The sequence below is a fragment of the Capra hircus genome, chromosome 26 (assembly GCF_001704415.2).
Source record: "Capra hircus breed San Clemente chromosome 26, ASM170441v1, whole genome shotgun sequence".
NCBI lineage: Eukaryota > Metazoa > Chordata > Mammalia > Artiodactyla > Bovidae > Capra > Capra hircus.
This window is the reverse complement of record NC_030833.1, coordinates 11,337,812-11,626,169: the sequence shown is the minus strand read 5'-3', so window position 1 is coordinate 11,626,169 and position 288,358 is coordinate 11,337,812. Positions and strand designations below refer to the sequence as shown.

Genomic DNA, 288,358 nt, shown 5'->3' with positions numbered 1-288,358 from the left:
AATCATGTGTGCATGCTAAGTTACTTCAGTCGTGTCTGACTCTTTGCGACCTCGTAGACTGTAGCCTGCGAGGCTCCTCTGTTCATGGGATTCTCCAGGCAAGAATACTGGAGAGAGTTGCCATTCCCTTCTCCAGGGGATCTTCCCAACCCAAGGATTGAACCCACATCTTCCTGTGGCTCCTGCATTCAGACAGACTCTTCACTGCTGAGCCACCAGGGAAGCCAGAAAGAAGTCATGATCAAAATTTATTAGGAATTGTGTCTCTCTGAGCATCAGGACTGGAAGGTGCTCCCTCAGCCCTTTGATCTCTGAGACCCAGGGAGGAGGTTTCCTGAGAGAGAGAAAAATGTTCAGTGAAAAATGAGAAAGTGAATATTGTTATTTTATAGTGTGAATCAGTTCACCTTGCGCCTGGGTTACTAGATTCATTCAGCCACTCATTGAGCAAATACCTGTTGAGGGCCAACCTGTAAGCAGTGCTGGAGGTGCAGAAAAGGCAGAGTAACTGCCCTCAAAGAATTCACAGTCTAGTGTAATTTATCAGCACTAATAAAATCATCGTACAGTATGTCCAATACTGTAATTGTGACCCAGGTTATGGAAGGGTAGACCTGTAACACTGTTGGAAATTATAATGGAGGAATGGCTCATTGGCAGGTCAGGGGTTACTTTCTTGAGGAAGACAGGAGTTAGCTGAAATTCGTAGGAAGAATAGGAATTAACAAGGAGAAGAGATTTGGAGGTGGGGATGGAGAGAGGTCTGTAAGTCTAGGCTCTGTGGGTCCAGTGAGTGTTGCTGGAAGATGCACCCCAAGAACAGGGTTTTAGTCTTTATCCTACTGAAAAATACCAAGCAGGAAATGGCACAATGAGATTTGCCCTTGGAAAGGCTCATTCTGTGATGTGGCAAGTGCCACATGTAGGCTGGTACTAGGGGCATGGGGGAGTCAGGGTCAGACTGCGCAGATCATCAGGAATCCAGGTAGATAAGAGAGAATCCAAGAACCCAAGGCAGTCTCAGCCTAGGTGGCAGGTGACCATTAGGAAAAAAGAGCAGAGGTGCCCTCCTTATGAGGGCTTTCCAGGTGGCTCAGTGGTAAAGAACCCACCTGCCACTACAGGAGGTGCAGGAGACAGGGGTTTGATCCCTGAGTCAGGAAGATCTCCTGGAGGAGGAAATGACAAGCCACTCCAATATTCTTGCCTGGGAAATTCCATGGGTGGAGAGGCCTGGCAGGCCATGATCCGTGGGGGTTGCAAAGAGTAGGACACGACTGAGCACCGCAAAGCAGTATGGGAAATAGCCTAAAATAAACTGCAGGAGTCCAAGCTTGCACAGTTGAAACACCATTTAAAGGAACTGGTTAAGAATTTGCAGCATTTTGTTTGCCCCTGACAAGGCAAATTGAAGCCTGGATTAATGGGAAATATCCTAAAATAAAACGCAGGAGTCCAAGCTTGCATGGTAGAAACATCATTTAAAGTAATTGGTTAAGAATTTGCAGCATTTTGTTTGCTCCTGACAAGGCAAATTGAAGCTTGGATTAAGCTAGAAATAATGTTTCCCATAGTGCCTCCCAAAGACTAGGTACCACACACCCTCAGAGCTGAAGCTTGTGGGGCTCATCAGAAGTGGCCTGGGAGGCCCTACAGAATCTAATAGCTAGAGATCCTGTGGACTCACATAACCTCAAAGGGCTTCTGGACAGCTGTTCTTATTTAGACAACATTGGAGGATATTTCCCATGAGTAATCACCATATTTTATTCACATATATTTGGAAACTTTGGGTGTAGCAGAAAATATTTTAGTCTTTTAGGAAGCAATGTGCTTATCACAAAGCCTTTGCATTTTCAAGTCACTTTGGAATGAGAATATTTTTCTCCCAAACCATGAAGTCTAAATCCAGCTCAGGTTTTTGCATAGGAACACTGTGTTTCCCCAAGTTACCCATGTGCTTAATGCTAAAATACTGTATTTGCGATAGTAAAGTAAAGTGGGGAATAAAAAACATAAGGCATAGTTGAATCAAGTCAGTCTTGAGAAAAGATTCCCTTCCCACTTTGAAGGAGTTGGGCTTAAATGAAATCTGTGATTGTTTGAGGAACCAAGATGGGAGAATATTAACAAGTTAGTGTGGGAGAAAGGCTATTAGAGACCTCTGAGTGATCATGCTCTGGGCGTGCAGCCCTAGTCCTAAAGATGCTCTCTCTGTGATCAGGGATAAAGACCGCCAAGAACACGGGTGTTAGAAGCCAGTGGCTGTGTGCCAGCTTCCTCTCATGGTAGGAGCCTGGGGCCAAAGCCATGCCTTCACCTTAAATTTCTGTAGGTTTCAGAATGACTTATAGACCATCCCAAAGATTCTTGCTGATAACCCATAAAGAGATCTTCAGATCATGTAAACTTGTTTATACACAAACCCTTTACAAAGTGAATGTCAGCCAACAACAAAAGTTACTTTTCCGGAAGGTTAAATTCAGGAAAGGTGACCTGTTATTTCTCAAACATTTGAATACAGTATAGCTTTTGGAGAAGTATTTTTGTTACGAAGAGGAAAATGGGTGATTAAAGTGGCAGGAGAAAGAAGGAAGAATAATAGAGAATCCAGATATATCAGTGAACATAGTATTAAAAAGAAAATCCCTAATCTACATTTAGTGTGGTTACTAAGAACTTAAATCTGCCTGGTCAAATAACTTTGACTACACCAAACAATGAATACTTTGTTAGCTACTTTACAACATTGCTACAGAACTGTTATCCTCTGCGTGGTGCTTTTAGGCATCCTGGATAGCACAGTGGTAAAGAATCTGCCTGCCAATGCAGGAGTTGAAGGTTTGATTCCTGGGTCAGGAAGATTCCTCTGGAGTAGGAAATGGCAACCCACTCTAGTATGATTGCCTGAGAAATCCATGCACAGAGGAGCCTGATGGGCTGCAGTTCACGGGCTCTCAAAGAGTTGCACACGGCTTAGCGACTGAGGATGCACGCAGCATTCACGTCTGCTGGTGTGGTGAACTGGCCACCTTTTAAAAGTTAGAACAATATGAACTTCCCTTCCATCCTTGCTGCTGCCTTTGGAAACCATGTTTGAAGGCTGGCTTGATGGGGCATGGTGGTTACAACTTTGGCCTTTTAGAGGACTTTTCTCATTCTTTGGAGACCCAGCCCTATTTCTTTAGTCCTGGCGAGTATCAGTCAAGATCCCTAATCTCTGCCATAGGAGTGAGTATTTGACCCAGGCTGGCTAAATAGGAATCTTTCATGAAAAGGCTGGTAGGTGAAGGATAGGTCACATGACCCAAGTCGGACCATTCAGATTCTTCCCTGAATGGGTACATAGACGTTGGGAGAGAAAGCTCCCCTTTCCACTGAAGCTTACTTGACTGGCAGGGTGTAAGCTTCAAGTAGTTGGCTGAATGCAATTGAGCAGAAGGAGGAGGCCACCAGGGAACTGCAAACGGTAGAATCAGAACCTCTTTCTGTAATTTTGTTAAGTACCTAAATGAGGCCTGTTTCATGACAGATGGAGGGTTTTAGGGATTAATGGCTTTTTAAAATAGCTTCATAATTGCAGACACTGATTTTTGATACATATATGTTTTCTATTGCATGGATTAAAACTATCATTCAATTCCTTTCCAGTCTTCCTGTCAAGATGACAAGTGACCCATATCAGAAAAGTACCAGCTGGCAGAGGCTGTCAGCTCATAATTTTGCCACTACCAGAAACAGCGGTGGCAGCGCCTGCTGTCTTGTCTTTCTTCTTCTGGGAACTGGATTTCTCTGTGAAAATCATCTCCTAACACCCAATGTACAAGGGTAGGTTGAATAAGAAGCAGTCCTGTTATATCGTTGGGAAAGTTTAATGGAAACTGGCTGCCCATCCAGTGGCTGGCTGTTCTTTGTGTATAGTGTTAGCTGGGGAAAAAAAACCCCAGAAATCTGCATTTCCTGTGTAGCTGAAATTTAAACGCAGCTATCCTATAAACATAGGACTGGCCAAATCTCTTTCTGAGCAAAAGTACGAGAAAGATTGTTTACAGTTTAGTTTCAGTGTTGAGTTTGTGTAGAGATATGGCTGCAGCCCATGGGATTGCTGAGAGTTGGACACGACTCAGTGATTTCACTTTCACTTTTCACTTTCATGCATTGGAGAAGGAAATGGCAACCCACTCCAGTGTTCTTGCCTGGAGAATCCCAGGGACGGGGGAGCCTGGTGGGCTGCCGTCTATGGGGTTGCACAGAGTCAGACATGACTGAAGCGACTTAGCAGCAGCAGCAGCAGCATGGTGACCATAGGCTGGCTTCTTGATACTTGAGGCAAAGAGAACCCTGTTCAGTATTACTGGGAAGGCTGTGCATTATTGGAGGAAAGACACAGATTCATTCTCTCTTTTGTTATTATTTAGTCCCTAAGTCATGCCCTACTCTTTCGTGGCCCCATAGACTATAGCCCACTCGGCTTCTCAGTCCATGGGATTCTCCAGGCCAGAATACTGGAGTGGGTTGTCATTTCCTCCTACAGGGGATCTTCCCTACCCAAGGATCAAACCTGCCTCTGTTGCATTGGCAGGAGGATTCCCTACCACTGAGCCAATGTGGAAGCCCATTCTCTCATTAGGCCCATCAGAAACTGCGAACTTTGCTCTGTGCACCTGGAATCTTCCTCTTCTTGGTTGGCTAAGCATGCCCATGGGATGTCTCTCAGACTGTACCCCAGCCTATTATCTATAATTGTCACGAGTGAGATAGGTCTCTCATGTATGTGTACACACACATCAGAAACACTTTCCTAGTGTGTGGCAACATGGGGAAGAGGCAGAGAGTTTGGAAGATGTCAGAAAGAGTAATTAGTTCAGGGGTTGGCTAACTTTTTCCATGAAGAACCAGACAGGGTTGGTTCTTCTTTTAGGGTTGGTAAGGCATGCTATGTTGCAACTACTCAGCTCTGCCACTGCAGCACAAAAGAAGCTACAGACAGTATGTAAATAAGTGGTGTGGCTGTGTTCCAATAAAACTTTATTTACAAAAACTTGTGGCAGCTGGATTTGGTGCTTGGGCCCTGGTGTTTTACTCCTGGCTAGTCCTATGCCACGAAATTAAAAGACACTTGCTCCTTGGAAGGAAAGATATGCTAAACCTAGACAGTGTATTAAAAAGCAGAGACATCACTTTGCTGACAAAAGTCCATATCGTCAAAGCTATAGTTTTTCCAGTAGTCATGGACAGATGTGAGAGTTGGACCACAAAGAAGGCTAAGTGCCGAAGAATTGATGCTTTCAAATTATGGTGCTGGATCTGAGTATTCATTGGAAGGACTGAAGTTGAAGCTCCAATGCTTTGGTACCTAATGTGAAGAGCCAACTCATTGGAAAAGACGCTGATGCTGGGAAAGATTGAAGGCAGGATGAGAAGGGGACGACAGAGAATGAGATGGTTAGATAGCATCACTAACTCAGTGGACATGAGTTTGAGCAAACTCTGGGAGTTAGTGGAGGACAGAGGAGCCTGGTGTGCTGCAGTCCATGGGGTCTCAAAGAGCTGGCCACGACTTAGTGGCTGAACAGCAGCAGTTCCTATGCCCTAGATGAGGAAACTTGAAGTCACAATGATCCATTGGCCTCATTGCTAGCAAGGAGTCCAGATTTCAGAAACCTGGAGCCCAGTCACTTCATTTCCACCCGTCTCACACTGTAGCCTTTGGTTCTTGAATCTAAGCCAAAGAGGTACTTGGTCCTTCTTTTCTCTGGAGGGCTGCACATAAGCTCAAGGGATGAATTCTTTAAAAACAGGGCTTCTCAACTTAGGTTTGGTGCTGCCACCTGGATGCTTATGGCTCTGTTCTCATGTTGTGTTGGAGGCTGAGCCATGTCAGATCACTACACAGTCTTCAAGGGAAACTCAAGGCCTGATGACCATGAAGATTCTCTGTGGTTGACCTTACAGGAGGGTATATCATCCTGGAAACCCTATCCCGAGACATTTGGAGTCAGAGAAATAGAAGGAGGTAAGGTGTAGACAAATAAGCATCATGGAACCAAGAGGGCTCCAGAACCTTCACATTCCGAGGAGGGTCACAGTCTCTTAGATCTAACAAACCAAAGGCTGCCTGTTACCCACTTCCTTGGAGAAGGACCTGCAGGAAAACGTTTTCTGACCACAGTAACCTGGGCTCAGGATGGAGAGAAAAGGACACATTGTTGAAATAATATCTGTGAAAAGTTTGCATTAGAGGACATTTGAAAGGAATTGTATTTCTTTTAATTAGATGCATTAATAAAGATTAATAAGTACTAAGATAGAAAAAGAGCAACTCACATATTGTTCTGCCTTATCTAGACCAATCTCAGAAATCACACAGGTAATTCTGAAGATAATTCTGCAAATTTCTGCAGAGGGATAATTCTATCTTCAATGGAATTAACAACATTCAGGACATTTTACCAAGCCTTCCCCTCTTCTTACCTAACACACTTTACTACCATCCCCCAAACATCATTACTCAGTTGTTTACACCTTGTAGGTAGTCAGACACACTTAACCCTGCACCCTTACTCTTTATTTAGCTTGGCTGGAGCGCTCATTATTTTAATCTTGTCTCATGAATCACACTCTTGATTTTGAATCACTAGGATAACTTTGCACTGAATATTCTCTGATTCTATTCTAGAAGTGGAACTGTAAACAGCTATAGGAAAATAAATAAAAGCCCAAGTCATCTTCCCACATATTGGAGTGTTGTCTTACAGGAGACTTAATTATTTAATTAATCTAAGAATCTGAAGATTCGATCACATCCCCGAACTCAGGTGGCCCATTTGATGTCTCTTTCAGCATAAGCTGGACAGAATTGAAATGTCATTAAATCTAATTCTGCTGCTAATTTGTTTGGGGATTGTTTGGTTGTAAAGAACAGACATCCAGCCAAGCTAACTTGAGCAAAAATCAAAATGAAATTTATTGGAAGAACACTGGGCCCAGACTACAGAAGGCCAGCTAGGCATCTTCAAGGGCCCAAGCCAGGAGCTGGCATCGGGGCCAAGGTCAACTTCTCTCTGGGGTGCTGACTTTCATCATCTCATATCTCTGCAGTTTCCAAAGAAATTGGATAGAGCCTGGACTAGAGCTCAGGTCTCCAACTCAGAGCCCCAGCCTCTGAGCTCTTCACCAGTGTTTATCACACTCTGCAGGGATGACACAGAGCATCTCCAAATGTTCAAGAATCTATCCAAATCAGAAAAGATGTAGCCCCCTTGGAGAAGCCCCCTCCTCTGTTTCCTTGGCTTTATGTGTCAGGTTTTATGTAAGAGAAACATGTAACAAAGAGGTTCTGCTGTCTATTTTGTGCTCCTGTGGAATCAAGTACTGGGAATAATTGATCAAAACAAACAACAAAACAGCGGGAACTGTAACTGGTGGGGTGATTATACTTTACTTGGTAGCACATGAACTAGTTGCCTTGAGAACAGGTTTCTTTTTTGTTTTCTCAGGACATAAGAGCCCATTGATTTTCTGGCTCTCTAAACGTGGGGCAAACTAGAGAGCAGGGACTGGAAAACCCAGGCTGTATGCTGTCACTGCTTGTTTTGTCAATAAAGTTTTATTGCAATACAGTCATCTCTTTCCATTTGTGTTTTGTCTTTGGTGACGATAGCAAAGTTGAGTTGTGGCAAGCACCATCTGGCACATAACGCCTTAAATATTTACCACCTGGCCATTTACAGGCAGTTCGTTGATCCTTGGACTAAAGAAATTAAACAAAAACTCTTATTTTTTTACTTTAATATGTCACAGAGAGATGTTTCAGATGGTTCTGGAGTTAAAAGACAAATGCGTGCAGGAGTCTACAGTGAGGAAATGACTCTTCTCCCATCTCAGCTTCACGGTGGAGTCTGATCGTGAAATTGTTTCAGTGTTTGTAAACCAGGGGCCACCCAGGTAATGTGCTCGATCAGATGTTTTTCCAGTACGAGCCGCAGTTCGAATAGTTTGACAAGAAACAAACAAGCTGCAAGGAAGCGTGAATTATGACCAGGATCTGGATGTCTGTGGTTGGGACCTCACAGACTATGGGTTGAACGTCATCCTCTCAAAGCCTTGATGGAACTGTTGGTTGGTTCTGGGGTAAAAGCTGAGGAAAAGTCAAGAGAGAATATGCATTTGACAGGAACTGAGAATACAGCTTTGAGATGGCAAAGTGGGTGATTCAGAGGAGGATTCTGACACTTGATGTGAAGGAGCGAAGCTTGCTTGCTTGGGTCCGGCCCGGAAAGGCTGGCTTGGTTTCCCTGACAGTGTAGCCACTGCTGCCGTCTTCCTGTGCCGCTGGAGATGCTATGGAAGTGAGTGGGCTGTGAGTGTTGTCTGAGGCTCTCTTCCTTCTGACACCTGGTTAGCACCTGGCCTCTTCTTCCGTGAAGGAAGTCCCCCTCCCCCCACCGCTGTGCCTTCATCTTAATCTGACAGGCCTCCTATCTCACTAAGCATTTTCCCAAATGTCTCTCTCTCTTTTTAATCTTTTTTTTTTTTTGTCTGCACTGGGTCTTTGCTGCTGAGTGGGCTCCTGTCTAGTTTCCTTGCATGGGGCCGCTCCCTAGCTGCGGTGTCTGGGCTTCTCGGTGCGGAGTACCGGCTCTAGGGCGCGCAGGCTTCTCTAATCGCAGCATGTGAGCACAATAGCTGTGGAGCCCAGGCTTAGGTACCCTTCGGCCTGTGGGATCTTTCCCCATCAGAGATCGAATCTGTGTTTCTTGCCTTGGCAGGTGGGTTCTTTACCCCTGAGCCCCCAGGGAAGCCCCCCCACCCTCCGCCAACAAATGTCTCCTTATTATGTGGTTCCTCTTTATAATTCTGTTCTAGCTCTTCTTTTTCTTTATTATTTGAATAAATTTGCTCTTGTGTGGATAATGATGTCAATGACAATGATATTTGTTACAACCTGATATTCATCCTCTATTGAATATGTTTTTATGTTAAGCATTTGAAATACTTTTACTCATTTGACCCTTATATTGGCCCTTGGGAAGTGAAAATGACCATAATTCCTATGTTACAAATGACAAATCTGAGGCTTAGGAAGATTTAAGTACTTAAAATGATTCGCATCTTCATTCATTCAACAAATTCCTACTGGCTGGCGGCATGTGCCTAGTACAGCGCCGAGTGTACTGCGGCCAGCACCTGGTCACGAAGCATGAAACCTATGCTGGGTAGAGCGGCCAGAGCATAATCAAAAGAAACGCGTGACCCCAGAGTGGGATGTTCGATCCGTATGAAAGGACCAGAGGAAGAGCTGTAAATGGGCACCAGAGGCCCAGGGCTGCCTGGCCCCCAGGGTCATCCAGACTGAAGTCTCTCCCTGAGACTGATACTCTTGAACACTTGTGCTTTCTGTCCTTCCTCCCTCAGTGGAACATTGTAGCCTAGAGTTGGATGAGACTCCAAAATCCCATGATGCTGCCTCAGTTCAGTTGCTCAGTCATGTCCAACTCTTTGTGACCCCCTGGAATGCAGCATACCAGACTTCCCTGTCTTTCACCAACTTGCTCAAACTCATGTCCATTGAGTTGGTGATGCCATCCAACCATCTCATCCTCTGTCATCCCCTTCTCCTGCCTTCAGCTTTCCCCAGCATCAGGGTCTTTTCCAAGTCCAGATCCTGTCTAATGCATCTTACGAGGTGGGTTTCTCCATTATCTATTTCATCTCAGTCTTCTTCAGCTGTAGAGATGAGAATGGATAGCCTTCCCCAGAAGACTTTTCTATTTTTTTCTTTCTCATTATAAACAAAGAGCAAGTCCATTTCTCTCACGTCTTCCCTGCCTCCCTCTTTCCCTTCATCCCTCCGTCCATCTTTCTCTCCCTCCCTCCATCAGTTTACATCACTTTATTTCCACTAGGGAGTGTTCTGAATTCAACTCAGGAAGTATTTATTAAGGATGCCTGGGGCTTAGCAGAGTGCTTTCCATAAATATTTATTGAATAAATGCAAGTGTTAGGCTAAAAAGAAAACTTACTTAAACAGGGCAGGATCCAACACCAGCCTTAAGGTGTCCACTGGCTAAGTAAAGTGATACAAAATCAGCTCCCCACAGTCCAAGGCCAGGAGAAGCAGGCACTATTAAGGTGGTTCACTTGAGGTGGCTCTCCAAGAATTCTTCTGTGCGATATTTCAAGAAATTGGGTTTGTTTCATGATTCTATTAGGAGCACAGTTCAATGATCAGCTTATCTTAATGCACTGATTTGTAGTTTTCCTGAACTATGTCTAAGGATCTTTAATTTTTTTTCCTTTCTTTTGATCTCAAAAGAAGGACATTTTTTTCAAAACTCAGAGAAGGCTCTGCATGTCATTGTTCAGGATGGATTTAATAGCACTATTCCCAGTGGCATGAATTTGTTAGGGTGGTGTTGCTGGCAGTAGTGAGCAGAGAGATGATGAGGTTACAGTCACCAACATGATCTTATTCATATACTTTAATTAGATGTTGTTATGTCTGCTTCCCTTTAAAACGTAAATCCCATCAGAGCGGGAGCTTAGTGTCTCTTGGTCCCTTTGCATTACCAGTGTCTGGACAGTGTCTAGCACAAGTTGGTGCTCAAAATTATCTGTTGAGAGACTGGAAGGAGGGATGGAATGACTACACCTTTTTTTTTTTTTTTGATCACAGAAGAGCCTTTCAAGTAAGTTGATGACATTCAGTTTTCTGGTCTCCTAGACTTGGATGATTAAAAGGAGGCAATTGGAATAGGAAGGAGTGCTGAGCGCAGTGAGGGGAGAATCCAAGAACGGCCATAAGGCCCTGCTAGAGCTCAAACACATAGCATGTTTGGGGGACATTGCATGTGGGGGCAGGTGGAGCTAGCCCCCTCAAAAGGCCATGAAAACGTGTGTGCACACACATGAAGCTGTGTGAGCAGCAGGGTCTCTGACCCCTGCCCCTGTCCTCTCTGAGCTCTGCTATGTCCCGCCTCTCACAGCTGCCTGGCCCCAAGGCTTTCCCACTTTCCCCAGGATCATTCCTACAAAGTGTGGGTATTTCCCTCTATGGGTCTGATGGTCTCCAAGCCAGGTCCTCCCTCTCAATGCTGCCCAAACCACTGATCCCCAGAGGGCCATCTCTGCTGGGTCCCAAGTGGGGCTGGGGGAAATCCCTTCCTCTGGCTCTGAGGACCACAGCAAACATTCCGTGACTCACTCTTCGTACCAGACACTTTATATATGTAAACTCACTGATAGGCTACCCACTCCAGTATTCTTGGGCTTCCCTGTGGCTCAACTGGTAAAGAATCCACCTGCAATGTGGGAGACCTGGGTTTGATCCCTGGGTTGGGAAGATCTGCAGGAGAAGGGAAGGACTACCCACTCCAGTATGCTGGCCTAGAGAATTCAATGGACTATGTACAGTCCAAGAGGTCAAAAAGTGTTGGACACGATTGAGTGAATTTCAGTTCACCATGATTCACCAAAGAGAGTTTCCTTCTCCCCTCTGCCCCCAGTTCTACAGCTCTAAAATTGTGATGCATTGTAGAATCCATGTAAGAGACCCAGTGAAATCCACCCTCCAGTCTTGCCAGCATCACCGTGAGGAGGGCACTATCATCTCCCACTTAAGGAAGGGGCACGGGGCTTATGTCACAGGTGACCATACAGTGGAGCTGGGAATCTGCTGGAGCCCTGAGCCCATGCTTTTCATGGGCTACATGTTATCCCATGCCTTGTTACCTGGACAGCAGGCCACACTGTTATCTGCCTGTCAATCGCTTTTGTGACCCAGAAGCCTCTGAGCACACACCTGTGTTAAAAATGTACACCCATGGCTGATTCATGTCAATGTATGGCAAAACCACTACAATATGGTAAAGTAATTAGCCTCCAATTAAAATAAATAAATTAAAACAAAAATAATAAGGAACCTCAAAAAATCCAGTTGGGAGGCCAGAAAGGGGAGCTCTCATGCCCTCTGAGGATAGCAGAGCCCAACAGGAAGCGGAAAGCCTGCTCTTCCTTCTTGACAAGGACTCAGCCAATGAAAAGGCTCAGACTCTTTGTGGACTGTATCATCCCAACTTCCTTGTCCCCTCCATAAAGCAGTTCTCTTTCTCTCCTGCCCTTGCTGTGTAGGGACTTGCAGGTTGGGCTCACCCTGGTGGCCAACCCCAAGTTGCAGGTCTCTGCTGATCCTGAATAAACTCATCTTTGCTGGAAAGATAGCTGGCAGTCTTTTTTGTTCCAGATCAACCTGCAAACACACACTTTCCTACTTCTCAGTCTGAAAAAAGACCACCTTGAATATCCACTCTTGCAGCTACACACTCAGAAGGGCCACTGGGTCAGCTGTTCTGCAAGAGGCTGGTTCTGAACTCTAATTTGGGTTTTCCTGGAGAACTTACCTATAAGCTAAGTGCTTCAGATGCAAGAGAAGTCTCCCTGACCTGTGTCGACTTCATAAGAGGACTCTCATTTTTTCACTTATCCAGAAATCCAGAGTAGGGAGAGGTGGGGGTCTTGAAAGTGAAAATGTTATTGCTCAGTTGTGTCCAACTTTTTGCAACCTCATGGACTGTAGCCTGCCAGCCTCCTCTGTTCATGGAATTCTCCAGGCAAGAATACTGGAGTCGGTTGCCATTTGCTTCTTGAGGGAATCTTCCCAACCAAGAGATCAGACCTGGTCTCCCTCATTGCAGGCAGATTCTTTACCATCTGAGCCACCAAGGAAGGCTAGCTATCTAATTCAGTAGCTTGTGGTGCTTCCAAGGGCCAGGTATCTGTGATCTTCATGGTGTCATGGTTCCCTTCACAGTGGACACAGCTCTGTCCTAAAGAGAAGAGATCATTATTTCCTTCTCATCTCTGTTAATTTGGACACAAAACTATACCAAACCAAAATAAATCAAGCAAAAGAACAAAAGACCAACCTTTCCTGCTCCTTCCCTGAAGTCCTCCACAAAGTCCCATTGGCCGAATTTGGGTTGCATGTTCAGGCTCTAGCTGCAAGGCAGACTGGGAAATGCTGGGGAATCTAGGGCCTGTCCGTATCAGGCTGGATATTGTGATGTGATAAGTCAGCACAGTTTCATGTATGGATATTCAGTGATGCTGAACCTGAATCCCAAAAAAGGTTTAATTGGGTTCATTATCCTCAGTATAAGCAGCCGGGGAAGTAGGTTATCTATTTTAGAAAGTGTTAGATCCTTCAAGCTTAAAAATAAAAGTTTTCATCTTTCTGCGTCAGTTTTCTGGAAAATTCATTAAGCAGAAATCCTTATCTTCTGACAATTTCATATCAATTAGGCATTATTATAACTGAATAACTTGATATTCCACTTGGCCATTCCTGGCAAAAAAATCCTGGTAAGTGACTGCAGTATTTTGAAGTCTGACAGACTTATATAATCTGGCTGATTCTTAAACAGACTTCATGGATTGCTTTTATGATGCCTCCATTTTTCCCTTTTCTCTTTATTTTTCTACCAGAGTAGAGAAAAATGGAGAAAAACTGGAATTTAAGTAATACCAAGGCATTTTTGTTCTGGGCAGAGTATTGGTGGAATGAGGCACTTGAGACTCATGGTTTCAGAGAGTTTGGGACTTATTCTTGAGCAACTGAATAAAATATGTCCATTTTTTTCTTGTGATTCTTTTATGTCCCTTACCAAGTTGACAAAACCATTATGTTTTAGAGTGGAATGGTGTATCAGAAATCCAGCAATAGTTTCATTTCTTAAATGGATGATTAATAATGTGTCAACAGTGCCCTGGTGGCTCAGACTGTCAAGAATCCACCGGCAATGCGGGAGAGCTGGGTTTGATCCCTGGGTTGGGAAGATTCCCTGGAGGAGGGCATGGCAATCCACTTCAGTATACTTGCCTGGAGAATCCCCATGGACAGAGGAGCCTGGCGGGCTATAGTCCATGGTGTCACAAAGAGTCAGACACGACTGAGTGACTAAGTACACAGCACACAACAATGCTTGATATTCATATAATCCTTATATATAAGATATATACTACTATTGAAGGAACTGAGGCCCAGACAACTTTTTTAAAAAGTCACAGGTAGTTACTGGCCAAAGATCTTAAACCTAACCACAGCATGCAGCCACACCCCTGCCTGGATGGAACATTTAACAAGCATTATCGTTATTGATGGGCTTCCTGGGTGGCACAGCGGTAAAGAATCTGCCTGCCAATGCAGGAGACATAAGAGACACAGGTTCGACCCCTGGGTCAGGAAGATCCCCTGGAATAGGAAATGGCAGCCCGCACCAGTATTCTAGCCTAGAGAATTCCATGGACAGAGAAACCTGGTGGGCTACAGTCCATGCGGTCACAAGGAGTCGGGCACGACTGAGCACAGCACACATACATAATTATCATGACTTCTTGGGCCCTTCTCTCGTTTTCTTCCCGTGTTATATCTGGAAATGCATATGAGAAGTGAAACTGCTGTAAACCAGGTAACACTTAATGATGAGTAAGAGTCACAGTGGCCTCCTCGCCAGTGAAGCTCATTTGCTTCTAACCTTTACACAAGCAGTTCCCAGAATATATAAAGCTCTGGGTGGGTCTGCACCATCATATTTAATTACCTTTGTGACCTTATCCTAGAAAACATTCCAAAGACATGTTTTCCTGTGTACAGGGAATGCAAAGAATATAAGATTTCTGTCAAAAAGCACTTGAAGGATCTTGAAATAATTGATGTTCAAATGTGACTGCTGAGGATCATAAATATTTACAAGGCTGACATTTGATTACTTTTTATGAAAGTAGAGAAAACACTTTAGCTGCCATTTAAGCTTTGGAGAAGAATTCGCTTTTGCTTTTCAGAGATAAATGCGTTTGTGATAGTCCTTGTTATTGATTGTCTCCTTGTTAGCTTTTAGGAGACTTCCATCTTGAGCAGACAGAAATGTTATTAACATCTTAGAAAACATGTTGGTATAAACTCCTAGTAGGTCAGCTGAATATCTTACTCATTCTCATAGACTGCAGCACTTAGCACTCTGTCTAGTTAGCATAAATGGTTATCGACCACTTCTATGGGCCAGATCCACACGGTGCTGTGGAGACAGGGTTGAGGGAGACATGCTTGAATCCTCAGACTTCACGGGGCTCAGAGTCCAGCGTGGTGTTGACTATGCCCCGTTCAGTTTCTTATCAGGATCCATAAGGGAACGAAAGACATTTCTCCTTTGGTCTGTAACTTCACTAGCAGCATGCGGTGTAGACAAGTGAGATGGAGAGATTTTGGAGGCCAAGAAAATAAGCTCTCTCACTGCCTCTACTCTTTCCCCTTCTATTTACCATAAAGTGATGGGACATTACATACATTGCTTTGCGTCGTATTACATTACATTACATAGCAAAGGGGAATTAAGGCAGCAGATGGAATCAGAGTGGCTAATCACTGCCTTTCAGATAGGGAGATTATTCTGGATTATGTGCGTGAACCCAGCATTTTGACAAGGGTCCTCAGGGGTGCGAGACGGAAGCAGCAAGGGAGGTCAGAGTCACCTGTGTGGGGAGGATTCAGTTTGCTATTGCTGACTGTGAAGATGCAAGAAGGGGACAAGAAGAGTGTAAGTGGCCTCCAGAAACTGGAAAAGGCAAGGAAATATCAATAGATTTCCCCCTGGAGCCAGAAGGAACCCAGCCCTGCATTCCTTGACTTTTAGCCCCGTAAGACCCATGTTGGACTTTTGGTCCACAGTACTGCAAGACAACAGATCTGTGTTGTTTTCAGCCATCAACTTTGTCTCAGCAAAAATAGAAGATTTGTACTCTGTCAACCTTACAGCCTCTGAGAACATTTCTACTCAAGTATCTCAAACTTTACAATTCTTTCTCTGAACATGTCTCTCCATTTTTGCTCCGTGGTCTTAGGGAGTTTCTTTACTATAATTTATGTTCTTCAGGCTTTGTGTCCACACACCCGTATTTCACTTTCCTTCTAATTATGCATATCTTCTAACAGAGTTCCTGGCCCGTGGAGAGGAATCCAGTAGAGTAGCAATAGTAGTGTTTTTCGCTATTATCATAACAAAGGAATTTCTCATCTCTGCAGAACCCAGAACAACGCTCCTCTTACAAGTAAATCCTTATGAAATATTTGTGCAATTGAACTGCAAGTACATTTATGAAACACATGAAAACAATTTCTTGTAATTTCTGACTCATTTTAATTAAGAAAAACTTTAAAATAAAACTGGTCAAACTCCCACTCCCTACATTTTTAGTTAAAATTATATAACATCATTAGCATATATGTCTTACATCTCCTGTGTGCTTCCTTTTGAGAACTCAAGTGTTTGATACTTATCCTCCTTCTTTGACTTTTCATCTTTAAATACAAAAAAAGTTGTTTCTGACTTGTGATGTTTCGATGACAAACTGAAACCAGCTATGTTTCCTAAAAGATGAAATGAACCTATCAGTGCATACAAATTGTTTAATTAAGAGCTCCTCCTAATTTATATTCAGTTGACCAAGTTACAAGTCTTGAGACCTTTATATTGATTTTACTTTTCTTCAATATTTTAAATGATCGAGATACTCCGTAGCTCAGGAGACTTAGTAGCTGTTCCATCAGTTGAGTTTTATTGTGTCCTGAAGTCAATCTATATATAAGATCTTTGTCATTAATGTGGGACTTTAGTTGCTATTTACTACATTTAATTACATTCTGAGTTCTCACAAACAACTAAATTTTTATAGTAAATTAAGCATTTTGTTTAAATTTAATTCTGAACTCTGCGTGATCTACAGCAGATGGGATTAAGTTAATTTGCCTGGATTTTAATTAACACCTGAGTGAAAAGAAATGACACCTAGTAAAGTTTGTAGCCAGGCTTGGGAACTGGAGTTCAAATTTCAGTTTGATGTAAGAAATAAAGCATTGCAGGTCTATGTAAAACCCCTGTTTCTGCCCCTCCCTCATTTCACTTCTCTTCTTTTCTTTAAAGAATAACTTCTGTCATGAAGTTGGTGAGTGTCATTCTCATGCTTTAAATATTAATCTTACATGTTTTTAAAAGTTGTGTGATACCCTACAATGCATATATATCTTCAGCTTCCTTCTGTTGTATAACATTTTGTTTTTGAGATTTATCAATGTCAATGTATCTGTTATTCATTCATTTGAAATGCTTTGTCATGATCGCTTATTTTTCCATCTCCCTATCAGTGAATTTTGAAATTATGTCCAGTTTTTCACTTATAGAAAAAATGATGCAGGGATCTTTCCTGGCAGTCCAGTAGCTATGACTTTGCCTCCCAGTGCAGGGGATGAAGTTTCAGTCCCTGGTTGGGACAGAAGCAATATTGAAACAAGTTCAATGAAGACTTAAAAAATGAAGAAAGAAAGAAACAATGCTGCAATGAACATTTTTGTACATGACATTGAGAGAGAGGTTTTCTCCATTGGGAAATAGGTATGAAATGGCTAGACTTAGCATGTGTACATGTAAACCTTCCCTACCTGATCCAGTTGCCTTCCAGGGTGACACACCAGTGATGTGTGTAGATCCTGTCTCTCCACTTTCTCATTCTTTCTCATGCTCATTCTTTCAGGGATCCCAAGACTACTCCTCGGTTCACTGATTTCTTAGAAGGACTCAAAAACCTCAGAAATAGTTTTCACTCATGGCTATGATTTATTACAGTGAATAAATGCAAAGCAGGATCAATAAAGGAAAAGGACACTTGTGCCCAAGTCTGGGAAGACCAGGTGTGAACTTCTAGAAATTCTACCTGATGGAGTTGTACAGGAGATCCTTCTTCCTTTGGCAGCTAATTGTAGGAACACGTGTGAAGTGTTGTATGTCCAGGGAAAGTTTATTGGAGCTTAAGGATCTGGAGATTTTAATAAAGCCTGGTTATACGGCACATATTGCCTTTTTTTTAAAGATTTTTTTGATATGGGCCATTTTTAAAGTCTTTATTGAATTTACAGTATTAAAGTATTGTTACAGTATTGCTTCTGTTTTATGTATTTGTTTTTTTGGCCAAGAGGCACGAAGCTGAAGTTTAACAGTTTTATGAAGACCTACAAGACCTTTTAGAACTAACACCCAAAAAAGATGTCCTTTTCATTATAGGAGACTGGAATGCAAAAGTAGGAAGTCAAGAAATACCTGGAGTAACAGGCAAATTTGGCCTTGGAATGCGGAATGAAGCAGGGCAAAGACCAATAGAGTTTTTCCAAGAAAATGCACTGGTCATAGCAAACACCCTCTTCCAACAACACAAGAGAAGACTACACATGGACATCACCAGATGGTCAACACCGAAATCAGATTGATTATATTCTTTGCAGCCAAAGATGGAGAAGCTCTGTACAGTCAACACAAACAAGACCAGGAGCTGACTGTGGCTCAGATCATGAACTCCTTATTGCCAAATTCAGACTTAAATTGAAGAAAGTAGGGAAAACCGCTAGACCATTCAGGTATGACTTAAATCAAATCCCTTATGATTATACAGTGGAAGTGAGAAATAGATTTAAGGGCCTAGATCTGATAGATAGACTGCCTGATGAACTATGGACTGAGGTTCATGACATTGTACAGAAGACAGGGATCAAGACCATTCCCATGGAAAAGAAATGCAAACAAGCAAAATGGCTGTCTGGGGAGGCCTTACAAATAACTGTGAAAAGAAGAGAGGTGAAAAGCAAAGGAGAAAAGGAAAGATATAAGCATCTGAATGCAGAGTTCCAAAGAATAGCAAGAAGAGATAAGAAAGCCTTCTTCAGCTATCAGTGCAAAGAAATAGAGGAAAACAACAGAATGGGAAAGAGTAGAGATCTCTTCAAGAAAATTAGAGATACCAAGGGAACATTTCATGCAAAGATGGGCTCAATAAAGGACAGAAATGGTATGGACCTAACAGAAGCAGAAGATATTAAGAAAAGGTGGCAAGAATACATGGAAGAACTGGTCAAAAAAGATCTTCGCAATCCAGATAATCATGATGATGTGATCACTAATCTAGAGCCAGACATCTTGGAAAGTGAAGTCAAGTGGGCCTTAGAAAGCATCACTACAAACAAAGCTAGTGGAGGTGATGGAATTCCAGTTGATCTGTTTCAAATCCTGAAAGATGATGCTTTGAAAGTGTTGCACTCAATATGTCAGCAAATTTGGAAAACTCAACAGTGGCCACAGGACTGGAAAACGTCAGTTTTCATTCCAATCCCAAAGAAAGGCAATGCCAAAGAATTCTCAAACTACTGCACAATTACACTCATCTCACATGCTAGTAAAGTAATGCTCAAAATTCTCCAAGCCAGGCTTCAGCAATACGTGAACCGTGAACTCCCTGATGTTCAAGCTGGTTTTAGAAAAGGCAGAGGAACCAGAGATCAAATTGCCAACATCTGCTGGATCATGGAAAAAGCAAGAGAGTTCCAGAAAAATATCTATTCCTGCTTTATTGACTATGCCAAAGCCTTTGTCTGTGTGGATCACAATAAACTGTGGAAAATTCTGAAAGAGATGGGAATACCAGACCACCTGACCTGCCTCTTGAGAAATCTGTATGCAGGTCAGGAAGTAACAGTTAGAACTGGACATGGAACAACAAACTGGTTCCAAATAGGAAAAAGAGTACATCAAGGCTGTATGTTGTCACCCTGCTTATTTAACTTATATGCACAGTACATCCTGAGAAACGCTGGGCTAGAAGAAACACAAGCTGGAATCAAGATTGCCGGGAGAAATATCAATAACCTCAGATATGCAGATGACACCACCCTTATGGCAGAAAGTGAAGAGGAACTCGAAAGCCTCTTCATGAAAGTGAAAGAGGAGAGTGACAAAGTTGGCTTAAAGCTCAACATTCAGAAAACGAAGATCATGGCATCCGGTCCCATGAAATTAAAAGACGCTTACTTCTTGGAAGAAAAGTTATGACCAACCTAGATAGCATATTCAAAAGCAGAGACATTACTTTGCCGACTAAGGTCTGTCTAGTCAAGGCTATGGTTTTTCCTGTGGTCATGTGTGGATGTGAGAGTTGGACTGTGAAGAACGCTGAGCGCCGTAGAATTGATGCTTTTGAACTGTGGTGTTGGAGAAGACTCTTGAGAGTCCCTTGGATGGCAAGGAGATCCAACCAGTCCATTCTGAAGGAGATCAACCCTGGGATTTCTTTGGAAGGAATGATGCTAAAGCTGAAACTCCAGTACTTTGGCCACCTCATGCGAAGAGTTGACTCATTGGAAAAGACTTTGATGCTGGGAGGGATTGGGGGCAGGAGAAGGGGATGACCGAGGATGAGATGGCTGGATGGCATCACTGACTCAATGGACATGAGTCTGAGTGAACTCCGGGAGATGGTGATGATCAGGGAGGCCTGGCATGCTGCGATTCGTGGGGTCGCAAAGAGTCGGACACGACTTAGCGACTGAACTGAACTGAACTGAACTGGCACATAAGATCTTAGCTTCCAGACCAGGGACTGAACCTGCATCCCCGGCACTGGAAGATGAAATCTTAACTACTAGACCACCAGGTAAGTCCCGCATATTGCCTTTGTGATTAGACATGGTTACTGAAACTCCTGCAGAAGGAAGTATCTGTTCACCATAAATCAGTGTTTACAAAAATTATATAAACAAGTTGGTACAACATGGTTAAAATATATAAAATGCCCTTATCAGTTAGTAGCATAAGAAATAATCCAATAACCAATAGGTCAGTTCTCAGGAGCTAGCCTAGGGCTAGTCATACAAGCAGGCCCCCCTGAGAATGTACAAAATGTGAACAATCAGGTCTGCTGAGTTAATTTTTCTCCACACTTGCCAACACTGAGATTTTCATTTTAAGCTTACAGCCAATTTGATGAGTGTGAAATAGAATCTCATTAGTATTTCAGTTTGCATTTTCTTGATTACAGGTGAGACTGAATGAGTTTCCTCTTCCATGAGTTGTCTGTTCATGTTTCGTACATTTTTTCCCATTAGGATTTTGATCTTTTCCTTACTGATTTGCAATTCTTTCCACATTTTGGATATTAATCTTATGTTGATATGTGTTTCTAATATATTTACTACATCTGTAAGTTACCTTTTCCTTATATTCCTAGTTTTTAAAGTTTTTCTTTGAACGAGTGTTGCATGTTTGCAAAAGATTTTTCTTCATTCATTGATATATTAGTTTCTTGTGGCTTCTGTGACAAATTGCCACAAACCGAATCACTCAAAACAATACTAATGTATTCCTGCACAGTTCTGGAGGCCAGAAGTCTGAAATTAAGGTGTCAGCACACTGGTTCTTCTGATGCCTCTAAGGCGAAATCCATTTCATGCCACTCTCCAAGCTCCTGGTGTCTTCCAGCAATCCTTGACATTCTTTGGCTAGTAGCTGAGTTACTCCAATCACAGAATCTATCTTCATGCCATCTTCTCTTTCTTTCCGGTGTGTCTCTTATAAGGACACATCATTGAATTTAGTACCCATCAGATAGTCCAGGATGATTTCTTCATCCCCAAATCATTAATTATATATGCAATGATATATATGCATATATTAAATATGCAAAGAATTTTCCAAATAAAGTAATATTCAGAGACGCAGGGAATTAGGACATGTGAGTGCTTGGCAAAGGCTGGCCATTGGAACCAGAGGTGGGACCTGTTTTGCAGAACACCTGATTCTGCAGTTGCTGATCCCTCCTGAAACTGTCCTTTCTTGATATTTCTCTAGAAATAGAGGAAAACAATATAACAGGAAAAACTAGAGATCTCTTCAAGAAAATTAAGATAACAAGAGAACATTTCACGCAAAGACGAGCACAGTAAAGAACAGAAATGGTCTGGACCTAACAGAAACAGAAGATATTAAGAAGAGATGGCAAGAATACACAGAAGAACTATAAAAAAGGTCTTTATGACCCAGATAATCATGATGGTGTGATCCCTCACCTAGAACCAGACATCCTGTGATGTGAAGTCAAGTGAGCGTTAGAAAGAAAGCATCACTACAAAGTTAGTGGAGGTGATGGAGTTCCAATTGAGCTATTTCAAATCCTAAAAGATAATGTTGTGAAAGTGCTGCACTGAATATGTCAGCAAATTTGGAAAACTCAACAGTGGCCACAGGATTGGAAAAGGTCAGTTTTCATTCCAATGCCAAAGAATGCTCAAACTACAGCACAATTGCACTCATCTCACACGCTAGTAAAGTAACGCTCAAAATTCTCCAAGCCAGGCTTCAGCAATACGTGACCCGTGAACTTCCAGATGTTCAAACTGGATTTAGAAAAGGCAGAGGAACCAGAAATCAAATTGTCAACATCCCTTGGATCATCAAAAAAGCAAGAGAGTTCCAGAAAAACATCTGCTTTTGCTTTATTAACTACATCAAAGCCTTTGTCTGTGTGGATCACAACAAACTGGAAAATCCTGAAAGAGATGGGAATACCAGACCACCTGACCTGCCTCCTGAGAAATCTGGATGCAGGTCAAGAAGCAACAGTTAGAACTGGATATGGAACAACAGACTGGTTCCAAATCAGGAAAGGAGTATGACAAGGCTGTCTATTGCCACCCTGCTTATTTAACTTCTATGCAGAGTACATCATGTGAAATGCTGGGTTGGATGAAGCACAAGCTGGAATCAAGATTGCCAGGAGAAATATCAATAACCTCAGATATGCAGATGACACCACCCTTATGGCAGAAAGCAAAGAAGAACTAAAGAGCCTCTTGAAAGTGAAAGAGAAGAGTGAAAAAGTTGGCTTAAGACCCAACATTCAGAAAACGAAGATTATGGCATCCAGTCCCATCACTTCATGGGAAATAGATGGGGAAAACAGTGGAAACAGTGAATTTTATTGGGCTCCAAAATTACTGCAGATAGTGACTGCAGCCATGAAATTAAAAGACACTTGCTCCTTGGAAGAAAAGCTATAACCAACCTGGACAGCATATTAAAAAGCAAAAACATTACTTTTCTGACAAAGGTCCATCTAGTCAAAGCTATGGTTTTTCCAGTAGTCATGTATGGATGTGAGAGTTGGACTATAAAGAAAGCTAAGCACTGAAGTATTGATGCTTTTGAACTGTGGTGTTGGAGAAGACTCTTGAGAGTCCCTTAGACTGCAAGGAGATCCAATCAGTTAGTTCAGTTCAGTTGCTCATTTGTGTCTGACTCTTTGCAACCCCATAGACTGCAGCACACCAGGCCTCCCTGTCCATCACCAACTCCCGGAGCTTGCTCAAACTCATGTCCACCAAGTCGGTGATGCCATCCAACCATCTCATCCTCTGTCATCCCCTTCTCCTCCCACCTTCAATCTTTCCCAGCATCAGGTTTTTTTTTTTTTTTTTTCCAATGAATCAAATGGACACAGTAATGGAGTTTCAGCTTCAGCAGCAGTCCTTCCAATGAATATTCAGGACTGATTTCCTTTAGGATGAACTGGTTGGATCTCCTTGCTGTCCAAGGGACTCTCAAAAGTCTTCAACATCACAGTTCAAAAGCATCAGTTCTTTGGTGTTCAGCTTTATTTATAGTCAAACTCTCACATCCATATATGACTACTGGAAAAAACCATAGCTTTGACTAGATGGACTTTTGTTAGGAAAGTAATGTCTCTGCTTTTTAATATGCTGTTTAGGTTGGTCACAACTTTCTTCCAAGGAGCAAGTGTCTTTTAATTTTGTGGCTGCGGTCACCATCTGCAGTGATTTTGGAGGCCCCCCCCAAAATAGTCTGACACTGTTTCCTTTGCTTCCCCATCTATTTGTCATGAAGTGATGGGACCAGATGCTATGATCCAACCAGTCAATCCTAAATGAGATCAGTCCTGAATATTCATTGGAAGGACTGCTGCTGAAGCTGAAACTCTGATACTTTGGCCACCTGATTGGAAGAACTAACTCATTTAACAAGACCCTGATGCTGGGAAGGATTGAAGGCTAGAGGGGAGGGGGATGACAGAGGATGAGATGGTTGGATGGCATCACTAACTTGATGGACATGAGTTTGAGTATTGGGAGTTGATGATGGATAGGTAAGCCTGGCATGCTGCAGTCCTTGGGGTCTCAAAGAGTCAGACACAACTGAACTGAACTGAACTGAACTGAACTGACAATTAGTAAAACCTGAGTGAAGACCCTGAAAGTGAAAGTCGCTCAGTTGTGTCGGACTCTGCGACTCCATGGACTGTTACACATGCCAGAATACTGCGGTGGGTAGACTTTCCCTTCTCCAGGGGATCTTCCAAAACCAGGGATGGAACCCTGGTTTCCCACATTGCAGGTGGATTCTTTACAAGCTGAGCCACAAGGAAAGCCCAGGAATATTGGTGTGGGTAGCCTATCCTTTTCCAGCGAATCCTCAGGGTCCAGGAATCAAACTGGGGAATCAATCTCCTACATTGCAGGCGGAGTCTCTACCAACTGAGCTATCAGGGAGTGAAGACCTTAACCACAGCTAACTTTGCTAGAAATGTGACATATAAAATATGACAGTGACTGTGCAGCCTGCTCCAGAGGTCAACAGACCGTTCAGCGGTGTTCCCCAAAGCTACGAGCACTGATTAATGGGCCTCATTAGCCAGTGTAATCGGGTGTTCTGAGAGCTGTAGCTTCTGCTCTGATGGGAATAACAGTTGCCAACTCAAATGTGCGGATCAGCCCTGTTATTAATGAGGCTCACAAAAGTTTTTAGGCACTTAAAAAAATTACAACTTAGCTCCTATTTGGGGTGGTTAAAAGAGAAATGAAAACAAATTGGAATGTCAAATTGGGTAGCCCCTTACAACTGGTGTAAAGGATTCAGAGAAAGTCATTATCTCAGTTGCAGAAGGTTTTCCTGTTCAATTTCTTAACAATGGTAATGAGGAAAATAAATGTGAAGGGAATGGCTTAGCAGTGATATATGCCATCCCAAAGTCATTTTATCACAGGGCGCCAGGACGTCTGACAGTTTTGCTTCTGGAAGGCAATTCGCCAAGGAGCAAGGACATTTTAATTGTTATTTGTTAAATATAGCATCTTGCAATTAACTAACCTAGTTTCTGGGGCTACCTCTTTGACCTTTCAGACTGACCCACAAAATTTCTTTGGAATCAATGCCATAATATATGCTTCATCAGAGTTGGTCTCATAAGTGTTAAATGACTGTAAGGCTCTGGAGGTTGGAGACTAAGCCGGATTTGTTTCTGTGTTCCCACATGCTTCTCTGGTGGTTCAGATGGTAAAGAATTTGTCTGCAACGCAGGAAACCCAGGTTCGATCCCTGGGTTGGGACGATTCCCTGGTGAGGGGAATGGCAACCCACTCCAGTATTCTTGCCTGGCAGGCTACTGTCCATGGGATCGCAAAGAGTTGGACACAACTGAGCGACTAACACTTAACACTCCCACATGCATGGGGAAAGGTTGATGAATGCATATGAAAGTTCTAGAAGGGAAGATTGCTTTCTGTATCTGAGACAGGGGGTAAGTACAAAAATACAGAAAATGCAGAAGACAGGGTTCCTGCTCTTCAAAAAGCTGACCATCAGAATTAGGACGAAAGAAGGCTTCATGTCACATGCCATCACCATTTGGTTAACAGTTGGTAGTGGCTGCCTGGAGTGTGTGTTGAGAAAATGTTAAGGTCTACTCTGGGGTCAGTGGGAAAAGCGCTGTGATCACATATAACGTCTGTCATGCGGAGTGGGCAGGAAGATGGCAGAGTGCTACATGTTTCCATCCCTGGTTAAAAGAGAGTAATAAATGTAATGCAATATAGCGACAGTCAGGCAACACAAGAGCTATCTACATAATACCATGTGTTAGTTCCACTGGGGGCAGGAATACCTTCCCTCCTCAGGGCCAGTGGTGGTCCTGGCCCACTGTGCGCAGACTACATGTACACCGTGAGGAAGGTGGCAGGTATCGCTGTGCAGCTCAGATACACATGATGGCAGCTGGTCTACAGACATGTTTCCCAGAGCCTGATGGAATAGCATTGCGGTCACCTGATAAGTGACCACACACCCTCTTCCTGATGCTCACAAGCCCTACGCTCTCCTTGGTCTTTAAAAGTCTCATAGAATTTGTCACATAATGGAGCTTGCCTGTTCAAACCAAAGGAAGCAGGTTTATTTCTTATGCCTAAACTGTAGCTTTGAGAAGCCCTCCAGGTGTGTTGATGGGAACAGATTAGACTGAATAGCTCCCCACGCCATCGGCATATGCAATTCAGAGTAAGACTACCATTAAACCTTAAAATAGTGTATTTTTCAAAATGACATGAAGTTTGCATACATGCTGAAATTTCAATGGCTTCTTGCTGGATTTTGAAATCTCCCCTCTTTCTCCCTGCTTTGCTGGTGCCTTTCCTTGTTGGATAAACCAGTCCCGACTGTGGGCCTTCCTTTTAGCCAGTAATGGAGGCGGGCAGGACAAGGAACAGCACTTTATGTCACTCCAGGGCCAGGCCCACGTTCACGCCACGCTTTACCTGTTCTGACTCCAGCTGCGGTGCTTCTTCTCTCTGCCCTTAGAGACAGTGAAGGGATCTTCAGCAGACAAACAGCACAAGGTGAGGGTGTGTTTGGCATCCAGAAGGAGCTATAATTCATCCTGACACCTCTGCGTTCAGGAGAACGAGGCTGCCAGGGAGGGGCGTCTCCTGGCAGTCCAATGGGCAACGGGTGCTGTGCCCACCCAGCAGTAAAGCCTTCTGGAGTCCTCATCAAGTCCTGTGCAGCCACCCTGCTTGGCTGAAACTAACCTCGGGGGAAATACCCTGGCTCTAAATAATTCTGACGGTAACACTCTGAGTAGACAGATGTCTGCCCCAGGTCTCAGCAGATATAAGTTCGTTCCATCTGCCACCATGTCCTTGTGTAAAGTGGGCTTGAGTAGCCAGCATTTCTCACATCCACCCCTGGAAGAGCAATGTTGGTGATGTCTGGAAGCTGTCCATCCTGAGAGGAGAGGCTGGGTGGACATGCTTTCCCAGTCTCTGACTTGTCTTCCCGAGTGATATCAAAAGCCTGTCTCAGTTCACTAATAAAATTCATGGCTGAGACACACTCATTTTGACTACGAGACTCAACGCACGTTACTTGCCTATGTGTCCTGCCCTAAGCTGGACACTGGGAATCCAGAGACAGCTTCTGTCCCAACCAAGTCACATCCAGTGATGGACAAAGACATGTAGTTAAACATGTATGACCAAGTGCAATGAGGGCTGTCATGGTGGGGTGTACCCTGGGGCCATCCTTGATCATATTTCATAATCTGTCCAATAGGAAGTCCTGATAAGATATTCAGAATCCGATCCCCTCTGCTCAGAATCCTCTAATGTCTCCCCACTTCTCTTGTTGCAAAATCCCAACATCCTCAGAATGACCAACCGGGCTGCCACAGCTTGATCCCCATGGCCTCTGTGAATACTGTGTCTTGTTCATCACTTTGCTCCAGCCGATGGGGTCTCCTGCCCTAAGCGCTTGTTACTATCTGGCCCTCAGCCTGGAATGCTCCTCCCTGACATGGGTAACTTCCTATGCTCCCTCAACTCTGTCATCTGCTCAATGAGGTCTACCCTGACGCTCTATTCTAGGTCAGAAGCCTCCTCCTCACCCCCGTGCTCTGCACCCCTCCTTCCCTGCTTCGCCTTTCCCCGAGGCATTCATCACTGTCCAGGGCTCTCTGTCTCATTTGTGTGTTTTCTTGTTTGTGGTCTGCAGTCATAGTGCAGTCTCTGCAGGGCAAGATTTTTGTCTGTTGGTTCCTGGATGTACCTCAGAGCCGAGGGTGGCCCCTGGCACATGGCAGTCGTCATTGTTCAGTTGCTCAGTTGTGTCCAACTGTTTGCGATCTCATGGACTGCAGTGTGCCAGGCTTTCCTGTCCTTCACTGTCTCCTAGTTTGCACAAACTCATTGAGCAAAGGAGTCCATTGAGTCAATGATGCCATCCAACCATTTCATCCTCTGTTGCCCCCTTCTCCTCCTGCCATCAGTCTTTCCCAGAATCAGGGTCTTTCCCAGTGAGTCACATGGTAGACCTGCAGTGAATATTTGCTGGGTGAATGAGTGTTTACATGCATGTTCACGGAGCTGTGGGTACAGGGAGGAACTATCACAAGGGACTGGCATGGATGTCTGAAAGGTTTCAGTCACAAGGATTCAGCTCTGACCCAGGAGCTTTACAGGCGGATGGAGCTATGATGAGGAGGGAGGAGTCAGGCTGCTTCTCAGTCAGAGGGAATAGTGATCATATAGACACAAGGGTCAGGCTCCCCTTGTAGCTCAGTCAGGAGAGAACCACCCTGCAATGCAGGAGACCTGGGTTTGATTCCTGGGTCAGGAAGATCCCCTGGGGGAGGAAATGGCAACCTACTCGAGTATTTTTGCCTGGAGAATTCCACGGACAGAGGAGCCTGGCGGGCTGCAGTCCATGGGGTTGCAAGAGTCGGACACAACTCAGTGACTAAACCATACCACACAGGCACAAGGGTCAGAAAAGAAAATTGAGAACACAATTTTCTAGTGACAATTTTATGATATCTAAGTATGTTTATCCCCAGACTCTTTATCTTAAATGATTCATCATGTTCTTATAAAGTTCTGATCTTTTGTAGGCTTAGCGGAATCTGGGTCAAAATTCCTTGGGTTTATAATACAGCTCTGAAAGCCAAATACCTACCAGAAGGTTGAAATTTGAAACCTGAAAATGTAGGATATCCTCACCCATACCAGACAGATTCCTACGATATTTGAAAGCATGAGTCTATACATCTAAAGCTGTGTAGCTAGAAATCCAGAGCCTCATATTTATTGGTATTGATTCTCACAGGGAAAGGGAATGAAAGTAACTGTCAAGGCAACTGATTGGTAGTAGAAATCTCTCCACCTTGCCTTTTAGAGAGCAGAAGCTGGTCGAGTTTGATAGCATCTAATATGCATCTCTGAGGAATGTGGCAAGATACCGTAAGGCTTGGGTTTTTACTCTACAGGGACTCAAATTTCATAAAGTGGGATACCATCCAAATTTCTTCAAGATTATAAAGAAAATTAAATTAAAATTCAGGAATTGTATATGTGAAGCTTAAAAAAACAACTGAAAGAACTCTACAGAGTTGGGGCATGACTTAGTAGAAAAGGCTCTAGATTTTGAGGTTTAAACCCAGTGATAAAATCCTGGCTTCATCGTTAGGACCTTGACCAAAGGACTTCACTTTCCTGAACCCAGGTTGTCTCAGTTAGAAACAGTAGAGTTTATTGGGTGAAAAAGCCCCACACAGGTGCTCCAAACCTAATGAAATCGGAATGTAGCAGTTATAATTCAGGCAGACATGCACGAGTGTTTTGTAAATTAAAAGGAAGCTAAATCTAGCGATAATTAGTCAAAATGATGGAATGCAAAGATTACAGAAAAGAAAGACAATGGCTTAGAGAACACCATTTTATATTCTCTAATGTTATTGATGAAGTTGGTATTCATTACTACAACACCGATTCACTTGGGATTGAAATGAGATGCCATATGCCTTACTGAGGGAACCGAGTCATAATTCATTACTGTTAAAACAAAATCATTAGGATGACATATTGCCAACATAAGGAACACAGCCACGAAGCTCTTGAAAAACAAGCAGCTCACGAGTGAGCTTCCATTCGTAGGAATGCTTGAGTGATTGTGATACTGTGTCTCATTCTTTATCCCAAGCCTGTCACCAGACACTGGATGAAGGAAAGGAGAGAAAGATTATGTTTAGGGAGAAAAGACTGGAACACTGTGTCCTTAACTGACCTATTTATAATGTCTTTGCTGGACAACTTGTCCTTGTGTTTGGCTGACCAGTATCCATACTCCTTCTCATATGTGAGGAGCCCTCTACCTCCTGTGGCTTTGGGCGGAGGCAGGATCTATGGGGAGAAGATAACAGGACTACATTTTCCTTTTTGATGATCCCTGTGACAGAGAATAGACTCTGGTTTTCTATGCTTCCCTAGGGTATGGGATAAAGGACAGCTCATGACTGAACAGGGTTTGGGAAATATTTTGGGTTATACTTGACCTGGGCAAGACCGTTGTGTTTATGTGAAAGTGTGAAGCAGCACATGGGGTTTAGAGAATGAAATACATAGCTCTTTGAGCACGACTTTCAAGAAATGAGTGACAGAACGTGAGCATAAGATGGGGTAGACAATGCAAGCGAAAAGACTGCAAATTGTAAAGTACTAGAAAAATGCTGCTGTTTTTTAAAAAATTTTCTACCTTCCAGGATTATTTACAAACTCCATGAGACAGTATATACCTAAAGTTGCCTTATGGATAATACCAGGTACAGGCAAATGTGTAGGAGAATGAAGGGGAAACTTCAGCCCCTTGTAGAAGGACAGTTCATTGGTATTGCTGTTTGGGAGAGCAAGTCATCAGCCTTTAGGGAGCCAGAATATGCACTCACTCTAAGACCCAGCCGTTCCACTTCAAGGGACATCTCTTACCTCCTAAAGAGACTTGGACTACGATGTTTAGTGCAGCATTAATAATGAAGGGTTGGAAATGAACTAAACAGGCAGCAGTAAGAGAAACTGATAAATGTGACGTGTTAAAAGGAATATCATATTCAAGTACACATCTGTGTACTAGTCAAGCCCAACAAAAAATCCAACAGAAAAAAAGATAAAAGCATCGACCGGTCACGTCACCAAATGCTGAATAAACAAAAAAAAAATTGTTGAGTTCATTGGTTAGCAATGAAAATGAAAGCCATATTTTATAGCTACACCATTGGCCCATGTTTAACTCTGACACTATTGAAACTTTGAGAAGCTTGGTGCCATTGGAATACTGATTCTCTGCTGGTTCAGTTCAGTTCAGTTCAATTACTCAGTCATGTCTGACTCTTGGCCACCCCATGAACTGCAGCACGCCAGGCCTCCCTGTCCATCACCAACTCCCAGAGTCCAACCAAACCCATGTCCATTGAGTCAGTGATGGCATCCAACCATCTCATCCTCTGTCATCCCCTTCTCCTCCTGCGCTCAATTTTTCCCAGCATCAGGGTCTTTTCAAATGAGTCAGCTGTTTGCTGGTAGGCATGCCAATTGCTGCAACCACTTTGGACATAATTTGGAATCTGTTGAAGTGGAAGATGTATGTACTCCTAACCCTGCAACTCCACTTTGCGGCATAGAGATGCTTCTGCACATATGCTTAAGGATGTTCATACCAGCCTTGTGATAGTAAAAACATGCAAACAACCCAAATGTCTGAGGATGGAAAATGGATGAACATCGATGCACGGCTATGAAAATGTTATCACAACAATTACGACCATCTGCAGCAATGAATCTCACATACATAATGTTGAATTTTAAAAAGTTGCATAAGAGTACATATAATTCTCTGCAATAACCTATGTGGGGAAAGAATCTGAAAAAGAATGGATATACGTATATGTATAACTAAATCATTTTGCTGTGTATCTGAAGCTAATACAACATTGTAAATCAAGTATGCTCCAATATACAATAAAAATGAAAAAAGAATACATATAATCCCAATTATGCAAAGTTGAAAATCATGTAAAAACTACATAATGTATTATTTTGGAGTGCATAATATATATGAGAGTGAAAATGTTCTTTGATCAATTGTGTCTGACTCTTTGAGACCCCCAGGGGCTGTAGACTTCCAGGCTCCTCTGTCCATGGAATTCTCCAGGCAAGAATACTGGAGTGGATTGCCATTCCCTTCTCCAGAGAATCTTTCTGACCCAGGGATTGAACTCAGGTCTCTTGCATTACAGGCAGATTCTTTACTTTCTGAGCTGCCAGGGAAGCTTTCATAATATACATGGCAAAACAAATAAAGAAAAGTAAGGAAATAATAAGCACAGATTTGGGATTCAGTTACCTATTGGTGAGGAAGTTTGGTTGGATCAGAGGGCACCTTGTTTCTATGGTACCAGAATCTAATTGCAGGTGATGGATCACTGGTGTTCATTTTATTTTTAATCTTAATACTCTTTATATATATTAACATCAATAAATCTCAAACGTATAATATGGAATGAAAAAAGTAAAAAGACCTAATGATATGCCCATTGCAATACTGTTTGTAGAACAAGAATAATCCACACTAGTAAAGTACAGCTAAGAAGGCCTCTGTTGTTGTTGTTTACTCGCTAAGTCGTGTCCTGTTCTTCTGTGACCCCATTGACTGTAGCCCACCAGGCTCCTCTGTCCATGGGATGCTCCAGGCAAGAATACTGGAGTGGGTTGCCACTTCCTTCTCCAGGGGATCTTCCTGACCCAGGGATCGAACTTGCATCTCCTGCATTGAAGAGGATTCTTTAGCACTGAGCCACCTGGGAAGTCCCCAAAATGCCTCTAGGTATAAATAAAGCCATACAAGGCAGCTGTATGTTAGATAACAAGAGTATAATATAGTGGGATAGAAATAGAATTAGGAGTTGGGTGAAAGAGCCAAATAAATAAAATTTTGAAATGTTAATGGTAAAATGAGGTTCTTTGTGAGCTCTTAATGCTAATATGGCATAAACTGACTTGAGGTGAATATATTGACCACATCACTGTAATTCTATGTGTTTGAAATACAAAAGGAAAAGAAAGATTTTTTTTCGAACTGGAAAAGTCAAAATAAAGTATTAATTCTTATAACATAATTTGCTTGTTGGTAGGTTAAGAGTGGTACTGTGAATACACAGTAGGGAAAGAAGCTATATGCTAAATTGTCTTAAATTCTTAGTTGTAAGTTTGCACGAGCCAAAATACATCCTTAATTTCCTTCTCACCTCTTTTAAGATGAGTAAGTTATGACGGATACCAGAGTTGATTCAAAATATAGCTCTTTTTGTATATTTTGGGTTTCCATGATAGCTCAGTTGGTAAAGAATCTGCCTGTAATGCAGGAAACCCTGGTTCGATTCTTGGGTCAGGAAGATCTACTGGAGAAGGGATAGGCTACCTACTCCAGTATTCTTGGGCTTCCCTTGTGGCTCAGCTGGTAAAGAATTTGTTATTTACCAGCTTTGATCACTGGGTTTGATTTCTGGGTTGGGACCGTCCCCTGGAGAAGGGAAAGGCTACCCACTCCAGTATTCTGGCCTAGAGAATTCTACAGACAGAGGAGCCTGGAAGTCTGCAGTCCATGGGGTCCCAGAAAGTTGGGTACAACTGAGTGACTTTCACTCATATGTTTTATTGTCAATGGAACCACAGCATTAGGAGCCATGGCCTACACTGATTTTTCCTTCTCTTCTCACAACCCAACCTTTTTTAACATCTAAACTATCTCTCATATATGTCCCTTCTTTCTGTTTTATCACTCCCCACCAGTCATTATTATCACATCACACCTGAACTCCTGATGTGGCTTCTCTTTACTCAGATTAAAGCTGCTCTATTCCCAAATCCATCATTTTCAAATTGGTCAAAAAATCAACACCAATATCTTTATCTGAGCTTCCCAGGTGACTCAGTGGTAAAGAACCTGCCTACCAATGCAGGGGACACAGGTTCGATTTCTGGGTCAGGAAGGTCCTCTGGAGAAGGAAATGGCAACCTACTCTAGTATTCTTTCCTGGAGAATTTTATGGACAGAGGAGCCTGGCAGACTATAGTCGATGGGGTGTCAAAGAGTCAGACACAACTGAACACCTGAGCATGCACACATGAATGAATCTTTATGCTAAAGAATATTAGAATAATTTAATAATGGCCAAAGCGATAAGGCTGAGTGCCAAAGGACTGATGCTTTCGAATTGTGGTGTTAGAGAAGACTCTTGAGTGTCCCTTGGATTTCAAGAGGTCAAGCTAGTCAATCCTAAAGGAAATCAACCCTAAATATTCATTAGAAGGCTTAATGTTGAAGCTAAAGCTCTGGTACGTTTGGCCACGTGATGCAAAGAGCTGACTCATTGGAAAAGACCTTGATTCTGGAAAAGATTGAAGGCAGGAGGAGAAGGGGGTGACAGAGGATGAGATGGTTGGATGGCATCACCAACTCAATGGACATGAGAGTTTGAGCAAGCTTCAGGAGATGGTGAAGGACAGGGAAGCCAGGCGTGCTGCAGTCCATGGTGTTGCAAAGAGTCGGACATGTCTTAGCAACTGAACAACAACAACAAAGTGATAAGGCAGGGAAAAACCAAGATAGCAATTAGAAAGGAAAAAATAAAAGTATTCTTTTCAGAAGATATTATCTAGACATCATCTAGAAAACCCTGTTAAATTACCGTAAAGCTACCAGAACCATTAAGACAATTCATTCAATGACATGATCAGACATGAAATAAATGTAGAAATATCAAGGGCTTCCTCAGATGTCAACAACACATTATTTAGGAAATATGATGAAAAAACAGTACCATTCATATAGCCACACTTGCTGGGGATGTTGGGCCCTTGTCTGAGCCCATAGTATCACAGCGTCTCTCATGATAAAGATCCCATCTACTTTTTGCCCTCAGCCCTTAACTCCCTTCCAGAGAGCTTGAAAAGTCTTTGGAACTCCTCCCCTGTCCTTTACACTTAAAATCTACAGCCCTGCCTCCAACACAGAGACCTTTAACATTCCCTCCCAATGCAGTGTTAGTTCCTCAGAATCACATTTCCAATCACATTGCCAATTCAGAAGTTTCTGTATTTGCATCACTAAGAAGTGCATTTGGCTGGTTTTCCTAGGAAAATGGAACAATCTCCTCAAATGGACTATTGAAGCCTCTTCCTCCTGCCAGACAGAAATGGCTTGTTTAGAGCTCTCAAATGACAGATTTCATCCATTCTGTTTTTTTTTAACCTCACTCTTTCAAAAGCAGTAGTTCTGGACAAAATTCTTGATGATGGTAGAAACTCAAAAGCATGAGTTCTGGGGGAGGGGATTCATGGAAAGGGGCCAGAGAGGATTTTCTGAGGTGCTGAAGTGGTCTGCATCTTGTCTGGTGGTGGTTTCACGGGGGTACGCAACTGTCAAAAATCACTGAATCGAACACTTACATTTTACTGCATGTAAATCATACAAAATAGCTACAGTTGGCCAAAGTTAGGTGCCTCGTGGGGATTGTTTACAGGCTTCTGTGCAGTGTGTAGGGCTTCCTAGGCGGCTCTAGTGGTAAGAACTCACGTGCCAGTGCAGGAGATGTAACAGATGCAGGCTAGATCCCTGGGTCAGCAAGAAGCAGTCTTGCCTGGAGAACCCCATGGATAGACCAGGAGGCTGGCAGGCTGCCGTCCATAGGGTTGCAAAGAGTCAGACATGGCTCAAGCAGCTTGGCATGTATGCGTGTGCCGTGTGGAAGCACCACACAGGCCTGCACTGTTTCCCCGTGTACCTTTGATCCTACTGGGCTGGGGAGCTTCTACAGGTACTTTCTAGAGACACAGGCCTGGAGTCATCGGCCACCTGTACTCTGGGGCAGAACAGAAGCATAGCCTTAGTTAAGTCACAAGAATTGTCTTGTTGACTGGAAAGGTTATGTCAATTTGCTTTAAATGTCCAGAAAATGCTGCTGTCTCGGCACGTGTCCCTACACTTCCTCTGAGGTGGAATTTGGAGTTTACCCACAAGTTTGCCCTGAATCAAAAATGCTTCCAACTTTTCCTTCACCCTTGAGGCATGACTAGAAATTTCTGCCACTAGACTCACTGCTATAGGGAGAGATGCAGTTTCTTTCCAGCAGGTCTCTGCTAGAATGCAGAAAAGTGGCACAGACCAAGAAGAGGCTAAAGAAATTAGATTCAGGGGGAGATGCCAGGATGTCTAAAAGAAGGGTAATCAGTACAAGAAAGGAAGGTGCTTGCCATATAATGGACCAGATCTAGTAACAGGACCCAAGTGTAGGAAGAAAACAAGTGTTAGGTCGCTCCCAATCCACCCCTGCTGGGGACTCACGTTCATCCTGGGGAGAAGAAAAAGTTGCCAAGTAAAACTGAAGTCACTGGGCCTCCAGACATCCAAGCCATTCTACTAGGGGTTTCCATTAGACTCTACAGTAAATTGCCCTCAAACTTAAAAACACCCAAACTTCATTTCGCAGTGTCTTTGTGTGGAGAATTATCGAGCAACTTCAGTTCAGTTCAGTCACTCAGTCATCTTCCCTGGTGGCTCAGCTGGTAAAAAATCCGCCTGCAATGTGGGAGACCTGCGTTCAATCCCTGGTTTGGGAAGATCCCCTGGAGAAGGGGGAAGATCCCCTGGAGAAGGGAAAAGCTACCCTGCACACTCCAGTATCCTGGACTGGAGAATTCCACGGACTGCATAGTCCATGGGGTCATGAAGAGTCAGACCCAACTGAGTGACTTGCATTTCATTTCATTGAGCAGCTTAGCAGGATGGTTATGGCTCAAGGTGTCTCATGAGTCATATGCTGTAGTCAAGATATTAGCGGTCATCTGAAGGCTTGACTGGGGCCAGAGGATGCACTTCCAGCCTGTGGGCAGAGGGCCTGAATTCCTTCTTCGCAGACTGCTCCCCTGGATGCTTTAATAATCATAGTGTGGTGGTCAGTTTCCCCCCAGAACAAGGGATCCATGAGAGAAAAGGAGCAAGGGATATTTGTGACCTTGTATTAAAGTCACACACCACCATTTCCACCACATTCCATCTGTTAGAGGTGAGTCACTGCATGACCCACACTCAAGAGGAGTAGAATTGAGCTTTGCTTTTTGAATGGAGGAATATCAGAAAATTTGTGGATATATTCTAAAGCCAGCACAGCAAATCACTCCTTCCTCCATCCCCCATAAAGATAGAGAGAGAAATGTAAAAAGGAAGAAGTTTGTCTTTAGTTTATAGAGGCAAACATCTCATTTAATCCTTTTACTAGTTTTTTAAATTTTTTAACTTTTTATTTTATATTGCAGTATAGTTGATTAGCAATGTTGTTTAGTTTCAGGTGTACAATAAAGTGTTTCATTTATGTTTATGCTTGTATCTATTCTTTTTTCAACTTCTTTTCCCAATTCGGTTGTTACAGAATATTGAGCAGAGTTCCCTGTGCTACACAGTAGGTCCTTAACCCTGATGTGTAACACTTGTTAGGATGTGAATCAGTAAACCTCCTCATTGGTAAAGACATTTTGGGTTAGATTTTCTGTTCTCACAACTGAGAAACATCCTAATTCTACAGAATGTCGCATGTAAGGGCTCATCACGCAAGCGGACAAGTAGAACGGAGGTCAGTGAGGTAAGACCATTTGCTCAGGAGAGGCAATCCCCAGCCTAAGAGAATGGACCATGAAGAGTCTGAAACCAACCCCGGTCATTCCATCCCCCTTGTGAAGCTGGCTGGTTTAGATCAGTGGTTATCAAACTAGAGCAAGAGAGTCGGCCTCACCCCCAAATTTCAGTTTCAGTAGGTCCAGTGTGGGCTGAGAAACAGCATTTCTCAAAAGTTCCCAGGTGCTGCTGCTTTTGGGAATCACTAAATCAGGCCAGTGAAATGGTACAGGGGATAAGTCTTCTAGGGAGCTCCCAGAGAAGACTTCCTCCATGTCAAAGAGACTGAAAAAGAGGTAGGGTTTGGGGACTTCCCTGGTGGTCCAGTGGCTAAGACTCCGCACTCCCAGGGCAGGGGGCGTGGGTTGAATCTAGTCAGGGAAGCAGACCCCACAATCACAACGATTTAAATCCTGTGTGCCCACAACCAAGATGAGGCACCGCCAAATAAGTGAATTTTTTTTTTTTTAAGAGGTAGGGTTTTGTTTGTTTGTTGCTTTTGGACGTTGGTGTGTGAAAGTGGGCTGCCAGGAGCCCTCCTGTGATGGTGAGAACAGGAACCAGCAGAGCAACGCTGGCAGAGCAGAAAGATGGGAAAAACCTGGGGCTGTGACCACGTGCTAGAGCTTCTGGATTGGCCAGCCCGGAAGCTCTTACAGCCACCCCTGATTTGTGAGAATATAAGTTTCCTTACTGGTCAAATCGTTAGGAATTAGGTTACTTTTTTTCAGCTGGAAAAAACTCCCAAGCTTCATGCATATACAAAAATTTACATTTATAATGCATCTTGGTACATTGTATTCCAAAAAACGGAACCAATTTACACTCCCTCCAACAGAATGTCAGAGTGCTTGCTTCTCTACCCCCTTGTCAACACTGGATAATAGCAGTTTAAAAATCTTTGCTAGTTTGACAGGGGAAAAATGACATCTCTTCGTGTTAATTTGCATGTCTATGATTACTAATAAGACTGAGGATTTATTTTTAATATTCATTCTTCTTGAAGCAGATGCAGTGTAGACAAGAGACTAAGCTCTAAGCATAATGTCTCCATGATAATCACCATTTATTACTTTTGCTTACTCAGGTGGGACTGAAAATACGTAGCTTAGGCTATTAACTCTGATGCAAGCTTGGGATCACTGTTGCACTTGGCAATCGCTGTGTTTGGGCAGAGGTGTCAAATCTGTCTTGATCACCTGCAAAAAGCAGAACCTCATCCCTGAGTTTTATCTCCCCCCTTTGGATCTTTTTACCTTGAGTTATGTGCTTCTGTAGCTGCCGTTTCTCTCCTCTCCAAAGTGGTCAAGAATATAAACAGAGCTGACAAAGGCTTCCTTTCTGAAGATGCGTTAAAAATTCACTCTAAAAGCAAGGGGACATCCTCAGACATTTCACTGCTTCATAAAGCAAAATGCAACAGATGACTCAGGCTAGACACGAGTCAAGTTGAAGATCATTGCTCACAGCAGGCCGTTTGTATTCAGCGTTACTCCAGCATCGTGTATTACAGTGATGGAGCTTTAGAAATGGTGTGCCTGACCAGGATGGGCGGAGGCTGGGAAGTTGTCACTGTTTCTGCCAGTTGCCTGAAACAATGAATTGTCAGGATTCTTGCTCAAAGTCTGATGTACTTGCTTCTCATATATTTTTTGCCCTGATTTAGTTTGCAATTGGAGGCGGCTTGGTGAAAAAAAATTGTTTAGGAAATATGGTTTTTCATTGGAGAGGTCAAGGTGTTAGATTGAATAAGCCACAGTGAGGGTATAAATTGTGTTTGCTTTATTAAACACACATACCACATACACACTGCCTGACACACACTCTGCTTAAAGCTCTATGCTGAGTGAGAGAATGAAAGTCCACAGACGGGCATTGCCCTTCTCTCATTGATCTGTAGTATGATGAAATCTCTGTTATTAGTTTTGAATTGGAGCTGCCTCACTCATCAGATAATTCAGGTGTTGAGATTTTCCTTGATATTCATGGGAAACCGGGGCTCTGCTGCTGCTAAGTCACTTCAGTCGTGTCCGACTCTGTGCAACCCCATAGACAGCAGCCCACCAGGTTCTGCCGTCCCTGGGATTCTCCAGGTAAGAACACTGGAGTGGGTTGCCATTTCCTTCTCCAGTGCATGAAAGTGAAGAGTGAAAGTGAAGTCGCTCAGTCGTGTCTGACTCTGAGCGACCCCATGGACTGCAGCCCACCAGGCTCCTCCGTCCATGGGATTCTCCAGGCAAGAGTACTGGAGTGGGGTGTCAGTGCCTTCTCCAAACTGGGGCTCTAGCCTGGCCAAAAGAATGATATTGGGATGGTTCGTTGCCCAGGGAAGGAAGGTTACTGGGTTGGCTGTTTCAACATGGCTCACAGGATATCTGCTGCTTCTCACCAGATGGAGCCCATGGGCATCAGCTGTGTGAATGAAAATCCCTGGTGTGGGCAGCCTCCTGGAGTGACTGCCTGTCAGGGTGACTCATATTGACCAGGCGCACAAAGGCTGATCTACAAAAGCAGAGTCTTTATGAAGTTACACTGAGAAGCGTCATTGTGAAGGGGTGTCAGGCAAATCAATCGTATGGCCAGAATGTTTTCTCTCAAGGTGAAGGCACAATGAGAAGCCACCTTATCATCAGGGAAATTGTTTGTCAAGTTAGCAAGTTAAAGAAGGACATGTCAGGCAGAGACAAAAGGACCTGGAAAGCATAGAGGTATGAGAGAACAACTCTGATCTGAAAAGCTACAGTTAACTCCAGTGTTATCAGTGGGTAAAGGACCAGGGTGGGCGAGCGAGAAATGAAACTAAGGGAGGTGGGCAGGAGATAGATCAAGAATGACAAGTATCATGTGCAAAAAAGATAGCTAGCGGGAGGCTGCTCTGCAGCTCAGGGAGCTCAGCGTGGTGTTCCGTGATGAGCTAGTGGGGTGGGATCAGGGGGTGGGAGGGAGGTCCACAGGGAAGGAGTGTATGTCATATATGTTAGTAGCTCAGTCGTGTCCAACTCTTTGTGACCCCATGGACTGTAGCCCCCCAGACTCCTCTCTCCATGGAACTCTCCAGGCAAAAATACTATAGTGGATTGCCTTTTCCTTCTCCAGCGGATCTTCCGATCCAGGGATCGAACCCATGTCTCCTGCATTGGCAGGCGGATTCTTTACCACTGGCATCAGCTGGGAAGCCCAGCTTCATGGTATATACACATTAATAATGAATTTTTCCCTCCTTAATTTTTAAGTGAAATTACAGCTTCAGGAAGATGTGCTGTGTTTATTCTTCAGCTTCCTGTGGGACTAAGAGTTAACACTCAGTACCTGTTGGAGAGATGTACCCCAATACCAGGAACTTGGTGTAGATGTTGAGGCTGCTGAGATGGCAGTGAGGATTTCCACTGGGCAATGATGTGATTAGATGATCAGATAGTCAGATTGGCAGGTGGAGGAGAGGCATCTAAAAGGCCCTGAGGCAGGAGGCTTGGGAAGTAGTTACTGGAAGATCGAAGGGGAGCTGGAGGTCTGTTGGGGAAGTGGAGGGGAGGGATGAAAATAGCCATATTTACTAACCTTTGACACTTCTTTAACATATATCAGATAAGCTCATTGGAAATCTGTATTTAGTCATTGCTGTTTAGTCATGTCACTCAGCATCAGTCCTTCCAATGAATATTCAGGGTTGATATCCTTTAGGATTGACTGATCTTGCTCTCCAAGATAGTCCTAATCTAATTTTATTTTAAATAGAAACTTTGAATTGGTGTTCTGGAAGCTTTCAGCTTTTCTTTGATTGGATTTGATTCTTGTGGGGTGGCCCTTTCCTTTACTTGTGCCTTTTTAATTTTCATTTTTATTTTCTCTTCTCTGTTAACCTCTAGAGGCAGAAAGCAAGACTCCAACTTGACACTTGGGTCCTTGAAGCGTGAGACTTAAAGAAGTAGCTGCTTGTTCTGAGGCAGGCATGGGATTTTCATTCTTTATTTCCTTTTATTAAGAAATATTTTCCCCTTGCTAAATATTATCCTGAATTTTATTTTCAAAAATGCAAAAAGTAAATTGGATTTCCTCCCATGACCACACAAAAGATGCTCTTATACTTTTCTCCTCCTCTCTCACTCCCTTCCTTCTCTTCTTTCCTCCAGTTTTTAATGATGCTTTCAATGCATTCCTTTGATCTTTCATGGTTTTTTAGGAGGATACCAACTACCCATTTTTTTGGTGAACATTTCTATGTACGCCTAAAGAATGGTCAACCCCAGCCACTCAAACTTGTATGAGGTTCCCCACCACTAGCTGTGTTTCTTTGCGGGAATCTTTCAGCAGAAATCATTGTGATACACAATATTTGTGTTTAGTTGCGTCTGCAGAAGCTGAGATGGTTAGGTAACATCCCTGACTCACTGGACGTGAATTTGAGCAAACTCCAGGAGATACTGGAGGACAGAGGAGCCTGGCGTGCTGCAGTCCATGGGGTCATAAAGAGCTGGACACAACAAGTCAACTGCTGAAAATTACCAGCTAATTATTTGTAAATGGGGGCTTCCCATGTGGTGCTGGTTCCAAATAGGAAAAGGAGTACGTCAAGGCTGCATATCGTCACTGTGCTTATTTAACTTCTATGCAGAGTACATCATGAGAAATGCTGGGCTGGAGGAAGCACAAGCTGGAATCCAGATTGCTGGGAGAAATATCAATAACCTCAGATATGCAGATGACACCACCCTTATGGCAGGAAGTGAAGAAGAACTAAAAAGTCTCCTGATGAAAGTGAAAGAGGAGAGTGAAAAAGTTGGCTTAAAGCTCAACATTCAGAAAATGAAGATCATGGCATCTGGTCCCATCACTTCATGGCAAATAGATGAGGAAACAGTGGCTGGCTTTACTTTTCTGGGCTCCAAAATCACTGCAGATGGTGATTGCAGCCATGAAATTCAAAGACACTTACTCCTTGGAAGAAAAGTTATGACCAACCTAGATAGCATATTAAAAAGCAGAGACATTACTTTGCCAACAAAGGTCTGTCTAGTCAAGGCTATGGTTTTTCCTGTGGTCATGTATGGATGTGAGAGTTGGACTATAAAGAAAGCTGAATGCTGAAGAATTGATGCGTTTGAACTGTGGTGTTGGAGAAGACTCTTGAGAGTCCCTTGGACTGCAAGGAGATCCAACCAGTCCATCCTAAAGGAGATCAGTCCTGGGTGTTCTTTGGAAGGACTGATGCTAAAGCTGAAACTCCAATACTTTGGCCACCTGATGTGAAGAGCTGACTCATTGGAAAAGACCCTGATTCTGGGAAAGATTGGGGGCAGGAGGAGAAGGGGATGACAGAGGATGAGATGGCTGGATGGCATCACTGACTCGATGGACGTGAGTCTGAGTGAACTCCGGAAGTTGGTGATGGAGAGGGGGGCCTGGCATGCTGTGATTCATGGGGTTGCAAAGAGTCGGACATGACTGAGTGACTGAACTGAACTGAACATGTGGCACTAGTAGTAAAGAACCCACTTGCCAATGCAGGAGAGGTAAGAGACTCGGGTTCGATTCCTGGGTCAGGAGGAGCCCCTGGAGGAGGTCATGAAACCCACTCCAGTATTCTTGCCTGGAGAATCCCATGGACAGAGGAGTCAGGTGGGCCACAGTTCATAGGGTCGCAAAGAGTCAGACATGACTGAAGCAACTTAGCGCAGCACAATTATTTGTAAATATTATCTCTGTCTTATCCCCAATTATTATACAGGAGACTGTTCTAGAAAATGTAGATTATTGTTCAGATGATTTTCATACTGATATATTGATAGCTACAAATGAAGAACTTTTTATGTCTCTCTAAGGATTCCAGGAATGTGGACAGCTCATGAGTTACTAAAGTGAAATGGAAAAAAAAAAAAAAAAAAGATTGTAAACGTGCAACTCTGACCAACCTGAAAAAGTCTTAAAATTTTGTGAATAAATATTTGGAAGTTACAGTGTCTTTTGAGTCTGTCATAAAACTGACTTTCTGATATTTTGCTCCTTTTAATTTACTGATGTATCTCTCTGGGGTAGAGGGGCTAAACATAAATCAAATGTAACACCTTTGAGCAAAACCGGGAAATAGTTTGTCCTGGTTAGAACAGTATATACTTATCTTAAGGTTTTCTGGAACCATTCTGTTTTTAGATTCATTCTTTGGTTAGTTAATTCCTTAAAACCATAGAAAAAATGTTATTTAAACTGGTAAATCTTTCAAAATATTGGCTTTGCAATAGGCTCTCATTAGTTATTTTCCAGAGCAAGTGGAAATAAATAAAATAACTGAATTGTTAAACAAAACTTCTGTATATCTGAACCATTGCTTGATGAACCAAAAAGAATTACATGTACATTCTTGAGCGCTGAAGCAGACAAGCTATTGGGTTTTCTTCAAAACAGCTCAGAGGCAAACAGAGTTAGGTTGTGTCTGTACTAGAACACGTCTTATACTAGTGAAAAGGACCTATGCAAATACCAATTCAGAGGAGAGAAACATGTTTTGGGGAGAAAACAGGGAAGTTTGTTTCTGAGACAATGTCAGTTTGTTGAGTATCATCAGCTGGACCCAGAGAAAGTGTCATTCATCACCTGGCAGGAGGTAGCGGGAGAATAAGGCTTTGGAACCTTAAGACGGAAGAGGCTGGTGATATTTCTTTGACTTTATGAGATTCCAGAGGTGAGAGTTATAACCAGGCATTCCCTATTGTAGACATTTGCCAATTTATGCCCTAATGTTGCAATGAATCTCCAAAAGGATCGAGCAGGGGCAGGTGTTATTATTAAAACTAATTAAATCACCCTGAGTTATGGCTTATCCCAGGCATTATCTAGCAGAATGATCATAATAAAGTCTGGAGAAAACAAATAGATGAAGACTGGTTAAGCAGGGAGTTCCACTGATATTTTTTCACTCTACAAACAAACCCTCCCCAAATACCAGAAATTATTAAGTCTCACTGTGCTTTGATTTTAGTAATAATGCATAACTGCAGTCTGACCTGTGTTTATCATGGAGAAGCAGGAACTGACTTTTTTTGTGTACTGTTTTTATTTTAAGTCACATTTGCCAAGGTAATTAAATAAGAGATTAAAATCACACTGAGTATCCTGGGGCACTGTAGTCACAGCTTAGATGTGAAACAGCAGAGTGTCCCTCTTTTTGCATCTCAATATAGCAAAGTCACTGATGGCTGAGGGACAGTCAGGGAGCCGATTAGTTTTCTAGGCTCTGAACAACTACATAATTGTTTGAAATGAAAATGCAAGTTAAATATCATCATTATAACAAAGAAAAAGTGAGATGTAATGAACTCAAAAGCATCATCCATAGAAAAGTAATTTAAAATGTTCCCTTAAAATATAGCCAGTTTGGGGAGGAAATGAGCGGGAAAAGAGTTTTGCAGCAAACACATTTTTTACTGAGGTGTAATGGACATACAACATTGTATTAGTTTCAGGTGTACAACGTAATGATTCGATATTTGTACATAATGTGAAAGATCATCACAATAAGCCTAGTTCACACCCATCCCCAATCATAGTTACAAAAAAATTTTTTTTGTGATGAGAAATTTTAAGACCTACTCTCTCTTAGCAATTTTCAAATATGCAATACAGTATTATTAACTATAGTTGTCATGCTGTATGGAGCAAACACACTTGAGAGCATCAGTGTGTGTGTGTGTGTGTGTGTGTGTGTGTGTGTGTGTGTGTGTGTAAATGGATGCCTGGGTCATATATATGTATTTGTGTATGTGTATATGTACACACATATATGTATATACACTTGCATGCATGTAAAGTTACAAGTATATTGGTAAAAATGAATGAAATTGAGGGCATGGTTAATCAAATTTATTTTTATGATCTATGTACCTTGCCAAATAATTCACTTGGCTGGATATGGCATGGGGGGAATGTTTGAAATGAATTACTGGGTTCTGCTAAGCCTGTGGTGATAGTTAATTTTACATGTCTACTTGGCCAGGATATAGTACTTAGTCTAAGTGTTGCTGTGGAGGTGTTTCTGTAAACATCATTAACATCCACAGTCAGCTGACTTTAAGTCAAGGAGGTAGTGAGGTGGGCCCTACCCAATCAGTTGAAGGTCCTAAGAGCAAAAATTGAGATTTCCTGGAGAAGAAATTCTGCTTCAAGGCTAGTATCCTGCCTGAGTTCCTAGCCTGCTGTTCCTATGAATTTCAAACTTGCCAAGTCTCACAATCACAAAATCCAGTTAAAAAGAATAAATCTGTGTATATGTTCTTATACGTTGTCGTTCACTCGCTCAGTCATGTCCAGCTCTTTGCGACCCCATGGATGCAGCGCTCCAGGCTTCCCTGTCCTTCGCCATCTCCTGGAGCTTGCTCAGACTCATGTCCACTGATGATGCCAGGGTACATTTGCACGTATCCTGCTCTTTAGTTTTGTCTCTCTGGTTATACCGTCTCAGTTGGCTTTCCATACACCAGACAGTGTCCATCTTTCTTGTAGATTTCTTGATCTGAATCTGAATTTTCAGTCACCTCATTTGATTCACACTTAAATTAGTTTACATTAATTTAGACCCAAATATTAAAATATGAATGGAATTCTGAAGAAGAGTTTTATTAGGGAGGAAAGTAGTTGAGATAACACAATGAAATTTCATATTCTCCTTTTTCTTCAGCGATCCAAATTTGAAATTCTTTTTTTTATTTTTGAAGTCTATTTTCTGATAAAGAAATCCAGAACAGCCATTTCTAATGGTAATGTGATTTAGGCAGCTCTTAAATTTTCTGTGCATATATGTAAGAGAAATATGGCATGGTCAGTTTTTTTTCAAATGGAAATAGATAGAAAGCCAAGAGTTTTGACTTCTGCCAGGGGTTTTGAGTTCTGTGTTATAAGGCATTGAATGAAAACTGTTTCTACTCACAACACTTCTGACATCAAATGTTGAAATGTGTGGGTTTTCCACACCAAGCAATCCTCTGAGGACACCATCTGGGTATCGTACAGTTGAATTCAACTCTGGCATTAACTGCTCTGTAGACCCCATAGGTTAAGGGCTGAGTCCCATTAGACTCAGATGCCAGTTGCAAATAGTGGGTCCCCTGGTGACCCATGGGTTTCCTTGGTAGCTCAGATAGTAAAGAATTTGCCTGCAGTCTAGGAGACCAGGTTTGATCCCTGGGTCAGGAAGATCCCCTGGAGCAGGGCATAACAATGCACTCCAGTATTCTTGCCTGGAGAATTCCATGGACAGAGGAGCCTGGAGGGCTACAGTCCATGGGGTCACAGAGACTCGGACACAACTGAGTGACTAACACTAACTAACTAACTAACAAGGTAACTCACACCTTGTCTGACATGACTATATCAGGAGTTCTCATGACCTTCTCCTCAGGTTCAGTAATTCACTGTAACAGCTCATAAAACTCAGGGAAATATTTTATTTACTGTTATCAGATTGTTATAAGGAATATATAGTGGATACAAATGAACAACCAGATGAAGAGGTCCAGAGTGTAAGGTTCAGAGGGGTCCCAATGCAAGAACTCCTGTCCCCACAATTTGGAGTTTGCCCAGACTGTAAAGAGGCCCTTACATCCTCTTGTGACACGGATGCATTCAACTACCCTAGAAGCTCTCTGAACCCCTTTCCTTTGGTATCTATGGAGTTTCCATTATGTCAGCACGATTGACTAAGTTACTGACTACTAGTAATTATTAACTCAGTCTCCAGGCCCTTTTCCCTCTGGAGGTCAAAAGGTGAAGCTGGAAGTGCCATCCCACCAATCACATGGCTGGTACCTCTGGCAGCTAGACCCCTCCCTGAAGTTATCAGAAGATGTTCCTATTACCCCTGTCACTTAGTAAATTCCAAGGGTTTTAGGAGCTCTGTGTCAAGAACCAGGGGTGAAAACCAAATGTATGTTTATTATGTCACAGTATCACAGTGATAGTTTTAAATTTTCTACCCTTCTAACAAAAAAATCTCTTGCCAGGAGTGATCTGTCCAGATGATATTTTAGTAAGTAGTGTTAGTTGCTCAGTCAAGCAGCCCCATGGAGTTCAGCCTGCCAGGCTCCCCTGTCCATGGGATTCTTCAAGCAAGAATACTGGAGCGGGTTGCCATGTCCTTCTCCAGGGGATCTTCCCAACCTGGGGATCGAACCCGGGTCTCCTGCTCTGCAGGCAAATTCTTTACCATCTGAGCCACCCGGGAAGCCCATATTTTGAATGAATGTGTTAATCACAGTCAGTGAGGGTCTCCATTTATCCATTTCCTTTGTTTTCCGATGAGGAACTCCAGACTGTCTGGAGCAAGGGTCAGGAGGTCATGGACCCACCCCACCCCCACTACCACCTCTTCTCAGAGGAGGAGGAGGAGGGGCTCATGCGGCTCTGAATTGGGAGGTTGATCATGCACTTCTTATTAATAGGATTAGTCTGCTTGCAAAGAGGGTATGTTCTATCTGTCCTTGGCTTTCTCTTCGTGGTGCGGGGCCCCCACTGTGGAAAAAGCAAGCGATTGCTGAATTCTGTGTGTGCCTGGGCAGCCAGTTTATTCCTAGAATAAAGGGATTGGAGCCTCGTCATGGTTTCACTGGAAAGCCATGCCATCCAGCCCAGCACTTACAGTAACAGAATGGAGTAGACCTGACATTTTGATCTCTGCCTGTGGATTCTATTTCTCACTTAGTTCCTAACTCCAGAGGAGAAAAAAAGAATGTCTTTAGTTAACTCCCAGTCCCAACAATATTAGCCCAACAGTTCTTGAGCGCTGCACCAGATGGGGTCCCGACTAAGCAGAAACCAATCCTGCTTGATTTCAGCAGAAAAAGAATGCATGGCAAGGAGACCAGGAAGCAAAAGGGGGAGACAGGGAACCTTCATTTGGGTTATGGCCTGCAGCAAGGGCAGTTGGCAGCCAGAACCACTGGTCACCCGCAGTTCCAGTCTGCTTAGAATCCCTTGATTCCCCCTGACCCTGAGACCCAGGACACGGTCTGCTGCCCCTGGATTTGAGATGCAGCTGCGGTCACCAACAGATCAGAGTCTATGCCTCCCTCTCCTTTTCTGATCTTCTCACTCCTGAGTCACAGGTTTAGGATGGGGCATCTGAGTAGCTGAGCTGAAGTCACCCTCCACTGCCTTGGGACAGTGGGGGCAGGCAAGTGGCCTTTGATGCTTGACTTCTGTAGCAGGGGGTCCTCAAATCACACCAACCTTCAAAGGAGAACTTACACAAAACAATGAAGAAAATGAACAAATGTTACCCACCAAGGCTGGGTTGGTGTTCAGTAGCTCAGTGATGTCCCATGGACTCTTTGCGACCTCATGGGTTGCAGCACACTGGGCTTCCCTGTCCTTCACCATCTCCTGGAGCTTGCTCAAACTCATGTCCACTGAGTCAGTGATGCCATCCAACCATCTCATCCTCTATTGTCCCTTTCTCCTGGGTTAGCACATTTAATTATCTAGAGGTTAGCTTCCCATTCTCTTCTTGGAGATGGATGTGACTGAGAAATATTGTTGTCTCTCAGTCATGTCTGACTCTTTGTGAAACCATGGACTGCAGCACGCCAGGCTTCCCTATCCTTCACTGGCTCCTAGAGTTTGCTCAGACTCATGTCCAAAGAGTCAGTGATGCCATTCAACCGTCTCATCCTCTGTCACTCCCTTCTTTTGCCTTCAATCTTCTCCAGTTTCAGGGTCTTTTCCAATGAGTCAGCTCTTCGAATCAGGTGGCCAAAGTACTGGAGCTTCAGCTTCACCATCAGTCCTTCCAATGAATATTTAGGATTGATTTCCTTTAGGATTGACTGCTTTGATGTCCTTCTTGTCCAGGGGACTTTTAAGAGTCTTCTCCAGCACCACGGTTTGAAAGCATCAATTGTTTGGTGCTCAGCCTTTACGGTCCAACTCTCACATCAGTACATGACTACTGGGAGAGCCATAACTTTGAGTGAAAAATAGTAAGTGGAAAACTCACTCCTCTCCCTCTCCCAGAAGCTCTTTGCAGACATAAAAGTTTTGCAGAAAATTCAGTGCCTTTGTGATGAAGAGCATGCATTTATTTTATTCCTACTGTGTACCCACTATGGATCTAATTTCTATGTGGGAGTGTCTTCCTCTACTTGCCTGGGCAGCCTTGTTTAAATGTCCTCAGAATCGAAAAGCTCAAATCCTGCAGTCTGTGCATAATTCCCATATTCATTTGAGATTTTGTTTGTTTATATGTAATGTGCATGCGTTATGTACCTACTGTGTGTAAGCATTATACTAGACTCTGTGTGGATCACAACAAACTGTGGAAAATTCTTAAAGAGATGGGAATACTAGACCACCTGACCTGCCTCCTGAGAAATCTGTGTGTAGGTCAAGAAGCAACAGTTAGAACTGGACATGGAACAACAGACTGGTTCCAAATCAGGAAAGGAGTATGTCAAGGCTGTATATTGTCACCCTGCTTATTTAACTTATATGCAGTTTACATCATACGAAATGCCAGGCTGGATGAAGCACAAGCTGGAATCCAGATTGCTGGGAGAAATATCAATAACCTCAGATATGGAGATGATACCACTCTTAGGGCAGAAAGCAAAGAGGAACTAAAGAGTCTCTTGATGAAGGTGAAAGAGGAGAGTGAACAAGCTGGCTTAAAACAATATTCAAAAAACTAAGATCATGGCATCTGGTCCCATCACTTCATGGCAAATAGATGGGGAAACAGTGCAAACAGTGACAGACTTTATTTTGGGGGGCTCCAAAATCACTGCAGATGGTGAATGCAACCATGAAATTAAAAGATGTTTGCTCCTTGGAAGGAAAGTTTTAACTAACCTAGACAGCATATTAAAAAGCAGAGACATTACTTTGATCCAACCAGTCCATCCTAAAGGAAATCAGTCCTGAATATTTATTGGATGGGCTGATGCTGAATCTGAAACTCCAATGCTTTGGCCACCTGATGCGAAGAACTGACTCACTAGAAAAGACTCTGATGCTGGGAAGGATTGAAGATGGGGGGAGAAGGGATGACAGAGGATGAATTGGTTGGATGGCATCACTGACTCGATGGACATGAGTTTGAGCAAGCTCTGGGAGTTGGTGATGGACAGGGAAGCCTGGTGTGGTGCAGTCCGTGGAGTTGCGAAGAGTCGGACATGACTGAGTGACTGAACTGAACTCAGACTCTGGGAAGAAGAGGAGGGAATAGATTTAGAAGTAAATAAAAGGAGGTCCCTGCTGTTTAGGAGCTGTGGACCAATTGTGAGAGACAGTAAACAGCTGATTATAGTGCAAGAGAACTTCTCTGGTGGCATGGTGGTAAAGAATCCACTTGCTAATGCAAGAGACGCAGGAGATGCAGGTTCGATCCTTGAGTCAGGAAGATCCCCTGGAGAAGGAAATGGCACCCCACTGCAGTATTCTTGCCTGGGAAATCCCATAGACAGAGGACTCTGGCTGGCTCCAGCCCATGGGATTGCAAAGAGTCAGACATGACTTAGTCACTGAAAAACAACAACACAGTGCAAGAAAACACTAAGTCAGTGTAAGAGGAGGAACAGAGCGCTTCATTTATGCAGGAAGGGGAACCTGCGTGGAGGCAATGTCATGGCTGCAGGGTGAGAGGGAGCAAGTCAGCCAGAAGTCACATGGGGCCACAGTGGGGGGACCAGGAGCGATGACAGCCATGGGAAGTAGTATTGTACTTTGTAACTGCTTGTGGCTTGTATGTCTGAAGACAGTGGGGACGGATGGGCTTTGAGAAGCTCAGCACCTGGAACAGAGGCTGTTGAGGGAGCACTATTCAGCATGCAGCCAGCTGTGCTGACCACACCCTCGGCAGCTGCTTTCATATCTTCTCTCCCATCATCATGGCAGCTAGTAAGCTGCCCACAAGCTCCCAGGGCTCACAAGTGGGGCAAAAAAAGTGATGCTCCCAAATCTAGTTTTATCAGAAGAGAAAGGATTGTTCTCCTGAAGAAGGGATGTTAGATAGGCAACCTGTGACCTCTGAAATGTCTGGGTTCTGTCTTCCAGAGTAACAGACATTCCCGACATTTGACGTGGTGGGCATGTGAGCACTTTGCCTGAGGTCAGGGGAGAGGAATTCTTTCAGTTCCATCACCCCCCAAGCCTCGAGAGGGTCTCCAGGTTCACTTACACCTGCCTCAGAGAGAAGAGGGGTTCTCTCCCAGGTCCCTGCACTGGCTTTGAAATCAGGCATGACTCTCACCAGGGCAGGACAGGTGCTATCCTGATGGTCCAGTTGATTTTTCAGCTTCAATCCTGTTAACCTAATGTTACCCCTTGGAGTGCTGAGTCGTCCCCACTAGAGTCTTACATACCTGCTTAACTTCCATTTGAGAGACTTACGTGTGGGTTTGGGCACATTATGACCCTGTGCAGGCACTCAGCAGTGTTTGCGAATTAAGACTGATTACATGGGCAGCCACTTACACATATTACTTGTGCGTGTGTGTGTGTGTCACACACACACACACACACACACACATGCACACACGCTGAGTCACTCAGTCGCCTCTAACTGTTTGTGACTCCGTGGACTGTGGCCCCCCAGGCTCCTCTGTCCATGGGGTTTTCCAGCAAAATTACTGGAGTGGGTTTCCACTTCCTCCTTTAGGGGGTCTTCCCAACCCTGGGATTGAACCCGCATCTCCTGTGTTGGCAGGCAGATTCTTTACCGCTGAGCCACTGAGAAGGCGTACAGATTGCTTAGAAGTCATTAATTCGTGACATTAACATGTTTGATGGATGTCATTGGAAACAAATCAGCTCATTTCAGGGATTGCGGGGACATGTTGCTTCTCGCGTTTCCACATGATGGATCACGAAGTGATGGGTTTTCCCGAGAGTGGCCCCTCTACCACCTGCTCCCCAGGACCCCGAGGAACTGGTTCAAGCTGCAGATTCCTGAGACTCAGCCAAATAAACGAAATTAGACTCTCTGGGGATGGGACTTGGCATCTCTATTTTTATAAAGCTTCTCAGGTGAAGTTTACGGATGCCCTTTACTGCTCTGTGTCTGTTTCCAGTGTGGCAAAATACTAAAGAAGGCTTTCTGCTCACTTAAGAGATGTGTGGCTCACTAAGAAGTTGCTTTACTGGGTGCACAGTTACGCAATTCAGAATCAAGGAATGAAGAAGGACAGAGAGACCCAGGAGGACCCAGCCAGCGCTGCTAACTTTGTAGGAAACCAAAGGTTTGGAGTCTTTGTTGTATCTTGGGATCCTCCAATCAGATCAAGGGGGAGGAGCCAGCAAGCCTGGAGTTCCTTAAAACAGCGCCCCTCAGCCGTGAGGGTGGACCAGAATCTACTGGGCTTGTTGGACCACAGCTCTTTGGGCCCTACGCCCAAAGATCCGAATTCAGTCAGTCTGGGGCAGGGCCCAACAAACAGCTGGGCCCAGGTGTGGGGTGGGGACACAGCTTCTTATGAAGGAAACAGAGGTCTTGATCCTGAACAGGGTGCCTGTTCTGGGAAGCCTGCTGCTGCTGCTGCTGCTAAGTCGCTTCAGTCGTGTCTGACTCTGTGCGACCCCAGAAACGGCAGCCCACCAGGTCCCCCCATTCCTGGGATTCTCCAGGCAAGAACACTGGAGTGGGTTGTCATTTCCTTCTCCAAAGCATGAAAGTGAAAGTGAAGTCGCTCATTTGTGTCCGACTCTTAGCGACCCCATGGACTACCGCCTACCAGGCTCCTCCATCCATGGGATTTTCCAGGCAAGAGTACTGAATGGGGTGCCATTGCCTTCTCCACTGGGAATCCTAGAGAAGGAAAAAGAAACCTTTTCTTTCCAACTTCCTATATTCTCTGTCTGAGGCCCTAGAAACTAAACTGAAAAAAAGACAGATTAACAAGGGAAAATCAGAGCTTATAGCACACACAGTATGCATATACCTGGGAGAAACCCAGCACTGAATAACTCAGACGTGTGACTAGAACTTGGGCTTATGTAGTTAGGATCTGAGCAAAGAACAGTACGCGTATAGAGAGGTGACAAGGCACAGGAAAAGGGCTTACGCTTCCAAGGGCAGCAGACTGTGGGAAGACAGATGTGCGGGGTGAACCTAGAGAAAAGGATTATTTTGGTAAGGTCTGTTATGTAGGTTCCTCTGGGTGCCATCTTGGGCTGGACTAGAGTTCTCTCTGGTGATTAAAAGTCAGTCTGCTTTTAGAAAAAATGTGGGTTGGGTAGAGAGCTTTTTTGGCATTTGCTTTTTCTCAATAGTCTAAACTCAAAAATCCTTACACCAAAATGGTGAACTTCGGGGTTGCATAGTCTGATTCCCTATAAGGGCCATGCTCACTTGGCCCCATCTCTGGAGTTTCTCTCTTGGAATTTCTTGTGGCCAGAGTCAACTTGCTGTCTCTTCTAAGACTAATACCCCTTGCCCCATTCTGTGCTCCCTAAGGCATTGTCCCTAGACAGGGTTTCTGGAGAAAATGACATTAAAGGGTATGTCAGAGATCATATTCTGCATAGGTTTTAGACCTTGGAGAGACCTGAGCAGTCATCTCCAGGGCAGTGCTCCTGCACCACTTGAGGTTTTTGTTGTCCTTGACTTTGGACATTGTTAATTGAACTCTGCACTTATTCCCACCAGAGTTGGCTGCAGCATCCTTTCAGTACAATTCAAAGCTTGATTTATTTAGGGTGACGCTTATTTATAACCTGGAATCAATCAAACTTCAGCTTTTGCTTATGGAGACGTGGAGCTCAAGAAGCAGAGATGACTTGCTAAAGGCACAGATCTAGGCTGGGATTACTGGTATCCTGGCTCTAGGCTGAGATTTTTTTTCTTGTCTTAGTATATGGTTAGTTTTAGATAATTTTTCCAGAAATCTTGAAAGTGGAGCATAAAATTTAATGGCTAAAATATAAATTATATGAAATACAGTCTTTTTCCCTTATACCCTGGAAATTTCCTAAATGTTTCAAAAATTGTAAAGAACTGAGTATCTAAATAAACATTGTTAAGTGGTAAGTCTAACTTTGGCAACCTGTTATATTCTACGAATAATGAGTAGATTCTACACTATCTAGAATTTAGTGGTGTAACCAGTGGTTCATTTAAAAGAGGGGAACAAGATAACTTGCAAATACTCAAGTGCCTGCCATTTGCAAAGAACAGAGTATGTCTCACTTTGCTGAGCCCTCCTCTTCCACATCATATTGATCTTGGAGGGAGAGTAGTCTTCTGAAGAGAGATCTTAGTTTCCTGCCCAGAAATTGAACCTGGGTAGCCTGTATATTGTCACCCTGCTTATTTAACTTATATGCAGAGTACATCATGAGAAATGCTGGACTGGAAGAAACAAAAGCTGGAATCAAGATTTCCAGGAGAAATATCAATAACCTCAGATATGCAGATGACACCACCCTTATGGCAGAAAGTGAAGAGGAACTAAAAAGCCTCTTGATGAAAGTGAAAGAGGAGAGTGAAAAAGTTGGCTTAAAGCTCAACATTCAGAAAATGAAGATGATGGCATCCGGTCCCATCACTCCATGGGAACTAGACGGAGAAACAGTGGAAACAGTGTCAGACTTTATTTTTTTGGGCTCCAAAATCACTGCAGATGGTGATTGCAGCCATGAAATTAAAAGACGCTTACTCCTTGGGAGAAAAGTTATGACCAACCTAGATAGCATGTTCAAAAGCAGAGACATTACTTTGCCAACTAAGGTCCATCTAGTCAAGGCTATGGTTTTTCCTGTGGTCATGTATGGATGTGAGAGTTGGACTGTGAAGAAGGCTGAGCACCGAAGAATTGATGCATTTGAACTGTGGTGTTGGAGAAGACTCTTGAGAGTCCCTTGGACTGCAAGGAGATCCAATCAGTCCATTCTGAAGGAGATCAGCCCTGGGATTTCTTTGGAAGGAATGATGCTAAAGCTGAAGCTCCAGTACTTTGGCCACCTCATGCGAAGAGTTGCCTCATTGGAAAAGACTTTGATGCTGCTAGGGATTGTGGGCAGGAGGAGAAGGGGACGACCGAGGATGAGATGGCTGGATGGCATCACGGACTCAGATGGACGTGAGTCTGAGTGAACTCCGGGAGTTGGTGATAGACAGGGAGGCCTGGTGTGCTGTGATTCATGGGGTCGCAAAAGTTGGACACTACTGAGCGACTGAGTTGAACTGAAGTGAACTGAGCCTGGATTAAACCGGAGATTCTAGCTGCTAGACCACCGGGGACTAGAGGCTAGAAGCAAAGTGTGTGTTAGTGGCTCAGTCGTGTCCCACTCTTTGCGACTCAATGGGCTGTAGCCTGCCAGGCTCCTCTGCCCATGGGATTCTCCAGGCAAGAATACTGGTGTGGGTTGCCATTCCCTTTTCCAGGGGATTTTCCTGACCCAGGGCTCAAACCCAGGTCTCCTGCATTGCAGCAAGATTCTTTACCATCTGAGCCACTAGGGAAGCCCAGAACCAAAGTAGCCCTGTTTTTTCCTTCCATTTGAAAGTAAGAATGTTTCAAGGAGTCAAAAACTATAAATACAGCTACAACGTTTATTATTAGAGACACATCATCATATATGGGAAAGTACACAGAGAAACAATTTGCTTAAGACAGAAGTAAGGCAGAAATATATACACGGAGAGAAAGGGTGTGGGTCCCCCCTCACCCAGTGAGGAAGAGCATGGTAAAGCGATTATTTAAATCCTTTATATAGGACAGTCCTCTTGGGTCTTTGTTTAACTTTGGCCAATTATCTTTTTTTTTAATCACACCTGACTGGTTGGTCCTAGGACCCTCCCTAAGATGTGTGTTCAACATTTTGTAAAGATAGATCCCACTACAGAGGCCTGTGGGTGCGTGCCCACACTTGTTATGGGTAGCACCCCCTCCGGTTTTGACCCCCAAGGATTCTTCTGGCACTTGTGAAGATAGGGAAGTTTTCCTTGACTTCAGTAGAGGTCATCTTATCTTTTAACTTAATCACAGCTCATTTTTTGCCACTAGCTTTGTCCTTGGAGTGTCTGGGTGGGAACAAAGCTTCAATTTGACTCCACTTGACAAACACCAGCTGTCCAGCCCAGGGGCTCATCTGTCTCCTACTTCGCTATCGGCACCTAATGTGTACAATTGCTATTATTCCCAGTGACTTTACAGTTCTTACATGGGGAAGCTGCATTCCTTATGACCATTAACCAGAAGGATGCAGGGTCATGTCAAAGCGGCAGATTGGCTTAGTACAGCCTAGAAATCAGAAAAAGACATCGGTAGAGAGACCTCTCATACCTAATGTCAGCCAAGGGCATTCCCATTCTCAAACTGAATGTTGCTTTGCCTACTATCCAGCCTTATTAGACATCAGGAGAAAGAACTTAGGATAAACTCAGTGGAGTTGGCTCCTACTGGATGCAGTAGGAGGATGTACTTGAGAATCCTGCCATGTGCCTCCCACCAGCTCCTTGCTAACTTCCCTTTTCTTCACCCTCATTTCATTCCTTCCCCCACTCTCCTCTCTGTCTGTGGTTATGTCTTTGCCAAGCCCTCAAGGTGGATTAGTTTATAACTTTAATAATGTGGTAAAGAACCTGGAGTTGTTTTGCCCAGAAAGATGTATAAAGAAGGCTGCATTATTTTTGTTCGTGTTTCCCTGTAAGCAGCCATCTGCTTACTCATCATTGCTTTTGGAATTTTAGCCTTTCCATTGGACAAGTGTTCAGATTACTTTTAGCTTCAGGGATAATTAAGTCTATAAAATGTATGTTTGTTGCTTTTTGGTTGAATGTAGTAAATAGAGGGGGAAAACTGGAAAATGGGATGGAAATGTTCTAGAAAATTAACTCAAAGTAGATCTGTTGAAAATTCTGTGGGGGTATTAAGATACAATTTCCTAAGGCAGCTTCCAAATAAGAAAAAATAGAACGCATTATGGTAATTTGAAATAGGAATCTTCCTGTTGAAGAAAACATAGTTTCTGACTTTTTAAATTTATTCTTAGCTTTCCAATAAAATACCTAACGTATAATACACACATGTGTGTGCACACACATGCACCCCTATATACACACACACACACACACTGAGAGACCAACTGGGAAAAAGGCTAAGGCAGTTGAGATCTTATAGGCAGTCTATTAAAATTTCAAATTTTATAAGAGCTTTGTATTAATAAATGTAAGTGAATTCTTTACTTGAGCTTGAATAAATTGGAAAGAATTTAGAATTAAGATTGGAAAACTATGCTTCTTCTTTGCTTTAGATAGATTTCAGACTTGCTTAGAATTGAGCAGTGAATAGTCTCATAATGTAGGCTTTAGTTTATGCTCAGTCATGTCCGACTCTTTGGGACCCCACGTACTGTAGCCCACCAGGCTCCTCTGTCCATGGGATTCTCCAGGCAAGAATACCAAAGCCTTTGACTGTGTGGATCACAATAAACTGTGGAAAATTCTGAAAGATATGGGAACACCAGGCCACCTAACCTGCCCCTTGAGAAATCTGTATGCAGGCCAGGAAGTAATATTTAGAACTGGACATGGAACAACAGACTGGTTCCAAATAGGAAAAGGAGTGCATCAAGGCTGTATATTGTCACCCTGCTTATTTAACTTATATGCAGAGTCCATCATGAGAAACGCTGGACTAGAAGAAACACAAGCTGGAATCAAGATTGCCGGGAGAAATATCAATCACCTCAGATATGCAGATGACACCACCCTTATGGCAGAAAGTGAAGAGGAACTCAAAAGCCTCTTGATGAAAGTGAAAGAGGAGAGTGACAAAGTTGGCTTAAAGCTCAACATTCAGAAAACGAAGATCATGGCATCTGGTCCCATCACTTCATGGGAAATAGATGGGGAAACAGTAGAAACAGTGTCAGACTTTATTTTTTTGGGCTCCAAAATCACTGCAGATGGTGATTGCAGCCATGAAATTAAAAGACGCTTACTCCTTGGAAGAAAAGTTATGACCAACCTAGATAGCACGTTCAAAAGCAGAGACATTACTTTGCTGACTAAGGTCCGTCTAGTCAAGGCTATGGTTTTTCCTGTGGTCATGTATGGATGTGAGAGTTGGACTGTGAAGAAGGCTGAGCACCGAAGAATTGATGCTTTTGAACTGTGGTGTTGGAGAAGACTCTTGAGAGTCCCTTGGACTGCAAGGAGATCCAACCAATCCATTCTGAAGGAGATCAGCCCTGGGATTTCTTTGGAAGGAATGATGCTAAAGCTGAAACTCCAGTACTTTGGCCACCTCATGTGAAGAGTTGACTCACTGGAAAAGACTTTGATGCTGGGAGGGATTGTGGGCAGGAGGAGAAGGGGACGACAGAGGATGAGATGGCTGGATGGTATCACGGACTTGATGGACGTGAGTCTGAGTGAACTCCGGGAGTTGGTGATGGACAGGGAGGCCCGGCATGCTGCGATTCATGGGGTCGCAAAGAGCCGGACATGACTGAACAAGTGAACTGAACTGAGCCTTTCCATTCTCTAGGGAATCTTCCCAACCTAGGGATTGAACCCTGGGTCTCCTGCATTGGCAGGCAAATTCTTTACCATCTGAGCAACCAGGGAAGCCCTATTCATACAAAGGCCTTGATCACAATGAGCTTCCTCCTCCTGAAAGTTGACCACCTTTTGTGTCTCCCAGAAAGCAAGTGTCACAGGCACTTCTCAGAGTCTTGCAGGGCCTCCCAGGAGCTGCTCAGTTAAAATGTCTGGCTGGTACAAGGTTGGCCAAGGGGCAAGGTAGGACAGGCCAATCCAAATGTTGACTTTGGAATGAGAACTGGATTTTTCCAGGTAAGAATACTGCAGGGTGTTGCCATTTCCTCCTCCAGTGGATCTTCCAGACTTAGGAATCAAACCTGCATCTCTCAAGGCTGGACGGTAGAGATATTGTGGGGCAGAAGGGCTGGAGTCCTAGCTTTAGGAATTCTAGGCAAGGCACTTCATCCTGAACTTCACTTTCCACATCTATGAAATGGGAAGGTTATTTATTATCAGGCTCAAATTGGCTGTGTGTGAGATCATTCTTTAAATTTCAGAACACTCTACAGGTGTAAGGGGTCATTACCATGGTATCCTTAGCCTCCTGTGCACGTGCGTACGGGTTCCCAGCATGCATAGTAGGGAGTTCGGTGAACAGGAAGAAAATCAACAGGAAGCAGAGGAAACTTGGTGACCTCCTTTTTGCCAAAGGTAAAGGTTATTTACATGAAACCCCTCCTGTGGTTGTACCTGGAGGGCAGCTCCACCTGCTCAGCTAGATCTTTGTCTGAGCAGTCCGCTTCCTGGTGGGTACAGACTCCAGAAGGTCATGTACCCAGCCCCAGCATTGCTGTTATCTTTCACATCTTTCTGAGGTGTGTTTCCTTGCTACAATCCCTTCACACTCAGGTTGCACATGCCTGGCATCAACAAGGACACTCTTGCCAAGGGCCCTCTGGCCACAGAGCACTTCCCCCGCCCCCGCCCCGCCTGGCCTCCACTACTTCTTTCCCTTGGAGGGGACAGGGCACAGGGCACAGGGGTTTCCCACCCTGCCTGCATTCTGCTTACATCTCCACACTGGAAAGGGAGTCTGCATCCCTGGATCCAGCTGAGAACAAAGGGTCCCTCCTCTGCTTCTCCCTCTCTGACTCCTTGCTCCAGAGTCCTGGTGCCCAGGGTTGCTGTGGGAGGCATTGCTGGCCCTGAGTTTATTTCTCCTGTGCTTCCCCAGTCCCTTGCCATGTGCCTGGATGTGGGGAGCTGGAATCGAATTCACCTTGTGCTTTAGTTTATGCCTTACAAACTGGTTTCTCATTCATTATAGCCCTGGCTCTTCCTGCAGTTCTAAGTCATGTAGTGTGATGATCATGGTTTGTGTGTGTGTGTGTGTGTGTGTGTGTGTGTGTGTGTGTCACAGATGAGGTAGTGCTCCAGAGAAGTCGATGACCCTTCAGCGTGAAGCAGCCAGTAGTGGTAAGTCTGGACATTGAATCCAAGTAGCTGTCACGTTTGTTCGTTATTGTTGAGTATTGAGTGTTTGCTCTGGACTGGGTGCCAGACTAGACACAGGGGTCAAAGGCAATAGAAATAGTTCCTGGCTACAAGGAGCTCTCAACAATAGAGGTACAGAGCATGCGAACTATGAAGCTTCTGGATTGGGGAGCATTTGCTGGTTGATTCTGCCCAAGGGGAGCTGACGGTCCTATAATGGTTCCTAGAGTGGAATCCCCGGGGTTGATGATGAGTGGAGGTGATGAGTTGGGGGGTTGGAGGCCAGAGGACAAGAGAGACGCAAATGTCCGGTGGCTGGGAAGACAGATAGTCAAGTGTGCCAGGCCACAGTTTTGTGCCTTTTGAATACTTTCATTCCCTAAAAGATGACGTTATTGTTTAATTACTTTTTCTTGGAGTATAGTTGATTTACAGTGTTGTGTTATGGATGAAATTATTATTGAAGTCTGTCCTTGTTTTGTTCCCACTCCAAACTACACAATGGAACTGGGAATCCCTGAGAACTGGAATTTCTTACTGACTTCAGAAAGACTAATTTTCATGAGGTAAATCTATATGGTTAGACTCCTGGCTCTTACTGATACTGTCAAAGAAGAAAAATTGTCTCTTTGCAAAGTTTCAGTTCAGTTTTTGCATTATTTTCTTAGACATAAAAAGGTAAAATCAACCCAAGAAGAATATTGACAAATTCAAACCTGTCCATTTCATTAGCACATCTGTTTCAATAATAAGTATTACTGATTATTTAGCGATAGGATCACAAAAAGTGTTAGATATGATATTCTTAAATTGTAATGAAATCACTGTCAAGTCATAAGGGCTCAGTATTCCTTGAAGAGCAGGTGATAAAATTCAGAAGATCACTGTATGCAGTTTTCTGGGCTCTGCTGGAATGATGAATGGTTTGCCCTTGATTTGAATTGGGAAAGAGGTATAGAGCAAGATTGTTCATAGGTGAACTTGGGCTTCATTACCAGGGAGTAGTTGGTATTTCAGCACTGTTCTTTGAATGTATATGGAGGCAGAGGGAGGGGACAGGCAGTGAAGAAGGCATGGTCTGGGCCTCAGGCTCCATCTAGACTTTGTTGTTATTGTTTAGTTGCTAAGTCATGTCCAACTCCTTGTGGTCTCATGAACTGTAGCCCACCAGGCCCTGTGTCCATGGGATTTCCCAGGAAAGAATACTGGAGTGGGTTGCCATTTCCTATTCCAAGGGATTTTTCTGACCCAGGGATCAGACCCGAGTCTTCTGCCTTGGCAGGCAGATTCTTTATCATTGAGCCACCTGGGAAGACCCCATCTGGGTTTAGGTGGTGCTTCCTGGAAAGCATCATTTAATTGTAGCACTGGTACTGCAACATAAACTCTTGGCCTAACTAGCAGCCTCATTTGTTTATTTTCTGCTTATGGAAGTGTATATAGTCACTGTTAAACATTTGCATATTATGAAATGTCTGGCTTGCTAAGGGAGATTCTCTGAAATCATTACTCCTCTCCCCAGCTCAGAGAAAACTATCATTAAGGGCTGGGTATTCTTTTTTTTTTTTTTTTTTTTTCAATTTTTATTTTTACTTTATTTTACTTTACAGTACTGTATTGGTTTTCTCGCAATTATTTCTTTAAAAAGTGTATTGACATATAGTTGATTTAAAACATTGTGCTATTTCTGCTGTATAGCAAGATGACTCAGGTATACCTATATATTCGTTGTCGTATATTTTTCCATATGGTTTATCACAGAATACTGAATGTAGTTCCCTGTGCTATATGGAGAACCTTGTTTATCCGTTTCATATACTGGGTTGCATCTGCTAGTCCCAAGCTTCCAATCCTTTCCTCCTCTAGCCCCTCACCCTTGGCAACCACAAGTCGGTTCTGTGCATCTGTGTCTGTTTCTGGTTTATACATGTGTCCATTTGTGTAGTATTTTAGATTCCGTATATAAGTGATATCATATGGTTTTTGTAATTATTTTTGAACTCACTACTACTCATTTATTAACAGAGAAAAAGTCAAGTAATATATTTTGAGCTTGATTTGTAGCTTAATATCTCTGTGCATTAAAAAAGTAAACAGTCTCCGTAGATCTGGGCCTGCTTCCCTGTCGGGATGTGTCTCTGGTCGGGAGCTGGCCTGCCCCCTGTGGTCACTGTCCTCCAGTGACCTCTTTCAGATGCTACAATAGCTTGGTTCCAGCATTAACGTTTTCCTCAACTGGAGTCACTTAAATGCTCTGGCCATGGACAAGAGGTTTACTCAGGGGTCGGCTTGTTCTTGCTGTGTATGCCTCATGCCCTGGGACCTTGCCTTTAGTTCAGTTCAGTCACTCAGTTGTGTCTGACTCTTTGCAACCCGTTGGACTGCAGCACGCCAGGCTTCCCTGTCCATTGCCAAATCCTGGAGTTTACTCAAACTCATGTCCATTGAGTTGGTGATGCCATCCAATCATCTCATCCTCTGTCTGGGACCTTGCCTGGGCTTTCATTTTTCCTGAGTTAGGGTGGGAGGTGTCTTCCTGCACAAGGAGACTAAATAGTGGAATGGATCAGAATTTCCTGGAATTGGTGGCACCCAGGTTCCTTGATCTCAGTGAGCCTCAGTTTCCTTGTCTGTAAATGGAAGTAATAATCCTACCGATGTTATACATTTGTGCTTATGAAGATGAAATGAAATCCTTCATGTAAAGCACTTAGCTCAGAGCCTGTGACCTTGTAAGCAGGTTACATCCTCTTCCTAGGCGTGCAGGCTCAGAAGGACAGGGACTGGCTGTCTTTTCCCTGTGGGATCCCTAGTGCTTGGCTCATGGGAGATTCTAGGTAAATATTTGCAGAAGGGATGAAGTTCCACTGGTTGCCTGCATTGATCAGGGGTCCTTTAAGACCCCTTGAAGCCAGGCCAGTCCTTCAAGCTGGAAGGAGAATCCAGAAAGGACAGTTGGAAGGTCAGAGAAGAGTCATTAACCGGTCCTCCAGAAGTACTAACCTCAGTGGAAAGGTCAGAGTTTGCGGGGAACTCTGAGAAACTGTCACTTAGGTTCCTGTGCTGGAGAGGGACCACCTGGAGGCTGGGGGAGAAGTCTGTGGAAGTCTCTTATCTCTGCCTGGGGAGGGCCTGGACTGCTAGCCGGCAGGGTGGCATCTGAAAAGAGCTGGATGCACTTTGAGGGGAGAGCGAGGACAAGCTGATATCTACCTGCTCCTCAACATCTCTTTTCCCCATGTGTAATCATGTTGCTGCTGCTTCTGCTGCTAAGTCGCTTCAGTCATGTCTGACTCTGTGCGACCCCACATATGGCAGCCCACTGGGCACCACCATCCCTGGGATTCTCCAGGCAAAAACAATGGAGTAGGTTGCCATTTCCTTCTCCAATGCATGAAAGTGAAAAGTGAAAGTGAAGTCGCTCAGTCATGTCTGACTCAGCAACCACATGGACTGCAGCCTACCAGGCTCCTCCGTCCATGGGAGTTTCCAGGCAAGAGTACCCGAGTGGGGTGCCATTGCCTTCTCCGTGTGTAACCATGACAACCTTCCAAAAGTTATGGTGCTGCCTCCCCTCAACGATGTAGGTCATAGACAAATCTCACGTCTGGCCAGCTCTCCACCAAATCCATAAACATGGTCCCAGCTCAGCCAGGTTGATTAAGTCAATGAAACTGACTCATGTGTCAGAGTGAAACACAACAGTTTGGTCATCAAGCTGCCGCTGGTGAATTCCATGGCTTCTTGCCAGGGTGTGCAGATTGGTTTCCCAATAGCCAGGTCTATCACACTAGATCTCCCTGCTCCTGTCAATGGAAGGGCCCAGGATGGGTGTGCACAGATGCCCACCATGTGGGGCTCTCTCCAAGCTTCATGATGCCAAAGCTTATTAGCTGTGGTAGCAGCGAGATCTTCTGGGATTTTTCTAGTCTATAATTGGCTTTTACTGTTGTGGGTTCTGTGTGTGTCAGAAATAATGAGGTGACATTTGGATCTGACATGGCACCATTAGAGGACTGGTAATGTAGATTATGAACATGCATTCACAGAAGGGAGAAGAATAAATCAAGTGGAAAAAATGCTTGAGAAGTAATGAGGGTTGTGTCCAAATATATACCCTTTTGATGTACATTAACATCAGCAATGAATAATTCATGACCCTATCCTCCGGAGGCTTGTAGGTGCCCAGCTAAAATAACATTACTCTGGTTATCAGAAAAACCCATGTTGGAGGCCTTTGTTAAGAAGTCTGAAGATTGTGCCACACGTGGGGTTGGGTCAGATGCTGAATTAGTTCATCAGGAGTGGGAGGTATGACCTAGCTTTCCAAAATGGAATTATCCTGAGCACAGATTTCTGTGCCTCTACACAATTCTAGCAATATTGTGGTTTTTGAGAAAAATTATTTAGCAATTTACAACAGTCATTAAATTTCTATGACTTATGAATGAGCATCATTTTCCCCTCCAAGAAACTCTGCAAGCTTTATGTTTTACTGCACTCGGGAATGAACCAGTGCAAATGTCTGTCTCTGGATATAGAAGTCCTTTTCTCATGTGCTGGGTATTTATGAGAGTTTGCACAGCTCTGCTCATTATAAAAGTCAGAACTTTTAGCACCATTGTTCAGAGGAAAGAGAAGGCTGGCAGTGACATTGGTGGCTTGCCAGTTTCGCGACAACCTTTCCTTGCAAGTAGAATGCCAATCCAGACAACATGTTTTCAGATGGCATACCTTTCACCCCCAAACCTCCCACCCCAAGCCAGTATATTTAGTATCCCAGTGATGGTGGCATTAGTGGTAAAGAACCCGCCTGCCAATACAGGTGACATAAGAAACATGGGTTTGATCTCTGGGTCAGGAAGATCCCCTGGAGGACGGCATGACAATCCACTTCAGTATTCTTGCCTGGAGAATCCCATGGACAGAGGAGCCTGTTGGGCCACAGTCCTTGGAGTTATAAAGAGTCAGACATGACTGAAGCAACTAAGCACGCACGTACAATAGCCATGCCCTACAAGCTTTTGGGGAGGGGGGGGTGTCGGTCAGTGCTGGTCCCCTCCTATCCCTGTCTGCCTCCCGTTGTTCCAGTGTATCTCTGTTTCCATCTTTATCTTTGTTCACGTTATCAGAAACCCTCTCCTTACCTTGATATTTTTGGTGTGCTGAAGGGTAATATACATACAGAAAATGCTCAGGTCATGAGAGTTCAGCTCAGGGCATTCTCGTAAACTCTAATCATCCTTGAAGTCCGCTTCTAGGCCCTTCCTCTGTGCAAGGACAGCCACGCCCCTGTCTTCCAACAGCGTAAATGTGTGTGCTTGTTTTTACAGTTTGCTTGAGTAGAATCACAGCTGTTTTTCAGTCCGCATTTTGCGCCCGCGGCTTGTCTACCTTGCGTGTAGCTGTAAACTGCTCGTCCTCATGGTGGGCACTGTGGCGTGGAGTACACACATCACAGTTTATTGATGCTCGCAGTAGGCCTTGCGAAGTTTCTGATTAGGGGCTGTTAAGGAGAGTGCCCCTAGGAACATTCTAGAACATGTCCTCTGTTCAGCGTATGCCCACATTCCTGCCATGCATATATTTAGAAGAAGACATGTTGGCTTCCTGTTACTTTACCTGCAGGGTTTACCTATCCTTCAACCATCTCAATCCTCATTGAAATGAAGAGGCAGACAGTGCTGCTTAGGCCATAGAGTCAAGTGTATAAGAAATATCACTTTAATTTTTTATTCAAATCTAAACCCAAAGTCCTCTCACTACAAGGCTGGGGGAATCCCATCCGGTCATTTAGGGACTCCTTCCGCTCCCAGGGTTGTGACCAGAGCCTGGAAGGGGAAGGGTCTCCAGCCACGCCAGTTCCTCTGCTGACCAGGTCACCATTCAGATCAAAGGCTTGTTCTGCTCTGTGCTTGGGGCGTGGAGTTAGGGGGAGGCTGGGGCGTTCGCTGCCACTGATCATCTCTCTCAGGGCCCCTTCTCCCCCACTGGTCTGACTATCTCTCTAGGGGCGGGTGCCAAATCCCTGCCACTCTCTTCTTCATCTCAGGAAACCTCTTCTTCAGCGGGAAGACCCTCACTGTGTCATCCTGCTTCTCTGGAGCCCTCTGCCACTTCCTCAAGCTCTGCCCAGCTTGGCGGGCTCAGGATTTGGGAACACAAAATCCAAGAAGGTTCAGGCTGGTTGTGTTCCACCCGGGCACATTCCTATCACCTGCTTCAACAGGGGAAGAAGACAACTTAGAGAAAAACAGATGTCATCTCAAGGTGTCACAGTCTTTGTTTGGCTAACATGTTGGGGGGGGGGGTCGTGGCTGCAGCCACAATGTGACGTGGGTGGTAACTCTCGACCAGAGCTGCTGTCTGTGGCCTCAGGGAACGGGGCATGCCCGGGCATGGTGGCTTCTCCTTAATGGGACTCTTGTGACCCATGTTTGTCCTCTCCTAGGAAGTGGGGAACGGATCATGGGTGGAGAAAAGGGAGGCATGAGATACTGGGAGTGAAGAAAGAGAAAGATGGAAACTCTTGGGGAGACACAGGCGCAGAGAAATGGTCAACTAGAAGACACAGCAGTTACCAATCTGGGACACATGCTAAAATGGCTGAAGTGTGGACAGTCTCACAGAGAGAGACAATCAAGTCCTAAAGAGATGCCCACGAGCGCCTGTGGTGGGAGAACGCTCACCTCCATTTTCGTTTTCAAGGACTTCCAGAACAAGGTGCCATAAACCAGGTGGCTCAAAACAACAGACATTTATCCTCTCAAGTTCTGATGTCTAGAATTTCAAGTTCAAGGTGTCAACAAGGCCATGATTCCTCTGCAGGCTCTGGGGAAGGATCCTTGTTAGTCTCATCCTAGCTTCTGGTTGCCAGCAGTCCTTGGCCTTCCTTGGCTGACAGCTGTGACCCTCCAGTTTCTGCCTCCATCTTCACGTGGCCTCTTCTCTGTGTGTGTGTCTGCGTTTTCTCTTCTTCTAAGAATGCCAGTCATTAGATTAGGGTCCACCCTCACCCAGTGTGACCTCATCTTAACTAATTATATCTGCAAAGACCCTATTTCCAAACCAAGTCCCATTATGCTAAGGTACTGGCTTCCCAGGCAGCGCAGTGGTAAAGCATCAGCCTGTCTATGCAGGAGACACCAGAGATGCAGGTTCAGTCCCTGGGCCAGGAGTAGGAAATGGCCACCCACTCCAGTATTCTTGCCTGGGAAATCCCTTGGCAAGAGGAGCCTGGTGGAGTCAGACACAACTGAGGCAACTTAGTGCGTGCGCACGCACACACACACACACACACACACACACACACACACATTCTAAGGTATTGACTCATGTGATTATGGAGGCTGAAAAGGTCCGCAATCTGCCACCTGCAAGCTGGAGGCTCAGGAAGGCTGGTGGTATAGGTTGAAGGCCTGAGAGCTAGGAAGCTGATGATGTAGCTTCTGATCCAGATCTCCTGAGAGCCAGGAGCAGTGAGGACAGGAGAAGCCTGATGTCTCAGCTGTGTCGTCAGGCAGAAGGAGGGCAAAGCCAGCCTTCCTCTGTCTTCTTGGTCTACTCAATCACTCAGTGGGTGATGCTCATCTACATTGGGGTGATCAATCTGCTTTACTCAGTCCACCAATTCAAATGCTAATCTCTTCTGGAACTGCAGCAGACACACAGAAATAATGTTATTAGTAGATAATCAGATATTTGGGCATCTCATGACCCAGTCAAGTTGACACAAAGTTAACTATCATGGAGGCTGTTTACAAAGGTGTAGGCAGGGTTAAGAGAAAACCCCACAGGATAATGCATGGCCCTGGGATGTTTCTGTCACCCCTTGGCTTGAAGGGGACAATTGCTTGAACCCAGAAGGAGGAACTGAAGCTGGAGGAGAAGGCCTCCCAATGGGAGCCATGGCCTTTGGGACAGGGACCTGGCCAAACTACAGAGGCCAAGAATATGTCAAGGGGCATGGATACACCAGCCTCATTTTCCCTCCTCCCTCTATTTCCTGGCAGTGCCTCTCATGGTGGAACTAACCAAGTCCAGGGGGCACTGTCCCTGGGGAGCTTCAGGACACAGTGCAGGGTGGAGGAGGGTGGAGGGTCAAAGAAGAGGAGTCAGTGGAAACCATCCAAAAACTAAGCTGAGGTTCTTATGCAGCTGTGCACAAGGGGTGGAGGAGACTTGCCTCTCTAGCGTCCTGGCCTGCGGAGGAACAAAACCCAGAGAGTGGGCAGGAATCCACAGCACTGAAAAAGACTATTTACAACTAATGAGCTGCAGTTCATTACAGGCAATTTCTGCAGGACAATTGCTAGTTTTCAATCAGCAGGATCAGTTTGGTTCTTTCCAAGAAAGAAAAAAACAGTCTAGACCTTTCTGGATAGAGAGTTAAGAAAGCACCAAAATTTTATGGCTGCCACTGGTTTTGCCAAGAATGGAGCCCTCCTAGAACACAGAATGATAAAGACGCTCAAAGGACAGTTGATGGGATTTTATGCAAGTGATTCAAGCCATTCCACATCAGATTGAGTATAATAATATAAATATTTCAAACGGATATTAATTAAGTTATCTCGATGCTTAACTCACATTTTCTCCTCAAAGTATGGTCTCCTTTTTTTTTTTTGTATAAAATATCTAATTTATGAGAAGTAAAATTAAGTCAATAGATTTTTCAGTAATTTGGTACATCTTTCTTTTTTCCCTTCCTCCTTTTGACAAATGAACTCAAAGGTGACATACTTAGATTTCCCCTCCCCCTGTAGGCATTTAAAACACATTTGTCTTGGGTAAGTCAAATGAAACATTACATATTAATTTGTACAATGAGATTTATTGAGGCTTCTGGAGCTGTTAGGAGTTTTCAAATATGTGCTTAAAGACTTCTGGGTCATTCCTGTGATTTATTGTGAGGTAATACATAAATACACACTCAGGTGCCCATTAAGAATAGATTTGCGTCCCATAGTCTGGAAATTACTCAGTCCTTCATACTTCACAATACATCACATTAGCTGGCAGTATAGAACTATTATAACATTAACGTAGTTTTCAGCCGTAATAGAAATATACTTACAGGAAGGTTAAAAGAACAAGACCCACTTGTAACGGCTCTTTGAGCCACTTGGAGCAAGGTAATGCTTTGTTGGCATATTTGTAAAAATTTGAATAATGAGATTGTGAGATTTTAATCTTGCTGAGTGCTATTTTAAAATACCATTTCTTGTAAAATGTTTTAAAAGGTAAGTGTTCAAAATAGCCAGATGGGGCTAGTTTTTTTTTTGTTGTTGTTTGTTTTGTTTTTTTTTTAACTTTTCCATTGTGAAGATGACCAGGAGCCTGTGAAATACGTATGTGAAGGGAATCCCTAATAGAGCACGCCCAGGAAGCTCTCGCCTGCCCTTCTGGGATGGATGGATACTGTGAGAATACTGGCAACTGCATCTCCAGAAGCTGTGGGATCAGCAGTGTGGGAGCTCCCCGGTGGTCTGGTGGTTAGAACTTGGAGCTTTCACTGCCGTGACCTGGGTTCAGCCTGTGGTTGGGGCACTGAGATCCTGCAAACTGCATGGTGTGGCAAAAGAAAAAAAAAAAAAAAAGAGAGAGAGAGAGAGAAAGATACAACACAGTTGAGGATCTGACCAATGGCAGAACCCACCAACCTCCTGGCTTTCTGCAACTGCTTTGCTTTTCCCCAACGTGTATTTGACTTTCTATGTGTATGCACAGGTTAGAACCAGCCTGCTTGCAGAAAGGAAAAGGTGGTGTGACTGTATCTGTTTGAAGGTAAATCCCACCCACTGTGCAATGCTGCCTGAGGCCAAACGAGAAACTGCCTTACTGCCACCCCTGCTTCTTATCCTCCCTCCTTAGCTTTCCCACCTGGCCAACCTCTTGACCAGCCAACAAGCCTCTGGACTTGTAAGAAGAGAAACCTGGTACTTATTCCTCAAAATTAGAATGAGGGGGAAAACACATATTCCTCAAAATTAGAATGAGGGGGAAAACACAGATGGTCTTCTGTGACTACAGTATTGAGAAGGAGGCTGCCCAAATCCCATTTGTTTGCTAAGGTTGATAGTGGCTGCCCAGGTCAAGGTTGGATAAACCAGTGCAAAAGTCGAGGAGCTCAGGCGGTCGCATATGGATATCATCAATCTACTTCCAAGCGGACTTGACAACTTGGAAAAGGAAAGCGTGTCATAAACATAATGAGATTCTGAACATCCAAGTGTGCTGTGTCCAGTTGTCTCTGAAAGGGAAATACGGCTTCCTTATCCACTCACTTCATGGGCTGACCACGCATACGTTTCTGTGATTGACAAGAGTTGGAGCAAAAAGAACCTTCTGTCTTCAGATGCTAGCACTTTCATGAGATTTCTCCATCCTTGTATGGTATTATCTCTGTGCATTCAGGCAGGACAATGCCATCTCACCATTTCAGCTTTCTTTATTATAAATTCACCCCAAATTTGTTTCAAGAGTTCAAACATGTAATCTTTTCCCTTCACCCTTAGCTGTTTTTGAATTTAGATTCTTCAGAGTAATGGGTGTTTCCTTAATATAAAATTTCTGAAGTTATTTTATAAAGTTGAGGACCAAATGTAATTTCGGAACTTCACACAATCAATACATTCTTGCTACTGCTGTAGCAATATCGAAGAAGGTTTCAATTATTTGAAGAAAATGTCTTCATTTTAATGAAATACATTGTCTCATACAAAGTTCTAGCCTTCTCTATCACACTTCTGACAGGTTTTATAATGCTTATTTCAACTCTGACAGGGTTCTAAGGATATATTTAATTCTTCCATTAATATATAAAAACTACCCTTTTTTTCTAGGGAATACTAAGGCTAGAATCTTGATTGCAGACTGCTGGATGCTTGATTTGGTGCTATTAATCAGAGTTTAGTAGACACTCATAAAGAGAGGGGGTTTGCCTGCCCTTTCTCTCTCAAACCTCCCTTGTCGCGTTTTACCCTAGCAGTTTTGCTCCTGCGTCTTTGGTCTCTGGTTTATTAAACTAACTGAATTCTAGGCCCATGCTGGCCCAATAAGATTTGTTCTCTTGAGAAAAAAAATGCAGAACCAGAGGCAGGGCATGGGGAGATGTTATGTAATAGAGAATTTGGCCTCTGTCCCCAGATGGCACTAGCGGGGACATCTGCCAATGCAGGGCCTGTAAGGGATGCAGGATCGATCCCCGAGTTGGGAAGATCCGCTGGAGGAGGGCATGGCAACCCACTCCAGTATTCTTGCTTGGAGAATCTCATGGACAGAGGAGCCTGGCGGGCTAGAGTCCATAGGGTCGCACAGAGTTGGACATGACTGAAAGGACTTAGCATGCATGCTCAGTTCCTGGGAGGGAGCTTCTACCCTCCTAGGAGATCTCAAGTGGCAAGAATATCTTCACTATTCATGGTGGCCAACTGGACCACGCCTGAGTTTACGGTCAAATGACTGCAGATGGGATTGGTCACACCTGAAACCTCAACCATGTAATTAGAAGGTTGGGCATTGGGCCGGGTGACTCTGGACAGGTGGGCTGGAGATCAAGTTCAATCACATGGCTGATAATTCAGCCAATCACTTCTGTCAAATGTAACCCCAACAAAAACTCTGGACGCCCAGACTGGATGAGTTTTCTGGTTGGTGAACACAGATGTTTGGGGAGGGTGGTGTGTCCTGTCCTCAGGGGATGTGTGTGCTAAGTCACTACAGTCGTGTTCAGCTCTTTGCAACCCCATGGACTGTAGTCTGCCAGGCTCCTCTGTCCTTGGGATTCTCCAGGCAGGAATACTGGAGTGGGTTGCCATTCCCTTCTCCACGGGATCTTCCCAATCCAGGGATCGAACCCACATCTCTTAGGTCTCCTGCACTGACAGGCGGGTTCCTTACCACTAGTACCACCTAGGCAAGGACACAAAAGCTCTGCATTGGAGTCCTTTCCTGACCTTGCCCTGTATGTCTTTTCATTTGGTTAGTCCTTTAAAATAAAACTGCAGTTGTGAGCATAGTTTTTTCCCTGAGTTCTATGTATTATTCTAGTGAATTATTCAACCTTAATGGTTCATAAGAAACTTCTGAATTTGTAGCCAGTTGTCCAGGAATGCAGGTGGCCTGGGACCCCAGAGCTTGTGGCTGGTGTCTGAGGGTGGTCTTGCTGGGGACTGAGCCCTTGACCCAAGGAGGCTGTGCCAACCTCAGATGGTAAACATCAGAGCCGCATTGCAGTTTAGCAGGAACCACATTGTATGAATGTAGAAATTTAGAAAGAAGACCCCAGGCTCCTCCGCTATACCACAGCCCATGAGATGCTCCAGAATCCTTCCAAGAATTCCCTTTCATCCTCCTCCTAGGGATTCCCAGCTGGCGCTAGTGGTAAAGAACTCACTTGCCAATGCAGGAGACATGAGAGACTCAGGTTCAATCCCTGGGTCAGGAAGATCCTCTGTAGTAGGAAATGGCAACCCTCTCCAGCATCCTTGTCTGGGAAATCTTATGGACAGAGAAACCTGGTGGGCTACAGCCCATGGGGTTGCAAAGAGTCAGACTCGCTGAGCACCTGGAGTAGCAGGTATGCTCCTATCTAGCTAGAGTGGGCCTGCCATTTGCAAATCAAAGAAACTCTGCAGGAAGGAAAGGAGGCCATCAGATGCCCGTGGTGTCCTATCCCTTCTGGGTTCTTGTTAAGTCCTGAAAGAAAGTGAAAGTGAAAGTGAAGTCGCTCAGTCGTGTCTGACTCTTTGCAACCTCATGGACTCTAGCCTACCAGGCTCCTCTGTCCATGGGATTTTCCAGGCAATAGTACTGGAGTGGATTGCCATTTCCTTCTCCAGGGGATCTTCCCAACCCAGGGACCGAACCCAGGTCTCCCGCATTGTAGACAGGCGCTTGACCGTCTGAGCCACCAGGGAATCTGGCCAGGTTTAAGACCATGGTCCCTGCATGACCTCATCCCTTCTTGCATCCTCTACCCCAAATCTGATTTAGGGCTGCATCCTGACTCTGCTTCTCCTCCCTGGACAGCTTTGCTGTTAGCCTGTGCTGCAGGAGATGCCGTAGGGAATGCGGACAGGAAGGACCTTGGGATACTTCCTCCATCTCTGATGTCTAGAGGTTGCCCTGGACTACTTCTGTGTTAAGCTCTTCCATCTGCCACTGATAGCATCTTCCACTCGGCTACTCACTTGGCCTATATGTCATGTTTTGTGTTTTATGTGATGACAGAATGTGTGCCCATTTGCTCAGTCCTGTCTGATTCTTTGAGATCCATGGACTGTAACCCACCAGGCTCCTCTGTCCATGGAATTTTTCAGGCAAGAATACTGGAGTGGATTTCCCTTTCCTCCTCCAGGGGATCTTCGTGACACAGAGATCGAACCTGCGTCTCGCATCTTCTGCGTTGGCAGGCAGATTCTTTACCAACGGCACCTCCTGAGAAGCCCCTAATGACGGAAGAATTTTATTGTCTCTTTTTTCTACAATGTCTAAATATTAAATGCGGATTAGGGGGCTTCTAAGGGAAAGCCAATGAGCTATATTTCCAATATGCACTCATGGATGATAAACTTAATATTTAATTAGAATATTTTCTAAAACATTTGAACTTAATTTTAGGCATAAAAAGCTGCATACTTTTTTCCCCCTCTTGGTCTCTCCACTTTTTTCTGCTCTTTTCAGATTCCTTATGTTATTACTGGAATGCAGTTAATTGGACTGTCAGTACTATTTTAGCTTTCTACATTGGTAGATTTTTAAAAATATTCCATTGATTTGACTAATCTATATTACATGTGAAAAAATTTAAACGTACATGAAGCATTTTATGTGAACACATATCAGTGTTAGGAGTCTTTAGGGAGAGGGCCTTTTGGAAGCATCTAGAGCAGAAGCACCAAAGTTGGAACCACTGCTTAATGGTTTTGTAATTCCTCTAAGCACGTAGTTTTATAAGGCCCTATTTTCCCCTCATAACTGGCAGTAGACTTCTTCAAATAGACAAAAGGAGGGCTGTAGTGCTTATTTTGGAGAAGGCAATGGCACCCCACTGCAGTACTCTTGCCTGGAAAATCCCATGGACAGAGGAGCCTGGTGGGCTGCAGTCCATGGGGTCACTAAGAGTCGGGCACGACTGAGCGACTTCACTTTTGCTTTTCACTTTCATGCACTGGAGAAGGAAATGGCAACCCACTCCAGTGTTCTTGCCTGGAGAATCCCACAGACAGAAGAGCCTAGTGGGCTGCCGTCTATGGGGTCGCACAGAGTCAGACACGACTGAAGCGACTTAGCAGCAGCAGCAGGAGTGCTTATTTTAAATAGTTAGGAGGTAACCAACTAGCATTTTATACCAGAGCCTACTGTGGAATGAAGAGAAGAACTCGAGGTGATCTGGAGGTCACTGAAGAGCAAGGAGCAGAGTGGTGTGAACCCTGGGAATAGGGGGCAGTGAAGTCCTTTGAAGGGTTTGGAGGGCTGGTAACAGAGGAAAGAAGGGAAAGGCGGTGGAAGCTACCCTACCTGTTATTGCCCTGACACCCGTCACAGCCCTGGCTACACTTTGCTGCCAGGGCCTCCCACGTGAATAAGCATTTCTTACAGAAACCCCTCCCCAGTGGATTGAATATGTTCACTATTGAATTTTTGGTTAGGGTCACTCACCCCAGAGCTTCATCTCAAAATCCCAGTGACATGTTCTCTACACAAGTTTTTACAGGTACATCGGGTGGATAAATTTATTTCTGATGCTTCATGCACAGTGACTGACCAGGGCTCAGCCTTGTGTTTTGTAAGCCTCCATCCTTGCCCACGAATCACCCTTGTCCTGGGCTGGCAGCCAAGCCCCGCTGATGTTCAAACCTGGAACTTCCGGAGCACCAGGGAGAAAGATCAATGCCAAGGGATGCTGCAGTTTCAGGGAGCTGGGAACTTGGAAGCTTGTGCAGCTGAGATCTCAGTCGATAAGTCAACAGGCAACAGATTTCAGTTTTTGTATTGTTGTTATGCTTTTTAATCACAAACGTAATACAGAGTGATGGCTAAAAACTGACACCCAACAGACCAGTATAAATAGTGGAAAGCTTTCAGTCCCTCAACCCTCTTTTCTTTCCAATTCCTGAATATAATACTGGTAACAGCTTGATGTGTATTTCTCCAGACCCTTAGCTATGCCCACGAACAGATACACGCACACACACACACACACACACACACACTCACGCTCACTCTTCCAGGGTTTTTATTCTTTTCACTGTGGCATGTATTTCATAGCTGACCTTTGTTCCAAGGTCTTGCTCTGCCTTAATGTATTTCAGCATTCCCTATTGATGGATATTTGGGGTGTTGCCACTTATTTGGTCATTCCATAAATACTTATGGACATTTATTAAATGCCAGCCTCCACTTGAGGCCATGATTCCTGCCCTCATGGAGTTTCTTGGCGTGGACACATGAGCCCTCTTCTTGATCACGGGGTGTGTTTTGGGGTGCAGTGCGTCAGACAGTATGAGGATTTTACACACTGAGGTCCTGCCCAAATACCATATCACTAACTCTCTTGTATCTTTTAAAACTCTGTAACTTTTATTTCTATGCAAAAAGAGTCATTTCTTTTCCAGAATCCTATCTCCTATGGACTCATGAGAAAGTGATTATACTTTAATCAGAAATTCTGAAAGAATAATTGAAGTCATAATGGAAGAGATCTTTTGTCAGGGAACCACTGATGGAATTTCTCAATTGTATTTTGGCAACTTTCCTTTCTCAGCAGATGTAATTCAACCTGCTCAAAGAGCCATCATTCTGAGGCTTCCTCCGGCTCTGAGGTGTCTGGGGACAAAGATCTGCAAACCTGACATCTTTCTAGAACTTCAGAGGGAAGGTATTTTAGAAATCTGGAGGGCGGTTTCAGCCTCTCAGCAGGAGTAATTTCAGCTCATTTTTCCAGGTTGTGTCATGAGATAAGCTTGCAAAGGGAGCAGAAAAAGCAGCTTTGTGGGGAAGATCCTGTTACAGTTTCTGATCTCCCCAAATAGACAGATAGATCACAGAGAATCAATTTAAATCAGACCTGTGATTTTAATACAAAGTCTTTGTTTTGCTAAGTGATCTCTGACTGGATATTTGAATGTTTTCTGAGTCCCTGGAAACAGAGCAAAGTAATTGTTACAGTCAGCACCTGCCATGAATGCAAAGAAAACAGGCTGGTTCTAAAAAAACTAGGCAGCAGTTTCTCCATTAATTTGGGTCTCACTTCACTAATCTCTTTTTTTGGAGGTGTTCCTGGAAACCTCTTCTTGGTACTGAGAGAGATACTGGCTACAAGCAGAAGCGGGGTGTGTTATAAAAGAGAGGGAATCAAATGAACAGAAGCTTCAGAGTCAGAATCTTGGGTTCGGCTACCAGGCTGGGGACTTACTAACTGTGTGTCTGTAGGCATATTATTACCTTCCCCCAGGTCTCCATTTCTTTATTTGTAAAATTGGAAAATAGCAATATTCTGGAGGGCTGTTGTGAGGATTAACCATATTTCTAGGCACACAATTATCATTCAGATATGTGTTCTATTAACTAATTTCACTGTAGGACTAACAGAGCTAGATGGTGGGAGAGGTGGGGCAGTAGGTAGGTGATTTACTCAGTCTATAATACACACGCTACTGAAGTCATAGAACTCTAGTCTGAGGCTCTGAGCTCCATGCTGGGCTATGATTTCCTTGATGTGGATTTTAGCCAAGTCATTTAAAGTCTTTGAACCACTCATTCCTCAGGCAATCAGAAGAAAATAGTGTCTCTAAGAATTAAATGAGATTATACCTGGAGGGTGTTTTGCACTGAGCCTGACCCATAAAGAGAGCTCAGTAAATGGTAGCCTCATGCCTCAGCATTATTCTCATTATCATTGCTACCACCCCTTCTTTTTACTTCTGCCCGAATTACTTGAGCTTTAGTGAAGAGGCTGTATGCTCATTTGGCAGAGTGAATGAGGAAAAAGGAGGTCCTTTTCTATTTTGTGGGCATCACTTCTCTGTCTGTCTTCAACCAGGTGCCTGGAGAGGCAGCCAAGCCTGTTTGGCATTTTCTTCAGAAGAAACACTACCTGTGCTGGAATGGAAATCATGATTCTTGGAAGACATCCCTGCAGTGTTCCAGTGAATGAATCCGTGCAAATAACCTCACCGAACAGTTTCATCTAACTTGTTTGGGAAGCATTTCCCACTCATGTCTACTCGGGGGCAGGCCCATGTGGTTTGTTCTCTCACTGCCCTTGCAGGGGCAGTGGTTGCCTACTGAGATTATTTTATGACAACTTGAGTGATCCGTAACATTTTCCTTTATTTCCCAGGGAAAATGGTCTTCCCTGTTCTTCGGTGCAGGAATTTCAATCATGTGGGCACTGGGGCAAGAATAATGGCTCGAGGAGTTCAGTTCTTCATTTACAATTAATCATTCATCCATTCAGCAAATATTTCCTGTACCCCTGTTACCTAGGATCTATGTGATAAGACAGAAGCTCAGTGCCTGCCCTATGGACTTATAGTATAGTATAGTATAGTATAGTATAGTGTAGTGTAGTGTAGTATAGTATAGTATAGTGTAGTATAGTGTAGAATAGTGTAGAATAGTGTAGAATGGTATATAGTATAGTACAGTATATAATATAGTACAGTATATGTAGTATAGTATAGTAAGAATCTTGCATCAGATAAACAATGAAACACTAACACAGAAACTATTTATAGTTTGTGCAAAAAAAAAAAAATAAGAGCATCACAGTAATGAAGAGGCTATAAAGGGAAATCCAACTTATTCAGGAAGGATAGGGATGTACTGAGAAAGTGATGCTTCAATGAAGATCTGATAAACTGAAGATCTGATCTGAATCTAGTTCAAGGCAAGAAGAGAACATTCCAGAGAGATGAAACAGCAAGAATAAAGAGTCTGAGGTATGAGGGAGCATGTTCCAGGAAGCAAGAAAAGGCCAGTGTGGCACTGAATGAGGGTGGGGTGAACAAGTCAGTATGGGTCTGAAGAGGAGGCATTTATGTGAGCTATGTAGAGCCTGGTAGGCATTGCTGGGAATTCATGTTTTGTTTTTATTTTTTGATCTTAGTACAGTGGGAACGTGTTTAAAGGTTTTAAGGACAGGTGTGTGTGTGTGTGTGTGTGCGTGTGTGTGTATGTGTGTAATACACATGATTTGCTTTCCATTTTGAAGGCTCTCTCAGCTGCAGTGCGGGAGGGCAGGAGTGGAAATGGCAGAGCAGTTAAGTAACCAGTGATAGATGATGGAAAATTAGACTGAAATGGTGGTAGAAATACCTGGACCTTTGAGTGCAGTTCAGGAGATAAAAACCACAGGATATAATTTTGAATTTAGTAATAGAGGTGCGTATGTGCTTAGTCGTATCTGATGCTTTGCGACCCCATGGACTGTAGCCCGCCTTGCTCTTCTGTTCGTGGAATTCTCCAGGCAAGAATACTGGAGTGGGTTGCCATTTCCTACTCCAGGGGATCTTCCCAACCCAGGGATTGAACCCACGTCTCCTGTGTCTCCTGCATTGCAGGCAGATTCTTTATACCACTAGTGCCACCTGGGAGGCGATGGAGAGCTTAAGGGTGAAGGGTGACACTGAAGTTCCTTACTTGTCTACAGGATGGACAGTGGAGCCATTCACTGAGATGGAAAGCACAGAAATAGAACCAGGTAGACAAGGGACATGGGGGTGGAGATAGGGTGTGCAAAACTGTGACTTCTTCCTTACAGTGCTGTTTGGGTCTGGCTTGTATGTGCCCTGCAGTTCCCCTCCACACAAGGAAGAAGCTACTCCTGAATTTTGTGCCACTAGTTCCTCTGGGAACAAGTTCTCAGACTCCTCAATTAACATCACCAAATTACTATATGGACATGTATATAATATATATGCATTTATCTTTGACTGCACTGGGTCTTTGTTACTGAGCACAGGCTTTCTTGAGTTGCAGCGAGTGAGGGGCTACTCTCTCTCCCTGGTTGTGGTATCTCACTGTGGGCCTCTCATTGCAGTGGCCTCTCCCATTGCAGAGCACGGGCTCTAGGGAATTTGGGCTTCAGCAGTTGCTGCACGTGGGCTCAGCAGTTGCGGCTCGCGGGCTCCAGAGCATGCGCTCAGTAGTCGATTGCACAGGCCTGGGTACCCTGCAGCACGTGGGCTCTTCCTGGACCAGGGATAGAACTAGTGTCCCCCTGCACTGCAAAGCTGATTCTCCACCACCAGACCGCCAGAGAAGCCCCAAATCACTATATTTTTTATACTCCTCAGTTTAACCTCTGGGACTTGAAGGATGAGTAACAGTTCAGGAGGTAGAGGGGATGATGGAAGGACATTTGGGGCATAGAAAGAAGTCAAAGTGCAGGCTATGTTTGGGGAAGGGCGGATGACTGCGAGCTCCTGGGATGCAGAGCACGTGGACAGGAAGTAGTGAGGGAAGAGGCAGAAATTAGACAGGGCTGGGTAGTGGAGGCCCTTCTCTGCTAAGGGGTTTGGGTTTGAGCCCGCAGATGGCTGGAGCTGCAACAGGTTTCTGAGAGCATGGGAAGACAGTCTTATAATTTAGGGGGACAATTGCTCAAGTGACAAAGCGAGGAATGCATTGGAAAGGTGAGGTTTGGGAGGCGGTTTCTGGATTTAGACACCTGTTATGGGCTGAATCATGTCTCCCCCGAAACATGTTGACTAACCTCCTGTACCTATGAATGTGCTCTTATTTAGAAACAGGGTCTCTGCTGATGTAATCAAGTTGAGCTGAGGGCATTAGAGAGGATCCTAATCCACTATGACTTGTGTCCTTGTAAGAAGATGGAGATTTGCACAGAGACACACACACACAAGGAGACACATAAACGGAGACACATACACGGAGACGCAGGCAGGGAGACGCACACGGGGAGACTCATATAGGGAGACACACACAGGGAGACGCACACAGGGAGACTCATATAGGGAGACGCACACAGGGAGACGCACACAGGGAGACGCACACGGGGAGATGCACACAGGGAGACTCATGTAGGGAGAGACGCCAGGGCCATGGAGACGCACACGGGGAGACTCATATAGGGAGACACACACAGGGAGACGCACACAGGGAGACTCATATAGGGAGACGCACACAGGGAGACGCACACAGGGAGACGCACACGGGGAGATGCACACAGGGAGACTCATGTAGGGAGACGCACGCAGGGAGACTCCATCATGTTTTCCATGGTGGCTGCATCAGTTTACATTCCCACTAACAATGTAGGAGGGTGGAATCTTTATATATTTATGGCGGGTATATAAAATTATGTAGCCACTATAGATAATGGTTTGGTAGTTCCTCAGAAAGTTATACACAATGTTGAGGTTCGACAGAAAACCATGAAATTCTGTAAAGCAATTATCCTTCAATTAAAAAATAAATAAAAATTTAAAAATGTTATACACACACTTACCATATGATCTAGCACTTCCACTTCAACGTATAGGCACCAAGAAATTTAAGCAACAATACTTGTACATAGGCAAAAGGTAGAAGCAATCCAAGTGTCCATCACAAGTGAATGGATAAACAAAATATTGTCTATCCATACAAAATATTGTCTATCCATACAATGGAATATTACTCAGCTGTTAAGATGAATGGAATCCTGACATATTATAACATGGATAAACCTCAGAAACATTATGCTGAGTGAAATAAGCCAAACACAAAAGGACAAAGATTGTATGATTTCATTTGCACAAGGTATCTAAAATAGACAAATTCATAAAAGGTTACCAGGGGCTTAGGGGAGAGAGGAGGTTATTGCTTCATGGGTAAAGAATTTCATTTTGGGATAATGAAAACTTTCGGAAATGGATAGGGGTGATGGTTGCACATGGTTACACATTCAGTGTTGCAAATGTATGTAATGCCACTGAATTGTGCTCTTACGATGGTAATGTTTATGTCCTGTGTACTTGACCACAATAAAAAAGGAAAACAAAACATAAAAAATAAAAGTAGATGCATGAAATATGAAATTATCTTCAATACATTAAGGAAAAAAATCAAGAAGAGCATATATATAGATTTAAATACTTAGATATTTATATGTATACATTTCTCTATATAAGGATTTCCCTGGTGGCTCAGACAGTAAAGAATCTGCTGCAATCCAGGAGTCCCATGTGTGATCCATATATATTTCTCTTTATAAATATAACCTTAATCGAATATTTTAAAAGCATATGCAAATATATGTAGTTATGTGTACTAATATTTTACTGGAAGGATGTTCAAGAAATGTTGAGTGGTTGCCTTTGTAGAGGACTGGAAGTGAGGGGAGAGCAAATGGTCCTTTTCTCCTTCTGTTTTCAGTTTAAACTTTTTATTTTATGTTGGAGTGTAGCCAATCAACAGTGTTGTGGTGGTTTCAGGTGGACAGCCAAGGGACTCAGCCATGCATATACATGTATCTCCATTCTTGCCCAAACTCCGCTTCCATCCAGGCTGCCACATAACACCGGGTAGAGTGCCCTGTGCTGTGCAGGAGGTCCTTGTTTGTTACCCATTTTAAGTATAGCAGTGTGTACATGTCCCATTCCAAACCTCCCATCTCTTCCCCTCCTTCTTCCCCAGCAACCATAAATTCATTCTCTAAGTCTGTGAGTCGTTGCACATGGCCCTTTTTTAAAAAAATTTAAACCTTTCTCTGTATAGTTTGAGGTCCTCTTTCCCCTTTCTATGCATGGCTATCTTTATTAAAATAAAGATGATGTGAATTGGGAGCAGGGCAGCTGGGGGAAGTTCCCTTGGATTCTCTTTCTCACATTTACAGGCCAGTCTTCTGCAAAGTAGTCCTGAGCCCAGGGTCTGGTGGGGGACAATCCCTGCTGAGCCTCTGGCCTCACTGGGCCTGGGGTGCCTGGTCATCCCCGGGATCACATGGCAGGATCCCATGCAGGCTGACTGCTGCAGTTACATCTTGGAGTGAGCCAAGCCCACTGGAGCCTGGAGCTCAGTCCACTTCACTTCCTAGGCCAAATGATAGAAGTATTCGCGCCTTTGTTTTATATCGTTGTTTCAATAATAGATAAAAGGGCGCCATGCATTTACTGAGGTACCTTGCCTGAGAGAGTGAGAGACAACTAGTATGTCTTTGAACAATCATCTGTTGTATGTTTTGTGCCTGCAAATCACCGACGTTAGCAGAGTCAAGTTTCCTGGAAGAAGCATACCACGCTCCTAGATGGGTTTGGACTTGGCAGAGATTCAGTGGAAGTGTTTGCATGAGCCTCTGTGAGGTGCAGTCATCATTCCATCTAACCTGTGAGAGTGGTGACAATGGAGTGGGGCCCTGATGTCCCCTCCCTGCTTTCTTCTTCTTCTTCTTGTTCAGTTGCTAAGTCATGTCCAACTGGTTTGCAATCCCATGGATGGTAGCCCACCAGCTCCTTGGATCTAAGCTATTTAATTCAAGGAGTTGTTTGCGAATGTATATCACAAACTGCCAGGAAAGAAATTCCATCTTTGTCTAGAAATTCAAGGAGTCTGGTTGTCATTTGTGTAGGACAGCTGTTAGAGTGGATGTTCCCTGAAGCTCTTTGAGTGTTTCACCCTGTCAAGTGGCCCCAAGAGGCATAAACAGACAGCACTCCAAAACCAGAAGGGAGGGGTTTTATTGGAATATGTGATTACTAAGAAGTTTCTCATTGATTCTAAAGTTTAGAGGTCCTTCCCTTCAGAGGAGGATTGATCATTTTAGAAATTGAGGTGTTACCAGGTAGAAATTGAGGTGTTACCGGGTGGGAACAGAATCAAATTTTTCAACAGTAGATTTCAAAGCTGGAAGAAAGACATTTTGTTAATTAAACAGAAACTCTACATTGTGCTCAGTCAGGTGTCTTTCAAAGCACACAGTAAATCTCTGCGGGTTCATGCTGTCACTTCGCTGCAATCTCACTGTGAAGTTAGTTCTAGCAAGATCCTCCTAGAGGATCCAGCCTCTCAGTTCCATGAGCTGCTTCCATTAGGATGGTTAATAACAGAGCTGGCATCACTGAAAACCCACATTGCAGCTGATGCTTGACTGCGGGAGCTTTTTCTGTTAGGAAGGAGGTGCTTGCTCATTTTCATTTGAGGAAGCATATAAACTCCAAGTAATGATCACTTTTCCAGTTCTACGCGACAAGGAGGGGTCTCATCATCACTAATTCCTTTGGTGTCCGCACTGTGGCACCAGCCCTGTGATGGGTGCATTGGAGGTTGATCTGGATGTAACATGCCATCCTTGTCGTTAGCATTGGTTGATCTCCCCTCTCAACACTAGAAGCTCCTGATTCAAGGAGTCTGGTTGTCATTTGTGTAGGACAGCTGTTAGAGTGGATGTTCCCTGAAGCTTTTTGAGTGTTTCACCCTGTCAGGTGGCCCCAAGAGGCACAAACAGAAACCCCTCCTGATGTACACTTTCTATGCAAACGCCTAAAGCAGAGGAAACAGACTTGGCATCAGCACTTGGGGGGAGATAGGAAGCTGACACAGAACCAGTTCTGTGGAGCTCAGCAGCTCAGAGGAAGTCCTCAGCTGATCACCCCACCGTAAGAGCAGGGGTCCCCACCTCCGGGATCTGATGCCTGACGGTCTGAGCTGGAGCTGATGGGATAATCAGAGAGTACACTTTCTTGTGTGCTTTATTTAATGGAATACTTAATGGAATACTCTTGAATCATCCCATAACCATCCACCCTACCCCCCATCTAATGCCCTGCCCGTCCATGGAAAAATTATCTTCCGTGAAAACAATCCCTAGTGCCAGAAAGGGTGGGGACCACTGCCTAAGAGTGAAGTCAGGGTGAGATGGGAAGAAGGCGCTGGAGAACACGGGCTGACGGGAGGGCCGGGAGACACATCTGTGAACCGGGCCTCGCTGCTTCCCTTGCCAGAGCTGTGCTCTTGAAAGAGGATCTTGTCTGTGATGAGAAGAACTCAGTGGCCCTATCAGTTCAGTTCAGTTCAGTTGCTCAGTCGTGTCTGACTCTCTGCAACCCCATGAATCACAGCACGCCAGGCCTCCCTGTCCATCACCAACCCCCGGAGTTCACTCAGATGCACGTCCATCGAGTCAGTGATGCCATCCAGCCATCTCTTCCTCTGTCGTCCCCTTCTCCTCCTGCCCCCAATCCTTCCCAGCATGAGAGTCTTTTCCAATGAGTCAACTCTTCGCATGAGGTGGCCAAAGTACTGGAGTTTCAGCTTTAGCATCATTCCTTCCAAAGAACATCCAGGGCTGATCTCCTTCAGAATGGACTGGTTGGATCTCCTTGCAGCCCAAGGGACTCTCAAGAATCTTCTCCAACACCACAGTTCAAAAGCATCAATTCTTCGGCACTCAGCTTTCTTCACAGTCCAACTCCCACATCCATACATGACCACTGGAAAAACCATAGCCTTGACTAGACAGACCTTTGTTGGCAAAGTAATGTCTCTGCTTTTCAATATGCTATCTAGGTTGGTCATAACTTTTCTTCCAAGGAGTAAGCGTCTTTTAATTTCATGGCTGCAGTCACCATCTGCAGTGATTTTGGAGCGCCAAAAAATAAAGTCTGACACTGTTTCCACTGTTTCCCCATCTATTTCCCATGAAGTGATGGGACCAGATGCTATGGAGGGGGAAATGGCAACCGACTCCAGTATTCTTGCCTGGAGAATCCCATGGATTGAGGAGCCTGGTGGGCTACAGTCCATACAGTCGCAGAGAGCTGAACATGACTGAGCAACTGAGGGTGCATGCATAGAACAGATAACTAATGGGGGCCTACTGTATAGCTCAGAGAACTCTACTCAGTGCTTGGTGGGGACCTAAGTGGGAAGGAAATCCAAATAAAAGGGGGGGTATATATATACATATAGCCGATTCACTTTGCTGTACAGTAGAATCTAAGTCAACATTGTAAAGCAACTCTACTCCAGTAAAATTTAAAAATATATCTAACTATATGCTGGGATGGAGAATGGTAAAGGAGCTCATAGGTGAGGAGTGAAAGGGGGGCTCTTTGAGGAGGTGACTTGTAATCTGTCCCTTGGAGCATGAGAGGGAGCCTGCTGTCCCCAGAGCAGGGGAAGAACATTTCAGAACCTGGGGAAGTGGAAGGAAGGGGCTGGGCGAGTCTGAGGGACTGAAGGAAGCCAGTGAGACTGGGAAGAATGTGGATTACTGGCCCCCATCTGGCCCCTCACACCTTTTGAATGTGCTCCCATGCAGGGCGTGTTCCATCTCCCCAGGCTGGGTGTCTGTGGACTGTCTCTGATCTAGTCACTTGGTGTCTTCAGCACTTGGGCACACGGTACGTGGTGGTGGTTATTGTTCACTTGCTCAGTCGTGTCTGACTCTTTGCAACCCCATGGACTGCAGCACTCTAGGCTTCCCTGTCCTTCACCATCTCCTGGAATTTGCTCAAACTCAGGTCCGTTGAGTCGGTGATGCCCTCCAGCCATCTTGTCCTCTGTCGTCCCCTTCTCTTCCTGCTCTCAATCTTTTCCAGCATCAGGGTCTTTTCCAAAATGGTAGGCAGTACACAGCAGATTTTTGAATGGAGGAGTCTACTCAGCGTCTTGCCTATGCTGGGGATGGGTTGTGTGCCTCCTTGTAAGCCGTTCTCTGTAAAGCTGGGTTTTGCAGATTCTCCAGGCATCCACGGGCAGTGGACTCACAGTTTCCAATGGTGGGATCATCTCTGGTGCCTTCCCTGGACACAGAATTGCCAAGACTGTGTTTTAAGTTTGGTGTATTGATATTTCCACCTGAAGTCCTTGCTCTGGTTAATTCTGGCTGCTTGGGTAACTTTTCAGCAGCTTTGACTTTAATGTTGTAAATAAATTCCTTAGCCAGTGATGTAGTAATGTAGATCTTCCAGGTTTTGGGGCTGGAACAGCTCTGGGAGATCATCAACTCAGCCTTTTCATTTTATGAAAACCAGAGTTTTCATAAACTCACCCAAGGTCACCCATTGAGATATTGGCAGTAAGGAGGCTTAAGGGCCTGAAACCCTTGACCCCCAGGCTCTGCTATGCTATTTCCACTGTATACCTGGTCTCCAGTTAAGCCTCAACCCTCCGTGTAGTAGAACAGAGTGAGAACATGGGCTCTAGAGGCAGACATCCTAGCTGCCTATGCTTGACTGTGACACTGAGCAATGCCTCAGTTTCCCTATTTGCAAAATGGGATAACAGCTAAATTTATCCTTCATGCAGTGATAATTAAATAAAACAATGCAGACAGAGAACCTGGCCCTTAGTAAGACCTGATAAATGTCAGCTCTTATCATCCTTCCTCCAAACACTATGCTGGAGAGAGCTCAGGCTCAACATATATTTTCAACAATCCTTTCCTCCATTTATGCACTTCTTTCCAGTTGATAAACTGGATTTTATTTATCCATCTCTCCTTGGGCAAATGTCTGTACTGTCAGAAAACTTATAAATCCCAAGCTATTGTTTCCTTATTAAATTTTAGGAAATGACACAATGCTGTCAACTTGCTCTTGCCTGATGCCGACAGTGTTGGGAGGAGGCTTATGACAATTAGAGAAGTTAATTAGTCATGCCCAAGCAGTGCAAATAGCGTGGAGGAGAAGGGGCCTCTGTGGGGAGAAGAATGGCTTGAACTGTGGTCTTGAAGCTGAAATTATAAACGAGACAAGGGATTTACGTGCATAAAATCCATCGTGATAAAGAGAAATGGAGAAAATGCAATTGGAAATGAAAAAGCATGAAAAGGCTTCAGTCGTCTAAATGAAATGCTAAGCCTTTCATTTATCAGGTGCTTATAAGGGTAGCCAGAGATTAGGTATATGGGTGGGGAGTTGGCAGATGGGTGGGCAGTTGGATGCATAGATGGGTGGATGGATTTGTGGGTGACTTGATGGGTGAGTGGACAGATTGGTGGGGGATATGGATGGATGGAGTAATGTGGGGGGAGGTGGGTTAAAACAGAAGGTTTACCTGATTTTTGACACTAAGTCACCCAGAGCTCTGCACCTCTGGCTGTGACACTGTCCAGCATACATTGTAAATTGCCAAAGCGACCCGCAGAGGAAGCTATGATGACCACGGGGTCCCCACCTGCTCCCAGCAGACCCTCACCCTCTTCACACCTTCGTGCCTTCCACTCTGCTGTGCCTCAGTCGCACTGGAAGTGTGACTTCCCATGGGAATGTGGCCACTGTGATGCTTCTCCAGGCAAGGCTTTGTCATTTGATCCAGTTCTCCAACACGCCTGCCTCCCCAGCTTGTGTCTTGTGCCATTTGCAACACTGGGGTTACCATCAGCAAAATTCCATCCAACATCGACCTCTTCTCCTACCTTCTGAGTAGATCTTCCACCTTATCCTATCAGCAGAAATGAAGCTGTGCCCTGAGTGGTTGGTTTCCTCTATAACCAATATGGTATTCCTCTACAATATGGTATTGTTTCCAGCCACATTTCTTGGAGCCCAGAGAAGGGTTAGGTGCCTTGCTGGCTCCCAGTGCAGACTCTGCCCTTCTCTCTTCAAAATTCCAGCACCACCCTCAGACTGTCTCATTGCTGCCCCTCAATGTGGCAGTCATCTTCTGATCCTGTTCCCCTCCTTTTATACTCCCTCATTCAGTGAGGATTTTTAGCACATAATAAGAAAGCTGAGTGCCGAAGAATTGATGCTTTTGAACTGTGGTGTTGGAGAAGACTCCTGAGAGTCCCTTGGACTGCAAAGAAATCCAACCAGTCCATTCTAAAGGAGATCAGCCCTGGGTGTTCTTTGGAAGGAATGATGCTAAAGCTGAAACCCCAGGACTTTGGCCACCTCATGCAAAGAGTTGACTCATTGGAAAAGACTCTGATACTGGGAAGGATTGGGGGCAGGAGGAGAAGGGGACGACAGAGGATGAGATGGCTGGATGGCATCACCGACTCAATGGACATGAGTTTGAGTGAACTCTGGGAGTTTGTGATGGACAGGGAGGCCTGGCGTCCTGCAATTCATGGGGTCACAAAGAGTTGAACACTACTGAGCAACTGAACTGAACTGAACTGAAGCATAGCTAACACTTGAGTAGTATTTCCTATGTGCCAGGTACTATCCTAAGCATTTGCTATATTAACTTATCGTCACAACAACCCTCTAAGGTAAGCATTATGATAATACCCATTTTAAAGATGAGGAAACTAAGGCAAAGACAGGCTAAGTAATGTATCCAAAGTGATACATTGCTAGTCCTTGATGGAGCCAGGATTTGAGCAGCGTGGCTCAATTTTTTATACCCCAACACTTTGGTTATAATTCTTACTAATTTCAATGTCTTCTAGAATATATTGTCCAATAGAATGTTCTATCACAGGACTGTTCTGTCAATATATCTGCACTTTTCAATGTAGTAAACAGAGTGGGTATACGCTCACCCGGTATGGGTATTGGGCCCTTGAAGTGAGTTTTTAGTTGAGTTATATGTGAGTAATCAAATGTGGCTAGTAGCCACCATATGGGACAGTGTGGCTCTGGAATCCATGCAATGCTTGGCCAACTATCATTGCCTCCATCCTGTGTAAGCCCAGTGGTCCTACTTTAGTTCTTATTTCTGTTGAAATGTCATAAAATCCAAGATCTTGGATTCAGGCATCTCAGCCTGAGACCTACTTCAACCTGTATTTTCGGTGCATTGACTCCAGAACCGCCCACCTCAGCACTTTTCAACAGGATCCACACCTTCTATTGATAACATTTATCTTGCTGTGTTTCTACATCCAGCTTCTCGTCTAGCTTACAAGTAAGAAGACCCTTTGTTATAGTTATGCCTTAAAGAGGTATTTGTGTAGCTAGTGACATCTGGGTCCTGGAGGTCCCCATTCGTAGGAGATCTTCCTATGACCTTGAGAGAGGCCCTCAAAGGTCATGAGTTCACGTGCGATTGCAAAATTTGCAAAAATGAGCTATTTAAACCACAATCGGTTGAAAATCCCTGGGTCTTTCTATTCACACGCCCACTGCGTTGCATATGCCTTCTTGTTAGGTGGGGTTGGATTGTCCAGAGGCAGTTTTCAGTTTGTGGCTAAGGGAAAGTTGAGTACAGTAAGAATAACCCTAGCTGTCCTCTCGTAAACCTCGCTTCCAGAATAATCCTACTGCCTTTTACGCTGATCCATCCGTCATCAGGACACAAGGGGTCAGAGGCCAGGGTCATATTGTGATTTGAGCAGGTCCTATAAGTGGTGGCTCAGACAGAAAGAGTCTGTCTACAATGTGGGAAACCTGGGTTCGATCCCTGGGTCGGGAAGTTCCCTGGAGAAGGAAACAGCAACCCACTCCAGTACTGTTGCCTAGAAAATCCCATGGACGGGAGGAGCCTGGTGTCCATGGGGTCACAAAGAGTTGGACACGACTGAGTGACTTCACTTTTTTTTTAATAGAGCTCAGCTCAGCAAGTGTCTGGGTAATGAGGGAGAACCAAGCTTCAAAACGTGTGGACCCAGAAGGTGGTGTGCGGAAATTCCTCATAGATACCTTGGAGGAGAGAATATCCTCAGTGATGCAACATTTATACTTCTAAATGAGCTCTTTTTTGATGGGCATGATGTATAATGGAATCTACCAGTTTTTCCATACCGGTAGCATAAAACCTGGAGAAGGCACTGGCGGCCCACTCCAGTACTCTTGTCTGGAAAATCCCATGGATGGAGGAGCCTGGTGGGCTGCAGCCCATGGGGTCGCGAAGAGTCAGATACGACTGAGCGACTTCACTTTCACTTTTCACTTGCATGCATTGGAGAAGGAAATGGCAACCCACTCCATTGTTCTAGCCTGGAGGATCCCAGGGACAGGGGAGCCTGGTGGGCTGCCGTATATGGGGTCTTGCAGAGTTGGACACTGACTGAAGCAACTTAGCAGCAGCAGCATAAAACCTGTATCAGTATTACACACAGTAATTATATCTGTGTGAAGTCATATGTTTTATTTCTGCAACTATCAATAAGGGAAAAAAAACCCCAGATATCCATCAACCTTGCTAGAGGAAAGACTGAATTATGTTTCTGTTCTCTAAGATTATTGTCGCATGAATAGGCAAAAGAGGGCAGGAAAGGAAGTAATACAAAGTTGTATTAGACAGCTAATTAAAAAGCATGTTATTTTTTGGATGTTATGATGTCTGCAGTAAGCACTGAGTTTTAAAATTTCTTATTATCTGATTCTTAAAAAATTCACTCATGTGTTTAATTTCACATTTGTGATTTGGTAAACTTTCTGTTAAAGAGGACACCCAAAGTGTCTTTAGCCTCACCCCCTCAAACCTGGATTCCTCCTGATGCCAGAGCTTAATACTTAGCTCTCTGGTCCCCTCGCCCCTTCACACACACACCTGACAATGTCCCAGCCCTAATTAAACCAGACAAGCTGTTTGCTGCCGCCCGAGTGTCGCTGGAAGAAGGCATATAACTGGAATGGTGGTTTCTGATCTCGGAAGGGCGCTCAGCACCATCCCACCCCGCGCTATTTCTCAGTAGACGCACCTCCCTACACTTTGTGATGGCCATTTCACACTTAAGCTTTCCTCCAGCCTCGAGCATCGTTCCCTGTCCGCTCCGTTGGCTGATGATCTCTGTTCTCCTGTCACTGGGAAAATAGGTGAGACCTTGCCGTCCTCTGCCATCTGCCAGCCCAGCTCCTCTGCGTTCTTTTCCCTCCCATGGGTGACCACGGAAGAGCACATGCTTCGCTCTTAAGACAGCCACTTCCACTTGCGTGGCAGCCCAGCCCTTCTGGAAAGTGACCTGTGGTCGTAACAGGGGCTGTGGGTGTCCCTCCCATTCCTCTTGGCCCAGCCTGGCCTGAGGCCACAGGGAACAGCTCTCTAACCCACCAGTAGCCTCCTGATTGTCTGTCCAAGGCTGTTTGTTCGTTGGCTGTAGGCGTGGAGATGACGTGGAAGAGCAGAGCAGCCCTTGGTCGGTAGACGGCAGGAGTGAGAGGATAAGCGCTCCAGCTCCCCACCCGTCCTGCGATGCAGTTCAGCAAACAGTTCCCTGAGAGCCCCATTCAAATATGAGCTCCGCAGGGGCAGGGACTCTGTACTCTCATCGCTCTGCTGGGAGGTGGGGCTGCGGCTTCGCATAGTCTGTGTGTTCACTTATGTGGTCCTGCCAGTCCCGTGCCTGATGATACTTGTTGAATGCGTGATGAAGACTGTTCTCTAGCATGACCACTCAAATATGCTCTCCTTTATCTATGGGCACAGGCTGTCCTTTCTTCCTTGGCTGCACCTACATTGGAGTGTTTTTTCTCACCGACATTGGTTAGTGTTGGGGCTTCTGCCATAGCTCAGTTGGTAAAGAATCTGCCTGCAATGAAGGAGACCTGGGTTCGATTCCTGGGTTACAGGAAGCTCCCCTGGAGCAGGAAATGGCAACCCAATCCAGTATTCTTGCCTGGAGAACCCCATGGAAGGAGAAGCCTGGCAGGCTACAATCCACGGGGTCACAAGTGTCAGACATGACTTGGAGACTGAAGCCAGAGCGCTGGTTGGTTTGCCTTCATCCAGCCACACCTGCCATCTGGTCTCTTCATGGGACCATGACTTTGGCTTGAATCTTACTTTGCAGGACCATTCAGATTGCCCTCAATAATGGGGATGCTTATAAATATACTTCCTGATTGGAAAGATAAATCAGTGGTGGAGCTGAGCCTCCTAGGGAGACTGGGACGCCATTTGGATTTCAATGTCATTCTCAAGGTCACATTATTAATCCCCCACTCAAGGTGACCTTTCAGTGTTCCCATTTCTGAAGTTCAACCCACAGAGCAATAATACTTTCTGCCTATTTTTGTTACTGCTCTGAGTGTCTTTCTATTCTATTATTCTATTCTACTTCCTCATAGCTTCTGTGCGCATGGAATTTCTGCTAACTCATGGTTTCCGTCACCTCTGATCACTGACTTTGCCTTTCAGAGAGGAGTAAATGCCTGATTTACATACATGAAGTGGATTCTCTGTTGTCAACAACAATGAAGGAAATGCAGGTTTTGTGGTTCGCAATGTAAACTACTCTTGATCAAATTAACACATAAATTAGTGAGGCTGTGAACTGAACACTGAACAGTTTACATTGAGAGTCAGAAATTTACCAAGTCATCTCCTCCTTAAAGGAGAAATCGCCTTGAACAGCCACCACAGGCTTGATGAAATTAGCATTTTAAAACAACTGAACGCATTCTTTCATCCTTTATGCTGTTGTAGACTTTAATGGAGTAAATAGAGGAGGAAAAATGTTAGTAAAATATGAAAGGGAGAAATTAGGCAGACTGCTCATCCTTTAGCAGAATTAAACACAGATGCCCCAAAGGTATTTCTAGGCTGCTTTACAGATAATAGCTAAATAATTAATTCACTTTATGAATTCTCTTGTGGCAGCAAATGCCAAATCTCTCCAAAATGTTGTAACATTTCTCTCTGAGTCTCTCTGGAAAGTCACACAAGGAAGGGTTTTAGGTGGCAATGTTCAGAGTCTTTAAAACATCTTTGTGTGTGTGCTCTTTTGTGTCTGACTCTTTTGTGACCCCATGGACTGTAGCCTGCCAAGCTTCTCTGTCCATGGACTTTTCCAGGCAAGAATACTGGAGCAGCTTGCCATTTCCTCCTCCAGGGAATCTTCCAGACCCTGGGATAGATCCCACATCTCTTGCATTGGCAGCAGATTCTTTACCACCGCACCACCCGGGAAACCCTTACACCACATTACCCTGTCATTTGTAAGGCATGGAATTGTTCCCGGGAACCGTGCGGTGACCCCTTTTCCTTGGGGGCATCCTATATGGAGGAGGGGGAAGCAGATAGTTATCACTCTGGTTTTCTGGGAGAAAAGACTTCCCATGACAGAACAGTAAAGAAGCTGAGACTGTGAACCTGTAACCTTGGTTCTGGAATTGTGGATGTTTAAATGGGCACTGCCAGAATCATCAAAGGTGCCCTGGGGGAGTGGAGTGGAGAGGGCCGGTTACCTGAATCATTTCCTTAGGGCAATGCGTTTGTTCATCGGGAGCTTAAAATAGTAATAAACCTTCAAGAAAGAATACAAAATAAAGAAAACAAATAAGACAATTGGGAACTCCTCAGAGGACCAGTGGTTAGGACTCTGTGCTTTCAAGTGTCAAAGGCGAGGGCTCAGTTCCTGGTCTGGAACCTGAGATCCCACAAGCTGTGTGACATAGCCAAGAAAACAAACAAAATAATAGGTAAAATCAAATAAGAGACTCAACAACAACAAAGAGAATGCAAAACTGAGGTGATCATACACATACAGAGAGTATAAACAAATACGTCGGACGGAAATGATCCAACAGAAAATCCAATAAATGAACAAAAGCATTATTTGAAGATTTATTGGGGGAAAAATTCGTGTTCTGCCTGAAATGAAGCCTCTCCTGATCAAAAGGCAGTATTGATCACTGTCTTTTTTACTGCCCCAAATAAAAGAGATATAGAGTGATCGATACTAAGACGTACCCCAATAAAGATAACACAATGCCAAAAGAAAGAAAGAGCTCTTCAGCTATCCAAGGGGGCAAAGCCAGACACATTGGAGGTGGAGCTTGGGCAGAAGCAGATTAGCGGGGACAGCAGCGAAAGAGTTGGGTGAGCACTGAGCTTGAGATTATCAGGAAAGGAGCAGACCTGCATATCATGACTGTAGATGGCAACCGTCATAAATCCTTAAAGTGTGCTCAGTCCTGTGGCAATGACAGCAATAAGAATAATGAAAGCGACAAGTGAAGGAGATTAAGAGGTACAAACTTCCAGTTGCAAAATGAATGAGTCGTCGGAATGGAATGTACAGTGTGAGGGATATAGTCAGTAACTGTAGTATCTTTGTATGGTGACAAGTTGTGACTAGACTTATCCTGGTGATCATTTTGAAATGTATAGAAATATAGAATCACTATGTTGTGTAACTGGGGCTAACATAGTCTTGTAGGTCAGTTTTACTTCAGAAACAAACAAACAAAAAAACTCAGAAGAAGAAATCAGATATGCAGCTATTAGAGGCAAGGCATGAGAGGAGGGGGGGATTGGATGAAGGCAGTCAAAAGGTACAAACTCCCAGTTATAAGATAAATAAGTAGTTGAGATAAATGTACAACTTGATAAACATAATTAATGCTGCTGTAGGTTATATATGAATGTTAAGAGAATAATTCCTAAGAGTTCTCATCATAAGGAAAAATTTTTTTTTTCTATTTTGGTTCTGGGTCTGTATGAGATGATGAATGTTCGCTAAACTTATTGTGATAATCATTTCATGATGTGTATAAGTCAAATCACTGTGCTTACACCTTAAACTTAACGCAGTTTTGTGTGTCACTTATATCTCAATAAAATTGGAAGAAAAAAGAATAATAATATTGTAAGTGAAAATTAGGGCTGTATTTGTGTAGATACATGAGAAGAAGTTTACGATGAATGTTTTTATTCATGGAGAGGATTCAAAGGATGTGTCAAATATTGGTAAACTAATGAAGAGGTTCAAGCTTACTTAAAAATGTATAATTATAACCACTTAAATAACTAAAATCAGATAAACAAAACTTTGAAAATAGCAGAAGAAAAAGCAAGCACTCTAAATAAGATTGAGGAAAGACAACTCATATAACAAAAAGATAACCCATATAGCAAAAGTTTTCAGTTTAACTGAAAGCTTAAAAAGGAGCACACACACAAAAGAAGATGACAGAATGAGGCAAAACAACAGCAGTGACTATAAGAGAGTCAAACGCATTCCCTAAAAAAAGAAAACTTCAGGCTCAAGTTTGTAAGAACTCAAGTTTTGAACAAAAGACATTCAAAAAAAGTGATTCAATAAGGTTAAAAGCAAAAGGCTTGACAAAGACACGTCAAGCAGCTATTAACAAACTCTGCTGATGTCGCACAAGGTTGAATTCAAGGCCAAGAACTGAAACAAGGCAAAAGTGGCACTTTACAGTGATAAAAGATATTATCCACAACGAGACCATGATGATCACCTATATGGAGCTTCAGATTTTGTGGTTGGGCAGAATAATGGTTCCCCCAAAGATGTTCGTGTACAATTCCTGAAGCTTGTAAATATGTGACCATGACTAAGGGGGCTTGATAGATGAATTTCCATGAAAGATTTTGAGATGGGGAGATTATCCTGAATTATCCACATGGACCCAAAGCTATCACGAGGGGCCTCACACGTGAAAGAGGAAGGGAGTGGTGTCAGAGGATGAGATATGATGATGGAAGCTGGGCCTGCAGTGACGGAATTCCTGTCTTGGAAGATGGAAGAGGGCCACAAACCAAGGAATAAGGGTAGTCTCTGGAGGCAACGAAGGCAAGGAAGCAGATTCTCCCCTGGAGCCTGCAGGAAAAGTACAGCCCTGCCAACACATTGATGTTAATCCAGTGAATCTTTATACCTTTGTGTTGTTTAAGGCACTATTAACACATGAATTTGAGCAAACTCTGGGAGATAGTAGAGGACAGAGGAACCTGGTGTGCGGCAGTCCATGGGGTTGTGAAGAGTTGGACATGACTTAGAGACTGAAAAAGATACACATACCAAACAGCAAAGCATCAAATTGCGTAAAGAATAAAGGGCAAGGAGTGCCTTCCCTTGTGGTTCTGTGGTTAGGACTCTGTATTTCCAGTGCAGCGGGCCCGAGTTTGATCCCTGGTCAGGGAACTCGATCTCCCCAACTGCAGCTGAGACCTGGTTCAGCAAAAAAAGGCAGGGAACACAGTGACAAATACACAGAAGCATTAAAGAGATCTTAACTCACTCCCATTAGCACACAGAGCTGGCTCAGGAGTTGCTAGCTGCTCGTCAGAGTCTGTGTGCTTTTCGTCCCAAGTACACAACTTTGGATTTCCCAGATTCCTTTGCAGCTAGATAAGGCCATGTGACTAAATTCCAGCCAATCTGATGTGAGATATTTCTGGGCTAAGACTTTTAAGAAACTCACTCTGCTCTCTCTTCCCCCAAGGCAATGATAGGGCCTTGGGACATGGAGGAGCCTCAAGGAAGAAAAAGCTGGGTCTTTGAACCACTGCCTTCAGGAGAACAGCTTGTGACCAGAATATTTTATGAGAGTGAGAAATAAGCTTTTACTGCTTTGGAGTCATTGTTTATTTTGATATATTAGTCTTGCTTGGGCTTCTCCTGTAGCTCAGTGGTAAAGAAACTTCCTACAATGCAGGAGATATAGGTTTGATCCCTGGGTCAGGAAGATCCCCTGGAGGAGGGCACGTCAACCCACTCCAGTATTCTTGCCTGGAGCATCCCATGGACAAAGGAGCCTGGTGCACTATAGTCCATGGGGTTGCAAAGAGTCAGACATGATTAAAGCGACTTAGCAACAGCACCTGCAGTCATGCTTAAGAATTAGGTGAAATAGTAAAAAATATATATTTAAGAATTTTTAAAGACCTAAGAGTTAAAATTGATGTAATGGACTGAACTGTGCTCAGTGCTCAGTCAATCAGTCAAGTTCAACTCTTTGTGACCCCATGGACTGTAGCCCCCCAGACTCCTCTGTCCATGGGATTTCCCAGGCAAGAATACTGGAGTAGGTTGCCATTTCCTCCTCCAGGGAATCTTCCCCACCTAGGGACTGAAACTGGGTCTCCTGTATTGCAGGCAGATTTCCTACCACTGAGCCACCATAGGTCTTCCCTGGTGGCTCAGATGGTGAAGAGTCGGTCTGCACTGCAGGAGACCCAGGTTCAATCCCTGGGTCAGGAAGATCCCCTGAAGAAGGAAATGGCAACCCATTCCAGTATTCTTGCCTGGAGAATTCCATGGACAGAGGAGCCAGGTCAGCTATAGTCCTTGGGGTTGCAAAGAGTCAGACCCGACTGAGTACCCACGCCATAATTAAAATTAATCTGGTCATTCTAATACACGTTGGCATATCAACTGATGGAGACCACTCTTATTTCAAGTAGTGGTTTCATACTTAGAAAAATTGACCATGCAATAATTATGGAGAAAATCTCAGTAAATTCCATTATGTCAAAAGTCTAAGACTACATTTTTTAACCACCACGCAGTAAAGGAAAAGTAACTGACAAAATAGGATTCTACTTCTTCCAACTCCAGAATTTTCACAAAAAAGAAGAAATTACTTCTTAAATTAACTTAAACATTTGAAATTTCTTACTTGATTCTTAAATTATTTCTTAAGAATTGAGGCAAAAGTGTAGGGGCAGAAATTGGGTTAGTGATTTTCAGGGATCAAGGGTGGGGAAAGGCACCCACAAAAAGGCATGAAGGAACTTCTGGGGGTACATGCTCTGTATCCCAACTGGGGTCATGGTTATGTGGTCTTGTCCGAATTCACTGAACTGTACCCTCAAAAGGCTAAATTTTGCTGTGTATAAATTATATCTCAATAAGCTTGGAAATAAAGTAAAAGTAAATTGAGATGATAGGGTAAATTTATCAGTGATAGAACAGTAGGTTATTTTTCCTTATTCTTTTTTTGTATCAAAAAGCACTAATAAATATAATTTAGAATGTCTGTTTGAATCTAGCACAGTTGGCCCTCCATATCTGCAGGTTCTGCATCCTCAGATTCAACCAACCACGGATTGAAAATATTTGAAAATTTCGGAAAATTCCAAAAGGCAAAACTTGGATTTGTTGCATGCAAACACTACTTATATAGTGTTTATACTGTATTTACAACTATTTACATTGTATTGTATAAGTCTGCTTAGAGAAGATTCAAAGTATATGGGAGAATATAGTTTATACGCAAATACTACACAAGTTTATATGAGGAACTTGAGCGTCTGTGGATTTTTGTATCTGTGGGGGTCAGGGAACCAATCCCCAGATGCCAAGGGGCAGCTGTAGTACACCGAATCACCTGGTATTCAAACCTGGCTGTGTGGCATTTGGAATTACCATGGCAAGCGGATACCACATCAGTACCCCTAGTATGCTACAATGCTGGTATCCAGGCTGCATCACAAAATCCTAATATCAAGGGAACATCTGGTTGCTCTCCCTTAAAGAGAGAGACAAATCACCTCTTCATAAACACCTTCCAAACACAAGATTCATTAGGATGAAGAGGAATCCTTTAGAGTACATCCTGAGACTGGCACCATCCCCAAGCTCTGTATTTACCTCCTTATGATTGTAAGCCATCAGTATGTGAGAGGCTGGCCCTGAAAAGCAATCGCCCTGGTGCTCATTATCTAGAACTTTCTAAAAATGGACCATTTTATTTTAGGAAAGAATGTCAAATATGATTTTCACCAATATTTAACAAATCTGACCTCTTCCCTTCCCCAATCCATTTGAGCATAATATGGACTCGGTATCAATTCAGTCGCTCAGTCATGTGCAACTCTTTGCGACCCCATGGACTGCAGCATGCCAGGCCTCCCTGTCCATCACCAACTCCCGGATTTTATTTAAATTCATGTCCATCGAGTCGGTGATGCCATCCAGCCATCTCATCCTCTGTCGTCCCCTTCTCCTCCTGCCCCCAATCCCTCCCAGCATCAGAGTCTTTTCCAATGAGTCAACTATTCGCATGAGGTGGCCAAAGTACTGGAGTTTCAGCTTTAGCATCATTCCTTCCAAAGAACACCCAGGGCTGATCTCCTTTAGAATGGACTGGTTGGATTTCCTTGCAGTCCAAGGGACTCTCAGGAGTCTTCTCCAAGACCACAGTTCAAAAGCATCAGTATAAAGGTGCTAAAGTCATAGTCATTTGGAGGTCACTACTGAAATGCCAGTTGGCATGTTCTGATGCAGTGGAAATGGTATGAGTTGGATTCTAGGCCTTCTGTTGCCTGGGCCCTGCCTGCGTCTCCTGTGCCATCTCCTGCCACAGCCACATCAATCACTGCTAATCTTCGCACAGTGTCAATCTGTTCATTTCAAATCTCCATGTGCTCACTCATGATTTTCCCTCTGCTGCTGCTTCTCTCTCTGCCAAGATACTCTTACTCACCCATCTGTCTACTCCAAGAAGCCATCCCAGAATTTTCTAGCTAAGCTAAGGACCCCTAATGTTTGTATTCATAGCTTCTTATGAGTCCGACTATTTTTACCACTCACCAGTGTTGAGATTATGTGCTTATGAGACAGTCTCCTAAACTGGACTGGAAACCCTAAGAAGGCAAGGTCTCGGAGTAGTCACTACTTTTCCCAAACATCCCAGATCATCAAGACATTATTTTATTAATGCAACTAAAGCTTCAACCAAGAGTGATTTCACCTGCCAGTATGTTGAGGTACTCAATTTCAGAATCCTGGAAAGAGAACAGAAACCACATGGAGAATTCAGCAACACAGCAGAGAAAAGGGAAATTCCAGTGGAAAACTTGGTCTTAACCTTAATCACCAGGTAATGCTGAAAGTGAGTGTCTTTTCATCTGTGAGACAAAGGAACAGAGGAGGGCATTTTACTTTGCTTCTCCATGAGGGTACAGAACCCTGAGGATGAACAAAGTGAAACTACACAGATTGGTACCAATCAGGGCCACAGTTGAATGGTGGATAGACAGGCAGGTGTCCTGAACCCTGGATGAAGCTCAAATGCTGAGTCAGGCATTAGCCAGGGATCGGAATCCAAGAACCGCTGACACAAGTGAGCCTTCTTCCAGCCAAAGTGAAAGTCGCTCAGTCATGTCCGACTCTTTGCGATCCCATGGACTATACAGTCCATGGAATTCTCCAGGCCAGAATACTGGAGTGGGTAGCCTTTCCCTTCTCCAGGGGATCTTCCCAACCCTGGGATCGAACTCAGGTTTCCTGAATTGCAGGCAGATTCTTTACCAGCTGAGCCACAAGGGAAGCCCCGAGGAAGCAAATCAGGACCAGCAGGAAACTCTAGGAAGATGGTCCAGATCCAATTGTGTGGCTGGGAGGGTTTCAGCTGGATGGGGCCGCTGTGGAGCCCTGTGGGATACTCTCAGGGGGATTTCTGTTTACAGTGCTGGCTTTTAATCTTTTTATTTCAGTATGAGATTTTTAAAAATCACAGTAATGTATGCCTACATTTTTGTTATAAATATTCAAACATTGTAGATTCTTTACTTTTTTTAAGTCAGAGTCTTTTTTTCTCTTCTTTTTTCCTCCCAGGAAATCACAGATAAGAATTTGCTGAACGATTTTTCAAAGCATTGCTAACATTTCAAAACACGCATTTACATCTCTGTGTGTCTGTGTGTGCATTGTGTCCACGCATATATAGCTTCAATTTCTCTGTAGAAAAAATAGAAATAGGGTCATTTTTTACCTAGTGAAATGTTACTTGACTTTTTTTGACTTGGCACTATGTCTTGTAGATTTTAAAGTGCTACTGTGTCTTGATAGACTTGCTGATAAAATCACTTAAGAACTTGTTCTAGAATATTCCCCACAGTATGGTGTTATTTGTTGATAAGTATTTGGTTTTCATTATTCAGTTTGGGGCTATTTCAGTGTTTACCCTCCTTATACATACTCCTCTTTAACTAGGTTAGCTAAAGTGAAATTGTTGGGTTGAAAAGTGGGTATCTTTGAAAGTCTGCAAACTGATTATAGATAGCATGGATTCTGCAAATTGCCTTCCAAAAAACGTAACCAGCTTTTGCTCCTACTTGATCCCCGCCCTGCCTGCTTCTCCACACCATTAAAACGGATGTTATTCTGAAGCTGAGGCCTGGCGCCTGTGCTCAGCTGTCACCTGCAGATTACGTGATGAATGACCCTCTTCTCTCACCACCTCCTGTCCACACGCCAGGCTGTCTAAGTGTCACTTCCCTTGGCTGGTCTCCCCGGAGGTACTAACTAGGTTTGATTTCTCTATCAAAAACTCGCATCATAGTAACACATTTCTTTGCACTTATGTAGCTGTCAAATGGTTGTTTAATGCTTGTCTTAGATTCATTCTTTCATTCATTTTTATATTTATTCATTTATTCAAAACACTGGGTGATGGATTCAGTGACTGTCTTTTGTAGGGATTAGGAGCCCAGGCATTGGACTTAAATGTCCTAGGTTCCAAAAACAACCTTGTTTCTTACTAACTATATGACTAAGGTACATAACTTCCCTAACCCTCTATTAATAGCCAGTGCATCAGCTTGTAGGAATGATTAACTGGGAGAGTGTATAAAATACCCTAAACGGCAACTGGCATACTGCAGTGGGTTGCCATTGCCTTCTCCAGGGAATTTTCCCAACCTGGGGATCAAACACATGACTCCTGCATTGGCAGGTGGGTTCTTTACCACTGAGCCACCAGGGAAGGCCAACTGGCGTTCCGTGAGTGCTAAATAACTTTTATCTGTTGCATCTTATTATGAGCTAATCAGTGTGTCGGGTCTGGGGATCCAGCAGAGAAGAAGATAAAACTGTCAAAAAAATTGAATAATTTCACATCGGTTATAAAGAAAATAAATGCAGGGTGGTGGGGAAGGAAGATTTCTTTTACATAGTATGATCAGGGGAAGCCTGTCTGGAAAGGTGACTTGAGAACTGAGGCCAGATAAATAGGGGAGGCGTGAGCTCTAGGAAGAGATGGGGGAAGAACATTTTAGGCAGAGGAAATAGCAAGTGCAGACATCCTGGGGCGGGAACATGGTGTGTAAGAGCAGAGCCTATGTGATGGGAGAATGGAAGGCAAAGGTGAGAGGTCAGGTCCCGTTCACTATAGGATCCCACTGCCTACCGTGGGGCCTATCACTGGGTAGGTATCCAACAGCTTCATAAAAAAGTGTATCAGTGATGAATGAATCACTGGGTGAGGAAAGGAAAGGATGATATGAATGGCTTAGAGGCCTCCTTTTGCTCCAGGTACCATCTGCCCATTTTCATTCCCTCCAGCCTCCAGAGAAGAAGCAGGTGGCGTGGTCAGTTGGTAAGTGGGAGACGTGGGTAGAGAGCTCTGTCTGGATGTGATTTGAAGGCCCCTTAGCTCCCGAATGGCAGCCAGGTACGGTCACCTGCCAAGAAACCGAAGAAGGAATGTTTGTGGATCACGTGCACAGAAAAGGCGACAATGGCCGTTTCATCCAGACAAGCCTGAAAGGGTTGTCATGGAAGCCTCCCATTTCCAATTGTGAGTTTGTCGGAAAACAAACTGAGTGAATGCTCAGAGTTCAGTGCCCAGGCATTCGCTTCCTGTCCAGGATGGCCAGCGGTTTCCGCTCAGTGTGGCTGGGTCCCAACCGTGTTCACCCATGGACAGACACGTGCAGCCAGGTGCCCGCAAACATACCTGCTCTGCAGACTGCATGCTGGTCTAACCCTCTGGTTGGATGTGGCTGCCTAAGGCAGAAGAAAAGTAATATTTACAACCATATAAAAGAGGAGTAGGATCCAAGTTTGCAGAAACACAAGAATCTGAGCCTGGTGTGATGTGAATAAACAAAAAACTGTTAGCATCGGTTTAGCACATTAGCTTTTCCAAGCTGTTTTAAAGCATATACGTGTGTGTGTGTGTGTGTGTGTGTGTGTGTGCGTGTGTGTGCTAAGCTGCTTCAGTTGTGTCCGACTCTTTGCGACCCCATGGACTATAGCCCTGCTAGGCTTCTTTGTCCAGGGGATTCTCCAGGCAAGAATACTGGAGGTTGCCATGCCCTCCTCCAGGGGATCTTCCTGACCCAGGGATTAAACCCACATCTCTTATGTCTTGTATTGGCAGGCAGGTTCTTTACCACTAGGGCCACCTGGGAAGCCCCTTTTTAAGCATATACTCTCTTATTTCTTATCATGACTACCTCAAATGAGAAAACTAGCTTCCTAGTAGACTATGATCCTAGGCCCAAATCCCAAGCTTTTCCTGTTAGTCAGTGTTTATGTTCTAATCATAAATTATAGTGCATTCGAAAATCCAACCTTCAGAGCCAGGCAGTTTTTCCAGGCAGTTTTAACATATTTATAATCTATATTATACCTATGTTTATTTATAAGATAAATAAATTTTAAATTGTAAACATTAAAATATTTTTATAATGTAAATGATGATATTTTATTTTAATCAAGTCAGTACTTTAAAATATTCCTTTGTTCACTCATATGTTCAGCATACAGTATTTGAACCAGCTGCATGCCAGGGTAATTGTTTTTGATTTTCACAAATCCTTAACTAGTGGAATGAAAAATAAAGCAGTTTGTATTGCTTTCCTATTCAGAGTTATTAGGTCGGTGCAAATGTAATTGCTGTGTTTGCATTGTTGAAACTTACTGTTTGATATTGGAATACATGCTTAATAAATGTGGTTATGTTATACATTATTTTAATGTGCATTTCTTGCTTTTTTTGGCTAATGACTTAATTACTTGCTGCCTACTTTATATTTATTTGACACTATGGAAATGATGTTAGACAAAAAGCAAATTTGAGCAGTTTTCTTATGAGTTCAAAATGCGTCATAAAGCATCAGAGACAACTCACTGCATCAACCATGCATTTGGCCCAGGAACTGCTAATGAATGTACAGAGCAGTGGGAGTTCAAGAAGTTTTGCAAAGGAGATGAGAACCTTGAAGATGAGGAACACAGTGGCCAGCCATCAGAAGGTAATGGTGACCAGTTGAGAGTACTCATTGGAGCTGATCCTCTTACAACTACGTGAGAAGTTGCTGAAGAACTCAACATTGATCATTCTAGGTCATTTGGCATTTGAAGCACATTGGAAAGGTGAAAAAGTCTGATAAGTGGGTTCCTCATGGGTTGATCTAAAACCCCAAAAGTCTGTCATTCTGAAGTATCATTTTCTCTCATTCTACACAACAACTACTAACCACTTCTCAATCGGATTGTGACGTGTGATGAAAAGTGATTTTTATATGACAGCTGGCAATGACCAGCTCAGTGGTTGGACTGAGAAGAGGCTCCAAAGCAATTCCAAAGCCAAACTTGCACCAAAAATAGATCCTGGTCACTGTTTGGTGGTCTGCTCCCTGTCTGATCCCCTCAGCTTTCTGAATCCTGTTGAAACCATTACATCTGAGAAGTATGCTCAGCAAATTGGTGAGATTCACTGAAAACTGCAATGCCTTTAGCCAGCATTGGTCAACAGAAAGGGCCTAAGTCTTCTCCATGAAAATGCCCAATCACACATCGCACAACCAATGCTTCAATAGCTGAAAGAATTGGGCTCCCAAGTTTCACTTCATCCTCCATATTCACCTGACCTCTCGCCCACCGACTACCACTTCTTCAAGCATCTTGACAACTTTTTGCAGGGAAATTGCTTCCACAACTAGCAGGATGAGAAAAATGCTTTCCAAGGGTTGGTAAAATCCCAGAGTTTTACGCTACAGGAATAAGTAAACATATTTTTCATTGGCCAAAATGTGTTGATTATAATGGTTCCTAGTTTGATGAACGAAGATGTATTTGAACTTAGTTAGAATGATTTAAAATTCACAGTTCAAAACCGCAATTATGTTTGCACCAACTGACTACCAGCCTTCAGAGTCCTTTTATATTGTAGTTGGTTTGAGGGGAGAAGTCCTCCAAAGAAAATACACCTACCCCCTGGGGCTAAGTTGGCCAGTTTTTTTTTTTTTTTCTTCATGAAATCTTTAACACCAGAGTAATCTTGTTCATGAAACTTTCTGAATTTGAAGGGTAGGGTTGCTATGGCAACTAGTATAAACGGACTACTCCTATAACTTGATGAGCAGCTGCCTGGAACATTTCTCCCACGGGGGGCTACCTCTGTCTCCCTGAGTCATTGCTTTACTGTGGCTTCACAAGAGCTCAGCTCTATATTCCAACTCCAATACAGGTCACACCTGAAACCCCTGCCATATTGCCTCAGGACCAAATCCGTGAATGGCTGACATTTTCCAGTATCTTAAACACAGTTTTTATTCACATCGTCATGGGACTTGCCAATGGGGGTGAGAGGCCTGTGTGATGGCAGAATTCATGTTATATCTGGAGACATGAAAAAAATCTTTTCTAGACCTATAGGAACCTGAGGAGCCAGAGAAGAAAAGGAGTAAAGCTCGTATTTTCTTTTTTAAAAAAATTATTTAATTTGATTGTGCCAGGTCTTAGTTGGGGCATGCAGCATCTGGGATCTAGTTCCCTAACCAGGAATCAACCCGAGGCCCCTTGGATTGGGATCATGGAGTCTTAGCCACTGGACCACCAGGGAAGTCCCACCTCATATTTTCTTGGGCTTTGTCTTTTACAAGACAGAAGGCTCTAGAAACAGCACGAACAATGTTCTCTGAAAGGGGAAAGAGAATGGACACTCTTCACCTGACAAGGATTTACTGAGCACCTGTTGTGTGTTGGACCCTGTTCTAGAGGCTGGAGATTCAAGGTGCAGGGATCAGGTGGCCTCTAGGGAGTGCCTGGGTAGCTGTGTGTGAACAAGGCTGCTTTATGCCTTGCTCAAAAGAGTGCCCTGGAGTTTATCTTGCATGTTGTCCTGTATACAGTAGGTGTTTAACAAACACTGTCAATGACAGTAATGAGGATGGGGAATAGGAAAGTACAGTGAATCTCAAACCAAGAGGCCTGATGACTCCAGGCAAGTCACTTTGGCCTCTTTGAGCATATCTCCCTTGCAGAGGTACTGTGAGAGTTTAGCAAGATAATGTCCCTGAAAGGGTGCGGTGTAGTAGGGGCTGTAAGGAACTCTCTGGAGGAATGTCTGCAAGGCTGGAGCTGGGGGCTGGAGCTAGGGGCAGGGGGCAGAGGACAGGGAAGCGGCAGGAGCCAAAGGGGTCATATGAACCCTTTTGGACTTTCTCCAAAAAGCCACAAGGAGCCCTGGAGGGTCCTAAGTGACAAGGCAGCTCGATTCTGCAACCACCCTCTGGCTGCAGCCAGGACAGCAGCCCAGAGCTGGAAGGACAGCTGACAAGCTTCTGCCCTGATACAAATGATTCATGATGATGACCTGGGCGAGGGAGCACGGCTGGAACAGAGAGCAGTGGCACATCCAGGCGAGTGCATTCAGGTCAGGTCAGTCACTTAGTCATGTCCGACTCTTTCAATGAAAGTGAAAGTCGCTCCGCGTGTCTGACTCTTTGCGATCCCATGGCCTATACAGTCCTTGGAATTCTCTAGGCCAGCATACTGGAGTGGATTCCTTTTCCTTCTCCAGGGGATCTTCCCAACCCGGGCACTGAACCCAGGTCTCCCACATAGCAGGCAGATTCTTTACCAGCTGAGCCACAAGGGACCCTTTAGGAGGTATTAATAGAATTAGTGGGACTTGGGGTTGGTAACATCGGGGGGGAGATGAAGGAGCTGTTCACATGCAGTGGAGGCAAGCTGACCTCCTGATGTTTTGCTTGTACAGCTGGGTGGAGAGTGGTGCCTCCAACCTGAGATGGAGGGTAAAGGAGGAGGAATGAGTTTGCATGGCAAAGGGCAGAGTTAACCTCACACACTGGGGTCTGCAGGCTGAGCCCAGCGGGGTGTCCAGGAGCTGACACCAAGCCAACAAGCCCTGTGCTTCTCCAGGGAGTCTGGAGTCAACGGGTTTGTGCTTGTGTTTTAGCCATGTACCTTACTGATCACGTCACTCACGGTTCCATGGATACTTCCTGGAGTGTGGGTAAATGAGACAGTTTTGGACCCACTGGCGTCTCCACTCTAGTGGGAGGGGCATATAGCCAACATGTGACCATTTTCGGAAATGGAGGCAAAGAGGGTGGACTGTGTTTGACAGTAGGGGGTGTGGGTGGTGCTGGTGTGGCTTTATACAGAAGGGTCAAGGAAGACATTTAAAGGCAGGTGACCATTTCAAATCAGGAAGAGGTGACATGTAAGATCAGGTTGAAAGAATAAGAGACCTCAGGCAAGTCACATCGTCTCCTGGAGCCTCAGTTTCAGTGGTGTTTTCTTTCTACATAAATGATGTTGTGTATCAATGTAACCCTAATGGTCGGTAAATGTTTGTGGATACAGCACGGTTTATGAACAACAGTGGAGGTGTGGGGAGCTTTGTGCCCTGTCCTGATGTCCTTGATGATACCACAAGGAAGGAAGAGCATTTTCTTGCTGTCCAGCAGTCTTTTTGAATCAGAGGTCTTGGTCTGGTGAAGGAGTCAGGCCTCAAATTCAACACTCTAACCCCCAACTCCACCTCCTCCAGGACTTGAAGGCTTGGGGTGGGGATGGAGACACAGGCTGCACTGCACTTTGTGGCCACAAGAGGGCTCGCAGCTCACAAACTTATCCTCTAATAAATCTTCCTTGTTCTCTTTTGACAGTTTCGCTGGATGGGGCGCGCCTGGAATGTTTGAAACTGTTATTTGATGATGGACGAGCGTCAGACAATTATAAGCACTTCTATAATAAGTAAACATTAATTTTTTAGCATCTTAATTCTATAAATGTTTCAATGTGTTCCTCACGGGGAGCTATTCAACTGCAGATGGTTCAAGCCAAAGATTGCATTTGTCATCTTCTGGAGGTTTTTCCTTTGAAATTAAATGTCCCCGCTGAGCGTTTTCTTTCGCTGTCATCCTCAGCCAGCTGTTTGGTTCCATTCGTGGTGGTGATCGTTCTCTCCCCACCAGAGGCATGTTTGTGTCTTGATTTCGACGGCCAGATCTGCTAGGCTGTGGAGTGTTCATGCGTGAATGAGTTCTGCTTATGATTCGCTGTCTGACCTTGCCATTTCAAGCTGGAACTAAGCAAAAAGAGGGATCTCCCACAAAGAGAGCTCTGGGAGCTGGGAAGGCTTATCACTGCTCAGGGGAGTTCATGCTGAGATTTCCAGGTCAGCACAAGCAGAGGCTGAAGAACTGGATACAGGGCCAGCCTTTGCACAGATGAAAAAAATTCCAGGGTCATGGTGCCTCCTTCGGTTGATAGGAGGTCAGCACATGGCCATGAACTTGCCCCTCCGAAGGGCACTTTCCTGCTGCCGTTCCTCTGAGCATCGGTCACACAGAGAATGGTGGGTCCAAAGGGACCTTCGGGGGAGAAGTTTCCAGCCCACTGGCTCCGGGAGCACTTGGTCATCATCCTCAGCCACTGCACGGTCAGGAGGCACTGGGACCTCAAGTCTTAAACCCTCCTGAGTCAGGGGAACCTTTTCACAAGGCTGGTGACGCTGGTACTCAGGAAGAAGGCTTTAGCGTCTCAGTCATTAAAACTGATACATGTACTCAAGGAGGCATGTGAGTTTGCCCCTGTGTTAGATCCCTTGCCAACTGTTTTTATTCCAGGCTTGCTGGTCTTCAGGATCTCTGTTGACCTGGCACGTTGTGCGTCTGTTCAAGTCAGCCTTGGCAACTGTCGCGGGTGGCGTGGATTTGGGAGGAAAGGGAAGGGCATCCTGTGTGATGTGAATCTTGATTTCGGAGGTCCTAGAAGCTGAACGAGGGTTTGTCCCTGGTCCACCCTCAGCCATCCCAGTGCCCCCAGCTGAGAATATGCCATGCCAGTAGAGGGGGCTGAGAGGTGGCTCAGAGCCAAGGGCGGCTGGATCGGGGGCAGGGCACAGCAGAAGGCCCAGGGAGGGCCCTAACCGACTGTTCTTTGCGGCGTGGCCAGAGTGTATTTCTTGTTGCTTGGATCTCGCTTGTCTGGTCCTTTGTCTTTTCTGTTGATGTTATAAAATCCATCCAAAGAATTGCTATTAAGAACTTTGTTTCTTCTTTTTACTGAAACCCTTGATGGATGTAGCTATTGAGAGCAAGCAGCTCACCCTCTTCACTCTCAAATCTTTTGTTTTCCTTGGAGACCAAATTTTCTTTTCCTGAATGCCCTGCGGGCCCAGTTTCCACATTATTATTATTTTTTTTATCTCATGCAAATCATTTCCTGAAGCTAAAATGAGCGCACTTTCCCAGCACTCAGCGAACCTTCCGGCCAATGCCACTCCTGCTCTCGCTGGACGACTGCTGTCCCCTTTCCTAGCGCTGGGGACGGTGGATTTTCTGGTCAGCCCCTGGGTTCAGCTCCAGCCTCTGCTAAATTTACTCCATGTGACTTCGGGTCCAGCGTTTAATTTCCTGGTGTCTCAAATTCCTCATGTTAAAAATAGGCACAGTAATGATCTATAGCTTATACAGTTGTAATAAGAATTAAATGTGTGAAGACTGCATGTAAAGTGTCTAGGCCAGTGCTTGGTACACGGTGAGTGCTCAATCAATCGCAATAACTATTATTATTGCCTTTGTTGATTTGTTAGGAGGCTTTCCTGAGAGGGTGGATGTAACAAGTTCAGCATAGTTCCTGGCACTTCCTAGGTGCTCAGCTGTGTGGTTATTATTCTTGTCTTCCATCTGATGGACTTTTTCTTATCCTCAGCTGTGGTTCAACCCACCTGTGACCTAACTTGCTGAACTTCTCTGTTGCCAGTCAGCAAATGTCATAACCTCCCTTGCTTTTGGGTGTGTGTGTGTGTGTGTGTGTGCCCTCAGTTGTGTCCTACTCTTTGTGACCCCAGGGACTGTAGCCTGCCAGGGTCCTCTGTCCTTGGGATTTTCCATGCAAGAATACCGGGGTGGGTAGCCATTTCCTTCCCCAGGAGATCTTCCCGACCTAGGGACTGAACTGGGGTCTCCTGCATTTCCTGCACTAGCAGGTGGATTCTTTCCCACAAAACCAGCTTAGCCCAAAGGACCAAGTGGGAAGAATGAAGAGAGGTAGGTTAGGGTTAGGAATCCAGGTACAAGAATGAGAGAGCCTGTGAACCAACTGAGGGCTCTCCTTGGCCAGTAGCGCTTCCCTTGGGATTACCCTGTGATTCCAGTTTAACGAGGAAAATCAGTTCGCAGAAACGTGTGGCGCGGCTGTTGTAGGGTCAGATCCCAGTCCGTGGTGAGCACCACTGGTGGTCTGGGCTTTGTGTTAGTTTCCCCTGATTTCTTCATGCTCATTTTCTTTCCCCCATCTCTTCTTGCCTTTGGATTTAGTACGGGTTGGGTCGGAAAATTCCAGCCTGTGTGGGAGGGTTCGTGGGAAAGGCCTGTGTCCAGAGATAGGCGAGCAGCATGTTTTCAAGGCTGGCCATGGAGGCCACAGGAGGACAGAGGCCTGGGGGTGGCAGAGGGGAAGACCCGGGGCCTGGGCTCTGCCCAGGATGGTCCCATCTTCCTCCTCATCCCCCATCCCTGTTTATCGGGTCCTCCTTGAACCCCATCCCCTCTCCCAGCCACCGTCTTCACACACTTCCTGGGGAGAAGAATCTGGCTGGCAGGGTCTATCGAAAGGGCCATCTCTGCATTCTAGGGATCTTGAAACTCAGGGATGCTGATGCTCTAGGTTAATAGGCCAGTGGGGAAAGAGTTTGGCCAGACAGGCTCATAGCTTTTTTTTCTTAAGTTGGAAAATAACTGCTTTAGAGTGTTGTGTTGGTTTCTGCTGCACAACAGTGTGGCTCGGTTCTCAGTGTCTATCTATCTATCTATATATCTCCTCCCTCTGGAGCTTCTCTCCCACCCCTCATCCAAGTCCCCCCCCCCCCCCAGGTCAGGCACATATTTTGAACAAAGTGGAATCTGTCTACAACCTTTGCCTGGGTATTCTCTGGGAATTTCCACCCATAACACAAATCCTTCTCCTGTTAAAATATTCCTTAACACAAGCTGTTGCACCCATAAAGACGACCGAAGTGATAAATACTAGCACAAACATATCTTGAGTATTTGTCAAGTTCTGTGTGCTATCAGCATTCTGGATGCATATTTTCCATTTAATCCAGGTAACATTAAGTCTTCTTATTCCCATCTTACAGAAAATTGAGATTTACAGATGTAAATGGCCTAAAACCATAGCGGCAGTACAATGTAGAACCAGTATTTAATCCCAGACAAACTCTTAGAAACCTAACTCATAGTAAGAAATTGACATTATTTTTTTATTAGTGTATGCATGGTATTTGGTTATTTTTTTTCTAGACTAGTTTCTTAAATTCAGAGAACTGTTAGGGCTCTAGTCCCCAGTTTTTGATTCAGTAGCTCTGGGGTGGGACAGAGAATTCGTCCTAACATGTTCTTGGGTGGTGCTGCTCCTGCTGGTCAGATCTCACGTGTGGAGAACTCCTCTCCTAATCCAGCTGATGCTGTGTGTTAACTGGAGATATTCAACTATAAAGGTGTTGTCGACTTAGGCTCTACTTGGTGACGTGTGACTCGGGCTAAGATGTCAGTTTGCACCAGAAAAGATAAGATCTTCTCAGTAAATCCACAGCATGCGTAGATATGAAGAAGAGGTTTAAGCTGTAAGAAAAGAAACTAGAAAGGTGGGCTAAGTACAAACCGATGATTTATCAGCAGGCTATTTCCCTAAAAGATGCACTCAGTTGTGCCCTTGGTGGCCTTAAGTAGCGCTGGCACACAGAATGAGAAACTTGCTCATTTTTCAGTTCTCGTTCAGTTCCAGCAATACCAGTGAGAAGGTTTCAATTCTGTGCCTTTTCCTTTAACACCTCTCAAAGATGCTCTTTAATTTCCTCTTTCAACAAAGCCTCAGGATAGGGAACAGTAACCAGAATTTAATACCCTCTGTGTCTTTATTGATGTGTTTTACTTTGCCTTTAATTCATATATACCCTATTTAAACAGCTTGGTACAGATTGTGAAGATAGACCATTTTGGCTTGAATCGGTTCTGCCAGTTAACGACTGCGGGCAAAGTTCTGAACTTCTCTGTGCTTCAGGTGTCCCGGTTTCAAATGAGGGTGAAGAGTCTCTAGGGCTTCCCAGCTCGTGCTAGTTGGTAAAGAATCCCCCTGCTAATGCAGGAGACGCAAGAGATGCAGGTTCGATCCCTGGATCAGGAAGATCCTGGAGAAGGAATGGCAACCCACTCCAGTATTCTCGCCTGGAAAATTCCATGGACAGGGAGTAACTAGCAAGCTACAGTCTATGGTCCATGGGTTCACAAAGAGTCAGACACGACTGAACACAAAGAGCCTCTCCTTCAATGTTTTTATAAGAATTGAATTAGTTAATATTTATAAAGCACTTAGAAGTTTTCTGGAACATAGAAAGTGCTACATAAGTACTTATAAATAAATGAGTAAATAATTCACAGAGCTATGAAAAGTATTGTCTTAAAGTTGCAGTCCCCAACCTTTTTGGCACAAGGAATGGGTTTCCTAGGAGAAAAATTTTCCATCGGCTGGGGGTGGGGGTGGGGATGATTTCGGAATGATTCAAGCTCATTACACTTATTGTGCACTGTATTATTATCACATCAGCGCCTCCTCAGATCATCAGGCATTAGATCTGGGAGGCTGGGGACCCCTGTCTTAAAGCAGTTAAAGGGAAGAGAGGGCGTGCTGGAAACTGACCGCCCTGCCCCTCTCAGCCCAGGCCAGACAGCACAGGTCCCAGGTGGCCACAAGCAATGGCTGAGGCTGAGTACTTAAGACCAAGATCCGTCTGCTCACCCTGGTCTGGAAAGGGGCTCTGGTTGAATAGGCAGCAGTTCTGGTCAGGGCAGTGCCCACAGAGGTAAGGCCAGTCAGGGAGGGTGAAGGAAAGCAGTTGAGGCTCCTGCCCAGACTGGCCATTACATTTCTGTGCTTATTAAGTAAGGGTGCTGAGAGCGCAGTGTCTGCTGTCCACTTGAAGTCAACCAGCGGGGCTGTCTGAAGATGCTGATCGTGGAGGGCTGGGGCCACGAGGCATGTTGGAGAGGCACCTGCGTTGGGCCTCAAGTCGGTGAGGCCCTGGGATCGCGTGTCTGCTCTCCCTAGCCAGCCTTTTGACGTGCAGCCCTTCTGAGTAAATCCAGCTGTGTCTTGTCCACCATCTTGCCTCAGTCCAGCTTTCCCTTAGTTCCCTGGGACCTTGTGAAATATTCTAAAAAGTGGGTCCAGGGCCAGCACCCCAGAGATTCTGACTCAGTGGGGCATCAACATCTTTAATCAGCACATTTGTGATTCTAATACAGACAGTTCATGGAACCTACTTTTGGAAATTCTACTTCTGTCTTTTTAAAGGGGGATGTTACTTTGTCTTTATTGTTTTAGAATTTTCTGTGTAATTTTTTTTTTTTTTTTTGCTGGCACCAAGTCCCCTTTGAAAGGAAGAAAGTGAAAAGAGTGCTGCCAGATAGATATGTGTGATGGCATTAAATGATGAATTTATGAAGCGCAGAGAGCTTCAAAAACATTAAGTCATTTTCTCCATTTGACCTTTTCATTCCTTGCATATTTGAAAAATTAGATAAATTGCTCTGAGGTCATTAAGCAGAAAGTTATGTGTGCCTAAAATCTTCAGCCAAAAAGAAATCAGAGCTTTTACCCATGCTGTGTTAAAAAGTGTAACCCAATGCGAGTCTCTGTGACAAACTTTTGAAATAGGAAGGCTGGAATGTTAGTGTTAGGATACTACAACCCAGTGGGGTGTTTTTTTTTTTTTTTCTGTTTTTTGTTTATTTGTTATATCCAGTAAAAAGTTTACTCCATGGTACTTCCAACTTAGAAAAAGTCAGTTTCCAAAAAAGAACACCTTGTCAGGCACAGACCAAATGAAGAGAAAATGAAGATGAGAATGGAAATAGATCAAAATGGCAAGCAACATGAATTTTGTGGGATGGCGTGAAACATTGCTCTGCACGGTTCTTTGGTTGATGGAAAAACAACACGATGGGAAATTCTTCCAGCAGGGGATTTTTTTTTTTTTACCACTGTGGTTGAAGAGAAATAATATAAAAGTTACCAGTTTCAAGTGTATAGTTTCGTGGCATTCAGTGTGCTCTCATTGTTTATTAACCGTCACCACAACCATCTACAGAAAGTTTTCATCCTCCCAAACTGAAACTCCATGCCCATTAAATCCTAACATACCATTCTCCTCCCCACTCCCAGACCATGCTACTGTCTTCTCTGTTGCAGGGAGAAGTCAATTCTGACTCCACGGTGAAACTGTTTCTTTGACTTGCTTTTTGCTGCTTTTGTCATTATAATCGTACATAATGTCCTGCCTCAGAGAATCCTGCCCCTTCTCCCTGACCCTTCCATGTTGGCTCAGATGGTAAAGAGTCCACCTGCAATACAGGAGACCTGGATTCAATCCCTGGTTTGGGAAGATCCCCTGGAGGAGAGCATGGCAACCCACTCCAGTATTCTTGCCTGGAGCATCCCCATGGACAGAGGAGCCTGGGGGGCTACAGTCCATGAGGTCGCAAACAATCGGACATGACTGAGCAACTAAGAGCTCCCTGACCCTTAAGCTAAAGTGTCTTTGTTCATAAGCCTGTCCACCTGTAGATTGCAGGAAAAAAGAAATCAACACAACCCCCTAGGGGAGGATTCTAGGAGATACTAGCAAGATTAAATATCCTTTTTACTGTTTCTTCACCTCCCCCATCTCTGATCCATAAAATAACCTGGCATCCAAACCTCGGCAAGATGGTTATTTTGAGACACTGGTCTGCCATCTTCTCAGTCCACTGGCTTTCCAAATAAAGGCGTATTCCTTGCCTCAGCACCTCCTCTTGGATTCACTGGCCTAGAGCGTGGCAAGCAGAATGAGCTTGGACTCGGTAACATCTCCATAAATTTGACTCCTCCAGGTCCCTCTTATTATAAGTGGAATCATATAATGCTTATCTTCTTATGTTGGCTTATTCCACTTTGCATAATGTCCTCAAGATTCATCCACGTTGTAGCAGCTGTCAGCATTTCCTTCTTCCAAAGGCTGAATAAAATTCCATTTTATGTTTAATCATACTTTGTTTATCCATTCCTCTATCTGTGGATGCTTGGATTGCTTCCATCTTTTGGCTATTGTGAATAATGCTGCTATAAACATCGGTGCCCAAGTCCTCCAGCAGGGGATTTTAATGATAAAAAGCAATGACCCTCTCCCACCTTTCCCCGCCAAGTCTGCTCTGATACTCCAGAATGGGCGTGGCTCCTGCTGCCTGAGTGACGCTCCGCTTGAGATGCACTGAGTGAATGGCTGAGACCCTGGAATCACTGGCCAAGCTCTTCACAATTCCTCTGGAGGCTGCGTTTACTATTGCAGTCCATCAAGTTCTCACATTTTCTCCCACAAGGACATGCTTCATAAGTCTTTTGGGCAGAGTTCTTTTTAAATGAATGCAACTGAAAAATTTCACCAGGTGATTGGAAATCATAGAAAATAATGATGAGGGTGGGACGGAAGATGAGAACACTGTCAGCATCAAACTTTTGTGTTAAATGTTGCTCCCGGCCTGTGTCTTGCCTTTGCGTTGTCTCCAGTGTGTCATTGCAGAGTTGGTTAAACCAGGGCAGGGCAGAAGAGAACTTCTGGTGAATTTTGTTTGATGTCAGGTGAGAGGCAGGTTTATGTGTGTGTGTGTGTGTGTGTGTGTGTGTGTTAGTCACTCAGTCATGTCTGAGTCTTTGCAACCCCATAGGCTGTAGCCCCCCAGGCTCCTCTGTCCATGGGATTCTCCAGGCAAGAATACTGGAGTGGGTAGCCATCCCTTTCTTTAAGGGACCTTCCCGACCCAGAGATCACACCTAGGTCTTCTGCATTGCCAGTAGATTCCTTACCATCTGAGCCACCAGGGAAGCCTGAGAGGCAGGTGCCTCTATTAATTGTCTGACAGGTTTATAATGTGGATTTAAGAGTCCCTAGGCACCATGACCAGAACCACAGAGGCAGCAGCTTGTAGGAACTGCCCCCTCCCTAACGGACAAGGAGCGAACAGTTAGGTGAGAGTCTAGGTGAGATGTCTATTTCTGAGGCTGTGAATGAAGGGAATGGTCTGCAGCCTATTCCCTTTGAAGGAGGTTTTCAAAGTTGTAGCCCTCTTGGGAGCAGCGGTGGGTGGTCAGACCAGAGCACTGCTCTAAAGGATGCGTCTTCCTTGGCTCTAGCCTCTTCCTTGGTTCTGGCCCTGTCAGGCTGCCTCCATCTCTCTTCCTTTAAAACTGGCCGGCAGAAGCCCTCCCATGCAGTGCTTCCTAGGAGGTCGGACTGTTTTCAGATTCAGTTTTTGCAAAGGGCTTTGAAGATAAATGGAGGTGCTTTCTCTTCATGCAGCTCCCCCTTAATTTAATCTGGTCTTGCAGCCTCTCCGGAAAACTGGTTTGGGTCCTGTTCCCGCAGGGGTGTCCTGAGCTGTCAGCTGAGATACTGCCACGCCCTCGCAGCCCCCTCCTCCTGAGTGTGGCCTTGCTAACCCCACCTACCCACAAGGCTGCACCTCCTTCCTCCCAAAATGATCCCCTTGGCCCTTCAGCCCTTTTCCTCTCTCTTTTCTGGACTCATTACATTGGCTTAGAAATTCTGCAATGGGGAACCCAACTCTGCCAGGGCACGGATAATCAGATCGTTAGACTCTTCCAAAGCACAAACCTGGACCTGGTTTGTGATTCTTATTGGAAGTCTTTCAGAAACCTCATAGCATCCATAGGTTCTGTTTGGGAGGTACTGCACATCATTTACGGAGAAGGCAATGGCGCCCCACTCCAGTACTCTTGCCTGGAAAATCCTATGGATGGAGGAGCCTGGTGGGCTGCAGTCCATGGGGTCGCTAAGAGTTGGACACGACTGAGTGACTTCACTTTCACTTTTCACTTTCATGCATTGGAGAAGGAAATGGCAACCCACTCCAGTGTTCTTGCCTGGAGAATCCCAGGGACGGGGGAGCCTTGTGGGCTGCCGTCTATGGGGTCGTATAGAGTTGGACACGACGGAAGCGACTTAGCAGCAGCAGCACATCATTTAAGCTTTATATGATTATTTGCGGTGGGTGTTCGTCATTGGGCTGAGTTGTTTCCTACAGCGAGATTGATCCATTATCCCTGAGTGCTGGCATGTAGCGGCCATGTGTCTACCTGGCATTTTCTGTTTCTAGTCTGCTATGGAATAGAAGTCAGAGTAACCAACTAGTTAACATCATACATGAGAATGAATGAGACTGAAACTTGGTGGCATGATAAGGGGCAAAGAGTCTCAAGTCAGACAGCTCCAGGTTCGAGTGCTGTAGTTGATTGTATTGACCGATGGTATCATGAGCTAGCTCTTTAATCTTTCCAAGACTCAGTTTACTCATCTTTAAAATGGGCACAGAAATAGTATCTTCTTCATGGGGTGGGTGTGAGGATCACACAAGGTGTCATAGGCAAGGTGCCCGGCACCCTGAGCTGTTATCAAAGTTGGTGGAAAGAGGAGGGGGTGCCCGATACTGTTCGCACCTCACCTACAGCCCTCAGCATTCACCACTTCTTGAGTAGGAGGGACCCTGGCTTCTAGCTGCAAACACTTGCAACTTTTGGCTGGGGGGTCATTGTCATGTGCTTGGCCGGAGCTCAGAGGAGGATGAAAATGCCCAGAAGTGCCCCTCAGCTCTGCAAGACTGACAATAATTGGTGGATAAGAACCCTGGCTCTGGGGTTGGGGTGAGGGTGGGATGACCCTGAGATGCTCTCTGCTCGAGCTCCCCGGTGGAACTGAGTTTTGGTGGACCATAGTGGTCACCTGCTTGATCCCTTCCCAGTCTCAATTTCTCACTTCCCACAGGGCTTCTTGCTGGGGGCAGGCAGAAGGATCAGTTCCTAAACAAGTTGCAAGGACTGGACCCTTGTCTCAGGGCCAGACTCTAGAGGAGCCAGGACTAAGCGTTGTTACCCCATTTACTTTGGTCTGGTTGGTTTGCATGGGAGAGAAAGAGACTGTTTTCACACAGGGCTTTGTTGTTTCGATGCTAAGTTCTGTCTGACTCTCTTGTGACCCCATGGACTGTAGCCTGCCAGGCTCCTCTGTCTGTGGGATTTCTCAGGCAAGAATACTGGAGTAGGTTGCCATTTCCTTCTTTGTGAAGGAAAGGCACAAAGGACCTTCCTGACCCAGAGATCGAACCTGTGTTTCCTGCAGTGTCAGGGAGGTTCTTTACCCCCGAGCCACCTGGGAAGCCCTTTTCACCCACCCAGGCACAAAGTTACAAATCTAACAATGTTTTTTTTTTTTTTTTGCCTTCCAGGTTTGGCATTTTATTTTATTTTTTGGACCTTAAAAATTGGAATATAATTGCTTTACAATGTGTTAGTTTCTGTGGTTCAGCATCATGATCAGTCATATGTATACATACATCTCCTCCCTCTTGAGCCTCCCTGCCACTCTTCCCATCCCACCCCTCTAGGTCATCATAGGACATCGAGCTGAGCTCCCTACAGCAGCTTCTTGCTGTCTATTTTACACCTGGTAGTCAACATTATCACGGTAGTACACATTATCAATGGGCTTTTAAGATCTCACCTTGCAATCACAGCACGCATTCTTCAGTTCAACTCCCGAAAGCATGAGAAATGGGTAGTGATTATTTTCAGATTGACAAGGTCTAATCACCAACAAGGTCTAACAAGCACTTGATGAGGGAGGGGTCATTGAGAGGAAGAGACTCTTGTTGACTTGGATTGGAATTGGGCTCCTCACCCCTGCCCTGTCTTTGGACTCTGTCTTCTGCCCACTGTTCTCACAATGGGGGCTGTTTTCAAGGTCACAGCCTTGCAAGTCATGCATTGTTGAGGCCATCTGGACAGTGTACATGACTGAACCCTGTTAAGGCCTCTGCACAAACTTTGAAGACTGACGAGTGGGTGTAGAGATAAATTCATCTTATGTGATATGGAGAAGACTCTTGAGAGTCCCTTGGACTGCAAGGAGATCCAACCAGTCCATCCTAAAGGAAATCAATCCTGAATATTCATTGGAAGGACGAATGAATATTTCAGCTTTCATGCTGAAGCTGAAACTCCAATACTTTGTCCACCTGATGCAAAGATCTGACTCATTGGAAAAGACCCTGATGCCAGGAGAGATCGAAGGTGGGAGGAGAAGGGGATGACAGAGAACGAGATGGTTGGATGGCATCACCCACTCAATGGACGTGAGTTTGAGCAGGCTCCTGGAGTTGGTGATGGACAGGGAAGCCTGGCATGCTGCAGTCCATGGGGTTGCAAAGAGTTGGATACAACTGAGCGACTGAACTGAACTGACCACCCAAGACAAGCCTCGTAAGCTCATGTGCTTATTAAACCTGCCACCTACCCATCCGGCCTCCCTGGGGGCTTAGTGATAAAGAACTTGCCTGCTAAGCAGGAGACGTGAGCTTGATCCCTGGGTTGGGAAGATCCCCATGGAGCAGGAAATGGCAACCCACTCTAGTATTCTCGCCTGGGACGTCCCATGGACAGAGGAGCCTGGTGGGCTACAGTCCATGGGGTTGCAAGAGAGTCAGACGCAACTTAGCGACTAAACAACAGCAGCCCATCTGGAGGGTCTGCCTCTTCCTCCGTCTCTCCTGGCCCTCTGTGTGTGGGAGCCTGTTTCAGGCTTCACCTGAGAAGCATCCCAGATTGAAACCATTTTCCATTCTGGAGACCGAGCAAGAAGTAGCAGAACCCTTTGAGAAAAGCAATACCTCTCCTGGCCCAGCACAGGGTTACCTTGATGAGATGGCTGCATCGTGGGTGTGCGGCGTGAATGCCCCCACGTTCACCTGTGGGGGCACCGCTAACTGTTTTGAGGTGACAAGGGCCAGCCCCAGGCAGGCAGTGGTGTCCTCGTTTGTGCATTAGAGGCAAAGAAATGTGCAGAAGCTGGATTTTTTTAAAACAATTCACCAGAGTGCATTGGTGCCTAATTGGTGCCACCTTCCTATGAAGGTCAGGCCAACACAGAGATGGAAGATGCGTTCTTGCAGCTGCTTCAGTTCACACTCTAGCAGTCTTGGATGTGTTAAGATTCAGCATGTCACCCCAGTAGGTGTGTATGCTTTTTTTATTACAGTTTTTAAGGTGCTTAAAATATATTTTAAAACAGCACCCATTTGATTACAGTGCCTTGAAGCAGAGCCAGGTTCAAAACCACCATATTCTGGTGTTTAGCCTGCAAAACTCCTGGCCCCTCCCTCTTCCAGTCTATGTACCTGCAGCTTTGTCTTCCCAGCACTGGCCATGTCCCACGCGTGGTACACAGTGCTCACATGCTTCATCTCCCTGGGCACCACAAATGCTCTGTGAGGCAGATGTAATTACCATCTCCTTTTTACAGGGAAAGAAGCACTGAGAGGTGAAGTCATTGCTCAAGATCACACAGTGAAAGAGAGGAAGAGCTGGGGTTCACATCTATCTTCCAGCTCCAAAGGGTTCTCTGATGGGCTTAACAAGCTGTGCCTCATTCATTCCCCAAATGTGTTAACTGTTCCTAATGGCATGGATGAGGCAGGCCTGAAAATAAGGGACTTTTGCCTGCAATGAGGGAGACCTGGGTTCGATCCCTGGGTTGGGAAGATCCCTTGGAAAAGATAAAGGCTACCCACTCCAGTATTCTGGCCTGGAGAATTCCACGGACTATATAGTCCATGGGGTCTCAAAGACTTGGACACAACTGAGTGACTTTCCCTTCCCTTCACTTCCTCTTGGAAGAAGGTATCTTTTTATCTTCACAGTGTTGGTAGGACTCAGTAAAAATTGGCGAGGAATCATGTACAGTCATGTTCCCTACTTTTACAACAAGTCATTCAATGGGTAGAAAATATAGCACCTGTCACCCACAGAGATCCAACTTTTCTATATTTTTATCTATTACCAGTAGATCTTTGGAACTGTGTTTGCAATAAAAAAAACCCTCAGGGTGGTTGTTGCTAGTGCAGGCCCCTCCCCTGTGGGGTGTTTCTCTTAGTGAATGGTTGAACCACTCATCTGCCCATCCCCCCATCCAGGGGCCCCTGCTCTGGAGATGCTCTCAGTGATTACAGGGTTGTCTGGCCATCCTGCCTGGTGGGACCACTGAGCCTAGTATTAACTTTCTGCTTCAACTCACCAGGACAAAACCGAAGAAACTATTCTGGGCTGTTGGCATCTCTATTTTGCTTTCTCTCTGTGTAGCTTGAGGGCGCTGTGGTTGTCTAGCTCTACTGATGATGAACTCAAAAGGGAGGGAGGACCATCACCTTACTACCTGGACAAAGGCTGGGAAGAGGGGAGGTGTGGCACCATTCTCATCAGCGCCCTTGGCATGGAGAAGGGGAAAACATCTTGTGAATATCACTTATTATTCAGGTGTCAGAACATCTTGTGTCCTGGAAAGTTATACAACAGACTCGTGAATTGAATACGGAGATGAACTTCCGGTAAAGTGGGAAGGGGCCAGCTTAGTTCTGGTGACATCACTTTCTCCTCCTGTCTGCTGCTGACAGCTCCTGGTCATGCACGTGGATCACTAGAACCTATTAGAGAGGGAGTCATTCTGAAATGGAATTTTATTCTGCAACTGACAGACGGACAGAATAGTCACTCTCAGTGATCCCTGCCCGCATCAGTGCCATCGAATGCAGTCCTTACTCATTAGCTTTTTGCTTTGTGGATGTTGATCTTGCTCAATAATCCTCTATGGCCCCTATACCTCTGTGTCCCACACATATCCCTTACCAGTGCATGGAACATGGTAGATATTTGGCAAATATCTCCAACAACAACAACAAAAATCCCAAGCAAACTGTCTCAACCAAAACCAAGAATGCTGTGGCTTAGAGAACTCAGAAGTCTAAGTATTAGTAGCTTTAGGCATAACTTCCCCCAGGGCCCCTTACAATGTCAATGGGGCCTGAGCTCTCTAAACCTTATCCCTTCTCTCTTCCATGGTAGCTTAATTCTCAGTATCTTTGTGGTGAAAAGGTACCAGCTCCCATCCCGTCTCCTCCAAAGTCTACAGTGAAAGAAGAAGAAAAATACCTTTCTCAGCAATGGGAGATGTTGCATTGAATCTCATTGCTTCTAACCAGGTCGCGTGTCCAGCCCTGACCAATCACTGTGGCTGGAAGAATGTGTTCTCTGATTGGCCTGGTCTGAGTCAAAGTCACATCTTTGAGGCTAGGGTGAGGTCAGCCTTGGGGCACAAGGTATGAGTGTGGGGATTGTCTTAATCACCTGCTGTTCCCCTCTTTGGCCAGGGAGGGTTTCCTGACCTGGGGTTATAAGGATGGCCAACATAGGTCACATGACCTATGACACTGGACAGATGAGACAGTGATTAGTCACATGCAGCCCAGTCCCAGAAAGGAGGACGCAGCATGGCACACAGGGCCATGTGAGGGTTGCACTCAGGAATCGCATGGGCAAGAGGGGTGAACTCTGGTTTCCACGGAAACATGTGATGGGCCTGTTTGAACAGTTTTGCAGGCCAGAAACCTGGCCCTTGGGATAAGCAGAAACTGTGCCTGGTTCCCATGTGACGAGGAGATCATTGCCTAGGGGGCCTATGCACAACGGCAGAGCAGGGAGGGATGAGAAGCTAGGCCATTTGAGGCCCTCCTGGTCTCACCAGATGTCCACACAACACATACTGCTGGATCTTAGCTTTAGGTTTTTACACTGCAGTTGTTCCCAGAAGAAAATGAGGGACTATTCGTTAGTTGTCCAGGACAAATTGATGCTGGACAGAAAAGCAGCATGATGTGCTGCAGTCCATTGGGTTGCAAAGAGTTGGACCCAACTGGGCGACTGAACAACAACAAGAAAAACAGTGGACCTCCACTATTTCCAACTCAAGAGATTTCCTGAGAGTGCTCATTGGTAACTGGCCATCAAATGCTGGTTCTTTGGTTTGTCTGCACTGGTCATGCTTGTGCTGACTCAGTCTTGGGAATCTTACTTATATGCCTCTAAGGTCTTAATGGAGAAGGTTAGGGAAGAAAGTGTGGATGATACAGGACAAAGCCCTGAGGACAGCTGTTCTGAGGAGGTGGGTCTTCCTTTTGGGAAGAGAACCTTCATTATGGATGGTTTTGAAATGTCAGCCTTTAGGGACACCTGGATGGACCCACCTTGGGCTTCCCTGGTGACTCAGATGGTAAAGAATCTGCCTGCAATGCAGGAGACCTGGGTTCCACCCCTGGGGTGGGAAGATCCCCTGGGGAAGGAAATGGCAACACACTCTAGTATTCTTGCCTGGGAAATCCCATGGACAGAGGAGCCTGGTGGTCTACAGTCCATGGGGTCACAAAGAGTTGGAGCATGAGCAACTAACATTTCTATCACTTTCTGGGTGAACCTGCAACTCTACCCCAGACCACTTCACTCCTCTTTCCTCATGATCAGGGGCCCTCAACCTATTCAAATATAGCTTGGGTGTTTTGGTTGACTTAGGTTAGATGCTCAGATGGACCTGATTCCAAGTCTGATCATGGGAAGGAATCTTTGATATTCAATCGGAATCATTAAAAAAAAAAGTTGTTTAATGCTTCTGGGGCACAAGGCTGCAGTTGCTGCTGATCAAAACTTATTGGACTCATAGGTGATTTGATTTGATAATCACTAAAGCAGATGTTCTTGACTTTTTTTTTTCCTATGATGCTGTCTGAGAAACAGATAAAAATTATGGACACTCTTCTCAGAAAAATAAAATAAACTCCAGACTTTACAAACAGTATGGGTTTTTCATGTTGTTTCTTGTAGTCCCAGTGTTATGCATACATTATGATTAGAGAACTCCATTGTTGTTTAGTCGCTAAGTTGTGTCTGACTCTTTGTGATCCCATGGGCTGTGGCCTGCCAGGCTCCTCTATCCATGGGATTTCCCAGGCAAGAATACTGGAGTGGGTTGTCATTTTCCTTCTCCACGGGATCTTCTCTAGCCAGGGAGCAAACCTGCACCTCCTGCGTTGGCAGGCGGATTCTTTACCGCTGAGCCACCAGGGCAGCCCCAGAGAACTCTACTCGGGAGTAACATTTGGAGAAGTTGGTGAGTCGCAATTCAGATAACACAACCTTTGCTCCCAGTTCCTTGACTGCAAAGACTACGTCTACAGGGCAATAGCTTTAGGGAATTCAGAAGCCTGTGCTGTTTCCCTGGCAGGGCTGTGTGGGGCTGTTGTGCCAACATGTGTGTATGTCTGTCCATTTTTGCTATAAATGCACTGTCTCCTTACAGTAGATCCTCCTTAATCTCTTTGAGGAAGAACAAAGGGTGGAAAGATTTCTTTGGCTCCAAGATGCAGTTTTGATACAAGTCAGTACATCAGTGTCGCTTGCACCATGTTAGAAGATGACATATATTGTCTGATTTAAGCTCAAGTGGCAAATGGACTTTCAGATGGATGGATGTAACATGAACAGGCATAGCTGCTGGAGGTGGCTGTGTATCCAGTTTTTTTCCTGAAAGTTTAGTTTGGGCCAAGAAAGTGATAAGCAAAACAAACCATGTGATACCGTATTAGCAGCTCCTCTGAAAGCTAGTGTTTCACTCATTCACTTATTTGTATGATAAACGTCACTATTTACTGAGTACCTATTGTACTCTGTGCCAGGTAATTTTCTAAGGGCCATAGCACTGAAAATGGAAACAACTCAGTTCTCTTGGTGATTACCTTCTAGTGAGATCTATGTGGTGGGCGTCGTGTTGTGTGGTGAGAAGTTGAAATGTGCTTTTTTCATATCTGTTCACCTTTCTTTGGTAACAGTAACCAACTTTAGCTCAAGGTTCTGTCCTGTTTCTACTCTTGATCCTCTTGGGTTAAAGGGATGGGTTTATGACCCAGAGTTATCCCAATTAGCATAGTTCCCCGCCACCATGGGTCCATGGTCGTTAGACACATGACCCAAACTGGTCTAATCAGAGCAAATCTCAGGACTTTTGCAAGAGCTATTGGAAAACAAATGAACACACACACACACACACACACACACACACACACACACACACACACTTTTTTTTCTCTGCTGAACTTGAACCTAAGAGGCTGTAAGACGGAGCTGCCTAACAAGGAGAGAGCAGAGCTGAGTATGGAGACCACAGAGAAGCTATACTGAGTGATGTGCAAAAGATACTGAGTCTTCATGACACTGTTTTGAATCTGGATCAAGCTGTTCCTGAACCCAGAGTTCCCCTCTGATCATTGTCCAGGTCAATTTGAGTTAGGTTTTCTATCAATTGCTACTAGATGAATCATAATTTATTCAACTGTTGGCCTGGAAGACTCAGAGAAGTAGTTTCATCTATATGCATGTTCTGAATTCCTGGGGTATTTAAGGTTCTCTGGGGATGGATATGGGCTTTCTAGGTGGTTCAGCAGTAAAGAATCTGCCTGCCAGTAGAGAAGATGCAGGAGACACGAGTCTGATCCCTGGGTCAGGAAGATCCCCTGGGGGAGGAAATGGTAAACCACTGCAGTATTCTTGCTTAGAAAACCCCGTGGGCAGAGGAGCCTGGCGGACTACAGTCAGTGGCATTGCAAAGAGTCAGACACAAGTGAGCAGCTGAGCTTGCACGCATGAGGGTGGATATGCTAAACAGTGGAGCCGGAGAAGGCGGACCTGGTCACCCCTTCCTTCCTATCACCCCTCTGCTCACTCCCCAGCATCCTGCCACATGCCGTCTTCCTGCCTTCCCCACTCACCGGTCCTGTGTTCTCTTTCTGCTCTCCCAGCAGCCCATCAGTCCTCACTTGGATACTGAGGACTGGGGGCCTTGGCACTCTGGAAAGGACATGGAGCCTGTTACTGGAAGATTCACCCCCTTAGTTCTGCTCTGCTCTGGACCATTTAGGTGGTCTGGGTGAACACATAACCATGGGCTCTCTCTTCCAAAAAGAGAGGTGGAGATCATAATATTAACACTAATAATACCTCTTCTTCCACGTGATCTTGTGGTGAGGATCAAGAAGATGATGCATGGGGATGGTGGTGTAACCAGCAAGTTGACATATGAAAAAGAAGACATCATTATTAATTGCTTGGGAGAATGTCTACTTTATAAGGGGATCTTTGAAGAGGAAGGATTTCCTGGCTACACAAATGAAGTTGTAATGGTGAAATAATAGCCTTTAGCCAGGGCCACTGTTTTGGGGGGAAGAGGCTGGACTTAACTCAGTTATCCAGTGAAGGCATGTGCTCCCCAGCCCAGCCCTGCATCCGACTTCATTCCCAGGACAGCAGTTAGGACCTGGAAGAATCTGTTCATTAAGGAGAACATTTTTCTTCTCGTCGGTAGATATTTTTGCAGCACTCCTCAGTGGCTCAAATAATACCAAGTACACCTGCAGTGCAGAAGACACAGGAGTCAGGAGATGGGGGTTCCATCCCTGGGTCAGGAAGATCCCCTGGAGGAGGAAATGGCAACCCATGCCAGTATTCTTGCCTGGAGAATCCCCAGGGACAGAGGAGCCTGGGGGGCTACCGTCCATGGGGTCACAAAGAGTCAGACACGACTGAGCATGCTTGTAGTGGGATGCACACATAAGCGGAGAGGGGGCGCTGAAGAGGAAGGACCAACCGGACAGCCTGCTTTCCTGATGGACAAGGATGCAGGTGGGGAGCCAAGTGAAGGCACGGAGGTGCCCAGCATGAGAAGATCCCAGGAAGAAGGTTTCCGGCTAATGAAGTCTAAAATTTTGCAAACAAATGAAGAGTTGACCTGGAAGAACGGGCTGGAGTATTGAGTTCACTGCTCAGGTCAGTGGCCAGGGAAACAATCTTCACTGTTACCTGAGTGCCTCCTCACAAGGAGCCTTTGGGCAGCTTCCAGATTCCCCAGAAGAGATCTTTCTGCTTGAGTTTCTGAAAGCACAGCAGTTTTGCTGAGTGTGTCTGACCCTGTGGCACTCACAATACTTGAACAAACTGAGGAGTTGGCATTGTTTTCTTGGAGGTATCCTACTGAGAATTTCCTCCACATCCTGTGACCTAATTCTTCCCCTGTGTTCTTCCTCTTTTAAAAGAAGTTAATATATAACCTGTACACGATTAAATATACCGATATAAAATATACAACTGGATAAGGACATGCATGCTACGTCATTTCATTCGTGTTCAACTCTTTGCAACCCTCTGGGCTGTAGCCCACCAGGCTTCTCTGTCCATGGGATTCCTCAGGCAAGAATACTGGAGTGGGTTGCCATGCCCTCCTCCAGGGGATCTTCCCCACCCAGGATCAAGCCCGCATGTACCCATGTAACCAGCACCTCAGCTAAGCATAGAATATTTCTAACACCTCAGGAAGTTCTGCTGGGTCACCTTCTCAACTCTGCCCAGAGGTAACTACCCTTTCGCTCTCTACTGTCACAGCCCAGTTTGCCTGTTCTAGAAGCTCATATAAATAGAATCCTATGATATGCTCTCTTTGATGTCTGGTCTCTTTTGCTCAAAATATGCTTTTCAGGTTTATTCTTGTGTTTGCAGGTATCAGTAGCTCATTCCTTCTTATCACTGAATGTATTTCATTGTGGGCTTTCCAGGTGGTGCTAGAGGTAAAGAACCTGCCTGCCAATGCAGGAGACATAAGAGACGTGGGTTTGATCCCTGGGTTGGGAAGATCCGCTGGAGGAGGGAATGCAACCCACTCCAGTATTCTTGCCTGGAGAATTCCACAGACAGAGGAGCCTGGGGTCTACAGCCCACAGGGTCACAAAGAGTTGGACACGACTGCAGAGACATTACTTTGCCAACAAAGGTCCATCTAGTCAAGGCTATGGTTGTTCTGGTAGTCATGTATGGATGTGAGAGTTGGACTGTGAAGAAAGCTGAGCGCCGAAGAATTGATGCTTTTGAACTGTGGAGTTGGAGAAGACTCTTGAGAGTCCCTTGGACTGCAAGGAGATCCAACCAGTCCATCCTAAGGGAGATCAGTCAGTCCTGGGTGTTCTTTGGAAGGACTGATACTAAAGCTGAAACTCCAATACTCTGGCCACCTCATGTGAAGAGCTGACTCATTGGAAAAGACTCTGATGCTGGGAGGGATTGGGGGCAGGAGAAGGGGACGACAGAGGATGAGATGGCTGGATGGCATCACCGACTCGATGGACATGAGTTTGGGTGAACTCTGGGAGTTGGTGATGGACAGGGAGGCCTGGCGTGCTGCGATTCATGAGGTCGCAAAGAGTCGGACATGACTGAGTGACTGAAATGAACTGAACTGCAGCGACTTAACACACACACATACACACAGTATTTCATTGTATTAATATGCCACTATTTGTCTATTATCTGTGTTTATGTTAATAAATATTTGGGTTGTTTCTAATATTCGGTTATCATGCATAAAGCTGTAATGAACATTGGTACAATTCCCTTGATATTGGCTAGTATAGAGCTGGACCCCAAAGAGATGGGTGGAGAGAATTAAAAGAGTTGAGGAGACCCATACAATGGTCAGCTTTTGACAAAGGCATCAGGGCAATTCAGCTGAAAAAGACTGTATTCTTTACAAGCAATGCTGGAGTAACCGAATATCCTTACGAATAAAAGAATCTCAGCCCCTACTTTATTTTTTATTCGGCTGAGAGCCCCTACTTTATATTATTTTATTTTTGTAATTTGGCTGCATTGGGTCTTTGTTGCAATGAGCAGGCTTCTCTTGTTGCTCCATGGCATGTGGGATCTTAGTTCCTCTACCAGGGACTGAACTCACGTCCCCTGCATTGTAAGGCAGACTCTCAGTCACTGGACCACCGGGGAAGTCCCTCAGCCCCTACTTTATACCACATGCAAAAATTAATTTGAGACATAACATAGATCTACACGTAAAAGCCTATTTCCTCTATTTTCTAGAGGAAAATACAAAGGGAAATATTCACAGATCCTGAAAGGGCAAAGATTTCTTCACACACAAAAGGAACAAGTGTAAAAGAGGCAACTGATAAATTGGATTTCATCAAAATTTAAAGTGTGTGCTCTTCAAAAAGAACTGTAAAGAAACAGTTAAAGCAGAGGCAGGAGATGTTTGTAACATGTACATCTAAGAAGGAACTGGGGTTGAGATAAATATTAAAAATTCCTTCAAATCAATAATAAAAACCAAAAATCCAATTTAAAAATGGGCAACAGACACACAGAGATACTTCACACGAAAAGATGAAAGAATGGCCAAAACTCACATGAAAAGATGCTCAACATCATTAGCCATCAGGGAGCCACAAACCACGATCACAATCAGATGTCAGCCAGGGTGCAGCTGAGTGTCTTTCAAGAGCATGGGACTGTGAATGAGGGACTTGGGTCCTGCTCCTGGCTGTGTCCCTGACACCCTGGGGTGGGGGTGGGGGTCCTGGCAAGGCCTTGAACCCCCCACAAGTGAAGCAGCAGAGATAGCTGCACCCTAAGAACAAAGGCTTCTTAATTTTGAATTTTCTTCCCTTGCAGTTGGTGGGCTTCCCTTGTGGCTGAGCTGGTAAAGAATCCGCCTGCAATGCAGATTGGGGTTCGATCCCTGGGTTGGGAAGATCCCCTGGAGAAGAGAAAGGCTATCCACTCCAGTATTCTGGCCTGGAGAATTCCATAGACTGTATAGTCCATGGGGTTGCAAAGAGTCAGGCACAAATGAGCGACTTTCATTTTTCACTTTCCCTTGCACTAATGTTCCAGGATTCTAATTAGGAATATTAGTGAGAATCCTGTTGGTTCCTGCATAAAGATTTCTTTTGGGGCAACGTAAAGGTAGGGCTTCCCAGGTGGCGCTAGGGGTAAAAAATCCGCCTGCCAATAAGATGGTGGTTCAATCCCTAGGTTGGGAAGATCACCTGGAGGAGGGCATGGCAACCCACTCCAGTATTCTTGCCTGGAGAATCCCATGGACAGAGGAGCCTGGCGGGCTCCATAGGGCCGCAAAGACTCAGACAGTGGAAATGACCTAGCATGTACACAAAGGTAGTGATACTCAGACTTTTCACACGATAAATTTGAAAACAAGAGACAAAATCCTGCTTTAAAAAAAAGCTTCTAACTTAAAGCTTTCTAAGAACTGAACATTTTCTCCTGAAGTCTTCATCAGTTCATATGTTTTCTCCTCTGATGGCCTAACAGCTGCTCTGAAGACAGGAATGCATTAAGTCACTTTCAGCGTACTTTATCTCCTTCCAGAAAGTAGAAAAATTCCCTTTTATTATGTGGAATTTGGTTTAATGCACTTCAGTATTGGGTCCGCAGTTCTGTATCCTCAGAGGTCTAATAAATATTACTACCAGAAGGTGAAAGAGCTGAGAATATTTAACTTGTTTAGGAAAAGACCTACTCTCTCTTCCTCTCTCTCTCTCTGCCTCCCTCCCTCCATTCTCATCTCCATCTCTCTATCTCTGTTTTCAGTTGAGGAATAATTAAAGGGCCATAATGTAGAAGAACAGGCATTAAATATATTCTGTGTAGCCCTCAAAGCACAACTGGATGTAGGCTATAGGCAAGTCTCTTTCTACTCAGACATCAAGGACAATAGATCTCTCCAGGGATGACATGAACAGTGAATGAGTTCCTCATCCCCGGAGGTGTTCAAGCAGATGGATATTGATTGAGACCCTTGTGGAGGATATTTATGGAATAAGTTGAACTTGATGACCTCTTCTGAAATTCCTCTTCAATCTCTGCACATCAGCAAGTTCATACCAGGCAACCACAGTGGAAAGCCTGGATGTGTGGGTCTCTATAGGGAAGGTTCGCTATGCTGGCTACCCTTTCCCAGGACACACTCTTAGAGCAGCTAGGTAGGAGTCATTGAGACACAGTGTATAACTTTAGGAAATGATAAGAAATTGTTGCAGATTTGTGTTGTCTGAAAGTGGTGGTTGGTTCTTAGAAATAGCCCCAAATCTGATCAATATGGGATCATCCTATTGGACACCATTTGGGGATTTAAAAAATAGTCCAACAACAGAGGCATGACTATGGAGGGACAAGGGTGATTTCCTTGGCATGCCCATAAGCTCAGTATGAAACATGAGAGGTTTTCCCCCAAGTGGCAGTTTGTAGAGGCGTTCAGCCGCAGAGGCACCGAAGGAAGCTGTACTCGAAGTTTGCATCCTGCAGTGATTTTTCAAAGGTCAGTCTCACACTTGACAGTTACGGTGAGGGACTGGCATGTTTATTTCATTTCTTATGATAGAATGTTTCTGAGACTGCTAGAACCTCTGACCCATGCTTCTTTCACGGGAGAACTCATCACGTTCCATGGGGGTCTTCTGAAGACCCAGCTGGAGCCGTCAAGCTGGGCACCTGGCTGGACGGCTTTATCTAACCTGCTTTACTTCACTCCCTTGTCGACTCATTGCGGCAATAGCATCATGGCAGTTTGAAGGGCTCTACTATTTGGCACATGTACACAGCTAGATGGGGCTTCCCTGGTACTGCCAGTGGTTAAAAAAAAAAAAAAAATCCTCCTGCCAATGCAGGATACACAGGAGACTCAGGTTTGATCCCTGGGTGGTAAAGATCCCCTGGAGGAGGAAATGGCAACCGACTCCGGTATTTTTGCCTGGGAAATCCCATGGACAGAGGAGCCTGGTGGGCTGCACAATCTCTGGGGTTGCAAAGAGTCGGACTGAGTGACTGAGCACGTGGGCACAGCTGGACAGTTGCTGGAGCCGCCGCCTGCACGCAGGGCAGTGGCCTCCCATTGTGGGCGATTTGGGACACAGAGGATGCCATCTTCAGGCCATTTCTGGGAACTGCCCTGCAAGAGGGACCCGCCTTAAATAATCAGAGCTTCTGTGTGTGTGAGAGAGCGAGACCATGGAATATCCTGATCCAGGATATGTAATGAAGAAAGTGAAAGTGTGAATTGCTTAGTTGTGTCTGACTTTTTGCAGCCCCATGGACTTTAGTCCGCAGGCTTCTCTGTCCATGGGATTCTCCAGGCAAGAATACTGGAGTGGGTTGCCATTCAGTTCTCCAGGGGATCTTCCCAACCCTGTGATTGAAACCGGATCTCCTGCATTGCAGGCAGACTCTTTACCATCTGAGCCACCATGTAATGAAGAAGGCTAGAGCTTTCCCTTGACAGCTGGCTTTGGTGAACGAGAAGGAAGATGATTAGAGCAGATGACAGAGTTACCAGCGGGAGTGGAGAAGGAGGAGCCCGTGCCGCTGAGCAGGAGCCCCTGGGTGACATCACCGCTTTGTGTAAAGGCAGTTCTGCCAGTCTGCCTGGCAGAGCAAAGGCAAGGCAGCCTTACCATGTGTAACTCTTCTACTACTTAAAGATGGAGGGGCTGGCCAAGAACTCAGGGAATCACGCTAGCATTCTTTAATCTGCATGGTTATGGCATGGAAGGGGATATCCAGGTCCATGTTCGTTTGCTCTACATGAAACATTTTTCCTCCTCCAAAGCATCATTTGTGGGTCTTTTCCCATTCTCAGTTCAGAAGCTGTGGGTGAAGTTTCCATTCCCAGCCTAGGGATGAAACGTGTGGTCCAGGCCTGAGACAATCAATCCAATCATAATTCCCAGACCATGGTGACTGGTTCAGGGCTGGGCAGGGCCAGTGACCTTCAGTGACACTTTTGTTGGGGCTGCTGGCTTCAAGGTAGAGGTCTTTCCCATCAGATTTGATCCTGAGAGCATGGAAAGCTGGAATTCTTGCAATCACCTTGGAGCTACCAGGAACTCAAGACTGCCAATACAAACGCAGACAGAGTGGAGAGGTAGAAAGAATCAAGTCCTGGTGACATTGCTTGGATGCTGAATCCAGCTGTGTCTGAAGCCTGATCTTCTGAACTTTACAGTTCTCCTTCTTCTTTAAAATGAATTTGGCTTGAGCCGTCTGTTCCTTGCGCCACAGAAGTTCTAATGGAATCAGTTCTGTGCAGCTGGCAGGCCTAGGATGGGAGCAGGTGAAGTAGGACTAATCCATCATTATATGTTACAGTGTAATTCCCTATAGGGGAGAGATTTCGACAGAGCTGTTTGGAGAGGGTACAGGCTCCCTCAAGGGTGAATTCTTCATCGGGAGCAGGATTTCTGATCCAAACACGATGACCACATTGAGGGGAGAGCATAGAATCCATTCAAGGCATCAAAAGAGGGGGTTACCTGGGCAGCTCTTTAGAGCTGTGTGTTTCAAAGTCCCTTTTTAATGATGATAGCAGTGTGGTCACATGCCCTTTCAAACTCCTTCTCTAGGCATCATCTCTCATACAAGCAAGCAATGATCAGGAACATGAGGCACAAAGACTCTAAATCTGCGATCTTGGTAACAGTCCCTGGTGGGCAGCACCAACACAGTTAGGTCTTGACCATGAACTTAACCTTGGTCCACCCTTCTGACTGCCAGAGAGGTCGATCCACTCTGCCCTCCAGACCCCTTCCACCTCTTCTCCCTTCACCTGTTTATGTTCTTGCCCTCACTTGGAATTTCCTTGGCCTTTTAAGAACCAGCTCTCCTCAACAAGGCTTTGTGCTCTGGCCACCCTAGACTGAAGGGAGGACTCCAGCCTCTGATCTCAGAGTGATCCAGTTTTCAGAAGCACTCCTTTGGGACTGATTGGTACTGCTTTGCCAAGTTCTTTAATGTTTCTTCACGGTTCCTTGTCTGTCTGTCTGCTTGAGGGCAGATTTAGATTATGAGTCCTTGCAGCCAACACATAACTGTGCTCAGTCGATGCTCATAGGTAAGTGATGTATTATTATCACTGGCTCTTGTTAGTAATATGGAATCTGGCCACCTGACCAGATCCTCTTGGATCTGGGTTCCTAGCATTCACTGGGTTGACTGTGGACTCTCCCACACCCCAACTCAGTCCAGTGTGTTCAGGGTAGTTGCAAGGCTCGGGGAACAGAGGAAACAGACCCACACCTCCTTCCTCCAAGTCCTCATTACTCTACCCATACCTGACACTCCACATGCGTGATATAGTCATTCATTCATTCAACAAATACTTACCAAGCACAGTGTGCCAAGCATCATGTGTACAGTGGCAGGCTAACTAGATGCGCGCCTGCCTCTGGGGCTTCCAGGAGGGACTCCCTTCCACACGGCCAGGACTGTTCCTCGTCTGTCTGCCTTTCTCTCCCTAGTCTTTGAGATGTCTCAGCTCTGGAATCTTGATCTGTCATGGGTTCCTTCTGAGGTAGAGTCAGTTTGCCCTCTGCTGATGCCTAAGCTCTCCTTCTAAGGTCTTCCTTCTTCCTACCCACCCTCTTGTCCAAGGCTGCCCTCTGGCTTCTCATTCCCAGTAACTGCCATCTCCCCCGATCTCTAAACCCAGGAGAGATCTGGGCTCCCCAGAGACAACCTGGTGGTTATGGTTAATATGAGTTTTGCATCTTGAATGTCCATTTGTTTTAAATTAATAAAAATAGGAAGTTCAAATTCTGAGAAACATAATCTTGACAGGTGATGGGAAAGCAAACCTAACCCCTGCGTGGGCTCTGGTTTGACATCCTGACCCTCGGGTCACCGGTGAGGATCTGGCCTTTGACTCTGAACCCTTTGGATGAGGCTCCTGGTCCTCCCAGCAGCCCTTGCTGCCTCAGGTGCTGATGACGATGCTGAGTCAGCAAAGAGGGACCCTGCCCACCTGCTGGGGTAGGGGCCAGTCTCTCTCTCTCTCTCTGCTTGGGGGCTGCGCGGGGTGAGGGTGAGGGCGGTTTCCTTTGGCCTGACGCTGATGGTTGGCGAAGAGCCAGGTTCCCCTTTGCCCTCAGTCTGTGCCAGAACCTGGAATCTGGCCGGCTCTTCCGGGGACAAAGCAAAGCTTGAAAGTAATCTCGGGTAACTTCTTAGGCAAAAAAAAAAAAAAAATCCAGGTTAGAAAAATGTAGGAAGGGGGCAGAGAATAGATAGGAAGGAGCCCTGCCCGCCACGAACAGCGGGTGCCAGGGCTGTCTGGAGCCCGAGAGAATCCTCAAAGCGCTCCGCTACTACCTGCCCACGTGAGTGCCCGTGCCAAGCAGCCAGAGCCCCGGGAGCAGCGAGAGTCGAGACGCAGAGGGGCCGCAGGCAGAGACCCAGCGAGCGCGCTGCCCGGGCGCCGAGCCCAGGGGCCGCCCACTGGCCGGGGAGCCGGGGAGCGCGCAGGGGAGGCGGCAGCGTCCGGGCTTCCCCGGGCTTCCCCTCGCCCAGGCGCGAGCGCAGGGCGCGGCGGGCCCAGGGCGCGGAGGCGGTGCCCGGCGCGGGGGACCCGGGAGTCCCCGAGGCGCCCTCCCGCTCGGCGCAGGGGCCGCGGGGCTGGGAGCGTCGGCGGTTGTAGATGCGGCGTCCCCGAACCCCGGAGCCTCGGGCGGGAGATTTGGGCTGAGCCCTGCCCGCCCCTCCCGGCGCCCGCCTCCCGCCCCCGCCCGCGGCCTGGAGCGCGCCTCGCTCGCCGCCCCGGGTCTGGCGAGCCGGCACCGGCCAGGCTGCGAGAGCCGCCGAGAGCACCAGCCGCCGCCGCCGCCGCGGGAGCCGCTCCGGCCACACCATGCGAGAACTGGCCATCGAGATCGGGGTCCGAGCCCTGCTTTTCGGGGTCTTCGTGTAAGTAGTGGCGCGCCGCGGTGTCGGGGCGCGAGGACTCGGGGACCCACGGACCGAGGGTCTGGGCACCCCAAGTTTGTTTGCGTCCCGCCGGGGCCTGGATTGGAGGGCTCCTTCCCCGCCCAGGGATGCGTCCTAGGGGACCTAGAGAGACCCTTCTAGCCCCCTTCCTGGGACTCTGCGCACGAAGGGACCCCGGCGCGCGAGACTGAGCCGGCTCCCGTCACCCTCAACGCGCCAGGTCCCCTGGCCGGCGCCTTTCCCCGGCCCTGCACCACCTGCCCGGGATTCTGGATGCTCACGGGGACGCAGACGCGCACCCTCGTTGGCACCCTGGGGAAGTTTCTCCCTGTGTGTGATCTTCGGAGCCCGACGTTTGCAGTCTCTGCTCCTGGTTGCATCCTTCCTGGATCCTCGCGGTACCCAGGGCCGGGCTGGGTCTCCCTTCGCGCCCGTGGCTTTGGCGCCCGGGGGGTCCTGGTGAGCGTTTTTCCCGGAGGCATTTGCGGTACTTCTCCGGCTGGAAAACTGTTGCTGCGGCGGCTAAGAAGTCGGAGGGCCGGCAGCCCGGGATGTGGGCTCCATATGCCTAGAGCTCTGTGCGGAGTCCATGTCCACTTAGGGCAGCAACGAGATGCCCCGGGGGCCCTGAGCGGCGGGTGCTTGGCAAGAGGAGAGGGATCTGGCAATGGGTTTTTTTTTCAGAGACGTATGAGCCCCACTGTACTCCCGGGGACCCGCCGCCCGCCCCCCGCCAGCTTCCCCCGCGCCGGAGCAGCAGCGATCTGTCGCTTCTCTGCCCTTCAGATTCAAGCCCAGAACATCCCTTCAGACCCATTCCTAGCCTTCTGTCATCTCCTGTCACCTAGGCGCCCGTGTCTACACTTGTCCCTCCATTAGGGGTTCAGGTTCTCTCTCCTCCTCTGCCCAGGGCTGTTTTCAGACACATTTTAAATATTTAAGTTGCATGAACTTTCTGGATTTGCTTTTTTTTTTAAGCCCATTGAGCCATTCCAAACAGGAGGCCTCTCTCTGGATTTCTACCCCGAATCCGGAGTCCTTGGTGGCCGGTGGGAGGCTGTGAGATGACTTGGGTTTCCTTCACCCAGGGTATACACGCGCAAAGAAATGCCCTTTCTGGCATGTTCTTCTTTACCAGGGGCTAAATTCATCCAGCGTGTTTATTCATACTGCTAGAAAAAATCCGTGAGCTTCCCCCAGATGTAGAAAACCCCCTCTCCTAGCTTCTGACTAAACACTAGTGTTATTCAGTGGGAAGAAGAAGAACTCGGGTGGTTCCTGAGGCACTTTAGAAAAAAACAGAAAACACTTTTCCCTCCTCTTAGTCTATTTTTCTACCTTTGGAATATACATTCAAACTAGTACTTGCCTTGCAGTCAGATGGGGACAGCTTCCAACTGGCAGTTAGGCTGAGCCCCATTAAAGTATTGTGTGATAGAAACGATAAAATATTGTTCAGTGCACAGCAAAATTTACCATTTGTTGGGTGAATGTTCGTGTGAGTAATGTTGAAATAAAGTGAGGTAGGCTCTTTGGCTGCTAGTTTTGTTTGCCACTGGCAATCATCAAATTAAAATAAAAGGATCTAATGATATGTAAATATTTGTATTATTTTCAAACACTCCTTCAAATATCTCCCCCCTCCCCCACCAAACATTTATGCGATGTTTACAAATACGTAATGAATGGTCCATGCAGTGGATTTGGAAATTTGATAATTATCATTTTATGTGCTTCTTGCTTCGTCTAAAGATGTTATGTAAAAATCAGGCAGTTTATTTTTTTTTCTCCAGCTTCCCCTTTGTATAATATTACTTAATGGGGGATTTACTATCACCCAGAGCGGATCTGTTATCACCCCAAATCTTGGGTGCTGATGGCATTTTTGGATGATTCCCTGGTTTTGTACCAGATTGGAAATATTAGCAGTGAGCCATATTAACTTGTGGCTCTTTTACCTGCAAAGACCAGCTTAGGTATCTATGCTGACTCCCTGGGTGGGAATCTCGGATGCTCAGATGCTGTTATCATCAGGCAGATACCGCCTTCCGGAAGGACTGGTGTGGATCTCGAGATACAGATGACCCTTTGTTTTCTTAGGCGAGCTTCTGGCGAGATGACAGAGGCTGGCTTTCGGGGGTGAGGGGAGTTTTATTCTCCCTTTCACTAGTGCTGGTCTGATGGCAAGCTTCAGTGGCTTGAACCCACCTCTAGTCATGAAGGTGGTGGTCTCAGTAGGAGAGCTTCATCCTCGTAGGTTTATAAAGTCCCTCTGGACAAGCCGAATCCATTTCTCTGCTGTTGGGTCCAACTTAGATGACACTGTTTGGTTCTTCTTGATGTATCTACCTTATTTCTGAGGATGAGGGAATAATCTTTTGCTGGGGGATACTTTATTTCTTTGCAGACTTGTGCCTCTGGGGCGCATCACCTGTAGCTGCACCTGTTCTCTGATCAGATTTGCTCTGCATGAAACTAGAACCCCACTTCCTGGTGCCCAAAGTCATGTCTGACTCTTTTGTGACCCCGTGGACTGTAGCCCGCCAGGCTTCTCTGTCCATGGGATTTCTCAGGCAAGAACACTGGAGTGGGTTGCCATTTCCTTTTCCAGGGGGTTCTTCGCAACCCAAGGATCAAACCTGCATCTCCTGACATTGGGAGGCGGATTCTTTATGGCTGAGCCACCGGGGAAGCCCCCTTAGAGGTGTGAGGTTAGTGCTAATGCAATGCATTTGTGGATCCATGGGTAGTGGGGATAGACTAGGAAACAAGGTTTCCCTTGTTCTCTTAAGGAGCCGGTTCTCTGCCTCCAGACCAGGTTTAGCACTGAGGTTTGATGACTCAGGATTCCAACAGGATGCTTTTCATGGACCACTCTCCAGAGAGCACCTGAGAAATGCTCGGTCCTGCCTGAGAAGCTCAATCACCGAGGAGAAAATTAGTAACAAGTAATGCCCATTAGGGCTGGTATGTAAAGTTTAACTTACCAGGAAATAAATTGGTTTGAGGAATCAGTGTTTAGGAAACATCAAAGTACGGTGTGCAGCTTTGAGGCTGAATTTAGTATTCTGAGACTTGTGGGCTTTTCTCTTCCTCAAGGGTCCCATGGGAGGGCTTCTCAGGTGACCCTAGTGGTGAAGAACTTGCCTGCCAATGCATGAGATGTAGGTTCAATCCCTGGGTCACAAAGATCCCCTGAAGGAGGGCCTGGCAACCCACTCCAGTATTCTTGCTTAGATAACCCTATGGACAGAGGAGCCTGGTGGGCTACAGTCCATAGGGTCACAAGGAGTCAGACACGACTGAAGTGATTTAGTATGGCATGGCAAAGGCTGTGGGAAAAGCAGAGAGAAGGAGTACCCACAGGCTTCCTCCATTCTGCCATCACCCGAGATGCCAGCAGGGATACTGTGAGTGTTCCTGCACCTGTGAAAGCCATCACTGGATGTTGCTGAGTGAGTGGAGGTGGAAGCAAGGTGGCCGGTCAGTGGCCCTGCAACCCCTGTGTGTGTAACCCATGTGTGTGTAACCCATGTGTGTGTAACCCACGTGTGTGTGCCACTAGTGGTACACTACTTCTACTTTTCCACCTTGGCCACTCCAGTAACTACCATTTATTCAGGGCTTACTATGTGCCAGACACTAATAAAGACAACCGCATATACTATTTAACCATTATACGCACCCGATGAGGCAGGTGTGCTGACATTTCTAATCATGGATGAAGGATCTGAAACACAGATTGAGGAACTGCCACAGAGCTGGTAAGGGCGCTGAGATCTAAATCTCAGGGCTCCAGCTCTCGGTCACCTCGCTGTACAGCTTCAGAAAAAAAAAAAAAAAAACCAGCCAGCAGTGGTCTGTTGAGGGCTCTCTGTCCACCAAAGGGACTCCATGTGATTTCTCCTTTAAGCCTGATTTTACTTGAAGGGATTCTCTTAATTTTTCTGACTTTACAAATAAGGAGACCAATTTAGAAAGGCTAAGTAACTTGTCTGCAGGTACTCAGCCAGCAGGAGGTATAACATGGTTTCAGGCAGTCATCTTCCCTTCCCAAAGCTGCTGAGACGAGCTATGTCCAGTTCCAGGCTTCCAGACTGGAACCAAAGTGACCACCTCTTAGAAACCATCCCTCCTCTAAAGATACTTTATATTTAGGGAAGCACGGTCTGGACTAATGTCCCTCTAGTTCTAAAACCAGACTCTGACATCTCAGTGGTGGAGGGGGCCAGCTGTGGTTCACCTTCCCCAAGAGGAGGAGTTGGGCTTGTTACAGATTTTAAGGGTCTTCCTTATGTCTCTGGACCCCAGAGAGCATGACATGGTGAGGAAGTTGCCGGTAAAAACATTAAAGGACTAGCGCTGTTTTCTCTTGCCGTTGTTGGCCGTTCCCCTCTGGGGCATCAGTTAAATGGGAGAAGCCTTTATTTATAGCGCTGCAGAAAGGACCCTGGAAATATGATGATGACCTGAAATGCTAACGGGGTGGGTGGGGGATGGCGCAGACGAGCTGCCTACTTCATTTGTGAGTCTGGGGTCCTCAGCCTCTCTTTTTCTCCCCGCATCCCTCCATCCTCTTTCTCTCCCTCCCTGTGGCTCCTGGAGGGTCCCTGTCTGGGATGTCCCTCCAGAAGCTAGGGGTGTGCTCAGGATGCCAGGCAATGGTGTTTGCTTCACCTCAGATCAACTCAGCCTCTCTCCTTGAGCACTACCTATGCTGGAGGCCTGAGCAGGTGGCAGGGATGCTTGGGTGAGGAAGACCAGGGGGCCTCCAAGGAGCATGCATCTGGCAGAGCAAGCACATGACACACTGCTTTTTGTTATTCCCGCCCCCGCCCCTCGCTTTGCAATCACTGGTTTTGAAAGTTTTGCCTCCAAACGTTTCTCTTTTATTATCCATCCAGTCTATAGATGCATGTTTGGCATCTTGTAGGTGCCTGCAGTTATAGTGGTTATTTTTTCTCTCTCTCTCTTTCATTAGTAAACTTCAGTTTGTGTAATTCCAAACAGACACAGAGTAACTTGGCACTTTAGCCGATCCAGGTGACTTGCTCTAGGGCCCTGGCTGTGAGGTGGATTTTTGGAATATTGGCAGTAGCAAGTAGATCTTTCTTTATTACCCCGAGGAGTCTGATTTAAGACTGGAGGTTGGGGAGAGCTATGGTGTTTGGAGCAGACTGCTCTGTCTTACTTAGAAGGAGGAGTTAATTAGCCCTGGGAGGAATGACAAGGAATAGACAGGTGCCAAGGAAGGTTGCTTAGAGCTGGCATCTCTCACCTGAGTCTCGAGCAGGGCATGGAAGGTGCAGAGACCCTGGGCCCGAGAACATTCCTACAGACAGGGTCCTGGAGCCAAAGCCTGGAGGCACATTTTGGGTGGAATTGGCTCAGACGGTAAAGAATCAGCCTACAGGGATCAACCCAGGCTTGATCTCTGGGTTGGGAGGATTCCCTGGAGAAGGGAATGGCAACCTACTCCAGTATTCTTGCCTGGAGAATCCCATGAACAGAGGAGCCTGGTGGGCTGCAAAGAGTAGGACATGAATGAGTGACTATCACTAACTAAGCTCGCCACCTGTGGCCTCAATACAAAGTGTGGGTTTCGAGGTTGTGGAGTTGGGTTGTAGGAAGGTCAGGAAATGAGCCTAGCATGAGGACGTCTTAGGGCCCTGTGTGAAGCTTGTATATTCCCCTGTGCGGAACGTCCCTGGGGAGCCCTGGGAAGTTTGAAACAAAAAAGCACCATGAACAGACACGTGCCCACCGTGGAGGGTGCAGTAGCTCCCTCGGCACCTAGGCCCCGGTCCTTCTGTCGGTGGCCACGTGCGCCTCTGTTGCTGGGCTCCTCTGTGCTTTTGGGGAGCCTGAGGTTTGTTCTGCCTTCGGTGTAGGAATCCACATCTCTGTCTTCTTTGCTTTCCCTGCTCTTTCAGCTGGGCCTTGCATGGTTGGTGCTCAGGGGAGCTCACCAGCTGGCCCTTGGTTTGCGAAGATCGTGTTTGCAGACCCCTGAGTGTTCAGCATCCATTCAGAGCAAGGCTTCCTGAAGGGCAGCCTGCTGACCACCTGCGCCTGAATTACCTGGGCCCCAGTTCAGGCCTGACTGGATTGGCCTTTGGGGTGGAGCCCAACCCTGGAGTGGATCAACACTCCCGTCAACCCGTGGAGTGTTGCATTTTCATCAGGCGATCCTTCTTACACATTTGGGAACTGCTGACGTGCAGTTTCAGTGGCTTGAGACCCTCTTGTGGTCTAGGGTTGCCTGTGGTTATTTTCTCCCTTGGCTACATGTGAGACAACCGTTCCCAAATCCCTGCGTTTAGGTGGGGCCATGGGGAACACGGGCAGAGTGGCAGGGGTCACCTTCAGGTTGAGGCAGCATCGGGCCCCTTTGGTGACCTGTCATTGTCCTTCTCTATTGGCGGCAAGCATGGAGCTCTGTGTTGAGGTGGCAAAGCTGCCAGATGCCAGCTCTGCTGGAGGTGGACTTGTGGGACAGGAGGAAGCTTTTTATCATTAACTGTGATTTGGGGACTGAGGTAGCTCAGCTGGTAAAGAATCCTCCTGCAGTGTGGGTGACCTGGGTTCGATCCCTGGGTTGGGAAGATCCCCTGGAGAAGGGAAAGGCTATCCACTCCGGTATTCTGGCCTGGAGAATTCCATGGACTGTATAATCCATGGGATTGCAAAGAGTCAGACACTACTGATTGACTTTCACTTTAGCTACTGTAGCAGAAATCTATTCTATCTAATACACCTATAATAATTTTGCTCACTCTCTTGAAACAAAGGGTTGTTTGAGGCAAAGTGTAAATGACAAACCATGGGCTTTGGAGCTAGATGGATCGGGGTTGGGATGGGATTTTGACTCTGCTACCAACTAGCAAATTGCCTAACACCTCAGTTTCTTCATGAGTGAAATGGGTTAGTTCCTACTTCACTGGGTTTTCTTAAATACGGTGCTGTAAGTGCCTACAGTACATACACTGATAATTAGGTGTCTGCTCCCTACTCTTGTGAATCCCTATTATCTATATGTAGTGTCAAAACCTGGCAGGGTAGTATAGTGGTCACAGTTAAGGCCCTTGGCGTTGGGTTACTGGGGTTTGAATCCTGGTTTTGTCACTTAGCTGTGTGAACCTTTTAGCAAAGTGCTTATCCTAGTTCAGTCCATCTTTCTCCATCTCTTCTCCATCAACAGCATCCTCGGATGTAAGACTTGTGAGTATTAAACAAGAGAGCCCCAACAAATGGTGATATGATCTTTATTATCCTTTTATTGAGATGAATCCATAATGTACACGCTAAGGAAAATGCCATAGGTAGCTAATGATACTCTTACTGCAAATGATTTACTACAAGATTTCTGTAAAATAATTAACTCCTTTATATTTCAAACAATTGCTTTTAGCCCCCTAAAGTGAGGTACATAAATTGCCGTGAGTTCATTCAGTGAGCTGTACCCCCATTAAAGCGTGGGGTGCTGTCTCTCTGATGGTGTCTCAGCCCTGTAGCTTCTCAGCAGAGACAAATCACCAGCCTTTTACAGCAGCGATTCTAGGACTCTGAATCAGAAGTGTCATCAGTGTTCGCTAATATGTAAGGAAAATGCTGTGTTCCCATCATTGACTTTTGAGTCTGCGCTTGTCACACAGAGTTCTGCCAGAAGCCTGCTGCAGACAGTTCTTCAATCAGACACCCCTTGCACCCACCAGTCTCTGCATGACGGACCAAGTATACCCAGCGTTTCTCCCCCACCCAGGAGGGCATCTGCTCTGTCTTCTGATAAATGGAGCATCCTTCCATTTGAAATATTATTTGCCACTGTAGAATGAGTCGGCTGTACCCAGAATTCTGAGAATTGGTGATGTTTTCCCACAGGGAGATAAATGCTTACAACGCCACAAAAAGAGATCATTAGTTTTATAGCTTTGGGATAAAGTTATCTCAATTAGTTATAAAGATTATACCTTTTATGACCCACACAAGGCTCGTAAAAGCTCCATATCTCTATTTTTCTGTGATAGTGTTTTTAAATACGGAATTGTCTCAGTAATATTGTTTCTTTAAAAAATATAATCTTGGTGTTCTGCGGATGAATTAGAAACCCTGGTTTACCGTGAGGAAGTAAATTAGTACAGGACTTGGCAGTGCCCGGGATGGGTGAGCAGGAAGCCAGGAGGGGCTGGGGCTGTAGAGCCCAAGGACTGCTTCATCACAGTCTTTTAATACGTGACTGTGAAAAATTGTCCCGTCGAGGTGAGGGACAAGTTGCTATTCTGTGTCCACTGAAGACAAAGCAGTGAGAAACGGGGTCAGAAGCTGCAGGAGCATCTAGGTTGGTTTGCAGAAAGGCAACAGTCTGCCGATCAGCACTAGACATATCTTTCTCCTTTACCAGAGGGTTTTTAAAACATGTTTTTATTGAAGTATCGGTTTGAACCATGTGGAATTGCTGATATTTGACTGTTTTGACCTACAGACTCAGGAATTTCATCTCAGTCCAAGCTAAAAATAATATCCACAAAGAAAAGAGCATGCTTCATGACTGTACAGAGCACCCTCCACCCTCACAGCCCCTTCTGCCACCCTGAGGGTCTCATCATTCTAACTTCTAACAGCGTTTTTGAGCTTTGTGTAAATGGCATCAAGCACTGCATATACTGTTTTCTGTAGCTTTTTGGGGCTTTTTGCTTGGGCATGCTTTGGAGGCTTATCCGTGTTATGCGTAGTGTTAGTTGGTTAATTCTCATTGTCATGGCATGCTGGTACCTTCTTGTTTACTCGTTATATGGATATCATTTATGGTATTTGGATTATTTATTATTTTTGGCTATTAAGCATAATGCTGCTATTGTTTTTAATGAACATATCTGTAACTCCCGTGGGCTATATACTGAGGGGTGGAAATGCTCAGTAACTCATCTGAGATTTTTAAAGAGGATCTGGCTTCTTTTTGTCTGGCCCAGATTCTGAGAGAGAGCACTAGGCTGTATGCTGCTTTAATCTCCATCCGTTGATCAGTGACTTTGTGTAAAGCACGTGATGAATGACAGGAGGATGCGCAGAAGCTGGGTCCCCACTCTGCAGAAGGGGGACAGCATGGCGCCAAAGTCTGCTCGTGGGCATTGGAGCTGTATCCTGACTGCTGATGAAAGAGATGTGTCCCGGCTTCCTCATCTGTAAAGTGGGGACAAGATATCACTGCCGAGGAGGCTTAAAGGTGAAGGGAGTTAATGTCGTGACACATGGTAAGTGTTAAAGCCAGGCTCCTTTCCTTCCTCCGCCTCTCTTCCCTCCAGCGGGGAGGTCGAAATTCAGTTCAGTCGTTCAGCTGTATCCAACTCTTTGCGACTCCATGGACTGCAGCACACCAGCCTTCCCTGTCCATCACCAACTCCCCAAACTTGCTCAAACTCATGTCCATCGAATCGGTGATGCCATCCAACCATCTCAACTTCTGTCGTCCCCTTCTCCTCCTGCCTTTGATCTTTCCCAGAATCAGGGTCTTTTCCAATGAGTTAGTTCTTCACATCAGGTAGCCAAAGTATTGGAGTCTCAGCTTCAGCATCAGTCCTTCCAACGAATATTCAGGACTGATTTCCTTTAGGATTGACTGGATGGATCTCCTTGCAGTCCAAGGGACTCTCGAGTCTTCTTCAACACCACGGTTCAAAAGTATCCATTCTTCAGTGCTCACCTTTCTTTATGGTCCAACTGTCACATCCATACATGACTACTGGAAAAACCATAGCTTTGACTAAATGGACTTTTGTTGGCAAGGTAATGTCTCTGCTTTTTAATATGCTATCTAGGTTGGTCATAGCTTTTCTTCCATGAACAGTATGAAAAGGGGGAGGTCGAGATAGAGGTAAATAAAAGATACCTAATGTCACAAACAGGGAGATCAAACCAGTCAATCCTAAAGGAAATCAACCCTGAATATTCTCTGGAAGGACTGATGCTGAAGCTGAAGCTGAAGCTCCGATACAATGTCCACCTTATGCAAAGAAATGACTCATTGGAAAAGACCCTGATGCTGGGAAAGATTGAGGGCAGGAGGAGAAGGGGGTGGAAGAGGATGAGATAGTTAGATAGCATCAGTGAGTCAATGGATATGAGTTTGTGCAAACTCCGGGAGATGGTGAAGGACAAGAAAGCCTGGTGTGCTGCAGTCCACGGGGTCACAAAGAGTCAGACAGGACTGAACAACTGAACAACAGAACAACAAGAACAGAGTTGCAACGTAATACTAATAATGAGTGCAGCAGTCAGTGCCACAGCAGAAGTGAACCTGGAACTGGTATCTGGAAAGTCTGAGGATGGCATTCTGAATAATTGTCCAAGAAGTCGTTGAGAAAAAGGCGAGGCTTATATGCATGTATGGGGCTTCCCTGGTGGCTCAGATGGTAAAGAATCAGTCTGCAATGCAGGAGACTGCTTATGTGTATGTGCGGGTGTCCTTTAATCGACCTGTCTCTCCATCTTGGTTACAGGAAACAAGTTTTAATACTAACCATGTGCCATGTTCATACTAGGCGTTTGTCACACCCTAGATGGCCTAATCTTTTCAAGCCTTTATTCTAGGAGGTGATACTGTTGTCCTAATTTACAGAGTTTTCAGTTCAGTTCAGTTCAGTCGCTCAGTTGTGTCCGACTCTTTGCAACCCCATGAATCGCAGCACGCCAGGCCTCCTTGTCCATCACCAACTCCCGGAGTTCACTCAAGCTCACATCCATCAAGTCAGTGATGCCATCCAGCCATCTCATCCTCTGTCGTCCCCTTCTCCTCCTGCCCCCAATCCCTCCCAGCATCAGAGTCTTTTCCAATGAGTCAACTCTTCACATGAGGTGGCCAAAGTACTGGAGTTTCAGAGCTTTAGCATCAGTCCTTCCAAAGAACACCCAGGACTGATCTCCTTCAGAATGGACTGACTGGATCTCCTTGCAGTCCAAGGGACTCTCAAGAGTCTTATCCAGCACCACAGTTCAAAAGCATCAATTCTTTGGCACTCAGCTTTCTTCACGCATATAGATTAGCACAAGCTTTTTATGGGCTCCGATGAACAAGTGTAGCCATTGAACTTAGTTTTGTACATAATGTAGATAACCATTTGTTAGCTTGGAAGATATCCATAAACTGTTGTTAAGTGATAAAAAGCAGGTTACATAAGTGTGTATAAAGCTACTGTAATGTGGTAATAGAATAAAATCAATTTGTATCTATGTCTGTAAGAAAATAGCTATAAAGATAAACAACGAAATCTTAATGGTGGTTATTTCAGGCTGATGGGATTATATAATATTTGCTTTTTTTTCATTATACCATTTATTGTGTAATTATTTTACAGTAAACATTTATTACTTTCATACATAATTAGAAACTGACTTAGATGTTTCCTGTTATAGGGGAAAAAAGAAGCTAATGAAATATCCTTAGACAGGGCACTGGATGATTCTTTTCTGATTGCTTTAAATATCTGAAGTGGGAATGTGTCAAAAATCAACTTTACTATATTTCATGTCAAATAAAATGTTTAAAGGAAAATCAGAAAGTAAGGATTAACACACAGGATGTGTGAGATCATGGTGAAACAGATATGATCAGATGCTATACGTGGAGTTATAAATGGACATAAGCCTTTTGAAGAGTAACATCGCAGTGCATAGACAGCCATAAAAATTATTCCTGTTCTTTGACTTAGAATGCTTTAAAAAATATCTTGAAACACTGATATAAAAGATTACAAAAGCTTCATGTGTAAAGATGTTCATTGCTGTGTTCCATGCCAAGCAAATGCACTTGTCAAATAAAAATAAATTAAAGTTCAGATAGTCAGAAAAATTTCAAATGGTCAACGTTTGAAGAAAAGTTGTAGAGGTTATGAATATAAAGAAATACTATATAGCTATTCAAGTAACCTTTTTGAAAACCATGAACAAGGTAAAATTTTATGAAGTAATTGTTAAGGAAAACACTACAGAAAAAAATATTTATTTCCAGACTATTGGAAATAGGTCTGATTGGGACAAATGTTAGAAAAGATTACAAAAAATGAATATGATGGGAATGAATGTTCGCCTTCACTTGAACATTATTTTAAAAATTAAAACAATCCAAAAGGTGTAAGTTTCCCAGAACTCCTGCACTTCTGCCAATTCCATTCCCTTCCCTTTTTAAAGTTAAACTTTTAAACACATATTTATATAATAAAAAAGAAAATACATTTTATCTATAGCTTAATTTTTGTAACTTAATGTACCTTGGAGATATTTTCTATCTTTATAGATCTACTTGATTCCTTTTACTGGCTGTGTAGTGTTCTGTTGTATTAACCTATTCACAGAATTTTAAGAGTATTTTCATCTTTTGTTATAATAGACAGCATTGCAGTTGTGCATATATTGTGACGTACCTATTAAATTACTGCTGTGATAAACCCAATAAATGAAATCTCTGGGCCAAAGGCCACATGTATTTTAAATTCTGATGGGTACTACCAAAAGTAAAAGTGGAAGTCGCTTAGTGGTGTCTGACTCTTTGTGACCCCATGGGCTGTCCGTGGAATTCTCTAGGCCAGAATACTAGAGTGGGTAGCTTTTCCCTTCTCCAGGGGATTTTCCCAACCCAGGGATCGAACCCAGGTCTCCCACATTACAGGGGGATCTTCACCAACTGAGTTATCAAGGAAGTCCTGCTGCCCTGCTGCTGCTGCCGCCAAGTCGCTTCAGTCGTGTCCAACTCTGTGCGACCCTGTAGACGGCAGCCCACCAGGCTCCTCCGTCGCTGGGACTCTCCAGGCAAGAACACTGGAGTGGGTTGCCATTTCCTGCTCCAATGCATGAAAAAGTGAAAAGTGAAAGTGAAGTTGTTCAGTCGTGTCTGACTCTTAGCGACCCCATGGACTGCAGCCCACCAGTTCCTCTGCCCATGGGATTTTCCAGGCAAGAGTACTGGAGTGGGGTGCCAGTGCCCTCTCCTGGGTATTACCAAATTGCTACCCAAATGGCTATACCTACTTACATTCTACCAATACTTCAGAGGTATCGTTTGTTTGTTTTTTTAACATCTTTGCCAATGCTGGATGTTATTAACATTTTATATTTATACCATGAGAGGGAATATATCATTTGCATCTTTTCACTCGTGTATTGGAAATTTGTATTTTTAACTAAAATATCTGCCATTTTCCTTTATTCATGCTTTTATTGGATCTTCACATCTATCTTCCTGATATGTAGGAGTATTTTATTCTTAATAGCTATTGACCTTTTATTTCATAAGTTGCAAAACTTTTACACCTGTATGATTGACTTTTAAGTTTCTTTGCACTTTCTATTATTGTGCGCAATTCAATGATATAGTTAAATCTATCTGTCTTTTCCTTTGTGGTTTCAGAGTTTCTGTCCTATTTAGAATGGTGGCTCAGCTGGTAAAGAATCCGCCTGCAACTGGGGATACCTAGGTTCAGTCCCTGGTTTGGGAAGATCCTCTGGAGAAAGGAAAGGCTACCCACTCTGGTTTTCTGGCCTAGAGAATTCCATGGACTGTATAGCCCGTGGGGTCGCTACGTGTCGGACCCGACTGAGCGACTTTCATTTTCAGTTTCACTTTGTCAGCTAAAACAGAAACATTTTTCTGTATTGCCTAGTATTTTATACTTTCCTTCTTTAATTTTAATTCTTTACAAGAATTTTAATTCTGTATAAGATTTAATTTTATTTTAATTCTGTATGAGAATTTTTTAAACTTATGGAGTGAAGTGGAGGATTTAACATTTTTCTTACATGTGGTTTGTCAGTTACAAAATAGGCATTGTTTTCTCAGTGACTTCTTTATCACGTAACAAACTTCCATATGTCCGTAGATTGCAAGTGAATTCTATTGTGATTATTTGTTTGCTTGGTTGTGGCTCAATATAACATTTCAATTATTGTAACTTTATAGTTTGTTGAGATATCTGAAGGGAAATGGCCCCTTCTTTCTGAGAAGGTTTAGATTACAGCATCCAGAACCAGGATGTCTGGGGCTCAAAACACTAATCTGCTGTTGACTAATTATGTGAACTTGAGTGGTTTGTTTTATCTCTCTGTGTTTCAGCTTCCTAGCCTTAAATATGGAGATAATTATAGTCTTCAGAGAAGGAAATGGCAACCCACTCCAGAATTCTTGCTTGGAGAACCTCATGGACAGAGGAGCCTGGAGGGTCCCTGGGGTCACAAAGAGTTGGACATGACTTAACACCTGAACAATAACCACAGTGCTAAAATAGTTTCATTGAGTTGAGATCAGAGACTGTGACTTGTGTGATTTCTAGTTTTTTAAAAAAATTTTGTTATGATTCTCTGTATGGTCACATACATAGTCAATTTTTAAATTTACCTACAGTGTAAGTTTTTGTAAATTTACATAGTTTGAACATAATGAATAGTTTCTGTTTGGTAGATACAAAGCTGTAACTATATTAAAGCAAGTTAGCTGTGCTGTTCAAATCCTCATATTTTCACTCTTTTAAATTTGTTCTTTTAAATGTGAAGATATGCTTCCTATGTCAAACTGGGGTAATTAAAGCTTTCACATTTTTTGAGATAACTAATATTTATTTTGTACTGCTGCCAACTTATTCTGTTTTCTTTAAGTGGTGCTCATTTTTGTGTTCCACGCTCCCCCCCTTTTTGTTTCTTGCTTTGCTAAATAGTTCAAGTTTTCTTTGCTACCTCCCTTTTTTTCCTTTAGAGATTTGTAACTGAAATTACTATGTCCATTTCTAGGTACTGTTCTTAAATTATCTTTCATTCTGATGAAATTGAACATCTTATCAGCATGAAGTTTCAATCTTTGTTTTAATGTTCTTTATCTTAAATTCTACTTCATTTACTTTTAATAGGTAGCTGCATTATCTTTCTTGAGATTAATGTCTGCACAGAATGTACTTTTCAGTCATTTTATTTTCAACCTATCTGTATTTTTATGTTTAATGTATAAAACTATGACTCTTATAAACAGCTTTTAGTTGTGCCTTTTAATTTTATCCAGTCTGACCAGTCTCTGCCATTCAGTTGGAATGGTTAAGCCATTTACAGTTAATGCAATGGGTATGGTTGGGTTGAAGCCTACCACCTTCTTATTTGATTTTTATTTTTTTCATCTATTCTTGTTTCTCTTTTTCTGTCTTCTTTCAGGCTAATCAAATACTTGTTAGTATTCCACTTTATCTCCTTTATTGTATTTTAATTATACCTCTTTAAAAAATTCATATGATTTTCTATACATTACAATATGCATTTTTTACTTGTCATTGTTAAGTCAATATTATACCACTTTACGTACAATGTAAGAATCTTTAAAAGACATGTTTTTCTCATGCCTTTGGTACATTGTCTTAGATTTCACTTTTACGTGTAAGCCCCATAAAACATTTACATTATTCTGTCTTAGCAGTTAATACATTTTTACAGAAAGTAAAGTTTCAATGTATATTTACCCACACATCTACCATGTCTAGTACTCTTTATTACTTCTTGCATATCTGATTTTCCCTTTAGGATGCTATCCCTTCAGCCTAGATAGCTGCCTTTAGCATGTCTTGTAGGGCAGGTTTGCCAGGAATGAATGGATTCTTTTGGCTTTTGCCTTATTGGATTTGTCTTTGTTTCGCCTTAACTTTGGAAAGACGTTTTTGTTTGTTATAGAATTTTAGATCGACGATTTTCTTTCTGTGCTTTAGAGACGGCTTTGGATCGTCCTGAGGATTTTAATGTTTTGATGAGAAGTCAGCTGTCACTTTCACTCTCGCTCTTCTGAATGCCGCGTGTTTTCCGGTTGCCTGATTTTAAAACTTTATTTTCATTTTTGGTTGTCAGCAATTTGTCTATGATGTGTCTTGTTTGGTCTCATTTGTGTTTTTTTTTTTTTTTTTTTTTTTTACAGCTCAAGTAGACAGATATTTTATTAGAAAGACAGTAGATAGCACACTCCTAAGACAAGGGAGCAGGCCAAACCCAGAGAAGTGGCACGTTTGTATTTTTGCTGCTGAGGTTCATAGAGATTTTTGGAGTGATGGTTTGATGTCTTTCATCAATTAGTTATTCTCAAGACATTATTTTTTTAAATATTTCTTTAACCCCAGTCTGTCTGTCTCTCCTCTCCCTCTGGTTCTTCAGTTATATATATATATCAGACAGTTTATTATTATTATTCCTCAGGTCTTGGGTAGTTCTTTCGGTTTTTCTTTTTCTTTTTTTTGAAACTTTCCTCTCTGTGACTTAGTTTAAGATAATAGCTATTGATTTTTCTTCAAATTCACTAATTCTTTATTCTGCTGTATCTATTTTGTTTTGGTAAGCCCATGCAACAGATGTTTTATTTCAAATGCTTTTTTTTTTCAGTTATATATTGCTAATTTCCTTTTGATTCTTTTTTATAGAGTTTTAGTTTCTTTGTGATGTTTTCCACTGGTTCACCTATTCTTTTCATCTTTCCCTAGAACTGTGCATATTTTACAGTAGAAAGTCCTTTTCTGCTCTTTCCATTGTTAGGATGATCCATGGTTTTGTTTTTTTTCTCTCTGAATTATGGATCATGTTTTCCTATTTCTTTGCTTGTGTTATAATTTTTAATTGTATGTTGGATATTATGAGACACTTGACTTTTAACTTTCCTCTGAAAAATGTTGAGTTTTAAGCTTGTGGGCAGTTAATTTACTGTGGAGTCACCTTAATCCTTGAAGCCTTGGTTCTAGGCTGTGTTTGGATAAGTCTGTGTTGGTTTTGCTTTAGATACTAGGGTGTGTCCTTAAGTTCTAGGATGTGTTTCTTACTCCTGTGGTTTGAGCCTTTTGAGGTTTCAGTTGAAAGTGTAACTTGGGGACGTTTCAACTCCAAACTCTATCTCCTGGCTGCTGAAGTCTGTCCTTCACTCTTTAGACTATGGCTGTTACTCGTGTGTGTGTGTGTGTGTGTTTCCAGTATAAACACATATACTAATAATGTCAAATGACCACAGAAACTCATGATTGCCCACATTGTGAGAGAGGGGACTTGATAAGACCAAACGTTTAATGGAGATGGTGGCATTTCCTTATTATTTAAGCAATTATTTATTTTGCAGAAGAATACACATTCCCAACTATATTTACAGTTTAGCTAATTAAAACTGCCCAAATTGAGATTTCTGAATATTCTATGCCTAGAAATGTGGTCACTAACAGGTATACCCAAATAATACCACTAGGAAGTATTGTTGCTACAGCCAGTTGCCAAATACTATTTTCCACAACCACAGAAAATTTGAAAACTTAGTTAAACCCCAAACTACAGTTGCTAAAATAAATACCGCATCAGTTCAGTTCAGTTCAGTCGCTCAGTTGTGTCTGACTCTTTGCGACCCCATGAATCGCAGCACACCGGGCCTCCCTGTCCATCACCAGCTCCCAGAGTTCACTCAGACTCATGTCCATCGAGTCCGTGATGCCATCCAGCCATCTCATCCTGGGTCGTCCCCTTCTCCTCCTGCCCCCAATCCCTCCCAGCATCAGAGTCTTTTCCAATGAGTCAACTCTTCGCATGAGGTGGCCAAAGTACTGGAGCTTCAGCTTTAGCATCAGTCCTTCCAAAGAATTCCCAGGGTTGATCTCCTTCAGAATGGACTGTTTGGATCTCCTTGCAGTCCAAGTGACTCTCAGGAGTCTTCTCCAACACCACAGTTCAAAAGCATCAATTCTTCGGTGCTCAGCCTTCTTCAGAGTCCAACTCTCACATCCATAGATGACCACAGGAAAAACCATAGCCTTGACTAGGCGGACCTTAGTCGGCAAAGTAATGTCTCTGCTTTTGAATATACTATCTAGGTTGGTCATAACTTTTCTTCCAAGGAGTGTCTTTTAATTTCATGGCTGCAGTCACCATCTGATTTTGGAGCCCCCAAAAATAAAGTCTGACACTGTTTCTACTGTTTCCCCATTTATTTCCCATGAAGTGATGCGACCAGATGCCATAATCTTCATTTTCTGAATGTTAAGCTTTAAGCCAACCTTTTCACTCTCCTCTTTCACTTTCATCAGGAGACTTTTTAGTTCCTCTTCACTTTCTGCCATAAGGGTGGTGTCATCTGCGGTTATTAATATCTGAGGTTATTAATATTTCTCCTGGCAATCTTGATTCCAGCTTGTGTTTCTTCCAGTCCAGCATTTCTCATGATGTACTCTGCATATAAGTTAAATAAGCAGGGTGACAATATACAGCCTTGATGTACTCCTTTTCCTATTTGGAACCAGTCTGTTGTTCCATGTCCAGTTCTAACTGTTGCTTCCTGACCTGCATACAGATTTCTCAAGAGGCAGGTCAGGTGGTCTGGTATTCCCATCTCTTTCAGAATTTTCCACAGTTTATTGTGATCCACACAGTCAAAGGCTTTGGCATAGTCAATTAAGCAGAAATAGATGTATTCTGGAACTCTGTTGCTTTTTCCATGATCCAGCGGATGCTGGCAATTTGATCTCTGGTTCCTCTGCCTTTTCTAAAACCAGCTTGAACATCAGAGAGTTCACGGTTCACGTATCGCTGAAGCCTGGCTTGGAGAATTTTGAGCATTACTTTACTAGCATGTGAGATGAGTGCAATTGTGCGATAGTTTGAGCATTCTTTGGCATTGCCTTGCATAGGTATTTTCAATTAAATTTAAGTTTTTATGGGGCAAATCTTAATAAACCTAAGGTAGCAAGCTTAGTTCTTCTGTGGCCAAAGGCCAATGTTTATAGGCTTCTTAAACAACCAGTTTTGCCTGAGACAATGACTGTAGTCTGCCAGGCTCCTCTGTCCATGAGATTTCCCAGGCAAGAATACTGGAGTAAGTTGCCATTTCCTTCTCCATGTGGCTGTTACTTTCCATTATTGTAATTTGTACTCTTCTCCTGCATGTTGGAATTTCTGAGTTTGCCAATAATTCGAAGGATATTTGTACATGGAATTTTGGATTCCCACTCTCTGTCTAAACTCCTTAACAGGGATGTGTCTCCTTTCTTGTATTATCCTGTATTTTCTCCCCATATGCTTTGTCTCTTCCATAATTTTTTTTTGTCTTCTGCCTTGCTAATTGGTACCCCTTGAGGCTTTGCAGCCTGGATATGATTTTATGTTTTTCATTCTTTTGAGTGGACTTCCGAAAGGGAAGAAAGACAAAACGTGCAGGTTCAATTGGTCTTCTTGAACTAGATGTCTGTTTCAAAAACATTTTTCAAATTTTTTTTGATACAGTGTTTATATTTTATATTAATATTATATTAAAAATTGATTCTTCCACTTTTGAATATTTTTATAGTTTTCTGAGTCATCAAGTAAGTGGTCTTTACTTTGCTAATCTAAAATCCTACCTATTTTTCAAGACTTGGCTCCGAATTTGCTTTTCTGTGGTATCTTGTTTAAATATACTAACCCTAAATGTATATAATACTGACGATGAAGTTACAAAAAAGTCCCACAAAAAAGTCTTTTTTTTTTTAATGATAGAAATACTTGGTTTTCTGGATGTATTGGGTTTTAATTCAGTCTTGTAGCCAAGTGAAAATGTCTTCAGCCATGTAATGAGAACATATTAAATTAGATATAAAAAATATGAATACCTTATTTATGGAAAAACACAAGAAACAGAGATACTTATGCTTTGATATTTTTCCAGATGCAAAATATCCTCTCATTGTTTCCTAAAAGGAGCAGATTGGGGTTGCTTGGCTCCAGGGGTGATGATGATGGTAATAGTTAATATTTATTGAGCGCTCACTGTATTCCAGGCAGTGCACCAAGGCAATTTACCCTTTAAATCTTCAATCCTATGAGGTAGGAGTTTTATAATTCTTCATATTTTTGGATGAGAAATCCAAAGCTTAGAAAGGTTTAAGAACTCACCCAGCGTCAGACTGTTAATAAGTGAGATGAAAGTGACTTCAGTGAAACATTTAAATTGAGTGTTTAATGCGATGGAACAGTATGCATCAGATTTGGGTAGAGAGGGGAGAGAAGGGTCTGGTGGTGAGGCTTTCTGGTAATTAAATGACCCTGACATCCTCAGTGAAGTCATGGACATGAAGGGGATTGACGTACACTGAGCGAATGGAACTCTGACATTTTACCAGAAGGCACCACAGAGTGAATTATATCTGACCCTGTGTCTGACCTGGGAAAGTCTCGAGGGCTTGTCTCATCTGTCTTCCCCTCTAGGTTTTTTTTTTTTTTTTCCTGTCTTTAACAGGGGGCCTCAATCACGTCCTCCTTGTTCAGCGGCGGAGGCAAACCTAGACCCCCAGTCTCTTGACTCTTGGCCCCAGGGGCTGCTCAGATGTGACCTCCTCTACTTCTGATATGGCATAGGTCCTGCCCATTTGCATTTGGGCTCCTCTTTTCCTCATCCTATTGGCATCATGTGAATGTAGTTGCCTTTCTTGATAGCCTCTGTGGGGAGCTAGCTGGGGAGCTGCTTTTCATGGCTGATTCATGTCAATGTAAGGCAAAAACCGCTACAATATTATAATTACTCTCCAATTAAAATAAATAAATAAACTAAAAACACACACACACACACTCTTGCTCAAAAGGAAGTCCTTGGTCCAACATCTTGTCCCGCCCCCGCCCCCCCTGCAACCACTTCCAGTTATAAGATGAATAAATTCTGGGGATCTAATGTACAGCATGGTGATGATGGTTAATGATACTCTGTTATATATTTGAAAGTTGATCGTAACTGCTCTGTACACAAGAAATGGTGGTTATGTGACACGATGCAAGTGTTAGCACTACCGCAGCGAGTGTTTTGCAACACACGCTTATCAAACTAGCACACTGTACATCTTAAACATACGTGAGGTCTACTGTATCTCCATCAAGCTGGGAAAAAAAGAAGTCCTGACACTTCCCTCCCGTGTGCTTGTCACACTTCCACAGGACGCAGCAGAGGGGTGTCTCCAGGCCGAGAGAAGGTGAGGTGATGAGCCAGCCATGCCTGAGGGTGGTGTCCACTCCCGGGGGTCAACCTGACCTGAGGCTTCCTGTGGACTGTGTTCTAAGTGTCAGGACAAGGGATGCACCCTGAAGTTCTGGGGTGGGTGTGTCTGGAGGTGTTTTCTCTCCAAAGTCCAGCTTTAGAAACTGAGGGGCACCACGTATCACACTCAGAGTGTGTGTTCGTTGCGCAGAGTGTCTGCAGCTGATGATGTATTGCTCTATTTGGCCCAGTTGCCTTGTCCTGCGAGCAGTAGATGACGTTTAAGGGCAGGGAGCCACTGCCCTCACTCAAGATACCGTTGAAATCCCCTCCATTCCTTCACTTCTGCAGCCTGACCCGTGCTTGGGTTGAGTCCCACTGTGCCAGGCCCGGGGTGCAGAGATGAAGGATGCCACACGCCAGCCCCAGTCACATGGCAAGTGGACAGCAGAGCCTCTGTATGTTGGGTTACAGCCAGGCCAGTCTTTCTGGTCTGGGGACTTACCAGTGCAAGAGGACTTTCCAGAAGTTAGGGGGTTGCAGTGGGGTCAGGGCCTTGGGGGGAAAAATGACAGTGCTCAGAGCAGGGTGATAAAGTAGCGTAGAGGACACCAGGGAGCAGCTTTGCCTGGGGCCAGCCATGCCCTTCCCTAGGTAGACCTTGTGGCTGGCCCTCCAGCCCCAGGGACTGTCCTTGGAGTTGCTTTGCCATGAGAAATAGCAGCTTCTTTCTTTTTAAGTGCTTACTCTGTGCTTTGGGGGCAATTAGCTCATCTCATCCATACAACATGATGTGAGTGCTGTGATTTTTTTTCACCTTACAGGGGGCGGAGGTGCTGAAGTGTGGGGAGGGGTGTGATCTGTCTGTGGTTGTCTGCTCGTAGGTGGTAGAGGAGGAATCGGAGTCCAGGCCTGCCTGGCTCTGATCGCTCTCTGTTCCCATTGTTCTGCGGCTGCACTTCGGTGGGGGGTTACCTTTGTTCCGAGTCACCCACATGATTCCCTGGTGGCTCAGTTGGTAAAGAATCCACCTGCAATGCAGGAGACCCCAGTTCGATCCCTGGGTCAGGATGGTCCGTTGGAAAAGGAAATGGCTCCCCACTCAGTATTCTTGCCTGGAAATTCCACGGACAGAGCCTGGTGGGCTACAGTCCATGGGGTCGCACAGAGTCGGAAATGGCTTAGTGACTAAACCACCACCCGCATGATGGCCTGCTGCCCGCTATGTCTGGTGTGGATCTTGGTCACAACAAACCTATAGTCAGGTGTACCCGAGTCTAGCACTGAGGTCCCAGAATCTGGAGCCAGGCTGCTTGGCATCCACTGCTGCCTCCACCTCGGCTTAGGTTACTTTAACGTCTCCTTCCTCAGTTTACCGACCTGTAAAATGGGGATAGAAGTAGTACCTGCCGGACCCTGTCAGGGGATAAATACTGGCCGAGTGATGCCTGGCACGTAGGGAGCACAAATGTAAGCTGTTATTTTTTTCTTGCTTAAATGTGAAAGTGAAAGTTGCTCAGTCGTGTCCAGCTCTTTGCGACTCCATGGACTATACAGTCCATGGAATTCTCCAGGCTAGAATACTGGACTGGGTAGCCTTTCCTTCCTCCAGGGGATCTTCCCAACCCAGGGAGTGAACCCAGGTCTCCTGCACTGCAGGCGGATTCTTTACCACCTGAGCCACCAGGGAAGCCCTGGTGTAATGTGTTTTTTATTAATTTATTTTTTTACTGTAGTATAGTTGCTTTACAATGTTGTGTTAGCTTCTGCTGTATGTATAGCAAAATGAATCAGTCCTACATATACGTAGATACTCCCCCTTTTGGATTTCCCTGCCGTTCAGGTCACACAGTGCATTAAGTAGAGCGCTCTGTGCTGCACAACAGGCTCCCGTCGGTTGTCTGGTTTATGTTGTTGTTCAGTCACTTAGTCGTGTCTGACTCTTTATCACCCCATGGACTGCAGCACACCAGTTTTATACACAGTATCAATAGTGTATATGTGTCAACCCCCATTATTATCATACTCACAAGCACTCATCTAGAAATTTTCCTACCCTTCTTCTTGCCCTGTCTTCAGAACAACCTCTTTTTCTGCACCCTTCTCTGGTGGTCTTCTTGTCACCCTGACCTTATCTTGCCTGTGAGAGCCGTTTGTTTATAAGAATTATGTGTCTCACTTCACTGTGATCATTGTTTCTTTCTTGACCAAGTGGAACCTCTCCCTGGATGTCAGCAGGCATTGTTGGAAAACAGTGCCTGCCTCGGAACAGCAAACATAAAAAGCATCTGATGAAGCTTGATTAATTATCTGTGTACTTTATGCCTAAAGCGTGAATCATGGTTTTCATTTCCTTCTCAAGAATGTGAGTTGCCTGCTTTGAATTAATCCAGCAATATAGTGGGGTTTTTTTTGTTTGTTTTAAATCTCCTTACTTCTGTGTCAGCACTTAGAATTATTGCCTGAGGGTTTTCTTTTAACTTCTTAGAGAATCTGAAGGTGTGTTGAATAATTTTTGGATTCAATTTGATTGTTTCAAGTTTGTAAAAAAGGAAGGGAAAAGAACTTTGTGAAGATCGTGCTCAGGAAAGAAGGGTCCCTCTTGTCAGTTTCGTTCGCTTGTATCTGAGATGTTTTGAAAATCACTCTGGGTTTTTCTGCTGGTTGTGCTGGAAATCACAACTCCTTGCTTATGTCAGGAAATCAGGAAGCAGGGCTCACCCCGGACCGAGTTGACCGAGTGGGGTTCAATTTCACACTGAACGGAGTCACGTCCTAGGTACAAATCAATGTCAGATATAAAGAAGGCCTGGCACGACTTCCCGTGTGGCCTTGGGTTTGAAAGCATTTCCTCATTTGACTACAAGCTTCTCAAGAAGAGGAGTCTGGACTTTTGTGTTCACCACTCTCTGTCCCGCCCCTGATATGTGGCTGGCGCATAGTAGATGCTCAGGAAATGCGGAGTGAATGATATAACTGTGGTGAGGTGACTTCCGGTCACTTTATCACCTTCTAGAGGAAGAGCTCTTCCAACCAGGGCCTTCCAGGCCTGCAGACAGGAAGTCAGAAGCCAAGGCTTGTCCTCAGATATGCAGAGAAGCTGGGAGGAACAGTTGTGGGAGGACACGTGTCACTAAGGGAAGACAACGTTTCCTCCCCAGGAGGAAGTGCAGTGCGCAGAGGGCCAGGAGCTGCATGGAGATGTCCTGTGGGTTTGCAACCCTCTCAGCTTCCTGGGGAGCCTGGCAGACCCCTGGGCTGCCCTCCTCGGGCTCTGTCATTTAGAGACCATGCAGGGTGGGAGCCGGCAGGGAGGTGGCAAAGTGGCAGTGGGGTAGTGTGGCCGCGTGTGTGTTTGATTAAATATCCAGATACACACCAGGCTTTGCCAGGCCTCCATCTCGCCCCACCCCCCACCCCCCAACAAGGCCCACACCCACAACTGTCCGGACAACCTTCTGGTAAGGAGTCCTTGGTGGGATCACACCCATTTCCGCAGGTGCAGGCTCTGCGATCAGTTACTTCCCATCCCTTCTTGGGGGTTAGCTACTTCGTCTGTTTGTATTACCTCTGACCTGACGTTTACCTCTTCCGGGACCTCAGCTTTTAAACAAGTCATCTTTGTTAGAATTCTTTCATTTTACTTTAATGATTTTTTAAAATTATGAAACAAATACAGGCTCAATGCAGAAAGCTCAATAGAAAGAGGAAAAAAATTGAAAGAAAAAGGAATTATTTATGATCCTACCACCCAGAGAAAGCCAGAGTTAACATTTTGGTTTTGCATTCTTTTAGTGTTTTTCCATTCCCTCACCCCTACTCATACCATGATACATGATACTTTTTCTGCAGAGAAGGTATGTCTTGTCTGAAATAAAATTGTGTAGGCTCCTTTTTTTATTTTGCATCAGACCCTCAACATCTTTCTATACCAATAAATATTCTTCCCCAACTTGCTTTTTTAAAAGCTGTGAGTGATAGCAGAATCTGCTGCCCCCAAATATACCACTCTGGCATGAAGATTATTTGGGGTTGAGGGCAGCTGAGAGGAAGCAGATGCAGGAAGGGCTTCCTGCCCTCTCCCTATTTTCCTAAAAGCAGAGCATGAACTTTCAAGGGTATCCGTCCACCTGTCCGCACCAGGAAGGACTGAGACCTTTGAAAGTGAAAGTGAAGGTTTCTCAGTCACGTCTGACTCTTTGTGACCCCATGGACTATACAGTCCATAGAATTCTCCAGGCCAGAATACTGGCGTGGGTAGCCTTTCCCTGCTCCAGGGGATATTCCCAATCCAGGGATCAAACCCAGGTCTCCTGCATTGTGGCTGGATTCTTTACTGTCTGAGTCACAAAAGAAGCCCAAGGATATGGGAGTGGGTAGCCTATCCCTTCTCCAGAGGATCTTCCCGACCCAGGAACCAAACTGGGGTCTCCTGCATTGCAGGCAGATTTTATACCAACTGGGCTATGTTTTCTTCTATGTATTAAGCTCCCCATGGTTTTCTGTCCTTGGAAACCTACAACATCTTTCATTTGTCCTGTCATTTCTTACTAAATCATTGTTCTTTCTTGGGGGTGCTAGATAAACTGGAGTTCTGAGCCACTGCTTAGAGTTACTCATTTTGCCCTGGATATCCCCCATGTATACACAAGATATCCATGTTAATACACTTCTGGTTCTTTATTTTTCCTGTAAATTCTTTTTCTTCTGTTATAGGAGTCCCAGCCAAGAATTCAGAATGGTAGAGGGAATGTTGTTTTTTTCCTCTCCTACAGCTGTAACGCAATCCATTAAATTAGGCAAATAATCTAATACAGTCAACAGACTGGAGCTGGACATTAGCGGTCTGTCTCTGGTTTTTAGCTGATGTAGACACAGGAACCAGAGATCAAATTGCCAACATCTGTTGGATCATCAAAAAAGCAAGAGAGTTCCAGAAAAACATCTACTTCTGCTTTATTGATTACACCAAAGCCTTTGACTATCTAGATCACAACAAACTGTGAAAAATTCTTCAAGAGATGGGAATACCAGACCACCCGACCTGCCTCCTAAGAAATCTGTATGCAGGTCAAGAAGCAACAGTTAGAACCAGCCATGGAACAACAGATTGGTTCCAATTTGGGAAAGGAGGACGTCAAGGCTGTATATTGTCACCCTGCTTATTTAACTTATATTCAGGGTACATCATGTGAAATGCCAGGCTGGATGAAGCACAAGCTGGAATCAAGATTGCTGGGAGAAATATCAATAACCTCAGATATGCAGATGACACCACCCTTATGGCAGAAAGTGAAGAAGAACTAAAGAGCCTCTTGATAAAAGTGAAAGACGAGATGAAAAAGTTAGCTTAAAACTCAACATTCAAAAAACTAAGATCATGGCATCCAGTCCCATCAGTTCAGTTCAGTTCAGTCGCTCAGTCGTGTCCGACTCTTTGTGACCCCATGAATTGCAGCACACCAGGCCTCCCTGTCCATCACCAACTCCCGGAGTTCCCTGAGACTCACGTCCATCGAGTCCGTGATGCCATCCAGCCATCTCATCCTCTGTTATCCCTTTCTCCTCCTGCCCCTGATCCCTCCCAGCATCAAAGTCTTTTCCAGTGAGTAAACTCTTCGCATGAGGTGGCCAAAGTACTGCAGCTTCAGCTTTAGCATCATTCCTTCCAAAGAACACCCAGGGCTGATCTCCTTCAGAATGGACTGGTTGGATCTCCTTCACTTCATGGCAAATAGATGGGGAAACAATGGAAACAGTGAGGGACTTTGTTTTTTTGGGCTCCAGAATCACTGCAGATGGTGACTGCAGCCATGAAGTTAAAAGACTATAAAGAGAGAGCTGGACTATAAAGAAAGCTGAGCACCGAAGAATTGATGCTTTTGAGCTGTGGTGTTGGAGAAGACTCTTGAGTCCCTTGGACTGCAAGGAGATCCAACCAGTCAATCCTCAAGGAAATCAGTCCTGAATATTCATTGGCAGGACGGATGCTGAAGCTGAAACTCCAATACTTTGGCCACCTGATGTGAAGAGTTGACTCATTGGAAAAGACCCTGATGCTGGGAAAGATTGAAGGCAGGAAGAGAAGGGGACAACAGAGGATGAGATAGTTGGATGGCATTACCAACTCGATGGACATGAGTTTGGGCAAGCTCCAGAGGTTGGTGATGGACAGGGAAGTCCATGGGGTCGCAAAGAGTTGGACACGACTAGCGACTGAGTTAGAACTAGAGACACCCCTGTGTTGAACAGGGTTTATGGCTCATGCCTTGCCATACACATCTCTGATTAGATTCATAGACTTAATTCTTGGAGGAGGGATTCCTGGGTCAAAGCAATTTTCCCCTCTACTTTCATTAGCTTGCCGTCCAGAAAGGTTGTACCAATTAACATTGCTCCTTGCAGTGCCATCTGTTGGTTCTCCTTACCATTCCTGCTAACTGTCTCCTGCTGGAGAAATCCTCACTAAACATTCTGTTCAATGTCTCATGCCCTATCCTATCACAGTATCATATCAACCCCTTCTGTTTTTTAATAGCACTCATTTTAATCTGAAATGATGTTGTCCATTATTTATTGCCATCCCTGTTTAGTGGCGACTCACTTGGCAGGTTGTAAGCTCTGTGAGTGCACGGGCCTTGCCTGTTGGGGGTCACTGCTCTTTGGCAGTGCCTTTCAACCAGTCAACCGTTTCCACTATACTTGTGCATCTTGGTGTGCAGGATAAATTTGCTGAATGAACATATGTTTACCCATAATGTCAATGACACTTGTATCATCATGCATTAAAATTGTTATTTTTATTCTAAAACAAAGGATGCCAAGCATCTCTTAACACATGCTGGTGACCAGTGGAACTCAAGTGATGCCATGATTCCATTTGGTGTACTGAGGGGTAAGGCCCCTTTCCCAAGCCCTGACTTGGGTTTATAATTATTGTGGTTTGTTTCTTTCGGCTAAATTTTTCTCTCTTCTTGAAAAGTTATAGACAGTTACCCAAGTTATGTTTCTACTTCTGATTTGCAGCTGCTAGTCTGCCAAAGCTTTGAAAGGAGAAAGCCACCTTATTAACATTGTGTATAAAATAAGAATGAATAGGTTTAGCTTGAGGGTCTGAATAGCTCTGCTGTGTTTAAGTGCTTGAATATTCTGTGTGCCCAGAGGCTTTTTTGACTTTTTGTTGTTGTTGTTCTTATAGGAGGATTGGAGAAGGGAATGGCAACCCACTCCAGTATCCTTGCCTGGAGAATCCCATGGACAGAGGAGCCTGGTGGGCCACACTCCATGGGGTTGCAAAGAGTCGGACATGACTGAGCGACTAACATTACTCCTATAGGAGGATAGTGTTGATAGTTGAGTTCTAAATGAGCAGAGTATTGCAATTCTTGTTACTGAGGCTGTCTTTCCCTTGAGTACAGGGGAAGCATGGCTAACATAGTAGTTAGATGTTGAACAACTAGCGTATCTAGAGAATGCTTGTAGTGGCTATGCATCTGGGACGTGGCTGGGGGATGTGGTCAAGGGCCATGCCTCTGGACTCTGCATCTGGCTTCCTCTGTCCAAGGTTTTTATCAGCAACTTGGATAAGGACACAGAAAAAGCAGGCTTATCAAATCTGCGAATAACACAAAACCAAGATGGAAGGCTAATACGTAGGATAATAGAATCAAGATTCATAAAAATCTTGGCAGGAATGATGGGTCTGAAACTAACAAGGTAAGCCCTAACAGGATTACGTGTGAAGTCCTGCATCTTACTTCAACAGAGTCGGCTGCAGCTGCCAGCGATGGGAGGGGCCTGATTTGAAGGCCATTTGGGTAGTGAAGACCTCGTAAGGCCTATGGGTTTCTTAGATGCAATGTTTAAAAAAACTAAGGATGTCTTATATACTGTTAAAAGCAGTATGGCCTCCAGATCTAAGGATGGCAAACTGCCTCATAGAAATTCCTTCCCGCAGAACTTCTCTTCTCTTCGTTGTCCATCTCCCCACAGCCTAACCCAACTCACATGGTGTTCAGACCCCAGCTGGGCTCCTTCTCTGAGGAACCTTCCCTGAGCCGGCAAGATGGAGTGAGTTATGCTCTCCTGGGCGCTCAGACAGCACCACAGCTTCCCCAGTGTGGTCTCCCCAAACCGTGTGGCTGGCTGTCTGACCGTCCATCTTCCTCTTTGGACCCAGGGCTCCTGGAAGGCAGGGACTGTATCCGCTCCCTGGATGCTCCATTCTGAGCAGTGCTTTTGAACTGTGGTGTTGGAGAAGACTCTTGAGAGTCCCATGGACAGCAAGGAGATCCAACCAGTCCATCCTAAAGGAGATCAGTCCTGAATATTCATTGGAAGGACTGATGCTCAAGCTGAAACTCCAATCCTTTGGCCACCTGATGCGAAGAATTGACTCATTGGAAAAGACCCTGATTCTGGGAAGGATTGAAGGCAGGAGGAGAAGGGGACAGTAGAGGATGAGATGGTTGGATGGCATCACTGACTCAATGGACACGAGTTTAAGTAAACTCTGGGAGCTGGTGATAGACAGGGAGGCCTGGCGTGCTGCAGTCCATGGGGTCGCAAAGAGTTGGACACGACTGAGCGACTTCACTTTCACTTTTTACTTTCATGCATTGGAGAAGGAAATGGCAACCCACTCCAGTGTTCTTGCCTGGAGAATCCCAGGGACGGGGGAGCCTGGCGGGCTGCTGTCTATGGGGTCATAGAGGGTCGGACACGACTGAAGTGACTTAGCAGCAGCAGCAGCTAGACCATGCCCAGCTGTGAGCCTCCAAGAAAGGAGGGTGTGGACCATCTCAGAGGTTCCAGAGCAGTGCAGGGAATGGCAGGGATTCAAGGCCTTTGTTTCTTGAATGCCAGAGTGTGAATACAGCTTGGAGCTGTCCAAGCATATGCAACCACTGACTTGCTAGGAGCCACTCACTGACTGTGAATACTGAATCGGGGAGAGGGTTTTTAAATGGCAAGTGTAGAAACTGAAAGCTAACGATAATAACAACCATCACAATAGTTAACCCTTCCAGGGCCTCCCCGGGTGTTGGGCACTTTGTGTAACTGAATCCTCATGGCCTCCCTGTGGGGTTTGATGCTCCTCTATATCCGCTGAGCAGATGAGACTCCAAGACGTTGTGTCAAGCCACCCAGCTAGTAAGCAGCAGATCACGAAAGCCTGTTCCCATGCTAAGGGCCTCTGATGCTGGGAATCTGCTGTCTGAAGGCTAAGCAGCATCTCCTCCAGAATCGACGAAGCGTAGAAATTCAGTGGCCTCAGAGTTGGGCCGGCTTCCTAGAGCCCCTCCCCGCCTCCTCCATCAGTGTGTCAATCCTTCATTGGCTCATTCAGCTGCATTAACGAGTAGATATTGGCTTCTGTGGGCCTTGAGGCATAGCAGGGCGATGGAAGACCTCACAGATCCAGAAGCCAGACAGTCCTGGGTTTGAGCGTCCACTGCCACTTGCTGGCTGTGGGTCCCCAGTCCAGTCCCTTGACCTCTCTGAGCTGTGAAATGTAGAGTTAGCCTCCAGTTTTGTAAAGCACCTGATCCAGGGGGCCCCTGGCAAAAGATGGCTTGTGACCCCATCTGCCATCAGATTCTTGGCTGTATTGCTCATGGTTGAAGTGGTTAGAAATCTGTTGTCCAGATAAGCTGAGCGTATCCAGGAAAACAAAATGGACTTAATACGTCCACACTGTGTGTGTGTGGTGTGTAGAACTTTCCCTGCCTAACAGGTATCAGGGCAGAGGGAAGGGGCAGAAAGAAATTGCTGAACTCTGCTGGCCTCATGCTGCCCAGGGGATGTTCTGTATCCAGGCTTTGCTTCCCTTTGTCATCCTGACTGTCCTTGGCCTTGTCAGTTGTCTGGTGTGTGTGTGTGTGTGTGTGTGTGTGTGTGTGTGTTGTGTGTGTGTGTGTTGTGTGTGTGTATGTGTATCTTCTCAAGGAGTTTTCTATAACTCTCTTCTGTAGCCAGAAAGATGATGACAGACCATTTGTTTGAGGGCATATCAGTAAATAGGTACATGGTTTTTCTTCTCTGAAATTATAGAGAAGGATTGTTTACTCCTCAACAAATTCTTCTTAACACTTGTTAGACGTCAGGCAGACCCTGATGTTGTATCAATGACCAAAACAGAGACCTTGCCCTCATGCAGCTTAAATCCTAACTGGGTGAGAAGTACCAGATTAGTAAGTACACAGGTGAAAATAGTCAATTGGAGGGTGACAAAAAGTAGAAAAGCTATATGGGTGAGGAGGAAAGAGACAGCTGATTTGGGACACGGTGTTGCTATTTCACGTCAATGTGTTTGAGGAAACCTGGCAGACAGATGTTACTGAGCAGAAACTGAAGGAAGTGAGGCAGGAGCCAGGCAGGTGCTGGGGAAGAGCGCTCCCGTAGAGGGAAAACCTGGACACAATTCCCGAGTCAGGCCTGCTTGGCAAGTTCAAGGAGCCTCAGGAGGCCAGCGTGGTCAGAATGGAGTGAGAGGATGGTGCACGGATCGACTGGGCATTCGATTCCAGGCCCTGGGTCCAGCTGCCTTGTGCATCTGCGCAGGTCCCCACTGTTGAGAAGTCCTGCTTCTCTGCTGGGAGGTAGGGTGGGGAGATGACACACCCAGAACCTTAACTCTGGGTAGTGAGCCCAGATTCTCACCTATATCCACATGATTCTAAAGTCCTTGCACCTCCCAGCAGGCTGAGTTGGTGGAGACTCCACTCTCCCTCTGCTCTGCAGAGTCACCCTCCTGGGTCCCTGTGTCCATGCCCTGCTTAGGGGGCTCGAGTCCAGCAGGGGTGCCTGCTGCAGCCAGCGCAGCAGGTAGGGATCGAAAGGGGTTGACGCACAGTTTGGGAAAAAGAAACTAGAGACAGAATTAAACTTTTCAAGATGGGACCAGGGGACTCAAGACCTCTTGGGTCAAGAGCCCTGTTCCTCGAAGCCACGTCACTTTTATTTAGTGCCTTGGCATGCAGAAAGCATCTGTTGTGCTGCGATGAAGTCAGCTTCCTGTGTCCCCGGCCACGTCTCTCGTTTTATTGATTACTTTAAACTATCTTTGCTATTTTCTTGTACAAGGGCTATCCTGTACAAGGGCTGGAGGTCATAGACCCACATATGCCTTGGGAAAACATCTTAGGGTGTGCGCTAGTGTGTTCTGAACTTGCAGTGATCCGGCGTTCCAAGGTCCACACTGTTTTTCCTTAGCTGAGCAGGGCATGACAACCCCAACTGATCAGCCCCTTATGCTGCATTGCTATATTTTGCTTTTATTCTTTTCCCATGGTGATTTTCTCATGGCTTAGCTGGAGCAACAGGCGGCTAACTATTAACTCCTGCAGGTGTCCATAGCACTGGCCAGGAGCAGAGCTCTGCTCCCTCCTCTGCCCTGTGGGGCACTCCCTGTCCAGCTTTCAGCCTCATCCCTGTGGAAGCTCTGTGGGAAGAGTATTTATCTAGGTTGGAATTGGAATACATTAGAAATTCGTGTTCGAGGACAGGACACAGAGTTGACCCTGGCCTCCATTAGCAGGGGTGGGTGAGAGTGCCAAGTGACCCTTTCCAGGGCTGTGAGGTGGCTTTGAGAGAGGCAGGTGAAGTGGTTTGCTCTTGTGCAGACAGTGGAGCTTAATAAGCCCATGCTCTGAGGGGTCTCATGAGGCCTGAGTGAGTTAGTGCATGTAGAGGCACTCAGAATGTGCTGGGCACAGCGTGGGTCCTTGGTCACCGTCCGCTGTGGACACTAGCAGGGGCCTGGCACTGCCCTGGCCCCGGGATGAAGGAGGAGAGACAGACAGTGAGCTGTGCTCTCATGGTGCTTCCAACCTGGCGGGCCCCAGCAACAGTGAGCAAATATTTGCATGAAAGTGCCACAGGGGAACTTTAAGTGTGATGTCATAGTGCCTGAGCAGATATAAATATGTTACCATGTGGGGGATTTTCATCATGTCTCTCTTTCTCTCCTGTGTTTGTTTGTGTGTTGTGTAAATAACAGCATCAGCAACAAAAAGGGGAGAGCCCAGGAAACTCCTTCACCTACCGGTGTGTTATCACCACCAGTGTGTGGCAGGGTAATATTCCCCCAGAGGTGTCCCCATCTCAGCCCCTGGAACTTGTGAGTATGTTACTTTACACACCAAAGGGAATTAAGTGTGCAGGTGTAATTAAGGTTGCTAATCAGTCAGCCTTGAGAATGGGAGATTATCCTGGATGATCTGGCTAGGATCTGTCTCATTCCATGAGTCCTTAAAAGTAGAAAGGGAATCAGAGGATCAGGCAGAAATATTTCCTCTGGACAGGACTAGACCTACTGTTGCTGGCTTTGAAGATGAAGGACCCCTGTGCAAGGAAAGCAGGCAGTGTCCAGAAGGTGGAAAAGGCGAGGAAATGAATTTTTGGTTAGAGCTTCTAGAAAGGAATGCAGTCCCGCCTAGCACTTTGATCTTCACTTGGTGAGATCTGCATCAGACTTTTGACCTCTGGAACATGTGTTGTTTAAAACTAATAAACTTGTTATTTGTTATGTTGGTGAAAGGAACCTAATACTATCATCATTGTCTTTTTTTTTTTTTTGGCTGTGCCTTGTAGCTTGCGGGATCTTGGTTCCCTAACCTGGGACTGAACCCATGCCCACCGCCCCCTGCCACGGATACACAGAGCCCTAACGCCTGGACCACCAGGGACTTCCCTATGGTTGGTTTTTAAGCCCACGGCCTCCCCTCTGGACTATGAGCTCCCTGAGGGTAGGGGCCATGCCTTATTCCCTCTGGATCCCAGTGCTGGGCACTGCCTTCAGGCTGAACAAACTTTTGCTAACCTCTGCACTGGATCAAGAGCTGCACCTCAGAATTAGGAGTGGAATGGCCTCTTTGATTCTCTTGCCTAAATCCAAACTCTAGTCTTGATGCTACCCACTGGGAAAGGCCTCCAAGGCTTAGGGACTGGCTGCCAACCCAGATGTGGCCGTTGACCTTCCGAGCTGCCTCCTGCCTGCCGGTCTTTGTATAGAGGCCCCAGAGCAGGGGTACCCCACCCTGGATGCCCAGAGTCTGATTTAATTGGTCTGGGGCAGGGCACAGGCAGTGAGATTTTCAGAAGTTCCCGGAATGAGTGTCCTATGCAGCAGGGATTGAGAATCAGTACCCCCAGGCCTTCTTGCTTTGCTCTGTTCTCCTATTAGAAGCCTCCAAACCCTAAGAGTCATTCAGTGGTATTACTTGGTATTACACTCAAGCATTTTACAAATGGAGAAACCAAGGTCACAAGACCAGGGCCTTCATCTCAGGACTGCTCAAGCCCTCCACAGATCCAGCTGGTGCTGTCGATGGCCTCAAACCAGAATGATCGCACCAGCTTCCATCTGTGAGTGACTTTCAGTTTTTCACACTTTTTCTTACTTCTTCCCAAATGCTCCTTTATTAAAAAACAACAACAACAACAACAACATTTATTGGTGTATGGTTGATTTACAGCTATTTTGTAAAACTAAACTGTGTTAGTTTCTGCTGCACAGCGAGGTGCATCTGCAACGCATATGCATATATCCACTATTTTTTTCAGATTTCTTTCCATATAGGCCAGTACAGAATACTGAGGGGAGTTCCCTGTGCTCTACAGTGAGTCCTGATTAGTTCCTGGGTTATATATAACAGTGTGTATGTCCCAATTCCCCCCCCTCCGCTTCCCCTCTGGTAACCCTGTTTGTTTTCTACATCTGTGCCAAATGCTCCTTTAAAAGGTCAGCTGACAGAAGATATGCAGATGGCTAATAAACACATGAAAAGATGCTCAACATCGCTCATTATTAGAGACATGAAAATCAAAACTACAATGAGACATTACCTGACACTGATCAGAATGGCCATCATCAAAACGTCTACGAACAATACATGCTGGGGAGGGAGTGGAGAAAAGGGAACCCTCTTGCACTATTGGTGGGAATGTGAACTGATACAGCCACTGTGGAGAACAGTGTGGAGATTCCTTAAAAAGCTAGGAGTAAAACTGCCATATGACTACTGGGCATATACCTTGAGGAAACCATAATTGAAAGAGACATATGTACCCCCATGTTCATTGCAGCACTATTTGCAATAGCTAAGACATGGAAGCAACCTTGATGTCCATCAGTTCTAATGAGGTGGATGGACCTAGAACCTACTGTACAGAGTGAAGTAAGTCAGAAAGAGAAAAATGAATATCATATATTAATGCATATGTATGGAATCTAGAAAGATGGTATTGATGAACCTATTTACAGGGCAGCAATAGAGAACAGATTTGTGGCCACAGTAGGGGAAAGAAAGGGTAGGATGAATTGAAAGGGTAGGTTGGAAACATATACATTACCCTATGTAGAATAGATAAGCCAGTGGGAATTTGATGTATGACTTAGGGAGCTCAAACTGGTATTCTGTGACAACCTAGAGGGGTGGGATGGGGTAGGAGGTGGGGAGGAGGTTCAAGAGGGAGGGGACATATGTTTACCTATGGCTGATTTGTGTTGATGTGTGGCACAAACCAACACAACATTGTAAAGAAGCTAGTAATTTTTTAAAAAGATCAGCTGATGCTTTGATGCAAACATGGCCCATCTGTCTCCACCCTTCCCTTGATGAGGCAAGACCACTTGGTGAGCATGAGGACAGGCTCTGAGATCTGGCAGTACTAAGGCTGTGTGGCCTCTGAGAGCCTCAGTTTGACCATCTGTAAAATGGGGATAGTAGTAATAATGCTCCACAGGAGTTTTGAAGTTTGAAAGAAGACATATAATACATTCAAAGTGCCCAGAAGAGTGTGTGGTTTGCGAATGCCAGATGTTATAAATAATATTATTGTATGAAATTACTATTAATAGAGGGAAGAGGATGGAAGTTCAAGCATCAGAGCCAGTAACAAGTGTTGATGAAAGCGTCATTTTTCACTGTTGCTTTTCAGCTTGTTTTGGACAGTGCCCAGTTGGTCACTCCTTGACTGGATGAGAGAGAGTCTTCTCTTGGAGGAAGTAATTGTGAGTTTCCAAGCAAGTGTAACTGAGGGCTCACTGGGCATTTACTTCTATTTATCCTCCCCATCTTGAGGTCTGCCTTCTCAGAACCGTCTCCTGTAGAGGCCCGGGCTCTTTGGCCAGAGCTGAGCCCCTGACTTACTCTAGTATTCAGAAGGGACTTGCTGCCTTCTCCTGTGTGTCTCCAGTACATAAACATTTTTTGTGCAAGTAATTGCAGTATGGGGTAACAAGGAGGATCATAGGGGGAGATAATTGTGGATAAATCAGCTTGATTACACACTTTCCCAAACCTGATTATCCAAATTTGCAAGGCTGTGCAAAATCCTGAAAGCCAGTTAAGACCTTCCAGTAATGACTACAGGTTCTGGGGAAGTTGTTCTCGTAAGTCTAGCCATTGACCAACAGGCTGAGGATGGTGAGGACAATTCTTCTGCTTTGGATGTTTTTATATTTCACTGATAGCCAGGGAGTTGTATTGTCATGTTACATGTACAGGGGGGAAGGTGCCCGCTCCTCTGCTGATGGGCGTATAGTGATGCAGACTCACTGTCGGCCTATTGCAAGGTTGCCATGCTGGTTAGTGATATTGCCAGTAGCACTGGATGCTGATGCATTTGAAGACACGTGATACCATTGATAAAATAAAAAGGTAAAGAAACTTCAGGAAGTCATTTTAGGTGAGAAGCATCAGTTGGTTTATTTAGTTACCTACTTACAGCCTCCTTTTCCCAACACTACTTGACCTTTAAACTCAGGTTGTTTCCTGTTCAGCTTACTGAGACACAATTGACATATGAAAGTGATAGCTGTTCAGTTGTGTTTGACTCTGTGACTCCATGGACTATAACTCACCAGGCTGCTCCGTCCTTGGGATCCTGCAGGCAAGAATACTGGAATGGGTAGCCATTGCCTTCTCCAGGGGATCTTCCCACCCAGCAGTCAAACACAGGTCTCCTGCATTGCAGGCATCTGAGCCCCCAGGCAATTGACTCAGATAATTGACATGTAACATTGTATACAATGTGTTGATTTGATACACTTATATATTGGGTAGTGATTAGCATTAGCTAATACCTGCATTACATCCCGTAATTAATATTTCTTTATTTCTGGTGAAAACATTTCAGACTACTCTCTTGGCAAATTTCAAGTATATCAGTTCAGTTCAGTTCAGTCGCTCAGTCATGTTTGACTCTGCGACCCCGTGAATCGCAGCATGCCAGGCCTCCCTTGTCCATCACCAGCTCCCAGAGTTCACTCAAACTCACGTCCATCGAGTTGGTGATGCCATCCAGCCATCTCATCCTCTGTCGTCCCCTTCTCCTCCTGCCCCTAATCCTCCCAGCATCAGAGTGTTTTCCAATGAGTCAACTCTTCACAAGAGGTGGCCAAAGTACTGGAGTTTCAGCTTTAGCATCAGTCCTTCCAAAGAACACCCAGGACTGATCTCCTTTAGGATGGACTGGTTGGATCTCCTTGCAGTCCAAGGCACCCTCAAGAGTCTTCTTCAATACCACAGTTCAAAAGCATCAATTTTTCAGCACTCAGCTTTCTTCACAGTCCAACTCTCACATCCATACATGACCACTGGAAAAACCATAACCTTGACTAGACGGACCTTTGTTGGCAAAGTAATGTCTCTGCTTTTGAATATGGTATCTAGGTTGGTCATAACTTTCCTTCCAAGGAGCAAGCATTTTTTAATTTCATGGCTGCAATCACCATCTGCAGTGATTTTGGAGCCCCCAAAAATAAAGTCTGACACTGTTTCCATTGTTTCCCCATCTATTTCCCATGAAGTGATGGGACTGGATGTCATGATCTTCGTTTTCTGAATGTTGAGCTTTAAGCCAACTTTTTCACTCTCCTCTTTCACTTTCATCAAGAGGCCTTTTAGCTCCTCTTCACTTTCTGCCATAAGGGTGGTATCATCTGCGTATCTGAGGTTATTGATATTTCTCCCAGCAATCTTGATTCCAGCTTGTGCTTCTTCCAGCCCAGAGTTTCTCATGATGTACTCTGCATATAAGTTAAATAAGCAAGGTGACAATATACAGCCTTGACATACTCCCTTTCCTGTTTGGGGCTAGTCTGTTGTTCCATGTCCAGTTCTAACTGTTGCTTCCTGACCTGCATATAGGTTTCTCAAGAGGCAGGTTAGGTGGTCTGGTATTCCCATCTCTTTCAGAATTTTCCACAGTCTATTGTTACAACTAACACCCAAAAAAGATGTCCTTTCCATTATAGGGGACTGGAATGCAAAAGTAGGAAGTCAAGAAACACCTGGAGTAGCAGGCAAATTTGGCCTTGGCATAAGGAATGAAGCAGGGCAAAGGCTAATAGAGTTTTGCCAAGAGAACGCACTGGTCATAGCAAACACCCTCTTCCAACAACACAGGAGAAGACTCTACACATGGACATCACCAGATGGTCAACACTGAAATCAGATTGATTATATTCTTTGCAGCCAAAGATGGAGAAGCTCTACGCAGTCAGCAAAAACAAGACCGGGAGCTGACTGTGGCTCAGAGAATGAACTCCTTATTGCCAAATTCAGACTTAAATTGAAGAAAGTAGGGAAAACCACTAGGCCATTCAGGTATGACCTACATCAAATCCCTTATGATTATATAGTGGAAGTGAGAAATAGATTTAAGGGACTAGATCTGATAGACAGAGTGCCTGATGAACTATGGATGGAGGTTCATGACATTGTACAGGAGACAGGGATCAAGACCATCCATACAGTACAGTATTATTAACTGTCAGCACTCTGCTGTAAGCTGGAGCCCCGGCAGTTATTCCTCTTAGTAGTTGGAAGTCTGTGCCCTTTGACCAGGTTTCCCGGGTGGCTGGTGCTCTCTCAGTCATGTCTGACTCTTTACAATCCCTTGGACTTTAGCCCTCCAGGCTCCTCTGTCCATGGGATTCTTCAGGCAAAAGTACTTGAGTGGGTTGCCATTTCCACCTCCAGGGGATCTTCCTGACCCTGGGATCAAACCTGTGTCTCCAGCTTGGCAAGCAGATTCTTTACCACTGAGCCACCTGGCAATAGAGAATCCACCTGCCCAATGCAGCAGACTCAGGAGACACAGGTTTGATCTCTGGGTTGGGAAGATCCCCTGGAGAAGAAAACGGCTAACTACTGCAATATTCTTGCCTGAAAAATTCCATGGACACAGAAGCCTGGTGGGCTGCACAGAGTCAGACATGACTGGGTGATTGAACTTGCACACACGCTGAACGCACCCTTCAACCAGCATCACCTGCTTTCAATCACCTCCTTGGCCTCTGCTCACCACCATTCTAGTCTTTGTTCTTATGATTGGCTTTTTCAGATTCTGCACGTAAGTGAGATCATACAGCCATTTGTCTTTCTCTGTTTGACTCTTCTCACTTAGCATAATGTCCTCAAGGTCCATCATGTTGTTGCAAATGGCAGGATGTCCTTCTTATGTTTGAATAATATTCCATTGTATGTATAGACCACATCTTCTTTGTCCGTTCACCGACAGATGAGGGTTGTTTCCATATCTTGCCTTTATCATCCTGCACTAAAGATGAGAGTACAGATATCTTTTTGATATTCTGTTTTCATTTCCTTTCATTTCCTTCTGATAATCTCAGAAGTGAGACTGCAGGTTCATATCGTGGTCCTACTGTTAATTTTTTGAGGAACTTCCATACTGTTATCCATAGTAGTTGCACCAATTTGCGGTCCCATCAGCAGTTCCCAAGGATTTTCTTTTTGTCACATCCTCGCCAACACTTGTCCTTTCTTATCTTTTTGACGATGTCCATTCTGATAGGTGTAAGGTGATATTTCAGTGTGGTTTTAATTTGCATTTCCCAAACTCAGTTTCTTAATAGGCAAAAATTACCTTGTAGGGTATGGTAACCTCTGAATGAAATAATATGATAAGTGAATAATCGCACAGCTGTAAGGTAGGTATTACATAATTGTTAAAATCCCCATTGTTTGGAAGGGGGAAGGATTTGCAGCATTTTAGACAGAAAATTCTTGAGAGTTCCTTGGTCTGCAACGAGATCCAACCAGTCCATCCTAAAGGAAATCAGTCCTGAATATTCATTGGAAGGACTGATGCTGAAGCTGAAACTCCAATACTTTGGCCACCTAATGCAAAGAACTGACTCATTTGAAAAGACCCTGATGCTGGGAAAGATTGAAAGTGGGAGAAGGGGACAACGGACGATGAGATGGTTGGATGGCATCACCAACTCAATGGACATGAGTTTGAGTAAACTCCAAGAGTTGGTGACAGACAGGGAGGCCTGGCGTGCTGCAGGCTATGGGGTCACAAAAAGTCAGACATGATGAGCGACTGAACTGAACTGAACTGAGACAGGAAACTCTGAAGGTCCAGTTCCTTACTGAAAAAAAAATGAGGAAAACCTTTACTGGAGTTTATTTAACAGCTAAGCCAAGATCAGGTATTCTGGTTCCCAGTGTTGATGGCTACTGCCTGCTTAGGACTTGCTCCCAAAGCCAAAAGGAAACCCATGGCTGTCAGGTCATAAGCAACTAGAGATTCAGTCCAGGAGGGAGAGTGAGAACTCAGGGATGGAGATCTCAATTTGGGAAGACAAGAAGTCAGGGATGAGCTTGGCTGTGGGAGCCAGTGTGGTCCCTACTGCCTGATGGCCTTGGTCTTGAAGGGCCAACATTATTCATGAAGGGCCTAGACAGGAGAGGCACTTGGGAAAGAGCATGTGAGCAGGGAGAGGGACGGAAGAACAGGAGGACATGCCCCAGAAACCCAGGGTTCACAATACCCACTCAATGGATGCGATATCGATGCTTGTTGGAAGAGTGGATGATGAGTACTGGACCTGCTTCGATTACTCAGTGCCAGTCATCTCATTTATAGTAGTTCCTTTGCACATGAGGCACGGAACAGTAAAGTGGCTGGGCCAAGGCCAGACCCCTTTCAAAATCTGTGCTTTTCATTTAACTGCCTTGCTGTACTGCAAGTGAACGGATGAGTAAGTGAGGGCATTTCTGTCTTACCTGTTAAGAAGTAACAACATTGAAGGGCAAGTAACTTTCCTACAATTAGAGAGTCATCAGTGGTGGAGTCAGAGCTGGCAGCTCTTTTGCTTCCTAGTCCAACAAGCTGCTCACTAGTGCCAGGCTGTGTCTGTACCACCTAGTCAGGCCCTAGGTCCTCCCACTGCCCCCTCTACTGAGCTGAGTTGTCATCTATAGCCCACCTGTGGCCCCATGTACGTGCCCGTGTTTCCAAGGTGGGGGCCATGGAAAGAGCCCAGGATTATGGTTAGAAGATCTGGGTTTGGGTTCCAGGTTGGCTGAATGACCTTGGGTAGGTCAAGAAGTCTCTCTGGCCTCAGTTTCTCTCTCTGGAAAATTTGGATAACAGGGTCTGCTTTTTCTAGTTGTGAGGAGTGATCGAGAGAAGGTGTAAGATGCACCTGGCAGGCTGCTGGCTGGTAAGAAGCACTGAGAAAGGGGTCAGTGGATCCTCCCTCCCTCCCTCAATTCACTTTCTCCCTTCTCCTCTTCCTCCCTTTCTTCCTCCGGATGTCTCTGCAGACAGCATCTCATTTACCGAGGGAAGAAGAAACCATTCAGGCAGCCTGTGACATCTCACAGCCAGTTCTCAGTGGTCCTGCACTGGGGTGGTCTATCACTTGGCACAGATGAGGAGGTGGGCAAGGTCTGTACTCTGACCTTTTAGCCCAGAATTGGTGGTGCTGGTGGTGCTGGTGGGAAACAGATAAATATGCAAGTTCCATGGATCGGTTAGTCCTGACATACCACTCAGCAGATGAGCACTCTGAAAAGCCCAGCTTCCTGAAGAGAGAGGGTCTCATCGTCTACAGGGGAGCCGACTTCATAGAGTGGGTTCAAGAGGTCCTAGGGTTGCTTAAATGCCCTCCACTCTCAGACTAACCAGCAACCTGCCAGTGGTCTCCCTCCACGAGAGGGGAGCACAGATGCCACACACACGGCTGGAATGGGGGGTGGGGGTCACAAACAGATGGGTGGGCAGGACCCTGGACAGGACTCTGCTTGCCCAAAGTCAGGGCACTTCTTAGCTCCTCCAACTCCCTGTTGCCCTGCAGGGATGCAGGCCCCAGGTTGCCAGACCAAATTCTTCAGTGGAAGCCAGAAATACAGACTTTGTTGCAACACCTCCTGGCTTTAAATATTGGCTACAAATCATACATTAAAGAAAATAATAATTTTCAGTCTTAAGGATGACCAGCTGCCAGCCTCTGACTTAAGATTCTATGCGGTGGAGGACTGATCTGTATTGAAACAGCTGGACTTATTTGTTAAGTCAGCAAATATTTGCTTGTTTTTATTGAGGTATAGTTGATTTATAATATTACGTTAGTTTCCAGTGTACAGCACAGTGATTCAATATTTTTGTAGATGATCTTCTATTTAAAGTTATCGCAAAATAAAGGCTATATTTCCTATGCTGTACAATATGTCCTTGTAGCTTATTTATTTTATACATAATGTCAATAGTTTGTGCCTCTTAATCCTCTACGCCATCCTGCCCCTCCCACTTCCATCTTCCCATTGGTAACCACTAGTGTGCTGTCTATATCCATCAGCCTCTTTCTGTTTAGTTTTATATACTCTTTTGTTTTCTTTTTTTAGATTCCACGTATAAGTGATAACATACAATATTTGTCTTTCTCTGTTTGACTTGTTTTACTAAGCATAATATCCTCTAGGTCCAACCACATTGTTGCAAATGGTGAGATTACATTCTTTTTGACGGCCAAGGAATATTCCATTGTATACCACATTCTCTTCATCTATTCATTTGTTGATGGACACTTAGGTTGCTTCCACATCTTGGCTAAGCTGAACATTGGGGTTCATGTATCTCTTTGAATGATTGCTTTCATTTTCTCTGGATGTTATTCAGATGCGGAACTGCTGGGTCATATGGTAGTTCTATTTTGTTTTGTTTTGTTTTGTTTTTTTGTTTTGTTTTTTTGAGGATGGTCCATCCTGTTTTTCATAGTGGCTTCACCAACTTACAGTCCTACCAAGAGTATACTAGGGCCCCCTTTTCTGCATATCCTTGCCAAGATTTGTTATTTGTAGACTTTTTGATGATGATAGCCTTTCTGACAGGTTTGAGGTAATGTCTCATTGTGGTTTTGATTCTCATTTCTCTGATGATTAGTGATTTTGAGTATCTTTTCATATGTCTTTTGACCATATCCTGTTGATATATCTTCTTTGCAAACATATCTACTCGGATCTTATACCCATTTTTAGTCATTTTTTAAAATATTGAATTGTATGAGCTATTAGTATATTTTGGATATTAGCCTCTCATTGTTCATCTCATTGGCAAATATTTTCTCTCCTTCAGTAGGTTGTCTTTTTGTTTTGTTGATGGTTTCCTTTGCTCAGCAAATATTTTGGGGGCATCTACTACATACCAGGTACTGTTCTAAGATCTGTGAATGCAGCTCTCATTAAATATAGACAAGAATCCTGGGTGCCTCTTGGAGCTGCCATCCCACCCTGGCCCTTACATTCTGCCTTCTGCTGCTGTATCTCTGAAGCTGCGATGATGACCTGGTTATCTTCATCCCCTTCTTAGGAAGATTTTGATTGAACCACATCCCAGCCACAGAGCCCAGTCATACCAGCTGGCAACCGTGGCTTGGTTCTTGATTTAGATACTGGCCATTGTTGGGGCCACAGACACCAGCATAGGCGTGTCTCCAGTTGTCCAAGGTCAAGCCCACATCCATAAGCCTGTGTCTCAATGTGACTCTGTGCTGAGGAGCTCAGGGTTTGCAGGGCACATGGCCACAAAAACACTTAGTGATGCTTACCATCAGCAACAAACTTTGGGGGCAAAAAGAAGGACTGATCTGCTTAAACGCCGTAGACCTGGTTATTCCTGTTCTCCGTTCTGACCTGGGCCCTGCTCTCAACCTCTCACCTGATCACAGCTGTCCCCAACCCTGAGCCCTTAGATTGGTGCCTTCTCCATCTCATTCATCAGCCTCCCCTCACCTGCCAGCCCCACTGAAGACCATTTTAGGCTAACATGACCTGATACCTCCCCTGGGGAAAATAGGCCATGGAGAGAAAGGTCAGGGGCTTAGTCCAGGTGAAAACTTGGCAGATTTCTGCAAAGGACTGGGGTAAGAAAGGCCTAGTACTGTCCTTTGCCACTGCTGACACCAGGGAAAATCAGATGAGATTCTAAGGGGGGAAAACGATCGCAAAGACATGTCGCAGCCTCCTCTTTAGGAATAAGAGCTCTCTGGTTGGTGTAGTTAATTAAAATTATAGCTCAGAAGCCTGTCTTCAAATTAAGTACTGTCTTTACTGTGTTTTGCCCTGAGTGTTGAGGGACATTTCTTCTGCCTCTGTTCTTTGCTCGGTGATGAGTCCCAGGATCTTGCTGTGACCTGGTCTGGGGATGGGTATATAGAATGTTCCAGAGTACTTTAAGCTCTGTTAATCTAGGAATGAACAGTTCACTGGGCATTGCAGTGTCAAAGATTAATTGGAGACTGAGGTCTCTTAGCAAAGAAATGTACACTTTTCTCCCTCTTCTCTTGCTAGTTTTTTTTTGTTGTTGTTGTTGGAGTGGCTTTTGTTTGCTTCTGGGTCAGATCCAGCAGAGTGTTCTCTGCACCAAACATCATTTCCCACTGGGAAGTATGTCTGGCCCAGAGAGTGTTCAGTCCTAGAGGGCTCAGTGTTGCTGGCGCTGTTGGGAGAGGAGAGCCCTGTGCTGGGGTGGGGTCTGGGCTCCAAGAAGTCCTGGCAGCCAGGTTTCCCCGAGTCCCAAGTTTAGCCGCCTGGCTCTGCCCCTAGTCACCCGCCACCGCAGGGCTCACTTCCACAGGCTCCTCATCACTCTACTTATCAGGCACCTACTTGCCAAGGGAGCATCTGAGCCAGGGAGAGGGCTTCTCATCACCCCAGACTCTGGGGCACCTTTAACCTGAGGGTTTCCAGGTAGGTCCAGGTGTGTGGGTTTTTGCAGGCTGTTCGTTTTGTGAATGACCTGATGACCTCTTTTCATTTCTCTGTCTTCTTTCTGATTTTTTTCATTACCCTTCCCATTGTCACGCTTTACTGAAATCCAATCAGAGCTAATAATACTTTCCAAGGGTATCAGCTGCTTTGGCTGATAAGATACTTAATTTTGTTAAGTGTCTTTATAGCCAGTGAATGAAATCATTAGGAAAAACCGAAAACAAAATCCCTTTTGTTGTGGAATTTTACAACACTTGCCTCCAGTTATCAGCACTTTTATTTATTGTTTCCCGCCACTGTCCTCCTTGTTTAGTCTTTTTGTGGAGTATTTATAGCAAATTTCAAATATTGCATGACATCACATCTAAATACTTCAAAAGGTAACTTTAACCAGTGAGAATGGAAACAAAAACAAGCCCTCTAATTGCCCACTCCCCCACAAGCCACAATGCCCTTTGTAACACCCAATAAAATTAACATTAATTTCTTCATATCAGGATCCACATAAGGTCCACACAGGGTTACTTGGTGTGCAGATATTTTAGGAATGACTTTTCAGTTTAGAATTTTTCAGTGGTTAGGGTGTCCTTGCTAGTTGTTGAGTGCTTCCTGTGGGCCCTGATGTTGATCCCAGATTCTCACTATGTCCAGCAGGGTGTTCTACCCATTTTACAGATGCGGAAGGGAGTATAGCAGTTGGCCCCGGGTCATGAAGCCCCGACTGGACCGGATGCGTTAGCTTTCACAGCTTGAGTTTTTGGAGGCCAGGGTTTTCTGTTTGGGTGCAGGCCGTGGAAGCATTTTCTGTCTTCGGTTGCCTCCTTCCAAAGGGAAGTCATCCTCTGTAGAAATGTTTGAAAATAATTTCTCTGAATGTTTGGACTTCTGGGGTGATCCATATGGTTTCTGAACATTATGCTTCTGCAAAACAAGCTTCCGTTTATGCCTGTGCTCCAGCGCAGTTGTGTCCGGATGTGCTCCGCTTTTCCTCTGAAGCAGAAGTGGTTTTGAATATGCCTCCACTATTCGAAATGACTTCTGGGGGGAGATGAGAACCGAGCAGAGAACAGCCTGGCCTTATGCTGAGTCCATGCTAAGTCCTCACATCCATTCCTCATCACGGCCCTCCAGGCAGGTGGCATGGTTATTTCCACTCCCAGAGGAGGCAGCAAGGCTCAGAGAGGAGATGTCACTAGCCCAAGGTCATAGCTAAAACGTGGCAAGGGTAGAAAATAGGTTTTCGCCCCACAGCTCTGGATGCCCCCGCTGCACCTTCGTGGCCACACTGCCTTCTCTGCTATTTCCTCCACTCCGGGTCCTGCACTGGGACCTCGCTGTGCCAGTGTTCATCCAGAAAATGTCAAGCATTCAGAAAAATGGAAAGAGCCAAAATGATTCACCATATACTCCACCTAGATTAAGCAATTTGTGTTCTATTTGCTTTATCTCTGTGTTTATGTGTTTATTTATACACTTTTCTGATCTGAAAGCAAGCTGCTGACATATCACGATCCTAAACACCCTAAATGTTTAAGCTGCTTCCCCAAAAATATTCTTCTACATTTCTTCTCTATTGGAGGAAATTATATTTCTTTACAGTGATCTCATATCCAGCTCATTCTCTGGTTCCAAAATTTACTGAGTCATCCTCAAAGTTTCTTTTTAATAGTTAAAAAAAAACCACAAAACTTTCCTTTTGACCCAAGATCCAGTCAGTGCACAGTGGTTACATTTGGTTGCCCTATGTCTTTAGATTCTTGTAATGTGGAATATTGCAACTTTGTTTCTGGACTTGTCTGTTCCTCTGCCCCTGTAGTTTGACAAGCTGGAAGTTGAGTCCAAAATCCTGATTAGGTTCCGAGTATACACATTTGGGGGCAGGAGGAGAAGGGGACGACAGAGGATGAGATGGCTGGATGGCATCACTGACTCGATGGACGTGAGTCTGAGTGAACTCCTGGAGTTGGTGATGGACAGGGAGGCCTGGCGTGCTGTGATTCATGGGGTCTCAAAGAGTTGGACATGACTGAGCGACTGAACTGAACTGAACTGAACTGATACACATTTGGAAGAATGCTTCATGGGGATGCCATGCACTCCATATAACCATATGTCAGGGATCTGCAGGGGTCTGTGGTCCTAGCATTGGTGACCACAGGTTGGGTGTGCAGGTTAGTGCCATTTTTCCACACACACACACACACACACACACACAAAAGCTGAAGAAGAGTCGGTGTGAGCAGAGGAGCATCTTTGAGCCCGTGGCTTTGCCTTTTCCGTACAGCCTGTTCCTGGTTCTCTGTCTTTCTTCCTGGGCTCTAGATGGATGAGAACACCTCCAGACTTGACCCGCATATTTCCACTGTCCCAGCACTCACCCCTGGGCTTTCCTGGTAGCTCAGCTGGTAAAGAATCCACTTGCAATGCAGGAGACCCCAGTTCAATTCCTGGGAATCAAAGATCCCCTGGAGAAGAGGTAGGTTATCCACTCCAGTATTCTTGGGCTTCCCTGGTGGCTCAGATGGTAAAGAATCCACCTACAATGCGGGAGACCTGGGTTTGATCCCTGGGTTGGGAGGATCCCCTGGAGGAGGGCGTGGCAACCCACTCCACTATTCTTGCCTGGAGAATCCCCACGGACAGAGGAGCCTGGAGGGCTACAGGAGCTCCGCCAGGCTCCTCTGTTCATGGGATCACAAAGGGTCAGACATGACTGAGCAATTGAGCACAGCACCACTCACCCCATCCCATCCCGTCATAATTTAGGAGAGCATAGTGGAGGGTGCATCTTTTAATCACCTCCTATTTTTCCCCTTGGTCAGGGAGGGATTCCTGCCCTGAAGTTACAGGGATCCTGACCATTCATGACAGCAAACACTGGACAGATGAGACTGAAGCAATTCATTAGTAACAGACTCACAGCCCAGGGAAGCAGGATGCTGACCGTCACACAGGCCGCCCAGGGGCACAGCAAACCATGGGCAACGGGAGGCAGGCTTTGTACTATCAAGGAGCTCCAGTGCCCTCTGGTTCCCACAGGAGGATGTGGTTGACTTGTTAGAATAAGTCCATGGGCTGGCATTTCAGTCCATGGGACTGAGACCTGCTCTTCGGGGATGGGCAGGTACTGTACCTGGTCTCCTTGATAAGGCGGCTTGTTTGGTTGAAGGAGCTGAGTGGAAGGGGAACTTGCGGTTAGGACATGAGAAGCCTTTGTGGTTTCAGATGTCAAGGGAGGATGTGATATTGGACCTTAGCTTTTGGCATTTTGCTGCAGTACAGCACATACCTCCAGTACACTCTCTCCACACAGGCACCGCCACCCCCAGCAGTTCATCTTATGGTAGAACCTCACCAGTCATACCAGCCCTCTGAGGTAGGTACTGCCACGATCACCACTTTATAGATGAGGAAACTGAAGCCTGGGAGGTGAAATGCCTTGACTAAGGTCCCGCAGCTGGAGGGGTGACTGAAACGCTCACCCAGGCTGCCCTCCGGGGTCTGTGTCCACTTGATTGAAAAGGACATGAGATCTCGAGTGGAGAAAGGGGGACATGAATCCAGGCCCTGCCTCAGGTGGGCAGTTACACTTGCTGAAGCCCCAGGCTCTCCATTTATTGAGAGCTCATTACGGAGCAAGGGGGACCATCACCAGAGGGTGGCGGTGACTCCAGGAGCTGTTTCTTGCCTGGTCCATGGCTGGCCTCCTGGGTGCAATTCTCCTCCATCCAGGTGAAGGGCAGGTAGCTTTGATTGAGTCAGCTGCTGCGAGGGAACCTGCGTTTCTGAAGGACAGCGAGGAGGGAAGTGGAAGCATCTTCTTCCATTTCTCTTTTTACCTCCTTCCCGGTGTGTTATTCTTTCTTTTTCTCTTTCACAACAAACAGCAAATTGCTCCTTACAAGGATTTGATCTCAGTTGTTCACACTGAGTGAGAATTGAGATCGACATCCTGCGTTTCCCAAGAGTGAGGCTGTATTTCTAATTGTGGAAAATTTTATCTCATTAAAATAATTGCAGATGCCATTACATTGGTGGGGATTTGTGTGTGTGTGTGTGTGTGCGTGCGTGCACGTTCCTGGATCTCCTTAGAATTCCAGAATACGTGCCAAGGACATGGAAGAGTGGACTTCATCAGTGGACTGCACAGATAGAACTGTGCAGATTTAGGCAAGGCATCCTATGTCTTATAACCTTAGTGCTCTCATCTCTAAAATGGGAATAACAGTAATTTCAGCCTCATACGATTATTATGAAGGTTAAACAGAGTAATGTTGGAAAACACCAAATAAAGCACTTGGCACAAGACAGCTCCAAACGTGATAACTAGTTACTATTATTATACTTGTTAGGCTTGTCGTGGGGATGGCCAAGCTCCCCCACCCAGGGTAAAGCCTGTCTGGTGGCAGGTCTCTGGTTTACTGCCTCACAGAGAGAATCCATCAATTTGTTCTCTCGATGGCCTGTCCCCAGGACTAATGGAAAATCTGAAACACCTCCTCCCTGCCAGTGGAGCTGCCTGCCTGTTCTGCTGACCATTCGTAAGTGTTTTCCCTCTTGCCTGAGCGAGGCTCACTAGAGAGGAAAAGTCAATAGTGCAATTAAGAAACATGCTCTGCTTTCTGCTCTTTCCTGGAAAGCTTTATCATGTGTCTTGTTTTTTCCTCCTTTGGGTCTTGCAAGGTTCAAAAGTGACTTTCTGGGCCATTGTTTGCTCAAAGAATGGCTAAAGGATGTGGTTGGTAGTTGTTGGCATTCATCTGTCCTGTCTCATCTCCTTCCTACAACATGAAACCTCACTGTCCCGGGTTGGGCAGAAACGGAGAAGGGAAGACTTCTTGGACCCAGTGGTCATGTCAGCCATCAGCATCATTCTTGCCCACATTTGCAAAAACAGCAGCCAATGAAATCAGCTTTGACTGAGCCCTTTGGTGCCCCAGGCCCTGTGCCATATTCTAATATTTCTTCTTGCTAATGACAGTAGTATTATCACTGCCCTGCCCTGGCCATCCTGGGAAGTGAGGAAGGAGACTGGAAATCTCAGAGAGGTTAAGTGACTTTTCTCAAGTCACCCAGCTGGCAAATGCCAAATCAGTGATTTGAACCAAGTTTAAAGGTCTAAGTTCATATTTCCGTATAATCTTGTGTTATTTATGTTTAGGGGAAAGGATGTCGACCTCTGAGTCTAGTATGTGGCAGAAATATTAACCTATCTTGGAAAAAGTCTATTAAGGAACATGAGTTAAATGTCATTGACAAATCTATGGAATCTCTTAGAAGATTATAGGGAGATCCTGGGGTTTTGAGAACTTAACTTTGAGTCAGAAAAGGCCTAGAGGACAGTAGCATCATAGTCCCTTGTTCAGGGACTTATTCCTGCTACTGTGATGTCAAGATTGGCCATTTCTCTGGGTTCCCAGCTTTGGGCTGAATGTCTTGCCACATTCAGCAAGTGGACAGTAATAGATACACACCCTGGGGTGGTGAGACTTTGTGGTCAGAGTTCTAATACCTGTAACTAGAGGCCTTGACATCTCATCCCCCAGTCAGGTGGAGCTTAGCCTCCCTTGACTGTAGTCTCTGCAAGAGTGTGATCATATGTGTTTCATACACCAGGGTTCATAGGACAGTATCTGGTACATCACAGACACTCAGTAAATTTTTGTTGAATGAATAAACAACAGGCAAAGGCGGAAGTTGATTGCCTGCCCCGGCTGTGCCCCTTCCTGTGTAAGCAGACTGTATCCTGGGCTGCTTAAGGGCAGGTGAGCTGTGAAAACAGGACTAGCCAACAGGAGAGAGTGTGTCTGTGCATGTGTAGGTGTGTTTGTGAGCGTGTGTGAGTGTGGTATGCATCTGTCGTGCTGTAAATGCTACCCTAGCTGGCCCTGGTCTGGGCATCCTCTGATGGGCAAGGTGATGTTTTATTTGCTGCTGATATTTTTTTATTAAAACATAAAAATGTTTCATCCACCTCATTAGAACCGACTCAAATGTATTCTTTTTAATGGCTGAGTAATATTCCATTGTGTGTATGTACCACGGCTTTCTTATCCATTTGTCTCCTGATGGACCAGTACAATATTATAAAGTAATTAGCCTCCAATTAAGATAAAGAAATTAAAAAAACATTAAAATGTTTTTATTTTCCTGGAAAGACCCTCATGGTACAGTGTGAGACACTGGAATTGCGTCCTTTTCTCCTGGGTGAGGGTTCAGGGGACCACAGCAGGCTGACAGGCCATGTGTCTGTGATTAGGTGAGGAGCAGTGACTGGTCCCCTACCTGAGGGGAAAAGGGAAACCCTAGGATGCTTTTGTCTGCTTGGCTTTATCTCTCCTTCAGCTTTCTGCCTGCTCTTCACTCTGTGTCAACATCCAATCTCTTCTGCCTCTTTTCTATTTCAGTTAGTTTTGGTAAGGCCTTCCTGTATCATAGAAACTTGCTTGCTTCTGCTTGCCTTCTGCTCCCTTAAGTTCTGTTTTGGTGTGTGTGTGTGTGTGTGTGTGTGTGTGTGTGTGTGTGTGTGTGTGTGTGTGGTTGTGGTTGTGTGTGTGTGTATGAGATATGTAGATAAGATCTGGTCTAAGGAGGATTAAAGCATCTATGCTATGCATAGACTTGTGGTTCAGGTGGTAAAGAATCTGCCTACAATGCAGGAGACCCAGGCTTGATCCCTGGGTTGGGAAGATCCTGTAGAGAAGGAAACGGCTACCCTCCCCAGTATCCTTGCCTAGAGAGTTCCACGGGCAGAGGGCCTGGCAGGGCACAGTCCACGGGGTTGCAGTGAACTGGCCACGACTGAGAGACTAACACTGGCCCTAAAAAGTTAGAAGAGCACCTTTGAATTTTCTTATTGTCAGTTTGCCAAATTCTTCTGTATCATCAGAGAACTAAGAAGAAGATGAGTAACACTGTCTAAACTTTGCAGGGAGAAATTAAGAGAAGGTTAGACTAAGATAATTGTCCAATTCGAAGGAGCTTGTCTTGGATCAAAATCCCACAGCAAGTTACCTGACTTTGGACAGTTTCCATTTTCAGGAGAGAAAATTATTCATGTCCTATTTCCCTGGTAGCTCAGTTGGTAAAGACTCTGCCTGCAGCGCAGGAGACCTGGGCCCGATCCCTGGGTCAGAAAGATCCCCTGGAGAAGGAAATGGCTACCCACTCCAGTGTTCTTGCCTGGAAAATCCTATGGACAGAGGAGCCTGGCAGGCTACAGTCCATGGGGTCGCAAGAGTTGGACACAACTTAGTGACTCAACCACCACCACCTATAATAGTAACTTCATGCTTTTCACATCAGAACATGTTGACCTATATAGCTTGAAAGTGAAAGTGAAGTTGCTCAGTCGTGTCCAACTCTTTGCAACCCCATGAACAGTAGCCCACCAGGCTCCACCATCCATGGGATTTTCCAGGCAAGAATACTGTAGTGGGTTGCCATTTCCTTCTCCAGGGGAACTTCCCAACCCACGGATCGAACCTGGGTCTCCTGCATTGCAGACAGATGCTTTACCGTCTGAACCACCAGGGAAACTCATTTTATTTTAGTTTCAAGTCACTGCTAAGGGCAATGATGTTTTTGATAATAGTTAAGATTCAGTGACTGCATTTGATGGGGGGAGAAGTCAGTTATTTTGAGACTGGGCTGGTCCTGGATGCTGAATCAGAGTTGATCAGTACCAATGCAGAAAACATTGCTTTCACACCTATGGGATCTCATTAACTCACATTGTTTCTTTGAAATGATTAAGACGTGATATTTCTGACTTGTTAGGTTTACATTCATCCTTCTCTCATAGCGCTTATTCTTCCTCCCTGTTTACTTTTGGTCATTGAGTCTGATGAAGTCTTAGAAGTCCCCTCCACTCTTAAGCCAGTCTGGATTTAAAATGGATAAATGGGGTATTTAGCCACAGAATTGGGGTACCGACTGTCACACCAAGACTCTTTCTTCAAGAGTCTCTGTAGTGATGGGGAAAGGCCATTCACGGGCGGATAGTTTTGATTCTTAGCCTCAGAGTATGAGGAACTCTGCATCGGTGGGTCTGTCAGACCCTTTCTGAGCATTGAGATATTTTTCTCTGCATTATATTTATTGGAAATAAAAGTAAACAAAGTGGGTTTACATACCTCCCAGTGGCCAAAGAGTTGCTCCTCTTCCTTCAGCGTTTCCTGAAAATGCAAGGGTATAGGTCATTATACTGGCCTGGGGTATGCTGGGATTATCAGCATAATCAAGTCATTATGCTGATGCTGGCAGGAGGTCCTAAGACTCTTGGGGCTATTTCTTCTGTAGTGAATGGCCTCCGATTGCTGTGCTTTTGAGTTATCATTTTTGCTTTTCATCTTTTTTCTGCCTCTTCTGTGGTGCAAGTGGTGCTGGAGATAATGGTAGGGGCTTCACAAAGCGAATTTCCACTATCTGTGGACATGATCCACCTGACTCTGTATCATGAAGAAGGCTTGTGCATCCCGCCTCCTCTCCTTCTATCCTCCCATCTTGCAGGGAATGATCTTGTTGACCTCGCAGAGAAGGCCAGCCTCCGCCCAGAGGCAAAAACATCAAGGTAGAATTTAATAGCCTGCTTTTAACATTTACCAATGATTTATAAAAGGAATGCCAATCCCATAACTCAGCAGTGACAACAGGTTTCTTCTAGAATAAACTCACTGCAGTTTACAAAGTCTGAAGAAAAGTCACAGTGCAAGTGGAGAGCAGATCAAGCAAAACTGGCCCCCCTGGTTCTTCTCCCCCCACCTTGGTTCTTAAATGGCTGAAGTTGGGAAGCATGGGCTTTCCCCAAGAACTCTGTCTGTACCACTATAGTGCTCACAGCAATCTTGTGAAAAATGAAGATTCTGAGTCAGCAGATCTGGGCTGGGGCCCAGGTTTCTGCATTTTAAAAACATAATTTATTTCTTTTTGGCTGTGCTGGGTGTCAGTTGCTACACGGGCTTGTAGTTGAGACAAGCAGGGGCTACTGTCTAGTTGTGGTGCATGGTGAGTGGGCTTCTCATCCCAGTGGCCTCTCTTTTTGCAGAGGACGGCTCTAGGGTGTGTGGGCTTCAGTAGTTACAGTCCCCAGGCTGTCAAGCGCTGGCTCAGTAGTTGTAGCATATGGGCTTAGTTGCTCCATGATATGTAGGATATTCCCGGGCCAGGGATCAAACCCATGCCTCCTGCTTGGCAGGTGGACTCCTTACCACTGAGCCACCAGGGAAGTCCAGTTCCTGTGTTTTTAACATCTCCGTCCAAGGTGGTGCTGATATGGTGGCCTCTTGTGACTCTAGGTTTGGTCCACAGACCAGCAGCATCAGCATCCTCAGGGAGCTTGCTGGAGATGCCAAGCCTGGACCTGCTGTATCAGCAGTCCCCAAGAGGTCTCTGGGTGCATTCTTGTTTGGGAAGCCCTGATCGTTCACGCTGCTGGGGGGCCGAGGGGAGGTCCTCAGTGCATAGTGAGCCATGCTGAGCAGACAGTCGGATCCCATGCCTGAATTCCTCCCCTGAAAGCAAGGTTTCATTTCCTGCTTTCCAACCCATTTTACAAAGAGTTCCTGGAAGGATGTTTCCAGGCCTGGCATGCCCTCTCTTGGGGGCACCCTTTCACATTTCCGTAACTTTCCATTCTACTGCATGCCCACCTCTGCTCCCGTCTGCATTTTGAAACTCACGTCCTCTGTGTAGCTGTCTCGCTGTTTGGATTCTCGGAGGCAGACGCCAGTGGCGGGTGTGCGGGGAGAACGGACATCTATCTTTCCTGGTGTGCTGCTCCCAGAGGATATGATTTCCTTGACAGATGCGTTCTGGCTGCAGCCACTCAGGGTGGGGTGAGGAGTCGTGTGATAGGCTGGGTGCACGAGGCTTTAAAAAATCGCCATGAGGATAGTGTCCCCTGGGCGACAGATGAGATGAGGAAGGACCGGCCTCAGTGGCATGCCAGCTCCTTGGCCCTGTGGCCAGCTGTGTGCAGAGGAAATGGGGATCAGAGTTCTGGGGTCTCTGAGAGTAGGGGCTGCAAGACCATTATAACGATGACAGCCTACGGGTGACAGATTGTATTTGGAAGGTGGCTGAAGCCCTATCTCTCATCTTACCTGCTTTTCTATAATAGGACTCTGCCGCATCACTGCTAAGAGGTGGAGTCAGTTCCCCTGTTTTGAATCGGGGCTGACCTTCTGTCACCCAGTGATGCTACAGGACTTCAGAGGCTGGGTCAGAAAAGCCATTCAGCTTCTGCCTGGACCTCCTGAGACCTGCATTCCAGAGGAAGCCAGCAGCCATGAAAAATTCTGACTATGCTGACTCTGTCGTGCTGGAGAGATGTGTGCAGCGCTCCATGTGGCGGTGCTAGCTGAGCTCCTGGTTGACAGCCAGCACCCATGTAATGGACCATCCTGATGTCCATCCTGGTCAAGCCTTCAGGTGATGCAGCCCCAGCTGATGTCCAACTGCTGTGACCACGTGAAGTGAGCTCTGCCTAGCTGGACCCGTCTCAATTTCCTGATCCACAAAATCATGAACAAAAGAAAACAAGTGGTTTAAGACATTAAGTTTTGGGGTAATTTGTTATGCATCCAGAGTAACTGGAGTATTCTGGAAGCTTTAGGTTCCATAAGTATATTCTTGAAGTGTTAGTCACGCCATCGTGTCTAACTCTTCTGTTACCCTGTGGACTGTAGCCCACCAGGCTCCTCTGTCCGTGAAATTTTCCAGGCAAGAACTGGAGTGGGCTGCCACGCCCTCTTCCATGGGACCTTCGCGGCCCAGGGATCGAACCCAAGTCTCCCACATAGCAGGCAGATTCTTACCATCTGAGCCACCAGGGATGCCAACATACTCTTTAAAATAACTTGCAAATACAATTTTTCTTACTTAGTTATATTTAAAATGCTTTTAAAATACCCAAGTGCAGTGAGTAGGTTGTTGCAAAATGAAATCCACTCCTCACCACCGTGCCCCTCCCCCCAAAAAAGCCTGAAAACTGTCTAGAAAACATTTTTTTACTAGAAAACTATCTAGTAAAAACTCGCAGTTGGAGGCTAGAGTGAAATGATAAAGTGACGAAATGCTGGTTTCTGTGTGTGCTCTGTTAGGTACTTTATATTCGTTCATTTAAGTTTTATTTCCACTCTGTAAGGTGTGCCCATTTTACAGATGGCTGGACTGAGGCTCAGAGATGTTAATGAACTCACTAAGAGCCACACAGCAGGGGCTGGGATTTGAACATGGGTGAGACTGACTCCAGTGCCTGTCCTTCAGCAGATGGAAGAATTGTTAACGTAGAGAGCTAAATTTCTAAGTCTCCTCTTCTTGTGGACAAGGGTGCTGGGAATCTTGAAGAATTTTCTTGTTTAGTGCTGGGCCCTTCAGAATCACCTGGGGAATATTTTAAAATTCATGTACCAGGCCCAGTCCATACCAAGGCTATAGGTCTGGGGTAGGGTGTTTCCAAAGGTTCTAACCCTTCTTCATTTGTCACCTCTGACCTAATCCAACCTCCCATGTTGTAGGGGGCTTCCCAAGTGGCACTAGTGATAAAGAACCCACATGTCATTGCAGGAGATGTAAGAGACAGGATTCAGTCGCTGGATTGGGAAGATCCCCTGGAGAAGGGAATGGCAACCCACTCCAGTATTCTTAGCTGGGAAATTCCATGGACAGAGGAGCCTGGTGGGCTGCAGTCTATGGGGTTGCAAAGAGTCGCTCATGACTGAAGTGGCTTTGCATGCACGCACTCACGCACCCAGGTTGCAGGTGAGGACATTGAGGCCCAGTGAGAAGTTGGTTGTTCTGAGGCCAGAGCAGCTTAATGGTGGAGCTCGGGCAGAAAGCAGGTTTCCCAGCACCCAGATGGTGTGAACCCTTGTGTCTTGCAGGAGGCTTGGAGGGCTGTTAGCAGAAATTACTTTACACACCAATGCAGGGGCCTCAGGGCATTGCAATAAGATCCTATAGTAGGTATGTTCTGGGCTCAGTGCTGAGTGAAACAGTCAGGGGCCAGCACCACTTTCTTCTTGAAATTTCATAAATACATGGACAGAAGGACAGAGTTTTACAACGTGAAAAGCCTCAGTTGTGGGGAGAGAGAGGGGAGGAAAGGAACAGAGGGAGACATAGAGAGGGAGGGATGTGTACATAGAGACGCAAAAGACAGATTGAAGTTTAGGTCTCGCTTAGATATAGACATGATAGAATTCAGTGTGAGGCCGATGAGACAGAGGCTTTTTTTTTTTTTAACAGTAGCAGCTGTTCAAAGTCTGGAACAGACAGCAGTAGATTCTGCAGGCACTGGAGAGTCACTGAGAGTTCCACCCTGCTGGACTCTGAGGACATAGCCCTGGAGAGTGACTCCAGCCTCCCTGCCCTCCCAGTGTAGCTGGGCATACAGACAAATGATCATGCAAAGCCCCAAATCTAGGGCAGAAACCAAGACCCTCAGACTGCTGACTCTGTCCCAGGGCTGGAATGGCTTTAAGATGACCCATCATCCAGGTTTTTTCTGAGATTGGGGGTTTTCCTGGGATATAGGACTCACAGTGCTAAAACCAGCAGTGAAAGTGAAAATCGCTATGTCATGTCTGACTCTTTGCGACCCCATGGACTATACAGTCCAAGGAATTCTCTAGGCCAGAGTACTGGAGTGGGTAGTCTTTCTCTTCGCCAGGGGATCTTTCCTCTCAAGGAATCGAACTGGGGTCTCGTGCATTGCAACTGAGCTATGAGGGAAGCCCATGAGAGTCCTGGGCAAACTGGGACTGTTAGTCACCTGGCTGGTCTCCTAGATGAGATGACTATTGACCTCCAACTCCCATCCCCCAGCTTCCCTCCTTCTCATCTTGGCAATGGTACCCCATTTCCTGAAAACCCAAGCCAGAGCCCTTGGACTCAGCTCTGCCCATCACCCTTGCCCCCGCCTGTGCGTGTTCTTCCACTTTCTGCCCTGCCTTTTGCTTCTCTCTGCAGGCATCTCTTGTTGGGACAGCTGCCCTCACCTCCTCACTGTCTCTGCCTCCCTCCTCTGTTCTGCTCCAATGCTCCGTCTTCACCACTGTTCATTTCATTCCATGCTTTTCTGCCAAATTCCTCCTTGGTTCAAAAGCCAGATTCCTCAGTCTGGAACACAAGCCCTGACTCACCCAGACACATCTGAAGCCACTCTGAACTGGATTCACCAGTTGGAGAACTGGGCTGGAGAGCTGGGAGGGGGCCCAGGGGCTGAAAGCTGGCTAAACTGTTGTTCTTCCCTGCAGGTTTTCTCTTGGTGGTGATTCTTTTCAACCACTTGGGTGTTGCAGGTTCCCAGGGTGAGAGATGGGTCGGGAGGTGGAGGCTTAGAGCTTTCTGGTTCCTTAACAGCAGTCACCCATCCCCCTCCCACTTCCTTCCTTCTTTCCTCTGCTGTCTCTCCTGTCCCAGCCTTCTCCTTTCTGGAAGCTTCTTTCTCTCGCTCTGCCCCCTAGTGGTGGTGATGGTGGAGGGGCGCCATCTGGAGTAACCTGGAGGAGGAACACCGCGGGTGCTTTGCTCTAGTCCTGCCCGCTGCTCCATCCCCTTCACTCCAACTCAAGTCCATTTTGTCCCCAGAGATGGCTGCTGGCCTGGCCTTGCCCCAGTCCGAGCCACCATTCTGGACTTGAACTCCCAGTTCCCTTTGGATGCCCGAGTTCTTAGGGTCTTTGTGTGTCCGCCTCTCAGCTCTTCTCTTATGCCCGCCACTGGTCCTAGCAGGCTGGTGGTGACAAAAGGCCCTGCAGTCCTGGTGATTCTTGCATCTTTCCCCTGCTGGAGCTGCCTGCGAACCATCAGCTGGGCAGCTTGTCCTCCCCTCCCCAGGGACCAGTCTGTCCACTCTGAGCTCTTGCGTAAGCTGCTTCCTCCCCAGTGCTCAGCCCTCACGCCTCTTTCTTTGTTTTGTTTCAGTTTTACAGAGTTTTTGGATCCCTTCCAGAGAGTCATCCAGCCAGAAGAGATCTGGCTCTATAAGAATCCCCTGGTGCAGTCAGACAACATCCCCACCCGCCTCATGTTTGTAAGTACCCTTGATTTCATGGTTGATGGGACCCCTCCCCCGAGTGTGAGCCACATCGGTTTTCACTTCTGTTTTTCCATCCCCTGCTGATGATGGCGAGCAGCCTGAAGAACAGAGGTGAACGGCCCAACAAATTAAAATTCAATTCCAGATCAGGAGGGTTCACCGCTTGGTCATGTGAGAAGCAATTGCCCGAGGCTTTGGAAAAGAAGGGCCCTGCTTACTTGAGCTAAACCCGAACTGTTTCCAAATACTTAGAGTAGAATAAGATGAGCAACTAGTGAACAAAGTTGCCTGTTCCATTGTCTTTTAAAGCAGATCTCAATTTAGCCATCCTCAGACACCGCTGACTGCTCTGTTAACCGCTTTTCTGGGTTTGGCTGGTCAGTTAACCAATGATGAGACCACTGTGTGTGACTCAACTCTGGATAGCATCTCTGATTCTAGGATAAATGGGCTAACACCCAAATAATTGGTGGATATATTGGGACTAATTTTACCTCTTCATTCTACTCCATGTTGATTACAGCCTTTTACACTTTCCCTACTACGGGTTTTCCTGGTGGCTCGGGTGGTAAAGAATCCACCTGCAAAGCAGGAGCCCCAGATTTGTTCCTTGGGTCGAGAAGATCCCCTGGAGAAGGGAATGGCAACTCCAGTACTCTGGCCTGCAGAATCCTATGGACGGAGGAGCCTGGTGGGCTATAGCTCATGGCATTGTAAAGAGTGGGACATGACTGAGTGGCTAATACTACTATGTGCTGGTCGCTTGCTGAAAGCTTAGGAAGGATTTTCTCATTTAGACCTACCTTGATTGAGGGTGGGAGGAAAAGGGGACAACAGAGAATGAGATGGTTGGATGGCATCACTGACGCAATGGACATGAGTTTGAGTAAACTCCTGAAGTTCGTGACGGACAGGGAGGCCTGGAGTGCTGCAGTCCATGCGGTCGCAAAGAGTCGGACACGATTGAGCGACTGAACTGAACTAACTGTTTCCCAGTGAGGAAGATGTCATTATTGTCTGAATTTTGCAGATGCAGACCTGCATCCCAAAGAGATGAGAGAGCTTGCCCAAGGCCACACAAGCTAGAGAGTGGGAGAGCCCAGATTCGCACCCAAGCAGCCAGCTCTGAGCCCTGCTCTCAGCCAGGAGGTTGCCCTGCAGTCTGGAGCTGAGTGTTCAGGACTCCTTGCTAAGGCTCACCAGCTCCTGGAGAATTGCTTTAAGGCCTTTCTGTGGCAGAGGAAATATTGAAGCTTGGTCTTGTTACAGGACAAGAATGTAGCTTTTGGATGGGCAATGCTGTAGCTTGAAGCTTTTGCCTATTGACCAGCCATCATGTGTCCTGTCTCTGGGAACTCAAGTGTGTGTTCCAGAGTTTTATAGAGCATACAAGGGATATTTTTTGCACTTTGAAAGAAATCCCTCTGATTTGGGGAGGAAATCTTGTTCATCCGTGATTGGAAAGATCACCAATGATTGTTTCAAAGATGATTGGAAAGATCTTTGTGTCTGTAGACATCCCCAAATGTCCAGAACACTACATGAACATCACAGTCTTATTTTTATTGCTTTTTCATAATTACCTTCCTGCTGGAAAATAAACCTGATTTTTGTGAATATCAGGGAAATGGAATAATGTAGGGTTCTTGTGAGTTGGGCATTGCCTTATATCTGTGTATTAAAATCAGACTTTTTTCCCATTTCTGTTCCAACTCACATCTTCCATAAACCCTAGAAATAAAGTAACTAGCATGTGCCTCACTAGCTTACTCCATGGTCTTAGTAGGAGGAGCTTCTGTTTATCACTTATCCCCATTTTCAAAGATTTCACATTTTGTGTGCTGTAAAACCCAATTTGGAGATGTCTGTTCATATGGGATGTTGTGATGAATCTGTGGCTGTGTCCTAGATTTATGAACAATGGATTGTTTTGAAGTCTAGATACAAATGCCACAAATATCCTGGCTGCAGACACAAATAGGATGGAGCACATTTGCATGTTGGCAGTGGAGGAAAGGAGGCAGTAAAGGAGTTATTCAGTGCTGTGATTCTCAGAGAATAGAAGGGCATTCAGCCACAAACACTGATGCATACCCTCTAATCTCCTAATGAAATAAGTTCAACCTTTTGTTTTGTTAATAGTTGTTGATGAATTTCATTCATTCGGTCGCAAGATTTAGTGCTACTCCATAATAACACAAGGAAAGCAGTAGAGACATTTAGAGTATGTGCAACGCAAGATGAGAAATGCTTTGTCACCAAATAAATTAGATTTGTTCTCCTGGGTTTTATTGAGAGTTTAATATAAGATATCATTTGTCTGCTTTTGATCTCTACAAACCTTATGGTGTTTCTAAAAGAATATATAAGAGAACATATTTTCAATGTTTTTTTAAAAAATCACTTGGCTTCCTTAGAAAGCTCCAGTTTCATTACTTAACACATAAATAATCCTGGGGTCTCCCCTACTTTTGTTTAGAATGTTTTACTCTAAAGGCAAACTTTCTAATAACCAAAGTGTTTTTTAAAGGCAGCTGTCGTGAATCCAGGTTTCTTTGTGAAATCAGTGTTTCTGGAGTTATGCTTATTTGTGTGTATGTCTGTTTTAAAAGAGCTACTTGGTCGAAGGTTACAAAAATATTATCAGAAGGTTAGGGAATTAAGTGAGGAGTAAGTGGTAATGATATCACCTGGAAGCCACTGCCTGGCATTTTCTCTGTCTTTGGCACCATCAGCTAAGGTGAGTGTATCTGTCAACATGGAACTTGGGTGTGGTTGGACCGTGGGATTCCAAGAGCTTGTTTCCCTTGATGCCCCTGGGCTCCTGTGGACCAGAGAGGAAGGCTGAGAACTCTCTTCTCACATACTGGGTCTTGACTTTAACATTTGCTGGATATTCCCAGGCAATCAGCTGCTTCCTTATTCAGATGAGGCCATGCTTCCTTTCTGAACAGGTGGAGTGTATCAGCGCATCTTTGAAAGCCTGCCTTTTAGTGTAGGAAGACTACTCAGTTGGTATTCGTTATTGCTTTTTAGTATCCTCTCTGTTGTTGCCTGTAGTGTCTTTGTCCAGAGAACACTTTCAGGGTGAGGAAAGCCATAGGAATTGCAGGTGATGTGAAGTCAAATCAGACTTGACCCCTGCAGGCTCGTGAGGACGATGGTACCCTGAAGCAAAGTGGAATCTGAGAAAGAGTGGAGGAGAGGCTCAGGAACACTTTTAGGGACATTCATCCCCATCCTCATCATTGTCCTCCTCCTTCTCATCACCATGGTAGTCACAACAGCAGCTAGCATCTCTTGAATATAGTAACTGTGCTCATCACTTTACAAATAGCATCTCGGTGAATTCTCTCAGAATCCTTTGAGGTTGGCACTTTTGTGATCCCATCATTTCAATGGAGGAAATGAAACTGTCATGAGATTAAGCAGCTTATCCCAGGTTTACAACCGTCAGTGGCTGGACCAGGGTCTGAACGCCGCCGATCAGAGTGTAGACACTCTTGGAGCCATTCAGCCGTGCTGCCTTCTTGGAGGTTGAAGGGAGGTGGACAGGTGGTGAGCGCAGCCTGTCACACACAGAAGAGCAGGTGTCAAGGAGCAGACACAGGGGAGCCAGGCTGTGGCCCCATGAATGGAAGTTTGCTTGGAGTACTGCGTGGTGAAGGGGGCAGCGGGAGGCAGGGATACAGGCAGAGTGTGGACAACTTCAAGTTAGTTAATTATTACTTAATTCAACAGAAAGTTATGAAGCACTTTCCTAGAGCCAAGCACAGTGGTGGGTAGTGGAGGTGCAGAGCTGATTAGGTATGGTTTCTAGTCTAGTGGGAGCAGAGACATGAACACAAGTCAGACCATTCAGCATCACAGAAAAACCCTCGAAGGACAGGCAAGACTCAGGGAACTGAGGGAAGAGGAGGTGTTTCCCAAATTCTTAACTTAAAAAATCTGCCCAGGATCTATCCTTTGCCCAAGATCAGTCTTTTTCCTCTGGCCATGACGTGTCCAGAAGATTCACTTCCGTAGCGTATTACTGGTACTGTGTTGACTTAATAACAGGAGCTTCTATTCTGTAATAGGATGCTTCTAAGGAAGACAAAAATAAAATCAGTTTGTGGGGAGGAGGGAAGGAAAAGAGACCAAGCTGGCTTGTGGTAGTTGAGTTTTTAGACACTTTTGACAAGTCTGTGCTCCCAGTTCTGTTTGCCCACCATAGGGCCTTTCCCAGGTGGCCTTGTGTCTTGAGTTGTTAGAAGCAACATGCAGCATACATGCCTTCCTGTTGGATGCTGAAAATTCAGTCACTTTGGGCCCATTGTTTTGTCTGATGTGACTAACCCCCAGTGACAAGCTCTTCTGTGGCTAAAACATCCTAACAACAGGTGCCCTGGCTTCAATCCGCTTGGTGGATTGAAGTTCTTGGCCACTCATGCCCTTCCCTGGAGACAAGCTTTGTGTCTGGTGTCATGCCTGGTGGGTTCTCAGAAGCATCCTGGCAACACAGTGCCTTATATCAGCATCCAGGGGTCACCCATTGTCTGGATTGGGGATGGACGGCATGCCTTGTGTTGCTTTCATTGGTGGGTGCACAAGGTATGGCCCTTGCATTCTCCAGCTCCCACTCCTGGTTGAAGCCACGGGGCTCCCGCATGGCGCCCCATCTTCTGTTTGGTCAGAACAGTCCAGCTCAAGGTCATCCCCAGGAGGCAGCCTCTGGAACCTTGGAGAGGAAGCCTCCCCAAATCATATCTTCTCTGGGGTTCCAAATCTGTCTTAATAGTGGGCTTCTCTGGTGGCTCAGATGGTAAAGTGTCTGCCTGCAATGTGGGAGACCCGGGTTCAATCCCTGGGTCAGGAAGATCCCCTGGAGAAATAAGTGGCTACCCACTTCTGTACCCTTGCCTGGAAAATCCCATGGATGGAGGAGCCTGGTAGGCTACAGTTCATGGGGTCACAAAGAGTCAGACACGACTGAACGACTTCACTTTCCTTTCCTTTTATGTTAATGGCATGTATGTGCTAAGATACTTAGTTGCTCAGTCTTATCTGACTCTTTGATACCCCAGGGACTCACACCCACCAGGCTAATCTGGCCATGGAGTTCTCTAGGCAAAAATACTGGAATGGGGGGTAGCCATTACTTTCTTCAGGGAATCTTCCCGACCCAGGGATTGAACCCAGATCTCCTGCATTGCAGGCAGATTCTTTACCATCTGAGCCACCAGATAAGCAGCCGATAGCATACATATATGTGTGTGTGTGTGTGTGTGTGTTTATGTATATGTTGTTGTTGTTCAATTGCCAAGTCATGTCCAACTCTTTGCGATCACATGGACTGCAGCACGCCAGGCCTCCCTGTCCCTTACATCTCCCAGAGTTTTCCAAGTTCATGTCCATTGTTTCGGTGATGCTATGCAGCCATCTCATCCTGTGACACCCTCTTCTCCTTCTGCTCTCAATCTTCCCCAGCATTAGGGTCTTTTCCAATGAGTCAGCTGTTCGCATCAGGTGACCAAACTACTGGAGTTTCAGCTTCAGCATCAGTCCTTCCAGCAAGTATTCAGGGTTGATTTCCCTTAAGATTGACTGGTTTGATCTCCTTGCTGTCCCAGGGACTCTCAGAAGTCTTCTCCAGCACCACCGTTCGAAAAACATTAATTCTTCGGCATTCTACCTTCTTTACGGTCCAACTCTCACAACCGTACATGACCACTGGGAAGACCACAGCCTTGACTATGTGAACCTTTGTCAGCAGAGTAATGTCTCTGCTTTTCAACACACTGTCTAGGTTTGTCACAGCTTTCCTGCCAAGAAGCAAACTTCTGATTTCATGACTGCAGTCACCATCCACAGTGATTTTAGGGCCCAAGAAGAGGAGAGCTATCATTACTTCCACCAGAATGGAGAGAGGAGCTTGGAGGGCTACAGTCCGTGGGGTCATAAAGGGTCAGACGTGACTGAGCAGCTAAGCACAGCACACAGCACGTCTTCAGTTCACTGTTGTTCTCGTATTTATGGTTTGACTGTTGGCGGGGTTGCTGCAATGCTGTTCACTGTTCAGTGAGCTGCTGTCTCCTCTTTGAGGGCAGTGGCTGGTCTGTAGTGCCCAAAGTGAGAGGAAACCAAAAGCCCAGGGCTTCTTTGACCTTAAGCTTAACTTTGGACTTAGGTAAGCTGGGCTTCAGCCAGCGCTCTCTCAACACTGAATGTGTGAATCAGAGCCGATGCAGTGTTTCTCAGTCACCAGAGTCATTTGAGATGCTTGTTACACAATGTAGATTCCAGACCTGTCCTATAAGAGGGTCTGAGGGACGCAGCCTTGTATCAAATGCTGCAGGTGAAGAGACCCCCAAGCACTGGTGTAGACTCACAGACTTGCTGGAACTCTTGCCGTTGCCTTTTTCAGCTGCCCTGGGTAAATCCTCTGCTCCTCTGCTCCAGTTCTGAATCTCCTTTTATGCAGCTTCTCTGAAACCTGGGCCCCACTCTTCTGAATACCCTCCATGATGACAGGCTTATTGATGTTAAGTTGTTCAGGGCCATGGCCAATAAGGAGGCTCATCAAGCTACTTACTACCATTTGTGGTCACAAAGAAACCAGCCTGTAAGGAGAAGGGTTTCTCCTGTCTCATGAACTATCTGTGAATATTGCTCCCAAAGAGGCATTCCTAAGATGTTCTGAGCTCTCGTGGTCTGGTTCTTGCATGTCTGCAGGACATCTCCAATTATTTTGATAGACTGTGTACATTTGGAGGAATTCTGGTGTTTTTTTTTTTAATGAAGGAAAGTATCTTCCAGCCATGCCTCAGTCCTGTTAGAAAACCCCCTTTCCAAAAAGCAACATTGACTAGCGTGGAGACTTCCCAAATTGTGAACACTATTGTTTAATAGTTACCATCTCCCACGCCCGTGCCTCCCACCATCGTCTGTGAGCCCAGCTGTAGATTTGTGAGATATTTAATCCCTTTTGATTGTTATCCTGAGACGTTATAATCATAAGAATGTAACACAAATATTATATGCCAAAAAGTTCGTTCAGGTTTTTTTGGTAAGACAGAATGAAATGCCCAAATGAACAAGCTTTTTGGCCAACCCACTACCTTTTTTTTTGATCATTGGAATGTTGGGGAAAAAAAGTACTAATGATAGAATGCTGAGTAAAGACTAGATATGGGAGGCAGAAAACCTGGCCTCTGGAGCCCATCTCGCTACTTCCCAGCTGTGTCCTCAGGCACATCACATAGTCCCCAAGCCTGGCAAAGATTGTCACAAAGCCTGCATGAGGATTTAAGAGACCCCAGGACTGGATGGTACCCAAACATGGCTCCTGCCTCGTAGAAGGTTCAGTGATAGAGTTGTTTGCTTCTGAATCCCACCAGCTTGATTCGTTAAGTGCATACTGTACTCCTGAGTGCTTTGGTCTAGGGGAGGAAAGGGGATGGAGAAGAGAAGAGGAGAGACTTCATGTGAAGGGACTAACCTCTGCTTTGCGGCAGAAAGGAATATTGAATACCAAAGGGGAATGAATCAATAGACTCCCAGCAAATCCCACGTGTTCCCATGTTGCCAGAGTGCTGGGGATGGGAAGCCAAGGGTTCTTCCACCCCTCCACAGGGGAGGATGGGAGGAGGGTTACTGGCAAAGATGTCACTGTAATTATAGGCTCTTCTTTTCTGTTTTAAAAGCCACCACTTTAAACGTGACTCGCAGCAATTAAAAATCAATTATAATCCGGAATCAGACCTCCGATTTGTTAAGTCTGTGGAATCTCTCAGTACAGATATAAATCCTTCTTAGTATGAGGTCAGGAGTTCAGTGAGATCATTCAACTAGTGAGTCCAAAGGAAGCTGCTGCTGCTGCTGCTGCTGTTGCTAAGTCACTTCAGTCGTGTCTGACTCTGTGCGACCCCATAGATGGCAGCCCACCAGGCTCCGCTGTCCCTGGGAAGCTAACTGGAACTAATTATTAATTGGTTCTCTGATAGAAAACCACTGCCTTCATAAGGGATTATTTGTTATTTCTTCCAGGCAATTTCTTTCCTCACACCTCTGGCTGTTATTTGTGTGGTGAAAATTATCCGGCGGACAGACAAGACTGAAATTAAGGAAGCCTTCCTAGGTAGAGTATTCCCAGTTCCTGCTTTAGGGGACGGTGCTGAACTTGATTAGATTACCAGATTTCGAAAATCTCAGTTGCACTCAACTGATTTTTCTCTTGGTCAAATTAAGCTTGGTAGACACAAGACAAGGTAAACGTTTAGCCCTTTCAAAGAGCCAGTGCTGGTCTGCTGGCCAGCCCATCACTACTGTCCACTGTGCTGAAAATGTGTTTCAGGCTCCTCACCAGAGCTCTGTGCTTCCTAAGCAAACTGGAAGGACAGCTCTTGGCTGTAAGGCAGAGTGAATCTGAAACTTTGTCACCACTGACTGTCCAACCCCACATTTGTGGCTTATAGGCCCCAATTTGGGACAATTCATTCAGACATCAACCACAGACTCCTTGACCAGTCACCATTGACTAGAAGCAAAAATATGGAAAAGCAGATGTAAAATTTAATCTCAATTGGAAACAAGCTCCATAACTCATTGCCACTGTGGGGACACTTTGGCAGTTAATCAGTTGTTATTATGTAAAGAATGCTGCAATCTTTGCCACTGAGTATGACACGATGCTTATAAATTGTCCCTAAGCTGAGCCATATCTGCATGTGACAGGAGTTTGATATTTTCAGGGTTAAATCCTTTTTTTTTTTTTTTCTGATCTGCATATTAATCAAAAGACAAAGTAAATGACAGCATGGAGAGAAAGCAAAACTATTTGGCTTGTTTAGCAAAATAAACTCCCCGGAAGCCAGAGTTTTAGCTTTTTGGTCATCAGGAAAACTGAACTGGGTTTATTTTCTGACGTGACGCCTTGATGTTATCCAAACCCTCACACACACCGTGTTGTCAGTGTGTTGTGTAGGCTCACCATTCACTAAGGCAGTAAATCTGGAAATATGGAATTCGTCACTAAAGATGGTGTTTGTTAATTACTGGACTTTGAGGAGATGAAAAACGTAGCAAACTACGGTCTTCCCTGTTCTTTGTAAGGGAAGGAGGGTGGGTGTGAGTTCTAGGGTGTGCAGAGCAGTGGAAGGACCGGGACCATTTCTTACACAGCCAGGCTTTGGTTAGGCGCTGTGTAGTTGAAAAGAACAGAATTCCTCTCAAATTGGATCGAATAAATTAGAGGTTTGGCTATAGGACTATAACAAGCAATCGTATAGATCTTCAAGAATCAGAGGGGAAACCCTCGTGGGGATGGAGTAGGGATCCAGGCCGTGAGGGGGGAGGCGCCCTGTCGCCTTATGGCCCCTCTTCTCTTGATGCGTCCTTCCTCTCCTTCATTCCCTGCCTCAGTCTCCTGTGAAGACGCTGCCTCTGCTGCCTGCATCTTGGTCTGCGTGAGGCTTGGGCCTGCAGTGGCGGGTGCCCCTGCCCCACGCCTGCGTGACTGCTCAGCTCCAGCGCCACCTCCAGGTGTCACTGCATCTTGTGGTCCAGACTCCCCAGGCGGAGACTCTGGACTTGACTCAAGTCTCAAGCCTGGATGCAAAGTCCCAGGTCTGTGGCCAGCCTGTGGGTGCCCTGCTTGAACACAGGTGTTTCCCCCGGCTGCCCACCTGTGGTTTGAGGCGCTGCTTATCACATGGTCTCTGCCTCTTCAGCTGAGGTGTTGGAAAGGTCAGGCTTTCCAGGAAGGGTGTAGATGCCCTCCTTCTCGAGGCTCAAGCAGCTGTGTCAGCATTTGGACAGATATCACTGTGGTTCCCAAATGTCCCACTGGGAGCCCCTCTCAGATGACCTGGAAATCTTTTTGCCTCACTTGTTATTCTAGCTGCTCCCCTGACACTGAGTCCTGAGACATATGGCTGTGGGTAGGAACTGTCTTTCATGGTTACACTTATAATTTACTGGCTGCTTTTGGAGCTGGGAGGTTGTGATGGCCTTGAGGAGCTTACAGTTACTTTCTCTAGACCTTTTCATTCTCAGCTGAATCTCCCTTAGGATGACACTTCAAAACTGTACACCATACCTGGCCTTCTATATGTTAACAGAGAAGGTGGAGTTAATTGGATGTTCTGTTTACCTAAATAAATGAGAGGCTGCCTTGTAAAAATGATGAAGAACCTCCCTTTGTACACAATTAAAAAATAAAAGTTGCCACTTTTAGGAAGCCTTGGAAGGGGCTGGAGGGAGTGATCTTTCAAAACCAGGGACAGAAAACTAGGTGTAGCTTTTCTTCCATTATCTGGAATTCAGGACTTTCTCAGTGAGGGTGGTTTGGTCTGAGGTCCCTTCTTTACCCAGGTGTCTCCAGCAGACCTGGACCCTAAGAATGCCCCTTAGCTGCATGTCCACAGCAGCCCGCTTTGTGCATCTGTTCATGTGCAAGTAAGGCTCGCCGCGCCCAGGGATTTGGCTGTAGAACGGCCAAGTTGGTGTTAATAGCAAACCCTGTTTTGGAAGGACTGCAATGTTGAATTCCCAACAACAAAAGTGACAGCAACAAAAGCCCTCTAATCCTCTAGGGGTTGTAAGCAGGAGTGCCCTCAATACAGGCCACTTGCAGGCCAACTCACATGACACACTGCTTTGCATTTCTTTATCAGAACACAGTCTGGCTTGTCTTTCTGACTCTCCTCTCAACCCTGCAGTGCTGTGGGATGCTGTCGATGCAGCCCTAATGAACCAGATGCCTTGGGTTCTTGTTAATCAACAAGCCAGCCCCCTGTGGTTGGGGTCATTCGTTTCCTGCTTGGCCAGCCTTCCCTGTGGTGTCAGTGAGAGGTCCCCTGACTGGGTGTCCTGGAGGTTGTGCTGTGCAGATGAACATAGTAATTGGTTTACTTTACTTCCGGAAGGCTATGACGCTTTCCCCCCAGATCCTCGCTCTCTTCTGTCTCCTTCAGGCTTTTGGATCAGAGAGGGAAGCTGCCAGCTGTTGGTGTTTCCATCACAGCCACACCTTTTCTAGCTCAGCCACTTGAAGCTTTTCAGAGAATTGCTGTGTGCTATAGTAAACCCAGCTGGGGCAGAGGTTGCGGATGTGTATGGTGTTCTGGATTGATGTCGTGGTCTCTGAACTTCCTCAAGGGCACTGGGAGGTCAGCTAGTGATGCTTGTTCCTAAAAACCTTTTCTGTGCAGAGGCCTTGCCAGGACCAGGAGGAGAAGGAGTTCAGCCCTGCTGGGAAAACGCAGCAGTGAGCCTGTGCAGGGCCAGCCCTAACAAGAAAAGACCCCTGTCATCTCAGGGCAATCTCACAGCCTGTTAATTGTCACAGCTTTGGGAGAATCCTGCAGTAGTGATGGCCCAGGGAATTCTCCCTCCTCTCTGCAAAGAAAACCTCTCAGCAGTGCTCCAAGCTTGTGAGAGAGAAGGGAAGCCAGCGTTTTAGGAAGGAAGGGTCTGTGCATGCAGAGTATAATCAGCAGATCTCTCCAAGTTCCTCCATGCTTGCTTCCAGGTTACACACCCCGTTGCATGCTGGGTGTTTTAATGGTGGTCTGGTGCTGCTGACTCATGGCCTGCTCTGCACCCGGGGGTCCCATCCCTCCTTTCCAGCTATTGTACATGGTCCATCCTCTGCTTTGGGGACTAGTTTCCCTTTGACAGAGGTGCTCATTTGAACTGGTCCCTCCCATTCTCTCTGTTTCCCCATGACTTGATACAAGCAGGTGGGTTTTTTGTCTCTGTCTCAGTGGCCTGCGCCCTTGGTGACTGTGTTGCCTGTTCACAGTCCTTTCCGTTTGTAGAATAATACATTTGTCTCCCCATGATCATGAGCTGCTCCAGGCAGCTCCTTCCCGAAAGTGGCCCTCTACCGCTGTTTCCTTACATAAATCTCAGCTAGTATTGAACAGTTAATACTTGCCAAAGGGAAATGGTAACTCACATGCTTTATTATTCAACAAAGCAATGGAACAGGACATCGATAGGTTTTTATTGCTTATGCAAAGCATTTGACCTTCCATCGCATTGACTTGCCTTTTGTGTAGTCTTGATAAACACAAGAGAGAGATGCAGGGGCCTTGCAGGGAAAACTCCATGACTCATTTCACCTGTATCCTTTGGACAATCTGTGCTTCATCCAGCAAAGTCCTTCTAAGATGCTTAGAGAAATTCCCCAGGCTGTCTATTTTTGAAGAATGTCATCCAGAAGTACCTACTGGTTTAGGTGGCAGAAAGAACCACCTGGGCAAACATTTTCAAACACCAGTAATGAGGCATTGAGACACTTCACCTTCTTAGAAATAGTGATTTGTTTGATAACAAGTGGACAGCCGTCAGTAGGGGACAGGTCAACAAGGAAGTGATGCCTGAGTGGGCATGCCTGTATTCAGAGGGATTCCTGCAGCTGCTCTGATTAGAATTATGTCTGAGAAAGTTGCCAGAAGGAAATAAAATGTTATGTTTCTTGCTACCAGTAAAAGAAATTCTACATGCTGTAGTATTAAATCTGTTCTATCAGGTCAGAACATGATACATGGGCTTCTCTGTGATACTGAAAATTTCAGTCTAGGAGGAGAGATAAATTTCATGTCATAGGGGCTTGGAATTTTATGAACTTTCAGTCTCCAAAGTCCGGTTCTAATTATGTTTTACTCTAGCCACTCAAACTTCCCTCCTTTTAAAAAAGCATTGGTTTGTATTTCTATGGTCATAAATTGAATAGCATGATGGAAAAGTAATGATGATGATGATGGTAATGATGACAATTTTGATTTGAGAGCCAGCTGGTTATTTTTCTGTTTGTCGGTTTTGTTTTGTAGCTGTGTCCTTGGCTCTTGCTTTGAATGGAGTCTGCACAAACACTATTAAATTGATAGTGGGAAGGTAAGTTCCAAAAAGAAACAAGTAGTGACTTAGAGTCTCAAGGTCAGCAGTGTAGAAACCTTGGCTGCAGGAAACTGGATGGGACGGATTGGAGCTCATCTGGTTTTCCCTTAAATTGTTGTCCTTCTGGGGTTTCTGTCCTCAACTCAGATCTCGCCTCTCCTTTGAATGATGAACTCACTATTTCAGTAAGCAGGACATCAATAGTAAAGAAGTATCTAATGACTATACTTTCTTGGGGACCAAAGTCGAGAAAGCCGTTTCCATTTCCAGCCCACTGGTATTCCAGGGCCTCACCAGACACCCTCTCACTTGTCAGTTTTGGCATCCGAAAAATAGATAATCTCGCTTATCTTTCATTCTCTCTGGGATAAACAATATGGGTTAGCATTTGCGCTGTGACTCTTGACACATTTCTCTTACCCTCCCGGGAGATTTCTATTTCCTGTTTATCTTGCCTTCTCCCCCAAATGCTCTGGAAACGAGCTGGTCTCCGTAGAGAAAAACAGTCAAAAGATCTGAGTTAGAGACCTGACTTAGGCCCTGACTAGCTGTTGGCCTTGGACAGGTTGGTTTCCCTCTCGGAACCTCGGTATTTAGCAATCAGGTACTTGGTGTGCAGTCCTGGTCAGGCAACGAGGGGGCAGAAGTTGGATATAGATTGGTCAGCAAGTGACCTCGGGCTGCATTGTCCTTCCGACTTTCTGTGCTTAGAGTTGCTGAGGGCCCAGTGAAATGCTGACTCCCAGGTACTCTCTGAGGCTCTGGTTCAGTAGGTGAATAGCCACACTTAGAGACACACGTAGGGGAGGGACAGCGCACCAACAGTTCTGATAGATTATTGATAATTGATATGTTATGGATACTGATAGATTGTTATTGGGCTCAGATCCCAGAGCTGGAGGACCAATGAGCCCTTATAGTTCACAGTGAGAACCATATGAACTATCATCCAGTATGTGCAGAAAAGGGGGTCTGTGTTTACAGTGTTAGGAAAGCCTTGTCCATGGCAGGCATCTGGCAGAGTTAGTTGAATTCATGTGAAGAATCCACCATCACTCATCACAGTGAGAATCCGCACTTGAGTGAAGTGGACACATGTGGGGTGCGGTGTGTAGGTGCAGGAATCCAATTGCCGGGGTTCAGAGCTTGTCTTTGCCACTTACTGGCTGTGTGTGACCTTAGGCAGGAGTGTGATCTTTCTAAGCCTTCATTTTCACACATGTGAAATGAAGGAAGTTCCAGGACCTGCCCCAGGGTTGTCATAAGAATCGACGTGACCCATGGGTGGTACTTAATGCTGGGTCTGGTATGCAGTAAGTACTCAGTACATGTTAGCCGTGATAGTGGCAGGTGACTCGGCCTCGGGGCCAGCTTGTCCCCTACTTCCTTCCCCCACAACCTGGACCAAGAGCTGGCCTGGTGACTGTGCCAAAGCTCGGAACTGGGTTTTCAGGTCTTCTCAGTGAAACCTGCTCTGTAATGAAGTGTAGGCAGTTGGCTGTCAGATTCAAGATCCAGGGCCATGAGGAGCCTGGAGGCTTGGATCCTGGTAGCAGCCTCCGAGTACTGGAGCCATTGATGGAGGTATCGCTCCATCTTTATTTCACCAGCGCTATGCTCAGGTGGCTCCCGGAAGTCATCTCACGTGACCCTCAGTACCTCACTTTTGGGTAGGTGCTTTTACAGATGTGGAGACTGAGGGTGGCTATGTGACAGCCTAAGTCATTAAACTAGTAAGTGGCAGAGTGGGAGTTCCAGCCCAGATCTTTCTGACCCTGAAGCCTGAGCTTTGCCTAAGCCCACGCTGTCTTCCGGTGGGGGCTGCAGTGTTGATGGCAGAAGAAGGAACTGGGGAAGCAGCAGGGGTCGGCGGGGTCAGCTGGGGTTTGTTTGCAATGGCAGCATTTTATATTGAAACTGTCCATGGTGTCTTTTGTAGACCTCGCCCCGATTTCTTTTACCGCTGCTTTCCAGATGGAGTGATGAACTCGGAAATGCACTGCACCGGTGACCCCGATCTGGTGTCCGAGGGCCGCAAAAGCTTCCCCAGCATCCATTCCTCCTGTAAGTTCCCTGGTTGGGAGACTGATTCCTAGGTCTTGTCTCCTGATCACTCTTTTCGGGAATTTAGGTGAAGGGAAAAGTATTGATACTTGAATGTCAAGTGTAGTTCACTTTTCTTCACTGTAGAGCTGTTGTCTCAGAAACAAGACATTCCCCGGGAAGAAATAAGCCTGAGACCAAGACTCTGGAGTTTATAAAACATTGTAGGTGTGGCTCTTGTCAACGCAGCAGAGTGAAACTTGCGACACTTTACCATTTGGCAGTATCCATTCAGGATCCTGACAGTCAAGGGAATTAACCGTGTTCCCTGGGACCTTATGCCTTTCAGCTCAGTGTTCTCTCTAGTTTACTCCTTCAATGAAGGGGTGTGTGTGTGTGTGTGTGTGTGTGTGTGTGTGTGTGTACTGTACCAACATATAGCATATGTGTGTATATATATACATGTACATACACCCCGTCACCCCTAATATATAGTCTGATTATAGGTATGTAAGCTGGGACTTCTCTGGTGGCTCAGACAATAAAGCATCTGCCTACAATGCGGGAGACCCAGGTTCAATCCCTGGGTGGGGAAGATCCCCTGGAGAAGGAAATGGCAACCCACTCCAGTATTCTTGCCTGGAAAATCCCATGGATGGAGGAGCCTGGTAGGCTACAGTCCATGGGGTCACAAGGAGTCCAGACACGACTGAGCGACTTCACTTTCATTTTCTTTCAAGCTGAGACCAGCCTTAAACTAAATAATGTGAACCAGGTGCAGTGTGGTGTAGTGGACAGCATGCAGGTCTTTGAAGTGTGACAAATCCTGGCTATGCAGATATGAACTGTGACTTAACCTCTGTGCCTCCGTTCCTGCTTGTAGACTGGGAATGATAAGGCCTCCACTGTTAGTTGGAGTGAGGGTTAAAATAAGTGATGGTGACCACTGACATTTCTGGAGCATCATCGTGCTAAAATGTTTCAGTACATTATCTTATTTAATCCGCTCCATGAATGTCAAGTACTTGGTGTCATGCTTTAAATAAACCAAGTCAGAGTGTCCTGGTAACACCTTCTATCATTCCATCAGTGTTTACCGAGTGACTCAGGTGCCAGACATTGTGACAGGTGCTGGGGACATGGAGATAAATGAGCCGCAGCTCATGTCCTGGGGAGTCCATAGGCAGTGGCAGGCTGTGTATTTAGGTTGGCGATTCTGAAATCCCTGGAGAGGAGCCAGGCCCCCAGGTGACCACTTGGGAAAGGACTGGCTGCTCTTATGACTTGAAGTCCTTGATTCCCCACAGGTTGGATCATTGTTGACCTTGGTCAAGCCTGTTAGCCTCATCCTTTTTCTTTTTTCTAAGTAGCTAATACACACCCTGGTAGTGGCTGGACCAAGGAGTGACTGGATGGCCTTTCCTGCAGAGTAGTAGTTGGCTATTTTTGCTCAGAGTCACTAGAGATTAGGGCTTGTCAGCAATATCGGGGTGCCTGGCACCCTGAGTGACTCTCCATCAGCCTGTGCCATAGCCCTGCCAGGTCTGGTTGTCCCCACTGTGTGCATAGGGACAGCGAGGCTTAGACAGACTCAGCAGATTATTCAAGGACACTAGCTGACCTTCCTGCCAATGTCTAATGTGATAGTGTCTTGGGCTTTTGGTGGTTAAACAACAAATACAACAAGGTATTCACACTTTGGCCACCTGATGCGAAGAAATGACTCACTGGAAAAGACCCTGATGCTGGAAAAGATTGAAGGCAGGAGGAAAAGGGAAAGACAGAGGATGAGATGGTTGGATGGCATCACTGACTCAATGGACATGAGTTTGAGCAAGCTCTGGGAGTTGGTGATGGACAGGGAAGCCTGGCATGCTGCATTACATTGTGTTGCAAAGAGTTGGACATGACTGAGTGACTGAACTGATTCATAGTTCCTGTTCATTTAAATAAATAACTCTTTTTCTCCCCTAGTTTATTGGAGACTTTAGTGGGTTGAATAATGACACCAAAAAAAAAAATTTTGTTTAGATCCTAGCCCACAGGACCAGTGAATGTGACTTTATTTGGGGAAAAAAAAAAGCATTTGTAGATGTAGTTAAGGATCTCAACATGAGTTCATCCTGGCTTTAGGGTGGGCTGTAAATCCAGTGACAGATATCCTTATAAGAGAAAGGCAGAGGAATTTTGAGACTTAGAGATATGAGGAAGGAGGTCATGTGAAGATGGAGGAGGAATTGAAGTGATATAGTCACAAGCCAGGAGAAGGCAATGGCACCCCACTCCAGTATTCTTGCTTGTAAAATCCCATGGGTGGAGGAGCCTGGTAGGCTACAGTACATGGGGTCGCACAGAGTCAGACACGACTGAGCAACTTCACTTTCACTTTTCACTTTCATGCATTGGAGAAGGAAATGGCAACCCACTCCAGTGTTCTTGCCTGGAGAATCCCAGGGACAGGGAAGCCTGGTGGGCTGCCGTCTATGGGGTTGCACAGAGTCGGACATGACTGAAGCGACTTAGCAGCAGCAGTCACAAGCCAAGGAACCCTGGAGCCACTAGAAGCTGGACGAGGCAGGAAGGAGTCTCCCCTGAAGCCTTCAGAGGGACTGTGGACCTGCCAACACCTTAATAGGGGACTTCTGGTCTCCAGAACTGGGAGAGAATACATTTCTTCCATTTTCAGCCCCCAGGTTTGTGATAATTTGTCACAGTGTTATCCATCAGGCTTCTTGGCCTTCCCCAGTCAATAGGAAATGACTGGAGGCCAGACAAGAAACTGGCAAGTTTACTGGGGGCCCTACTGCAGCAAAGGAGAGCAAGAGCAAGCAACAGGTTTCCCTTAATCCCTGAGCAGGGGGCAAGCCTGCTCCTTATATGGGATGGGGGTAGGGGTGTGTCCAGGGATCAGACCGAAGGGGTGGCTTAGATTTTTGTCCACCCCTCGGTTGTGGCGTGTGCTGCTGCTGCTGCTGCTAAGTCACTTCAGTCGTGTCCGACTCTGTGCGACCCCATAGACGGCAGCCCCCCAGGCTCCCCCGTCCCTGGGATTCTCCAGGCAAGAACACTGGAATGGGTTGCCATTTCCTCCTCCAATGCATGAAAGTGGAAAGTGAAAGTGAAGTTGCTGACTCCTGGAGACCCCGTGCAGGACCCTGCTTTTGCTCCCAACACTCTGTGCTCCAGGCTTCACAAAAGTGGCCTTTGGATTTCTTGGTCTCTTTGTATCTTTTGTCCAGAATTTGCCCCACCTGCGTATGTACACAGTTACTTTTAGTCCCATACAGTTTCTTTGTATTTTGTTGCTCAAGGAGATGTGTGTCCAGGTGCAAGCATCGCAGCACTGCAGGAAAGGTCCCAGGTCCCAGGCCTCTCTTAACAGCGGCCCTGAGTAAAGAAGGAGGAGGCTTAGACTGAACACTTCCTGGTTAACAGAGCAGGTCTGGCTTTAGAGCCTTAGAGGTGGGGGAGGGGAGATTGACAGAACATGCGTCCTGAGGTTAACATGGCCAGGGGCACAGCATGTATGAAGGCTTAGAGTACACGGTGCTTCTAGGCTCTAGTTGTTCCTGGTATTTATGGTCGAGCATCTGTTTGGAATAATCACTTCCTCTCTGAGTTTCTTCTTCCTCTCTGAAGTCATGCTTTAAGTCAGTCTATTTTGGAGGTTGTGTAGGTACCAGTTGGAGGAAGTGCTGCTGTATTGATTTCCTGTCGCCTTGTTATCAGGAATTCCCCGGCTGGCATTTTTTAGATGTACCTGGGATAGTATTCACCTGGGGCCGGCTTCCATCTGCTTTTCATCTGTATCCTTGTGGGGTCACTCAAGTTCTCTGCAGTTTCTGGTCTCCCAAAGATTTGGTGCTGAACTTTAAAGGGGCTTCAAAAGTTATTAGCAGTAAGAAGTGAAATCCTTTGGGGAAATTTTCATCCTGGTTTTCAAATGGTTATCTGAGGACTGCAGCACGGTTTCGTATCTACCATTGCATCTAAACTCGGGAAGGAAATAGCTCTCATGTGAATGACTCAAGCTAGGAGACTGCTGGGTTGCAAAGAGTAGCGGTCAGGACCCTCAGAAGTTTCTTTTAGAGGCACCCCCCCACACACACACACACACCTTGTCAAATGCATTTCCTGATGGGTCTGCCCACCAGCTGCCTTGTCCAATGGGAGGCTGATGTCCCTTCTGTGCTCGACAAGCTTTCTGACAGAGGCTAATACTATCTTTTGCTTAAGACTTCACGTTCAGTTTTCGCTTTCATGCATTGGAGAAGGAAATGGCAACCCACTCCAGTATTCTTGCCTGGAGAATCCCAGGGACGGCGGAGCCTGGTGGGCTGCTGTCTATGGGGTCACACAGAGTCAGAAATGACTGAAGCGACTTAGCAGCAGCAGCAGCAGCAGCTTAAGATGTGCTTAAAATGTTACAGATTTTTACTATTTGGCTGACAGAATCCTCCCCAGCCTCTAGGCTTTCGGTGAGTATTTTCCTCTGCTCTTTTTTATGACAGATCAGTGATTGCCTTGCAGGCAGCTGCCATATCCACTTAGAAAACCATCAGTGCTGCTTTCCGGATTTCTTACTGTAGCTGATAGGACGCCTAGAGGTTGATGTGACTCGTTGCTCCCTAGAGGAGTGGTGGACCTCAGAAGGGGTGACCTCAATGGACTCCCGTTTTGAGACACAGGCTCTTTCTCCCTTCAATAAAATCCATTTTTGTGGGTTACACTTGAGTGAGTGGACCCAGGGGCTCTGGACCAAGGGATCTCTGGAGACGAATCCCCCATTCTGGGTAAACATGGGTTTGCTTCTGCCCTGTTCACAGATAGATAGTTGGTGACTGGAAGGTAGTCGATGCCCACATGGCATCCTGCAGAACAGTTGGTTTTCTTTGAACAGAAGAACAAACACTAATGTCTTTTGGAAACCGAAGATCTTTTCCTTAGTTTACCATAAGCAGTCAAACAGCATTGCCCTGAAGGGCTTGTGTGACAACCTTTCAGCCCACAGTGTGTCCCGTGGCAGCCATGTTAGGGGACTGGCTCTGTGAGGCACAGCTTCAAGGAGCGAGTGATTTCCTTCAGAGTTTTGAGAAGCTTGGGGTTTAAAGTGGAGAAAGGCGATGTGGCTTCAAAGCAAGGGTATTCTGAAAAGAGAACTGTCTTTCATCACATTATCTCAGCTTTTGATTGGGTATTGTTTCAACTTGAAGAAAGAGGAAAAATTTCACAGAGAAAAAATTGGAAAAAGAAAAAAAAAACCCTTATTATTACCAAGTCAAGGTATCAAGAAACTTTTTTCTATAAAATGGTGGGAATGAATAAAGTGATACTGTATTCCGGGGTTGGCTAATGACAGCATGTGCACTGCCTGTTTTTGTAAATAAAGTTTTATTGGAACACAGAGATACCCATCACTTACATATCGTGTATGGAGGCTTTTACTTTATAATGGTAGAGTTGGTAGTTGCAAAAGAGACCTGGCCCACAAAACTGCAATCATATTGCCCATACTCCAAATAGTATTAAGAAGCATTACTTCAGGGTTCCTGGTGGGGGACAGAAGAATAGGCCAAGCACAGAGGAGTTTTAGGACAGTGAGACTGCTTTATATGATACTATAGTGGCGGACGCTTGTGATTGTATATGCATTTGTCGAAACCCACAGACTGTACAGCATTAAGAGTGAAGCCTAATGCAAACTGGACTTCGGGTGATTCTGATGTGTCAGTGTAGGTTCGTCAGTTGTAACAGCTGTTGGAGGATGTTGATAATGAGGGATGCTATGAAGGTCGGGGTGGGAGGGGGACTTAGCATCTATAGGAAGTCTCTGTACCTTTTAAAATTTGCTGTATACCTAATGCTGGTCTCAGAAACTAAGGTCTAAGAAAAAGGCATTAGTAAAGCAAGACCAGTGCACTTGAATTGTGCACACAGGTGTTTCATTTTTCAAGAACTTCACTATGGAATAAAAAGGAGGCATTTACAGGGTGGTGGTGGTGTTCAGTCACTAAGTCGTGAAGGATAATCAGTGCTTATGGGATGCATTCTTTAAATGACAGACAAATTTCAAGACCTGATTGGTGGCGATTTACCAGACTCATCTCGGGCACTCAGTGTTTTGCAGGCACAGTCTTGCTCTTAAGGAGGGCACAGGTGCTCTGAAATGGCCCTGTCCTGTCTGCGGTCAGGGCAAATGCCAGGCATTTTCACACAGTGCTCTGGGTTTGGGGAGCTGGGAATTCCAGTGCAGGGACAGGGAAAGCCTTTGGAGGTAAAGCTCTTTCTTCTGTCATTTCCCAGGAGAGTACACATGAGCAGGTGTTTTGAGTTATTTATGTTTGAAGTATCTTTATGCTACTTTCCAGCTGAGTGTAGAATTCTAGGTTGAAAATCAGTTCTGTGCAGGATTCTAGTTTACCGTGTGCTTCAGAGAGACCCTATGACATTCCCTGCTTATGTCTTGCTTTTCTCTTTCTCTCTCTGGAACTTCTTAGGAGGCTTTATCTCTGGTCGTCTGAAGTTTCACAATGATGTGCCTTCCGGAATTTTTTTTTCTTTATATTTACTGTTCTGGTCTCTCAGTAGGTCCTTCTGCTCTGGAACTTTGTGTCCCTTCCTCTGTATTCCGTTTCTTTTCTCTGGATCCTGTGTTAGGCAGGTGTTGAATCTCCTGGGTTGATTTTATCTTTTAATTTTATTTCCTACTGTCTTTCTCTTTGTGTTTTTGTTCATCTCTCTAGGAGAGTTTAAAATTTTTATTTACCAACCCTTCTATTGAATTTTATTATGAATTTTGTATTTTTAATTTCCAAGAGCTCTTTCCTGAGTTCTGATTTAACACAAAAAAATAACATCAGGTTCTTTTTCTTACGGGTACACTCTCTCTTTTCTCTTTGACTGCAGGCGTCACCTGCTCCTCGCCTTCTCTTGATCTGCATGTTTTTTGGTATCTAGCTTTCCTTACATATCTGGCAATCTTCCGCTGGATGTTCTTATTTAAGGTGGGAGTGTTGAAGCTGACTGGACAGAGCCCATTAAGTGGACTTCACTGAAGAGTGGGTGGGAAGCGAGCTGGGGTTTCACTGGTTGACTCTGAGTGCTGGCATCTGGCCTTTACTTAGAGACTATTCTGTTCACTGGAGGGAGCTCCCCTCCCCCTCCTCCTCTGGCCAGGTGTATATGAACCTGGCATTCTGGAAGCCAAGCCCAGGGGCTTGCATTCTCACAGGTTATCTTGCAGACGTTCCCTAAGCCCCCCTGTTTCCAGCCTGATTGTTTAGCCTTTTTCTCCACTTGACTGCTTTTTCCAAGCCCAGAGCCTTGGGTGGTTAAACCTTCTACCTTCTTCAAGAGTTGAGGAGGTGACAGTTTACTGGTTTGAGGATGAGGTGGGGACCTGGAGAGTCCAGCTGCTCCCTGGTGACTTCCACCGACTTTCCTGTCCAGCCCGCATCTGACCCCTGCCTTCTGCAGTACCTCTGCCTCCAGTTTAAACCCTTGCAGGGCCCCTCCTGGTGCCTTAGGGCTTCCCACGGGCATCACCATCCACAGAACCACATAGTGATGTGCCTTTCCTCTCTGAGTCAGCATCTGCTCTGCCAGCTTCTTCCCACTCTCGTATATCGTCAGGTAGTGTTGAGGTGCTTTTCGTTTCATTGAAGATAGGATTAGTCTCCCTGTTTGCATAGTCAGGGTTCTCAGGAGAAACAGAAGCAATAGGATGTGTGTATGCACAGAGGGAGACGAATAGTTATTTTAAGGAAATGGCTCGCGAGATTGCAAGGACTGGCAGGTTGGAAATTTAGGATTTCAAGGTTGCAGTCTCTTTTTTTATTGTTTATTTATTGTGACTGTGTTGGGTCTTACTTGCGGCATACAGGCTCTCTAGTTGTGGTGCGTGGACTCCAGAGCACGCAGGCTCAGTGGCTGCCCTGCGATATGTGAGATCTTAGTTCTCTGATCAGGGATTGAACCTGCATCTCCTTCATTGGAAGGCTGACTCTTAACCACTGGACCAGCACGGAAATTCCTGTGTGGCAGTCTTGAGGTAGAATTTCTTGCTTGGGAAACCTCAGTCTTTGCTCCTAAGGCCTTCAACTAATTGAATGAGGCCCACCCACCTTATGTAGGGTGAGCTCCTTAACTTAAAGTCAACTGACAATAAACACTCATCACATCTAAAAAATATCTTCAAAGCAACTTCCAGACCAAATGTTTGACCAAACATCTGGGCACTATGGCCTAGCCAAGCTGACACACAAAATTAGTCATCACTCTTATTCCTTCCTTCCCTTATCCTATTAAATTCAGGAATACCTTGGTAATGTTCTGATGCCTCAGTGTGGGGGCACTGTATGTTAGAAGATTCTCATATAACCTCAGTGTTACTTCAATGACAAGAGTCCTGGAGAGTGAAGTGCATATACCAAAGGGTCTTTGTAGGCTGAGTGTCTGGGAGTTTGCTTTTGTGGAACAAACCTAAAGGGTTTGTAAATATGGATTGAAAAATTATCATAAGATGTCATCTATGCTAAGCAGTAAGGTTTAACCCCATCGAGCATGAATATTTAATGTTATAAACCAGCTGGTTTTTGGAGTGGTTAGACAGACTTTTGCATAAAGATATAGGAAATAGGAGAGCAGAAGAAAATGCAAGATTCATTGGTTTTGCATCATTTAATGAAATGAAACTGCTGTCCAGGGTTTTTGCTGCTAGATAGGAAGCTTGAAAAAGACCATCTTCAAATGGAATAAAATGACATGGGCTGATTGGGTCATGTTCAACCAGGACAAACTGGTGGTCACTTACCTGAGGTCAGTTTGATTTGTGTGGTTTACCTTCTAAGTGACAAACAAGAGCTTCCAAATTCATTGTCCTGTCATGGGACATCATCACACTTGGCAAGAGCCTCTCCTAGCTTTTTTCCCCTAAATTTGTATTATCTTTCATCTCAAACTTCCAGGACAGTTTCAGAGGTTCTGGGAAGCAACTGTGCTTATTTTGTAACTTTTTCATCATTGAACTGAAGACCCACCCTGAATGCTGGAAAGTCTTGCTTTGGGGATACCAAACCCTTGGAGGAAATAGTTGGCTTTAAAAAGAATCAGACCTCTTTATGGGGTTATGTTTTTCAATCTTTTTTTTTTATTATTATCACCCATCCTCATTTTTGTAGGCTTCCACCTCAACTTCTCTTCTCTACCATGAAGTATTAATTCCACTGATATATTGTATTAATATTATGGCCATTTGGAGGGCCACAAAAATTGTAATATCTAGAATTTTCTCATCTCCCCAAGAATCAGTTTTTGTCCCCTTGAGGGGATACCACTCTAATGGCAGAAAGTGAAGAGGAACTAAAGAGCCTCTTGAGGAGGGTGGAGGGAGAGTGAAAGAGCCAGCTTAAAACTAAATATTGAAAAAATCAAGATCATGACATCCGATCCCATTACTGCATGGCAAATAGAAGGGGAAAAGGTGGAAGTAGTGATGGATTTCCTCTTCTTGGGCTCCACAATCACTCCAGACAGTGACTGCAGCCATGAAATCAGAAGACGTTTGCTTCTTGGCGGGAAAGCCATGACAAACCTAGAAAGTGTGTTGAAAAGCAGAGACATTACTCAGCTGACAAAGGTCCCTATAGTTAAGGCTGTGGTCTTCCCAGTGGTTGTATATAGTTGTGAGAGCTGGACCATAAAGAAGGCAGAGCGCCAAAGAATTGATTCCTTTAAACTGTGGTGCTGGAGAAGACCCCTGAGAGTCTGCTGGACAGCAGGGAGATCAAACCAGTCAATCTTAAGGGAAATCAACCCTGAATACTCACTGGAAGGACTGACGCTAAAGCTGAAACTCAAGTATTTTGGTCACCTGATGTGAACAGCTGACTAACTAGAAAAGCCCCTGATGCTGGGAAAGTTTGAGGGCAGAAAGAGAAGAGGACGTCAGAAGATGAGATGGCTGGGTGGCATCACCAGTGCAATGGACATGAATTTGGACAAACTCTGGGAGATGGTGAGGAGCAGGGAGGCCTAGCGTGCTACACTCCATGGGGTCTCAAAGAGTCAGATATGACTGGGTGACTGAACAATAAGGGCTATATGGTCTTGGTTGGGAATGAGTATTCTTGCACAGTAGTTCTCAACTGGACAATTTTGCCCCCTAGGGGACATTAGCAAAGTCCAGAGACATTTGTGGTTGTCACAAGGGCGTGTGTAGAGGGTGTTACTGGCATCTCCTCTGTGGAGGCCAGGGATGCCGCCAAACGTCCTACAGTGAAGAGGACAGTCCTCACGACAAAGAAGGCTCCAGCTGCAAATGTCAGTGGGGCTGAGAGCCCCATTCTCAGACAATTAGGCAAATATATGGAAGAAACTGATCTTTCATATGTTACATTCATCCACTCTTCAGGTTCTTGGTCTGAATAAACAGAGTATTTTTTTAAATGGTTACTGTTTAATTAATTTAAAATACTCTCCCTCAAAGACTTGGCTCACCATTTGACTTCCATGAAAAAAAAGATCACGGTCAGATTAAAGGTTGTAATTAAAGCCTAATGCCTTTTTATTTCTGTCTTTCTTTTAAAAGTTTTTATTATAAAGAAATTCAGACATATAAAAGAAAACAGAACTAATGAATCCCCACATGCTCCAAGTACAAGAATCTGCCCTTCTTCCTTCCTGTTTTTCTCTGCCCATTTCCTACCACCCACTGAAGAATGCTGACAGGTTCTTTTTATTGGAGCATAACTGCTTTACAACGCTGTGTTCATCTCTGCTGTACAAGGAATTGAATCAGCTGTATGTATACATATATCCCCTCCCTCTCGGCTCTCCCTCTCACCCCCAGCCCCACCCTTCCCATCTAGGTCATCACAGAGCACAGAGTTGAGCCCCTTTTGCTTCATAGCAGGTTCCCACTAGCTATCTATTTTACACATGGTAGTATAGCTTTTAAAAAATTATTTTAGCATTTTAAGGTAAAATTTACATTGAAATGCATAAGTCATTGCCCTTCAGTCTTGAGAAGTGGACTCATTATGTAACCCATATTCCTATCACAATCTAAGGTATTTCTATCACCTCAGAAGGTTCTTTATGTTCATTTCCAATCTTCATTCTCTTGAAATAACCACTGCACTGTTGTTTTTTTTTTTTAAACTTTAGATTAGCTTTGCCTACTTTAGAACTTCATCTAAATGGAATAATGCAGTGTATTCTTTTTGAGTCTGGCAGTTTTTGCTCCGTATAATATCTTGAAGTTCATCCACATTGTTATAAGTATCCATAATTTGTTATTTTTTTATTGCTACAGTGTATTTCATTGTAATGAATATTCCACAGTTTTTTTGTCTTTCTGGTTATTTCAATTGTGAATTAAGCTGCTATGAACATTTGTATGCAGTTCTTTTAGTGAACTGTGCTGACGTTTATCTTGGCTAAATATGTGTGAGTGATATTGCTAACGTAAAAACATTAGAATATGTTTAACCTTTGAAGAAACTGCCAGATATTTTCACAAAATGCTTGTGCTGGTTTACATTCCCCCTGGCAATGTGTGAAAATTTCAGGTACACTGGGTCTTTACCAACATTTGCTGTTACTGGTCTTTTTAGTTTGCTTAGTCATTTTGGTGGGTGAGTACGGTGTCTCATTGTACTTCTCTAATACTAACGACGTCACTGACATTTTCATTTGCCTGCTGGCTGTTCTCATATCTTCCTTGGTGCAGTGTCTGTTCAAATCCTTTTTCCATTAATTATTTTTGTCTACTTGCAATTAACTGGTGATGTTTCTTCATATTCTGTTTAGAAGCCTTGTGTCAAATAAATGTTTTGTGAATATGTTCTCCCACCAGTGGCTTGCCTATTCATTTTCTTAATAGTGTCTGTTGATGAGCAGTTTTAAATTTTGATTAAATCTTACTTGTCACTTTTTCCATTTGTGGTTATTGCTTTCTGCGTTCTATGTAAGAAATCTTTCCCACCTTCCAGTTATAAACTTGTCTTCATATGTTTTCTTCAAAAGCTTTATGGTTTTGGTTTTATATTTAAAACCAAGTTGATTTTTGTTCCTTGTGTGAGACAGTGTTTAAAAGTTATTATTTTTTGCATGTATATCCATTTTAGCACCATTTATTGAAACAATTTTTCCTTTCACCATCAAGTAGCTTTAGTGCCTTTGCAGAAATTAACAGACCATACAAGTGTGGTTCTATTTCTGTACTCTCTACAGCGGTCATTAATCTGTCCGCCTATTCTTTTTCTGGAACTGCACTGTATTGATTACTGTAGCTTTATGGTAGGTCTGTTGAAGTCAGGCAGCTGGGGTCTTTCATCTTTGTTCTTTTTTTTTTTTTTCTCAAGGTTACTTTGGCAATTATAGGTTCTTTACTTTTCCAAAATATATGCTGTGGAATCAGTTTATGAATTTTCATAAGAAAGTCTCCTGGCATTATAATTGGGATTACACTCAATCAGCAGAATTTGAAAAGAAGAGTTAACATGTATTATTTAGTTCATATCTCTAGTGAAGCTCCCATTTTCCTCTTAATTGCTTTTCATCACAACCTTGAGTGTTTCTGAGTGCGCCCTTAGGCTTGAACTTGACCATGTTCAAATAAAATCAGTTCCTTTGAGAAGAGCTCCAGAGTTCTCTGTTTTAAGATGTGTCTTCCTGAGCCTTGTTTCTGGAGCTGAAGATAGGGACAATGACAGGTTCCTTCTGAGTGATGCTCATGCCTAGGACTTGAAGGAGGACTGGAAGGAGGGGAGCACAGTAGCTTCTGATCTTCAGGGTGATGAATACCAGCAGCCTGTCTCTTCCAACAGGATACCATTGCTCTCGACTAGGAGCTGTGAGAAGAGGGAGGGGGAGCCCTGTGTTCTAGGCCGTATCCATCTGGGATGGACCTTCCTTCACACTAGACTGGGAGGGAAGGAGCAAGAATGGATCAAGGTTCCGATGCCAGAGATTTTCACTGTCCCTACTGAGTTTTAGTGTCTTCTTAAATGACTATTTCTTCATTTGCTGTATGCTCTTAGGATCACTTCCAGAGACTTGATTATATTTTTAGTAACGTTTTCCAGTTTAGCTTGGAAGTGGGGTCCCCAGGGCTTCTCATATGCCCGTGTGGAAGTGAAACTCCCTTATGTCACTTTTGATAAATTGTGATTTTAAAGTAAGTTGTACATTTATCTATACCATTGAGTTTGTTAACATAAAGGTGTTCATAATATTACCTTATTGACTTTTTCATGTCTGTTAAGATTGGTGGTACTAGACCCGCTTCTGATATAGTAATTTGTTTCTGATCCTTTTTTTTCTTTGATTAACTTACTCGCAGTTTATTGATTTTATTAAACTTTTCAAAAAACCTGCTTTGTCTTTATTTTTTCTATGTTTATGTCTTTTCTGCTTTGTTGATTTTGGTTCTTATCTTCATGGCTTCCTTGCTCTTAATTTGTGCTTAATTTGCTCATACTTTTCTAGCTTAAGTTAGAAATTTAAATATAATTATTTAAAGATTTTTTTCCTTTCTAATGTCAGCATTTAAAGCTATAAATGTCTCTACTTTAGCTATACCCCACAAAATTTGTTATATTGTATTTTATTGTTATTATATTCAAAATATTTTCTAATATCCCTGTGATTTCTTCTTTGATCTATGCGTTATTCAGAAGTGAATTTTTAAATTTCCAAATATTGGAGACTTTCCCAGCAATTTTAATGTAATGAATTGTTAACTTAGTTTTATTGTGACTGGAAAACATACTTGTGAAAATTTCAGTCTTTTGAAATTTATGAAGATTTGTTTTATTGCCTAGCATATTCTTTATCTTGGTGGATATTTCATTCACACCCGAAAACATATTCTGAATTTTTGGGGTGTGGCATTCCATGTGTGTTGATTAAGATGTTGTCATTCAGAGATTTCTAATTCTTTTTCTTTGTCTCATTGTTATCAATTAAGAGTTTGATAGTGTTCACTATGATTATAGAGATTGTCTGTTTCTCCTTTTTGTTTTGCTGGTTTTGCTTCATGTGTTTTGGAGTGCTTTCTATTGGCACTTACACATTTATGATTGCTTTACATTCTTGTTGTCTGACCCTTTCTTTAATCATTATGAAATGTCCTCTACTCTCCATTCTCTCTCCCATTGCATGTAATGACTTCTTGTGGATGTGAGGCCCCTAGACTCCTCAGAGAGCTTGTTCTTGGCCCATGATGGTAGAATGGACTTGAATTATAAAGGAATAATTGTTGGATAGTAAGCTAGTTTGTGTGGGTGTTTCTTTTACCACTGTTTCAAATCATTGACTTTTAATTCAGTTTTCCAAATTTGGGCCCAGGGATCATTCAAGATGTTCAGTTCAGTTCAGTCGCTCAGTCGTGTCCGACTCTTTGCGACCCCGTGAATTGCAGCACGCCAGGCCTCCCTGTCCATCACCAACTCCGAGAGTTCACTCAAACTCATGTGCATTGAGTTGGTGATGCCATGCAGTCATCTCATCCTCTGTCGTCCCCTTCTCCTCCTCCTCACAATCACTCCCGGCATCAGGGTCTTTTCCAAAGAGTCAATTCTTTGCATGAGGTGACCAAAGTTTTGGAGTTTCAGCTTTAGAATCATTCCTTCCAAAGAACACCCAGGACTGATCCCCTTTAGAATGGACTGGTTGGATCTCCTTGCAGTCCAAGGGACTTTGAAGAGTCTTCTCCAGCACCAGAGTTCAAAAGCATCAATTCTTCAGTGCTCAGCTTTCTTCACAGTCTAACTCTCACATCCATACATGACTACTGGAAAAACCATAGCCTTGACTAGACAGACATTTGTTGGCAAAGTAGTGTCTCTGCTTTTGAATATGGTATCTAGGTTGGTCATAACTTTCCTTTCAAGGAGTAAGCATCTTTTAATTTCATGGCTGTAATCAAAATCTGCAGTGATTTTAGATATGTTCTAAAAATAAAAATTCAGATAACCACATGTCTTCTGCAGTGGACATCTTCTGGGATATAGATAGATGGAAGGAAGGAAGGGATAAAGGTAGATAAATATAAGATAATACTGTTCTACAATCCCATTCTCTGGAAACTGTCCCAGTCCCAGCCTCAGCTGGGCACCTGCCATGGAAACATTATCTTTTGGCTTTAGAACCACACCAAGTCCTTTCTTTGTGTTTTCAAAGATTCATATCTAGTGTGCATATCATTAGAACTAGTGTGGTTTCTTTTCCCTTTTGGCTAGAACTTATGTATGTACATAAGTTATTCCCATGAGGGTCTCCACAGGATGTATTTCATTCCAGACCTGCTTCCTCATTTCTCCCGCTGGCTTTGGGGGCCATCTCTCTGGCCTCTTTTGGCATCTACTTGGAAAATGCAAAGTCATTTGAATGTTGGCTGGAGCCAACTTAATTAGGAAGTTAAGTCTGCTGAAGGCAAATGAAGCAGATCATTCCACAGCCAAGTGGGTGCAGTTGATGGGTGATTCAAGCCAATGCTTCTTTCCACCCATCTGCCTCTGGAGTCTGCTAATTACTGCTAAACAGCGCCTTCCTTTCATGCCAGCAGCAGAGTTAGCACTGGGATACAGAAGTAGATAAAGCATTTCAAGCCTTTGAAGAGTTGTTGTTTAGTCGCTAAGTTGTGTCCAACTCTTTGCAACTCCATGGACTGTAGTCCATCAGGCTCCTCTGTCCATGGGATTTCCCAGGCAAGAATATGGAGTGGGTTGCCATTTGCTTTTAGGGAATCTTCCCAACTCAGGGATCGAATCCGTGTCTCCTGCTCGGCAGGCCCACTGAGCCCTTTGACAAGTAGGACATTCTAGAATGATGATATCAGGTGACTCTATAGCTTCAAACTCTGCAGTGACTTTCAGCTTATCTCGGGGATAATCCAGAGTCTTCAGACCTTGCATGATCTGACCCCTGTTGCCTCTTCCCCTCATGTCCTGCTCCCCTCCCCCAAACCCCTACTTCCTACATTCCAGCAACCCTATCCTTTTGATGATAATACAAAAGGATATCATTTATTGATCATGTCAAGCATGTCAGGGATTGTGTTAGTGGCTGTAAAGGACTTGTCCCTTTGAGTCTTCACAACATACCTCTGAGGTCAGAACTCATTTTTTTTTTTATTTTACAATATTGTATTGGTTTTGCTTGTTAGTTTTCTTATCCAGATGAGGAAACTGAGGCTGAGAGAAGATAATCGTTTTTCTCAATGTCACACAGCCAACATGTCCCCAAATTGGCATTTGTACCTAAATCATCTGACTTTAACCCAGACTTTTGATTTCAGAGCCCAACTCTTGACAGCCCCCTCAACATGAGACATTCTTGTTTGTTTCTTCCTTGGCTTGGAACTTACCCTTCTCCCACAGCTCTCAAATGCTATCAGAACCCACTCATATTTCTTTAGCACTTACTAGTCCTGCATGTCAGTTTCCAACTACCAATACCTGCTTCTCTCTCTGAGGCTTCTGCTGGCTGCCAGAACCCTGTCTGTCTATGCTCAGGACAGGCTGGGCACATAGGGGGTGAATGCTTATCCTGCTCCCTAGAGCACCCCTCGGCTAGCGATTTCCAGGAGATGGTGTATAAATACCCCAGCTCCCTTGCCCCTTAGGTGGGATAGGTCTGATTGTGTATTTTACAGTGTCTCCAAGAGTTCCCCTGTGGGATCGAGCTCTTCCTGCCCACAGAATAACTTATTTGATGTCATATGCTTTCTCGGCTTCCGGCCCATCCTTGTCTCACTTTCCACCAATGTTAACTGGGATCATCTTCCTAGGCAGCTACTTGCACTTGAATCCATCTCAGTGTCTTGTCCTGAGGGCACCCAGACCAAGGTATCACCATGACTAGCTCCTGCTTATTCTTGAATTTCAGCCTGAAGGTGGCTTTGTTCAGGAAAACCACTCTGAATACTCTGACACTTTTCTCAGCATTCTTGTCATAGCCCATAGTTGAGTCTGTAATTATCCTGGTTGTTTACCTGTTTTTTTAAAATCTGTGTCCACTCCATGAAAGCAGGGACTTGATTATCTTGAGAACAGATGTTCCCAGGGCCTGTACAGTGAATGGCTCACTATAGATGCCCCCAAATATTTATTGAGCTAATTGATCTGTTAACTTAATTGAATAAAGACTCAACTGAAGCTACATTTATGCTCCAAAAGTGTGTTCAGTTCAGTTCAGTTGCTCAGTCGTGTCCGACTCTTTGCAACCCCATGAATCGCAGCACGCCAGGCCTCCCTGTCCATCACCAACTCCCGGAGTTCACTCAGACTCACGTCCATCGATGTCCGGTGATAGCCATCCAGCCATCTCATCCTCTGTCGTCCCCTTCTCCTCCTGCCCCCAATCCCTCCCAGCATCAGAGTCTTTTCCAATGAGTCAACTCTTTGCATGAGGTGGCCAAAGTACTGGAGTTTCAGCTTTAGCATCATTCCTTCCAAAGAAATCCCAGGGTTGATCTCCTTCAGAATGGACTGGTTGGATCTCCTTGCAGTCCAAGGGACTCTCAAGAGTCTTCTCCAACACCACAGTTCAAAAGCATCAATTCTTCGGCGCTCAGCCTTCTTCACAGTCCAACTCTCACATCCATACATACCACAGGAAAAACCATAACCTTGACTAGACGGACCTTAGTTGGCAAAGTAATGTCTCTGCTTTTGAATATACTATCTAGGTTAGTCATAACTTTTCTTCCAAGGAGTAAGTGTCTTTTAATTTCATGGCTGCAGTCACCATCTGCAGTGATTTTGGAGCCCAAAAAATAAAGTCTGACACTGTTTCCACTGTTTCCCCATCTATTTCCCATGACATGATGGGACCAGATGCCATGATCTTTGTTTTCTGAATGTTGAGCTTTAAGCCAACTTTTTCGCTCTCCTCTTTCACTTTCATCAAGAGGCTTTTTAGCTCCTCTTCACTTTCTGCCATAAGGGTGGTGTCATCTGCATATCTGAGGTTATTGATATTTCTCTCGGCAATCTTGATTCCAGCTTGTGTTTCTTCCAGTCCAGTGTTTCTCAGGATGTTCAGGACTCCAAATTCACCACCAACACTGAGTTTTCAGAATTCCCCTGCCTTCCTTTGTCCAGAGTAAGAAAGGGACCCTATCTGTTAGAATAATGTGGTCAGCTCTCCTTCTAAGCAGCAATGTCATTTCATGGCAAACACTTGACTTTTCAGTCTTCCCTTTCACTTTTTAAGAGATGAAGGGATATAGTTGAGATGAGGTTTCAGAACTCATTTTGAGTGATGGAATACTTTTTCAGCCGCTGTCATCAGTTTTGAAAGAGGGTTTAAAAATACCTCCCAAAGGCTCCGTTTCCCCTGCTCCCTCTTGTGCTGATGCTCTGCCCTCCTTGCCCAGCTCTCAAGAGGTTCAAGTCATCTCTGCCAGCAGGTGGGGCCTGGCTGTGGAGGAGGAAGGCATGAGGCTCTGCTTTGCCCAGCTCTGGGAACACACCACCGCCCCAACCACGGGGTCCGTGTGTTCCTCGGGCTATGACCTGTACAGGGTCCATGGTTACACAATACCACCGATGGAGAAAGTCCTTGTGAAAACCAACATTCAGATAGCTCTTCCTTCTGGGTGCTATGGGAGGGAAGCTCCACGTTCTGACTTGGCAAAACATTTCATAGAGGTAGGAGTGTCCTAGACAAAGATTATAGAGATGTTGGTGTTATTCTGTTTAATTTTGGCAAAGAAAAGTTTGAAGTCAAAAAGGGTGGTCGAATTGCACAACTTATTTGTGAATGGATATTTTACCCAGAAATTGAGGAAATTCAAGCTTTAGATGACACTGAAAGGGGTTCAGGAGGTCTTGGTTCTGCTGGAAATAATTAAAATTTATGCCGAGAACAGAAAGTGGAAAAAAAAAATGTACTTTTGCCTTGAAAATCAAGGCTTTGCTTAAAGTTAAAAACAAAACAAAACAAAACCTCCCAAAGATGTGGTGAGTATTGAAAGGGATAAAGGCTGTGAAGCCACTTGTACTGTGCTGAGCACCCAGTAGGTGCTTTGTGACTAGATCCTCTCTCTGAGCTGGTTAATCCTGATAATGCCTGCAGAGACCAAGATGACACTGTGGGTGAGGGTCCTTTCTGCCTGGAAGCCTGGAGTGGGGCCTGGGGGTTGGGAGCTGGGGACTCCTGGGAGGAGAGACCAACGAGCTTCTTTACTCCAGAACTTTGGCCTTCCTGAGTCTTCGCTTGTTTTTGTAAGCAAACATATTCAGAAGTTAAAATTTATTTGAGGGTGTCTTTGTGTTTATTTCTGCCAATAAATGGATTCAGTTTTAATTGGTTTTCTCTCATAGGATTATCTCCCTCAGTTTTCCGGACCATGAAAATCTCTACAATTTTTCATCAAAAGCAAGGAAGGAAGGGGAAGAAGGGAGGAAAAACCCATTGCTTTATTTATGTTTCATTTACTAGCTAGAGGCTAGGCGAAACTCGACAGACTTCAGATCCCATGGTGATTAGTAACTTAAAAAAAAGAAATATATATATATATGGCTCATATTTTTGTCCTTCACTAATATGGCCTTTTGATCAAATGTTCAGGTTTCTGGCCTGGATATTCTTTATCACACCTTACAAATAAGACAAGAGTCCATTTACTTTCTTTCAAAATTATTCCCTTCTGGAAAAGAAGAAAAGTGACTGGCATTTGCTGACTGCGTAGAGCCAGGGAGCCCAGTGAAGAACTGCCCGTGTCACTTCAGTACTTGGTCTTGTGTTCAGAGGTTTGTCTCCTCCTATTGTTAGGATTTAGCTACAAAATCCAGAGGGACTTCCCTGGAGGTTCAGTGGTTAAGACTCCGTGCTTCCAATGCAGGGAAGCAGAGGGTGCTGGTTCGATCCCTGGTCAGGAAACTAAGATTCCACATGCCGCATGACGCGACCGAACAAAGCAAAAAAGAAAAACATGTGGGATGCTGCCACGTATTTCATGATCTGGCCTTTGTCACAATATCTTAGGTAGAATTCCAAATACCCTGTAAGTATTTCAGAAAGTATTCATTTGCACATTTCTTTAGTGATTTAGCCATTTATTCAACCCATGTTTCGTGGAGACCTACTATGTGCCAGGTCTGCTTATGGTGCGAGAGGAGACACACCATTCCTGTCCTCGCAGCCTTTCCAGAGCACGGCCTCAGCGAGCCATATGGTGCCTTAAGCCCATCAGGGTAAGGCGTCTCTTGCTCCCGGCAGATGCAGTCCTGGGTACGGGGCATCATCAGTGAAAGCAGGTGTGCTTCATCAGGTGGGAGCCCTTGGGCAGTGAGCATTTTCAACAACCTTTCTTGGCAGCCCTGATGGACAGCTGTGGACATTAAACAAATTACTACTCAAATAGACACTTAATTACAAGCCTGACATATACAACTAAGGAAAGTACCTAATGCATAATTATTAAGTAGTGTCTCTTACATAATCAGAGGTGTCTGGGACAATTTGGAAGGAGGAGTGCATGAGGACATTCTCATCAGAAGAACCCCAAGCATCCCCATCCATCATCTTGGTGCCTGTGGAGAAGAGAGCCAGGGCACTTAGATAAGTTTAAGACCGTTGGATTTCTGGTCTAACCGCTTATTCAATTAGAGCATTTATTTATTTTTTTATGTTTGTAACTATGCATTGCTGACTGTCCAAAGAATGCCATTTTAAGACCTATCATGGGGTAAAAAATGATAAATTTGCTTTTGTAATCATTAGATTTCTCTACATAAATAATTTCATACTTAAGAACACTTTAGTATTGGTTATGATAGAAAGAGTAGAATTATTTTCAGATTCAGACAGATGTCTCCAGACATCACTCCATTACTTTGCAGTGATGTGCTCTTGGGCAAATTGCTTCATGAGTTTCTGCCTCAGTTTACTCATCTGTAAAATGGGATTTGTAATGCCTACCTTTTAAGGTGTGGGGAAAATTAAATGTGATGATTTAGTGCCCAATCCCCCTTGAGCTCTGACTCTGGGAAAGATCAGAAGACACTGGTCTCTGTCCCCTTTGGCAGCAATGGGAAAGCAAGAGCGAAACAAAACAGAATCTGGCCAACGTGTGTTGATTCAAATGTGTTTGTTTCTTACATTATATGACAGCAGACTATAGATGCATCGAGTTGAGTTGCCTACTGAAAGACGAGTGTTTGATTATTGCATCTTAATAATGTCCTTCAGGGCAGGGGTTTTGCTGTGAGATTCGTGTAGTATATTCAGTCAACATACTCCTCTTGCAGTGAGTGGTTCTCCTGTCTACACCTACGGTATTAATTTGATTCTATGTACAGATCTATCTGGGGTTCCCAGGTGACTCAGTGGTAAAGAATCCACCTGCAATACAGGATACGTGAGTTTGATCCCTGAGTCAGGAAGATCCCCTGGAGAGGGAAATGGCAACCCACTCCAGTATTCTTGCCTGGGAATTTTGTGGCCAGAGGAGCCTGGCGGGCTACAGTCCGTGGGGGTCATAAAGAGTCAGGCATGACTGAGCAACTAAACAACAGATCTATGCCTTCAGAAACTCACTGTCCTACAGTTTTTTAAAACAAAAGTAAAAAGTTAAAAAAAGATTTCTCTGATCATGGCCTCCTGTGTATTTAAGAATTACGGCATGCCACTCAGATCCTTCTTAAAAACCATTGTGTGTTTTAAAGAGCCTCCCTTGAGCCAGGCTTCTGGACAAGGCCAAATCAATGCCCACAGCATGGCACGCTTGCCTGATGGCTGCAGGCTGAGAAGTGGGAGGCCTGCTGGAGATTCATTTCCTAGAAGGTTGGTGAACAATTGCACCCACATCTAGAAAGTTCACAGCAGCAGGGATACTGGAGTGCAGTCAGCCAGAATGTCAGCCAGCGTGGGCCCAAGTACAAATCACCAGAGACATAGCCTGAGCTTAGACCATGGGATTGGAAGTCATCATCTGCCAAGTCATCCATTGTTTTCCTTATTGGATGGTGGCTAAAGCTGAAGCACAGTTCTCAGTTCTTGAGGTGAATAACATGATTTAGGGAGGCAGTCGCTTGAGATGCAAAGGAAGCCTCTGAGTAGGGCTGGGATGGTTGTCCCAACCAGTGGGAGTCAACCTGGGAACCACTGGTTGTTACTCAGCCTCCTTCAGTCTCTTTATGACAGATGGGATTTGCAGTAGCACCGGCTAGCAGTGCAAGTTCATTGCAGAGGAGCTGGCACCTTCCCAAGGAGAGAAGAGGTGCTTTGGAGGCCTTCGGCCCAATACAGGAATGTATAAGCCTCATGACTTTGTAAAAGTATATTTAGTTTCTTTCATGCATCCAGCCCATATGTGCCCTTTTTTTCTCAATTGCTGCTGAGAAACTAACTGGTAAAAGCTTTCATATGGTAACAATAACCACAAAATTCACTGCCATGTGGCTGTCCTCGATGTTTTATCTCGTCCCCAACATTACAAACAGTTAGACCCCTGATTGGATTCCCCGGTGGCTCAGTCAGTAAAGAATAAATCTGCAATGCAAGAGATATGGGTTTGATTCCTGGGTTGGGAAGATCCCCTGGAGAAGGAAATGGCAACCCACGCCAGTACACTTGCCTGAGAAATCCTGTGGACAGAGGAGCCTGATGGGCTACAGTCCCTGGGGTTGCAAGAGTCAGACGGACCTGACTTAGCGACTAAACTACCACCACCGCTAGACTACCCTGATTGTTGGTAAATGATGTCTTCATGTCCCAGAGTCTTCAAAAATTCTTCCATGCATCTGTAACACTCACTTGGATTGACTTTTTCTTCCCCTAGAGGCAGTCTGTATGTCTTTCCTGTTCAGACAGCACTGTCCTTACCTGTTGGCATCACTGACTCGATGGACATGAGTTTGAGTAAACTCTGGGAGTTGGTAATGGACAGAGAGGCCTGGTGTGCTGCAGTCCATGGGATCGCAAAGATTCAGACATGACTGAGCGACTGAACTGAATTGAACTAATCCTTACCTGTAGATGGTAAAGGCAGAGGAGGGGTGGAGCCCAGGTGACCTTGGCACCCTCACAGCTGCCTGGCACAGAGTCTCCTGCCTATGTGGCTGCCAGCGTGGTTAGCAGGCTCCAGCTCTTTCCAACCACCACAAATCTGTTCTCTACATCTTTGTTCTGTTCAGTTCAGTCGCTCAGTTGTGTCCGACTCTGCGAACCCATGGACTGCACATGCCAGGCCTCCCTGTCCATCACCAGCTCCCAGAGCTTACTCAAACTCATGTCCATCAAGTTGGCGATGCCATCCAACCATCTCCTCCTCTGTCATCCCTTTCTTCTCCCACCTTCAATCTTTCCCAATATCAGGGTCTTTTCAAATGAGTCAGTTCTTCGCATCAGGTGGCCAAAGTATTGGAGTTTCAGCTTCAGCATCAGTCCTTCCAATGAATATTCAGGACTGATTTCCTTCAGGATGGACTGGTTGGATCTCCTTGCAGTCCAAGGGACTCTCAAGAGTCTTCTCCAACACCACCACTTCTCCAAAAGCACCAATTCTTTGGCACTCAGCTTTCTTTATAGTCCAACTCTCACATCCATACATGACTACTGGAAAAACCATAGCTTTGACTAGACGGACCTTTGTTGGAAAGTAATGTCTCTTGCCTTTTAATATGTTGTCCACATTGGTCATAAGTTTTCTTCTAAGGAGCAAGCATCTTTTAATTTCATGGCTGCAGTATATCTCTGTGAACTGTAGTATTTCTTGACTAAGGAAATAAATGTCAAGGTGGAGGAGAAAGCATAGCTCTATGAGGACCCATTATTAGATAAACAGAAATGGCATGATTTTTTTTTATTAAATATAGCATGGCATAATCTTGTAAGTGACATTTCCCAGCCTCATCAATCATAATTTTTGAAGTGAAGGTTAAAAATTTTATTAAAAAATAAACAATTGGCAATTTAGAGAAGAAACCCAGTAGGAAAATGATTGATCATCAATAAGTTAAAAAAAAAAAAAACAACAAAAAACCAAAAAACTACATTCATGTAGATTTGGCCAAAATATAGCTTTCTGTAATTTTCATCAACAGTAACATTTTATTCAGCGCTATGTGATGCTTCTTGGCCATGTGAAAAAAAAAAAAGGGACATTTTTTCCTGTTACTTTCCTTTTCCCGGCTGCATTTAGGCCAGTTTCATGAGGACAATACCTTTCTAAAGGTAGGCTGCTCGAGTGTTGATAATATAATCCTGAATCATTTGTTCATGGAAACTTCATGGTTGAGTGGAAAGTTCATGGGTGTTAGAATCAGAAGAACATGACTGTGAATCCGAATTAGTTTTCATGACCTTGGTAGTTGCTTAATTTTTCTAAGCTTTGGTTTTCTCATCTTTCAGATGGATGCAATAATATTTCATAATGTTACTGTGAGGATTGTATCACTGAGCTTTTAAAATATGCTAATTTTAAAATTTGCTTTAGCTACATTCTATCAAGTTTAAGGATAATATGTACATATGGTCCAAGATGGTTGGTATTATACTTGGGAGATTGATATAGATGCCAACTGTTGGATAATGAATTTCTAGTTCTAGTCATGAGGGAGAAACTGGTATTGGACTTGCCCTTATTGTTATTTTTAAGGTTAATAAAATTGATAAGCTTCCAGCAAGACTAATCAAGGGAAAAAGAGAGAACAAACACATTATCAATATCAGGAAAAAAGGATGAGCTACTCCTATAGATTCTAAATACATTGAAAAGACATTAAGGGGGTATTGTGAAGAATTTATGCCAATAAATTCAACAATGTATGTAGAATGGTCAAATTCTTCGCAAACCACTGCTCACCAAGACTGATTTAAAGATGAAATAGGAATCGAATTTGTAATTGAATGCTTCTGTAGAAAGAAATCTCAAGGCTCAGATGGTTTCACTGGTATGTTTCATCAAACATTTAAGAAGAAGTAATATCAATCTTACACAAAACTTCAAAAAAAAAAAAAAGGTGGAAAAGAAGGGAACATGTCCCAACTGGTTCTGTAAGACTATACAGATAACTTTATAGACTAATTCTGATAGCATCTGAAAAAGACATTGCAGGGAAGAAAAATTATAGGCCAAATATCTCTCATGAACATAGACACAAAATTCTTTAACAAAATTTCAAGTCAAGTCCAGTAGTAAATAAAAAGGAATTGGAATTTATCCTAGGAATGCAAAGTTGATTTAAAAATTAAAAATCACTGTTATTGACTAAATTATCAAAATGTAGGAAAAAATCATGTTACCAATAAACATAGAAAAAATAACAGTCATCCATAATTTTCAAAAATTCTTCTTTCATTAAAGTAGAAATAAAATGGAACTTCTTCAGTTTGATGAAAGGCATCAAACTGTGAAAAATCTACTAGTAACTTCATACTTAATGATCAAAAGCTTTTCTTTTATGTTTGGTAACATCATAAAGGGATGTCCATTTGCTATAATTTTTCATTTTATTATTTTATCTATGTAAAAATATAAAACTGTATCTATTAAAAATTGTGATGGTTGTTCTGGGCAGTACAATTAGGCAAAAAAAAAAGTAATAGGCAGAGAAGTAATTTTTATTTTATTAAAATAATTTGATTATTTATTTAGAAAATCCTAAGAAATCTACAAAATATATTAGAATCAATAATTGAATTTTGGAAAGTTATAGGATAAAAGGTTAATTTAAAAGTCAGTTTTATTTCTGTATAACAGGAAACAATTATAATAGAAAATGCATATTTTAAAAGTCCTATTTACAATAGCATCAATTTATGAATACATAGGAATAAACTTTTTGACAAAGGTGCCAAGGCATTTCAGTGGCAAAAGTAAAAGTTTAAAATCAATAGACCAGAAAACCTGAATAAAATCATGAAAAAATTTAACCTTGACAGCTACTTCACACTATATGTAATAATTCAAAACAAATTCTATACTAAGACTTAAATCAAGAAGATAATGTAGAAGAATGTCTTTGGTACTTTGAGACAGTCAGAGGCTTCTTCTTCTTCTTCTTGTTCAGTACTAGGTTGTGTCTGACTCCTTTGTGACCCCATGGACTGAAGCCTGCCAGGCTCCTCTGTCCATGGGGAATTCAAGGCAAGAATACTGGAGTGGGGTGCCATTCCCTTCTCCAGGGAGCTTCCTGGACCAGGGATTGAACCAGTGTCTCCTGCATTGGCAGGTAGATTCTTTACTACTGAGCCACAGGGAAGCCCCAGAGACTTCGTAAAAGGAATATAAAAGCACCAACAATTACAGAAAAAGATAAATGGAACTTCATCAAAATTTAAAAGTTTTGCTTCGCAAAAGATATCATTATGAAAGTAACAGGGCAAGTCACCTACTGAAATAAAATACTTGTAATCCATATATCTCACAAAAGACTTATGCGTTCACATCCAGAGCCTATAAAGAGCTCCTGCAGGTAAGCAACAGAAAGACAATCTAATAAAAAGGGAGGCAAAAGACCTAAACAGAGACTGCATAAAGGAAGAGAACATGAACGGCTGGTAAGCATATGAAAAGGTGTTAGATGAGTGTTCGTTAGGGAAATACAAATTAAAGCCCTATTAAGATACCACTTCACAGCCATTTACTAATGGCTAAATTGAAAAAGACAGACAACATCAAATGTTGACATATGTAGATTCAAGTGGGACTCTCATATGCTGTTTATGGAAGTAGAAATTGATATAATGACTTTGTAAGTTGGGAGTCTTTTTTTATGAAATCAATCGTATACTTACCCTATGATTCAGCAGGTCTATTCCTAGGTTTTTACCCAACAGAAAAACACATATTCATAAGAGGACTTGTACAGATGTTTTTAGCAGTTTTGTTTCTTTTGTTGTTGTTTAGTCGCTCAGTCATTTCCTACTCTTTGGGACCCCATGGACTGCAGCATGCCAGGCTTCCTTATCCTTCACTGTCTCACGAGTTTGCACAAGCTCATGTCTGTTGAGTCGGTGATGCCATCCAACTATCTCATCCTCTGTATTCCTGTTCTCCTCCAAGAGACCTAAACTGGAATCAGTTCAAATGTTTCTCAATAGAATAGATAGCAAAATGGAACGTTACAAATACATGTTGCAATAGAGATGAATCTCAAAAGCATATAGGAAGGCCAGACACCAAAGAATAAATACTGTAGCATTCTGTGTAGATGAGATTCAAGAACTGGCAAAACTAGTCCATGGAGTAGAAATCAGAGTGATTGTTATATCAGGGGAGGGATTGTAGATAAGGGTAGGGCTGACTAGGAAAGGCTAAAATGTTATCTTTAGCAGGGGTTGGGGGAGTGCTTCTAAGAATGTCTGTGCTTTCTAGGACTTAACAATCTGTGCATTTCACTGTGTATTAATTTAAGCTCAATTTCAAAAAAAAACTAGACCAAAAAGAAAAATTTGCATACTGTCTACATATTTATTAGTGAATCTCAAGGATATTTAAGAACAACTTAGTAATTGATGAGGACTTTCACATAGCGTTTATTTTAACTTGAAAAATAAGCAAGTTGTAGATTGTGATTACATTTAAGTGGCATTTGAAATGACACTGTGACATAGCCAGATGACCAGAGGTCAGTTGTTGTCCGCTGATACGGTTGTCCAGACCAGTGGGCTCCTATTCTGTCTTTCTTCTTTTATTTCACTGCTTGGTCTTTCACATAGCAACGAATTGATTTTCTGCTGCTCTTCTCTTTAAAAGTCTTAGCATAAAATTTCAACTCTTGGAATAAAAGTCAAGTGAATTTTCATGTTCCTAATCCTCTAGTTTCATCTCAGCCATGCTCCATGCTAACCTACTGACTCGAGAGTTCCTTGACTGTTTCCACCTCGCCCTATCTGAGGCTGCCGTTGCTGTTTTCTACCTTGTGAGTATTAGTTGCTCAGTCATGTCTAACTCTTTTGCGACTCCATGGACTGTAGCCCACCAGGCTCCTCTGTCCATGGAATTTTCCAGGTAAGAATACTGGAGTGGGTTGCCATTCCCTTCTCCAGGGGATCTTTCTGACTCAGGGATTGAATCCGGGTCTCCTGCAATGCAAGCAGATTCTTTACTGTCTGAGGCTCCAGGGAAGCCCATTTTCCACCTTGGATCCTCTCTAATGCTCTGCGTATCTGGCATCTTCTCATCTTTCTGATTTACATAAAGTGGTGCCCCCCTCCTTGGCCTTATCAGCCACACTGTCCCCAAAGCCTGCTTATTCCTTTCCTAACACTTTTTGTAGTTTGTCATTATTTCTATTTCTAGGTTCCATAAGGCCAAGAACCAAAGTTTGTCTCATTATCTCAGACCTGAACATTAATATTTGACCTGATATGTAGGAGGAACTGAATAAATATTTGTTGAAATAATGGCTTCATTATAAAACTCTCAACCTTATCATGCCAGGTGGTATTGTTTTGAGTGTGTGTGTGTATGTCTCATGAAGCCCACATATTTTTTCAAAATCCTGGCAGACTAAATTCTTATTTATCGAGAAAAACTTACATTATCATAGGGAATAATGTCACCTTTCTCTAAACTTGGATATCTGGCTGCCTCTAGTTAGATGAACTTCCCTCATGGCTCATTGGTAAAGAATTCTCCTGCCAATGCAGGAGACCTGAGTTCAAATCCCTGGGTCGGGAAGATCCCCTGGAGAAGGAAATGGCAACCCACTCCAGTATTCTTACTTGGGAAATCCCATGGACAGAAGGAGCCTTGCGAGCTACAGTCCATGGGGTCACAAAAGAGTCAGACATGACATAGCGACTGGACAACAATAACAGAGGTTAGGTGACCTTTCAGCTTCTTTATCTAATGGATGAAACAAGGAAGCCCAAATCAGGGCGATACATTATCATCCCTTCTCTGAGTAGAAAATTGAAATCTGGTTTAATTGTAGGTCTTTGACATTTTCTATCTGCATTCTATCACCATTGACTATCAGAGAGTATCTTAGGAAGTCTAGGAATTTTATCATTTCCTGCATTCCAAATGCACATACTTTTGTGCTTGTTCTCAGGAAAGCAGTTTGGGTTTTCTTTTTTTTCACTGAATTAACAAGTGACTGCTGCAGCTTCTTTTTCCTTTTCCTTTTTCTTTTTTTTTTTTTTTAGAAGAAAGTTAGTCAACTGACCAATTCCATGACCCATGTTAGCACTGCAAAACACCAACCAGCTTTCACCTCTGAGCTTCATTTCCTCAAAGCTGTAGGCTTGCATCAGTGATTGGAAAGGCATATCACTGTGTTGATTTCCAGATCTCTTCAAGGAGCTGAGTGACAAAAGCTGGAGCTGATGGAATCAATACAGGAAAAAGTCTTTGAATGCTGCAGTGTAGGAAGCTGGGATCTCACCTGCAAAACTCTCTTCTGATAATTAATATGGTGTAGACAAAGCTCCACTGCATTTGAGAAGGGTGCAGACATTGGGGTTCTCAGCATTCACATTATTATCTGATTCTTTACAAAGGTTATGAAGTTGCACAGGGAAGGTGAAGTCAATATGCCATGAAAAGAAATGCAGAGTAATGAACTGACCATCTCTCAGATTAACCTGCTCTCAAACATCTGTTCCTTTTCTTTCCTCCTTCTTGCTCAGTTCTGATTATTGGGTGTTTTAATATGACGATACGACACAAACACATTGCAAGTGGATGATGAAGTCAAACTGCACGTCTTGAGAAAGATGCAGGCTCTCATGAAGTCAGTGGAAGTGATGCTGCAGAGCCTTCCAGGTCAGACAATGAGACCAGTTAACAACTGGAAGGAGGCAAACGCAGTATAATGAGGCCAGTAGAGTTGCTTCAGAAGAGACTGATATGAATGTCAACGAATTATGAGATGTAGCTGAGAAAAATTAATGAATACTACTACTATTTTTGTTCAAAAAGATCCTCCTGGTGATTTTGAGGGGTACGTGTTGTATTTTATGGCTGCAGGACAGGGAAGCCTGGTGTCCTGCAGTCTCATCCTGCAGTCCATGGGGTTGCAAAGCGCTGAACACGACTTAGCTACTGAAGACAAATTTTTATTTTAATTATATTAAAAAATGGGACTTCCCTGTGGCTCAAATGGTAAAAAATCTGCCTGCAGTGCAAAAGACCAGGGTTCATTCCCTAGGTTGGGAAGATCCTCTGGAGAAGGGAATGGCAAGCCACTTCAGTATTCTTGCCTGGAGAATCCTATGGACAGAGGAGCCTGGTGGGGTACAGTCTGTGGGGTTGCAAAGATTTGAACATGACTGAGCGACTAACACACACACATAAAAAACCATGGAAATTTGATTGCTTTTCTTCTAAAAATTAGCTTAATTGCAATTATAACTCACATTTTATTAACTATATGATAAAATTAATTTATTTTTATGAGTGAATTTTTTGAGTTGAATCTTAATAAAAGCTGTTTTGCACTCTTTAATATGAAAGTTTGCTCTTGGTTTTGAGTGGATTTGCCTTAAGTAACTTTCTGTTATTAAAGGTGCCTGTCCCTGACAGTAACCTGGATACTGTGTACCTGGGGCCTCCTGATGCCTATGAGTAAGTGAGACTCCTTAAGAATCACAGAGGTGGAGAGAGAAAGGTCTGAGAGGACCAGTGCAGTGGACTGAGCTGTGACCTAGACTTGGCCATTCCACTTGCTGTCCCCAGCACCTACACACTCCCAGATCCATAGCAGATAGCTCTGCCTGCCCACTCTGGGCAGCATAGGACCCTCAAACCTATCTTCTGGAAGTGTTGGGAATGTTGATAACCTTCCAGAGGCTGGTAGTTACACTGAGCACCAAATCTGAGGGACAGAAGGGAATGAGATTAGTTCTAGAAAGGCAGAAACAAACCCAGGACTCCAAAACCAAATAGAACCCAAATAGTGCAGAATCGGACACGACTGAAGTGACTTAGCAGCAGCAGCAGCAGCAGCAGCAGCAAAGCGTTGATCTTTGCCTCTAGAGAAGAAAAGGGAAAACCCAAATCCAACCTTTACTCTCATAGTTAGATTGAAAAAAAAAATTTTACTCCATACTTTAGTTGACCTGAGTAAAATGTTGCTATTCAGTTGCTAAGTCATGTCTGACTCTTTGCAACCCCATGGACTGCAGCACGCCACATTTCCCAGTCCTTCACCATCTCCCAAAATTTGCTCAAATTCATGTCCATTGAGTCAATGATGCCATCCAACCATCTCATCCTCTGTCATCCCCTTCTCCTCCTGCCTTCAATCTTTCTCAGCATCAGGGTCTTTTCTAGTGAGTTGGTTCTTCTAATCAGGTGTCCGAAGTATTGGAGCTTTAGCATCAGTCCTTCTAATGAATATTCAAGGTTGATTTAGGATTGACTGGTTTGAATAACATAGAAACTTCCAGATGGTGAACTGGCCCCAATCTACTTTTCCCTTAGTGTTTGAATCAGATTTTATATTGTCTTTGCGTTGTACCCAGGGCATGTGGAGCTGCTTGGATACAAAGAACTTTGACTTCTAGTTCACATCGCAGGGACTGTATTTGGCACCTCCCTTTTCAAACTCTTACCCAAATCATCCAGGAAGACTTTAGATAGAAATAAGACCAAGGGCTCCTGGTTAGGTTGGCATCCATACTTTTTTAGTTGCTTTTTCAGCCAGCTACCAAAACAGCACTCTGGTAAAGTTCTCAGGTATGACTTTGGCAAATGCCTCATTAAAATTAAGACCCACTGAGTGTCACTGTGGCAGGTGGAGAAAGCACGGGACTTGAGAGGTCTGACTAACTTAGTACCTGTTTGCCTGAATGGATGGATAGATGGATAGATAGATGGATGGATGGAATCTGGAGTCCTATACCTATCACTTCCAGCAGAGACCCTGAGCAGGCTATTGACTTCTCCTTTATTCACACAGGAGACATTTATTGATTGCCTCCTGGGTTCCAGACACTAAATTAAGTGTTGAGGCTACAAAGGTGAATAAGACAGCATCTCTCCTCAAGGTTTTCTAAGGTGGTAAAGACAGTAAAGGAGGGACTCTTGCAGATGACTAACTGGCCCTGTGAACCAGGAGCCCAAGTTAAGGGTGTAGTTATCCCCGGATCTGTTGTTTCTGCAGGCTGGTGCCCTTTCCCGTCCTTGCCTTAGGAAAGTGGTGAGCACTGTGAGGAAATAACACTCCCTTCTGTGACTATTTCCAGAAACAAATAGAAGATACTTCAGTCTTTAACTTCCAGAATCTCACTGCTTCCTTAAGGCTTTCTTTAAAAACAAATATTTTTTTTTTAATGTATTTATTTTGGCTGTGCTGGGTCTTCACTGCTGCGTGGGCTTTCCCCTAGTTGCATCAGGCAGGAGCTGCTCCCCAGTTGCAGGGCTTCTCATTGCGGAGGCTTCTCCTGTTGTGAAGCACAGGCTCTAGGCTCATGGGCTCAAAAGTTGTGGTGCATGGACTTAATTGCTCCTCAGCATGTGGTATCCTTCCAGACCAGGAATCAAACCCATGTCTCCTTCATTGGCAGGTAGAGTCTTTACTATAGCCACCAGGAAAGCCCCAAGCCTTTATTAAAAGACGAACTAGGATATTTCCCTGCCACCAGGCTTGAAGCACCTTTCTTATTACTCCTGCTTCTACAAAAATTCCTAGAAGTAATTTTTGATCACGTGGGGAAGGGCTCTTTTGTCCTGGGGAGAAATTGTTCTCTTTCTCATGTGGGTAATCACAGAGAATACGGGAACTGTTGAACTATTTCTGGCCCAAGCTTCTGTTCATAGATGCAGGATGTGTTCAGATGGCATGAGCAGACTGTCAAATGGTGTGGACATGAGGATAAAATTTAAGCTTGCTGTTTGCAATAGTGGGGACTCAGAGAAAATTCAGTCTCCTATAGAGCATCTTGAACTAAGCATTGAGTCTTCCTACTGACTTTATACAGCTGTTTGTTGAGCTTTTACTATATTCTGGACAAACACCAAATGTTTTACATGCATTATTTTATTTAGTCCTTAGGAAAATCTCAGGAGGCAGATATTCTTATTAATCCCATTTTGCAGGTGAGACCCAGAGAGTTAAGTCTCTTGCCCCAGGTCACAGCAGGTAAGCAGTGAAGCTAGGATTCAAACCTAGGCATCTTGATGTGACTTTGTGTAACCATCTGGAGAACGGCATGGCAACCCACTCCAGTATTCTTTCCTGGAGCGTTCCATGGACAGAAGAGCCTGGCGGGCTACAGTCCATGGGGTCGCCGCGCTAAGAGTCGGACACGACTGAGCAACTAATGCTTTTGCCCAACTATCGATCTATCTGATATTTAATTCAAGATATTAGTGAAGAAATCTCCCATTGATGATTCATGCAGGAAGGAGCTATTTCTTTCCTTGAAAACTTGGTAACCAAACTATTTTATGTTCATATGTGTGGGGCAGGCTTCCTTGGTAATACTTTTCAAAGAAAAATAAATAATCCAAGTCCTGGCTTAGCATAGTTCTGAGCTATGCAAACCATGCAGAACATCACAACAGATGGCACAGAGTTGCAGGCCTTTGCTGCACTGAACAGGAATAAAAGGGAGGAGGTCTGTCTTTTCCCCTTTAAGAAACAGCTACATTAGAACAATAAAATATCAGCGAAGTTTGAAATCCGTTCTGGTATAAGATCTGTAACAGGCAGCCTGGCCAATTTCATTTATTCTGTATTTATTCTCATTAGAAGCCTTGAGTGTACCCTGGGCTCACTCTTGCTAAATCAATGTTTTCAGAATTCTCAGTGGCTTGAATTTTGTAATCTGAGAAATCAATCAAGTGCCTCGGGAGAGTGCCATGTCTTATTCTGCTCAGAGCCTCCACGCGCCTCTTGTAATTAAGTATTAGTCAGAGTTCATTGCACTTGAATAATGAGGTGATGTTTGGCTAGGCTTCCTTTGTTGTTTTTTCTTCAGGCGCATTGCTTCTGTTTTCTGGTTAAACAATCACTGTCATCATAAAAATGCAATTTATAGCCTGCGTGATCATGATACTCGGCATCTCCTAAAACCAAATCCAGGACTTCAGGTTCACTCAATAAGCTGTTCGAGCCAGCACATGTAGCCTTGGCATGCAGAGCACCTGCCTGGAAACACAGAGCTTTTACAGTCAAGCTTCACAGAGAAAGGAGACCAGAGTTGGGTACTTGAACTTGTTCCTCTTTCAACGGCCTGAGTTGCTTGATGACCAAGTGAATAGCTGTATAGTCTCTGTTACAGCGACTATTACAGTTTGGTGACTGGTTTTAATTTTGCTTTTCCTCCTGGACTGTATACATTTCTTGATATCCTGCTGTTGTTTTATAGCGATAATTTAGTTAACCATGAAAGACATGTACAAAATCACACATGAAACATGATCTATAATAATTAATATCTGTATAATATTATGTAATATTATTAAGGCTTCCCAGGTGGCACAATGGTAAAGCATCTGCTTGCCAATGCAGGAGATACAAGAGACGTGAGTTCAATCCCTGGATGAGGAAGGTCCCTAGAGAAGGAAATGGCAACCCACTCCAGTATTCTTGCCTGGAAAATTCCATGGTCAAAGAGCCTGGCAGACTGCAGTCCATGGGATCGCATAGAGTTGGACATGACTGAGCACACACACACCAAAATACAGACAGATATTATTGTTATTGTTAAATAATATCAAGAAATGTTAAGTAATAATGAAAAACAGACGCTGGTATACCCACCACTGGAATTAAAATATAGACTCTAACTATAGTCTTAGAAATCCTGTCTAACCCCCGCGGCCCCTGCCCTCACCGCCTGGCTTATTGTTTTTACTCACACTGCAGCCATTGTCTTGAAACTTTAAAAATTTATTTGCTTTTCTAGATAGTATCACACACACACACACACACACACACACACACACACTCCTAAATAATATATTACTTGGTTTTGCCTGGTTTTGAACTTAGATGGAGTAATGCAGAATGTATTTTTGTGATTTGTTACTGTTGCCCACCACTGTTTTTGAGGTTCTTCTGTTTATTGATGTATGTAACAGGAATTTATTCATGTTCATTGCCTTATGGTATTCCAAGATATGGCGATACCACAGTTTTTAAAAAATCGTTTTAATGTTAATGAAAATTTGGCTCATCTCCAGTTTGGACCAGTTATGAACAGTGTTGCTATAAACTCTTTTCTGCACAAATAATTCTCAGATGTATTCCTGGCAATGAGATTTCTGGGGCATTTGCTCATCTGTGGCTTTAACAAATAATGTCATACTTTACATATATATATTTTTGCCAGCAAATTATGAGGACGCCCATCACCCACAGCCTTGCCAGGACTTGGCATCATCAGAATTTAATTTTTGCCTATCTGGAGGGTGTGACAGTAGCTCCCAGGGGTTGTGATATGTTTCTTATAGATGACTAATGAGCTGGACCATCTTCTCATAAATTTAATGGAATTTAGAGTCCTTCTTTATATGACATTACTCTTCATGTATTTTGCTGATTTTTCAAATAGGTTGTCTGCCTTTATATCACTGACTTACAGGGGTAAACAAATTCTCCATATTAGTTATTTGTTGGTTATCTGTGAGGCAAACATCTTTTCCCTCTGTGCTTGTCTTTTTCATTATCTTTATGTGTTGGTTTTAGCCTCCCACAGTTTGTGTATTCATTGTTTCATTTACTTATTCATTCATTTATTTTAATAATTGTTTTATTATCATAGAAGCGGTACATGCCTACTGTAGCAAGTTAGGCTATACAGAGATGCAAACAATTTTTTTAAAGAACTTTGTATTTCTACTGCCTAGAAGTCATCAGCCTGAACATCTCAGTGCATAGTCTACTGAGTTGCATTTGTGTGTGTGTGTGTATGTGTGTGTGTGTGTGTGTGTGTGTGTGATCAAAATGCAAGTTCAGGCAACAGTTTCCATCTTTGCATTTCAGTGAAGTTTCATCACATGGCATATGCAAACCATCTTCAGATTTCCTCCGTCTGCTACCAATATCCTTTATAGATGTGGTCAAACCAATATCCAATCTGGAATTTATTGCATATTTGGAAAAAACAAATGTTCATTATTAAGTGTAGTCAGCTTCATCTGTTTTTCCCTTTATGGTTAGTACTTTTTGTGGCTTTTTACATTTATCTCCCACTCCTAAGACTGTGTCATCTGCTAATTGCTCTTCCATTTCATTGGTCTCTTTTAGGTCTGTTATCCATCTGGAGCTGTTGATGGTGAATAGTGTCCAGGATTGGTCCAGTTTTATTGTCCCTATGGACTTATCTTTCCCAAACTATTTATTGATCTGTAACACAACCTCTGGCATAGCTTGTGTCCACTCAAGGATGGGTCTTTTAATCGGCTCTCTATTCTGATCCATGGGTCAGTCTACTTATTTTTGCACCAACGTGGCAGTGTTTTTATTGTTACAGCTTTATGAAGACTTGAGATTTAATAGGGCAAGTCTCCCTGCTAGTCAGCATAGGTGGGCTACCTTTGAATATAAATGTCAGTGGTTTAAAACCAAAAATGGTTGTTTCTTGCTTATGTTACACATAGAATTGTAGCCGCTCGGGACCCAGACAGACTGAAGCTCTGTTACCATCTCAACATGTGCTTCCAGAGGGGAGAAGAGAGTGTGGAGAGTCAGCTGTTAATGCCTCCTCCCAGAAGTGACACGTGTAGGTTCTACTCATGCTTCGTTGACAGAACTAATCACTTGACCACACCTAATTTCAAAGGTGTAAGGGGAATTCAATTCTTCTCTAATTGGAACTAGAGGATTGTTTGCCCTCTTTGACTTTGTTCTTTTTCAGTAGTATTTTGGTTATTCTCAGCCCTTTGTTCTTATACAGGTATTTTAGAATCATCTGGTCAAGTTTCATGAAAATCCTTATTGAGATTTTGATTGCTGTTTTATTGAATCTCAGGTTTAATTTGGGGAGAAATGACATCGTCCTATCTAACTGTATGGTATATTTGTCAATTTAGGTGATAATCTCTTTTAGTCATTTTATACTTCCTCCTTAAAGGTCTTACCTATTATTTATTACAGTAATTCATATGTACTTTGTATTATGGTTTATATTGTTAATACTTTGTTACATTTTCTATCTGACTTTTTCTTAGTGTCCAAAAATATGGTTGACTTTGGCATATGGATTTTTAGTGCAGAAATTTTGCTGAGCTCTCCTAGCAATTCTCATCTCTTATTCATAGATGATTTGAGATGCTCTACAAAGAAAATCATATTACCTACAAATGACAGGTTTTTTTTTTTCCTTTCCAGTTCTTAAGCTTTTTGCCTAGTTTTCATATCTTACAACTTACTAGCTACGACCTCCCTGTAAGGGTTCTAGAAGTGGGGATAGCAAGCATCCATGTCTTATTACTGATACAAAAGGAATGCTTTAAACGTTTTACCATTAAGTATGACTTTTTTTGGTAGACATTCTTTATGAAGGTCCTTTTATTTCTAGTTTGCTAAGAATGAATTTTAAGTTTGGTGCATCTGACAAGTTGTTTACTTTCCCTCTAATGTGTTAATGTGGTGAGTAACTTTAAAAATATTAAACCAGTATTAATTTCTATAATTAACACACTTTGATGAAGATGTATTCTCCTTTTAATGTACTGCTAGCTTTGGTTGATAACTTTCCATTTATGATGTCTATGCATATATGTATATATTTGAGGGATGTTGGTCAGTAATTCCCATTTCTTTCGCTACACTTGTCTGATAATCAGTGTTGTCAGTGTTATCAGATAATCAATCTGATATCAAGCCAGATGGAGGTACAAAAAGGATGTATAAGACTTACAGAATTCCCCAAAATGATTGGAAATTTTTAATATTCATTTCAGTGACTAGCCAATCAAATAAAAATGGGAAAATATATAAGATTTGAACAGCACACTTAATAAGCTTCATTAAAATGAGTGCTCCCTTATTTTTAATTCTCTGTAAAGAGTTGTGTAAGATGATTTATTTCCTTTTGGGATGTCTGGCAGATATACCCATAAGGTATTTGGTTCTAGATTTAAAATACTGCATCAATTTACTTAAAGTTATAAAACTCTTTGTGGTTTAAAATTTTTCTCTTGAGAAATTTTTGGTAACTTCAATTTGTTTTTAGAACTTAGTTCTTTCACAGGAACTTTCAAAGTTATTGACATAGTATTTTAAAATATCATTTGTTTTCAGGTTTTATCTGCATTGTTCATTTCTGTATTGTATATATGTGCCTTCTATCTCTCCCTCTCCTAAATTTTTTTCTTGCTAGTCTTGGCAGAGTTAGTCTATTAGTCTCCTCAAAGAGCCAACTTTTGCTCTGAACCTCTTTACCATGTACTTGTTTTATTTTTCATTATTTCTGCTGTTATCTTTATTATTTCCCTCTGTCAACTTTAAGTATATTCTGTTCTTTTTTGGACTTACTAAGTTAACTTAAATGCATTGCTTGATAATGCTAGCCTTTTTTCCTTTCTAAACTTAAGCAATTTGGGCTATACATTTTCCTATAAATGTTTCTTTAGCTACGTTCTATAAATTTTAACACATGTTGCTTTTTACAAATGTTCTTCTTATTAATGTGCTTGCCTTGGGTCTTAGTGCGGCCTGCGGGGTCTTCTGTAGTGGTACTCTCTAGTTGTGGTTTGCGGGCTCCTGTAGTTGCAGGCACTTGGCTTAGTTGCTCCATGGCAGGGGGATCTTTGTTTCCCAACCAGGAATTGAACCCATGTCCCCTGCATTGCAAGGCAGATTCTTAACCATTGGACCACCAGGGAAGTCCCCATATTGTTTTCACTAAATTTACTTTTGCAAATTTTCTAATTTAAATTTTTCTTCTATGACTTATAAGTTGTTTAGAAGAGCTTTAAAAAAATCCTAAGCATGGTCTATTCTTGTTCTATTTTTTATTTTAAAAATGTCAATTTATTTATTTTAATTGGAGGCTAATTACTTTACAATATTGTATTGGTTTTGCCATACATCAACATGAATCAGCCACGGGCATACACGTGTTCCCCATCCTGAACCCCCCTCCCACCTCCCTTCCTGTACCATCCCTCCGGGTCATCCCAGTGCACCAGCCCCAAGCATCCCGTATTGAACCTGGACTGGTGATTTGTTTCTTATATGATATTATACATGTTTCCATGACATTCCCCCAAATCATCCCACTCTCTCCCTCTCTCACAGGGTCCAAAAGACTGTTCTATACATCTGTGTCTCTTTTGCTGTCTCACATGCAGGGTTATCACTATCATCTCTCTAAATTCCATATATATGCTTTAGAATGGCACCCCACTCCAGTGGTCTTGCCTGGGGAATCCCATGGATGGAGGAGCCTGGTGGGCTGCAGTCCATGGGGTCGCTAAGAGTCGGACAGGACTGAGCGATGTCACTTTCACCTTTCACTTTCATGCATTGGAGAAGGAAATGGCAACCCACTCCAGTGTTCTTGCCTGGAGAATCCCAGGGATGGGGGAGCCTGGTGGGCTGCTGTGTATGGGGTCGCACAGAGTCGGACACGACTGAAGCGACTTAGCAGCAGCAGCAGTTGGTGTTTTAATTCTAGCCCAATTCTTCTCTCCCACCAACAAGACCACTAGCTTGTGCATAGTTAAGCCATGTACCTACCATCCTCTTTTCCATCTTAGTTTTTCTACTTTCTGCCAAAAATATATCCTTTAAACTTCCTTATTTGATACATCTTTTATGGAAAATGCTCTGTTTTGATTTTTCCAAATTTTCTTTGTTTGACCCCATTCTTGAAAGATAGCTTTACTAAATACAGAATTCTAATTAGCAGTTACTATCTCTCTGAATTTTGAAGATATTATTTTGCTGTTTTCTAGCTTCGATTTTTTTTGGCATGTTTGAAATCAGATGTGTCATTGATGCCCCTTCTGTTCTTCCTTTCGAGATGCTTTTAGCATCTTGGTTTTTTGTGTGTCATAAAGTTGTATTACTGCGTGTCTTGTTGTGGGATTCCCTTTCTGTATCTGGTATGAGATTTACTGGGCTTTCTAATTCTCAGGTTTGCATCTTTCTACATGCTGAGATATCCTCTGTCATTAGCTGTTTAAATATTGCTTCTTCTCCTTTTTCTCAATTATCTTTTCCTCTAATTTGGAATTCTAGTTAGATATTTATTAGAATGTTTTTACCATAACCTCTCTTCATATTTTTCATCTCTCTCTCTCACTCTCTCTCTCCTTTCTTCTCCTCCTCCTCCTTTTTCTACTGGACTCTAGAAAAATTCTGAATCTATCTTCCAATGTACTAATTCTTTATTCAGCTTTGTCTCACCTACCATTCAATCTGTCTAGTTATTATTTAACCCTAGTTTAAGTTCCAGACTCATTTTTTATTTATAGAAATTTTATTTGGGCTTCAAAAAAATCTGCTTCATTATTTTTAATGCTTCTTTGTCCTCATTTTCATACTTCCCTATACTTTCCTTAAACATATTGCAAATAATTATTTTATAGTCTGTGCCGTACAATATCTACAGTTGTGAATCTGCTTTTCGTATATATGCCCTGAAATATTTTGTGTTTTGAGTTTTCTTGCACTGGGCTTTTAACTTCCCCTAGAACTTTATTTTAGGGAGTGTTTTGATGTCTGAGTTGAAATGAATTCCTCCAGAGACCACTACTTATTCCAGGGACATCCAAAATTAATTCTCCCCTTAGGTTTTTTTGGGGACTGTATGAGAAGCATGAATGGGACAGCAACAATATACATAAGTCATATTTATGGAATCTCTGTACGCAGTAGAAAAATGGAGACAGACAAGTTTCCTTACCTTTTCTTCTGAAAATCAGGCTTCCTTTCTTACTTGCTCTGGAACTTTAGGATTTAATGTTTATTCAGGGGTCTTGTATTACGTTATTCACCTTGGGTAGGCCTGAGACTCTGTCTCTTCACTCCTGTTCCCCAGGGAGACATCAACCCAGCAAAGCCCAGGGTCTGCAGGTTTCCATAAACACTCAGGGCTCAATCTGGCTATGCTGTTTCCTTGCATCTAAGACCCTCTTTTTTTCTGTCATTTGGGGAAACCTTGTTTCCACTAATTCTTTAATTAAGGATTAATTTCCTTAATTCTTCTCTTGGTGTCAACTCAATGATAGGTTTAAAAGCTTTTTGTTTGATTTATATTTCATCCAACATGTAATTATTTCCATCAGGATATATAGTCTGCCACTTACCTGGAAATAAAGTGCTGGGTTTGAGAATTACAGCTATTTCTGTATTGAGAAAGAGGATTAAACTTGGGCTTAGAAGCAGTCAGGTCTGGGCTTGAAACCAGCTTCAGTATTTCTAGTTACCCGTTTCCTCGGCTTTACTAACACCTTCCATTTGTATGTTGAATTTCCGTTTCCTAATTATTTTCACCAGTATCATGTCTTTTGAGAGCTGGGTGATGTTCCCCATTTGGTGAACAGATGAGACCGCTGAGGGCGACCCCATGCTGTCCTAGAGCCAGATCTTCTAACACCCAGAAGCATTCTATTTTTGTTCTGTTTTGTGCAGTCCTCGATGAAGTGATTTAAAAGAAGCCAAGGTGAATTTCACCTTGTGGTGTGGGGCAAGTCACTACATGGACTCTGCCTTAAGAAAGTTTGTGAGTCCAAAGCTGGCTTCTGCATAAAGTCCTTTGCTGCCAAGACCACAGGAGATGAATTGCCACATATTTGCTTTCCAAAATTTAAACGGCCATCCTAACTTTAAAAAAAATCCACAATTCTCATATGAACATCAGACAAATCTTTTTTGAAGTAACAGAGAGAGATTCTTTGCATACATCAAATAAATGAAGCTCTTGTCCTGTTTATGATCAGTTTGCTTAGAGGCGTGAGCGATGAACTGAGCTGGCCTTTGTTGATGGGAGTTTGTTGTCAGAGAGACAGGGATGTTGGAGAATCCTGGGAAGCCACCACATCAGCTACCCAGTCACCTGGGCCTTTGGTCCTAAAACTGGCAGGTGCTGTGGTTTTCTTCAGTTACCAAACACTGGTCTAGCCTAACTTAGGACAGAAAGGTAAAGTCCATTCTCCTTCCCCTTTTCCAGTGACACAGTACTGGGAAGGTTTGGTTGGACTGTGTGGCCAGCACTCATCACCAGCTACCCTGGAGGTCAGCATTTGAGCCGAACACCTCGGAGGTAGTAGATCCTCTTAATGCCAGCTCATTTATAGCCTGTGGCTACAACCCAGTCTTCCTCCCATGTTTTTCCTCTCCTCTCACATGCCTATCACACTTATGGTGCCTCTGACACCAGAGGTGCAGGGGTTTCCACACCAAGCCACTCTCTGCCGGGTGTCCTACAGTTTCACTCATTTCCACCATCTCTGCCTGAAGAGTCTCAAATCCCATGGTAAAGGGTTCATCCCCGCCAGACTTCCCTTATTTAAGATGCCCTTCGCAGGTCCAGGTTGTCATTTGTACTTCTCATTCAGTTCAGTTCAGTTCAGTTCAGTCGCTCAGTCGTGTCCGACTCTTTGCGACCCCATGAATCGCAGCACACCAGGCCTCCCTGTCCATCACCAACCCCCGGAGTTCACTCAGACTCATGTCCATCGACTCAGTGATGCCATCCAGCCATCTCATTCTCTGTCAGCCCCTTTTCCTCCTGCCCCCAATCCCTCCCAGCATTAGAACCTTTTCCAATGAGTCAACTCTTTGCATGAGGTGGCCAAAGTACTAGAGTTTCAGCTTTAGCATCATTCCTTCCCAGGGCTGATCTCCTTCAGAATGGACTGGTTGGATCTCCTTGCAGTCCAAGGGACTCTCAAGAGTCTTCTCCAACACCACATTTCAAAAGCATCAATTCTTCGGCGCTCAGCCTTCTTCACAGTCCAACTCTCACATCCATACATGACCACTGGAAAAAACCATAGCCTTGACTAGACGGACCTTAGTCGGCAAAGTAATGTCTCTGCTTTTGAATATGCCATCTAGGTTGGTCAGCTGCAGATCTGAGGTTCTCACGACCCCCTCCTCCAGTTTGATTCATTTGCTAGAGCAGCGCACAGAACTCAGGGAAACTCTTCCTGACATTTACCAGTCTATTAAGGGCTATGATATAGGATGCAGATGAACAGCCAGAAGAGAAAGATAATAAGGTGAGGTCTGGGAGGGTCCTGGGCACAGGAAATTCTGTCCCCATGGAGTCAAGGCCATTCTTCTGGTATATGAATATGTTCACCAGCCTGTTCGCTCTCTGAATCTCATACCTTTGGGATTTTTGTGGAGGCTTCATCATGCAGGTCTGATCTATCATGAACTCTGTTTACAGTCCCTCTCCCCTCTCTGGAGAACAGGAGATGAAAATTCTAAGCTTCTCATCATGGCTTTATCTTTCTGGACCAGCCCTGCTCCTGGAGACCACCCAGAGTCACCACAGTAGAACAAAAGATGCTCCTCATACTCTTATCAGGCTTCCCTGGTAGCTCAGTGATGAAGAACCCATATGCCAATGCTGGGTTGAGAAGAGCCCCTGGGGAAGGGAATGGCAACCCCCTCCAGTATTCTGGCCTGGAGAATCCCATGGACAGGGAAGCCTGGCGGGCTACAGTTCATGGGGTCGCAGAAGAGTCAGACACAACTTAGCGACTTAAGAGGGACAATATGCTCTTGTCATTCCTTGGGATTTTCAAGGATTTTAGGAGCTCTGTGCCATGAGCTGTATTTCTATTATTTCTCACATTCCCTTCCTAATAAGGCTGGAAGCCTCAATCAAGGCTGCCAGGGGCACATTCGAAGGGTGTTCTCCCTGACAAATCACACTTGCAGGTGGTACAACATTTCACAAAAGGCAGATGCTATTGAGGCCACATCTTGAGAAGACAGCTGAGCAGGATGAGTCAGTGAAACTTCCAGGGTTTCTCCTGAAGACCATACGCTCTGGGAAGAGGCTAATCAGATGAGCGTGTGTGTGCTGTGTCGCTTCAGTCATGTCCGACTCTTTGCGGCCTTATGAACAGTAGCCTACCAGGCTCCTCTGTCCATGGAGAGTTCCCAGGCAAGAATACTGGAGTGGGTTTCCATGCCCTCCTCCAGGGGACCTTCCCAACCCAGGGACTGAACCCTTCTGCATTGGCAGGTGCGTTCTTTACCACTAGCGCCACCTGAGAAGTCCAATCAGATGAGTACCTTGGCCAGTTAATGGCTACCTTTAGTTGTTTCTTTTTTTTTTTTACATTTTATTTATTTATTTATTTATTTAGTTTTTTAGTTTTTTAATTTTAAAATCTTTAATTCTTACATGCGTTCCCAAACACGAACCCCCCTCCCACCTCCCTCCCCATAACGTCTCTGTGGGTCATCCCCATGCACCAGCCCCAAGTATGCTGTATCCTGCATCAGACATAGACTGGCAATTCAATTCTTACATGATAGTATACATGTTAGAATGCCATTCTCCCAAATCATCCCACCCTCTCCCTCTCCCTCTGAGTCCAAAAGTCCATTATACACATCTGTGTCTTTTTTCCTGACTTGCATACAGGGTCGTCATTGCCATCTTTCTAAATTCCATATATATGTGTTAGTATACTGTATTCATGTTCTGCTAAGGCAATCCATCGGAAGTAAAATAAAATGATTTTCTATTAAAATGTTGTCTTTATATGAATCCTGCCCAAGCTTTTATCGGGTCCTCTAATAGTGTTATGGAAAAAGGTAATCTCTCCCTTTTGAAGGTTTATTCTCATATTCATGTTTCAGGTCATTGTGGTGTATAATCAAGACTGAAAAAACCAAAAGTTGTCCTGGGGATTTAGACCTTCGGTAGATTAAGAGAGTGTGATATGCAAAACCACATTCCATCTTGGTGCCTGTTCTTACTTAGCTCTCTCTGGGGTGAGGAGTAACATTTATGATTCCTAATAAGAATTTTTCATCAAGCTGTAGGGGTGGATGGAGGAGAGACAAAGTGACCTCTGTCATTTAGAAATCCTTAATCCTCCTCATACAAAAAAGATCTTCACTACCCAGATAATCATGATGATGTGATCACTAATCTAGAGCCAGACATCTTGGAATGTGAAGTCAAGTGGGCCTTAGAAAGCATCACTACGAACAAAGATAGTGGAGGTGATGGAATTCCAGTTGAGCTGTTTCAAATCCTGAAAGATGATGCTGTGAAAGTGCTGCACTCAATATGCCAGCAAATTTGGAAAACTCAGCAGTGGCCCCAGGACTGGAAAAGGTCAGTTTTCATTCCAATTCCAAAGAAAGGCAATGGAAAAGAATGCTCAAACTACTGCACAATTGCACTCATCTCACATGCTAGTAAAGTAATGCTCAAAATTCTCCAAGCCAGGCTTCAGCAATATGTGAACCGTGAACTCCCTGATGTTCAAGGTGGTTTTAGAAAAGGCAGAGGAACCAGAGATCAAATTGCCAACATCTTCTGGATCATGGAAAAAGCAAGAAAGTTCCAGGAAAATATACATTTCTGCTTTATTGACTATGCCAAAGCCTTTGACTGTGTTGGATCACAATAAACTGTGGAAAATTCTTCAAGAGATGGGAATACCAGACCACCTGACCTGCCTCTTGAGAAATCTGTATGCAAGTCAGGAAGCAACAGTTAGAACTGGACATGGAATGACAGACTGGTTCCAAATAGGAAAAGGAGTACATCAAGGCTGTATATTGTCACCCTGCTTATTTAACTCATATGCAGAGTGCCTCATGAGGAACGCTGGACTGGAAGAAACACAAGCTGGAAGCAAGATTGCCGGGAGAAATATCAATAACCTCAGATATGCAGATGACACCACCCTTATGGCAGAAAGTGAAGAGGAGCTAAAAAGCCTCTTGATGAAAGTGAAAGAGGAGAGTGAAAAAGTTGGCTTAAAGCTCAACATTCAGAAAACGAAGATCATGGCATCTGGTCCCATCACTTCATGGGAAATAGATGGGGAAACAGTAGAAACAGTGTCAGACTTTATTTTTGGGGATGGTGACTGCACATGGTGACTGCAGCCATGAAATTAAAAGACACTTACTCCTTGGAAGAAAAGTTATGACCAACCTAGATAGTATATTCAAGAGCAGAGACATCACTTTGCCGACTAAGGTCCGTCTAGTCAAGGCTATGGTTTTTCCTGTGGTCATGTATGGATGTGAGAGTTGGACTGAGAAGAAGGCTGAGCACCGAAGAATTGATGCTTTTGAACTGCGGTGTTGGAGAAGACTCTTGAGGGTCCCTTGGACTGCAAAGAGATCCAACCAGTCCATTCTGAAGGAGATCAGCCCTGGGATTTCTTTGAAAGGAATGATGCTAAAGCTGAAGCTCCAGTACTTTGGCCACCTCATGCGAAGAGTTGACTCATTGGAAAACACTCTGATGCTGGGAGAGATTGGGGGCAGGAGGAGAAAGGGACAACCCAGGATGAGATGGCTGGATGGCATTACAGACTCGATGGACATGAGTCTAAGTGAACTCCGGGAGATGGTGATGGACAGGGAGGCCTGGCGTGCTGTGATTCATGGGGTCGCAAAGAGTTGGACACGACTGAGTGACTGAACTGAACTGAATCCTTCTCTGCTGAGCTTCTTCCCTTCCCAGGATTGGTACCTCTGTAGCTTGACAAAAGGACCGCCACCTTCTTCTCCCAAAGTCAGTTTCTTCCCTACCCCTCGTGCTTCCTCTGCGCATTTTGTGCATTGTGTCTGAGTTGATTCTTTTTTCGTTTTTTTTCCAGAGCAAAATCCTCTTTGGGGATGCAAGCTGAGGTTATGCAAGGAGTTTACAGTCTGCTTTTCTCTGTTTGCACTTCCTGCCTCTGACGTTTGCTTTCAGACTAATTGCGAGTTTTCCCCTTCTTTCCCCATGGCTCATTCTCGAACAAGGCGGTGCGATCCTTTCCGTCATGAGGTGGAAATCTTCTTCTGGCACAGGTAGCTGCAGACTCACGCTGCCTGAAACAGTGGGTGGAGGACACGACCTTTCGTGGCCATGTATGTCTTTCTTTCTCTAAGGAGCTTGGCCTCTTGCCAGAGTACTTGTTCGAGTGAAGTTATGTTTGTGAGTCACCATGTGTCGCTGACTTCTCCCAGACAGTGTGCTGGGTTCTAAGGCTTGAACAGTGACCTTGATTGTCACATGCCTACAGGGAGTATTAAACAAATAGGCAGCTAGAAGTGCTGTAAGTACAATCGTGCCAAGAAAATATGTGATTTTTTTGCTCTGTTTAGAAATAATTCACAGTTTCTTTTTTTTCTTATTTTTTTTTTGCAAATTAATTTATTTATTTTAATGGGAGGCTAGTTACTTAATTCACAGTTTCTTAAGGACTGCATTAACCTTCAGTAGGTAATTTGACCTGAGCCTCCATTTCTCATCCATGTAACAGCCCGATAGCTATGTCATTGTGTTTTTCTGGGGATGCAGCAAAGCCAAGTTATGGAAGCTTCTAGTGCAGAGTCTGACAGAGGGGGCTCTCCGTGCCTGATGGGCTTGTCCTCCTTCTGATGGAACACTCCTGGTACCTGCTTGAGTAGACAGTTTCCGCTTTCCTTCTTTTCTCATTCTCTGAAATTGCTACTCCACCCACCCATCCTTCAGACTCCTAGAATTTCATGGCTTCCTTTTGTACAATGTTTTACATTGTTCCTCAGAAACTAGCCCAGATATCTTGGAGGTGGCTACCAGTCTCTGAACAACAGAGGAACCCCTGCTATGAAGGTTCGAGGAGAACTCTGGGGTCATTCTTATAGGAGGAGGGCAGGGAAGTGTGTGTGTATGTGTAGGTGAGTGTATTTAAAAGAGACGCACACACTCTCTGTGAATGTCTGGAGGGTGGGGTGTGATGAGGAAGAATTCAGTGGAGGCCCAGCTCCCCTTCCTCCCACACGTTATCCTGACCCGGTGCGGTTGGAGCCTGACTCTAGCCCTTCTCCCCCGGGCGCATCCCTGTCTTCTCTGTGAAACCTTCTCTGGTTATCGGGTCTTCAGCCATTCATTCAGTACGTGGGTTGCTGGAGCCTCTAGTGAGTGGCAGGCTGAGAATCTAGTGGAAGGGGGAGAGACGCTGGACCATCGCATGCATGACCGGAGTGGTGGTAAGTGTTACGAAGGCAGGTGCAGAAGGCACTCAGAGCCCATCACCCCTGCTGGTGGAGCTGGGGAAGACCTCTGAGGCAGTGTCGCGTAAACCAAGCCTTGCAGGGAGGAGGAGAAGTTTGTTGGGCAGAAAAGGGAGGCTCATCACTGTTTCCTTGGAGCCCCCGAGTACACACCATCTGGCCCAGTATTGATATCATCCTTCCTGTCACTAATTTGTTCATTCACTCATCCCGAGCACCGGTTTTTGATGTGGGGCATATAATGGCAACACACAGACGCCATCTTGGTGGTGTGGCCACGGAGCCAACCCGGAACTCACGTCCTTTCAGCTTTCTGTGCGCGTTTGCTTGACTTCCTTTTCCATGTTCTCAGATTCACTGCAAGGATGCAGCATGATTTTGAGGAAGAGCATAAGTGGAAGAAGCAGATGGAGGGGAAAGAGATGAGATTCTAACTTAGGGCTTAAGGAGTGCTGGACTCTTTGTCCAGTGTGCCCTGGACACTCTATCACTGGTGCTTTCAGTGTCTCTGTGGACACCTGTTGGCTTATCCATTTTAGAGATGACAAGCCTGAGCTTCGGAAGTTAAGCACCTCACCCTAGGTCACATAGGTGGAAGGTTGGTGGTGGGGGGTCAGTGTGCCTACCTGGATCCATCCAGCTGCGCACAAGAGCGTTCCCACCTGTGCTCCATCCCCACACCACCCTTGCCTTGCTGTAGGGTCTCAATTCATTTGACATCTCTGGTGTTTCAGCCACTGGGTCTTCTTGGCTACCTGGTCCCCTCCAGTGGGTGAAAATGGTTCTTGCCATTCCTCTGGATCAGATGGTTGAATGGTTTTGGCTTTAACAGCCTCAAACTCTGCCTTCCCCAAGATGCTTAGGACCCATCCAGTCTCCTTGATCTCAGCAGATGGCTTTCAGCTCCTCAGCAGCAGAGCAATTCTTATTAACTCTTATTACTGATGGTACTGGAGTAAGTAATTCTACCAGAGGCCGTTGGGCATTCTGTGATTCCTGGAATCACAGGCAACTTTACTGCATGGATGAATACTTTTAATCCTGCCTCCCCAACACCCTTGGATTATATCAATTGTAATGAAAGAAATTTTATTACAATTTCTTTGTAGTTGTATCAAGAGGTATCATTGGTGTGATATTTAGAAAATTTCCCAGATTTTGAGAATTCTCTTCATTCCTACATCATAGCGAAACAATTTCTTTACTGCTGGATTAGAAAGGAGAGATTTAGAAAAAAAATCATTGTGGTACTGAGTCTGTTCTATAATTTTTATCAAAACTTCCCCTTGAAATTATGATTCTGGTTCTATAGCTACATCAGAGGCTAATGATCTTCTATCAGTCATTTCATTAGGAATAAATAACTGTCTTTCCTGTTCGGTTGAATGGTTTAGGCAATAGATGCCCTGTGGACCCACAGTCTCTCTAAGATTTGTAGCAATCTTCTCTCATCCTTTTTTTGAAAGTGAAATCTCTTAGTAACTTAGAATGTTAATAAATATAGCTTGTCATATAAAGAAAACAGAGCGAGCATCTTAGCTAGAATGAACTATGAATTAAGAAACTATGAATGAGAAACTAGTCCTTTTAAGAAATTTGGGGCCAAAGGGATGTAAAAGTAGGTGTCTACACGGTGAAACTTGGAATCATAGGAGACAAGCTACATGACGGGTCATGTGCCATTAGAATGGCCTCCTGGCTGTCTGGCCCTCTCATCAGAGAGCTTCAGGCACCTCCTGAGTATAGTGGGAACAGTATCTCTGCTGGCTGTTCTCCCTGGGTCTGTAAATTCGTTCATTTTACCAGCTGAGATCATTTTACATCTGCTGAGAGCCACAGGGGCTACAAAATGCTAAGAGGCTAGGAACCCAGCTCCAGAAATCTCTGTAAGTAAGCATGCCAGTTATATAATTGAGGAGCTGCAGAGTGCAAGAGTAGAGCTTAGGAAGGCTTTTCTTTGAGGATGAAACTTTCTAGAACCAGGCAGAACCCAACAGCAGCTGCAGAGCTGGCAGCAGTTAGGAGAGCACCGAGCTAAGCCTGTTACAATCTCCTGTGAGCTCGTCCTCAAGACTGCTTTGTGAGTCGAGTGCTACTAAGCCCATTGTACAGATGAGGAAACTGAGGCCCCCAGTGATGAGCTCACACGGGAGAAGGTGGCAGAGCTGAGTCCTGAAAGGTCTGCTTTTCTCAGCAGCACACAGTACTCCCTCCTGTTGAACTGAGTATTCAATCCCTGAATCTCCTGTGTCACTTAATTTGTTGGTTGCTCTTGGTGTAAGCAACACCAACTCTAAAGCTTTTCAAGTGCTTCTTTGCTCTAGTGTAGAGAGAAGGGATAAATCGATGTCTATCTCATTTAGCACAGACTTAGGGGGTCATTTAGACAGTGGACCACCAGCACTTGAAGCAAAATTTCAGTGATCTCAAGTTGGCAGCCCACTGACCCAACCCTGTTAGTACACAGATGAGTTTCATGCGGTCTGTACTGTATTCATTTTTGATGAATTGTTCACATTTAAATGGAGACATTTCTCATAAATATCAGGGTTTCCCTCTTCTGCTAGAAGTTCAAAACTTCTGGGAGCACTGAGCCCGTGTAGCAGACACCAGCTTGAGCAGAGGGAAGGGGCTGCATCTTTAAATAGGCGAATGTTCCTGCTTCCCCCCAGTCCTCACCACTCTCAATGTCTCCCAATGGCGAGGCCAGGTATTAGTTGCCATTTATCATCACAAATGAACCATTGAATTTTTTTCCGAAAGTATCTCTTGGATCTGAGTGTCTAGCAATAGAGGAGTAAGAGAAGACAGACCAAGAGGGCTTTCTGTTGCAAAACTGGTGACTCAACATCCAACTACTTAGCTCATGCTCCCTATCTACCTGGCTCCCCCGGGTATGATGTGGTAGCCCCTTGTGGATCAGACTCTTATTTTACAGAGCAAACTGAGGCCCAGAGTGGGAAAGAGACTTGCCTAGGATCACGCATTCAGTTAATGGCAGAGCCAGAATGGGAACCTGTACCCCACGCTCCCAACAGCACCCCACTGTTTGTTAGGAGTCTGCAGGGGCTGACCAGGCATGCGTGTTCTGCATGCTTGGCTTTGGATGGTCTTGTGGAGACGTACTGGCAAACTCCTCAAAACACCCTTCAACATTAAAATTTATTCAGAGCCTTCCCTGGTGGTCCAGTGGTTAAGAATCCACCTGCCAGCGCAGGGGACATGGGTTCGATCTCTGGTCCAGGAAGATCCCACATGCTACAAAGCAGCTAAGCCTGTGAGCCACAACTACTGAAGCCCCTGCATCTAGAACCTGTTCTCCACAACAAGAGAAGCCACCTCAATTGGAAGCCACAGTGTGGCAACTAGAAAGTAGCCCCCGCTCACTGCAACTAGAGAAAGCCCGTGTGCAGAATGAAGACACAGTTCAGCCAAAAATAAATTAATTAATTTAAAAAAATTTATTCCACTACCCAGTATCGCCTTTCTTCCTCTTGGAGAAGAAAATATGTACTCTTTGAGCATCACGTGAAAAATTTGTACAAATTACCTCATTAGAACACAATTCCATTTGTGGTGTCAGGCATAATCAGTTTGGGGAAACTCATTATAATTAGAGTAGAAAATACAACCTCAAAAGCTGAGTCTGTCCCCCTGATTCTTACCTCATTTCTTTTTAAAGCCTTCTCTTTGGTGCCAGTTTTCTCATTTCTTGCAGTCGTTGGGGTCCAAACCTCTTTCACTTGGTTTAAAGTCAGCTGGGGAGGAAAAGGCAAAAGGACTTTATTTCACCCAAGTGTGTGTGTGTTGGAGAAGGCAATGGCAACCCACTCCAGTACTCTTGCCTGGAAAACCCCATGGGCAGGGGAGCCTGGTAGGATGCAGGCCGTGTGGTTGCTACGAGTCGGACACGACTGAGCGACTTCACTTTCACTTTTCACTTTCATGCACTGGAGAAGGAAATGGCAACCCACTTTGGTGTTCTTGCCTGGAGAATCCCAGGGACGGAGGAGCCTGGTGGGCTGCCGTCCATGGGGTCACACAGAGTCGGACACGACTGAAGCGACTTAAAAGTGTGTGTGTTAGTAGCCCAGTCTGACTCTTTGCCACCCCCTGGACTGTAGTCCGCCAAGCTCCTCTGTCCGTGGGATTCTCCAGGCAAGGATACTGGAGTGGGTTGCCACCTAAGCTGACTCAGTAAATAGACCTTTCTTGCAAAGGGAATGTTGTAAACCCATGACAGTTCATCTGTGTAGTCAGAGATGAGTCAGTAACTCCCTTTCAGAATCGCCAGGCGGGCAGATAGCCCTGTTCAGGCCACATGCCTAGCATTACCACCTGGACCAGCAACTTGTATTGTGAGATTTTGCTTATCGACTCTCATCAATGACAGCCAAGTGAGCCCCCAAAGTGCCAGAAACAGGTGGGGAAGCCACCCTGCTTCATCTGCTTCCTAGTTTAGAGGCTTCAAGAGTATTTTTACTCCTCACAGCCAGTGCAACAGAGAAATATTTACAATCAGCTCCTTCCTGCCAAGAAAACCTGCTACAGACTTTGAAAACAAGGGGCATATGCTCTTCCCTTGATCCATGTGAGTGCTTGTGTGTGTGTGTGTGTGTGTGTGTGTGTGCACGCACGTGTGTTCTAAATGCTGGAGAGCAAAATAAACACGTTTTGAACCCCCAGGAGAGGTCAACTCTCAGCTTTCTCTCATACCATCTTTGTAATCATATTTCTCTTGCTAATATTGTTAACGAAATATGAAGGCATTTATCATACTTTATCATCTCCATCTTCCAAAATGTCTGGTGCTCTGCCTGCATCTTTGAATGCTCAGTTTTATCTCCTAATCATGCTGGAAGCAGGGACCACGTTTCAGGGGGAAGGCAGACCCTTGGAACAAATGTCATCTCCCTGCTGCTCACTAGCATACCAGCTTCTGTGGCCCTTCAGTGTCTCACATGCCCGTTTCTTTGAGAAGAGAAGAGGGTGTTGTTTGGCTCGGGTTGGAAAGCATTTCTTTAAAAACCTTTCTGCTTTCTTTTTCTCCCAGTTGAACTTGAATCGAAGCTTTGAAAAGTCCCAGGATTTCAGAGCTGAAAGGCTCATGGGAGCATCTTGGTCCCAAACTGCCAGCCTCAAAGGAGGAGGGGGCAGAAAACTGCGGGATCCTATGAGTTCAGTATAGTTTGATAGAGCCTAATTCTCATGCAGTTGGTATTTGGGAAAACAGGAGTTTGGGCAAAGCACCTGAGCTGCCCGTGGCTGGGCCAGAAGGAAGTGCCTCAGAAGCCCTTTGTCAAAGGACCACATGCTGGTTCAATAACTGTAGGAATATCAGTGAGAAAGTGACAAGCATAATGTTTAACATGGAATCAGAGTCTGTTGTGTCAGGTAGACAAGTAAGGACACACCAGGCTGCTTTAGACATGCTGCCCGGAGGACCAATACGATGTGCCGAAGGAGATCAGCTGCTGTAGGATGCCTACAGGATCTAGGCTGTTGAACTCAGCCTTTAAAATTCCTTTGAACCCCTCTTTCTTTTCCAAAAGGGTGGCTCAGCTGATAAAGGATCTGCCTGCAATTCAGGACTCCTGGGTTCGATCCCTGGGTTGGGAAGATCCCCTGGAGGAGGGAAAGGCTACCTACTCCAGTATTCTGGCCTAGAAGATTCCATGGACTATATAGTCCATGGGGTCGCAAAGAGTTGGACACGACTGAGCGACTTTCACTTCACTTCACTTCTTTTCCAAGAAGCAGATGACTCTCCATTTCAGAGGACCTGCAGCACGGGCCCCGCTGTGAGAGAGAGGATGTGCTTTGCTTGCTCTCCTTTGAGCCACAGCCCCCACTGTCGGAGCTGGCCAAATCTGAGTTTCTGGGGTCAGGGAGGTGACCCAGTGGAGGTCAAGGGTCTGGCCTTGGACCACATGCCCTAGGACTTGACCTTGGTGGGATTTTAGCAGCCCCTTCTCTTCTCCATCTTGTGAATCTTCCCAGAGGCTGTTGAGTCTGGACTCATCTATCTTAACGTCTCCAAACCATTGTTTATGGGGACACATACAAATTCCTGCTCAACATCCACCCTATACTCCCTGACCTTGTTTTTAATATTGACAACTTGGCAGCACCCAGGACTGCCTCTCTTCCAATTCAAATCTTGAAAACTTCCATCCATAACCCTGCAAAGCCTCAGGGCAGATCTTTCATGCTCATCACATTCAATGTACAGTCGTCCCTCAGTATCCTTCAGGGAATTGGTTCCAGGGCCCCTGCGGACACTGAAATCCATGGATGCTCAAGATCCTTATATAAATGGAGTGGCAGTAGTTAGGTGGGTAGACGGCTAGGCTGTCAGATTTGAACAAAGTTTGTCACTCCTCCCTTAAGAGTTCAGAAGGAGGCCAGTCCCCACCAGAGCCGAGGGCCCAGCCTCTTCTGCCCACTCTGATCCCTCAGGGCAGACTGTGAATGGAGAGAAGGAACAGAGCAAAACGGATGAGGATGGGGAATTAAGAGTCCATTGCACTTGCCAGGATGGTGCCCAAATGGGGCTGCTTTGGAAGACGCTATAAACCATTTATCAATAATACCTTTCACCATAGCAAACAATTTAGAACTGGCCTGGACAATTCAGTTTTGCACAGAGTTTTACTTTAAACAGAATATTCAGTGTATATTGGCACTGCTTTGCTGTTTGAGTACAAATCATTATTCAAAAATATTTAATTGCTTCATTTTTATTCCTGAGATAAACCTGGCTTAATATTGGTTTATTAATAAAAAACAAAACCAAGCAATCCTCTGTTACCTTGTTTAATCTGATTGTTGAAAAAGTTCTGCTTTGGGATAAGCTTGTGTTCATAGTTGGGGAACCCTATTTAAGAAGACACATTATTATCAGATAATTCCTTAAAACGGCAGGTTATTCATCTGTATGTACTATAGCCATGATTATAATGAACTTGCAGCTGAGAGTCCCGCTTCTTCACCTAACATTGTGTCCTAAGTATTGTCTGTAGTGCTACATTTGTCGTTGTTTAGTTGCTCGGTCATGTCCGACTCTTTGCGACCCCACGGACTGCAGCCCACCAGGCTTCCCTGTCCTTCACCATCTTCCAGGATGTGCTCAAATTCATGTCCATTGAGTCGGTGATGCTATCCAACCATCTCATCCTCTGTCATCCCCTTCTCTTTCTGCCTTCAACCATTCTCACCATCAGTGTCTTTTCCAGTGAGTCGACTCTTCACATCTGGTGGCCAAAGTATTGGAGCTTTAGCTTTCAGCATCGGTCCTTCCAATGAACATTCAGAGTTGATTTCCTTTAGGACGGACTGGTGTGATCTCCTTCACATAGTCAGAGTATTTTCCATGGCTGCATCATAATTCGTTGAGTGGAAATAATCTAGTTCTTTATCTTTACTTTTTTCCCCATAATTACATAATAATTTTAAGCCAAATATCTTCTAGATATCCCCATGGTTTTTTATTATTTCCTGAAGATGGACTCTCAGACACATCATAACAAGAGGATGAATGTTCTATAGGCCAGGCCTTCTCAGACTTCAGGGTGCGTATAGCTCACTTGTGGATCTTGTGAAAGGGGATTCTAACTTAGTACATCTGGGGCAGGTCTGAGGTTCTGTATTCATGACTAACTCACTGGTGCTGAGGCTGCTGCTCAGGCTTCAGACAGTCTGTTAAAGTCCTTGATGCCCTAGCTTTAGCCCCATTCTACCAGCTCTATCAAATCACTGTGTAGGCTGGTTGCCTAGGAGCCCTGCCCCTCAGGAGTATTTTCTAATCAAGAGGAGAGTTTTGAGTAGGCTGGTGTCCAGAGGAGGTGGGAGCTGTAGCCCCTTCCCTCAAGAGAAGCATCTAAACTCACTCCTGGCTGCCATTACAATCACCTGAGGAGTACACACACACACACACACACACACACACACACACACACACACACGTGTGTGTGCACCCTTAGGGTTCACTCCAGACAAGTGCAAATAGAAGGTTTGATAACGAGGTCTGACTATGAGTATTTTTGAAAACTTCCCAGGTTTTAAAGGTGATTTCTGAGTGTAGCTCGGGGTTGAGCACTGTTGTTTTAAGTCCATAGAAGACTCACCTTAAATCTCACTGACTTCAACTGTGTATTAAACCTGACTAGATGAAAAGCTCAGGGCTTACCTACTCCACCTGACTGCACACTTTTGACAATGGATCCAATGCATCTATGAGTTTCATTTGCAGTTCTAAAAACTAATAACCATAATTTCTGAGAGAAGATAAGAAATTTGTCACCACTGGCTTCTCTGTCAAACCCACTTTTCCATAGCATTTGCTGGTACCATCTTCCTGAGCTAAAATTTGCCAAGCTAAAACTCCCTTTCTTTCCCTCACTTTTCGAAGCTAAGCTGTCATCAGTCATTTGTTCTGCAGGCATTTTTATTCATATAGAACTCCAAACACAGTATTAAAACTCTCTGTTAGCACAACCGTGACCCTCAACCAGTCCGTGAGCCCCTTGAGAGCAGAGACAGCCTCTGAATCAAGTTTTAATTTCCCCCACCTTGAACAATGCCTGTCTAGCACACAGTAGCTACCCCTCAAATCATAGTTGAATGAATGAGATTGAGTAGATTTTGATCACATGCAAGCCTGAAGGTCTTTCTCATTGTTGAAACCTTCGTACCAGCATGATTCTAGCAAGAGCACAGATTGCAGAGATGGTGTCTGGTGCCAAGATGGTCTTGACCCTGGAGGTGTTGCAAGAGGCAGCCAGGATGCTCAGGGTGCCCTGTGTCCCTGCTGCTTCCCACCTGCGAGGGTAACACCTGCTGTTTGTCTTTGGCAGTTGCCTTTTCAGGCCTCGGCTTCACAACGTTCTACTTGGCTGGCAAGCTGCACTGCTTCACCGAGAGTGGGCGGGGGAAGAGCTGGCGGCTCTGTGCTGCCATCCTGCCCCTGTACTGTGCCATGATGATCGCCCTGTCCCGCATGTGTGACTACAAGCATCACTGGCAAGGTGAGTCCCTGCCCCGGGCCCGCCCGGTCCACACGCCGTCTGCCACTCTCGTGCAGGGATGGGGGGATACTTGCACCTACGGGGGGGAGAAGTAAGTGCCTGCTGTGAGAAACTAGAGTTCGCTGAAGGGACAGAGCAGACACAGTTTTAAAGAAGATGCACCTTTTCAGGTGAGCTCCAGCCTTGCTGGGAACAGAATCAGAGCTCCTCCCATTCCTTCATGCTCAACTAGGCAGCTTGAGTCTTACCAGGAAGGCAGGACCTCAGTCACAGACTCAGATGTAAGTCACATGCTGGATCCCTTGCCTCTGTTCTCAGACTTGGTGCCAAGTGGTGGTTGGCTCCTATCGCATCCGCCCTGTAAAGGTGTGTTTCTCACCAGTGATGCTCTTCCAGAAGAGGTTTCCAGCCCAAGGATGGATGCCAGCAGCCACTGCAGGGCTGGGTGAGGCTCACCTGTATGTTTTAGCCCTGGGGTGTCTGTGCCAAGTCAGAATAACACAGGACAAGTGAGGGGCTTGTTCTTGGAATAAAGCAAAACTGTGCCATGCCCCTCTGCAGATCAGCTGCAGCTCTCAGCTTGCCTAAACCACAGCAGCATCTGCCACGGCAAGAAAGGGAGCAGAGACAGAGGCATTGTCCACAGAAGGGGTGGCCTCCAGGAGCGCAGGGCTAAGGGCTGTGTTTCCCAGAATCCGATATTCAGATCACTTTGATCAGGCCACTCCAAGCTAGGAATTGGACTCTTGAGGGTGGGTTCGGAGTGACCGCCAGAAGTGTGCGTTGTTAGCAAAGCAGTCCATTAATTCTGATGAAGTCTGAGAAGCACCATGGAGAGTTCCACTGTGTCAGTTTTCAGCAAACACAGTGCATGCAATGTGCCTAATCCTAATCTGGCTTCCCTGGATGAATGGCCTTCCATGGTCTGTCTGTGGCCGGCCCTTCCTCTTCCTTTCCTGTCCTCCTGCCATCCCCCGGGATCATTCCCCTCTGCCCCCTTTCTGACCACCCTCTTCTCATCTCTACCCAGGTGTTTGTCCCAGTGGTAGTGAGGCAGTGGTTGAGGCCAGAGGTGAGGGGAGCTCCTGGTTGGAGGTGACTTTGCCCCATCTTCTCCAGGGGCCTTCTGCTCCTTCTCTGGCTTCAGCTTCACTTTCCACCCTCCTGAAACTCATACGCAGGGTGTCATGAGCTTCCAGCAGCAGCTTCAACCTGGGGGTGAAGGGTCTGGGGGAAAAGGAGGCTGATGCATGGCCTAGACAGGTGGAGGCATCAAGGAGGTTTGAGGCCCTGCTGATGGGGGTGGTCAGTAGAGGCCTATTGGGCTGCACCCTGAGCCTTCCCTTGTTCTCTGCTTTTATCAGTGACTTGGATGAAGTTCTGGATAATGAGGCCACACAGTGGGGTGGGGGGTAGGGCAGGAAGAGAATTGCTGAGCCAACAGAGCAAGGGCAGACCCATTGCACCCTTGGAACTAGGAATATTTTCCAACAGAATCATGGTGGCGCATATGATTAGAGCATTTCCCCATAAGGACTGTTATGGGCTGGATGGCATTTCATGAACTGCTTCTCATTTATCCCTTGTAAAGTGTAGTTTCTTCTTTTGAACATGGGAACAATAATCCCTCAACATTTCCCAGAGCCATTTCATAGACTAAATGAAATAATGGATCTGAGTGTACTTTGTAAATGAAAGCGTGTTGCACGACTGTGAATCGATACTGAAGTTGCTTAGTGCATCATTTCTAAAGAAGGATGTGTTGTGCCTCCCAAGCCACTGATTTTGAAGTGGACATGCTTTTGGCACGTGGTCCATTTGTAAGCTCTGAATCCCTGGTTTCCACTTTTATTCCTCCACATTGGATCTGAGAAATGATGAAGGATTTCAGAGTTGATATTTCGGCTTCATCCTGGAAGATAGTAAGAACCTTTGTGTAGTGGTCTTGTCCTGCAAACCTAGGAAGAGAGGTTGGCCTGTCTTAAATGCTCTTTTGTTACTATTGATCTGTGGTTGGTGCATCATGAAAGGATGAAGACTCACAGTTCTTGGCTTTGGGGAGATGCTGGACTTGATGCAGCTGGTGCCCCCAAGCCCTGCTGGCAGCGGAGCTTCATGCCCATCCTATCCAACTGGCACAGAAGGGAACTTAGAGCAGTAGAGGGAGAATACTAATGCTCGGTGAGCTGATGGGAAAGCAAAGCAAGAGAATTTATGATCAGTGATGTGCAGGGCTGTACTCTGGGGGTGGGGAGGGGCAAGCCAAAATTGTGTCATGGTAGACCCATCCTGCAGCCCAAACTGAGTGTGCCTGAGTGGGTTACAGGTCACGGATGTGGCCCAGCTGCTCGTTCAGCTGTGCCTTCACCTGTTCAGCTTGTACCCCGGAGTTAGCCAGGAGCAGAGTGTGCTCTTCCTTGGATCCTCTAATGGGCCCTGAGTTGGGCTCATTTTATCTGAATTCCCCTTTAGGAGGTCATCTGTCCTTGTCTATACCAGTGGTCTCAATGGGGAGCAACAGAACCTTCTAGGGGACATTTAGCAATGTCTGGGGACATCTTCACAGATGGGATGGTGGGAGTAGTGGTGACTACTGGCATCTAGTGGGTAGAGGCCAGGGATGCTCTTTAACATCGAACAGTGTGCAAGATAGCACCTCCTCCACCGGGAAGACTTCTCAGCTCCAAACATCTATGGCTGAGGTTGAGAGAGCCCAACCTACAGTACCTCTCAGGCTTCCCAGGTGGTGCTAGGGGTAAAGCAACCACCTGCCAATGCAGGAGACGTAAGAGACACAGGTTCGATCCCTGGGTTGGGAAGATCCCCTGGAGGAGGGCATGGTGACCCACTCCAGTATTCTTGCCTGTAGAATCCCATGGACAGAGGAGCCTGGTGGGCTACAGTCCATAGGATTATTGGACAGAATTGGACACAACTGAAGTGACTAAGCACACACACACACACACACACACACACACACACACACACACACACCCCATCTCAGCTCCATCTTTCTTTCCCTTATTGCATGTTAAGAGCAGCAGCATTCAACGAGTGGAAAATTTTATTTGTTCAACACTCACTTATTAAAGCAGTAATCAAGGAGGCTGCAGAGGTTTGCAGCTTGGATAAAAGGTAGACGGTGAGGCCCTTGGCTGCTGTGTGGGAGGGTGTTGGAGGCAGGACGCTTGGCTGAGATTAACGAGGTGTTGTTTGTTGGTGGACTGAGCTGCCCGGCGACCGTGGGCGGGGGCCTTCCGTCATGATAAAAATTCATGGGGAGACCCCTAGGCAGCAGCACAACCTGAGAACCTCTCATTATAGACTTTAGTTAACAACATTAATATGATGAGATTTTTATGACTCCATTTCAATTTTGATTTAAGCAACTGTGGCTAATGTGGAAGTATATCCAATTACTTGATTACATGTTCATATCCAGTAAATAACCCATAATCTCAAATGCTTCGCTCTGTTCATTATCATGGTTATCAGCATCCTTCCGGTCTTCTCTCCCTTCCCAGCTCCACTCCACACAAGTCTGTTGTTTATGGAGTGAGGGACATGGAGGGCACGGGCCATGGTCTGCAGGGGCAGTAAGACATGTAGCAGGGCTTCTTCACAAATAAAACCGCCGGATGGATTATAAATCTTTCTGCGGCTGAAGTTCTCCTTGTGTCTGTGACATGCTGGCTTTTGGGTCAGCTGGAAGCTAAAGAGTCTCTGGGTGATGTCAATGCTTCACAAAGAGGCTTACCCTTGTGATTAACCGTGTGTTTTTAGCATTAAAACTTGTAGAATTCCCATGCTGGGGGGACCATCTATGGAGAAAAATGCACAGAAAGAACAGAGCACCTCCCTGAAGCGTCTTCTGCCTCGGTTCATAGTCTCGTGGGTTTATGGTTCCTGTCAGTGGACGGTCAGAGCCGGAAGTAGCAGGAGTATGTTGTTTTTTTCCATGAATGGACATAACGAGCCCCTTCTGCCCTCAGATCCTTGTATCTGGATCCAGTGTTTCCTTATGTGACTCCAGTTTGCAAGTAACCTTCTAACCAACACTGATTCTCTAACCATAGCTCATTTTAAGCAGCCCTGGGTGCCTCAGGTCGTGCTTCGTCATAAGAAAGGGCACCTAGGTCTGAATGTAATCCAGAGAAACAAGTCTCAAGGGAGGGAGCAGTCGTTTGTTCCCACCCAGCCTGAGGCCAGGACGCGCCCTTGTTGGTCACAGACACCATGCTTGACTGGCCTGAAAATTCCAAGATGGTGCCACAGCTTTTGCCAGGTTTCCTGACTTGGCCACAAAGGGTCTGTGATGTGCAATGAGTTCGGGTGTAGCTTCTGGTCTCTGCACATGGGGTGTTTGAGGATGAGGGCACTGGAGAAGGGAATGGCAACCCACTGCAGTATCCTTGCCTGGAAAACCCCATGGACAGAGGAGCCTGGGGAATACAGTCCATGGGGTCATCTGAGCAACATAGCGAGCGCCTTGCTCCTACCTACCTGAACCACACTAAAAAGCCAGGCAGAGTCTGCTCCCTCCTCACACAGTCCCATTCATCCCCCAGCACACATACAGTTGAGGGACACACTGCTTACCAGTCCTCCCTGGGCTGTCAGAAACAATCTCTAGATTTTCTAAATGAAGTGACTTGAAAAGGAGACTTTGGAACAATATCATGCTTCCCACCAAAACCCACCAGCCTTACATAGAACAGGAGCGCTAAGTTCCTCCCTCCAAGATCCTCCTTCCCAGGTGAACTGATCTCATCTGTTCCTCCTTCCACAATTGGCTGCCCGTGTCGTGTGTCTGCATTCACATTTATCATCAGCTGCCAAATGCTCCTTGGGGCCTGGGACCTCTGGGCCTTGGCTGCCCATGAATCCACCCATCTCTGCCACCATACCTGGGGCATCCCTGCGGAGGGCTTGAGCAGGCCCAGGCCACTCCCTTTCTGGGGTCAGAACGCACTAAACAGGATGGGCACTTCCTGGATGGGCCAGTGGTTAAGAATCCGCTTTCCAGTGCAGAGGATGCGGGTTAGATCCCTAGTTAGAGAACTAAGATCCCACACGCTGTGGGGCAACTAAGCCCAAGTGCCACAGCTGCTGAGCCCATGTGCCTCAGCTAGAGAGAAGCTCACCCACCACATGAATATCCCACATGCTGCAACTGGGACCCGATGCAGCCAAATAAGTAAACATTAAAAAAAAATTCCACTGGGCAGAGAGCATTGGGCCTTGAGAGGCTTTCTCAGCCAGGCCCCCTGCCCTCTGCCCTGGCCTCCTGCATTGCTTAGTTCCCAGGGAAGACAGGTGTTGGCTGCTCCCAAGTCTCTTGACAACTTGGCTTCACTTAACAGTGCTTTCTGCTGTTGACTTTCTGTTCAAAGTAATTCCAGAAGCCACCTTCCTTTGCCCACTGTAGTCCAGACCACCATCTCCTGCTGCCTGGGTTATTGCAGAAGCCCTGCTACTGTCTCCCCTCCTTTCTCCTCTGCCCCTCACACTGCAGCCAGGAAGAGCCTTTAAACCCTGTCACGTGGGGTGCCTGCTCCTCTGCCCCTGGGGACCCCTTGTGTGCATCAGCATCAAAGCCCAGGTCCTACAGCGACTATGAGACCTGGTCCTGCAATCCCTGCTTCTTGATGGTGTTCTGCACTGCCGCTCCTTGCTCATGCAGGTGCTTTCCCACCCCAGGGCCTTTGCACTGGCTGTCTCCAGTGCCCAGAATGCACTTCTCTCAGATGTGTGTACGGCTCCTTCCCTTCCCTCCTCCTGATCTTAGCTCAAGTGAGGTTGTCTTATAGTGAACACTCTGTTGAAATCGCAGCCCAGACCCCATACTCTCTGTGGTGTTCACCTTGCTCATCTACCACCTTCTGACAAACCCAGTCATTTCTTACGTGCATGTTCAGTCATTTCAGTCATGTCCAGCTTTTTGCGACCCTAGGAATGTAGCCCGCCAGGCTCCTCTGTCTATGGGTCTATGGGATTCTCCAGGCAAGAATCCTGGAGTGGGTTGTTGTGCCCTCCTCCAGGGGATCTTCCTGATCCAGGGATTGAACACATGTCTCCTGCATTGCAGGCAATTTCTTTACCACTGAGCCACTGGGAAAGCCCCAGTCATTTCTTAGGTATTGGTTATTGTCTGTTCTTATCCACTTGAACAGGAGTCTGCACACTTCCTCTGTAAAGGGTCAGAGAGTCACTATCCTGGGCTTTATGCGGGCCATATGGTCCCTATGGTAACTGCTTGAGTTGGTGATGGTGGTGAGACACCAGCCTATAAATGAATGGCTGGCATTGTTTGCTGCTGTCTGTACTAGAATCTACTCTCCCTGTGGGGAAGGATTTGTGTCTCTTTTGCTGGTATGGCACATAGTAGGTGCTTGTGTTAGTTTCCCAGGTTCCACAGACCGAATAGAAGAATAGAAGTTGTCTCATGGTTCTGGAGGCCAGAAGCCCAAGGTCAAGGTGTTGGTGGCCCCTCTCCCTCTGACATCTGCACGGGAAAGAGCTTTCCTTGCATCTTGCAGCTGATCAGCCCCAGATAGTTCTCGGCTTCTGCAAGCATAATTCCAGTCTCTGCCTCTGTCTTCACATGGCATTTCCCTTGAGCTTCTTCATGTCATGTTCCCTCTGTGTGTATCTGTCTCTGTGTTCAAATTTCCCCTTTCTATCAGCACACCAGTCAGATTAGAGCCCATTCTACTGATCTCATCTGGGTTTGACTATCTCTGTACGGATTCTATATCCAAATATGGTTACATTCTGAGGTACTGAGGTTTAGGACTTCAGCGTATCTTTTGGAGGAACAATTCTTAATGCTTAACAGTGCTCAGTACGTAAGTGTGGAACGCAGGAATTAATAATTTTGGTTAAACCATGTTCCTTTCTTACTAATTTAATTTTCTCTGTGTACTGGTTTTACTAAAATTATTCTTATGCTTTGTAAGTTCTTTTCAAAAATGAGCCAAAAAGTAAACTTCCAAAACCATCCACTCACTCATTCAGTATGTCTCTTGTACCTGTGTGCCAGGCGTATTCTCCAATGGAGGCACAGTATTGAGGCAGATAGACTTGGTGCTGCCCTGCCAGCTTACAGTGTAGCAGGGAGACTGTGCATTCTCTGTGCTAGGTAAGTTCTTTTATACAAGCTCAAAGTCACAAAAATGGGATATGTTATTAGTAGTAGAATAAAAAGAACAGAAACAATCATGTGAGGTTGTTGAGTTTTCCAGAAATGGTCTTTACCCTAGGGTCTTGGGTCATAAAGCCTAAGGCATACAAGATCTCAAGTAAGCCAGCTGAGTGATGTTGGATGTTGCCATGGCAACAGGGAGGGATGTGCTCCTCCCAGGGTCCTGATAGCCCATGATCAGAACACTTTCTGCTTGTTGATTCCGGAGCTGAGTACTGGCACCTCAATAGGCCAGACTCCATGAGATCCTTTCCTGCCCTTCAACCTCATGAGAAAGGGTTGACGTCATACTCGTTTTCCAGGTAAGGATTGAAATACAGGTCACCTGATTCAAAGTCTAACCCTCTTTCTACTACCATTGGAGCCCTCTAGGTATTGATTTTAACCTCCCCCTTCAAATAGCTTTTTTGAGGTGTAATTCATAACTCATAATGCATAAATTTGCCCTTTTAAAGTATGCAATTAAATGGTTTTTAGTATATTCAGAGCTGTGCAGCCATCACCACTGTCTAATTCCAGAAAATCATATTGGCCACCGCAGCCCCCGGCAACCACAAATCTACTTTCTTTCTCTATGGATTTCCATCTTCTGGACATTGCATATTCCTGGCGTCACATAATATGTGGCCTTTTGTGTCTTGTGGTGTCTATTCTTTAGTGCATCTTGTAAATGTTGTTCAGGGCCTCTCAACATTTACTGAATAATAACTGCTGGGCTGGGCTTCCGAGTGGCTCAGTGGTAAAGAATCAGCCTGCCAAGCAGGAGACCCAAGTTCAATCCCTGGGTTGGGAAGATCCCCTGGTGGAGGAAATGGCAATGAACTCCAGTATTCTGGCCTGGGAAATCCCATGGACAGAGGAGCCTGGCAGGCTACAGTTTGCGGGGCCGCAAAGAGTCAGACACCACTTAGTGCCTGCATATACACACATGCACGCAACTGCTGGGCTCTGGGGAAATGAAGACGAGGCACTCAAGGGGCAGTTAACACTGACAGGCAGATGTGAGCTGGGAGGTGCACAGACAACAGCCTAGAGAGCTAGTGGAGCCCCTGGTCCTCAACAGAGCCCCAAGGGGACATGGGAAACCATCTTCTCCAGCCCACACCAGAAGCCTGGTCAGTTTATGTCCTATAAAACTATAAAGACACACCTCTCTGGGAGAAGATGGTCCACTCCTTTCAGTTTCTCAAACTGGCCACAGCCCCTCCTTCCTCTGCCCGGAAGACTGCCATGCCATCCCTGCCTCCACTTCCTACCCGACTGGTTTGCACCTGCTCATCCTGCAGGGCTGACCCGTGGGTCTTGTCCTCAGCAAAACTCCCCCGATCCAGACAAGCCAAACCACTCACCTGGCTGAATCTCACAGATATGCCTTCTCCTTCCCGGCGCTCACCACAGCTGCCGCTCACTGGTAAGACTCTCACTTCTCAGTGTTCATCTTAGCCCCTAGGACTGGGAACACATCTCTTTTGTTCAGCCTCGTGTTCTGGTACTAGGCATCACTCCTGACACCTGATCTCCTTGCAAAATACGTGATGGATAAATGACATCGATGCTGAGTGAGGAGACCACAGCTTGTGTACTCTGGGGACACGGAGATCCACACACTCCCCCTCTGAGTCCTCCAGTCCCATGCGACCGTATTTGGGGTGAAGTCAATCCCAAGCAATTTTTTCCCTAACAAGGCCTGCTTGCCTGCTGCCTGCTTTCCTCTAAGCACATGCTCTATGGGATGGGAATGGGATTTCATCAAGTGGCACTTAATGACAATCTCTCTCTTTAAGTAAGTCATTTTTTAAATCTTATTCACCATCTTTGTGATAAACAAAGCCCTGAATAACTGCTGAGAAGTCACCTTTGCTAGACCTTCCGTAGTGCTAGTTGCTTCTAATAACTATGGTGGCACTTACAATACCACTTTAACTCATTCCATTAAGTGGGAAAACAGCATTGGCAGCAGCCACATGCTCTGGCTCGCTGCCACATCAGTAAGGTTGGAGAACATACATTCAGAATGATTTGATATCTTTTGGTCCATGATGCACCTTGTACATGTGACAAGCACCTTGTCACAGAAAATAAAAGTCAAGTGCCATTATTTATAGGTTTCACTGTGTGGTCTGTTCAATAGTCAGTGACTCAAACACAGATGTCCTGGGTCATTTCGGATACTCATAAAAGTAACACCCCGTGGGCCTGTTCTCTGGGGTTATTAGAAAAACAAAACAATGGTGTGTCTCTTTAAGACTTTGTGCATGAAAAAGCCTGGCACATTTCCTAGCATGGGCTCCTGCCCACAGGTGGTATGAAGTTTCTCAATTTGAGGAACTTGGTTTAATCACATTAATTATACCTCATGACCCCATGGAGGAATTCATAGTAGTTATTACTTTCCAATTTCTTGGGTGACCTTTTTTTTTTTTAAGTTCATGAGTTTATTTAAAATGCTATGAAAGTGTGGCCATGCTAAAGAGATGACAACTATAGACTGTTGAGTTACTGTGTGAAGAGAAGGATGGGGAAGGATTAGAAAGTCCCCAGTAGTGCTGGGAAGATCCCCTGAAGGAGGAAATGGCAACCCACTCCAGTAGTCTTGCCTGGAGAATCCCATGGACAGAGGAGTATTGTCAGCTGGGGTCCATAGGGTCACAAAGAGTCAGCCACGGCTGAAGCGACAGCACGCAGTGCTGGAGAGGAACAGAATAACAGTGATGGACACTATATTTTTTAATTAAAAAATTTGGGGGGGCTACATAATACAGCATGTGAGATCTTAATTCCTTGACCAGGGATCAAACCCTTGTCCCGTACATTGGAAACACAGCACTAACCACTGGACTGCCATAGAAGTCTGAGACTATTGTTTTAGATACTGCATTTCAAGGTCTTATTTTGTGGCATGCACTGTTCAGAAGCAGATCTCATCAAATCACTGTGATGACTAAATGACATGGATATTGAGATCTCCATTTGATAGCTGAGGAAACCGAGGTTCAGACGTGCAGTGACTTGCCCTGATGGGGCAAGTCTACAGGGTCTTTGTGATGGATTTCTCAGCCAAGAGGATTCTCAAGTCCGAGGTGAGAATAGATGCTGGACAACTTACCGTGGCCCCAGGCATCTGCTCTGGGAGCAGAGCTGGGCACCGGGGTTTCACTGTATCTCACAAGTGGTCCTTCCCACCCCTCTTCCTTGGTGGCTACTCATCAGGGCTGAGTGGCCACTAATCTCTTTTCCTCCTCTTTCTGCCAGGTGATGGCCAAAGTTGCACCATATTTGCACTCCTCTGCAAAGGAAGTAGCCACAGTTATTCAGTCTCTCTGGCCTGTTAGAATGACTTTTTTTCACAAGTGATATTTTATCCCAATCAAGGATATGACCTATTTTCTGAAGATGCTCAGCAGAGTTTCGTAATGATCTGCAGGCTGGTCTCAGTAGGTTGACCCTGGGGACCAAATTCCTAGAACATTCATATGAGAAAGACTCTCAGCTGCCAAGCACTTATTCCTGGTGAGGGAGCTGAGGCTCAGAGAGGGGAATGGGGACAACACAAGATAGTAACCAGAGCCTAGCTCCCAATTACTGTGCACGTATTCATTCCTCCAGGCTTCCCTGGTGGCTCAGGGGTAAAGAATCCACCTGCCAATGCAGGAGACATGGGTTTGATCCCTGAGACAGGAATATCCCCAGAGAAGGAAGTGGCAATGCACTCCAGTATTCTTTCCTGGGAAATCCCATGGACGGAGGAGCCTGGCGGGCTACAGCCCATGGGGTCGCAAAAGAGTCAGATACGACTTAGTGACTAAGCAACAACATTCATTCAGCCACTTCCCTTCACCAACTTAATTCTGCAGGAGATGAGCAAAGTGCTGTTCCAGGTGTTGAGGAATCAACAGCCGGCAAGCCTTACAGAGCCCCTGCCCTGGTGGAGCAGAGATTCCAGTGTTAATGTTACATCACCACACAGCTCGACACACCACTTGCTGTTCTCATCTCCAGGAGATGAGAAAGTGTATCCCTGCCCATGTCAGGTGTGCGCAGTTCAACAAGATAATCACAGTGAAAGTGGAAACCCCCCACTGGAGGATGACACTTCAGCATGGCAGCGACCTTCACAAGAAATCAAAGTTTCTCTTGGCAGGGGAGGTTTTTACATTGTGTTAGGATCTTTTTGGCAAGAATAAACCCAAAGACACAGTTTAAAGGGCATGCACACACACACACACACACACACACACACACACACACACACACAGAGTGAGGGTTGTTGGGGTGGGCCACTTTCATGGGGTCTCTGGTGGCCACTAGCTGAATGCCGTTTTTAGCATGGGGTCACCAGAGGTGGTGGAAGGGCCTGTTGTGCCCATAGATTCCCTCTCCTACCTTGTCTGCGGGGGCCCCCCACCATGTGTTCTGACTTGATAAAATCTGCAGGTTGTTGGAGGGTTTAGGCCCCTCCCACTGGGAGTGTCGAATTTGCCCACCTGGTGCAGCATAAAATGTTGTATTCACTTTGTGACTCAGAAGTTTTATTCCATCCCTGGGAAATCACTTAACTTTGAGGAGGAGGCCAGCATGCCCGCTGGCTTTCCGTGGTGCACCAGCAACATTGCAGGGCTCCAGCAGAAACTTGCTAAAGAAAAATGACAGCCCCCGAGGGTATTTACATCCCATGGAGATGGCTGGAATTCTTCTTCCAGCATTTAGAATTGATTTTCAAAATCAAGAATGCAATTCTGAGTTTGTGCCGTGCGCTGCTGCGTATTCCATCAATAACGAGGAGAATCAAGTACACAGTGAAAAGGGGATGTTTAAGTTCTAGAAATGGTAAGGATTTGCGGAGGCCACCAAGATGTACACCTCCAGTGCCGTTTCTCTCCCCTTATAGTCTTTCGAGGGGTTTCACCAGCAAACCAGTTGCCGAAATCGGTAGGAAAGTGCTTTCTGGAAAACACAGCTGGCCTCATTTGAATGAATCATAACGCATTTCTCCCGGTTCTGCTCTTCTGTCCTAGATTCGTTTGTTGGCGGAGTCATTGGCCTCATTTTTGCCTACATTTGCTACAGACAGCACTACCCGCCTCTGGCCAACACAGCCTGTCACAAACCCTACGTCAGTCTCCGAGTCCCGCCCTCGCTGAAGAAAGATGAGAGGCCCACGGCCGACAGCGCGCCCAGCCTGCCCCTGGAGGGGATCACCGAGGGCCCCGTATGACCCAGACCTCGGGGGATGGACTCTGAGCCCGGGCCACGCTCCTCCACCCTGACCTCACCACACAGTAGAAGAGGTTTTCTGTAACGTTTCTCATTCGTCATTTCTCCAAGTTCCCCTGCTCCCATTTTGCCAATGGTGATCCTGCTACATTCCCTGTCGACTTTCAACTCTCCTGAACTGGTCAAGAGAAGAGCCCAGGAACATTTTGTGAGAGACACGTGGAAGGAGGCTGCCGGGGTGGGCGGGTGCAGCTTGGTCGATTCCTCCTTCCGAGATGTTTGCCGTCACGGCCACCGTCCTATATTTTCATGGTTGTAAAACATAATAAAACGTCTCACCTGGAATACCTCGTGTTGGCGGTCCAGTGCACAGATCGTTCAGGGCTGCGGTGAGTTTCACATCCACCCCCAGGGTGGAGAGCCGGCCCAGCTCTAGCTGTGGTTGTTCTAGGTGCTGAGCTGCAGGCGGAGACTGACAGCCTCCGAGAACTGTCAGCTGATCAGAGCTCTGAAATGGAGTTGCCGCCTGGAGTTGCAGCCTTGATACTGCCAGGGCTGTTTGAATCACTGAATCTGTTACCAAGTCCAAGCTCAGTCTGGTCATCCCACTGAGCCAATAATTGGGAGACAAGGTGTTGAGGCAAGGAATAGTGACTTTATCTGGAAAGTCAGGCATCCAAGGAGATGGCGAACTAATGCCCTACAGCACTGTCTTATGGCGTGTAGCTGCTAGTTCCTTTTATGGAACAGAGAGAGGGAGGAGGTCAGGGAACAATGTATAAAGGCCATCAGTCAGTTCAGTCGCTCAGTCATGTCTGACTCTTTGCGACCCCATGAACCGCAGCACTCCAGGCCTCCCTGTCCATCACCAACTCCCGGAGTCCACCCAAACTCATGTCCATTGAGTCGGCAATGCCATCTAACCATCTTCATCCTCTGTCATCCCCTTCTCCTCCTGCCCTCAATCTTTCCCAGCATCAGTGTCTTTTCAGATGAGACAGCTCTTCACATCGGGTGGCCAAAGAATTGGAATTTCAGCTTCAGCATCTGTCCTTCCAATGAATATTCAAGACTGATTTCTTTTAGGATGGACTGGTTGGATCTCCTTGCAGTTCAAGGGACTCTCAAGAGTTTTCTCCAACAGCACAGCTCATAAGTCTTGCAAAATATCTCCTGGTTTAGTCATCCTCGGGGAGGGGATGTATTAATTTCTTCTTTCCCACAGCCATTCACACATGGGCAGGGCAGGGGGTTTCCTAAGACACTTTAGTTTAACATTCAGGCTGAGGAGCAGGGTTCCCTGAGGCAGGCCATTGTGTGTGCTTGTAACTATAGACAGCAATCCTCTCAGTGATTAGAGTAACAAAAGCAACAGAAAACAAAGATTAAAGTAAAAGAAATGCCAACGTGGAGTCAGATTTTGTTCTTCCCTGTTACAAATCTAGAAGGAAAAGAGATGAATCATCTCACATATGGTTTCTACCAAACAGGAGGAAAATAAAGATCAAGAGTATGGGGAGAGGGTCAAAGCAGTGTTCTGAGGGCCAAGGGTACCATATCCTTTCAAGAGAATGGCTGGGTGATGCTGGAGTAAAAGCAGCCTCTGGGGTAGGAGTTTTCCCCCTTTAGGATCCTGGCGCTCAAAGGGTTCATCACATGGCAGCATCGGGTCTGTAATCCTGTCTGGCAGGTGGCGTTTCAGCACGCTGGGGCTCCTGAAGAAGGTGCCAGAACAGAAAGAGAACTATGCTGTCTCTGGCTCAGCTCTTCTCGCCGTTTAAAGGTGGCCAGAGGAGAGCCGTGTGCAGTCTGAGTATGGAGCCTGCCACTCCTCAGCCCGCTTGTTCTTTTCAAAGCAGCGAGCAACCTTCCGTTCAGTTCAAATCAGAGGTGCCAAGTGGTTCTCCAGATCCCCCAAGCATGGGATGCATTTCTGACATCTGAAGACAGTCACTTTCCAGCAGCCCCTGTAACAGACTGCATCTGTAGGGACTCGAGTGGCTGTCAGAGTGGTCGCCTGTGTAGCTCTGCCCTGGGCATGCCAGTTAGAACCATCAGGGTGTCTTTGATCAGCCACCTCAGCTGTGGGCTAAACCTAGGAGTGCCTGTACCACTTGTAAAGATCTTATCAGGTGAGCTCCAGTGCAGCTTTCTAGAGCTATGGTCCTTTCAGCCCTGTGTCCACACCCGCCAGGGAGCAACTATCCTATTGTGGGGTAAGGGGAGGGGAAGTCTTGAAGTCCTTCCGAAGTCAGATATTTTTAAATTGCAGCAGTTACATTCATGAGTAACTTTGAAAACACATATGAGATACTTTAAAAGCTAAATCATAGCAATTCATAAGACAATTTTAAATCTGACTTCCCTGATGGCTCAGTGGTAAAGAATCCACCAGCAATGCAGAAGACAGGGGAGATGAGGGTTCGATCCTTAGGTCAGGAAGATCCCCTGGAGTAGGAATGGCTACCCACTCTAGTATTCTTGCCTGGAAAATATCCCATGGACAGAGGAAACTGGAAGGCTACAGTCCATGGGGTCGCAAAGGGCTGGACACGACTAAAGAGGCTAAGCACGCAGCAATTTTAACTCCAGAGCCAAAATTCATATAAAATATAAAAATTGAAACAGTGTTCTGATCTAACTAAAAATTCTATAATTTTGAAAATAAAGTCAAATATAAAAATATAGGAAAAGAATCCTTTTGCTACCTGCTGTTGAAAACAATCCACCCAATGCCACCTGCATATTTCTTTGATTCTGGTTTTCCCCCTACTCTGCATAGCAAGCAGGAGGAAAGTGAGAGAACCACACTTCAGTTCATGATGATGACTTTACATTCTGGACCAGGAAATGTAAATTTAATATAAAAACTTACACTTAACGATAAATGGAAGGACACTGAAAAGTAACAAAGCACAGAGCATTGTTAATGCTGATGATTATTAAATTGAAAGTCCTGAGACAGGCCATGTAAAAGCTTTCATTAAATTGTAATTAAAATCACAAAGGACGTAATAACATGAAGTGTATGGCAGGATCCTTAGGAGACATAATTAACACGATGAGCCAGTTCACAAAAGGCAGGTGTTTTTGTGGGTGCATGTGTTTTAATTTCATGCTCTATTAAGATGAAGGAAATGTAGCATCACAAAGCACTAATAAAATGGCTGAGAATGAAGTCATTTGTTCCCCAGCCCCTGGTCTTTTTTGGAAGTGAGGGGTTACTAATTCAGTCTCTGGCAAAGTAGGTTGGAGACCGTTCGCACAGAGCCCAGCCAAAAGCTGTGATCCGTGAGGCTCTTCCCTCCCCGAGAAAACGAGCTCACTGCATCTGAACTGGCTAGAGCCCTGTCCTGTGGCCAACCAGAAGTCAGGGGGCTTGGAAGGGAGAGTCCCCATTATTTTCCTCTGCTCTCTTTCTCTAGGTCCTCAGGTTACTTGCACATGGGGGTGTGGTAGTTTTCTTGTTCATCTGGTTACTGATTCCCAGGCGCCGCCCCAGGGCTCCTGAATTAGATGCTGGGGAAAGAAAACCTGGAATCCATAGTGAGGACTCACAAGCACTTCTCAGACCCCTTGCCTGAGTCGTTCTCCTGCCTCCCTTTCTCCGAGAGGGACAGGCTGGAGGGGCAGCGGACTAGCCTATGGAGCTGTGCTCAGGCCGTCTTCTTCTCTGGGAGGGGAGGGGCTTGGAGATGACCATGCTCTTTTATTCCCGTTGGTATTCCCGTCTGTGCCGAATGCTGTGTCCCGCGGAGCCACAGTTGGTCCAGCCTCTGAAGTCCAAATCCCCAGCGTCTCCCTTGATGGTTTCTTTTCCCTGATTCCCTTCGTCCTATGCATAAGCAACACCTCTTAGGTTTACCTTCAAAATACACCCCACACTGGCCCATGTCTCACTCGCCCACTCCCCGCCCCCGACCTTAGCTGTGGCCACCCTAGTCCAGGGGTCACCCTCTCTCACGTGAACAGCTGTGATGCCTCCTACCTACCTCACCACGTCCACTTCTGCGACCTAATCCACGATCCACTCAGGAGCCAAAGTATCTGTGTGTGTGTGTGTGTGTGTGTGTGTGTGTGTGTGTGTGTGTGTGTTGCAGGGCCCAGCCCTGAGACCAGGTAAACATCCTAGGGCAGGAAAGGTATGAAATACAGTCAATATGTAATTCACAACTCACACGGTTTATTGCACCCAATTAGCACACGACACAGGTTAGACAGAGTAGGGAAAATAGAACCAGTGGGTAATGAGCCCTCCCAGGAGAAGTCCAAAAAGGAGATGTCTCTGCACAAGCTGTCAGGCAACAGGGCACAGGGCGGCTTTGTCCAGAGCAGCTACCAGCAGCCTGGAGTTGGGTCCTTTCAGCAGAAGAGCCTTGTAGCCACATGACTTGGGTGTCTTTTTTAAGGAGGAACAGGGGAGGGTTCTTGGCTCTAACAGTTGTGCCTTCTGTTTCAGTGATGTATGTGGCCCATCAAACTTCTTACCCCAGGATCCCCCCCTTAGTTTATCTCTCGTAGACACCCACAGTCCTACTGCAGGTCTTACAAAACGCTGGACTTTCACGTTGACCACTGTGACTCTGTTCTGGACTACTTAACATGTCCTAAAAACATGGCTTAAACCCTATAAGTTTTAGAGAAAACAAATAACCTCATAACTGTGTTCTTTTTTTATTCAGGTATTATTTATATTGGGCTTCCCAGGTAGCTCAGTGGTAAAGAATCTGCCTGCCAATGCAGGAGACTCAAGAGACGTGGGTTTGATCCCTGAGTAGGGAAGATTCCCTGGAGGAGGAAATGGCAACCCATTCCAGTATTCTTGCCTGAGAAATCTTGTGGACAGAGGAGCCTGGTGGGCTATAGTCCCTGGGGTCACAAAGAGTCGGACACAACTGAACCACAATATTATTTATATAAAATAAACTCACCTTTTTTGAATGTCCAGCTTTTTGAATTTTGATCACTGTACACAGCTATGTGACCACCACCACTGATGAGAAGTGCCCCCTCCTCCTGGAAGGTTCCTTTTTGCCTCCGTTCTCCATGCCCTCCTCCATCCCTAGTCCCAGGCGACTGTGGATCTGCTTTGTGTTGTAAGGTGATAAATTTCCTGCATGCATGCGTGCTAAGTAGCTTTAGTCATATCCAACTCTTTGTGACCCTATGGATTGTAGCCTGCCAGGCTCTTCTGTCCTTCGGATTCTCCAGGCAAGAATACTGGAGTGGGTTGCCATGCTCTTCTCCCGGGGATCTTCTAGACCCACGGATCAAACTTGCGTCTCTTACATCTCCTGCAATGGCAAGCGGATTCTTTACCACTACCACCACCTGCGAAGCTCTGTGCCTTTTCTAGAATGTCATATAAATACAGTCACGTAATCTGTGGTCTTCTGTCTCTGACAGCTGTCTGTTTTTTGCCGTCTAGCTTCCTCCCTCACATCTGCTCTGGCTGCCTCCTCTCTGTCCATAAAGCAGCTGAGTAGTTTATCGCCTCTGCATCACTGTGCCCTCTGCACCCAGCAGCTCTGCCTGGCTCTTCCTCTTTCTCTTCTTCCTGGTCTCAACTCAGATGCTTTCTCCTCTGAGCGTCACTCACCGGGCCAGTCTTCTTCTCTTCACTCACGTGCACATACACACAGTTATATTCTTCTCTCAGGTTCTCCTATTAAGTTCCTTCATGTCACAATTATATTATTCATATATTCTTACAGGTTGAATAGCCTCCCTTAAAGTTCATCTATTGTCCAAACCACCAGTATCCTAGGATGTGAGCTTATAGGGAGAGAGGGTCTTTACAGAGGTAACCAAAGTTAAAATGAGGTCATCTTTGTTTTCCATTCTGTCAGTCGTGTCCAACTCTTTGCTACCCCATGGACTGCAGCATGACAGGCTTCCCTGTCCATCACTATCTCCCGGAGTCTGCTGAAACTCATGTCCATTGGATCAGTGAGGCCATCCAACCATCTCATCCTCTGTGGCCCCTTTCTTTTCCTGCCTCCAATCTTTCCCAGCATCAGGGTCTTTTCCAATGAGTTGGCATTAGGGTAGTACGAATCCAATATGATCAGGTCTTTATACAAAGGGGAAGCTTGGAGACAGACCCACACGGAGGGAAGACTGAACGAAAGCCACTATGGACACGCTAGGAAGAGAAGCCTCAACAGACCCTTCGAGGACCTCACAACCCTCAGAGGACTGTGAGGACTGTGAGGACTCACAACCCTCATAGGACCCCACCCCACTGACACCATAGCCTTGGACTTTTAGCTCCAGAACTGTGAGATGATAAGTTTTTATTGTTTAAAGCGCCAGTTTGTGGGAATCAAGATTGCCGGGAGAAATATCAATAACCTCAGATATGCAGATGACACCACCCTTATGGCAGAAAGTGAAGAGGAACTAAAAAGCCTCTTGATGAAAGTGAAAGAGGAGAGTGAAAAGGTTGGCTTAAAGCTCAACATTCAGAAAACGAAGATCATGGCATCTGGTCCCATCACTTCATGGGAAATAGATGGGGAAACAGTAGAAACAGTGTCAGACTTTATTTTTGGGGGCTCCAAAATCACTGCAGATGGTGATTGCAGCCATGAAATTAAAAGACGCTTACTCCTTGGAAGAAAAGTTATGACCAACCTAGATAGTATATTCAAAAGCAGAGACATTACTTAGCCGACTAAGGTCCGCCTAGTCAAGGCTATGGTTTTTCCAGTGGTCATGTATGGATGTGAGAGTTGGACTGTGAAGAAGGCTGAGCACCGAAGAATTGATGCTTTTGAACTGTGGTGTTGGAGAAGACTCTTGAGAGTCCCTTGGACTGCAAGGAGATCCAACCAGTCCATTCTGAAGGAGATCAGCCCTGGGATTTCTTTGGAAGGAATGATGCTAAAGCTGAAACTCCAGTACTTTGGCCACCTCATGCGAAGAGTTGACTCACTGGAAAAGACTCTGATGCTGGGAGGGATTGGGGGCAGGAGGAGAAGGGGACGACTGAGGATGAGATGGCTGAATGGCATCATGGACTCGATGGACGTGAGTCTGAGTGAACTCCGGGAGATGGTGATGGACAGGGAGGCCTGGCATGCTGTGATTCATGGGGTCGCAAAGAGTCGGACATGACTGAGCGACTGAACTGAACTGAACTGAACTTGTGGTACTTTGTTACTGCAGCCTGAGCAAACAGATTTTTTTCCATTCTGCCCTCACCAGAGTGTAGGTCTGGGGGTGCAGGGCCCCATCTGTCTCCGGTACAGTTCTGTTCCCAGGGCCTAGCACAGAGGAGGCCCTTGATATGTTGCTGAATTAGTGAATGGGAACATCCTCTTATTTTTCCTCACCATTATCCTTCTAAAGTTGGCTCATGGAGTTTAAGTTACCTACTCAAGGTGACACACCTAAAAGAAAGAGAATTTTAGATTCCTGGTCCCGCATCATTCCAATTATTCCATAGTTTCCCGAGGGCCAGCTTGAAAAAAAAGAAAATCCACCAGCCTTCCCTTCTCACAGAATATGGAATGGTTGTTCTCCTTAAAGTGCTTCAGAAGGGTCACATTTGGGCTGTGGCCTGCCTGCATGCTTGCTCAGTCTTGTCCAACTATTTGTGACCCCATGGACTGTAGTCCAGCAGGCTTCTCTGTCCAGGGAATTTTCTAAGCAAGAATACTGGGGTGGATTGCCATTTCTTCCTGCAGGGAATCTTCCAGAGCCAGGGACTGAACCCATGTCTCCTACACTTCAGGCAGATTCTTTATCACTGAGCCACTGGGGGAAGCCCCTGGGCTGTGGAGGAAGAAGCAAAAATAACAACAAAAGAAGGTATCAACCAAAACTAGATACCTTGAAGGAGATTGTTTACATTAAACAAAGCAACCCAACCAACTTAACAAAAGACTTCTTTTCTTAACCTAAGTATTAAACATCACACTATTATCCCAAGCCATCCTCATATGATATAATTTATTACAATTTGATTTTTTAAATTTTTATTGAAATATAGTTGATTTATAATGCTTTGTTAGTTTCAGGTGTAAAATGATTCAGTTATACATATATATAAGGGCTTCCCTGGTAGCTCAGCTGGTAAAGAATCCACCTGCAATGTGAGAGACCTGGGTTCGATCCCTGGGTTTGGAAGATTCCCTGGAGAAGGGAACAGCTACCCACTCCAGAGAATGTGAAAAAAAAAAAAAAAAAAAGACTCACTCACTCTATCTATCTATATAGACTCTTTTTTTCTTTTATTTTATATTCTCTTCCATTGGAGGTAATTACAAGATACTGAGCCTGTTCCCTGTGTTGTATACAGTAGGTCCTTTTGGTTGTCTATCTTATGTTTAGTAGTGTGTGTATTTTAATTCCAATCTCCTAATTCCCCCTCTTGGGAACCATACATTTGTTCTCTGGGTCTATGATTCTATTTCTCGCTTAGAAATAAGTTTATTTGTGTCCTTTTTTAAGATCCCACATGTAAGTGATAGCATATGATATTTGTCTTTCTCTGTCTGACTTCGTTTATTAGGATAATCTCTATGTCTGTGTCGCTGCGGATGGCAGTTTCATTCTTTACATGGCTGAGTCATTTTCTATGGTATATATTTTATCTATTCACCTGTCAACCGACACTTTGGTTGCTTCCATGTCTTGGCTGTTGTAAATAGTGCTGCTATATTACAATTTAATTTACAAAGATCTTTCAAGAACCCATCTATTGCACACTTGCCTGTTGATTAAAACATACCTATAAGCTGTTGACCTGAGACAAACAGACCACCAGGTATTTCTCCAACCAAGATGGGTTTATTTGGTATCAGCAGAAAATTCCATTCAGGGTCTGCAATCACAGCAAGCAAGTCGCCCCAGGGCAAGAGAAGGAGGACACTTGTATAGAGGCAAAAAGGAAGTTGGGAGTAAACAGAGTCAAGGCTTTCCGCTGGCCGAGTCCTTGTCAGGAATGAAGACTCTTCTTCCTGTCGGGCTCTCCTATCCTCACAGGGCGTGAGAGCGCCCCCTTCTGGTCTCCCAGCTGAATTTAATTGAAGCTTCTGTTTATTGAGGAGGGCATGGCAACCCACTGCAGGATTCCTGCCTGGAGAATCCTGGTGGAGAGAGGAGCCTGGCACGCTATAGTCCATAGGGTCGCAAAGAGTGGAACGCAACTGAAGCGACTTGGCACGTTTTTGTTAATTTTTTACAAAACCAAGAGGTATTTGCCAAAAAGACTAGGAAAGAAAAGGACAAGGTTGCTCTTAATTTGACACCCAAAGAGCTGTGAGAGAGCAAATTCAAAGCACCAAGTGCTGGCATACCTTGTTTATGGAGCTCTGCTTTATCACGCTTTGCAGATATTGTATTTTCCACAAATTCAGGGTCTGTGGCCACCGTGCATCAGGCAAGTCTATCAGCACCGTTTTCCCAACAGCGTTTTCTCACATTGCGTCCCTGGGTCACATTTTAGTATTCTTGCAATATTTCAGACTTTATTATTATTATTATATTTGTTATGGTGATCTGTGATCAGTGATC

The 288,358-nt window shown here is 44.9% G+C and overlaps 1 protein-coding gene and 1 pseudogene across 1 annotated transcript; both read left to right on the top strand.

The window, feature by feature from the left end:
- PLPP4 (phospholipid phosphatase 4) lies at window positions 135,210–279,195 on the top strand. The gene is made up of 7 exons (XM_018041752.1): window positions 135,210–135,325; window positions 194,282–194,390; window positions 202,425–202,515; window positions 207,215–207,278; window positions 209,221–209,345; window positions 266,248–266,418; window positions 278,638–279,195. Exons 1-7 carry the CDS (start codon window positions 135,270–135,272, stop codon window positions 278,835–278,837), a joined length of 816 nt encoding a protein of 271 aa, XP_017897241.1. The 5' UTR covers window positions 135,210–135,269; the 3' UTR covers window positions 278,838–279,195.
- Window positions 227,771–228,186, top strand: LOC102185058 (annotated as a pseudogene).

Coding starts and splice junctions, on each gene's coding strand:
- PLPP4 (XM_018041752.1), top strand. CDS start 135,270: ATGCGAGAACTGGCCATCGAGATCGGGGTCCGAGCCCTGCTTTTCGGG. Junction 135,326..194,281: donor CTGCTTTTCGGGGTCTTCGT/GTAAGTAGTGGC, acceptor GTTTTGTTTCAG/TTTTACAGAGTTTTTGGATC. Junction 266,419..278,637: donor CTACAAGCATCACTGGCAAG/GTGAGTCCCTGC, acceptor CTTCTGTCCTAG/ATTCGTTTGTTGGCGGAGTC.